Genomic DNA, 288,358 nt, shown 5'->3' with positions numbered 1-288,358 from the left:
ACATTTTTTTCATTTATTTTTGTTTCTTTGACAAATCTTAATTGTATATATTTGTGGAATATTGTGGAATATTTTGATATATGTACACAATGTGAAACAATTAAATCAATCTAATTGACATATTTGTTACCTCACATACTTATTTTTTTCTGGCAAAAACATTTGAAATTTACCTTAGCAATTTTGAAATATATTATTATTAGCCATAGTCACCATGCTATGCAATAGACCTCAAAAATTTATTCTTCCTAAGTGAAACTTTGTACTTTTTGACCAACATCTCTCCATTGCTCCCTACCTCCACTCCCAGCCTCTGGTAATCACTAGTCTACTCTCTATTTCTGAGTTTGACCTTTTCAGATTCCATGTATAAATCAGATCTTGCGGTATTTATCTTTCTATGCCTGACTTGTTTCACTTACCATAATGTCCTCCAGGTTAATCCATGTTGTCACATATGACAGAATTTCCTTCTGTTTTAAGGCTAAGTAGTATTTCATTGCATATATATATATATATATATATATATATATATATATATGCAATACTTCCTTTATCTATTCATCTGCTGATGGCACTTGGTTGATTCCACGACTGGACTACTGTGAATAGTGTTGCAACAAACACGGGAAGACAGATATTTCTTGTACATAGTGATTTCAAATCCTTTGTATATTTACCCAGAAGTGGGATTTCTGGATCATATGGTAATTCTATTTTTAGTTTTTTGAGGAAACTGAATACAATTTTTCAGAATGATTGTACTTATTTACATTCTCACCAATGGTGTACAAGGGTTCCCCTTTCTCCATATCCTTGCCAACCTTTATCTTTTATGGTTTTGATAATAGCTGCTCTAACGGATATAAAGTGATAGCTCACTGTGGTTTTAATTTGTATTTCCCTAATGATTAATAATACTGAGCATTTTTTTATATACCTGCTGGCCATTTGTATGTCTTCTTTTAAGAAATGTCTATTCGGGTCCTTTGCCCATTTTTAAATCTGGTTTCTCGTTTTCTCGCTATTGAGTTGTTTGAATTCTTTATATATTTTTTATATTGACAAATATATGATTTTCAAACATTTTCTCCCAATCAGCAGACTGTCTCTTCACTCTGCTATTTCCACTGCTGTGCAGAAGCTTTTTACTTTGATGCAATCTCATTTGTCTATTTTTGCTTTTGTTTCCTGTGCTTTTGGGGTTAAACTTTAAAAGTCATTGCCCAGACCAATGCTGTGAAGCTTCCTCCCCTATGTTTTCTTATAGTAGTTTTATGGTTTTGAGTCTTTGAAAAATGTAAAATACTTAGAAATAAATTTAACCAACAGGGTAAAAAAATATGTATACTGAAAATGATATAACACTGATGAAAGAAGTTAAAGAATAGGAAGGAATTCCATATTCATGGATTAGGAGAATTAACATTGTTAAAATCCATACCACCCAAAGTAACTTATAGATTCAATTTCTATCAAAATTCCTGTCATTTTTTACAGAAATAGAAAAACAATCTTAAAATCCATATGGAACCACAAAAGACCCCAAAGAGCCAAGACAATCTTGAGCAAAAAGAACAAAGCTGGATGTATCATACTATCTGATTTGAAAATATAATACAAAACTATAGTAATCAAAATAGCATGGTATGGAGAATAAAAACAGACATATCAACAAATGGAACACAATAGAGAGCCCAGAAATGAACCCACACATATGCATTCAATCAATTTTCAACAGAAGTGCCAAGAACACACAATGGGGAAAGAAAGGATGGTCTCTTCAATAAATTGTGTTGGGAAACTTGGATATCCACAAGCACAAGCAAAAGAATGAAAGTAAACCCTTGTCTCACTCTTTATACAAAATCAGCTCAACACTTAAAAAGGAAGGAAATATATGTTAACATATTGAAATCCATAATAATTTGACTTAATTTGATTAAGGTGATTGTTTCTAGGGGATCTAGAAAGGTTTTGTATATAAATTTATGCTTAAGCTGAACCTGAAGGGGGAAATATATATATACATATATATAATCTCCATGGGTGCTTATCTTTTACTGGATTCATTAACATCATTGGAGAATCTCTTGAAAAACAGGTTTCAAAATTCTCCACTGGACCCTAAAGAAAAACACAAAAGAGAGAGAGAAAACTGGAAGCTGAGGGCTAAACCTATGATCTGTTTACTGCTATATCCCCAATATCCATCAAATTAATACACTAGGCGTTTAATTTGCTGACATACTGACAGAACAGATAATCAGACAGTAGATACAGATTCTTAACTCATTTATGCCTGAGGTTGCAATTTTTTGAATTTTTGCCATCAGACCTTGGTGATGACCTTGAGCAGTACGATATAAACAACTCCCACATGCTTAGCATTCCAATAATGGGACACTAGGCATAAATTCAATGGCTGCTGCTGACTCAATACTTCATAGGCTTAAACCTAACACCTTCAGGTCCATTAGGCTGCAATTAAATGACTACCGGTTTTGTTGTATTGTGTTTTGGAGGAAAAGCTATTTGTTCCTGTGGAACACAATGATTTTAAGACCCTTGAAGCGTCTTGCTAGGGTACATTCAACTCTAGCAATTTGACTGTCATGCCAATCTTGTTTTTCACATTGGGCTCCATATAGACTTTTAAAAGCACGTTAAAAGGCTCTATGTCCCATCACCAAGCAAATCTGGGTGGATTTGGGCATAAATATTCATTAGAACCTCCCTCCACCTCCTCTTAAAAATGCTCTATTGAAATGGAGATTTTGACTTTTAGAGTAATGAAGAATATAAAAAGCCTTTATTCTGAAAAATTAATAGATTAATGAAAAAACATTTCTCTATTTTTATTAGGATGAGTTGCTTTATTTTTTAAAGTAAATTTCAATGTACTATGCTTGTTCTTATAAGAAAAGCACGTTATCTTTCAGAAGGTGGAAGAGCTCCTTAATAATGTGTTATAATTTCTGCATTCTCTGTTAATCCCCAATTAAATGCAGCCAGAATTATTTTCATTTTGGTACTTATTATAAACTTTGAAGTTCTCCTTTGTCTTTGGTGAAAATATAAGAGGCCTTAGACTCTGCTCCTTTAGTTAGGGATTTACTACACAAGCCATCTTACTACACAACCCACCTCTCAGCTGTTTTCTTTTCTGTCAAAAGAAGGAAACAAGAAATCAATCATTATGAGAATGAATAAATCCCTGTTGATGCAGTGAACTTGAGTAATATTTTGCAAAGTCTGCTTTGGAGGGAGGGTCTGTTTTCTTTCTAGATAAAACTAAAAAACTGGGAAAAGAAAAATATGTTTTCAGAATATTTCATAATAGGCACATTCAAAAGAAGGTAAAATTTTTGTTTTGTTGTTGTTTTTGTTGTGTCTTTATCACTGCTACTTTTTTCTGAATGGAACCCTACTCTTGGAAAATCTAGCTGTCTCCCATGTGAATCAAGACCACGAAGAGAAATGACTTCTTGTTGTCCTCTGCCTCTCAGTGTTTATAAAATCTAGCTTCGGTTTGAACAAAACAGGTGCCCTGGTGTTTTCAGTTCTACATCTGCTTCAGAATCTAATTATAGCAATGATGCTTGTTTAATCTGATTGGTTTCCATTGTGTCTTTGTCTATGCTCAGGGCCTTGTTTCTGAGTCATTTCACTAGCCAGTCGGTCTTCGCCACATTCCATTGAATCTGTGATTTGGTTTCTAAATTCATCACATCTTATTGTTTTTTATGACTTGGGACTATAATGTCACAGTAAGATTTCTTTTCTTTTTCTAAGAATGTTTTAAAAAGACTTCTAAAATTGATGTGAGAGAAAGTAAAGAGGTTTAGTTAGAAGTAATTTATAAATCTCCCATAAAAAGTATCTGTAATTTATTGCTACAAATTCCTTCACAAAAGCAAACAAAAGTTTACTTTAAATAAATTACACTTAATTCTTATTAATTATTTTACCAAAACAGCAATAAAATGTGGTATAAATTACTGATAGACGACTGTTGTCTTTCTAACCATCATATTCCTCCTTCCCATTTCTTCCTTCCTGGCCAAGATGCCATTCAGTGACAGAGTCTTAAAATGTCACACATCATTTTCATTAAATTTCTTTGCAGCTAGGTTATGGGCTTGTGAACCAACCCTGCAGAAATGACCCAAAGGAAAGTCTGCCAGGGAGCTTCTGAGAAAAGTTTTCCTTCCTATTAAAAAGATACGTGGGAAGAAAGCATCCATCTTTTATGACAGATCATGTTGTCTCTACATGTGATACCTAAACTACAGCTACACTCTTACATTCAAGAGATTTAAATAGGCCTAAGGTCCAAAACAATATTCTGAGGATGGAAAGCTGAAATATGGAAAGATATGAACTCTTAATATTACTGATTTGTTAAACCAATCCTGAAAGCACTTTGCCACTTACTTTGGTTAAGCCTTTTAAATTGGGTATTCTATTACTTATAGCCAAAAGTATATAATAGAAAATCACCACATTAACTGATAGGAAATTTGATTATTTTTATGCAATGCAAAGCTGTATCTGTACCAAATAATATGTAACTAAAAACCTAAATTACATTTATTGAAATGGTGTCTATTCTATTCTCTTACTAAATTAAAACAAACTTCTTGAATAACAATTACTTTTCTAATTTTGTACTAAAAATCACTTTTAAATGGATTTTAGTCCTACAATATTTCTCCCCCTTAAACATGGTGTTGGTAATTCAGCTGAGGCTCTTTTTAGAGTGGTTTTAGTTTATTTATTTATTTGCTTATTTTTGGTTTTTACTTTGGGATAAGGTTCAGGGAGAGTTTCCACAAAGTCAAATAGAACTCAGATTTTAAATACACTGACATCTATTTTTTAAATTAGATACTAGATAATTGTATAAGCATACATCCCACAGTGAAAACTACAAATTCCCCATGATAAGCAGTTTTTTAAATGTGTCCTAACAGTCTGATTCATTTTGAGTATATAAAGAAGTCTTACTTTACCTTACTTTTCTCACAACTCTTTTTTTTTTTTGAGACGGAGTTTCGCTCTTGTTACCCAGGCTGGAGTGCAATGGAGCGATCTCGGCTCACCGCAACCTCAGCCTCCTGGGTTCAGGCAATTCTCCTGCCTGAGTCTCCTGAGTAGCTGGGATTACAGGCACGCGTCACCATGCCCAGCTAATTTTTTGTATTTTTAGTAGAGACGGGGTTTCACCATGTTCATCAGGATGGTCTCGATCTTTTGACCTTGTGATCCACCCGCCTCGGCCTCCCAAAGTGCTGGGATTACAGGCGTGAGCCACCGCACCCGGCCTTTTTTTTTTTTGAGATGGAGGAGTTCTGCTTTTTGCCCAGGCTGGAGTGCAATGGTACAATCTCAGCTCATCACAACCTCCACCTCCTGGGTTCAAATGATTCTCCTGCCCCAGCCTGAGTAGCTGTGATTACAGGTGTGAGCCATCATGTCTGGCTAATTTCGTAGTTTTACTAGAGACGGGTTTTGCCATGTTGACCAGGCTGGTCTTGAACTCCTGACCTCAGGTGATCTGCCCACGTTGGCCTCCCTAAGTCCTGAGATTGCAGGCCTGAGTCACTGTGCCTGGTCCTTATTTTTCTCACAACTCTTAACATATGTTTCTTCAAAGAAAAGCTTCCTTTTAAAAATTAATACCAACAAAACAAGTGGATAATTTATAAGCCTATCATCTACACATGATCCACAATAACTGAGCTACCTGCTTTCTTGCAGCAAAGTCAAAACAGAGTTCTAATCTACCATGGGTAATCTGGATGAAGAGAGTGGCTTTAGGAAGAAGGTAAACAAGCACTTCACTTTGGCTGATAGCCTAGATAAATTTAATGTGTGAGTGAAGTCACAGAAATGGGATAGGGATTAATGGAGAAAAAGAAACATGAATTTCACATTAAAAAGATTAGGGAAATCCCAACCTTTATTATACAATATCTGTGAGCCTACCAAGATGATTTATAATACTGGAAAAGCTTTAGATATGCTTTGGCTAATGCTCCTAGGAGGCTCAGAAAACATAATCCAATTTCCTAGCAGCGTACAAAAGAGACATACTTTAAAATAATTGCTATTTTAAACTGCAGCCTTCATGGAGCTATTGGCATCTAACCACAACATAAGGATTAACAGAAATTGTTACACTGCCACTTTAAAAATGTGATATTTTTTGTGTCACATATTCCACAGCCCATGGCATGAAAAGCCAACTATGTAAAAGAATTGTTTCAAATAATGCGCACACCTTACCTTGGCTGATTCACCTTAGAGAGGAAAAAACAGAAACAAACTGGAAGTCACGAAGCGATATAAGCTGTTAATTAAGCTTTTGGAGTGATCCAATTGCTATTCTTTGGGAAAACAAAGCTGTGGCTATCACACATAATTTACGGTTTTGAAAGCATGTCCTTCCTTTTAGGCATTTGTTTGTTTTTTTCAAAACGTTCTAGAAGATTCAGAAGTATTTTGTTCCAGGGTTAATTGTAGGAGGACACCAGAGTAATATGAAAGATATATTTACCTGACATCTCAAGCAGTCTTATTTACCTCTTAACCAGCAGAAGAGCCGTTTTCTTGGAGAATTTTTACATTGTGAATTATGCCTCAGAAAAAAAGCAAGCTCCAGAAATGTGACTTATATCTGCTTTACTTTAGCCCAATCATCAAGGCCAGAATATTTTCTGCTGCAGGCTCCTCTGATTGTTTATTCCATTCTGACAGCCAGTTTTACAACTTAGGGTATTAAAGTAGCATCGAACCAGAGTCAAGCAATTTTGTTCTAGCCCCATTATTGGTGTGATGGACTATTCAGTATTCACCCTAATACAGAGTTTCATAAACAACTTCTAAGGGCTAGAAATCTGCCATAGCTAAAGCTCATTTTCATGGCTGATTTATCCAAAGACACTGCTTCATAACTAAAAAATCTTGGCAAGTAATCAAGATGCTGATCAGCTCAAAGAAAACTTTAATATTTCTCAACTTCAACCATCCCTCTGACAACAGAGACCAGATGCCAATTTGGTAGTTTTGGAAAGAAGCTCATGATATTCCTGTTTAAATTTACCATTTATGCCATTAATTAGCTGCCTCAAAGTAATGGTCTGTCTTTAAGGAAAGATCATAATATAAAGTAGGGTAAATATAAACAGAATATTTGGTCATATAAATTTTGGGTGTCTCCCTCTTTTTGGGTATTTCTCTAAACACTAGACAAACACAAGAAAGATGCTGTCCCAGATTTTCTTTAAAATAATTCAATGTTGCCAGGTGCGGTGGCTCAAGCCTGTAATCCCAGCACTTTGAGAGGCTGAGACAGGCGGATCACCTGAGGTCAGGAGTTCAAGACCAGCCTCACCAACATGGAGAAACCTTGTCTCTACTACTAAAAATACAAAATTAGCCAGGCATGGTGGTACATGCCTATAATCCCAGTTATTCAAGAAGCTAAGGTAGGAGAATCGCTTGAACCCAGGAGGCGGAGGTTGTGGTAAGCCGAGATTTTGCCACTGCACTCCAGTCTGGGGAACAAGAGTGCAACTCCATCTCAAATATTATTATTATTATTATTATTATTTAGTGTGGGGGTGGGTAGGGTTATGGTGAATTTGAAAGGTGTTAATAGATGAAAAATGAGGGGCTCGTTTTGATGATTCTTACATATGAGGGTGAGTCCATAAGGGTTTGTTACTCACTAGCTTTACTTAGCTTTGAAATACCCCATTAAAATGTTTTTAATGAATAAACACACAGAGATCCAAAAATTTTAAAAAAAAGATAAAAGAAATATGCAGCCTCTGTCAGGGAGGGAAGATAGACGTTCTGAAAGTATTGAAAGGCATTAGGAAATAATTCAACTCGATATCAGAGAAATGCAAATTAAAACTACAGTGAATATCATGAGTCACTAGAAATTAATAACTGAAAATACCACATGTAGGTGAGAACATGGAGTAATTATTAACCCTCAAACACCTCAGGGGGAAATGTGAAATAGTACAACACTTTGGAAAACCACTCGAAAGTTTATTTAAAGGTTAAAAATACACCTACAAAATAACCATTCCACTGCTAGATAATTACTCAAGGAAATGAAAACATATCTGTAAAGACTCATATTCAAATGTTCATAGTAGCTATTTATAATAGCTAACAACTGGAAACAAGGCAAATGCTCAACTCTTGAATGGATTAAACAAATTGTGGTATATCCATACAATGGAATTCCACTCGTCAGTGAAAAGGAATGAGCTATTGATATACTACGTGTGAATCTCAAAAGCATGATGATATGAAGAAGGAAATGGTCATGAAAGACTACAGACTGTGTGTATATGTTGTTTCTTGCTGTCCCATTCACATTTAGCATACCTGATGCCCCATGAGCACAGAATTCAGGTAAACAGACCCACAGTGCATGGGAACATGACATGACTGCAAGGATGTACAAGGTAAGTGCATAATATGTACAGCTAAGAAAGTGGAACACTGACTACTCTGAGAAGCCAGGCTTTCTGTTCACACCACAGCTGCTTCATAAGAACAGGAACGACTAAGGAGCCCAATCATACCTTTTCCTACATTACTTCCCTGTATTATGTAGAAAATGATGACACAGAAAGAAAGGAAAAGTGGGATAACCACTAGAGAGTGTTAGTGGGATGTGCACAAACCAAGAAGTGAAATACAAACAGTTGAGCTGGTTTTGTGCACCATTTTCACAGACGCATACATAAAACACAACTGTGTAATTTTAGTGATTTTGCATTTAAGGTAAATGCTTTCATATTTATATTTAAAGTTGGCATTTCACAGTGTAAAAAAGAATGGTAAATTTTGTTCCAATAATTTAAATTTTTAGTGTTTAAACTTAGAACATTAAATAGAAAATAAAAATACCATGAAAAATTGAAAGGCATATCAGAGAAGAAAGAAAAAAAATCTTTTCTATTTTACTACCTTAAACGGCACAATTACTCCTGCTTTGAACAAGGAGCCCCACATTTTTGTTTGTATGTAACCCTGTCTGGACTTGACCCTGAAGGACAATGGGGAGCATGGGGAATCATAGAAAGATACCAGAAAGGAAAATCACATGACTGAGTTTGTGCTTTAGAAATCTTGCTCTGGGAATATGGTGGTCCATGGATTTGGGGGACAAATACATCAGAGAAAAGGAATCCAATTATAATAATGACAACAGGGAAGTAGCGTGAGAGAAGGAAGGAGATTCTGAAATATTAAGAGTTAAGAGTTGCCAAGACTTATTGACATGCCTTTTGTTAACCTATACTGAGATTTTAAATTCTTAAACTCTCAAAATAATTTTTTCTTTTAGACACTGTTTCTCAAGTTTTTGGTATCTATGAACTACCTTGATGCTGTCTGGCTCCACAAAGACCACACATTTTAGGTCAACTTAAAGATAAGCTTTTCAATGATAAAACATACTCTTTTGAAATTTAAAGTAATTAAAGAATATTTATATCATCGAGGGGGATTTTTTTTTGATATCTTTCAACTAAAGTAATAACATCTGTCTGGCACAAAGGTCTAGCTTCCACATTGAGTTTTTTTTTTTCCTCTCTCTCTCTCTCTCTCTTTTTATCCTAGATTTTAAAATGCCCACATAGTTAATCAAAATTAGAATGACTATTGTCTCAGTTTCCCAGATTTTACCTGTTGTCCAGGTAACTATTAACACCTCTTTTGCTCTCAACTGTCTACCTTGTACATAAATTACATGCTCACCCCAGCCAGCAATAAGGCAGCAAACGTTAGGTGACTCTGTTCAATTCGTTCTGGATATCTGGATCAAACATATACCTGATACAGAGAGATTTCTGGCTGAAAAATATTTTCTGTGCTGCATCAGAGACTACTAAGTGAGCAAATCACCCCAAGAAGTTGAGTGATTGACTGTTTTAACACAAGAGATAACGGCAAATGGAATCTTAACCTGTTCTTTATTTGTTTTCCCATTCAGGGTATGTTTCTTCCTGTTCCTGTTGCAGCACTTTGGGTGTTTAAATATGAAACAGACCAATGTGAAAGAGACTTCTTTCAGTTGCACAATATTTGTGTTCTCGTTTTCCTTTAGTATAATAATAATCTTTGAATTTTAGCTGAGCACATGGCCATTAGAATAAGGACTACATTTCCTAGTCTCTCTTGCTGCTAGATAGGGCTGTGTGACTCAGTTTCAACCAATGAGATATAAGCAGAGACAATGTGTTCAACTTTCTGGAAGAATAATTAAGGGAAGAAATCATTTAATTCTTCAATTCTTCATATAATTCTTTCCTTTGTTCTTCTGAGCAAATTTAATACATGTGAATACTACCACCCAAATGCAATATTATCAATACATTAACCTACGGCAGAGGTTAACAAACTTTTTCTTAAAGTGTCAGATAGCATTGTAGCTTTTTAGGGCTACATGGTTTCTGTCACAACTACTCAACTCTGCCCTTGTAGACCAAAAGTAGCCTCAGATAATCTGAATGAATGTGGCTGTGTTTCAATAAAACTTTATTTACATAGTGGCCAGGTCAGCAGCCAGTTTGCTGACCCCTGGCTTAGATTGGTGTTTTCAAGCTTTTCGGAATTCACTAGGGAAATTTTAAATACACAATGTCCAGGGTCTTGAGCTTCTAATTTAATCAGCTGGGCTAGAGCCCAACTATTTGTTAAAAGGTTTCACTGTGATAATTCTTCTGAGGCCAGAAAAAAGACATGTCCACCATGCATTAGCTTACCTTTCAACCATCATCAATCTTCGGACTTTCTTAAGAAGAAATGGTTAAATGTCCTGGATGGTTTCTTTTCTAAGAAACCATCTACCCCTAACTGCCCTTTCTCAGAAAATATTTAAGACAGCATGTTTTGTTTAGTTAGACTTTCAGTGGCCTAAAGGCTCTGAATGCTCATGAGATAATGTGGCTGTAAACTCCAGATTGAGGCAATTAAGTCATGACCTGTAACAAACTGTGCCTTAATTGTGAGGTAATTGAAATTTCTTTTTTTGAAAAATACAGTGGAAAAAACAAAGTTGATTTTAATTACCTGTCCAAACTTTCAGAAAAATGGAATTGATAGTTATCATGTTAATTCTACAGATGTGTTACAGGGGAAAATATTGATAATTCATTTTCAGTTTGGGGCTCTAAATATGAAGCTAATATACCACTTTGATCATTCTTGATCAAAAACTTTAAAAGGCTACGTAATACAAAAATTACATAGCATCAAAATGTGTTAAGCCACACATAAAATTGTTTCTGGCATACTCCAGAAATAGAAAGGGGGTCTTCAAAAAATTCATGGAAAATAAAAATTATATAAAAAAAAAAACCTCTGGCCAGGTATGTGGCTCATGCTTGTAATCCCAGCACTTTGGGAGGCCAAGGCAGGTGGATCACCTTAAGTCAGGAGTTCAAGATCAGCCTGGCCCACATGGTGAAACGCCATCTCTACTATAAATACAAAAATTAGCCAGGCATGGTGGTGCACTCCTGTAGCAGGCAGAGGTTGCAGTGAGCCAAGCTCATGTCATTGCATTCCAGCCTGGGTGATTGAGTGAGAGTCTATCTCCAAAAAAAAGTGAGATGATGTTGAAGACGAAGCCCACAGCAGCAGACCATCACATCATTTCATGAGGAAAAATTAATCATTTGTTCCCTAATTGAAGAGGATTGATGATTAACAGCAGAAACAATAACACCACAGACATCTCAGTTGGTTCAGATCACACAATTCTGACTAAAAAATTAAACTTGAACAAACTTTCCACTCAATGAGTGCCAAAGCATTGTGCCCTGTTCAGCTGCAGAAAGAACATTCAATGCAAATATTAAACAACTGGGATCAAGATCCTGAAGCATTGGTTCACCTTGGCAGACAAACAAACATACATACATACATATATTATATATCTCTATATCTATATCTAGATATATATATACCCTGAAGCATTTCTTTGAAGAATTGGAACAGGTGATGAAACAATGCTTTACCAGTATGGTCCTGAAGACAAAGCATAATCAAAACAAGGCTACCAAGAGGTAGAAGTGGTTCAGTCAAAGTAGAAATAGCCTGGTCAAGAGCAAACGTTATGGCAACAATTTTTTTGGGGTGCTTAAGGTATTTGGCTTGGTGACTTTCTGGAGGGTCAATGAATGAAAACATCTGCTTACTATGAGAGAGTTTTGAGAAAGTTAGCTAAAGATTTAGCAGAAAATACCCAGAAAAGCATCACCAAAGACTCCTTGTCCACCACAACAATGTTCCTACTTGTTCCCCTCATCAAATGAGGGCAAGTTTGTGAGAGTTTATATAGGAAATCATCAGACATGTACTTTATGGTATTGATTTAGTTCCTTCTGACTTCCCCCCTGCCTTAATCTTAGAAAATCTTTAAAGGACATCTTTTTAAAATTTTTTTATTTATTTATTTTAGTTAGTAATGTAAAAAAAGACTGCACTGACATGGTTAAATTCCCAGGACCCTGAGTTCTTTAGGGATGGACTAAATGGCTGGTATTGTTTAGAAAGGTATCTTGTAGTTGATGAAGCCCATGTTGAGAAATAATCTATTCTTTTTTTGTTTTTAATCTTTTCATTCCATTTTCCATGAACAAGTCCTCTCATATATTAGTAAATGTGGCTTATAAAAATTTAGGTGTAGGCCAGGCACAGTGGCTCACATCTGAAATCCCAGCACTTTGGGAGGCCAAGGCAGGCAGATCACGAGGTCAGGAGTTCAAGGCCAGCCTGACCAACATGGTGAAACCCTGTCTCTACTAAAATACAAAAATCAGCCAGGCATGGTGGCCTGTACTTGTAATCCCAGCTACTCAGGAGACTGAGGCAGGAGAATCACTTGAACCAGGGAGGCAGAGGCTGCAGTGGGCCAAGATTGCGCCACTGCACTCCAGCCTGGGCAACAAAGTGAGTTTCTTTCTCAAAAAAAGAAAAATTGGGGTCTAAATTAAAGATGTGGAATGACTTGGGTACTCAATAAACCTCATGGAAAAGTGAAAGGCCATAGAACAGTAACAACACTGTTACAGTGCCCTATATAAGTTAATTTTCTGGATAACAGAAGCTGGCCCCTTAAAGTATCATTTTTTTTTTCATAATTAATTTTTTTCAGCTTTTAAGTTTGGGGTACATGTGCAGGATGTGCAAGTTTGTTGCATAGGTAAGAGTGCCATGGTAGTTTGCTGCACAGATCAATCCATCACCTAGTTAGAAAGCCCAGCATCCCTTAGCTATTTTTCCTGATGCTCTCCCACCAACCAGCCCCCATTAGGTTTTAAGAGAATTATTTCTGTCCTCTGGAACAGAATTGTGTATTTTTGGTGTCTCAAAACTATCATTGTAGGCTAGGGTTATTATACTGGTCTAGGACGCACTGACATCTATAGGTATCTCAGAAAAAATGGGTAAAAGTAAGGATTCTGGGGCAAGATGGCCAGGTTTAAAAGAGCCCTCCCACTAACTCTAGTGAGTATACCTAGACTTGTTACGTGCACTCTGGTGTCCTCATCCATAAAATGAGAATAATAATAGTACTGGCTCACCAAGCTGTTGTGAGGATGAAATTATTTCATATATGTAAAAGGCTTAGAAATGTGCTGATAAATGTACATTACTATTACCATTATTCTCAAGGTTTTTAGTCGTTCACAAAATAGTTCCACACTTTATTTTGATGTTGTGTTTGTTCAATGAACATTCTTTTTTTTTTTCTTCTGCTCTTTTAATTTAAGGATGTTGAGGTCATATCTAGAGTATCATGAAGGCATGGCCATTAGCCAACCAGGATGGGGCAGACAGGCAGAGGAACAGCATCTACATCGTCAGCATTCAACCTGCTCAGCCAGCAGACAGTGCCAACGCTAGATGTTGAGATGGTGAAAAAGGTAGGGTCAACACTTAGCCATTCCCTCAGTTCTTCAGCCTGGACAGTTAGCCATAGGGATTCATGATGAAGAGTCAGGGTTTCCTAACATGAGTAAAAACTGAAAAGGGGTCTTGGATTAGGGAACCTTAGTAATCTAGTAGTTTCCAGGAGGCTGGCACTAGAAATGTCCTTCACCAAGTGAAACAGCTCTACTGACTAAACAAGGGGTTCATTCCTGTGCTGTGGCTAACTGCTGAATGGGAAGGACCATAATCTAGGAGGAATTGAGACATCAGGTATCAAATAACCACCTGAAAACAGGACTCCAGGATGAAGCCCCATTAAGAGAATTGGGAAAAGGGGACTCAGGAATAAGGATTCCCAGTTATTACAACAGAGACAAGACTTCAGGGCCAGATCCACACCAGAGATGACTAAATGCTGAGCTTCCAAAAGTGGTTCCTTAAGTATTTAAGTTTCCATTGATCTAGGAATTGCGAATGAAGACGAGCCCATACAGGAAGACCAGCTGGCCCCAGAGTTTTGTATGGTAAGGTACAGAGTATGGAAAAGAGGGGAAAGATCCTGGGATTTGGAAGCTATTTAACAGCTGAGTAATTTCTTGTTTCTGTCAGGGAACTTACCTCTGACAGTATTACCCATCTCTCTCCACCAATCTACTAAGCTACTTTATCATCCACTAAAGTACCAAAAAACTGTATTTATCTATTTACTCTAATTGTGAGTAAAGTAAGAGTGAACAAGCTCTCTAAATGAGACCTGGAAGAGTCCTCTTATGAATAAGTAAATACACATTCGCATCTAGACCTCATACTACTGCTTTGTCTTCTCTGAAATCTTTTTAGTTCAGCATTTTATCATATGTTTAAAATAACCAGTGTATTAGCAAAATAAGTGAGATGTTGACATTATTTCAGTGCATTCATTGCTTTCTACTAAAAAGTTTCACAGAAATGATTCTGCCTGACTCCGTTTCCCTTTCTAACGGTAGCACTCTTTCCCTCTCAGGAATAATGCGAAGGTTTGATCTTACTGTCTCTGTCAGGTGGGTTCCCCAACAGAGTTCTCCTGTAGTGTTGTGAATCATCCCCCCTAATTCCCAACTCAGGTCTGGATTACCCATCTGTAATGGCAAAAACATAAATGCCAGAAACCTATGTTATAGTGCACTCAGTAAGCTTAAAAGGTCATAGTGGTAGTTTGAGTACGTCTATGAATTTTTTTGCTGCTTCTCTCATTGAGAGGCATTGTTTAACTCCTCTGATCTTAAATCCATCAGACTTACTTGAGCAATGAAATGTGGCATTTTACAATTTCTAAGGTGAGGGCACAAAAAGCTTTGCACTCACTCTTTTTTTTTCTTTTTTGTCCTTTAAGTTCTGGGGTACATGTGCAGATCTTGCAGGATTGTTGCAATAGGTAAACACATGCCATGGTGGTTTGCTGTCTCCATCCCCCCCGTCACCTACATCAGGCATTTCTCCCTGTGCTCTCCCTCCCCAACCTCCCCGCCCCCCGCTGTCCCTCCTGAACATACCCCAGTGTGTGATGTTCCCCTCCCCGTGCCCATGTGTTCTCATTAACACCCGCCTATGAGTGAGAACATGCGGTGTTTGATTTTCTGTTCTTGTGTCAGTTTGCTGAGAATGATGGTTTCCAGATTCATCCATGTCCCTACAAAGGACACGAATTCATTGTTTTTTTATGGCTGCATAGTATTCCATGATGTATATATGCCACATTTTCTTTGTCCAGTCTATCATTGATGGGCATTTGGGTTGGTTCCAGGTCTTTGCTATTGTAAACAGTGCCTCAATAAACATAAAAAATATGGAACGCTTCACGAATTTGCATGTCATCCTCGGGCAGGGGCCATGCTAATCTTTTCTGTATCTTTCCAATTTTAGTTGATGCTGCCAAAGTGAGCACTGCACTCGCTCTTGAAGTCCTCAGCTGCTGTGTAAAAACCCTGACTTCCTTGAGGCTGCCTTGCTGGAAAGACTGCATGAGAAGACGGTGTGGAACAGCCCTGAGACCACATAAGAGAGACATATACATGGTTGGCTGCCCTACCCTTCAGCCATTTGAGCATCCCTGTAAAGACTCTGCCCAATTAGCAGAGTTGCGAGCATAATCGTATGGTTGTTATTTTACAGCTTTAAGTTTTGGAGGTGGTTGTTATGTAGCAAGACCTAGCCAGAACTGCTGCCCTTCACTGGTGCCAAAGATTCACAGAATAAAAAAGCCTGCTTTGCTTTCATTAACTCATCATTTTAGTCTCGAGGCTACCATACTAGATATTTAGCCAAGTGCAAATTTCTCTACTAAAAGGCTAGGGCAATTTCAGGAGAGATATATAACATAGATGGGGAAAGGTTGTACTTAAGTAATGAAAGAAAAGGCACCTAAGAATTGGGCCCTGCAAAAGAGCTCACCTCCAGGGTTTCTTTGCATTTCACACAGTTCCCATGTCTTTGGGTACACACATGCACTCCTCCAAGCATCCCTATCTTCTAGTCATCTGCCTAAATTCCTACACCTACCTAGAACACCCCACCTCTCCTGAATCCATTCTCCCTCCTTCTTTAACATAAACACCCAAGTCCCAGGCTTGAAAGAGAAAAGCAGCCCCAGGGTTTGACAAGATATTCAGTGAAGCAGGTGAATACCCACATCTTATAGAACAGGTGAGGAGTAACAGCTCTGAGCCATTGTTAATGGAGAAGAAGGAAGCTCTTTTGGAATTTTTTTTTTTTTTGAGACAGTCTTGTTCTGTCACCAAGGCTGGAGTGCAGTGGTATGATCAGGGCTCACTGCAGCCTCAACTGCTCAAGCTCAAGTCATCTTCCTGCCTCAGAACCCTTGAGTAGCCAGGACTAAAATCATGCGCTCCCACGCCCAGCTAATGTTTTTGAATTTTAAGAGAGATGAGGTCTCACTATGTTGCCAAGCTGGTATTGAACTCCTCAGCTCAAGCAATCTACCTGCCTTGGCATCTCAAAGTGCTGGTATTACAGGTGTGAGCCACTGGGCCCAGCTGCATTTTTTTTCCAATATTTACATCAGTATGTGATACAGTTGAGCAGATCCCTATAATTAAATAACTTTTAAGTGAAACACATATCCAAGAAAATTCATTACGATGGGGGTAATAGGGCATTCCGAACTAACAATCATAATTGAGGCATTCAGACTTCAAGCAGGTAATGTAAATGAGTGAAGTGGATTTGCTGTCATTAATAGGGAGAGACCGGAATCAGGGCAAAGCAAAGCAGAATGAGCTTGCATGCCTTTGCAAAGGGCACAGTTGTTACAGGCCTCCCAACAAATCCTGTTTTGCAGGAATGCAGACAGTGTTGCTACATTTTTCTCCTTCTCTTCAGAAATCTAGATTACATGTGAAATGTCCAATTTTTAGAATGCTGACGAGGCCAAAGAAAATATACCTATCCACTGAATTGGGGCCACCAGATGAAAAAAAATTGAGGAAGTAATGTTCTTAATTATCAAGACACCCCTACCTTCTCTTTCTCTGAGCCCTGTAATTATATCGAGTAGCATTTAGTTTCCTCCTTCTTCAGCCTGAAGGTTCTAGTTGAATAAGAAATTAATTACATTAGCCTTTAATATTGACTCTGTTTTTTTTTCTTAGAGTGACTCCCAGATAGGATTAATTCCTAAATTCCCTCTAGGGTGGAGAGTAGAATGTTTGCCAATTATTTTTTCTTTCTTTCTTTTTTTTTTTTTTTTTGAGATGGAGTTTCGCTTTTGTTACCCCAGCTGGAGTGCAATGGCACGATCTCGGCTCACTTCAACCTCCACCTCCCAGGTTCAAGCAATTCTCCTGCCTCAGCCTCTTGAGTAGCTGGGATTATAGGAGCTGGCCACCACGCCTGGCTAATTTTTTGCAGAGACAGGATCCACACACCTCTGCCTCCCAAAGTGCTGAAATTACAGGTCTGACCCACTCTGCCCAGCCTAATTATTTTCTTCACAAAAGTTTAAAGGCTTCGAGGTGCGATCTTCACTACTATGTTAATAGTGAAACTCTACCTCCTTTCATTCTTTCTTAAGCAATACTGTATTAACCAGGCATTCATTGGTCCCTGTACTAGGTGTTTCTGCCATAAGCAATGCCTGGTAAAGGCTCTTAATTTGGGATTTTAAACAGAAAATAATTTAATGAGCATCTGATTGGAAATGATAATTAAAATAAGCAAACAAAATTAATTATTTTTATTCTATAAGAAGTTAACAAATACTGTATTGAATTTCTACCCCCTTTCACCCTCCCCAACTCCCAGTCCCACCTGACAGTAATTCCCTACATTTGAATCACATAATGTTCCGAGATCTGCCAATATTTGAGAAGACTCCCTGTTCTTCTCAAATATTGGCAGATCTCGGAACATTATGTGATTAGATAGACTCCTTAGTCTAGACAGTATAGTACTTTAAATCTTTTCATTACAACAATATAAAAAGGATGGGTCTGCAATAATTAATCACTCTTTATCCTCTATCAATTGCAATGTCAATATATGTCCAGATGACAACCAAAAAGCTTTCAGCCACCTGGCTAAAGGTAGCCTCTGAAATAATTTGAACAGCTCTGATTCTTCAAGCTAACAATGCTTAACTCTTTAAGAGCGGGCAATGAGAGATTGAAATCTGAGCTGGGAGCTGAGGTATGCCTTGTGGTACTGAAACTTTTAAAACTTAAGGGTCTTTAAGCAAAAGAATACACATTTACCAAGATAAACTTATGTCCAAAGTGTTCTAAAAAGAGTGGACATGGCCAGGCGTGGTGGTTCATGCTTGTAATCCCAGCACTTTGTGAGGCCGAGGGGGACGGATCACCTGAGGTCCGGAGGTCGAGACCAGCCTGGCCAACATGGTGAAATTCTGTCTCTACTAAAAATACAAAAAATACAAAAGAAAATGAGCTGGGCATGGTGGCAGGTGCCTGTAATCACAGCTACTTGGGAGGCTGAGGCAGGAGGATCACATGAAGCCAGGAGGCAAAGGTTGCAGTGAGCCAAGATGGTGCCATTGCACTCCAGCCTGAGCAACAAGAGCAAAACTCCATCTCTAAATAAATAAATAAATAAATAAATAAATAAATAAATAGTGGACATTATGCTTACTTGAGTTTTTTTTCCTTTAATGAGAATATGGTAAGAGGTGCAATCTGTCTTATGATCGTCAATTTTAGGTGTCAACTTGACTGGTTTGAGGGATACCTAGACGGCTGGTTTCATCTTTCTGGAGAAACCTGACTAATATACCTCTCAAGTGGTGAAACCAGAAAATATATGCAAGGGAGTTATTTGTAGCTGGGTTCTCAGCAGTATTGACTGAATTCTTTAGAACTCAATAAAGTCCACACATAGAACCTGTTATAAGACAGAAAGAAATGGCCTGTTATGGATATTTAGAGACCCATTCTATAACCACTTCTTAAATGTTTCAGTGAAAAAAATGGGAAAGTATACACACTGACTTAGACTGTATAAACGATTCCTTTGTCTTACATACATTTATTTATTAAAGAACTAAGAAAGTTCAGATAAAAAATAATGGAGTATAAAGCAAAAAGGATGAAGAATGATAAAATTAGTAAAGATAGATTTATCTCTATTATTAAGATAATAGAAATAAATTTATTAAAGAAATAAGAAAGTTCAGACAAAAAATAATGGAGTAATGGAGTATGAAGCAAAAAGGATAAAAATGATAAAATTAATAGAGATTATTCTAACATCAAAAAGAACATTGAAATATGAACAAAAAACCCAGATCATACTCAAAGTATTAACTTCTGTTTTGAGGTCATACAAGTGAGGTGGCCCTAAAGTTCTCTCATTATTAGCTTCAGGATAAATCTGCCTCTACTCAGAAGCTCCATCCAATCCCCAAAACAGGGGTTGGGGTAACCTTTAGGGTAACCTAAAATCATCCCAGCACAGGGGATTTGGGCCTTTAAAGTTTCCTCAAGGTAGAAAGTGTGAGTTTGGTAAAATCTAATTATAACTTCTTCCTGCCTTATTTGAGAATAGAAAGGTTCTGTCTCATCTATCAGACATACAGATAAACAGAGTAATCAAAGAGACTCCCTAACAAAGGCACTCTAAGACAAGTTATAGGCTGGGCATGGTGGCTCATGCTTGTAATCCTAGCACTTTGGGAGGCCAAGGCAGGTGGATCACCTGAGGTCAGGAGTTCAAGACTAGCCTGACCAATATGATGAACTCTGTCTCTACTACACATACAAAATTTAGCCAGGTGTGGTGGCATGTGCCTATAATCCCAGCTACTTGGGAGGCTGAGACAAGGGAATTGCTTGAACCCAGGAGGCATAGGTTGCAATAAGCTGAGATTGCACCATTGCACTCCAGCCTGGGCAACAAGAGTGAAACTCCAATTCAAAAAAATAGAAGAAGAAGAAGAGTTATAGATGTTACTCAGATTCTCTTGTGGCCAATATTCAGCAGATATTTGATAAAAGAGATTCTTTGGGTTGAATATCTGTTACTTCAATCTGTCCTCTTAAGGAAAAATTGTGTTAAATGTCAGTGAACAGGTTCTTAGCTTCTGCTGGGGATTTTTTGCAAGGATCTTGGGTGAGACTTCTCTTCTATCTTCCATGTAAGCTTTTTTTCTTTTACTTCTCTCAATAAATATCCTCATTCATTCTAGTATTTGAGCTGCCCATCTACCATCTTTAGAAGTTTCTATCTCTATCCATATTCCTGTTGTGGTAATACAGAATATGCCTTCTGCAACTTGAATCTAGATGGAACCATTTTTTCTAGACCACAAATCCATGTAAGTTTGCCCTACTTTTCAGTTTTTCTTCCTAAAAAAATTTTTTTTTGCTACTTATTGCCTTAATGCTTTTAATTCTGTGACTCAAGGATGTTTTTATTTATTATTTCCTATAGTCTATCTCTTCCATGCTGATTTTGATTCTCCCTGCAGGCTTGAGGGATCTGTGGGGATTGCTCTCGTGTGAGGCCCCTAGGAAATGGGCCTCGCCATATGGTGAGCTTGAGCCCGGACACAGATCCCTGGTTGGGGGAGTCGAGCTGAGGGAAAGCAGGAACCGAGAGAGGGACTATGCTATTCAAAATAATTAACAGACATTACTTTATGGATATGAGGACTTGAGAGGCATTGTGTCCACTTTCAGCTCCTTATGGTTTATTGCTTGATTGTGTTCATTTTGGACCCTTGTTACCTTCATTGTAAAATATTAACTTAAGTATTTACACTTGGTAACTTACTTACCATAACTTACTGGGTATAACTGTAACTTACTTACCAAAACTTACTGGGCGTAACCGTAACTTACTTACCGTAACTTACTGGGCATAACTTACTTACTGGACGTAACTTACTTACCATAACTTACTGGGCGTAACTGACTTACTGGGCTTAACTTACTTACTGGGTGTAACTTAGTGGGTGTAACTTGCTTACTGTAACTTAAGTATGTTGATCTGGCGTAAACAACATTAACTTCAGAAAAGTATATAATGGAACATATTGCAAAAATAAAATTGCTGCTTGGACATAGCCTAAGCCAGCCCTCCAGACTCCACTTTTCTCTTTTCTTTCATTTCCATGCACTCTCTCCCTCAGGTTGAACGAGACATCTATGTTGGCGGTCTCAGGGACTCCCGCAGGTCGGTAGCCCCCCGGCAGACGTGCCGGACCCCAACACAGGCTTTCCCTCTTTTTGCTGACATTCGCCCTCAAGCTGCACCTTTTATGTTTTTTTCTTTGGTTCTTTCTTCCAGTAGCTTTAATTCTTGGTAATAATGGGAAGAGATGTGACCATTTAGCAACAGCAACAGACCAACTTGCTCAAAGATACCTTGCTTTCTAGCCCCCTTATTCTCTTTTTTCAGAATTATTTCTTTCATTTACTTCAAAGCATCCTTTTGGTCACTGATGTTCTATTCTGAGACAGATATAAATGCCACTTTGGAAGTTTTTGGAAAGCTTTTCCTGACCATACAACTACTTTTAAATGTGCGTTAATTGAGACTAGCCAAACACAAAATAGCTGTTGAACAAGGGAGCAGAGCATTTCCAATGGAGCTAGGTAGCCCTTAGGTAAACTCAGGACTCTACTCTTGCTCGGAGGATGGACATGCATGGCTACCAATTAACCACTCTATAGCAAGCATCACTCCTACAATTAGGAGATGAAGATTATCTTTCAATGTTATAGGAATAAACTGTTCACAATGTATCTTTCTCTTCCATTCTCCACTGAAATAATTTATAGCCTATCTTCTATCTAAGATCCATAACAGACACTAGAAACAGGATTATTACATACAACTAACAGTAAACTCTGCATTTGGTAAGGATTCCATGAAAGATGGTGAGTCTGTGGTGTTTCTCATTGGCAGTGGCAGGTGGTAGTCATGCTGCAAAGCAGTGTTTGGTAGTGTTGGATCACTCATCTGTTAAGCATAAATGAATTATGTCACTGATACTCAACTATACACTTACATTACATAATCAGAAATAAAAGGCTGTAATTACTTTTTTTCTACCTCACTTGGCAAATTGAGATTTGCCAAAGTGGTGAATTGTTAAGAATTTTTGAGAATTTACCAGTAGTGAATTAGTTACACTTTTAGATGAGCCAGTTGGTATGCTTCCAATCACTGATGTGAAGTGTAATTCATTTTATACTTACATCCAATTAATTCTCATAGAAAGAGTTCAGAAAAGTTCCCAATACACCAAAGCAAAGCCTTGACTTCAGAAAATATGTATACATTGTTAATTTTCCATTTTTTTCTTAATTGAATGGGAAGAAAGTAAAGTTGTCATTCCATTAAAAAGTATCATGTTTCTTCAAGCTACAATGACATTAAAATGAAGGTATTTTTAAAAGTCTTTGTCCACAGTTAATATTTCCTCCGAAATGTTGAAATACCATCTCAAACATTAAGGAAAAAAAAAACTAGGATAACTCTCCTCCTAGAGAGGCATACTGAGTTACCATAAAAGTGAGCTAGAGTCTAGACCAGGTTACATTTCTGGGATATAGTAAAGATTTAGTATGAACCAGTCAGAGGTTATGTCAGGAAGCTGTGAGGAATGAATTGCAATTTATTGGTAGCTGAGAAAATGGGATTCAGGTCACAGAATACACTATAGATTGGTTCAGAGGTCGACACTATTTAGTTCTGAATGACTACAGAAAAGCGAGGTAGAAAAATAAGAGAAAGAAAGGAGCATCAATAGGAGGTTTAGCTAGAGACACAGACCACTGAGAGGAGAAAGAAAAGGAGAACGTAGGAAAGAAGAAGCTATACAGGTAATAAATACTAGGATAAACCTAGAGTACCATGGACTGATTCAGGTTCTTAGAATCCAAGTTTATCCCTGTTAGTTGTCCTCAACTTTTCTGATTGCTTACTATTTTGTACTCAGTTATTACTACAGACAGAGAAAGGAGTTTTGCTTTATCAAATTCATAATCTCTGAAACCCAGGCATAGGTGAAAGGACAATAGAAACCAAACACAGGGCATTGACTGCATTCAATACTGGACACTGACCATAGATGTGAGTGGGACAGAGAACTACAGGATTACTTCCTGTATTCACTCTCCAGGAACACAACAAAATACTTCCCCCAAGGGTTTCTGACATGTACTAAGACCACAATAAATTCTGCCCTTCCTCCAGGCAAATCATAGCTTGGAAAAATCAACTCTTGACACAATATGCTGAGATTAAATCAGTGACCTTAGAACCATAGTAACAATATGAGTCTTTCAGGTTTCTGCAGTATTCCTAAATGGTGAGAAGAGATAATTATACCAAATTGAAGAAACACTTAAAAGTAATTAGGGATGAACCAAGATAAAACTGTGAGGTATGGGTCCTTAGACCATCTTTGTAACAATTCTGTTTCATTTTCCCTTGTAATGAAATCCCCCATTTCCAATACAGACCAGCTGAATATAGTCTCCCCTTCTGCATCAAGGAAGACTTCTATTACTTCGAAGGTATAATTGGATGACAATCTAGTAAAAATTATCCACTCTAGAGATATTTTTATTGCAATAAGGGCCAAGGCAATTATCCTAAGAAGGATCAGCAAATATATATGTGGTTACCCTTCCTCTGTGATGATGGCAGACATAACAAAACATGGGCTTATTTCCCACTAATACCAGATCAAGCCACGGAATCTGCCTCAATATTGGCGTTCCAGATTGCCACAAACAACTGAACAAAGTAAGGCACTTAAAAACTTATTTGCAATTCAGAATCTATGTCATAAAACTCTAATAGTAACATTTTAAATATCAATCAAGATGCACACACAGAAAGAAAGTATGAAATATATGGAATGATGAAAAGGACTAAGGGAAGATAGTTTATATAACTGTAAATCTAGTTCTGCTATCAGATATAATATTGAAGGAAAATATTAAATAATTCAATAGTAAATAATTCCTGGTAAGAATGTCATAGACCCAAATTGTCAATAACTACAAAATGCAGAGAGGTTACATTCAATATTACAGGTGCAGATGGCTGAGCAAAGATTAAAGCACTGTTTGAAACCTTTTATTTAAACTTTTGTTGTTATAGTTGTTGTGGAATGGATGGCCATCATTTTCTGCACACTTGTTAAAGAATGTGTTTCTACTCTTCAAGAAACAATGCAGAAATTGCAGATCCAAATTACTATGTCCCTTTCAAAGTAGCTGCCCTGACAGGATATACATTTATTCCAGCAGTACTGCCATTTCTTAAAACAGTTTTAGAACTCCTCCTGAAATTGCTTTCAGAGCCTGAAGCTAATTTCTTTGACTATCCTCAATAGTGGCAAATCTTCTTCCTTTGACAGAGGATTTGATTTTTTTAGAGCCTGCCGAAAGTCAAGAGTAGTGAATAAAGTAGTTGGTTAAATTGGATTGTAATGTTTGGGTTTCAAAAAAGGTGAACTACAAAGTTATGAGCCTGGTTTTCTCATGTAGCTCATAAACGACTTTAGAAGGCAATCACAAAAGGGAATTTTTAAAAGTATATTTTAGTTTCTTCCTCTATAAAATAAGTGGATACTACTAACTGATCTCTAAATTCCTTCCCGGCTTTATGATTGTTTCAGTAATTATTTTTTAAAAAAACCCACTATCTCTATGTGATTGAAACTTCTTTTATCTTAAAAAAAAAGCCCTTCATCATACTAACATAATTCTGGCATATTTTATGTTCTTAATTATCACGGGGATTCATTTTTCTCTACTGTCAAATAAGGAAGGGTCTTGAATTGATAACCCTTCAGCTGTACAATGCTTTGCTGTATATTAGTAATCTATGATTTCACAACAAATTATTCTAAAATTAAGTGGCTTAAACAACATTTATTATTGTGGGTGATTTCTGCATTTCCAACTGAGGTACCTGGTTCATCTCACTGGGACTGATTGGACAATGGGTGCAGCTCACAGAGGGTGAGCTGAAGCAGGATGAGGTGTCGCTTTACCTGGAAACTACAAGTGATTGGGGTGCTCCCTCTCCTAGCCAAGGGAATCTGAGCCCTTGGCTAGGAGAGGGAGTTATCTGTGTTGTCATCCATGTCCCCTGCCTATTTTGCACCTAACTTTCAAAAAGTTCTTTTTCTTTTTGAAATAAATTATTCTATACTATACCCCTTTGCTAGGTGTCTCTTCTTTAAATTATTTTAAGAAGACAGGAACCGAGGTATCATATCAGCTGTCAACAGCAAGAGGGAAGTCATGGTTTTTATAACCTTATTTCAGAATTGACATCCATCACTTTTGCCATGTTCTGTTGTTTGGAAGAGAGTAATTAAGTCCAGCCCTTACACAAGAGGAAGGAGTTACACATGGGACTGAATACAAGAAGGTAGAGATGACAGGGATTCAGTTTATAAGCAGCCTACCATTGTCTTTCCTGTGGCTCCCAATGATTCTCATTTCTTACACATACAAAATATGTGAACTATCTCTTATGTCTCTATAAAACTCAGGCCATTATGGTATCAGATGAAAGTCCAGTATCTCCTCATCTGAATCATGTCCAAGTATATGAAGGAGTCTCCTTGAGTACAGTTCCTTAAGTATAGCTCTGGGAGCACAGCTCTTCTATATCTGTGAACTCGTGAAACCAGGAAGACAAGCTATCTGCTACCCAACAAAAATGGTGAGGCAGACATAAAATGACAGATACAGACATTCCTGTTCAAGACAGGAGAAAATTGGGAGATGTGATGCATAATGTACTGAAGTGAATTATAAAGAAAGGCATAACTTACTCTGGTATAGACCATAAATCTTTCTCATGAAGGGGTTTTAAAAGCACACATATCTATAATTCATTTGTAATAAATTTTTGTGAATGGAGTGTGTTAGAGACTACAGTTAATTTTTTCACATATGGATATGAAAATTTATAGGCCTAAATGTAAAATTCTGACCACACCAAGTTATAGCAAGAACATGTAGCAACTGGAACTCTAATATACTACTGAAAGGACTGAAAATTGATATAACAACTTTGGAAAATCTTTGGCAGTACTGACTAAAGCCAAAGTCATATACTTCATGATCTACAAGTTCAATGCTAGATACATAACCTATAGAAATGTACACATATATGCACCGAAGTACATGTATATGAATGTCTATAGCAGTACTAGTCTTAAGTCCAAAAAGGAATTATTCAAATGGCTATTAATATAATGACTAACTAAATTATATATTTCAAAAATTAGTTATATTAAAATTAAAAAAGAGAAAATTTCACCAAAAATACAGATAAAGCTCACAGACATAATGATGAGTGAAAGAAATCAGACAAAAAATATATGCAATTTTGTTTACAGAAAGTTACAATTCAAACTAATTAATGGTAAACAGAATAATGATTAATTTTAGGAGGACAAATAGAGGAAGCATGAGGAAGTTTTCAAAGATATAATGTTGGGCCGGGCGCGGTGGCTCAAGCCTGTAATCCCAGCACTTTGGGAGGCCGAGGTGGGTGGATCACGAGGTCAAGAGATCAAGACCATCCTGGTCAACATGGTGAAACCCCATCTCTACTAAAAATACAAAAAATTAGCTGTGCGTGGTGGCACGTGCCTGTAATCCCGGCTACTCGGCAGGCTGAGGCAGGAGAATTGCCTGAACCCAAGAGGTGGAGGTTGTGGTGAGCCGAGATCACGCCATTGCACTCCAGCCTGGGTAACAAGAGCGAAACTCCATCTCAAAAAAAAAAAAAAAAAAGATATAATCTTTATAATTTGACCTAGCTGGTTGTTACATCAGAATATTTACTTTGTAAAAAAGATTCATTGAATTATATATTTTCGCATGTTGTAAACTTTACAGTATGTTGTACTCCGATGAAAAAATATTACATCTTCTATAAACAAATAGCTTAGAGAAGAGAGAAGAAATGAAAAGGTCCCTTGCATATCCAAAAAGTTGTTCAATTTTATTCATAATTTGAGATGCAAATTAAGCCATATATTATGATACTACTTCTTCCCTATCAGATAGGCAAGAGCCTATACATGTTGGATATATTCTGTTAGACAGTCTGTGGGTAAATGGGACCACTCATATGTTGCCGGTGACAATGTCAAATGGTATAACACCAATGAAGGCAAGCTCGCTGATACCTAGGAAATTTACAGAGCTATTTACCTTTGATCCGGCAATCACACTTTTAGCAATCTATTTCTAATATATACTGTCATAATGTGAAATTACTATTTATGCTGAATAGCCTTTTGTTTGCCACTCCATATCTCTTATGCACCTTTCTACACACTGCTCAGAGACTGAGACTGAACTTTTTGACCTATATCAATTTGGGTCAGCAAATATTTTCCATAAAGAGCCAGGGGGAATATATTTTAGTAACTGAGGGCCATATAGTCTCTAACTACTAAACTGTTGTTGTGGTGTGAAAGCAGGCACAGATAATACATAAACATATGAACATAGCTGTGTTGCAATAAATCTTGTTTACAAAAGCAGGCCATGGACAGGATTTGGCCTGCAGGCCATAGTTCATTAACCCTCGGACTACTTTAACTAGATTCCTCTGGTTTCCACTTAGGTTTGGCCCATAGAAGACATCAGTCAGAGACTGAGAGGCAGGAGGAAAGTAAGTCCGGGGTATTTACTTCTCACCTCCTTCTGGGCTAAGTCAATATTCCTCAACCTGCTTCTATCAGGCAGCCCTGTCTAACAGCTATAGCTACCACTTTAATGACAGTGGTCTTCCAGATTTTGGTAACTGCTCTTATAATTTTAGGCCAAATGAGGGGAGGGGAAATGACTCTCAAATGATACTAGCATTTGTCTTAACATTTTTTGTTTCCCTTGACCCTTCTTTACATCTCTATGAATAATAATTTTATTAGCTGTTCCTCAATAACCCAGTCTGAGTGTGCCAGCTGCTTCCTGCCAGTACTCTGACTAATTGACAGGTTATTCATTATGGCATTATTTTTGCAAAATTTGGAAACAAACTAATATTTATCACCAAGGAACTTACCCTTCAGCATGCTGCTCTGAGCCTGGGAGGTCGAGGCTGCAGTTGAACTGAGATCAAGCCACTGCACTCCAGCCTCAGTGACAGGGTGAGACCCTGTCTCAAAAAAGAAGGGGGAAAAAACCTGAAACTAACCCAAAGCCTGATCTATATATTCTAGCTGCATGGTTCTATCTTTACTCTAAATTTTCATCACCCTGTTCAAGATTTCTCATGTCTGCCTCTCCCCCCAACATTGCCTTTGATCTCAACTAACCACAGATTAGAAAGTGGTAATATTAGTTTGTCTTTAGTACCACTCACCAAATATCTGTATTTGTAGTAGTATGCCTTCTCATGTCTCTTGAAGTTATCTGTGGCCTTGAACTTACTTTAGACAACGAAGTGTTAGTGGAAGGTAAATAAAAGGGATGTGTGTTACTCTGGACACAAGCATTAAAAGTATGTAATGAATCACATTCTCTGTTCACTTTGGATGACTTGCAGTGTTAGAAGCAGTGGTATCTTGTTCAATGTGGATCCTGTAGTAAAAACCATGTGGAGTGGAAGGCACATCCAACTTGCAATGAACATATAATGTGAGGAAAAAATACACTTGGTGGTTTTAAGCCATAAGGATTTTCAGGGTTTTTGTTACTTCAGAATAACCTAGGGTATTCTGATTGATATATGTCTTATTACTTTTCTCCACTTCTGTCACTTCTATTATCTATCCTACCAGACAAATGATGTCACTGCCTCTGTCCTTGAACCTATGCCTTATCTTTAAGAGAAGGTGGTGGTTGTTTTTCATTCTGCATGGACCTATTCTAATTTTTTTTAATCTCTCCAGGTCTACGGACCTAAAGTTTTAACAGAGTATTAGCTGTGATTACCTGTATTTAAAATGTAAATAGAAATTACATGTTTACCTGTATTTAAAAAATCATACTAATATATATTTAGTGGGTTACTTCTCTAAATAAAGGAATGGAAACAATATTCTGAGGCTTGGAACAGTAGAAAGCACCACAGAGCCTATTTTTAATTCTACTCTCTAAAATACCACGTTGAATCAGTTATATCAGTAATATTTGGATGCCCATATTCACCCAGTACTACCTGCTATAACCTCAGAAGAACTTGTATATTGAGTGTACTATTCAGCCCATAAAGGTGAAGGCACAGTATGATTTAGCTGTGACTCACCTAAAAACTACATGTAGGCATTCTGTGTTCTGCCAATGAGCCTGCTGAAAGGCAACAAATGCCATGGGATCCAAGTGTGTCCTAGTTTTTTTTTTTTTTTTTAATTTAAGACAGATGATAGCATGTTATAGAAAACTTTACCATAGAAATTAGGTTATCTGTGACCTTTCCTAGCTCTACTTACGGCAATTATGTCTCAACTTCTAAGAAAATAGATGTAAATCAAAGTTCCCAATCTTCATCAAGATCCCCTAACGTGCCTTAAAGCAACAATCTGTGACTTATATTCTTGCCTGGAAGTTTAAATGTAAATGACACATTATCTAAAAGATTATCTTTTCAATCTGACACATATTGCCTTTCTGAAATCTTATATGGCCTACATAAAGTTTAATAAAAATAGCAAATTTTCCTATGTAGAAGTTAATATATAATTATTAGTTTAACCCACTTGAAATTGCCAATATTTAACAAATTTGACCCATAAAAGTGGCAATTTATGGTTAAATCTAATAACTTTCCACATATTATGTTGTTGCATTTTCCTTACTATACATGATGAAAATGTATGAGAAATTGGTCATTTCTCTCCAAAACTCTGCTCCTACTTTTATATTCTTTGAATGCACCATTGACTACCCAGTTGTCAAGTAAACATGGAAGTTATCATTAAGTCTTCATCTTCCTCTCCTTTTACAGCCAATTGGTAATGAACTCTATTTCTCCTTAAAATATCCTGAAAATTCTACACTGGCTCCATTGCTACTGCCTTGGCTCAATTTGTAAAAGGCCATAGATGGGGTTCCTGAGGAAGCAGGCTGAGATAGAGATTATAGCCAGAAGGAAGGTTCTTAAGATTGTCACAAGTTGAAGGGAAGGGAATCAAGGAGTACTGAGTAGAGGGAAAAGCTGGGCTGTGATGCACTCTCAAGAAAAGCTTCAGTAGATTCTATAAGGGGTTTGTTGGGGTTTTTTGGTTTGGTTTTAAGAGATAGGGTCTCACTCAGTCACCTAGGTTGGAGAACAGTGGTACAATCATGGCTTACTGCAGCTAAGACCTCCTGGGATCAAGTGATCCTTCCATCTCAACTTCCTAAGTAGCTAGGACTACAGGTTCATGCCTGTAGTTTGTCTAGCTAATTTTTTTTTTTTTTTTTTTTTTAAAGAAATGGTTACCCAGGCTGGTCTGGAACTCCTGGCTTCAAGCGATCCTCCTGTTTCAGCCTCCCAAGTAGCTAGAATTACAGGCATGAGCCACCACAGCCAGCCCACAAGGAATTCTATAGTTGAGATGGCCATTCTGAATTATATTACATTGGAGCAAAGGGATGAGGCCTTTATACTTCTGCATCAACAAGTCATCAAACATGGTCTGGGAAAGAAGTATGGCCTTAAGAGAGGCCACGCTCTTCAGCCTAGGCAGTTTCTAAGATGTCTGGAAGCTAAAGGCTGTCTGCTGGCAGCATTCCCAGAGGGGAGAAGAAACTCTTCAGCTCTGAAGGGGCATCTGAGTAGCACATCACAACATCCATTAAAGTTTGTCCTGTATAATGCTCAGATCCACTCTTCATCATAACTTCCAGAAGCAGCTCCTCCAGGATTCCATGGGCATCTTTTATAAGAGGAATGTCAGTGGAACAAAACATAATCTTTACCTCTGTAACTGGTCTCCAGACCACAACTGATGCTCATGACTCTCTTCTGTTATGCATTCTAGATTCCTTTTACCTTCAGGGAGCATTCTGTTAGCCTTGATGTTTTTCCTGGTAGTGTGACTGAGACCCTCATCTTCAAAGGTCTAAGCCCATAGTAACTGTGCCTTCCTCAGGCCCCAAGTACTGCCTTTGTCCTTCTAACATCAAAATTGGGGAAGGGGTTACCAAGAGATGATGCTCAAGTGTACTTTTCATGCCCCATGAAGTAAAAACAGCTCTAAGTCCTTGTAGAAGTCAAGTGTATTTTTCTGCTCCAGTAAGTAAAAACAGTTCTAAGTCCTCATGATAATTAGGGTTGATACACCTGCCAAGAGAGTCACTCCTCCTCTTGCCTGCTTCTCCCTTGGTAATATAAACCTGAAGTGCCCCGGAAACAGCTGTAGCTTTTAGTCCAATGAGACTCTTGTGTATTTGGAAACTAAACCTCTAAACTCATGAAGCCCAGAGTTGTAGAAATAGAAAACATTCCTGAAGAGGGTCAATGGTAGTGATGGTAAGTGGGGCTCCTTGGCTTTTAACTCATGGGTCAGCCAGGCTCAGCGGCTCACGCCTGTAATCCCAGCACTTTGGGAGGCCGAGGTGGGCAGATCATCAGGTCAGGAGTTTTAGACTAGCCCGACCAACATGGGGAAATCCCGTCTCTACTAAAAATACAAAAATTAGATGAGCATGATGGTGCTTTTCTATAATCCCAGCTACTCAGGAGGCTGAGGCAGAAGAATCTCTTGAACCCAGGAGGCGGAGGTTGCAGTGAGCCGATATCACACCACTGCAATCCAGACTAGGCGACAGAGCAAGACTCTGCCTCAAAACAGCAACTGCAACAAAACTCATGGGTCCCAGATCAATGAATTTGAACTACAGGGAAACAGCATCATGTAAAGGTCACTGGTTTAAAGCAGGGTTTCTCAACCTTGGCATTATTAATATTTTGAGCTGAATAATTTGTTGTTTGTGGAGGCTGCTCTATGCATTGTAAGATGTTTAGTGTACTTTTGCCCGCTATCCACTAGATACCAGTAAAATACAACCTACCCCAGTTCCTTTCCCCAAGACCCCCGACTCCACTCATTATGACAACAAAAATGTGTCTCCAGACATTGTCAAATATTTCTCCAGGGGCAAAACTGCCCCTGGCTGAGAACCATTGGTTGAAGTTCATATTGGAGTAATATACTGGAGGATGGTGTCCCACCATTGCTAGGCATTGCCTCTGAGCTGACATTTCAGCTATACCCTTAATAGGCCATTTTATTGCTCTGTAAGGTTGTCAGCCTTCTGGGGGGTGCAGTATGTGATGTGCCCAGTGGGTCCAATGGTTATACACCCACTCCTATACTTTGTTTGCCATCAAAGTGGTTCTTTAGTCTAACACAATGTAGGTTAGAATGCCATACAAATGAGAAAATGCCGTAAACCCTCAGGTAAGAATGCTGGTTGAGGCTCTGCAGGCAAGAAAGGCAAATCTATACCTGAATATCTATCTCTTTCTATCAAAATAAATAGCTGCTCCTTGCGGTCTGAAGGAGGGCTAATGTAATCAACTTATTATTAAGTAACTGATTGAGGGTAAGGAGTTGAGAGATGGTGCCACATTGACAGACTCAGTATTCGTTTCTGCTGCTGAAAGACTGGACATCTGATAGGAACAGTGGCTTCCTAAGTTTTGATAAGTGAGAGTCTATGCTGTTTTGTCCATGCCTGGCCTCCAGCTTTGCCATCATGGTCACCCATTCATATGCCCATTGTAACAGTACTGGTATAGATGAAGAGGAGACCAGCTGATATCAACTAGGTGAGTTGTTGGTCTAGCTGATTGCTTAATGCCTTCTCCACGGTGAATGCTGTCTAAGTGCATACATGTGATACAAATATTTTCACATTTAGTGCCCACTTGCATAGGTCTCTACCCCAGAACACCACAGAGCATCTCTTCCCATCCCTGATACCTCTAATACCATAGGGAATGCAAGATTGTATGGCCAAGGAGGTAGGGCTACTATCACCACAGCACGGACTCGCTACAAAGCCACTTTCTTCACTAAACTGGTAGCTTTTCCTGTCACCTGGTATATGGGTTGGAGCAGTATTCTTAGCTGTGGAAATTTTCTGACAAAAAAGAGGGGCCTAATAAGCTCTGTGTTATCCCTTTTCAAGGCAGGAAGTTCAAAATGCAATAATCTGTCATTTTGCTGATGTCTCACAAAGGCTTCCTGATGTTACCTATCACTGTTAGGTGGAGGAGCGTGATGTTCTGTAAGATGTCCAGCTGGTCCAGGTTTGTCCTGACTATATTAAAACAGAGGGAAGACAAGTTGATGCAGCCCTGGAGCAAGACTGTGAATGTATACACTTGTCTGTCAGCAGTGAATGAAAAGTTTTCTGATTCTATTATGCTTGTTTGTTTGTTAGGAAATAAGGCATACAAATGTATTTAACATGTATATACGGGAAGAACCACAGAGTGATTATCCCTAATTCTGTTTTTGATAGGGGTGGAAAAAATACATTTACCAGCTTGTTAGCTACATATAACTTACTTGAAGCCACATCAATACATAGAAAGCATTCCACATTGACACAGAAGCTGTAATTGGGAATACTATTTAGTGGAGTTTGTGGTAGACAACTGTCTTCCTCCAAAATCTGTCTAGTTTCTGCAGGAGCCAGACTGGTGAATTAAGTGGCAACATGAAGGGGAGCATCACTCTTGCATTCTTTAGGTCTTAAAGGGTTACATTGGTTTGTGCCACTTCTTTAGGATGAAATATTGCTTTTGATTTACTATATTGCCTGGGGAGGGAGCAGTTTCAGAGCATGTCCAATTCTCTGAGCCTCTTAAATCCTTTCTTCCATTGCTTACTATGGCAATTCAGGTATTTAATACTTCATTTATTGTGGGTCATCACTTTTCTATGCTTCTAGGAAAAACCACCACACTCTGGAGTCTTTTCCCAGTATTAAATCCTGTAGATTGGAGAGACTTGTCAAATCAATAAACAACTTTATGTTTTGTCCCTTTAATCCAGCAGTCTCAGAATCCAGTCCTACATGTACTCCCCAATTCCTGTTGATATAGTGTTGGTAAGTCCTACAGCAGTTTGAGGGTTTAGTTTTCTATTTGCTGTAAAACAAATTTCTACCAACTTAATGGCTTAAAACACTACCCATTTTTTAACTCACAGTTGTGTAGGTCAGAAGTCCAGCACTGCATGAGTGGGTTCTCTGCTTAGGGTGTAACAAGTCTGAAATCTAGGTGTGAGCCAGGTTAGGTTCTCTTCTGGGGGTTTTGGGGGAAATCTGCTTCCAAGCTCAGTCTTAACAGTGGTAAAATTTAGTTTCTTCAAGTTGTAGGACTTGGGTCATTTTCTCTTATTTTGATTTTTATTTATTTATTTATTTATTTATTTATTTTTTGAGACAGAGTCTCACACTGTCACCCCAGCTGGAGTACAGTAGCACGATCTTGGCTCACTACAACCTCTGCCTCCCAGGATCAAGCGATTCTCATGCCTCAGCCTCCCAAGTAGCTGGGACTACAGGTGCCCGCCACTACTCCAGCTAATTTTTTGTAGTTTTAGTACAGACAGAGTTTCACTACGTTGGCTGGGCTGGTCTCAAACTCCTGACTTCATCACCTGCCTGCCTCGGCCTCCCCAAGTGCCAGGATTACAGGAGTGAGCCACTGAACCCAGCCTGATCTTCATTTTCTTGCTGGCTGCCAACCTGGAGCCTCTCTCAGCAACTAAAAGCCTACTACATTATTTGACATGTGGACTCCTCCACCTTTGAAGGTAGCAATCTTTCTGTGTCCAAGTCTTTTCTTTCTTTTAATCACTGACTTCCCCTACATCAACCAGCTAAAGAAAGCTTTCTTTTAAAAGGTTCATTCAAATAGGCCACACGCACCCAGATAATCTATCTTAGGTCAACTGATTTAAGGCCCTAATTATACCTGCAAACTTGCCCACAGCAATTCTTACATTAGTATCTGACTGAATAACTGGGAGAAGGTGTGTACATACCAGGGATCAGGAATCTTGGGGACCATCTTGGAATTCTGCCTACTACAGGAACAAAGGGGAAGGGTTTTTATTCATTTGCATTAATCAGTTACTGGATATGGGCTGTCATGAGAGAGGAAATAACCTTAGGAGAGACAAATCTGTTTAGCTAAGGCAATTACGTAGAGGGCTGATAGCTGAGAGCTGCCTATCAGCAGCACTCCCAGGAGCCCGGGAACAAATTCTTCCATCCCGTAGAAGGGAATGGGTGGTTTATCTCATCTACTGCATCATCCTTCTCGTCTAGATTACCATATCACTACCAGTTTTGGCCTCTTCCAATGTATGCTTCACACAAATGACAGACTGTATTTTCTACAACACAGTTCTGATGATGTAATTCCCCCTTCATTAAAGTAACTGCCTAGTTATGTACAGCATTCATACCTTTACCCTTATTACCATATAATACAAATTCTTCATGATCTTTTCCTTTTTTGCCATCTAATTGAGGGCTACAAATCCTTCCATTTCTTGTTCTTTCTTGGAAAGCCTAGATCATCCAAACACTGTCCTTTTATCCGAGTTAACTGTCCTATTCAAAACTTGTGATATCACCTCCTCCACATAGCCACCAGAGAGCCTTTATTTATGGCTCTTCCATCATCTTGGCTAAGTCGATGTCCTCTGTGCTTTCCAGAGAAGTCCATGCTTATCTCTATGATAGCATGTGTTATTATTCTACTTAGTAGTTATATATATTCTTTTAATTTTTTGTTTTCAGTTTTTGTGGATACACAGTAGTTATATACATTTATGGGCTATTGGAGATATTTTGATATAGGTAAACAATGCATAATAACCACATCAGAATAAATAAAATATCCATCACCTCAAGCATTTATCCTTTGCATTTCCAACAATACAATTATACTTTTTTAGTTATTTCAAAATGAATAATTATTTTTCACGTAGTCACACTATTGTGCTAGCAAATACTAAATCTTATTTACTCTAATTAAACTTTTGTAACCATTAACCATCCTCCCTTTCCTTTCCCCAGCACCCAGCTACCCTTCTCAACCTCTGGTAACTGTCCTTCTACTCTCTATCTCCATGAGTTCAATTGTTTTAATTTTTAGCTCCCACGATAAGTGAAAACATGTGATGTTTGTCTTTCTGTGCTTGGCTTATACTTAATGAACTCCTGTTCTATCCACATTGTTGCAAATGACAGAATCTCAATCTTTATTATGGCCGAATAGTACTCTATAGTGTATATATACCACATTTTCTTTATCCATTCATCTGCTGATGGACACTTAAGTTGCTTCCAAATCTTAACTATTGTGAACAGTGCTGCAATAAACATGGGAGTGCAGATATCTCTTCAGTAGACTGATTTCCTTTCTTTTGGGTATATACCTACAAGTGGGAATGCTGGGTTGTATGGTAGCTCTATTTTTAGTTTTTTGAGAAACCTCTAAACTGTTCTCCATAGTGGTTGTACTAATTTTCATTCCCACCAACAGTGTATGAGGGTTTTCTTTTCTCCACATCCTTGTCAGCATTTGTTATTACCTAACTTTGGACAAAAGTCATTTTAACGGGTTGAGATGATACCTCATTGTACTTCTGATTGCATTTCTCTGAGTACTTTTTCATATATGTTTGCCATTTGTATGTCTTCAAGAAATGTCTATTCAGATCTTTTGCCCATTTTTAATCAGATTCTTAGATTTTCCCCTATAGAGTTGTTTGAACTCTTTATTTCTTGATTTCTTTTTCACATTGTTCACTGCTAGCATACAAAAACACTACTGATTTTTGTATCTTGATTGTGTATCCAGCAACTTTACTGAATTTGTTCATCAGTTCTAATTTTTTTTTTTTTGGTGGAATCATGAGGCTTTTTCCAAATATAAGTTTATATCGTCTGCAAATAAGGATAACTTTACTTCTTCCTTTACAATTTGGATGCTTTTTATTTATTTCCCTTGTCTGACTGCTCTAGCTAGTACTTTCAGTGCTATGTTGAATAACAGTGGAGACAGTGGACATCCTCAACATGTTCCAGATCTTTCTGGAAAAGGCTTTCAGTTTTTCCCCATTCAGTATGATACTAGCTATGGGTCTCTCCTCCACGGCGTTTATTACGTTGAGGTGTGTTCCTTCTATATGCAGTTTTTTTGATGGTTTGTTATTATGAAGCGATGTTGAACTTTATCAAATGCTTTTCATCATCAGTAGAAATGATCATATGACCTTTATCATTCAAACTGTTGATATCACATGGATTGATTCACATATGTTGAACCATCCTTGCATCCCAGGGATAAATCCCAGTTGGTTATCATGTGTTATCTTTTTAATGTGTTATAGAATTATGTTTGCTAGTATTTTGTTGAGGATTCTTGCATCACTATTCCTTAGTGATATTTGTCTGTAGTTTTCTTTATGTGTCATTGTCTGGCTTTGGTATCAGAGAAACACTGGCCTTGTAGAATAAATTTGGAAGTATTCACTCCTGTTTTTCAGAATAGTTTGAGTAGAACTGGTATAAGTTCTTCCTTAAATGTTTGGTAGAATTCAGCAGTGAAACTATCAGGTTCTGGGCTTTTCTGTGCTGGAAGCCTTTTCATTGTCCAAATTAGTAAACAGGAAGTCAAACTGTCGCTGTTTGCTGATGATATGATTGTATCCTAGAAAACACTAACATTCCTCTAGAAACCTCCTAGAACTGAAAAATGAGTTCAGCAAAGTTTCAGGAAACAAAATTAATGTACGCAAATCAGTAGCACTGCTCTACACCAATAGCAACCAAACTGAGAATCAAATCAGGAACCCAACCCCTTTTACAATAACTGCAAAAATTAATAAAATACTTAGGAATAAACCTAAAAGACCTCTACAAGGAAAAGTACCAAACACTGCTGAAAGAAATCACAGACAACACAAACAAACGGTAACACATCCGTGTTCATGGATGGGTAGAATCAAAACTGTGAAAATGACCATACTGTCAAAAGTATTTCCTGCTGGGCGCAGTGGCTCACGCCTATAATCCCAGCACTGTGGGAGGCTGAGGTGGGTGGATCACGAGGTCAAGAGATCGAGACCATCCTGGTCAACAAGGTGAAACCCCATCACTACTAAAAATACAAAAATTAGCTGGGCATGATGGTACGTGCCTGTAGTCCCAGCTACTTGGGAGGCTGAGGCAGGAGAACTGCTTGAACCCAGAAGGCGGAGGTTGCGGTGAGCCGAGATCATGCCATTGCACTCCAGTCTGGGTAACAACAGCGAAACTCCATCTCAACAACAACAACAACAAAAAGTATTTCCCTCACAATGCTAGAAAACAAGGATGCCATCAGTGGGACAGAAAGTCCTGAGTGATAGAAAACAGACAGGATCATGTTGACAGAGAACAAGATTGAAAAAAAATGCTCAAGAGGAAATGTCTGTAGAGATAAGACAAAGTCAAAGATGTTCCTAGCTTAAAGTGAACAAATACAAAGAGCATCGGAAAGCATAGAAATACCATCAGGGTACTAATTAAATGTGTCTGGAACAGCAGTGGAAAGAATAGATATTGCTCTCCAGGCAATACTCTGATAACTGCTTTCTAAACTGCAAAGTGTATGCCCAGACATTTTCTCAGTATGAGTGCTAAGGCTGAAAAAAAGATACAGACGTGACTGTTACCTATAGCCCCCTTTATAAGAACAGCAGGACTAAAGAAAAAGTGAGGGAGAATTTGACTTCTCCCTAGTCCAAACTCAACTATTAGTGTTATTTTCTAAAGTAGAAATATTCAAATAGGAGGTGCACAGAGTGGGTACCAGAGATGGAGGAGGAAGCCAAAGTCCTGGTAACTGAGGATCTCTGCAGGGAATGCACACTTAAAGGCTCTGATGCCAAACCATCCCCATGTGCCCAGACTGACTTCAGGTACTGCCCCTTCCTAAAATCACCAGAGACAAGCTTCTGTAAATGGAACCTATAGTCATCAAAAGGAAAATAAGAATTTTCAAATATTAGCATGGAGAAAAAAACAGAATTACGAAACACTTAAGGAAAAAAACCATGTAACAGAGGCTCAAGACTCAACAGAAAACTGATATTCAAGGATACAGTTTACAGAGAAAACCAGACTAAGTGACTATGCAGAGAATAAGTAGAGATCATAGAAATGAAAAATATGATCCCTTAAATAAAACATTCATTAGAGTGGCAGCCTACCAGAGGAAGATGGAGACAAATAAAGACTGACTTACTGAGGGGGCCAGTTGAGCTATGTGATTCTCATGAAGTTCAGGAGGATGAAGTGGCAGAAAGTACAATAGAAACGTTAAGAATGGAGAATTCATATGTTCCCACAGCACCCCAGAAAGAGAAGGAAGAGGAAATAAATGAGAGAAAATTATATTTAAAAGGAGAAGGGAAAAGAAAGAAAAAAAGAAAAGCAAAGAGAAAAAAGGTAAGAAAATGGAGGAGATAGGGTGGAGGAAAAAGTAACTTTCCATAGGTGAAAGGTCCACCATGTATCTGAGGACTGAATTTTAAAAATCCCCACATGGCCGGGCACAGTAGCTCATGCCTGTAATCTCAACACTTTGGGAGGCTGAGGTGGGTGGATCATTTGAGGTCAGGCATTTGAAAACAGCCTGGCCAACATGCTGAAACCCCGTCTGTACTAAAAATACAAAAATTAGCCAGGCATGGTGGCATATGCCTGTAGTCCCAGTTACTTGGGTGGCTGAGGCATGAGAACTGCTTGAATACGGAAGGTGGAAGTAGCAGTGAGCCAAGATCTTGCCACTGCACTCCAGCCTGGGTGACAGAGTAAGACTGTCTACCAAAAAAAACAAAAAACAAAAAACAAAACAAAACCCACATACAGACACATTCTATAAATATGTCAAAGACTCTAATAGGTCTAAATATAAAAAGAAAGCATTCATTGATTTTCAGAAAGAAAACAAACATGTATCTATGAAGGAATGAAAATCATGTTAGTGTCAGACTCAGGGTCCCCACAATTTTACAACCCCCATCATGCACAATTCACACTGTGCTGTCAAGGGGCCAATCAAACAAGACACCAACACAGATGGTACCTCCTGCAGTTGTAGAATATGGCACCCCAGCCAGACTTGTCATTGCTAACAATAAAAGCTAGAGAATTGAGCAATAACTTCAGAGTTCTGAAAGTCATTTCAAATCTAGAATTCTATATTTAGTGGATTTAGTGAGAGAGCAAAATAAAGACATTTTTTCAGACATGCAAGCCTCCAAAAAGTTACTATCTACAGGTTTTTTCTGCAAGAAATAATAAAGAGAAATTCCAGCAAGAGAAAATAAACACATGATGCCATTTAACAGAGGTAGGAAAAGATACCTGAATGGTTATTGGACAATATTTTTAAAAGCTAATTTGACCATGGGAAATGATGAGAAAGGAATGTAGGCTGTATCTGACAGCAAACTATTGCTGTCTTGTTCAAGGAGAGGCTGTATCATTAATAAACACATTTTGTTTCAAATGCTAGAGAAATCCAACTCACAGAGGGGTTTTTTTTTTTTTTTTTTTTTTTCATAAGAATTCTGGAGAAAAGAAGTTACTGGATATTGATCCAGAAACTTGATGATATGTCAGAACAAGTGTCTCTACAATTCTCTTGGCCTTTCTCGCAGCGTTAGCGTTTCATGGTTGTGAGGATGCCTGTTGCTGCCTCTGATGGTATAGCCATGTTGATTATAAGAAGAAGAAGAAAAGATGGCAAGTCATTTCTGTCTCATAATATGAAAGCCAGAGATTTCTAATATGCCTTATTGACCCCAGTTCATGTCATGTTGTTAGCAGTGGCAAATCTGTATGAGCCTGCAGCAGCCTCAGTGCCTGTTTCCTGAGAAGAAAGAATATGCGGCGCAAAAGGCAGTGAGAGACCGAGGCAAATATTGGAGCAGGAGTGAAAGTTTATTAAAATGCTTTAGAGCAGGAATGAAAGGAAGTAAAATATACTTGGAAGAAGATCAAGCAGGTGACATAAGAGACTCAAGTACACTGTTTGATCTTTGACTTGGGGTCTTTCACACTGGCATGCTTTTGGGGGGTGGCATCTCTTCTCCCTTGATTCTTCCCTTGGGGTGGGCCATCCACATGCACAGCAGTCTGCCAGCACTTGAGAGGCACCACAGGCGCAGTGTGTTTACTGAAGTTGTGCACATGCTCACTTGAGGCATTTTTCCCTTATCAGTTCAGTGGTCCCAGAGAAATGTCACTACCAGTTAAACTGCCATTTTGCCTTTTGGTGCACATACTTGGGCCCACTAGCCCAAATCCTGAGACCTTATCAGGAAGCTGCAGATCACCAGTTTCAGGTGTTTCTATCTACTGTGAGACTGCCTCTCCCTGGCATTGGCTGTGACCAATTATTAACATTATTTTAGAGAGAGTGTGTAACAACCACCTGACCATCACTTGATGGGCACCAAACCCCTCTGGTGGGAGGGGTCCTCTCCTGCCCTGCACATATCTGACAAACTACCTACCATAAAAAATGTGACTGCTCCAGCTTTAAGGGAATCGGGTACAGTGGCTCACACCTGTAATCCCAGCACTTTGGGAGGTCACGGTGGGAGGATCATGAGGTCAAGAGATTGAAACCATCCTGGCCAATATGGTGAAATCCTGTCTCTACTAAAAATACAAAAATTAGGTGTATTTGTACCTAATTGGGTATAGGGTCGCACTCCTGTAATCCAAGCTACTTGAAAGCCTGAGGCAGGAGAATGGCTTGAACCCAGGAGGCAGAGGTTGCAGTGAGCCAAGATTGAGCCACTTCACTCTAGCCTGGTGACAGAGTGAGACTCCATCTCAAAAAAAAAAAGTGGGACTGAGCAGGAACCCGCAATCAGGAACAGAGCCCTTTGCTCCTCCCTCAGAATGAATGGAGACCAGAAATCAGATGTTTATGCCCAAGAAAAGCAGGATTTCGTTCAGCACTTCTCCCAGATCGTTAGGGTGCTGACTGAGGATGAGATGGGGCACCCAGAGACAGGAGATGCTATTGCCCGGCTCAAGGAGGTCCTGGAGTACAACGCCATTGGAGGCAAGTATCACCGGGGTCTGACGGTGCTAGTAGCGTTCCGGGAGCTGGCGGAGCCAAGGAAACAGGATGCTGATAGTCTCCAGCGGGCCCTGACTGTGGGCTGGTGTGTGGAACTGCTGCAAGCTTTCTTCCTGGTGACAGATGACATCATGGATTCATCCCTCACCCGCCGGGGACAGATCTGCTGGTATCAGAAGCCAGGTGTGGGTCTGGATGCCATCAATGACGCTGTCCTTCTGGAAGCGTGTGTCTACCGCCTGCTGAAGCTCTACTGCCGGGAGCAGCCCTATTACCTGAACCTGATCGAGCTCTTCCTGCAGAGTTCCTATCAGACTGAGATTGGGCAGACCCTGGACCTCATCACAGCCCCTCAGGACAATGTGGATCTCGACAGATTCACTGAAAAGAGGTACAAATCCATTGTCAAGTACAAGACGGCTTTCTACTCCTTCTACCTTCCTGTAGCTGCAGCCATGTACATGGCAGGAATTGATGGCGAGAAGGAGCATGCCAATGCCAAGAAGATCCTGCTGGAGATGGGAGAGTTCTTTCAGATTCAGGATGATTACCTTGACCTCTTTGGGGACCCCAGTGTGACTGGCAAAGTTGGCACTGACATCCAGGACAACAAATGCAGCTGGCTCGTGGTCCAGTGTCTGCAACGGTCCACTCCGGAACAGCGCCAGATCCTGAAGGAAAATTACGGGCAGAAGGAGACTGAGAAGGTGGCCAGAGTGAAGGCATTATATGAGGAGCTGGATCTGCTGGCTGTGTTCTCGAAGTATGAGGAAGACAGTTACAACCACATTATGGCTCTGATTGAACAGTACGCAGCGCCCCTGCCCCCAGCTATCTTTCTGGGGCTTGCGCGCAAAATCTACAAGCGGAAAAAGTGACCTAGAGACTGCAAGGGCGGAGAGGAGGCTCTCAATAAATAAATTATTGTGTAATCTTGTGTTCTGTTAAAAAAAAAAAAAAAAAAAAAAAAGTGGGAGTCAGGGGGAATCCTGGGAAAGAGTATTAAGCTTTCACCACCTTATATGGAAGAAGAGTAGAGAAAGGGGTTGGGGAAATGTTGGTGGATCATTTGACCAGAGTGTCTGCCTGGAAGCTAAATGTGCTTATCCAGTATAGACATTGATAGTGAAGAAGATCAAGATATGCCACTCCAAAATATGCCTCTTTGGTCTAAGGATTATTTGGAGTTAGAGGTAATTAAGCATAAACAAAAACATGAAGAGTTCTGTGCTCTCCTCTTATCTGCCTAAAAGCAGGGCCTAAATTTTCCTTTATGAAAATGGCATAAATTCTCCCTGCCCTCCTGTAACTGGAAGAGGAAAGTGACCCACATCACCTGAGGAGAGCAGAGAGCAGCCATCAAGATGAGTCTGTATAAACAAATCTTACTAAAATAATCCTTATCTTCCATTAGTTTCCTCATGTATTTTCCCTATAGTCAATTCTCTACAATTTATCATCACTTGAAGCCCAACATTCTTTCATTTGTTAAGAAGTGTATGGAAGTTCTTGAATGTAACTTCTTCTTTGAGTTACACATCTTTTCTGTAAATGATTATGCATGTAAAAGTATTAATAAATTTGTATTCCTTTTCTTCTGTAAATCTGTCTTTTGTCAGTTAAATTTACAGGGCCCCAGGCACTGAAGATAAAAGAGTAGAGGAAAACTTTTCTTTCCTGACAAAAGTATAAATTCAAACAGCTGGTTCACAAATCAGGGGCAACTACAAACAAACATATGTAAAAAAAAATCTTATTAACAGCAGGATGACAAATCCCTATCTTCTAACCCTCAAAGAGGAGACAAAATAGTTTGCTCTGCCATTTGGATCTGAGTATGAGGTTTCAACAATGCAAGAATGAGATGCTCCCTGAACTATTTCCTCAAGAGGGTAGAGTAAGTTAACTACAGGCCTTTTGCTTTGCTAAATGTCATATGCAAAGCTGAACCACTGAATTTTGAGAACCTGATGACAGGAAAGGGAAAAAAGGGGAGAAATTAGAAATGTAGGTTTCTATGTACTCTCACCATTTGTCAAATAAAAGTTAATGCTCTAAAGAAATGAACTCCAAATATACAAGCACTATGGCCCCATCTATAAAAATATATGAGCACTCACCCTTTGTTGTATGTGTGCTTTTAGGTCAGAAGTATTTGAAATGCTGCAATGGTTATTATTATGTGAGGACACCAGTGTCAAAAGGTGGTTTTTTTTTACTAATAAAGCTTAAATAAAACGATCTGCAACCTCCGCCTCCCAGATTCAAGCAATTCTCCCACCTCGGCCTCCCCAGGAGCTGGGATTACAGGCATCTGCCACTACGCCCAACTGAGTTTTTGTGTTTTTAGTAGAGATGGGGGTTCACCATATTGGCTAGGCTGGTCTCAAACTTCTGACCTCATGATTCACCCACATCGGCCTCCCAAAGGGCTGGGATTAAAGGCATGAGCCAGTGGGCCTGGTCCAATTTCTTCATTTTTTAAGACATAAGTACAAACATACTAAGTTTTCTTATTCACTTCTTTCTTCTACCAAATTTGGAAACAACTTTAAATATCACTTGGAAAAACAGATTGTTTCCATAACCTGCCTGATAGAAAACCTCTGGCGCAGCACAACATGCCCAGTCTGCTCTGAAGAGGTGTTCTGATCCCAGTGATACGAGGTATTAAGATGGGAAGGCTGCCTGAAAACAAAATTGTTTAGGGATTTCTTTATTCCGTGATTGTTCACCCCGGGGATTGTGAATGGAATTCAAATCATTTTAAGCAAGGAGTTGCTGAATCACCTCGACTGCAGGCTTGCAAACTTGCAGCAATAACCAGAAAGGGGAAAAGGTTACAAATTCAGTTGAAATGTATAATTATGCAAATGCAAAACTGAATTAAAAATTCTCTAATCATAATGAATTATAAGTGTAAAAACTGTTACTTGTTGTAAGTTGTAACAGATCACAAGCAAATTTATGAAGATCTTTTAACAGTACTTGTATTTTTTGAGAGGTTCCCCTTTTTAGATTTTGCTCATATGATGTTATCATTTGAGTTTATCATATCTGTAGCATGAAACAAAGATATCCTTTTTTGAAGCACATTTAAATGATGTCAAAATCTAATAAAATTAATGGCCCAGTTCTTTGCAATTGCTGCAATATGTTTTCTTTCTTGCTTTTTAAGTGATTACACATAAAAATATGAAGTCTAGATTAAATTGATCTTTCTACTACTGTTCATTCTGCTATATTCCCTCTATGAAATTGATGTTTCATCTTCAATTGTATAATTTCAACTAAAATTGGAAGACCAAAGCAACTTAGGCTATAAAATAATAAAATTACCTTACTCTGGTACAGTTTTATATTTTTCAAAGCACTTTTCCCTTATTGAATTTTGTCTCACAACAAATCTAGTTATTATTATTTCTCTTTTGATATATGAGGAAAATGAGGCACAAAATGTTAAGTGGCTTGTTTTTAGTTACACCATTTAATTAGTTATAAAGCTAAGGCTGGGACGGAGTGTTTCTGTTTCTGAGTTCTTTTCTTCTCTGACTATTCCATGAGAGCTGATATTTTTATGGAAATTAGTCAGAAGTGTACTCTCTCCAGGTAAACCCTAAACTCTTCACAATAAAGAGTTCGAGGAGATTGTCAGTTCGTAGAACACCCTTCCAAATTCCACAATTTGGAAACTATAATGATCATGGAAATGATCATGAGATTGGTAATCTAATATTTTCTGTCAGCAGCTGAAATTAGACCATATAGCAATCATCTATTAAGTCAAAGCTACATGTTACTGAAAATACAAGCATATTTAAGGCACTCAGAACCAGGGACTGAAGGAACGATTTTTTGATTAAAGTAAGAATTTCAAGATCTGGCATTCACAATTGTTAAAGATCTCAAGGCCTAAAATGCCTCCTACTGCTTCAAACAGGTAGCTGGGGATACAGATATCCAGGAATACAGAGATTTCTCAAGACTGGCATGCCAATTCTAATTATGCAGATAGAGGAAGGAAACAAGGCCTCAGCCCATGGACTGGAACTAGAGAGACTGTGTCAATATGGATTCAAACCCAGATGCTATGGGACAAAGTCAGAAAGATAATCCCAATCGCTTTGGAGAGTTGCTATGATTTTAATGTGTTCTCCAAAAACCCTGATGCGGAAACTCAAACCCTAATGCAACAATTCTGGGATGTGAAACCTAATGGCAGGTGTTTAGGTCTTGAGGGCTCCACCTGTATGAATGGATTAATGCTGATTATGAAAGGGCTTGAAAGCCGGGTGCGGTGACTCATGCCTATCCCAGCACTTTGGGAGGCCGAGGTGGGTGGATCATGAGGTCAAGAGATCGAGACCATCGTGGTCAACAAGGTGAAACCCCGTCTCTACTAAAAATACAAAAATTAGCTGGGCATGGTGGCACAAGCCTGTAGTCCCAGCTACTTGGGAAGCTGAGGCAGGAGAATTGCTTGAACCCAGGAGGCGGAGGTTGCGGTGAGCTGAGATTGCGCCATTGCACTCCAACCTGGGTAACAAGAGCAAAACTCTGTCTCAAAAAAAAAAAAAAAAAAAGGAAGAAAGAAAGAAAGGAAAGGGCTTGAAGCTGTGAGTTTGATCTCTGGCTCTGTCTCACCTTCTCTTGGCCCTTCCACCATGGGATGGTAGAGCAAGAAGGCCCTCACCAGATGCAGTTCCTTGATTTTGGCCTTCCCAGCCTTCAGAATAAAAAACCAGTTTCTGTTTATTATATATGACCAAGTCTCAGGTACTCTTTCATACAGCACAAAATGGACTAAGACAGCAGTTGCAGAAGCACAGTAAAATTTTTCTGAGGAAGCTCAGATTCCCTAAGAGGCAGAAGCAATGTGGGAAAGAAGTCTGCCAAAATTTCACTATTAATTAAGGTAATTTAGAAGGACAAAGAGAAAGGAAGAGTTTTGGCTGCTTTTTTTTGTTTGTTTTAAAACCAAAGAAGTAGTTTGCATAGAGAATTACTGTTCAGACTTGGGGAACAAGGGTTGCATATTTTAATTCATTCTCCTAGCTCCAATCCAGTTTCCCATAAGACTTCTGCAAGAGAGGAAAAACAAGCCCCAGAAGGATGAACAGAAAAAGCTTCAGACCCTGGTTTGACTTTACCCACTAAGGTACAAGTAGTATAGTCCTGGCTATTCACTGACAGGATAGGTAACTACCGAGAACCAATTTCCTGGTATCTTAACTTGTGTTGCTATAACAAATTACCATAGACTGGGTAGCTTAAACAACAAACATTTATTCCTCACAGTTTTGAAGGCGGAAATGTCCAAGGTCAAGGTGCTGACAGATCCGGTTCTAGTGAGGGTTTGCTTCCTGGTTTGCAAACGGCCATCTTCCTGCTGTGTCCTCACTTGTTAGAGAGCAGAGAATAAGCTGTCATATCTCTTCTCTTAAAAGCACTAGTCTCATTCATGACTAATCACCTCCCAAAGGCTCCATGTCCTAATATCATCAAGTAAAAGGTTAGGATATCAAATTATGAATTTTAGGGAGACAAAAATACCTGGTTTTTCAAGAAAAATGAAGGAGTGCTGGCAATTCCATTGAAAATAACATCAAGATTTGTTTCTACTATGGGAAAGAAAGGCATCTTAAAGTAGAGTACATCTGTGAGGCAAACTCTACCCTAGTCTTGCAGGAATTGAGGGAGGGGTTGGTATAAGAAGAACATGACCTTCAGAGACAGTGGAAATGGGGATGAAGGAAAGGATCATGGAGACAAGAGTCCCAGGTGTGGGGTAATTGAAGATTCAGCCTAGGCTTTGCACCTACTCTCCCAGACAACTCTGTGTCCCGGGACACCTGTGATGAACCAATAAAAACTTATTATGCATATCATATTCTCCAGACTGGGGTGGATCATGGTAGGGAAGATGCCCAACAAAGAGGCAAAAATATTTCCTGTATCTACATATTTGCCCATCCTAGGGAGAGTGGCTGAGCCCTGAGTTGAATAAGACTTGAGAAACACATATAAGCCTTGTGTTTTTCTTCCATTCATTCAATCTAAAGGGACAGAATTCATATAATTGATTTGTCAGGATGGCCAATACTTTCTCAAGGTAACAGATAGTAACCGGAGAACATGGTTTTCAGTAGCTGTTAGGAGAATCCTTTCACAAGAAAAGACACAGATTTGTTAGAGAGATGTCAGTAGTAAATTCTAAAGAAGCTTTCTGTTGGCCTCCAAGTTTTATTGGTAAGAAGCTAATTTAAATAATATGAAGGGCAGAGAAGAGCTTAGGAACTGGGAGAGGCAAATTGCCACAAACAGCCCAATCTTACAGGCTTCGGAGAAAAGATTAATTTCTAAGACAGTATTATTGAATTGTTGGCTAAGTAACATATAAAGTAAAATTCTTCCAACTCTGTCATAAAAGTTATATTAAATCTTACATTTCTAATTAATGCCTTCATGGGGTTGTTTTTTGTTGTTGTTGTTGTTTTTGTTTGTGGGAGGAACTCAGAACAAGTTGTCTGCCAGGTAGAGTTCCCCATGTGATGGTTAATTTTATGTGTCAGCTTGACTTCTCTAAGGGATGTCCAGATAGCTGTCAAAATATTTTTCTGGATGTGTCTGTGAGGGTGTTTCTGGAAGAGATGAGCATTTGAATCAGTCAATTAAGTAAAGAAAATTGCCCTTACCAATGCCAGTGGGCATCATCCAATCCCTTGACAGCTCAACTAGAACAAAGAAGTGAAGGAAGAAAGAATTCACTTTGTGCTTGAGCTAGAATATCTGTTTCCTCCTTCCCTTAGACATCAGCATTCCTTGTTTTCTAGCCTTTCAAACTTGAACTGAGACTAACACCATTGGGTCCCCTAGTTCTCAGACACCCAGGCTTAGATTGGAACCATGCCACCAGCTTTTCTGGGCCTCCAGCTTGCAGAGGGCAGATTATAGGACCTTTCAACTTCCATAACCACATGAGCAGATTTTTCATAATAAATCTCTCTCTCTCTCTCTTTCTCTCTCTCTTTCTCTCTCTCTCTCTCTCTCTCTCTCTCTCTCTCTCTCTCTCTCTCACTCTCTCTCTCTCTCTCTCTCTCTCTCCTATTAGTTCTGTTTTTCTACAGAGGCCTGGCTAATATACCCCATGAGAAATATAATGCTTCAGAAATACAGCCGTCAATCCCTATTTCATCAGATTTTTAAGGGTGCCTTATAGTTTTAAAATATTCTCATAAAATTATTATATACTGGGTTTTTCACAATAACATAATGTAGGTAAGTAACTAGAGTGTATTATCCTTTCTCTTTTGCAGATAAGGAAATGGGCTTCACAGAGAATAAGTAATTTGGCCAAATGATAAGTAACTAGAACTTTGATTTTTTTCAGTAAGGTTTTTGGTTTCAAGGGACCAAAGCACTCATACTTGGTAAATAATGGGTCTCAGTGGTGTGCTAGCAAATGTCTAAGAACTGGAAAAAAAGGTCAGAGTTTGTAACATTTGCCAGATTTCCATGGTGTAAATACTTCTCATCTATGGCTAATTTCAAGCTACTGTGATGTCACTGAATGTAGAGCTGCAAAGAGATGCCTGTGAACCACAAGAGCAAGTAAGAACCGTCTCCAGCACACCACTTCCTGAAAGGCAACCTCAGGGCCAACCAAGACCAAGAAACAAGTTAGAGCTAAGGACTCCTTTTAAAGCATTTGATCAGCAATATTCCACCCTTTTCTGATTTGCTCTGGACATGGTGATTTATCTTAACTATGTCTTTGGTAAGTTTACTTTGCTGAAGTTTGATTTTCAGGGTCCAAGAAGGAAAAGTAAAATAGTATGCAGTCTCTTTCCATGGTGTCTTTCCCCTCATGGAGTCTGTGAAGGGACAACTTTTTGCAGCTAGTGGAGAAAAGAGGTAGAAAATATCAATGCTCTCCTGTGTAACTCAGTGGTGCACCATGGGAGACAACCATCTGGTAAAATACAATTTAGGAACATGCAACAAGAAAAACTAAAATTCTCAGTAGGCTATTTTTCTTTCACAATTTCTGGATCTTCTATCACAGATATGGGGATAATTCTCTAGAAAGATCCTGTTAGAAATCTCTTGAAAATGGACAATTTCCCTATTAGAATGATGCTATAAAGAAAAAAAGAAACAAAACAGAAACAGAATTAACTACCTTGGAACATTCCACTGGCATAGATTATAAGAATTAATATTTTGTATCTAACACACTTTGGGCAAAACAGCAGATCATCAACGAATATCTTCAAATTTGTAAGTTTTCAAATACTAGTACGCACAACATATATTTTATTTATAACAGAATTTTAATGTGGTTGATTAAAATATTTTAAAATTCCACATGTAACTTGAAAGAAATCATTCTGCCTTTCTAATATCTACCTTCCCACATCTTGTTCCTCAAACAATGAAACAGGTTAAAGGCGAGCTGTTGCACAAACAAGGATCCATAGGACCCAGCATTTTAAGAGATCACAGACTAGCTTAAATCTTCAAATTAAAAGCAAAAACAAGATTATGAAATACTATTTTCAAAAATAAATCCAAGTCATTTTTAAAATAATCTTCATTTTCTGTGTTTAGGAGCAAAGATCTGGTGGTAATTTTTATTGACTTTCCTTCCTTCCTTGGGAGAACAAAAGGAGTGATTCTTAGAAAATGTTTAGCACAGGTGCCCGAAATGCCATGCATATGTTTATCTTTTATTCAGCACAATTAGCAACTGGTAACCACTGTCAGCAAACAGAGGTCAGTGTTGCTGTGGCCCTTCTGAGAGAATGTGTACAATACACCACAGAATTGTGCCATTAAGAGGTTAGTCCCAAGCAACCCCTTCCCTTACTTGATGAGAATTGTATTAATACTATTGGCATTAACTCCAGCATCTCTGACTGGCATAGGCAACCCTCTCCCTATTGCATCCCATTACCTGGGGACTACTGAAAAATCTCTCCTGAGGCTCCACAAAAATAATGTTTGCCCTCCTCAAGATCTCCCTTCACTTCCGCTCGTTGATTTTAGACAAATGACTGGGATCAGGTCTCAGTATGGTTCAAGTGGGGAATTACTGTGCCTGTTAATTAGGTAAACAGATGCTTTACCCCCAAAGTCTCTGAACCTGGCTAGTGCGTATTAGCAAGAACCAGCAGAATACATGTGATATATATACTGAGAGTGTTGAATGGGGAATGAGGGTTGAGGTGGAACAAAATATAGGGAATTCATTGATATTGGACAATCTCCTGATACTTAAATGATAATACATTGACAAGGTTGCCTAGGGTCAGTTCTAATACACTGCTGGCTGGCTCCTTGAAGCTTGGAAATAAGGATGGTCTACAGTGGAGATGCCAGTACTGCCTTAGCAGATTATTGAGAAAGGGGTCATAAAGACATGGGCTCATTACATAAGACCTGAGAACATACTAGCTGATTCTTACCTGGAAGAGCCTGGGTAGACACTCCACTAAAACTACAAAGAACATACTAACAAGGGAGTACTGGAATCATTTAAAATGACTGATAATAGATGTAATCTCTAGACCAGGGTTGATAGGAGAGGAGATGGCTATAAAATTGAGCTTCGGCCGGGTGCGGTGGCTCACGCTATAATCCCAGCACTTTGGGAGATCGAGGAGGGTGGATCACAAGATTCAGAGGTCAAGACCATCCTGGTCAACAAGGTGAAATCCTGTCTCTACTAAAAGTACAAAAATTAGCTGGGTGTGGTGGCAGGCACCTGTAATCCCAGCTGCTTAGGAGGCCGAGGCAGGAGAATCACTTGAACCCGGTGAAGGAGAGAGGTTGCAGTGAGTGGAGATCTCTCCACTTCACTCTAGCCTGGGCAAAAGGGCGAGACTCTGTCTCAAAAAAAAGAAAAGAAAAGAAAAAGAAAATTTAGGGTACATCAGTGACATTTTTATAGTCAATGTTTTGAGGCAAGCTGGTGAGGAAGGAGACCCAGACATCTGGGATTCCCTCCCCCTCTGTCATCCACTGTGCAGCTCAACAGAAGAGAGAGCATGCCAGGTGGTGCCTCCTGAATCTCCTTCCTGAAAATAACATGCTTGGTCTTGGGGAAGCTCTCCGGAAGACACTATTTTTACTTAAAACAAGATCAAATCAGAGACCTTTTCACATGTGAGTCCTAAAACTGCAAATCGAAACCCTTTCACATGTGATTCCTGAAACTGTAAACCGAGACCTTTTGGCATGTGAGTCCTAAACTGTAAACCGGAACCCTTTCACATGTGATTCCTAAAGCTATAAACCTAAGATTCTTCCATGTGTAACATCTAAAGTGTAAGCCTATATAAAGGCAGAACCTTCCTTTGTTAAATGAGCTGGGCTTTTGACAAATTACTGCCTGGTCTCCTGGCCGAATAAACTCTTCCCTCCTTTATTCTGTGTTAGAGAGATCCGTTTCCCACGGCCGCTCCTGCTACACTAGGACATTCCTTCAATGTAAAGGACAAGTTATTATACCATGCACCTGCTATATTAAAGAAAAAGGCACAGTGCTTTAGTGGTCCTCAGATACGGGAGATATTCTATCAGTTGGGCTCCCTATCTCAAGTTTCTTGCCCCTTGGTGTCACAATTCAGAGAAATGTTCCACTCAATCTCTCAGAGGGGCCCTAGTAAGATTACGCCCTGCTGTCTGCAGTAGAAACCTCCTCATTAACATTAAATCTTTAATGGGCTTTTCTCCTTACTCCTACCTCTGCACTACTTTCTACAATGCCTCCTGATATCACCTCCTAAATAAGTTACATGCAAATCCTTACCCAGGGTCTGCTACTGGAGGAATCTAAACCAAGAGAATGAATAAAGGTAAAAGCAAGGAAAGTAATTAGCAAGTTTTTGCAATAATCCAGGCAGGAGATGATGATCTATCAGTGAAGGTGGTAGCACCTATTAATAAATTGGGAGGCCATTAGACTGAGGCAGCTCCAGCACCCTGGGTTCCCACTTAAGCAAACCAAATCTAGTTCAGTGTAAATGCTCTTAACCAATCAGAAACCATCTACTAACATCTAACTAGGAACATTCTATTACTTATGCATAGCCAACTGAAACCACCATCCAACTGACTTCTAATTTGATCACTTTAACCAATTTCTTTTGCCCTGCTTCCTCGTTTACCCTTTAAAAGCCTTCCCCTTATGCCCATTTACTGGAGCCCCAAATTGCTTTCAGTCTTGAGCTGCCTCATTCATGAACTGTTGTCTGTTCAAATAAACTTTTAAAAGTTTTAACGTGCCAATATTTGTCTCTTAACACAGTGGAGGTAACTGGATATGGTCAAGTGTGATTGAATTTTGGATGTATTTTGAAGTCAGAGGTGTGAAGTTGGATGTGTGAGGAGGGAAAGGAGGAGTCCAGGATGTCTCTAAAGCTTTTGCCTGAATTAACTAGAATGATCAAGTTTCTTTCAAGTGAGACAGAAAAAGACTTCAGGAAGAACAGATTTTCTGGGGAAGATACGGAGTTCAATTTTGTTCAGGTTAAGTTTGAGATACCTAGTAAATATTCAAGACAGGCTTTCAAGTAGGCAGTCTGGGTACATGAGTAGTGCTCAGGAGGAAGGCCCACACAAGAGATATAAATTTGGGATTCATTGGCATATGATGATATTTCAAGCAATGAGACCAAATGAGATCACCTAAAAAAGTAAATGTAGAGAGAAAAAGAAGAGAAACAATGCCTGAGCACTGGACCCCTCCAATGTTAAAAGCTCGAAAGAAGGGAAGGAGCAGACAAGAGATTTTTTAAAAATCTATCAGTGAGATAGGAAGAAAACCCAGGAAATGGGATATCCAGGAGGCTAATGGTACCAAAAAATACAGTACATCAAAAAGGATGTAATCACATGTATCAAAATGTTTGCTGATATATCAATCAAATAAGAGCTGGGTTTTATGAATGGATTTAGCAATGGGAAAATCAGCTCAAGCCTGGGGACATGTTTTTGGTGTTCAAGGATATTATGAAGTATACTTCATTAGTTCAATGAAGTTCAATGAATATCTGAGCATTCCTGAGGCTGAATACAATGCAGCCTTTCTCAAAAAGTTAGAAGAAGTTATGCATGAAAAGAAGAACTCTTACAATGAACTTTGAATACTTTGCAATTTTACCTAAGGTCAGCCATGACACTGGCAATAAAACATTGGAAATAACATCATCATCATCATCATCATCATCATCATCATATTACTGATGAGCAAACTCCCCTGGGTGCCCTGGTGGGAAAAATACAATAACAGTAGTATCTACTGGCAATCAAACCAGTTAATTTACTGAATGCTTTTTGTGATAATTTTGCTGTAAAATAAATTAGATAGTAGATTCTATTGAAGAACAGTACCTAGAATTTCCAACTACAGAGTGTTTTTGGCTTGTTATAATCAATGGGAGGCCCCTACATGCTCTGGAAATGATGGCTGGATTCAGGCTGGTACAGCCACCTGACAATAGTGCTGAAAGTCATCTGTCAGTAATCCCTAATTGTTCCATGAGAGACCAAGAGAGATAATGCCAAAAAAGCCTTATACACAAAAAGCAACTGACTCCCAGAAAGGTACGAGGCAAAAATAAGTCCATTTCATATGTTCTCTAGCTGGCAAAAAGTTGTTCTGTGGCTAGTTTTAACTGTGGTACAAATAATAGCTTTTTCTCTTCTCTTATGATAGCATTTGATTTCGGTCTAGGCATTACCTTTAGCTTACTTCATCAGTGATCAGTGTCATTTTCTCTTCTGATGGAAAATGTTACCTACTTAGTGTTTGCATTTCTTCATCCACTATCCTTCTCTTGCCAACAGTTGTACTTGTTATAAAAATAGTATCTACCTATAGGGTTGTTAAAAAGATCATGAAACTTTAGCTAAATCACTCAGGATAGTACTTGGAAAAGAGCTTGTGCTCTGCATGTGAATGTTACCTCCTGTTTTTATTTTACATGGTAAACGTTTAGGGGGAGAAAAGATTTCTTTTCCTCATCCATTGCTAGGTTCCTGACTGAGGGTCCTATAACATAAGACACATTAACAAGAGAAAAACACACAAATGATGTGACACAGGAAACTTTATAAGGAAATGAAGACCCAAAGAAACAGGTAAATGTGTGTATTTTTATACTTAGGTTTAATGATGAGTGTACAGTCATAGGCAAATATTATTGGAATAAAAAAGGGTATGATCTGGCCGGGCGCGGTGGCTCAAGCCTGTAATCCCAGCACTTTGGGAGGCCGAGGCGGGTGGATCATGAGGTCAAGAGATCGAGACCATCCTGGTCAACATGGTGAAACCCTGTCTCTACTAAAAATACAAAAATTAGCTGGGCATGGTGGCGCACGCCTGTAATCCCAGCTACTCGGGAGGCTGAGGCAGGAGAATTGCCTGAACCCAGGAGGCGGAGGTTGCGGTGAGCCAAGATTGTGCCATTGCACTCCAGCCTGGGTAACAAGAGCGAAACTCCGTCTCAAAAAAAAAAAAAAAAAAAAAAGGGTATGATCTAATGGTAATAAACTGGTGAGAACTTAGGACTGTTTGGGCAGATTCTTTTCTGTATGTCTGTGTCTTCAGAGGTAAATATGTTCCTTTGCTCAAAGTATAGAAAGGGTACCTCATAAATGAGGGTCTTAGGAACCGCTTCAGGGGAGAAGAGTTAAAGAAGGTCAAGAGAGTGACTTTCTCAGGGTCTGCTTCAGCAGAGAAGGGTAAGCAGAAGGTAAAGGTGATTTTTCCTTCTGCTTATTTCTCAAATGCTAAGGTGTCATGTTTAGGGGTAGTATTTCCTGAACTCCATCAGGTTTTACGTTTGTATAGCTTATCTTTACATGAGTCTGTTACCTGTGACTATTAAAAATATGGAACTTATCAAATCATTGTGAGCATGAGTTTTTCTAATTATGTTTCTTTTCTTCTCCTGTAGGGGTTCAGTCAGGGTGGTGGGAGAAATTACAAGAGAAAAATTATAGAAAAATAGGAAGGCCGGGAGGTTTTCGCAAGACCCCCAGCAAGGAATAAGCTGAGGGTGGCAGTTCTTACCCAGAGGCAATTAGGCAGAAGTAAGTACAAAGAAATGTAAAGAAGTTTATCTAAAGAGCTGGTTTACTCAAGTAGTCCTAAGTCTGACCTTTGAAAATCCATGGGCACATGACTACTCTCTACTTGAAGAGGTCAACAGTGTTATTACCCACAAATGATGTTTGCTTTAAGCCTCAAAACGTGGCCTTTAATCATTCCACAAGTGTGTTGACTCAAAGTCTCTGTCATTACATCTATATGGAATAAATGCCTGTAGCACCAGCTGGTAAGGGCTGTGGCTGCTGACTCTTACAGCACCCTTCTCGGGGCTGTAAGTGGCCCGTGAGGAAGCCTGTTCTTTCACTGGATATCTGTGTCTGAGTACATTTGTTTATCCGTCACTGGGTCAGGGTCTACTGGTTAGATATTCTCCTTTTTTTTTTTTTTTTTTTTGAGGTAGGATCTTGCTCTTTTGCCCAGACTGAAGTGCAGCGATGTGATCATAGCTCATTGGAGTCTCAAACTCCTGAGCTCAGGGGATCCTCCTGACTCAGTCTGAGTAGCTGGGACTACAGTCATGCACCACCATGTCTAGCTCATTTTTTAATAAAGACAAGTTCTTGCTAAACATAGTTCTTGTCCAGTGTTTTAGTTCATTTTCACACAGTTATAAAGAACTACTTGAGACTAGATAATTTATGAAGAAAAGAGGTTTAACTGACTCACAGTTCTGCAAGCTTAACAGGAAGCATAACGGGGAGGTTTCAGGAAACTTACGATCATGGTGGAAAGCGAAAGAAAAGCGAGGCACATCTTCCCATGGTGGAGGAGGAGAGAGAGAGCGAGAATAAATGGGGAAGTGCCACACACTTACAAACAGCCAGATATCATGACAACTCACTATCATGAGAAGAGCAAGGGGAAAGCTCACCCCTAAGATTCAAATACCTCCCACCATGCCCCTCCCCCAACATATGGGGATTACAGTTAGAGATGAGATTTGGTCTCCAACTCCTGACCTTGTCATTCACTTGCCTTGGCCTACCAAAGTGCTGAGATTATAGGTGTGAGCCACCATGCCCAGCCCAAAGATGAGATTTGGGTGGGGACACAGAGCCGAACCATATCACCCAGACTGTTCTCAAACTCCTGGGTTCAAGTGACCCTACCACCTCAGCCTCCTAAAGTGCTGGGATTAAAGATATAAGCCATCACAACTGGCCTATGCTTCTAATTCTAAATGTATGCATATGTAGAAGATAATAATCCTGAAACTTTCAGAAATCCCACAAACTCTGGAGATGAGAGTAAGTATGAGCCATTCACATTCTAAAGGCCTGGATCAGACCTTAGAGTCCTAGGACATCTGAGTGTAAGCTAAGCAACTGACATCTACCAAGTGAGCTGCTATGGTCTGGATACGCTTTGCTTGGCTCTGCCAAGTCTCATGTTAAAATTTGATCCCTAGTGCTGGAGCTGGGGCATGATAGGAAGTATTTGGATTGTAGGGACAGATCCCTTAATAAGATGTTGAAAAGCTGGGCATGGTGGCTCACAACTATAATCCCAGCACTTTGGGAGGCCGAGGCGGGTGGATCATGAGATCAAGAGATCGAGACCATCCTGGTCAACAAGGTGAAACCCCGTCTCTACTAAAAATAAAAAAATTAGCTGGGCATGGTGGTGTGTGCCTGTAGTCCCAGCTACTTGGGAGGCTGAGGCAGGAGAATTGCTTGAACCCAGAAGGTGGAGGTTGTGGTGGGCCGAGATTGTGCCATTGCACTCCAGTTCGAGTAACAACAGCGAAACTCCGTCTCAAAAAATAAAAAATAAGATGTTGAAAAGAGCCTGGTACCTCCTCCTATCTCTCATTTCCTTTCTTGCCATACAATCTTCAGGAACAGCCTGAAGCCCACAACAGAAACAGATACTGGAATCACACTTTTTGTACAGTCTAAAAATCACAAGCCAAATAAACATTTTTATTTATAATGTGCCAGCCTTAGATATTCCTTTACAGCAAGACAAACATACTGAGATATAAATTTGGTACCAGGAGTAGGGTTTTTCTATAAACATACCTGAAAATGTGGAAGTGGCTTTGGAACTGGGTAATGAGCACAGGGTGGAAAAGGTCGGAGGGCTCAGAAAACAGGAAGATAAAAGTTTGGAACTCCAAGGCCTTGGAAGCCCACCCACTGAACCAGTGTGGCTATTGGGACACAAAGTCAAAGGCAATTGTTTTGAGTCTTTAAAATTTAATGTCTGCCCTGCTGGGTTTCAGACTCACCTGAAAGGGGCTTGTTACCCCTTTCTTTTGTTTGAATTATTCCTTTTGGAAAGAGAATGTTTACATAATGTCTGTTGTATTATTGTATCTTGAGAGTAAGTAACTTGATTTTAATTTTATAGACTCACAGCTTCCTTTGAGTTTCAGAAGAGATTTTGGCCTTTTGGGTTGGTGCTGGAACATGTTAACACTTGTGGGAACCATTGGGACAGAATGATTGCAATGTGAGAAGGACATAAGATTTGGGGGCCCAGGGGAGGAATGTTATAGAATAGATAAAGTTTGTTGAAAGTCTCATGTTGAAATTTGATCCCCAATGTTGCAGCTAGGGCCTGACAGAAAGTATCTGGATCATGGGCACAGATCTCTCATGACTCGCTTGGTGCTATTCTTGAGTGAGTTCTCATTCTCAATTCCCGCAATAACTGATTGTTGAAAAGAGCCTGGCACCTCCTCTTCTCTATCTCACTTTCTCTCTTGACAGATGATCTCTACACACCATAAGCAGAAGCAGCCAAAAGCAGATGCTGGTGCCATGCTTTTTGTACAGCCTGAAGAACCATGAGCCAAATAAACCTCTTTTCTTTATAAAGTACCAGCCTCAGGTATTCTTTTATAGCCAACACAAATGGATGAAGGCTTGAGTATTTACAGCAATTGCACACTTGTAAGAAAAACAAAATATATATCTCCCTTCCAATCTCATCTCCGTCTTTCTCAGATTCATTGGGTCTTATCTTTGGCCCACACAGGGAATAGTTTATTTTCCAAGTCTTAATTTCCTTTGGAAGGAGGCTTTGCTGGTGAAGGAAACCAGAATATGTCACCCCAAAATATGCCTAATTTACATAAAAATTATTTTGAGCTGAAGGCAATTAAGCAGCAGCAAATGCAGGAAAAGCTCTCTCTGCCCTCCCCCTTTCTTGCCTAAAGGCAGGATATAAATTCTCCTTTACTAGAGAGAACACTAGACACTTATCAGCCTAGAGATAACACCAGAGAAAGCTGCAAACAAATCTTACTCCATTCATTTCCTCACATATTTTTACCTTCCTACAAGCCACCCTTGGAAGACTAAAACTACTTTTCTTTGTCCTGTCATTTCTTGACAAATTTGTTGGTCTTTGTTTGAAGATGCTACATAAGCCAGAGTTCTGAGCCACTGATTTGAGTTACTCAGTTGAGGTTTCTCCTGTATGATGTGCATTGCATGCATTATAGTAAACTGTTTTTCTCTTCTTAATCTGTCTTTTTTGTTCATAAATCCCAGCTAGAAACCCAAGATGGGTGGCAGGGCACGGTGGCTCACACCTGTAATCCCAGCACTTTGGGAGGCCAAGGCAGGTGGATCACCAAGGGTAAGGAGTTCAAGACCAGCTTGACCAATATGTTGAAACCCAGTCTCTACTAAAAAAAAAACCAAAAAACCAAAAACAAAAATTAGCCAGGCATGGTGATGTGCACCTGTAGTCCCAGCTACTCGGGCAGGCTGAGATAAGAGAATTGCTTGAACCTAGGAGGCAGGGGTTGTAGTGAGCCAAGATTGCACCACTGCACTCCAGCCTGAGTGACAAAGAGAGAGACTCTGTCTAAAAAACCACCATCACCAACAACAAACACACACCAAAAAACCCCAAGATAGGTAGAGGTAAATTTGCTTCCCCTGTGCTGGTAACATGCACTGACATCCTTTTGAATGGTGGCAGCTTTGGTAATTGGGTCCAGTCATTCTTGTTGGAGCCCCTGATACCTCCCTGCGATGCCATGAAGAGAGAGAGTACAAATTTGCTGCTTCCAGAATCTCTAATCACCATCCCTTCAAGGTCTGGAGTCTCTTTCAGTTTTTGTCATGTCTGGTTCCTGATGTTAGAGTCCCAAAGCCCACTCCCTCCGCTGGACTGTGTTCTTTTACGAACTTTTCTTAACTCTGTAAGACAAATCCCAGATTTTCATTCACTCCAGAGCTCAACTGAGACAAAGGCGTATGAGAGAGAGAAAAAAATAGCTCTTATATTTCTTACATGCCTAAGCTGTGCAAACACAACACAAATTCGTATTTCAGTGGATTATTCTGGAACATAGTAATAAAATGGGCCATATCATCTCTTGCCTCTCGCCTTCACATGTACTGCTGCTTCTACCTGGAATATGCTGCCTCCCCCTCCTCCTTAACTGGCTAACTCCTACTAACTTAGAAAATTTAAACTATGTCTTAATTCATTATTTCAAAGAATCAACAAAGATTAAAAATTTCAAGAACATAAATATACTTTCATATATTCACCAGCATAGTAAATTAAGGAAAGAATGGCCTCCCAAGACCTGTGAGTAAGGAAAGATGTCCTTTCAGGGATTCCTACTTCCTTCCTGCAACATTCTTTTTTTTTTAAAGAGATGAGGATTTACCGTGTTTGCCAGGAGGCTGGTCTCGAACTCCCGACCTTGTGATCCACCCACCTCGGCCTTCCAAAATGATGGGATTACAGGCATGAGCCACCAGGTCTAGCCGCAACCTCCTCTTCTTAAAGGTATCCACCTTTTCAAGGGTTGTGGGCTCCTGACCCACGCTTTCCCAAAGTCTTCCCACAGAAAAGGATCATTAATTGCTCATTTCCATCTTACTACAAATGTAAATCGATGTGTTAAGTCTCCTGGGGTATTCAGACTAAGCCAAGATGCTCTGACGGAATGAAAGACTTTGTTCCCAAATAAAGTGATGTTAAGCTGCAGGAAGAAAGATTTTACTTATTGCAGTTTAAATTAAGTGACTTTGGGCCTGCCCTAACCCCTCTCTATCAGTAAAATAATGCTGCATGTATTCTGATTTTCCCAATAATTACTTTTGAAACTAAATGAGATAATGTAGCTGAAAATGTCTATGAACTATAAAGTATTACATAAATGCTAGTGCTATTATTAGTGAGTTTTACCAATTAAATATCCATTGGCATTCAAAACAAATCTGGAGATCTTTTATTCATAATGCCTGGATCTCAGTTGCTGCATTCTGTATAATTCCATGTAGATTTAGAGAGAGTTTGACTAGTTTCATAAAGAAAGCATATTTCTTTAACAATAAAATACCTATGTCTTGCAATAATTTTTCTTGTAATCTTTTTCAAACTCTTTTGTCTCAGAGGGAATCTTCTATGTCGTTCTTGTTTCTGCACTAGAGAGCATTTTATTTTTCTATATAAGTTAAAATATTTTTTTCTCTGCCCCAAGAGCTATTTATTAAAATAACTCATTTCCTCATTTTTAATGAAAACGAATTAGATCCACCACTATCTTTTAATTAATTAGGGGGAAAGATTTCACTTATTATTTCTTACAGTTGAATTACACTAATCTCTAGAGTCTGTGAAATTATGAAATTCAAACTTAAAGTTGCTGGAACTTAAAATTGTTCTGAGCTATGAGAGATGTGGCTATGCAGTCAGAGTCACATGGCATGCAGCTGCAACTTCTGACTCTTTTTTTCCTGTAAATAATTATGACTAAAGAGTGCCAGAGATTAGAGCCTCTCAGATCACAGTCTACCCATGCTCAGGAATAAAATAATCTTCCTCAGAATGTAGCAATCTATAACCAATCAAATCACTGTAACATATGCACTGGTTTCCTATGAAGGTGCAATCTGATAAACTTTCCTTTCTGCCTATGTAAGTGAAACTTTACCTTCCCCACTTTAAAACACTAATCTTATTTGTTTGGAGTTGTGTCTCCTGGATGGCTATCCTTAAGCGTTGCACTGAAATAAATGCTATACTCAATAATCTTTTCTGAATCTCATTATTTAAGACTGACAAACTTTAAGTCAAAAACAAAACAAATAAAACTACATTTTTCTGCAATACCAAAGATGTATTGTTCAATCATTAGTAGCATGCATTTAGTATTTCCTGCCTATCACCAAGGCACTATATCTTTCCTTTGATCAAATCTTATGAATTTGGATGATTAAAAATGATCACTGCTTACCCATATTGAAAGTTTATTTAAAGATTTCCAAGCAGCTTAAGCTTTCCTGTTACTGGTTCTTGTGGATCTCTTCTCCCCTGAAGTCATAACATAATTTTGAAAAGTAGGCAGTGCATTACGCTAGAAAAAAAAATACAAGAATCTGTAAATGTATTTTCTACTAAAGTGATATATACTGTGCAAGAGTATGGCTGCTTACATGGCTAGGCAATATCCTCTGAACCCAAATCAAATAAGCCACTGAATTTTTCTCACAATGATATCCTTAAGCATAATCAATCATTTTTCTTTCTCTTTTTAAAATTTGTATTTCTTTAGTTGTTTATTTTTGAGACAAAGTCTCACTGTCACCCAGGCTAGAGTGTAGCGGTACGATTTTGGCTCACTGCAAGCTCCACCTCTGGGGTTCAAGTGATTCTCCTAGCCTTAGCCTCCCAAGTGGCTGGAATTACAGGTGTGCATCACTACGCCCAACTAATTTTTGTATTTTTAGTAGAAACAGAGTTTCACCATGCTGGCCAGTATAGTCTCGAACTCCTGACCTCAAGTGATCTGCCTGCCTCAGCCTTCCAAAGTGCTGGGATTAGCAACTGTGCTTGGACAAACAATCATTTTTCAAACTCAACCAACTGACCTCAAGAGACCCTTTATGTACTAAAGAGCTCAGATTGTCAGAAAGTAAACTACAGGTCATAAGTCAGCACATTTAGATTCTGAAAGTCTTGGCCATTTTTCTCAGTTATTTATTCATTCATTCATTCATTCATTCAACAAATATTTTTGGCCATTCATGTGTCAGGCACCCATTTGGATGAACAAGTGCCTGAACTAAGCATTCAGGTGAATAAAAGAAATAGCATTCCCTGCTTTCATGGAAATTACAATCAAGTGGGAAGAGAATAAACAATATACAAAACAAGATAATCATGAAGCATGCTAATGAGGGAGACTGAATGGCACATGAAGAGAGGGTGACTAATTTATGTTGGATGGCCAGGAAGTTCCTGAGTATGTAAAATTTGTCTGAAAATCTGAAGAATAAGAGAGAGCCTACCAAACAAAGAACTAAAAAAGGAATGTTCCTGACCCATGGAACAGAAACATAATCCTCAAAGCAGGAACAGGCTTGGCCTTCTTAGAATTTCTGCAAGAAGCCAGTGAAGTCACCTTGCAAAGACTAACAGTAGGAGAAGTCTAGTCTAGCATGGCTGACTCTGTTACTGATGGGAACTTACTTTGAAGAAAGTTTAACTTTGAAGACAGAATGATAACAGTCCCTCCCTAAAATTGACACTCTCTGTCTGGGGAAGGAAACCACCTTTGTTAAGTCTAATGAAAAGCCATAAGATTAGGATTACGGGAGAGGCCTGATTTCTGCTAAGATGTAGACATAGCTTTCCTTTCTATAATCATTTTACTGTGCTGGAGATCACAAGATTCATAACTTCCAAACTGCTTCTAAGATAACATCACTATTATAGAAATTAAGGTCTTTTGAGATATTTTTCAGACTTCTGTATTCTGCTGACTGACTCCACCCAGACCTGTTACTCATGACTCAACTGGTCCTGTGGCTTCCACACAGAGGCTGGCTCAGTGCATGAGAATTGTTTTCCACATCACTATGATTTCATTCCCTACCAATCAGCAGCACCCCTTTCCCAGCTCGACACCTGTAAAATTATCCATAAAACTGTTAGCCTCTGAGTTCTCAGGGAGGCTGATTTAAGTAATAAACTCATCCTTCTGCTTTGCTAGCTCTGCATCTTTAAAACTCTTACTCTACTGTAATACTGCTATTTCAGTAAATTGGCTCTACCTGCACATTAGGCAGGAAGAACCCATTGGGCAATCACACCATGTGTGCAGCTTCGTAATTGGAGGTGAGAGTGGTAGGACATAAAGTTAGAGACAGAAATAGGGCTACATCATGAAGCTCATAAAGATCAACGTAAGGGGTTTGGCTTTTCCTTCAAGTAGGAGAAGCAGCCACAGGAGTCTCAAGCTGTGGACTTACGGGGTCTGTTTACATTTACAAGATCACTTTGGCTGCTCTGTGTAAACTGAATTATAAAACTGCAAGATGGAAATAGGAAAATAATGTGAAGTTACTGCAATGACATACAAGGGAGATGTTGGTGGCTTGGACCAGTGTAAGAGCGAGGTGAAGAGACAGAAGTTAATGAATTTGTGATACATTTGAAGATAAAGCCAATAGTTATCAAAATATTAAAAATTGAGGACAGAATGAGGGAAAGAGAGAAACCAAAGATATTTCCTAAACTTTTTTAACTGAGGCACTGTGTTGGCAGCATGTCATTTACTGAGATAACGCTAAGGGAGTGATAAGTTTTGATGGAAAATAAAAAATTTTATGAAAAGTAGGAACCCAGGAAAGAGAAAGTAACATACCAGAATAATATAGCTATCAGGTTGGAGAATAAAATATATCAACCAGTGTTAGCTAAACTACAATTAAGCAGGAAAGAAATGTGATTCTTCTAGAGATTACCTTTTTTTAATGCACAGAAGGCTAACAAATAGGCACAAGTTCTTTAATGGGCCGTAGCTTACAGAGTACAATGACCGCATTTACTCTACAGAAAGTTTGGTGTCTTGTCCCTCTTTTATAGGTTTAGCAAAATGGTGAGTATAGACAATGGCTGAATAGACATGGATTAAGTTTGATTGTACTGCTTGTTATTCAAAGTCTGCTATTTTGTCTATTTTTTCAAACAGGCAAATCTCTCTAAAAATGTCACTTTTTCAATAAACTTTTACCAAGTGATGCAATGAAACCTGGATCCACAAGTAAACATCAGGATTTGCACAGATGAATAATATTTCTGTCTGGAAACCATAAGAACTAGTGCTATAATTAACATGACTGGATTCTAGGGACGATGAAGTGAACACAGACCACTGGGAAGTGGAAGATTAACAAGAAAATATGTTCTTTGCTATACAGTTATAATCTGGGAGTTTGTGGTTTCTGATAATTTCTCAATCCATTTTACACTTTTATTAAACCTGTGTTATTAGAGCACAAGTTATTAGTCTTAGATGGAGCCTGTTGTTCATTGCAAAACATGGCCTTCAAGTAAATGCTAATATGGCTTCTAAAGGTTAATGTCACCAGTGTCAGATTTTTCTAGGCAGCAGTTCAAAAGGTGTGACATTTTCTGAGTTGCCCCTGAGAAACTGCCTCTTTAAAAGCGCACCTCCTGCCAGAATATGACACTTTCAGGAGCTAGATTATTTCAACAAACCCTGAATGCCTACTATATACTAGGCATGCTGATATGGGGAGGAAAGGAGTGCTTGCCTTTGAGACAATAGAGTTAGTGATTAGATCTAAAATAATCAAACCCTAATCCCAACCTCTCTCCACTGTTTAATGGCAAAATAGCATAGCAAGGACAGGTAACATGAGAATATAAAGCAAGAGCCCATTAGGGGATCTTGAGTGCACAGAAAGACTTCCTGGAGGGGGCGATAAAGCAGCTGAGTTTTCAGACATGAGTCAAAATTATGGAGTATATATTTCTGACATCTATCAACACCATCTATTAATAGTCCATTGTCTCATATTTCTTGAATTTATATTGTGTTATCTTGGAACAACAAAAAATGTAAATATAATCATCCCTTGGTATACCCCTGTGGACACCAAAATCCTCAGATGCTCATGTCACTTATATAAAATGATATGATATTTGCTACTAACCTACATACATTCTCCCATATACTTTGAATCACCTCTAGAGTACTTACATTACCTAATACAATGTAAATGCTATGTAAATAGTTATATTATATTATTTTTTAGTTTGTATTATTATTATTATTGCAAACTTTTTGGAATATTTTCACTCTGTGGTTGTTTGAATCAATCTGTGGTTGGTAGACATGGAACCTACAGGCACACAGGATCTACTGTATAGACCCAGCATGAAATTGTATGATGGCACTCAGCTATAAGGTAGCCATCCCAGTGATCCATAATATGTTTGTATCAGTTGATTTTTCAGATTATCACATTATTAGCAGGCACCCAAGATGGCTAATAGTCTCTAACAGTTACAGAATGAGAGTCAGAAGGTCTAGTTATCCATAAAGTGCCTTTTCCTACAAAAGTGCCTTTTAAAAAGAGGCTCTGGGCCTGGTAAGCAGTGTCTCAGAGGTAGGTAGTCTAATTGCAAGTTTAATTGCGTAATTTCTTCAGTGAAAGGAGAATGGATTCTATGACTCTATGAGCCTATGAATAATAAGGGCACTAAATAATTACAATTGAGGAGATATGGTAAATCTAAAGGAGAATACTCCAAATTCATTATATCTTATTATCAGTTACAGCTGTATACAACAAGGCTAATTGCAAAGTGCTTAGGGTAAAGAAGAAGGTAGGTTGACTTTAGGAAAACTATCAATGAGTTGTTAAATCTCTATTGATTTTCTTGCAGGAGTTAAGGTTCTTCCCTTTGGGAAGAAAGGAGGGTAAAAGGGCTGGGAGTAGGAATAAATGCAGAATCAAAAGTGAGAGAATCACATAAGAAAGACCAAGTTGCAATTTGTCTTATTTATGCAGATAAATTAAGTTGGAGCAAAGCAGATGCGAAGATTCAATAGAAACTTAAATTTATGTGTATGGTGACTTCTCCGAATGGGAGCCCAATTTGAAACCCCAGAATCCATATCCACAAGTCAGGGTTCTTTCCATTATAATCTGATGCCTGTTATTTTTATGGTCATGAATCTGGAAGCTTCAGAGAGGTAGAGTAAAATGTCAGAGGGGTCTTTTCAGCTCAGAAACCCCTTCCTCCAAAGAGAAAGCTGTTTTTCTTTCTCTTTTATTCTACCTATTAAACCTCTCTCAAAAAAAAAAATGTCAGACGTTGCTTGCACTCCATAAAGAGTGTCTAGAGGAAAGACATGGCAGTTACTTTGGTCCAGGATTTTCGTGATCTTTCTTTTTCATGCACCTCTCACAGTAACATACAATTTTTCAATTCCCCCTGGGAACTTTTAAATCACTAGGTAATTTTTATATACTAAGTTTATATATGTGTGTATGTTATATATAATTTATACATAAATGAATTATAAAGTTGTCTCAGTGATCAACTTTAATCAATCCTGATTGAGAAAGGAAGAGGACCCCTTTGTCTTTGTAAATTTATGTCTTGCTTTTAGGCAAATTAAGGAAAGGCAGAGAAGTTTTCTTGTATCTGCTTCTACTCAAATGCTGTCAGCTCAAAATAAACCCTATGTCAACGGAGTATATTTTGAGGTGTCATATTCTGGTCTCCTATAATTATAAAGTCATAATTACACTTTAAATTATCTTAATTTATAGTTATGTTTTCCCTACATATACATGCAATGAAGTTAAGGAAGATCAAACCTCTAGGTGTAAAATCAAAACATACTTCTAAAAGATTGTATTCCTTTCGTATAAAAATTTAGTCACTTATAGGATGTTTGGAAAGACAGGCCATTCTTGACTATTCAGAGATCAGAGTGGACCTGCTTCTGAGTTTTCATAATCGAATTCCTGGACTTATAATGCATAATACAAAAGAGGCTACTTACAAAATTAGTCATCAATCAAACAACATAGAATCCTCTCTGCCTCACATTAGCCTTTATACTTCTCATTGCTTAAAGCATCAGTACCTGGACATTATATTATAAAATACAATGAGAATCAAATTCAAAGTGAAAATACAAATATTGCAGAAGATGCAAACTATGTTAAAGTCATTGAAAGTGATAATGGAGAACTGTTAGCATCAGAAACAAATAAGAATTAAACCACTCAGCAGCTAAAGAGAAAAGGAGGAGCTACGACAAGTTAGGAGCTTCAAAAGATAATAATTTGAATATCAAAAGATGAAGAGAGGCCCTTAAGAAAATGAGGATTAAGAATGCCATGTCTTACTATAAAAAACATTGTTTCGCAATGCTACACTCCCAAACTATGAAATTTTATTTTTCATTCATTCTAAAAATATATAATTGCAGTTATAAACCAAATATTGTTCAATGTAATTTATTTTCACAATTTTAATTTCCTTTTTCAAGCTAAAGAGCTATCAAATATTTTCAACTCTTCCTGTCCTTACTTCTCCCCTTGTTCCTTCTTTTCCCATTCACCTTCTGCAGTATTTGTTATAAAATTTTGGCCCAGTGGTTAAGACAGTCCACCTTAATTGAGCTTTTCCCAGTACCAAATAATGCCAGATCATGGGAACCTTCTGTGCAAAAATCAGAAAAAGGAATCAGCTAGAGCCATCTTGAATCTCAATATTTGGAAAAGGATGAAAGAGCAAGGCACCTTTGGGACAGAAATAATTATACTTGCTCTAAATTCTGTGGCCTTTTCTCAGTTCTCAGTCCCTAAGCTGTCTTATCACTAGAGGAGAAAGTCTTCTAAAAAGAAAAATATAATCAGTAAAAATTTTCAGTCTATTTCTACCTGCACCATCTTCTTCACCTAAAATCCCAAGACTTCTTCAAAATGAGGGTTTTCAAGCCTAAATAATATTCCTTCTATGGCTTATCCTTGAATAAAGTTTTGTTTTCTTTTTATTATTATTTTAACAGAGATGGGGTCTTGCTATGTTGCTCAGCCTGGTCTTGGACTCCTGTGTTCCAGTGGTCCTCCCACCGTGGCCTCCCAAAGTGCTAGAATTACAGATGTGAGCCATCACTCTGTTTTCATCTTTTATATCAACATCTCTTGGATGATCTCTTAGGTGATCACGCTACTCCATCCAATCTCCTAAATAGAAGTAGGTGTTTCTGAAGTGCTTGCCCTTCCTTTTCTGCATACTTTTTCCTAAAATGTCCTAGAACTCAGGGATCATGCTTTTGAATTGCTTATTTATCAGCTGGTAAACAGGTACATTTTAGAGATCTTTCTAAATACTTTATGATCAAAACAACAACAAAATCCTATTTTCTCCATGAAAATCACCTTTGTAACCAATCTAACATGTATGACGTACAAAATCTCAGGAGAAGTCATTTCTTATTGTATTACTACTCTGTGGTGAATTAAAACAAATCTCTTTTATTCTAGGTTTGAAACTTGATCTCTTCCCTATCCAATGTATTATTATTTCTTAAAAAGTCTAGGCATCAGAGAACCCCACTGCCTGAATAAATTTTCAGTCTCTTCCTGGCTTGAGTGAAAGGGTTATATGACTGCACAGCCTTGTTAATTATGATTCAGCCAAGGCCTTCCATAAAAGTGAGGAATAAAAAATATTGGTACATAAATTCCCAGTTCATTTTAATTAACTATAAATAATTAGTACTTGATCTTTTGTTCATCTCTGATTCTAGAATACATGCATAATAGACATGAATATTAGGCATAAATTTTAGGCTATGCTTGAATCTTAAGGAGCTACTTTGGAAACTGTAATCTTCAGCACTTTACAGTTGATCTTAATAGACTACTTTAAAGAAAATCTCACCAGTAACATAGCTCCAAATATGAAATGATAACTTTTTACAAAAACATGCCTTATGCATTTTTTTATTATATTTAACTTAAATAGTTATTAGGTAAAATGTGGTTCATCAACTTTGTTTAAAAACAAATGCTTCATGATATTCTTCATTTCACTTATGCAGAATATGGGTAATGTATTATGGAAAAGGAGCTGTTATTCTTTCTAAAGTTATGTCAGAAAGCAATTTAAAAATGGTTTATCATTTTATTTTTTTGAGACAGTGTCTTACTCTGTTGCCCAGGCTAAAGTGCAATGGTGCGATCATGGCTCACGGCAGCCTTGACCTCCCAAGCTCAAGTGATCTTCCCACCTTAGCCTCTCCCGTGCCTGAGACTACAGGTGCCTGCCACTATGCCCAGCTAATTTTTAAATTTTTCTTTAGCACAGATGGGGACTTATAATGTTGACCAGGTTGGTCTCAAACTGGCCTTAACCCATCCCCCTGCCTTGGCCTCCCAAAGTTAGGGTTGCAGGTATGAGCCACCATATCTGGCCTAGGTTTATCATTTTAAAAACAAATACACAATTTTAAAGTTATTCATTCTGTACTTAACTTATGTAAAATTAATTTTCACACTTTCAACTTTTATATTTAAAAAAGGTCAAAACATAAAATAATGAGTACTATTTATTTCAAATCTCTTGTAGATATTTTAATAAATAAACCATTTATTTATTTACATAGTAAGTACCACACGGAGAACATAAGCTATGGACTTACTTTAAAACCTAGAGGCTGCTGTGGAAGTACTTGGAATATCATTGTACTTCCCTTCTTTTCCATAAAGCTTGGTGCCATTTTTCACCTTCAGTCTTTCCCTTAGGAAGTGCATTGTTTGGTCTCTATTGAGACTTTGTAGTCAGGGAAAAAGAAGTGTATTGTTTGGAATTCATATTTCTCTCTCAGCAAGGTGAGGTTTTTGTTGCTTTGACAGAATATGAAGGTCTTGATTCATGTTTGCATAGAAGTAAGCTATCAAAGTATATCATATCACCACCAAAACTATGTTACTAGCTTTGTCATGCTACAAATTGATTTTAAAATACACTTATCTTACAAAGCACAAAACTGCATTACTTGTGTTTAAACACTGCATAAACCAAATTTAGTGTAAGCTGTTTATTTTCATGCTTGTATGGACCACGTTGTTTGCATTTCAGATTGTCCAGTGATCTGCAATTATTTACTGCAGAAAAACTCCTGTTTTTCTACAATCTGTGACTCTTTAATCTTTTTTTTTTTTTTTTTTTTTAATTTTATTTTGAGACGGAGTTTCGCTCGTTACCCAGATCGTGCAATGGCGCGATCTCGGCTCACTGCAACCTCCGCCTCTTGGGTTCAGGGAATTCTCCTGCCTCAGCCTCCTGAGTAGCTGGGATTACAGGCACACGCCACCATGCCCAGCTAATTTTTTGTATTTTTAGTAGAGACGGGGTTTCACGATGTTGACCAGGATGGTCTCCATCTCTTGACCTCGTGATCCACCTGCCTCGGCCTCTCAAAGTGCTGGGATTACAGGCTTGAGCCACCGTGCCCGGTCTGTGACTCTTAAATCTTGTAAATTTAAGAATAAGTCAGTTAACTTATATCATAATATAATAATATATTCGTTTGTATGTCCTATTATAAATATATATATATGATTTTAATTGGAATGTATAGTGGGTTTGTTCTAGGCTTACTTTAAATTTAGGTAAAGCACAACAGAGAAATGCATGTACGTACCGGTTTTTGGATAAAAATTACAAACATTTCAGCTTGTGGAAAAGAAGGTGAGGTGTTTATTTTATTGTCTTGAGAGGTCTATATTGGTATCCTTTATTTTTAAAAAGTTAATGAAAAATTTATTTAGAAGATGAATGGATCAAATATCCTTTAAACTGGTATCACCACTACTTCACAACTCGTATGGCTTGTCAACAAGTAAAACTTGACATATGAGAAATACTCAGTACTTCACAATTTTTGAATAATTATAAAACACTTAGCAGAGCTAAGCTTGTCAAGATTGTTGCATCTATGAACATATCACTGTTATAATTTGATTTAAAGACACATAGTATATAAATGAGACTAGAAGGGGACATAGAGCTATGATTCTGTTGGATCCAATATTAAAATTATCCTTTGAATAGGCAGATAAATGGTTATTTTCAATATTTTAATAAATTATCCTTAGGTATAGATTTTTTACTATCTCATACTGATGTCCAATAAAAAACATTTATCTTAAGTGTTAGGATATCTTTGTTTAAATTATAGGGATTTCTTTTTTTGTCTGCAGTTCACCTACTGGGACACACTGAGCTAGATTTTGTGGTTCTCACCCAATGCTTCCACCATTTATTCTGGCACCCTGTAATTCAAGAAAGGAAATTTAATTCCTACTTGGAAATGAAATATAGAGGAGAAATTTCAAAGCAAGTCACATTATCTATTGATTATAATGGGAATTACACGAAACCTTGGTAGGTTTTTTTAAAGAAGGTATTTTTTTTCTACAGAGGCAATTGTGCACTAACAATTGAAGTTAATAATTTTGTTTTAATTTTAACAAATGTGGGGTTGGCTCAGTACCTCTTATTTGAGTTTGGACAAAGAGAAGTATAACAACCTCTCACATGTACACTTTACAGACTGCTTTTACATAGGTATTCTCATTTGATCCTCACAGCAACACTGTGAAAAGGCAATTATTATTTTTTCCATTTTAAAGTTAATAAAAGGGAAGCACAGGTTGTGAACTCTATGAGGACAGGATCAGGTCAGTCTTATTCGCCCCTGTAATTCCAGCACCTAATATAGCAACTGGCATATGATAAGCTCTCAGGAACTATTTGATGCATGAGATTAATTGGAAAGATTTTAGCATTAAATGGCTCTTTAATGCGAAGACTTTTTCTTCTTCCCAAGGTCACTACACCTGATAAAACTTTTAATGATTTTCTAAAAAAAAAAAAAAAAAAAAAAAAAAGTAAATGGGAGGGCCAGTGCTTGAATAAACAGGTTACAGCTCCAAGAACACTGCTGCCTTCATTTTTCTTTTTTTCCTGTTCATTAGCAGTTATCCCATCCCTTTTTTTCTCTTTTATCCCCCCAAAATGCTTATAAATTCTTTTAAAAACAAATACATTTTAAAATGTATTTTTCCTTTTATTTTTAAATACTCTTAACATTAAAAATAGTTGAAAAACAAGGATTATATTTCCTTTTTCTGTTCTTGGCTTTTATAATTACTGTTATCACAGCATCCACCTTCACCTAAAGCAATAAGCTGGAAACGTGAAAATCTCTGACATCAAGTCACTGAGTGTGAAAATAGAACTCTATTGAGAGGATAATATGATCAGAAAAAAATTCAGGTGATATGTTTTACCCATAAGGACTGTCATTTCTTGCCTCTGAAATGATAAGCATGCATTTCATAGGCTGGCTGGACAGTTTGGAGGGTGAGGCAAATAGAAACCTGAAACAACTGGTACCGTAACTATGTTGCCCATCTTGTTTGGGAGCAAAACGTTTCCCCTTGGGAGCAGGATGTATTGTTTTCCTGATATTAAAAAATGTAAAAAAAAAATAGAAGCCTTTCTTTAACCAGCCTTATTGGGATAAAACAAAAGATTCTATTTCAAACCTGACTCTCATAAATCTGAGCTTTCAGCAGGTACCATCTTTGCTGGCAATATCACTTTCCTAATTATTTCCAGGTTCTGGATTGCTGGGTCCTGCCTCCCTCCTTTCTTTTCGTTTCTTTCATCACACCATGATGATCTATATATAATGTGTGCAGCTACTTCACTTGCACAAAAGACGCCCAGTAGGGCAAGAAACATCTTCACCTTTATACTCAGTTACATGGCTAACAAGGCATTTTCCCAGGGGCCATATAAATCCATAGATTTCAGGGAATCTATGGACTCCAATAAATCCATAGATTTCAGGTTTGTTTCCACAGCAATCCTATATTCTGCTAAAAACATTGCATAATTAAGGACTCTTGTTCTTAAAGTTCTCAGTCACCCCGATCCTGGGACTTTCTTTGGCTGTTTTTAATCAATTCAAGCTCAGTCTTGTGATTATGATATATTGATTCCTCTCTCTGCCCTACCACTCTCTTTCCTCTCTTCCTCCTTCCCATGCCTTAGTTGCTTTGGGTTCTGCTAATTCCCCTTTTAGGCAAGCGTCTTATCAAGAATTTTCCCAAACCATCCCGAAAAGAAATCTGGTCTGACATGATAAGAAAATGATTTTTTTGGCTGGGTGTGGTGGCTCACGCCTGTAATCCCAACACTTTGGAAGGCTGAAGCAGGCGAATCACAAGGTCTGGAGTTCGAGACTAGCTTGGCCAACATGGTGAAACCCCATCTCTACTAAAAATAAAAAAAATTAGCTAGGCGTGGTAGCAGGTGCCTGTAATCCCAGCTACTCTAGAGGCTGAGGCAGAAGAATCTCTTGAATCCAGGAGGCATAAGTTGCAGTGAGCCAAGATCACATCATTGCAATCCAGCCTAGACGACAATGTAAGACTGTCTCAAAAAAAAAAGGAAAATAAATTTTTTTAAACTTTTGATTTCATATACTCCTCGGTTTTACTTTTCTTCAGACAGTGGGAGGAGAAGTAGATTAAATCTGTTGGGACACAGAAAACCATATCCCCAAATATGCCCATCTGGCAAGCTGAGTGCTTTGAATAAAGAAAACTGAAAGGCCTCAGAAATAAGCCTCAGAACCAAGATCTGTCTCTCTGAACCTTTTCCTTGCCCAAAGCACCAGGAGAGATTCTAAGATTTTGTTATATGACTAGGAAAGCTTCTTTCCAAAAGAAACCCAATTGTCTTAAGACTTGCTTCCTACAAATCTCATCAAATGATCAGGAAAGATCAACCACTGGAGAAGAAAACAGACTGGGAGTCAGTACCATGCCCAGATTTGTAATCTCTTCTCTGGCGGCAGCTCCAGATTACCTACAAGACTATTCGAATATTTTCACAGTTAAGTTCATCCACTCATCATCCTGCCACCTCCCCTAGAGCTCTGAGAAACTTCATGTCAGGCCATTGTTCCTGGGGTCCATTTCCATTGAAAGTCATTTACTACTCCTCATGATTGACTATACCTCATATTTCCCGGTCTATTTTGAAGAGGGTAGTAGCATCAACCATCTGGGTCTTCCTTCAATCTCATTTTTAAATGGTTCCCATGTTTATGCACGGTACATACATTTGTATGCCTTTTCCTCCTATAGAGGGAGGAGACCCTTAATCACCCTTTAAGCATCTAAGACCATCCCCGCCTTGACTTCCACACTGCATTTCAATAGAAGTGACCTTACTCACTCTCCTATGCAGGGAGGAATCTTTCCAGAAGGCATTGTTTTTACTTAAACAAGATCAAACCCCCACCTAAGTCACTATACCCCACGCCTACTCCATGGCCCAGGACCCTTTTACATGTAAATTCTAGAGTTGTAAGCCTTTAAAAGGGCAGGGACTTTCTCTGTGAGCTCCAGCTTGACTATTAGGCAGCTGTGCCTCCTTGCTCAGGGCCAGGTGAAATAAATCATACCTTCCTTCCTCGTTTGGTGTTCAAGAGGTCTGTTTCGCTGCCTTTCCTGCTTCACTATTAATCTATTTCAGTGAAACTTCAGCAGGTGGAGAGGAAGCTTTCTCTCCACCTGTACAAAACTAAGTAATATTCACAAAGAGCCAGAAAAATGTAGTCATTTTAGACAATGTAAAGGGCACAAATAATTTGGAAATCTCTAGGTGAAGCCTTCTCTTAAGAGAAAAGAGCAATTTTGGTCTAGAAATAATGCCTTAGCATCTAAGGGCCAAGCTGATTTTGACTACAGCATGTGACTTCACCCTGTCCTCATTCATTTATTCCTATACCTATCACATCCCTGGTGCTGTCCTGGGTACTAGGGATATAGCAATGTGCAGAAAAATTCATACTTTCTTGAAGCAAGTGTTCTATTAAGAAATGTAGATAGGCCAGGTGCAGTGGCTCACTCCTGTAATCCCAGCACTTTGTGAGGCTGAGGTGGGCGGATCATGAGGTCAAGAGATCGAGACCATCCTGGCCAACATGGTGAAACCCCATCTCTACTAAAAATTCAAAAATTAGCTGGGCATGGTGGCGCGCGCCTGTAGTCCCAGCTACTCGAGAGGCTGAGACAGGAGAATTGCTTGAACCCAGAAGGCAGAGGTTGCAGTGAGCTGAGATTGTGCCACTGTACTCCAGCCTGGCGCCTGGAGAGGAAGTGAGACTCTGTCTCCAAAAAAAAAAGTAAATGTAGATAATACATCACAAAAGTTAAATACCTAATGTGTGAGTTGGTGAAACACATAAAAAAGGAAAAGTGGGGTAGAAAGTATTCCTCCAAAGCAGACCCTCATGGATTTGTGCTATGAATGGAAAAAGCACAATAAAACCACAAGAGCCAGTTTTGCACACTTCTGAGAAATAATGAAGGCACTGGCAGCACGACATTATTGGCATAGACACAAAAAATAGGGAAGAGCCACACTCCCTATTTTAGTAGAGCTGTGTGGAAATGGAGTACCTTGTAAAGGCAACAGCTAGAACTTGGAGCTCATGACCTCAGAATGTGCCAACCTTTGAGCTTCTTTTCTTTCTTTTCTTTGAGAAGGAGTTTCACTTTTTGTGCAGGCTGGAGTGCAGTAACATGATCTTGGCTCACTGCAACCTCTACCTCCCGGGTCCAAATGATTCTTCTGCCTCAGCCTCCAGAGTAGCTAAGATTACAGGAACGTGCCACCACCCTGGGCTAATTTTGTATTTTTAGTAGAGACAGGATTTCATCATGTTGGCCAGACTGGTCTCGAACTCCTGATCTCAGGTGATCCACCCGCCTCAGCATCCCAAAGTGCTGAGATTATAGGCATGAGCCGCCACGCCCAGCCAGCGGGTCAAGTTTCTGAGTCTAGGCAGTAAACATCGCTATGGAGCTCAGTGACAGATCCTGGGAGGAGGGAAAGTCTGGATGCCAGGTTGTGCCAACAGCACTGTGTTTGCAACTAAATGTGAAACACAGCCTGAGATTTCCGCATGGTGGTAAGCAGGGTAGACCAACATGATAGATAGATACACTGATATGCTGGTAAATGCTGCACAATGAGCATTCTGATTGTAGTTGTAACATATGTTGGTTGATACTTCTATTAGAGTCAGACATATGTAGTTCACCAATGATGTGACTTGTTTCCCAGTTGAATACTGAAAGAATAGATCTCCAATTTTAGACTGTGTGTGGTGGCTCCCGCCTGTAATCCCAGCATTTGGGGAGGCTGAGGTGGGTGAATCACTTGAGGGCAGGAGTTCAAGACCTACCTGGCCAACACAGTGAAACTCTGTCTCTACTAAAATACAAAAATTAGCTAGGCGTGGTGGCGGGCAGCTGTAATCCCAATTACTTGGGAAGCTGAGGCACTTGAACCTGGGAGGCACAGGTTGCAAGGAGCTGAGGATGGTGCCACTGCACTCTAGCCTGGGTGACAGAGCAAGACGCCTGGGCGCTGTGTGTAGGCCACACCCTCAGGCCTAGTCTGCAGCAGTCCCGGCAGATGATGCCAAATACAGCTGCGAAGGAAAAGGTGCTGCTGATGGGGAAGACCAGCATGAGGTCGATTATCTTTGCCAATCACATTGCTCACGACACCCAACGCCTGGGAGCCACCATTGACGTGGAGCACTCCCACATCTGATTGTTGGGGAACCTGGGGCTGAACCTGCGGGATGTGGCGGTCAGGACACCTTCTTGGAAAATTACTTCACCAGCCAGCAAGACAACATCTTCCGTAACGTAGAAGTTTTGATTTACGTGTTTGACATGGAGAGCTGCAAACTGGAAAAGGACATGCATTATTACAAGTCGTGTCTGGAGGCCATCCTCCAGAACTCTCCTGAAGCCAAAATCTTCTGCCTGGTGCACAAAATGGATCTGGTTCAGGAGGATCAGCGTGACCTGATTTTTAAAGAGCGAGAGGACCTGAGGCATCTGTCTCTCCTGCTGGAGGGTGCTTGTTTTCGAACGCCCATCTGGGATGAGACGTTCTACAAAGCCTGGTCCAGCATCATCTACCAGCTGATTCCCAAAGTTCAGCAGCTGGAGATGAACCTCAGGAATTTTGCCCAAATCATCGAGGCCGATGAAGTTCTGCTGTTTGAAAGAGCTGCGTTCTTGGTTATTTCCCACTACCGGTGCAAAGAGCAGCACAACGACCACCGGTTTGGGATCAGCAACATCATCAAGCAGTTCAAGCTGAGCTGCAGTAAATTGGCCACTTCCTTCCAGAGCATGGAAGTTAGGAATTCCCACTTCGCAGCTTTCACGGATATCTTCACCTCAAACACGTAGGTGATGGTGGTCATGTCAGATCCGTCGATCCCTTCTGCGGCCACCCTGATAACATTTGCAATGCCAGGGAACACTTTGAGAAGCTGGAGGGAGTGGTTGGCCCCAAGCACAGTCTCCTTATGTGTTCAATATTCCCATATGCTCCTTCTGAAAATGCTGAAGTACCTTTTTTGTTTTTATCCTTTATTTTTAATATTCATAATGCCGTGTGCTTAAAATGGGCTTTGAAGTGTGTGCTGCTTTCTCCTTTCATCTTTCTCCCCTGCTCTCCAGTCTTTAAACACTGAATGCTACTTACTCAGCTACCCAGTAGAGCTTAAAGCTGGCCTTTCTGAGAAGTTGGTATGGTGTATCACCAAAGTACATGGTTTGTGTGTGTTCTGATTACCTGGTTATAATAGACATACACATCAAAGCCTTTACCAGTATCTTCCTGTATTCCATATCAGATTGCAAAGATGGACTGTTACTATTTTATCAGCAAGGTATTAAAATGCATTTATAAATTTAAATATATATATATAAAACCAATTTTTGTGCCTTTTCACAAAACAACAGCTATAGACATGACATACTTTTTATTTTTTCCATTTTTATTTATTTATTTATTTATTTATTTATTTTTGAGACAGTTTTGCTCTTTACCCAGGCTGGAGTGCAATGGTGCGATCTCGGCTCACCGCAACCTCTGCCTCCTGGGTTCGGGCAATTCTCCTCCCTCAGCCTTCCTGAGTAGCTGGGACTACAGGCACGCGCCACCATGTCCAGCTAATTTTTTGTATTTCTAGTAGAGACGGGGTTTCACCATGTTGACCAGGATGGTCTCTATCTCTTGACCTCCTGATCCACCCGCCTCGGCCTCCCAAAGTGCTGGGATTACAGGCGTGAGCCACCGCGCCCAACCTGACATGACATATTTTTGAAAAATTTTGAAATGTATTTTATTTCAATAGTTTTTGGTAAACAGGTAGTTTTGGTTACCTAAATGCTTTGGTGGTAATTTTTGAGTTTTGGGTGCCCCTGTCACCCAACCAGTATACACTCTACCCAATGTAGTCTTTTATCTCTCACCCCACTCCCATCCTTCCTCTGAGTCCACAAAGTCCATGATATATTTCTTTTCCCATGGCAGACATGACAAACAATGAAGAATAATCTGTATTATTACATTTTTTTCCATCTCTGTCTAGTATAAACAATCAATGAAAGAACATATTCAGCCTTAATTAAGCCTTACACCAATATTCCTGTTGTAAATCCTCTCACTGTGGCTGATTTCAAGCTATCGAAGTAAATGTAATCGGTATTATTGCACTTTATTCATCTATGTCTAGAATAAACAATCGAGGAAAGAATATATGAAGCCCTAATTAATCCTTATACTGATATTCCTGGTGTAAATACTCCCACCATGGCTGATTTCAGGCTACCTAAGTGACGTCACTGAATGTGAAGTTGATAAGATGTGCAAAAGCACACCATCACATACTATATTTCCACTACAGGGATAGAAAAAAATGTAAATAACTTCAAGAGCGTAGTGTAAGTAATGTAGTAAAATATTTAGAAAGTGATTTTGAATATTTATTACTTTTCCTTTAAAAAATTATTCTAAGTTCACACACCATAATTTTAAATAATGGCAACATTTAACAAACAGCTGTCAAAACAGCTGTCCTAAAAACTTAAGAAATGGTGCTTGCGAACCCACACATGCCAGCCAGGACACACCACTGGTACATGCCAAAGCTATATAAATGTGGGTTGTTGTTAACAATGTGACTTAATATTTACTCCCTGGCTAAGTTGCCCTGAAAGGAAAGCTTTTAAAAAAATATTTCAGTGCTTTAATTTTATTCTATTTGCTTTGATTGCAATGGGGCTTCTCTTTGAATAGCTAAGCACTGTATCTCCAAATCTCTTAGGGTGACATATATGAGCAGATAAAAATGTCAGCCATTATTTATTGATAGCTGCTAGCTTCCCTCTCAGAAAGTGACTTTTCACTGATCCTTTCCCAAAAATCTAGGAGTTTCTTATTGCATTTAGCTATGTACTAACTATAATCACTACTATATAATAGGTATTAGGTTGAGCCAGATGAAATTGCTGTTGTCTGATCATTTTTGACCTACAAAACCAGTAATTTTATATGCTCCAATCAATACTTTTGCTCTAGTCAAACTGGTAGCAACACTCCCCATCATTTGTGTGTCTGCATTCCTATGATTTTGCCCATCTAAAATAATTTTCTTCTTCCCTTCTGCTACTCAAACCTCTCTAAGACTTAACTCCCACTTTTACCTGTCCCACAAAGATATCCATGGTCATTCCTATCTTCATTAAGCAATTGTAAGCATTATCTCCCATGACCTTTTGTGATACTTTATGTGGATCACAAAATTGAACACTTAATTATAATGCTTCATATTATTTATAGTGTATCTTGCATAGTCTTGTCAATAACTAGGCACTACTTTCTCTGAGAAGAGAGACTATAACAAACTTTTTCTGTAATTTACAATGTATAATTGTGCTGAAAATGGGTATGAACTCGTATTTCAACTGACTGGGATTTAAATAACATCCTTTGAAGCTGAAGTTAATTAAAACTAGGTTATGTATGTATGTATGTATGTATGTATGTGCTTGGGCTTTGGAGTCAGGCAAATCTGGATCTATTTCCTTGCTCCGCTCTCTGTAAGCTGTATGTTTTTGGGGAAGTCACTAAATAGCTTGAAGTCCTTTTTCCTCTTTTGTCAAATGGGGTAATGGTGACTATACTACAGGGTGATTATTGGGATTATATGATGAATCTGGATTATACAGACTCTTTTCTAGAAAATACAACCAAAGGAATATATTTTTCTCAAACATTTGAGTAAAGTCAGGGAAAGGAAAGATGACCATGGTGTTTGTCTGGTTTAAGAACAAAGAGAACACAACATTATAGTTATTTTTATGATAGTATTTTTGGTTTGACTCAGCTTCCAAATCTCCCAAATTAATTCCTAAAAATGGTATGTGTGTATAGTGCATGTATATACATACATACACTGTATTAGTCTTCCCTCAAGCTGTTAATAAAGACATACCCAAGACTAGGTAATTTATAATAGAAAGAGGTCTAATTAACTCACAGTTCTACATGGCTGGGGAGGCCTCACAATCATGACAGGAGGTGAATGAGGAACAAGGCCACTTCTTACATGGCAGAAGGCAACAGAGCCTGTGCGGGGGAATGTCTATTTATAAAACCTTCAGATCTCATGAGACTTATTCTCTATCACAAGAACAGTATGGAAGAAACCACACCCATGATTCAATTATCTCCACCTGTCCCCACCTTTGATACGTGGATATTATCACAATTCAAGGTGAGATTTGGGTGGGGACACAGCCAAACCATATCATATATATACACACATATATATACATATATACACGTATATATATACATATATACACACACACACACACACACGCACACAAATACACACACATACACATATATACACCCATGCTGTTATTACCTTAAAAAAACTTTTCAATTTATTACTCTTACATCTAGAGTTGTTTGTATGGTGGTAAATGCTAGCATTTATTAGGAACTTACTATGTTTCAAGCCCTTTGCGAAATGTATTAGCTTATTTTATCCATACAATAGCAATGAAGTATTTTCAATTATCCCTACTTTACACATGAAAAAATATGTAAGCTATATTTGGAGATAGTGAGAAAAGTAACTAAATAAAGGCATAAGCAAAATTTAATGAACTATGTCTCATAGAAAGTGACTTTATAATTGTGACTAAATTTTAAGTCAGCCTTTTAAATTCTAAATATATTGCTAAAGGGCTGTTAAAAATTATTACCAATATGAGTGAAATGAGTCCAACACGAACAAGGCATAATTTCTAAAAGAGTATATATGGATGAAGAAAAATTAAGCTGAAATGCATGCTGTAATTGATCATTGCTTTTACAGATAATGGTATATAGTCATTCCTTTTTATTCCAATATTTATTGAGCACAAATGGTATATGAGGCATATTTAAATACGTTGGTTACTTCTCACTTGTGCTTGAAAGAAATTTAAATTATTGCATGAATTTTGATTAAACTGATTACAGAATTTTGAAACACAATGGAATCCAAACTAGGGCCAATGCTCATTTCCTAAATGAACATTTTATGTGCAAACAAACAGCTGCTAGAATCCAGCAGAATTTAAAACAAGCTGTTTGTAAATTTTACTGACAGCTGTTTTTGGTGATTTTTGTCAACAGAATTTTCCTGCTTTGCATCACAGCATCCTTTTATTATAGTATCCCCTCAAAGTATAACTTGCTTGCTTTAATCACGTTTACAGAGATTTATGACTTGATGCTTATTCAGTGGTAGAGCTTCTCAACACAAAATGTCAGTGAGCCTGTTATAAATTGCTTCTGGCATTCCTACTCTATCTTTTATTTGGCTGGGAGTATTTCCACCTGAAAGTGATAAATTCCTGTTATAACCACTTTATGTGCTTCAGTAATTACACTGTACAGAAAAAGGGGATTTCTACTGAGGTGTCTCCTTAAAAATAGCAAGCAATAAAAGGCAGTGGAATGGGCTGAACTCTGAAGTCTATTGAACAAAAACAATGACCAGTGAAATATCTATGTCAGACTGAATTTGATAAATGATCAGGAAGTACAGAAGATAACAAATCCTTTAAAGCAACTACTGTGGGGGTCATAGTAATGTAACTATGCCCTTAGACTAGTTACTTTTAAGCCTGTGACAGAAATTTGGCAAGCGCCCATGAGAATGGAGTTAACATCCTTTCGAAAACAGTCTTAAAACACCTAGATTCTTCTAGAGACTTGATTCTAAACTAAATGCCAAAGAGCACATAACATAGGGACTGAGTCTATATGCACTAGTCAAAGAGACTGTGGCATGCTAAAACGGTTCAGTGCAGTACACTGCAGCCAATAACTTGATCAATACATAAACACACAATTGAACTGACCAAGATACACATTAATCATGATGATATTCATGAGTGGTTTGATTCAATATAAGCAATCTCTAATACATAGCACAAAATTACTGTTTTTAATTGCTTAGGCTTTTTTTGCTCTTAAAGCAGCAGCACAATGATGTAAATAAAAGATCTTCAAGTTAATAAAACAAAATTACAAACATTTTCATTGTCATGTCCTAATATTATGCCAAAGATGGTTTTAGGAATCTGGTGGATACTTTATCTGAGATGATACTAAAAGAGATTATAACCAGTAAATAGGATTTAAGCTTCCTTTCAAGGTTATTGCATTATATTTGCATAGGAATTGCTACTGCAAGTATCTCTGTTCCAGCAGCCACAGAATAAGTGGTTCCTTGAATATGTACTCTTTCATAAGAGAATTTATAAGCAAGCATAGCTGGCTTAATGCAACTCAACAGGCTAGTCCTAAAAACGGAAAAATATGTTGTGCTCTTAGCGTGTTTTAAGCTTTAATATATGTATTAAAGTTTAGGGCAGCTCATTGCAAAGGGATGTCCATTGGTTGTGCTGCACTTCCAGTTTATGACAGTTTCATAAACTGTAATTCCTTTCTCACCACAACCCTTTGAGTGTGAGATTGACATATGTTAATCCTAAATTTACAAAAGACTACACTAAGTTCCAAGATGGGTTACACAATGGACAAAATTGCAGGAAATAGCAAGGCTAGGTTTATAATTGTTTTGCTTGACTCCAGGTCACAGTACACTTACTCACTACACCACACCAAATTTCAGAAAAAAACAGCACAAAGCATATGACTTTACCTTAACAGCATCACATAAAGTCAAGCTCAGTCAAAGGTGCAGAGCATATACCACAGTCCCAGATGCTGGGACGCTCTGCTCCATTCCAGCAACTACCATATTCAACTGCTCCTTATCAGATGTTTCAAACTGCATTTGTTTTTGGGTGGAACTACATTTCACAAAGCTTTCCTTGCAAACAAAATTTACATCTGACAAAAAGAATGCTCTCAGGAAGTTGAAATGGCCAATTCCAGTGCACAATACTGTGAAAGTCAGAGAAGAATTAACATAAAGGTAAGAATTTGTGAGTTATCTTTACACTCCTTGGGAGTAGAGTCTGGGTATTATGCATATCCCATCTGCTTCTTATATATGTTTATCTAAATGAATATGAGGAAGATTTACCTCTTCATAATATACTTCGTAATAAACACTTCATAATACAAAAGAAGAAAAAACAGCATTTTGACTGTTTTCAACAAATCATTATATAAGCCTGAAGATCAGAAAACAGATCAAGGCTGGAGATGCCTTCGTAGGGTACAGAGGGTAACTGAAACAGTCGGAGGGTTGAGGGTTAAGTGGGCATGGAGAGAGGAGGATGGGTAAATAAGACTAAAGAAAGCTTATCCATGTGCCTCGGAATCCCCCCCCCCCCGCCCCCCACCCCCCGCAGGATTAGAGTGTTACACTGGGGGAGGGAAGGATGATCTTGGGAATACTGCTTACTAGGAAGAGAATAGGAGTGAAATGGAGCAACAAGACTAAACTTTATGTACACAGGAAGTCCCTGCAAGAAAAAAATGAAAAAGAAATGATACCACTTTGCCCTTTTTTTTTTCTTTTTTTGAGATGGAGTCTCGCTCTGTCACCCAGACTAGAGTGCAGTGGCGCAATCTCGCCTCACTGTAATCTCTGCCTCCTGGGTTGAAGGGATTCTCCTCCCTCAGCCTCCCACTGGGATTACAGGCGCATGCCACCATGCCCAGCTAATTTTCGCATTTTTAGTAGAGACGGGGTTTCACCATGTTTGTCAGGCTAGTCTTAATTCCTGACCTAGCAATTTGCCCGCCTGGGCCTCCCAAAGTACTGGGATTACAGGCGTAAACCACCGCACCCGCCCGTTTAGCCCTTTTTAAAGAGAGAAAATGATGTTGTTAATGTCCTAAACCACAGCTTTACTGAGACCCTGCTGATGGCTAGATTCCCCTGCAGAACTTTTTCTCTGAGACAAGAATTCTAGGATTTTACACATTGTTGATGTACCCCATGGGAGAAGGAATTTGCCCTTGAAACTCAGGATCCAGGGTTAAGAGGAAGAGTTGTTCAAAACAAACATCTCATCTCCACTAAAAGCAAAGCACCTGCAAGCTAAGCTGTAGCAAAGCAAGGAAGATGGAATGGGAAGTTGCACATGGGAGAGTAATCTTGCTTATTTATGAGTTTAATTATGGCCACTATCAAAGAGCTGCCCCGAATGTCATGACCCTTGGGAAGAGGGAACCAGACAATGGCAGAAGAAAGGAAAATAACAGTAGAAAGAACTCATTTCATCTGCCTCATAATTAATTTAATAGCATGGCATGAATAGGCCAGTTATAACTGTTTGGTCCCAAAGTGTTTTACCAAAATGTGAAATTTTCATTTACTCTGATCACAGTTAAATTGTGCCCTAAGTATGGTGGTGCATTCCTGTAGTCCCAGCTACTTGGAAGGATGAGGCACAAGAATCACTTGAACCTGGGAGGCAGAGGTTATACTGAGATGAGACTGTGCCACTGCACTCCAGCCTGGGTGACAGAGCAAGACTCGTCTCCCTGCCCCCCCAAAAATTGTGCCCTTAGTCAAAAAATATAATTGATAAAAATGTTTAGTGTTATTCTTTAGTAAAGAAAGCACTGACAGTACTGATTGTACATAATCATCCTCAACAGTTACCATTTATTGAGTACTTATGGTGTCTGTGATTTTACATTTAATCTTATTTAATAGTCCTCTAAATCTATCTGATAAATATTATCCCCATTTTGCAGACAAGGAAACTAACACTCAGAGAGTTTAAGGCTTCGTTTAAATCACACAATTATTTAGGGAAGGTGGGATTAGAGGTGGAACAATCTGTCTCCTGAAATCCTCAACTGACTCCATTAACACCACAATATATCTCTCCAGGTTTTAGCATTTTAAGCTTTCCTCCCTTCCTTCCCTGCCTTCCCTCCCTCCGTCCCTCCCCAGTCTCTTTCTTTCTTTCTGACAGTCTCACTCTGTTGCCCAGGCTGGAGTGCAGTGATGTCATCTCAGCTCACTGCAACCTCCACCTCCTGGGTTCAAGCTATTTTCCTGCCTCAGCCTACCTACCCAGTAACTGGGATTACAGGCACACGCCACCACACCCGGATAACTTCTGTATTTTTAGTAGAGACCAGGTTTCACCATGTTGGCTAGGCTGGCCTTGAAGTCCTGACCTCAGGTGATTCACCTGCCTTGGCCTCCCAAAGTGCTGGGATTACCAGCATGAGCCATCATGCTTGACCCCTTTTAAGTTTTCTAGAATTTGATTTCTCCCAGGCTCAATAAAGAGTAAGCAATGGCTTAACAGGATTAATAAGGACTAACTTCTTAGGTGCCTCTAAGTTAAAAAAAAAAAAAAATTGGTTTGTGTGCTATCATAGTTTTAGTTAAAACATCTAATAAAGCCTTATTTTGTTGTACTCATTCTTACTAACCAACTGTGTGATTTTTGGCCAAGTCATTTAAATTATTTGAGTTTTCATAATTTAGTGGCACTACAAGGCACATTGTTCACACCTGTAATCCCAGCATTTTGGGAGGCTGAGGTGGAAGGATTGTTTGAAGCCAGGAGTTCTAGAGCAGCCTGGCCAAAATAGAGAGACCGTGCCTCTAAAAAAAAAAAAAAAAAAAATTAGCCAGGCATGGTGGAGTGTGCCTGGACAGGTCCCAGCTACTTTGGAGGTTAAGGTGGGAGGGTCACTTGACCCCAGGAGTTCACAGCTGCAGTGAGCTGAGACGGTACCACTGTACTCCAGCCTGGGCAACAGTGAAACCTTGTCTCAACCTCCCCCTCCCCCGCAAACAAAAGACCAAAAACATAATTTACTCTGGGGCTGAAGTGATCCTCCTGCCTCAGCCTCCGGAGTAGCTGGGACTACAGGCATGTGCTGAGCCTCTTCAAGTAAATTAAGATCTCCGAGCCACAACCTGCTTCCTTGGCCGGGCGCAGTGGCTCACGCCTATAATCCCAGCACTTTGGGAGGCCGAGGTGGGTGGATCACGAGGTCAAGAGATCAAGGCCATCCTGGTCAACGAGGTGAAACCCCGTCTCTACTAAAAATACAAAAATTAGCTGGGCATGGTGGCGTGTGCCTGTAATACCAGCTAAACGGGAGGGTGAGGCAGGAGATTGCTTGAACCCAGAAGGCGGAGGCTGCGGTAAGCCGAGATCGTGCCATTGCACTCCAGTCTGGGTAACAACAGCGAAACTCCGTCTCAAAAAAAAAAAAAAAAAAAAAAAAAACCTTCCTCTTTCAAAGAGCACTGTCTTAGTTGCTAGAATAAAATACTATAATCTAGGTGACTTAAGCAACAGAAATTTGTCGTATTTCTGGAGGTTAGCAGTCTGAGATTAGGGTGCCAGCAGGACTGGGTTTGGGGGAGGGCCCTCTTCTCTGTGTTCTTGCTGTGTCCTCAAGTGGTGGAGACTGAGAACTCTTTCTCTTCTTACAAGGACATTGATTCATCATGGAGGCTCTGCCCTCATAACCCCATCTAAATCTAATTACTCCCCAAAGTCGACTCCAAATACCATCACGTTGCGGTTGGAGCTTTTAACATGTGAATTTGGGGGTGACAAAAGAGATACTAATGCCCATTTCATAGGGTCCCTATAAGGCTTAAGGCAGGAATTAATATAGGAAAGTCCTTAAAGCCGGGTCTGGCTTGTAGGTAGTTCACATATTCAACAAACACTGAGCACCTACCTGGAGGCAAGCATTGCACGTGCCACATGAAGCTATATAGTAAAACGAGTCACATGCAGCCAGTCTCTGGACTTTTGGAGGTTTAGAACTAGAAGGGGACCCGGACATAATTGTATGTGTGTGTATCTTCTACACACACAGGTGATATGATGCACCTAAGAGAATCTAGTCTAGGAATTAGAAAAACCTTTAAGGAGTGATACTTGAGCTGCAATCTGAAGGATGAGGAATGGGGAAGAGTACAATTTCAGCTTCCAAAGGGAATCTCCGCAAAAGCCACGAGGCAGCAAGGTGCAGGGGCTTTTAATGACCTGGGGGAACGCCCTGTGGGGTTGGGAACCTGAGGGCCAGAGGAGGTTTTGACAAGAGGCTAGTCAAAGAGCAGCGGAAAACGTTAAAGAGTTTTAAGAAAGGAACGTGCTAACATGAGTTTTGTGTTTGGAAATGTTTTAGGCTGTTACACCGTGGTCTCGGGACTGGGTGGGACCTGGGTAGACCCTTGGATACCAGCTAGAAAACTACGGCAGGAAACCAGGTGAGCAGGAGGCAACTGGGGATGTTGTGGAGCAGAAACGGAGAGAAATGGGTGCATTGGAGACAAGTTAGGGGGGAAAAATGCAAGGACTTGGAAATTAACTCTGGGGAAGGCAGAGAGGCGTTACGGGTTGCTCTGCAGGTCTTACGTGTAAAATACGGTGATCAGTGAAAGATCCGTAGGCAGAAGCTGGGCACACTCTCTAACAAAAAAAACAGGTTTTTTCTCAATTTTAAAAGTAAACTAGATCTTTTCAGACATGACTTTGGGCTATTTTTAACTAGTTAGAATAAGATACAAACTTGCCTTATTTTTACTCGGTTACTATATACGCCACAGCTGGGGTGAGAGGGACGAAAAGGTTGCTCTCCTAGGAAAAAAGAGAGTGGTACCTTCAGTATCCCGGGCGAAGCTTTTCCAAGTTCAACAGTTATGAAAAGAGTGCTTTTTATAGGTAACACTCAACTAAAAGTTTCTGAGTTGTGCTTATTCCAACGGTTAAGTTCGGATGAGTCCTTGGAGTCGTAGCTCCAGGGAAACGGCGACTGGCTTTCTACCAGGACTTCATCCTTTCCGGCGGCCCAGGTCGGCTTCAGGCCCCGCCCGCTCTCCCGCCAACTTCAGGCTCCCGACTGCGGCCCCGCCCCTTCGGTCCGGCGGCGCGCGCTCGAGGCCCCGCCCCTGGGCCCCACCCGCCCGGCCTGCAGTTTCAGCCGTCCTGTCCCGCCCCCAGGCACCTAGGCCCCGCCCATCCGTCCCGCGGCGAGTTCTCGCGGCTCCGCCTCTAGGCCTCGCGCGCCAGGACTTTGGCAAGTTTCAGCAGTCCGGCCCCGCCCCTGGGTCCCGTGCGCCGGGACTTTGGCCAGTTTCAGCCTCTAGCCCCACCACTAGACCCCGCCCACTCAGCCAGTGGGTGGCTCTCGCGGCCCCGCCCTCAGGCCGGCCCGCCGTCGGAGAGGCGGGAAGAGCTCGGCAAGGGTCGAGTCGCTGGCCTGCAGCTTCCCTGTGGTTTCTCGAGACCTCCTTGCCTCCGGCTCTCCGAGGAGCCTTTCACACCAAGGCGGGGCGATGCCGGGGAACCCGCAGCCGAGGAACCGGCAGCCGACGGTCCGCTCCGGGAACGAGCCTTGCTCTGCGCCCGCCATGGATCCGGCCGGTGGCGGGGCGTGGGCCCACAGTCGAGCCGCGCTCGACCGCCTGGAGAAGCTGCTGCGTTGCTCGCGTTGGTAAAGACGGAGCCTCAAGGGGGTGGCTACGTGGGCACCGGTCGCCCAGTCTGGGGACGGGGGAATCTTTTCAAATCTTCTGTTTCCTCCTTCCGTTCCCGCGCTGCAGTCGGGTCGGCGTTCAGTTAGCATCTGCCCAGGGATCTAGTGTTACCAACTTTTGTCTCTCATTCACTTTCTTTCGGGGCGTCTTCCCAGCCTCCCCTTGCCCTAAATCCAACTGCAACGGTAGTTTTTGAATTTCAGCGGGCTGAAGAACCGTCTGGAGGTGTGGCTAACCAATAGTCATCCTGGCCCCGCCTCCAGAGTTTGAATCTAGGTCTGGAGTGGGGCTAAGGCTTCTGATTACCTCGCTGCTTTCCAGGAGCTATGGCGCATTCGGCTGCCAGGCCGACCCGGAGACCCTCTAAATTAGAAGCAGCTGCCGCTCTAAGTTAAATTGGCCTTTTTGATATTTTCTCCATGCCATCTTTTTCTGGTGGGATAGGATGGAGTATCGGGAACCCACCTTAGGTATAGATTGGAAATGGCAGAAATTTCTCGTTTCCTTAGTTTGCATCATGTCTGATGTCGCAGCTTTTAGTGATGCTGTTTATACTGTTTTCCTTCCTTTTGTCATACTGTGGGAGTCCTCTAAGTACTCAAAGGCTTTGTATCACTTTTCGTTTCTTCTAAAAAGCATATTTATTGAGCACTTGCTGTGTGTACAGCTAAGTTTCTGTATGAAGATCACTGGCAGGTTTTCTTTGTAAGAGTCACAAGCATATTTCTTTTTTGGACTTTTTTTTTTCCCTTTAATTTCTAACTTGCAGAACTTAAGTTACTTAGTTGCACAAAGTATAAGCAATACAACTTTTTCTTTAATAACGGAAAGGACTTAAATGTCAAGAGTTTTGCACTTATATTTTACAAAGACTTTTAATGTCTGTGACAAAATGACATTGCACTTGTTAGAAAAGTGACACTTTTGCTAGAGTGAGTACATGAAGACATTGAGTTGTGTGTTTGTTTTGCTGTAGCACATGGGTCGTCTGAGAATAGGAAATTTAAAACTGGCACTGCTAGTTGCAATAACAGAAGCATTATAGTTCACACCTTAATAGTCCAACGGAAGTTAGACATTCTGTTGGCACATGTTTATATAGAAGCATAGGGCTTCACTTAGACTGTAGAGTCAGAATACCAGAATTCAAGTTCTAGCTTTGACACTATTGAATAGGCCAAGTTATTCCTCTCGCTAAGCCTCATTTCCTACATATGAGTAATACTAAAGATTGGCTCACTCTCTTGTGAGGATTCATTAATAATGATAAATTTGTTGAGCACCCATGTTGGGGATTTGTTAGTGAACAAAGCAGACAATAAATCCCAGCCGTTAGGGAGCTACATGAAAGAAACTAAGAGAAATTTTATATGTATGTGAAGTGTTGAGTTTGGTGGTTGTGATAGAATAAATCATAAATAAGTAGGTGTCTTAATCCAAAAGAATGTGGTGTTTGCTTGCTACATGTTTTGGGAGAGACAAAATAGTTAATACATATGAGTAATCTATATGTTGTCCCTTTTATTCCTTACTAAATATTTTTCCAGTTTCTAACTGCAGTGGACAGTAAGAACCAAAGGAATGTAAGTAGACATCAGTAACTAGGCCCAGACTTTTAACATGGCTCACCCATTTGATTGGAGGATGCTATTGAATGCCATTGCACTCCTATGATTTTTTTTTTTTTGATTACTTTGTATCTGAACCTCTATGGTTGAACTAAATCTTAACTCTTAGAATGCATGTTTTCACCTAGGGGTCTGCAGATTTTTTCAATAAAGGGTTGGATAATATTTTACACTATGCTGCCCACAAAGAGTTTTTGTTCTTGTTATTTTACTTCTCTTAAAATTTATATAAAAACCATTCTTTCCTAAAGGGCTATACAAAAACAGGCTGCTGCCTTGCCCACAGGTGATAGTTGCTAAACTGTCGATAAAATATTAATAAACTTAATGTCTTAAGTTTAAAAGTCCTTTTTGGTATACAATTTTATATCACATGGGCTTTTTTTTTTTTTGAGACAATGTCTCACTCTGTCACCCAGGCTGTAGTGCAGTGGTACAATTTCAGCTCACTACAACCTCTGCCCCCAGGTTCAAGCAATTCTCTTGCCTCAGCCTCTAGAGTAGCTGGGACTACAGGTACATGCCACCATGCCTAGCTAATTTTTCTAATTTTACTAGAGTTGGGGGTTTTACCATGTTGGCCAGGCTGGTCTCGAACTCCTGACCTCAAGTGATCAGCCCACTTGGGCCTCACAAAGTGCTGGGATTACAGGTGTGATCCACCATGCCTGGCCTTTACATGGCTTTAATATTTAGAAATGATTTTGCTTTCCTCTCTTAATGTCTCTGCAACTTTGGCACTATCCATAGTGAAAAGAGCATGGTCAGCTACACCTTACCCAAGGTGAAAAAACATTCTTCCTACCTCTGCCTTTGCCCTGGTAGGCTCCTGACATTTCTGGCAAGGAGCAACTCAGAATGGTATGCTTCTTACATTTGCTACCCTCCATTCAAAGCCGCGTCTTATTATTTGAAGTTATATCAGTATGTCCTTTTACAGAGTTTCAGAGTTCAACCCAGTGGGCTAGTGATTACCCGGATTACCCTCACATTCAGCTTGCAGCTGTCATCTGTCTTGTGTTGCTCATGAATCTATTTTGCAGCATGCATTACTTTCTGGTGAGGGTGAATTGCTATGGAACAGGGCACCCTTTCTTGACCTTTAACGTGAATGTGGCTTCAAGGTGAAGCTGATGAAAGTGTTCAGGAGGCCAGATGTGACATTTGTGTTAGGACCAAGCCTCACAACCAGACTTAAGCTATTTAAGGATTTGGAAAAATGAGCCAGGAAGGCCATATCATTTGAGAGGCTGGAAGAAAAGTAATAATGTGTTCCTAAAGGAAGCAGGAAATTATAATAGGAGCTACAGTGTAGAAGCCCCAGGTGTCATATGACATTGTGAATTAATTAGGTACCTCTTGGCATATTTTTGAGGATAAGAGTGGGATTAGACATCTATGACAATTGTAACTTGAGCCATTTTAATCAACTTTTAATGAAAAGTTAGAAAATAATCTTTTAACCTTTTGATAGGTGATTTTATTTTTCTGAATTAACTTCTTGTTTAGGAGGTGATTAAGTTTAATTTTGTATTCTCTCATACTTTGGAGGCGGCATAGTGTAGATGTTAAGAGCATGAAATTTGGAGTCACATTCCCAGGCTTAAAATTCTGGCTCCGTTATTTAGGTTAGGTTATTTTAGCTTTTTATGCTTCCTTGTCTTCATCTGCAAAATAAATGAGTTGATATTCATAAGATACCTGGAGCAGTGTTTGTTATATAGTGAATACTACATGAATAAAATTTGTAAAATAAAGGATAGGTTTTCTGAATCCAGGTTTAGCTTTTACCTTTCTTCATGAGTTTTGAATGTTCAGAGGCATTCTCACAGGGCAGTGATCCCCAAATGCAATGATTGCTCCCTGGCTCTGGTTATTTATTAGAATAACAAGAAATCACTGAGACACTGTGTAAGGGGTTATAAGGTGGTGCATTTTCTACTTCTACCTTTAAGGAGTGTGTGCTTAATTATAAGGGATAAAATATACACACAGTTCAGGTAAATTGTCATGCAGGTTGACATTGTGCTGATGATAAGATACTTGGGTGGGGCCAGTGGAAGGAAGCTTCATGCATGGGCTTTTGAATTGAGATGTGAACAGATTTTTAAAATGGAGCCAGGTGTGGGGTTGTAGGTGTTTATTAGCAAATAATAGTATTCTAAAAAGAAGTACAGGATAAAGGGGGGCTGGGTCAGGTGGGCAGAGTTAAGACAGGGTCAAAGACAGTCTGTAAGATGAGGAACATGGGCTCACTGGTTTGTAAAGCTCCCTCCAGTTTGCAGATGTCATTATTATTTGTATCCACTGAAGTTTAACATACATACAGAAAAGGCACAAATCATTGGTGTTCAGCTTACATCATATCCTCCAAATTAGAATTTATTTGTGAGATTTATTTATGGAGTATTTTGGTTGATGCCTGGCTCCTTCAATTATGCTAAACATTTAGTAAATCTTCACATTTTTAGCCACAGTGCCAGACACATAGTTTGTTAGTGTTTGTTAAATTAATGTATGAAAGAACTTAAGGTAGGACCACATTTGAAGGGCCTTTGCAAGTGGTAATACCAGAAATACCTAGTTAATTTACATGAATCACTAAGAATCCCCTATAGGTTCCATGTCATTATCCATATACTTTACTTGTTAAACACTTTATTCCTCTAAAGATAAACACAAGAAAAATTGTTTAATTGGCTTGGTTTAAGCCTGCACATTTTGATGTTCAACATGTTGGTCCACAAGTTAAAAATACCTTGAGGATTCTTTAAAATGTAAGAGCATTGTGGGAGCTGTCTTTCCTAATATTAAGTACCTGTGATAGCTCATGGAAACATAGGAGAGCCATTCTGTTAAGAAATAGATCTGCCTCATTATTATAATCTCAGATGAATTTACTTTCCTTTTTTTTTTCAAAGAATATTTTATATCAATAGGAACTTCTTTAAAAAAATTGTTCTCACTACTTAGTTCTTCCCTAAGTTATCCTCTGACAACACTGATCTTTCTAAATCAACTACATGTAAAGTTACAGAAGTATGACTGTAGATCAGGAAAAAGCAGAGCAGCTGAATTTTCAAGGAACAGAAATCCAGTTACCATGCAAATATCTTTTCTTATTTGTATGGATTTTTTCTATGTAACATCTATGTATATCAAACAGAAAATAGGGTGAGGATAAATGGAATTGTTAATACAAATGCATTTTTGCATATAGGCTTCCACTTGGTTCATTCACTAAGAACTTACTGAAATTCTGCAGTTCACATAGCACCATGCTAGGTAGGTAATGGTGGGTTGGGGAGCTCAGTAAAAATGAAAGTTAAGATCTCTTGTCTGTAGAGCTGCAGTCTAGTTGGAACCAAGAAAAATAGAAAATCAGGAAGTTAAAATACAGCTGCTCCTGGACTTAAGATGGGGTTACATCTGGATCAACCCATTGTTAGTTAAAAATAATGTATGTTGAAAATACACTTAATATACCTAACCCACCAACATCATAGCGTAGCCTAGCCTACCTTACACATGCTCAGAACACTAACATTAGCCCAGTTGGGCTAAATCATCTAACACAAAGCCTGTTTTATAATAAAGTGTTTAATATCTCATGTAAATTATTGAATACCATACTGAAGGTGAAAAACAGAATGGCTTCCTGCTGTGGCTCAGCATTGTACTGCATATTGCTAGCCTGGGAAAAGATCAAAGTTCGAAGTGTGATTTCTATTGAATGTGTGTTACTTTTGCAGAATAATAAAACTGAAAAATTATAAGTCGAACCATTGTAAGTCAGGGATCATCTATACAAAATATTTAATTTTCAAGCCAGGGCAACATGGCAAAACCCCACCTCTAAAAAATTAGGCCCTTGTGGTGCTATGCACCTGTAGTTTCACCTGTGTGGGAGGCTGAGGTGGGATGATTGCTTCAGCTCAGGAGTTCATATCTCAGTGAGCTGTGATTGTGCCACTGCACTCCAGCCTGGGTGACAGAGCAAGATCTTGTCTCAAAACACAAAAACAATCTTCCCCCCACTCCCGGCCAAATACTTGGTTTTCAACATTGAATACTAGAGCCCCAACTAGATCCTGTCTCTCTGTAACTTCAGAGCATGTTGCACATCTCTTAAATCATATTAATTTGGTTTATATAATTAATCGACCAGATTATAAGTCCCTTAGAAAAGAGTGGAACACGGTCAACTTTGTTCTTTAGATGTTACATGGCATGGATTTTGCAGAAGTGATGGCGTGGAGACTAAAATCCAAGAATTCCTATGCTAACTGGCTTAGTATCATGTTTATTATATCATCCTGAACAGCGTTTGGATAATGGCTTGAGTAGATGTTGGAGAGAAGGGGCTGTATTCCAGGCTGGGGAGCATGACCTGCGTGAAGTCGTGGGATTGGAGTTGTACATAGGCAATTTTAGCTGTAGCAGATACTGGCCTGACTACAGCACAGTTTTTGTTGAGGAGCAATGAGAGAAAAGGTGGTGTGGCTTAGGTGTTACAGATTGTGAAGAACTTTTCAATATTAATTTTCTTTTTAAATGGTAAACAGTGTGTGAAAAGGATTAAAATAACACGGTATATGGCCATTCAATATTTGTTAAATGAACGACAGGAAAGTGAATTCTCTTCTTCAGCAAATCGTAATTAATGTCTTGTGTATCCTTTAAGAGGTTCTGGCCGGGCGCAGTGGCTCAAGCCTGTAATCCCAGCACTTTGGGAGGCCTAGGCGGGTGGATCACGAGGTCAAGAGATCGAGACCATCCTGGTCAACATGGTGAAACCCTGTCTCTACTAAAAATACAAAAAATTAGCTGGGCATGGTGGCACGTGCCTGTAATCCCAGCTACTCAGGAGGCTGAGGCAGGAGAATTGCCTGAACCCTGGAGGCAGAGGCTGCGGTGAACCGAGATCGCGCCATTGCACTCCAGACTGGGTAACAAGAGTGAAACTCCGTCTCAAAAAAGAAAAAAAAAAAAAGAGGTTCTATGTTCATAAAAGCATTGTACTGCCTCAGATGAGCAGATATGAAACATCATGTAGTTGTTGCATGATTCATTTAACCATTTCCTTATTGGTAAAAAGTGAGGTCGTTTGTGGTCTTTTGCTGTAACAAGCAGTGCTGGAGTGATACTGATGCCGTTTTTTTACATTTAAAATGTCTTTGAATAAAGTTGTTGACAGAGTCCATAGGACAGACTATTAATGAAACCATTCTTTGCTTCATCCTTCATCACCTCTGAATCCTATGCTCCAGAAACATCTTTCATCTTTTTTCTTTTTTTTTTTCAGTTTTACAAGCAGGTACCTCTACATTTCCAAATATGTTTATATTCCTATTTCTTGTGCCATTTTTTTTTTCCATTTTAGACATTATTAACTTCCTAACTACCCTCAAAAATGAATTTTCTTATTACTGTTAACTTTGACACTGGAAGTTAAGTGGATATGGAATTCGAAGTACAACATAATTTTTTGTTTTTTGAGACAGAGTGTCGTTCTTGTTACCCAGGCTGGAGTGCAATGGCGCGATCTTGGCTCACCGCAACCTCCGCCTTCTGGGTTCAGGCAATTCTCCTGCCTCAGCCTCCTTAGTAGCTGGGATTACAGGCACGCACCACCATGCCCAGCATGGTGTATTTTTAGTAGAGATGGGGTTTCACCATGTTGACCAGGATGGTCTTGATCTCTTGACCTCATGAGCCACCGCGCCCGGCCTCATAATTTTCAATAATTATTTTGAAGGCCTCATTTCACAGTTCTGTAGCATCTCTTACTATCCTTGAGAAGTTTTATGCTATCCTGATTCCTTTTAAAAATATATATATGACATTTAATTTTATTTTTTAATCTCTGGATGCTTTTAGAATCTTGTCTAGATGGCTTTGATGTTTGAAAGTTTCATTTTTGCAAGTATCTAGTTGTGCTGAAGGCTAAATTTCTGGCAGTGGAATAGCTGAGTTAAAGTTGGATGCATTTATATTCTTGACAGGTATCTCCTAGTTGCAATAATTAAAAAAAAAAAATTTCTAAAGATAACATGTTCTTGGTATGTTGTCCAGGCTGGAGTGCAGTGGCTCTTCATAGGCACGATCATGACACGCTATAGCCTTGAACTCCTGGGCTCAAGTGATCCTCTTGCCTTGGCCTCTTGAGTAACTGGGATTGCAGGCCTGTGCTACTGCACTTGACTAAACATGTTTGTATTCCGGTATATCTTCTCAGCTAAGCACTAGCCATCCTCACAAAATCTAACTTTGGCACGGATCAGTTCAGTTCACCTTTTTAGCTCTTCCATTGAAACTCTTTTGAATTTGGCACTCCCCCTCTCTCAGCCTGGCTCACACACTTCCTTCCTTGTTCCGTCCCTCAATACACACAAGTGCACATACTTCTCATTCACATTTCCAGTGTCTTTCCTTGTCTATTAACAGCAACACAAATATATATTCTAGCTCGCTAATTAGAATAATTAGTACCACTGATGAGTTATCCCCAAATATTAAATCATTGCTAAAACATGATCGCATCTTATTGCTGGAGTGATGAGTTAGAGCTATAGGTAATGAGTTCAGTCATTTTAGGAAGGAAATTTAAGGTCGAGAAACAGAATCAAGGGATTGAGTCAAGCATTGCCAGAGAAAGGCAGGCTTTGGACTACGTCCTGGGGGGTATGCCTACATCGAGAGGTAGGAAAAGCAGCTAAGGAAATGCTGAAATAGGCAGATAAATATGCAGAAAAATATTAAAATTCAGTGGAAAGAAAGGTTTTGGTAAAGAAGATGAGATTAATGCTGTTTTCCTGAGTGGTCAGGGAGAAGGGAAGCAAAAATGCTTTGGAGAACAGTTTCGGCAGGGTGGAGGGAGTTAAAGCGAGGAAGGTGAGGAGATAAAGTAGCTGGTTTAGAGCACTGGGTTCAAGAACTTTTATCTTTTCAAGAAAGGGAAAAGCTGGAGCAGAAGGTAGAATGGGAGGTATGATCAAAAGAAAGTGTTTTTTCTGCATTGAAGGAGAGCTTACCTGTTTTTGTGTAGATGCAAATGGGAGAAGGCAATTCTGAGTATCCAGTACTTTGGGAGACAAAAAGATATGAGAACTCGAGATAGAGCAGCACATTTTACGAAGAGTGATTAGAGGAGATTGAATTTTCCTCTGAGACTCTAGGAAGCCTAAGATTTCTGATGAAAAGATAAAATCGTGGTAAAAAACTCACACTATTAAGCTTCAGTAAGGTTAATAAGATAAGAAAGCATAGTGATTGTTTCGAAGAGCCATTTATTCGTTTGTTTACTTACAGAATATCCAGTCCGTCACTTTGCTAGAGATACAAAGATGAAGAAGCTACCAAATACGTTTTATGCCTATTTTTTTTTTTTTTTTTTGAGACAGAGTCTGGCTCTGTCACCGATGCTGGAGTGCAGTGATGTAATCTCGGCTCATCTCAATCTCCACCTCCCGGGTTCAAGTAATTCTTGTGCCTCAGCTTCCCAAGTTGCTGGGATTACAGGTGCGCGCTACCACACCTGGCTAATTTCTGTATTTTTAAAAACTTATTTATTTATTTTTGAGACAGGATCTCGCTCTGTCACCAGGCTGGAGTACAGTGGCACAGTCTTGGCTGACTGCAGCCTCCACCTCCCAGTTTCATGTGATTCTTGTGCCTCAGCCTCCCAAGTTGCTGGGATTACAGGTGTGTGCCACCATACCTGGCTAATTTTTGTATTTTTAATAGAGACAGGATTTCACCATGTTGCCCAGGCAGTCTTGAGCTCTTTGCCTCAAGTGATCATCTCACCTCAGCCTCCCAAAGATTACAGACATGATCTGCAGTTCCCAGCTGCTACCAAATAAATTTGTAGACAGAAGCTTATACATCTTTATTTCTTTTTATTGTGGTTATTTACAGCCTGAGTGGGCAGGAAAGAAGTGGACCCTGGGACCTATCGAGCATTATAGATTGGCATTCATGAGTGTCTAAGAGGTCAGCAGAATTCAATAATGGTGAAAACAACTTGGAAATAGTTAACTGTGGCCTGAGCTGGATAGGGAATCCAAGGTGTTAGGAAAAGGAATGGAATTCTTTGAAGGTAGCAAGCAACCTTGTTTGGCCAGGGTGATGTAATAAAAGAGATAGAGGGGCTGGGCGCAGTGGCTCACGCCTGTAATCCCAGCACTTTGGGAGGCCGAGGCGGGTGGATCACGAGGTCAAGAGATTGAGACCATCCTGGTCAACATGGTGAAACCCCGTCTCTACTAAAAATACAAAAAATTAGCTGGGCATGGTGGCGTGTGCCTGTAATCCCAGCTACTCAGGAGGCTGAGGCAGGAGAATTGCCTGAACCCAGGAGGCAGAGGTAGCAGTGAGCCGAGATTGCGCCATTGCACTCCAGCCTGGGTAACAAGAGCAAAACTCCATCTCAAGGAGAAAAAAAAAAAAAAAAGAGAGGAAGGATATTGTGATACTAGGAGGTAAAAGAACACCACTTTTGAGATCTTAAAGACAGAGCTTGCCATGAAATGGAATTCAGTACACTTGATGGCGGGGAGGATGTTAGGTTTGGTAGGTCAAATAACAAAAATTAGAGGCGCAGTATGAATGTTAAAAGAGATCATGTTAATTGCCAGAATCACAAATCGTATTTTTATCAGTATGTTCTACATACTGTGATACAAAAATCAGACATGGTGAGTTTTTAAAAGCTAATAGGTTTTGTAATGTCAGTGAGCCCCATTTTTAGTATCTTGAGAATAACATTGTGGGTGTGTACTCTGTTTATAGCAGTCTTTTCGAAAAGCTCAATTTCACTTGAATTGTTCCTATCCATTAAGATGTGCAATGTGATACTTTAGATCTTTAAAGAAATGTGGAAAATTGTTTTTATTGATAACGTGGTATGTGTACAGAGGTAATTTGATAATAACAGTGTAAAGACCTAAAGGTTTTAGAGTTAATATAATAAACCATGCACAAAAAGTGCTCATCTTTTAAAAGGATTTACTTCTCTGGGTACATTACATCCACTGAGTGTAATGGCTTGGTGTGTATTTATTAGTATCATTACCTTCTTAGGATTAGCAAATGTAGCAGGTATTTTGATGGGCAGCATAAGGAATATTTTGTTTCTGTGTCTCTTTGCTTACCGCAGGGAACTTCATTCTGTCTGCAGACACACTGCCAGCCTGATGATTTCTGTTTGCATTTGCTTAAAGAACAATAAACTTTCTGTGAACTGAAAAGAATGGCTGCATTTTTCACAATGTATCTGTGAAAAATAAATGGCTACTTTACCGTAATAAGAAACACTTTTTTTTTTTTCCTAATTGGAAACCATGGATTTTATGGTCAAAGAGACTAGATACTCTGGTGTGTCTGGGGCAGTCCTGGCTTATTCCTATTGTCCCAGTATCCTATTCAATTATCACTCCTCTTCACTCTCAGAAGTTTTCTCATTTGGACAATATGTTATATGGTCATTCTACTTGTGGTTACATTTTGAGGTATATGGTCTGTGAATCATACACCTTGATAGTTGAAAGAAGAAGCCAGTAGTTGTTTTTGCCTTCAGAGGTTTAGAGATACTTGAACAAATTTGTTCCTTTCTCCAACTTTCTAGAAAATACATTTTAAACTGTATTATAACTTGTACTGAGTTTGGTAGTTGCTATTTAAAATCAGCAGATATGTTATGGTATAATATTTAACCAGGGAGGAACAGAATGAATACATCCTTTCAAATGAATACATCCTTAATACCTTCTGCTTTTGTTGTACTGGCCGGAGCATAGAAAGTCAACACGAAGAAAAAAGTATGCCAAATTGCAGGGTCTTTATTGCCAGCGGCCACGGAGGACTCGTGTTTCTCCAACTCGTGGCCTCGAAAGGAGGGTGTCAAGACCTTTTATACCCCTAAAACCACCTTGAGGGTGAGAGTGAGGAGCGGGGATGGGGATGGGGGCTTCAGACATTCAAGGGCTAGTGGATTCTGTAAATCACCTCTGGGGCGGAGATGAGGGTGGGCGGAGATGAGGGTGGGTGGCTCTGGACATTCCAAGGGCCAGGGGACTTTTGTCACTCCGATTGTTACTTAAGTGGGTTACAGAAGTCAAGATAAGTGTTAGTTTACACATTGTCTGGGTAGGGTGGAAATTACAGTCCTTAATTACTTATTACAAGTCGCAGGGGCCAGGATGGCATGGGTTTGGACTGCTTGCCTGTTACATTTGGGTTACAGAGAGCAGCTTCAATAGAAAGCCGAGGTATGGTTGAGGTATGCAGTTATATGGGGCTTTTACCATGTCACACTTTGAGAAAGTGAGAAATATGGCAGTGTTGGGCCTTGGATGAAATGATTGGTGGGAAATGTTCAACAATGACTTAAATCTTGATTGTTTTAATTTCTTCAAACAGCACTAACGTTCTGAGAGAGCCTGTGTGCTTAGGAGGATGTGAGCACATCTTCTGTAGGTAAGTAATTATAGCTTGATGTATATAGGACAACTGTATTTTTTACTAGATAACAATCATGTAGTCTTGTTGATAATTATAGTACTTCATGTCTGTGTAACTTTCAAAGTATGCAAAGTAACCTACTGTACATTATCTTGATATTTATAACTGTCTTAATTTATAAATAAGAAAAACAGAGCTCCAAGAGGATGACTTGTCCAAAGTTACAAAGCTTAGTAGAGAGTTTTGCCAAGTTTGAGGAAAAAAATTAATATCTTTTATATAATATGTGTTTTTAAATTTTCCAGCTAAGTTTTGAGTCGACTCAAAATTATGAAAGTATAGATCTTATAGTTATTATATTAGTTTCCTAAGACTGCCATAGCAAAGAACCAAAAACTGGGTGGCTTAGAACAACAGAAATGTATTTTCTCTATAGTTCTGTAGGATAGGTGTCTAAGATCAAGATGATGGCAACGTTGGTTCCTTCTGTGGGCTTCAAGGGAGAATCTGCTCCGTGTCTTTCCCCTTGCAATCTTTGCTGTTCCTTGACTTTGAGATGCGTCACTCTGGTCTTTGCTTTCATGTATACCTGGCATTCTTCCTTGAGTGCATGCTTCTCTCTGTGCCACATTTCCCTTTTTTTAAGAATACCAGTTATATTTGATTAGGGCTCACCCTAATGATCTCATCTTAATTTGATCATCTAGAGTCCCTGTTTCCAAATTAGGTCATATTCACAGTTACTGAGGGGTGAAGACTCAAGCATCTTTTTGGGGGGCACAATTCAATGCATAACAGTTATTGTGAAATTATATCCATGTGACGGCCATGGCTTGTAGGTCAGAAGATTAAATTTTTATCCCCTATTTCTTGTTCAGGAGAAATCAGTTGAGAGATTAAGTATCTTAGTTTAATTGTTTAATTGCCTATGAGACAGGGTAAATACAGCCTTTGAATTAATCTTTTAATTATTTCCAGTTATGATTATGTTACTATCTGGCATGAACAAACTGCATTTGGAAATTTGAGCATATATGAAAATAACCTTATGTGTTACTTCATGGGCTAAGGTTGTCTGCGAGGCAGCTATGTTTTGGGTCCCAATTTTTGTTTCTGAAAAAATAGATTTGTTATATGAGAGATATCCAGCAGGAGGATGGGATAGGAGATGGTACCTGTTGCCTACCAGATACCTCTGTTTGGATGATGAAAGAAAAGGCATTTTAAAGTTGGTATGTTCAGCGCTGATTTCTTGATCATCCTCCTCTTCAGCCTTTTCCTGCCTGGGTAGTCCCGTCACAGTAAAGGGTACCACTTACTGCTAAGTTGCTCATCCCACATCACTAAGTTCTGTTCATTCTGCCTCAAAATGTGTCCTGAATCTTGAATTTTTCTACCTGTTTTCTGAATTTGCTACAGTTTATAGTTTGTTCCAAGCCATCATTATATTACCTCTGCTCATACTAATGTGATAGGTTCATAACTGATCTTCCCTTTCTGGTATCATCACCCCTTCCTCATTTTCTACATTCTTGACGGTGATCTTTGAAAAATCTCAATAATGTTCATATCATTACCCTGCTTAAACTTTAGTGTCTTCCTAGTGCAATTAGAATAAAATCCAAATTCTGCCCTGTGGTCTGCAATATGCTATATGGGACCTAGGCCCTGTCTGCTTCTTAGACATCATTTACCTTTGCCTCTCACTGTTCCAGAACTGCTCCTTTTAGTTCATTAAATACACCAAACTTACTCCCGCCCAGGACTTTGCCACTTGCTATTTCTTCCACGCAGAATGTACTTATGCCAGATTTCCGTGAGGCTTACTTTTTATCAGTTATATTTCAGCTAAAATGTCACTGCCTCCAAAACGCTTCCCATGGATTTGCTTACGAAATGATGCCCACTCCCTCTCTCCACTCCGTAGCAAGCACATGTATTTTGTTTCAGCAGACGGACGATGGGTTTGCTTACTGTGTACAATAGGTCAGTCACAAAGCTTCTAGAGCATGATGAACTCCATGACATTTTTATGCAAAGCTGGTTTGCGTGTGTGGTGGGGTAGGGGATCCATACTTTTTAATCAAATTCTAAAGGGGATTCTAAAGGGCTCTGTGACTTAAAACAGCCAATAAAAGGTTGAGACATGAGAACATCTTAAAAGAGAAAATGATTATGTATATGTGACATGAACATAGGAAAGAATTCATTCAGTGGAGTTTTGATGTATTTCAATTATATAATGCCAAAAATTATGGTAGTTGTTTTTATTCTTTGAAGATTTTGAGTTAAAATAAAACTGCTCAGCAATGAGATTTTAAAATGATTTTGACACAGTTCAGTCCAACTGATAAAAGCAGATTCATCTACTCTCTAAGATACAGTTTGTTTAAGACATGTGCAGGATTGCTCAAATACTTTGGTCTCAGACCACTTCACATTCTTCAAAGTTGAGAACCAGTAAGAGCTTTTGTGTGTGCATACCTGTGTGTGTATTTATCATACAAAACTGAGACTTCAAAAAAAAAAGAATTCATTTAAAAATGATAAACCTATTACATATAAACATAAATAACACTTTTTTAAGGAAAAAATAATTTTACAAGTCAAAGAAAAAAATAGAGTGGCACTGTTTTACATTTTTGCAAATCTCTGTCTTGCTGAATAGAAAACAGCTACATTCTCAGCTTATGTATTCAGTCTATTGTGATAGGTTCTTTTTATTGAAGAAAATCTGGCCTTATACATATTTGTAGTTGGAGGAAGTATTTCAATAGCTTTTACTTTTTAAATTTTTCTTTCATTATTCTAAGATTCAATTCAGGTTATTTTTTTCGTTTTTTCTTTTTTTCCAATAGCTTTTGAAGATAACTATGGCTATTCCTTAATACTACACCAAAACTTGACAAGTGCTTTTTTTTTTTTTTTTGGAAGACAAGAGTTTCTGTCACCCAGGCTGGAGTGCAGTGGAGCAATCGTGGCTCACTGTAGCCTCAACTTCCTGGGCTCAGGTGATCATCCCATTTCACTTCCTGAGTTGCTGGGACTACAGGTGTGCCCGACCACGCCTGGCTAATTTTTGTAGTGTTTTTTTTTTTTTCTTTTAGAGACAGGGTTTTGCCATGTTGCCCAGGATGGTCTTCAACTCCTGAGCTCAAGTGAACCCCCTGTCTTGGCCTCCCAAAGTGCTGAAATTACAGGCATGACTCACCATGCCTGGCCAACAAGTGCTGTTTTCTTTGGGTTCATCAGAGTGTGGAATCTCAAATTATATCAATAAATTTTTATATTCTGTTATGTGAAATTCCATTGGTTTATCTAGTACTTGGAATTTATCCTTTACTCAGCATGATTTTAGAACATCACACATGCGTCATTTGGGAAATATTCGCTCATGGAGCTATACAGATCTACTGGAAAATGATATATTTTCAGAATTCTGAATTAATGTATATAAAATAATTTGGGAATAGTTTATAAAATGTTACAGAATATGTAAGATAACTGAGTACGAGTGCAGTGCAGGGCAAGTGACTTTAACTGGATCCCATTTTCTTCAAAAATGAGGTGGTGGTTCTTGATCAGTTGATTTCAGATTGTGTTTTACTAATAATTAAGTCTTGCACAAATGATTTAAATTGCCTGAGTAATCAGGTTTACATATTTTTTTGTGTTAGGGTTCCAAGTTAGAGTTCTTAACTACTAGCAAACAAATGTATAGAAGATCCTTCGCTAAAGTTAACATTTATTGACCCCGTGACATTTTTTGAGTCAGATAGTCACAAAAGTCTCTGCCAGCTCTGGTATGGGTTACAGATTCATTTAACACCATTTTTTTGAGTTCCATTCTTTCAGGAATCATGCTAGAAGCCAAGGATACCAAAATTAGAAATGGCGTAGGTTTTGTCTGAAGATAGTTCATATTATAAGAATCCTCTCTGCCTACAGATGATTGGGTCCAGTGACAAGGAATGTCCTGTAGTGCTTGGGGAAGATGTGACTTTTTCAACTGTTACGTTACTCAGTCTTGCTGGAACCCATCTGATGAGGCCAATGAAGGAGTAAATTTAAATTTATAGAATTCTTATTCTGGAATTCACAAATGGGCTTGTGTATATGGGGGGCGGATTTTGAATCCTTCTTTTTACATGAGTACATACATGTTTTCATCAGATTTGCAAAAGGTTTGTAAACCCCAAAATTAGAAAACCCTTCTAACTATGAAATTAATGCTTAGATGCCCCAGGTAATTGAGACTATAGGTTATAAAATTGTCTGAAAGAACCAAAGATCTTTTCTCAAAAGCTGCTTTAAAGCCTTGAGATACTAGTCCAGAAACAAAAGGTCTTCCCCAGTCTCTGCAGTAGGTTTTGGTAATTATTTTTATGGAATGTTAAGATAGAATAAGTTAGCATGCATGGCTACTATACCTTAGATATTCTATCTTTGTTACATGTCTGTAATCTTTAGAAGCTACAGGTTTATTTGCAGGAAAAATTATACAGGCTAATGTCAGGCTACGTTAAGTCTCTTCATAGCAAATTACATGAGCAATTTTAGATTTGATGTGTGTGTGTTTATTTTACTCTTTAAAACAGTATTTAGCAAGCGTATTACAATTGACCATCGTATGTTAGAATAACCTCTGCTCCATTTATTTCTGTTCAAACTGTTTAATTTTTGGAATTTAGATTCTGCCACATGGGTTGTTGTTGTTTTTTTTTTTTTTTTAAGTAATTGTGTAAGTGACTGCATTGGAACTGAATGTCCGGTGTGTTACACCCCAGCCTGGATACAAGATGTGAAGATTAATAGACAACTGGACAGCATGATTCAACTTTATAGTAAGCTTCGAAATTTGCTACATGACAATAAGCTCTCAGGTAAGAAATATTTCCGCCTCTCTTAGTTAAAAACTGATGAATTCATATTCGTCATATGTACATAAAACATGTGTCTGGAATTCTGAATGACATACTTCAGATTTTAAAATGTGGAATTAAAAAAAAAAAATAGCCATGAGTCTCTCTATGTTGTCCAAGCCAGACTTGAATTCCTGCACTCAAGGGATTCTCCCACCTCAGCCTCCTGGGTACATGCATGTGACACCACACCACGTGGTATATTTAGGAGATCATTTTGAGAAATGACAGAAATCGTAGCGATAGTGAAAGTCTAATCCCCTTATTTTATTGTTGAGAAATCAAGGTCCAGAGAGGTGAAAAAAGCTTGCTGACAGCCACATATGTAGTTAGTACCAGAAGCTGGAGAAATAGAGCCCATTTCTGACTGTAAATCCAGGAACTTTTTTGCTGCTTTTACACTGCCTGCTTTTTACATTTATGATAACTTCTGTAGAATATATGTGAGATAGCGATTTTGGCCTTAATAGCACTTAACTCACTTAAATACACTTTCCCAAGATAGAATACAACATTCTTCCATGGATCACTTTTCTAGACTGAATTAATTAGATTAGCACATTTTGAAAGAGCAGAAATCTAATATTCATTTTCTTTTCTATTTAAGTGGGGATTAACGTTTTTCAAATTGTCCTTAGACTCTGTGTATTAACTATATATCTTTCCATTGTGCTTTCTGCTGAGAACTAATTAACTGTGGAAAGAAAGTAAAATGTTTTGTATCTTCATAATTGGATATTGGAATTGTCTTTTTATTGGCCAGATCATGCCATTTTAGTGTGTGTTTGTAGAAGAGCCTGTTCTTGACTGGCAAGGTGCCACGGATGATTGATAATGCTCATGTAAAATTGTTAGATTCCTGTTTTTAAATCTTTTGTTCTTAGAATTTTGCCATGATGTCTTATTGTCATCTCCTAAAGATGAAGTTGAGTGTACAAAATAAAGAAATGTGGCAAAAACTTTGAGTCTTACAACAGGTCTGTATTTTGAAGAATTAGAACTCATATCAGTCTATAACTATGAAAAATTTCCTTCAGCTAGTTATCTGCATCACTGTATTTGACTCCATTCTTTTATGATAAAATGTGCTGTAGTACAGAAGTTTTACTTACTTTCAGATGTAACCATACACACAGTTTTAAAAGTTGCCCTTTTCTTTTTTTTTTTTGAGATGGAGTTTCGCTCTTGTTACCCAGGCTGGAGTGCAATGGCGCGAACTCGGCTCACTGCAACCTCCGCCTCCTGGGTTCAGGCAATCCTTCTACCTCAGACTCCTGAGTAGCTGGGATTACAGGCACGCACCACCATGCCCAGCTAATTTTTGTATTTTTAGTAGAGACAGAGTTTCACCATGTTGACCAGGATGGTCTCGATCTCTTGACCTCGTGAGCCACCGCGCCCGGCCAAAAGTTGCCCTTTTTGAAAAATGATATTGTAGTTGTAGTACACAACTACAGTGTTTTAAGAACACACCAAAGAAAAAAAATTGTCATTAGTTCCTCTAAACTCTTCTTATTCAAAGATAATACTGATAATTTTTTTTTTTTTCTAGTTAAAAGATTGGGATGTGATCTAGCTTTCTCTCCCCACATAGATACCATGGGTCAGTGCAGGGGTTTTTTAATTAGGGGCCCACGCACCTTTGGCAGTGTTCAGAGTTGAAGTGTGTACAGGATCAGTGAGCCTCTTGAGTTAATTGTGCAGTATGGAAACTGTTCATGTTTGTGTGAAAGTGACTTTTGTTAGATTCTTAGACGTGTGTGATCTGTTAGGATTATTGGCTTTGCATTGAAATTTGGAGTGCTACTTTGGGATTTGTGGCTATGATGATATTTTGATTTGGTTCTTCACCGTTTGCTGTGTAATAATGTATTCATTCATTTGCTAGAACTGCTGTAACAAAGTATCACAAACTGGATGGCTTAAATAACAGAAATTTATTGTCTCACAATTCCAGATACTCAAAGTCTGAGATCAAAGTGTATGCAAGATTGGTTCTCTGTTAAGAACCGTGAGAGGAAACCTGCTTCAGGCCAGTCTCCTTGGCTTGTAGATGGCCATCTTTATGTTTACATGGTATTCTTGTTTGTATCAAATTTCCTCCTTCTACAAAGACAGGAGTCATTGCCTTAGGAGTCCACTGTATACCAGTATAGCTTAATTTTAACTGGTTACATCTACACTGAACTTATTTCCAAATAAAGTCTCACTCTAAGTTACTGGGGGGTTAGGACCTCAACAAATAAATTTTGGTAGAGGAGGAACACAATTTATAACAAGTAATATAACATTTTTAATGGTGATAAACAGAGAGCAAGGTAACCCTTGCTGGATTTACTGCTGTCAGTTCTGACATACCACAATGGTGCAAAGAAGAGTAAGATAGACTCGATGGAAATTTTACTCTGGCTAGTGATATTTGAATCATTTATATTTTGAGGACTGTGGAATATGAAATGCTTTCATATTTCATCATTCATTAAAGATATTTAGGAAAACTGAGCTTAGAACAAGTTTCTGAGGCCTTTTAGAATGTAGTCTTTCTCATCTACATAGAGTTGGAGATTGGAGAGGTCATTCTACTGATTAATTTTCCAAAGTCCGTTTTGTGTTTGTTTTCCTTATTATAATTAGGAATAATTAATTTAGTTCTTACCAGACTTAAGCACTGCTGCCTTCAACATTATTTACGTTAAACTGAGTTGAATTTCACTGTTTAGATAACACATAATCCAAAATTTAGAAACAAGAAGATCATCTTTAATTTCGTTATTCTGTAGGTGAGGAAACTGAGGACCTAGGCTACACAGGGCAGTTGTATTGTAAATTTCTTATTTACTGTTTTTCTATTTTGCACAACTTTTTTGTTAGAAGTGTAGGTATTCATTATGTTTGTTGAATTGAGTTGGATAAAAATTGGCAATGCTAATTTAAATCCTAGAGACTAAACTTAAAATGATTTATTTATTTTGAGACAGACAGTGTCTTGCTGTTGCCTAGGATGGAGTGCAGTGGGGCCATCATGGCTCACTGCAGCCTTGAACTCCTGGGTTCAAGAGATCCTCCCACTTCAGCCTCCCAAGAAGCTAGGATGAGAGGGATGCACCACCACACCCAGCCAATTAATTTTTTTTTTAAGAAGAGATAAGGTCTTAGGCCAGATGCGGTGGCTCAAGCCTGTAATCCTGGCACTTTGGGAGGCCGAGGCGGTTGGATCACAAGGTCAAGATATAGAGACCATCCTGGTCAACATGATGAAACCCCGTCTCTACTAAAAATACAAAAAATTAGCTGGGCCTGGTGGCGCGTGCCTGTAGTCTTAGCTACTCGGGAGGCTGAGGCAGGAGAATAGCCTGAACCTAGGAGGCGGAGGTTGCAGTGAGCCGAGATTGCACCATTGCACTCCAGCCTGGGTAGCAAGAGTGAAACTCTGTCTCAAAAAAAAAAAAAAAAAAGAAGAAGAGATAAGGTCTTGCTGTGTTGCCTAGACTGGTCTTGAATTCCTGGCGTCAAATGATCCTCCCACCTCAGCCTCCCAAAGTGCTGGGATTATAGGCATGAGCCATTGTGCCTGACCTAATTAAAATAATTTTAAAATACATTTTTAGAATTTGGTTTAAATAATTCATTTTATAATGGTAACATCTATGCAGTCATAGGCCTTAAAAAATTATAATGGTAATATCTTTCTTTGCTACTTTGATAGAAAATTACAATAAATTTCGAGTGTAAACATACTGAATTATAACATTCTGCCAGATCTCTTAAGTTCCACGGGGCAGGGTTTTTTCTACCTTAATGTAAGTTGCATAGTCACCAAGTTTTCATCCCAAAGTCTTCCCAAAACAAACTAGCCTTGAAGGGCATTTGAGATTTTTTTTCTGGAACATTTCTCTTCGCTTCTTTGATAGTTTGTCTGTTCAGTGTTTTATGCAGTACCTTTGTGGTAGTTGATTATCTAGTAAGTACTTCTAGAACTAAAATGTTAGATGATAAACCATATACCCGGAACTGATAGTTGGGGACAAATGACAGTTGGTCTTCTTTATAAATGGAAAATGTTCTCATTAAGATAAGAGTATTAGATTAAGTGATTCCTAAGCTGTCCCTCCAAAATTGTATGATTCTGTTAAATGGTCATGTGTAGATGATGATGAATTAAGTGGAATGGTGAACGTCTCTCACATTTTCTCTTTTAAAAACCCTGTAGTTCACAATTTATCTTTTAAATGAACCTTGTTACTTGCATTTACTATAATATATGTAATTACTCTAATTAAGGTGGGCAATTAGGAAGAATTTGTCAAATCATGGACATAGTGTATGGTATGCTGGAGATAAAGAAGCCTGATTTATAGTAATACTTGCTAAAATGAGCTTCTAAATACTTGAACAGATTTTTCTCGGTTCGGTGTACTTTAAAAAGGAGATTGTCACATTTTGCTGACAACCATTTATGGATGATTTTACCTTATCCTTTATTACATAATCTTCTTTTTACTAATGGAGTTAAACTTAAAAGTTTTTATTTTCTCTTGAACCCTGTCATATTAAATCAGACCTTGCAGGTGCTGGTCAGGTTCTATGAAACATGTTGGTGTTGGTAACATTAAAAAAACACACTTTGATTATGCTTTTATAGTGTTACAATTTCCCATTCTGTTTCTGCTTTAGAGAGAGATGCTGGTCTTTCTGTAACAATTACATAGTGTTTCATATATGCATTGACTTCTTTGTAATAGATGAAGATGAATGTTTGAATAGCTGTGTTGCCATTGTTTTGTTTTTAAATAGAACTAAATGCTTCCTAAGTTACAAAATAATCATTCTTCAGTGAAGGCGTTAATGTTGCACAGATGGTAGCAAAGGACTTTCCTTTGATTTTTTAATAAGGGACTGGTTCGTCAAAGAGATTTCGCAACTTCTGTTGTGAAACCTATAATAGAAAATAATTATAAAGGCACACAATGTACATCATTATAATCCTTTGATGTAGATTAATGATAGCTAAATCACATTTTCTAATTGCTTCTTTTTTCTATAGTTGATTATTAAATTTTAAGAAAAAACTTGGCTAAGCAGCTCCATAGTAACACGTGCATCTCTGTTCCTCAATATTTTGTGATGTACTCTGAAATTCAGAGAACAGAATTTTTAAATACTATCATTAAGGAATTTACCGTGCAGAGCAAGGACCAATATTTTTCTTCACGAAATGAATATGATGATTTATCATGCTGAGAAGCATTCACCCATAAAAACTGTTGGTAGTTGTTAATAACATGATTTATGTGTCAGCAGTAGCGTTTTGGTTTTTAGTCTTATCTTAGATATTGTCTTAGATATTCAGAATATCTGATAAAATTTGGAATATACAATTGTCTTGTTATGCTCCTTTTTTAGTAATATAAGATACATAATTAAAATCTTGAGTAAAAGTATTATAAGATGAATAATAAAATTGTGTTCATATCAATTACATTGAATGTGTTATCTTCATTTACTCATTTATAAGGTAGGATATATGTACACCTGATTATGAAATTTGGTGTCTTTTTAAATTTAGGTTTTTTAGTCAATTGAGTATGTTGCTGTTGTATATAAGCCTTAACTTTCCTTTAAAAGCTCAGTTCTACATTTTAAACGTTTTTCAAACATTGAGAACCTCAGGGTTTGACATGGTTTTAATTGAAAATGTCATCTGTGTTTAAAATAATTTTTTAAAAATTCAAATACAAGTTATTACAGACTGTCAGAGGATTAACCTTTATGTCTTTGTAATCCTGAGCCTTTCTTGAAAAGTAATCCTGGTAACATTTCATTTTGACCTTTTCTATAGACTTGAGATTATATCAGAAATGACTTGGTTTTGAAATCTGCTTATCACTTACTTGCAAAGAAAAGACCTTGTTGAATCTAGACATAAAGTCTCTGTGTGAATGGATACCTCATTCAGATACTTTGCAAGATCCTGTCTTAGTAACACTTTGTGGACCAGGTCATGTTCAGCTATGACATTTATAGGGTATGCGTAGGAGAGTCTGCCCTTATTCAGATACATACTCCTGCCTCCAGCAGGTTTATCAGTTTACTTCCTTTTCAGTGTAGTACTTCCATCTCATCAGCAGGAAGTGATGGCTGTACTTTGGAGTAGAAATCTTTACTCTTTTGCTAGGCAGTGATCATGTCTGAAATTTCTAGAGATAAATACTAATTAGTTTTCAAAGCCTGTTTTCACATTTCTTCTTACCTGTTTAAGGTTCTTTAACCTGGTAGATGGTTTTTTTTAAAGATAGGTCTTTTGTACTCAAGAAATGTAAGGTGAAAGAATAGGCAAAAGAAGCAATTTTGAACTTGAAAGAATTGAGATTATCATTAACAATCTTCTGGTATATTAATTTTAAGCTGATAAAACAATAAAACAAGCTGTTGTGTGTGAATAAAAAATGACTAAAAGGAAATAAAAAATAATTGATGATGCACTTTTCTTTTGCTAATAAAGGCATGAGAATGTTGAAAAGAAATTTATTCCCCAAAACAGTAAGAAAATGAAATTAAAATAATGTTGTATCTCTTAAATATTAAAAGTTCTTGAGAATAATCACCATCGTAAAATGTTATTGAACATCTTAGTGACATCAGATATTTATTTTCTATGTGGTGGATTTATAGCCCTTAGGATTAAGTCTAGTGGCCACTAGTGTTCTTCTTAAAGTACCTTATGTTTAGAACTCCATTCCATTAAAATTTTTCTTTGATTCTGTAATGTAAGTAAAGTTTTACGCAGAGTTCTTTACAATTTGAACGAAGAGTGACTTCTAAGGAAGAAAACCAAATTTGGGTAGTTTCTTTTTCTCTCTCTTTTTTTCTCCTCTTTTTTCTTATAATAGGAATAACAAAACATTGTAAGAAGCCTGGTTGGTCAGAGGAGATTATCTATATTAACCAGGAGAATGTTTGTCAGGCAGCATGAAATCATTCGTTAATTATTATTGTTGTTAATCTTATCAGGTTTTTGCTGTTTTTTCAACTTTCCTCCCTTTTTTATGTTTTATTTTTTATTGTTTTTTTCATTTTCTGGACCTGAAATTGCCTTTTGCTAATCCAGTTTGTGTAGAGAGATAGAGCACCAGATTGGGAGTTAGGGAACCCCTCCTTTCTTTTCATTTTAACTTTAGTTCTTCATTGTTAAATGAAAGAATTAGACTCGATGATGTTTAAGTTTTCTTCTAGCTCTTAAAATTAATTCTAACATATCTTTTATTTTTATTTTTTGAGACGGGGTTTCACTCTTGTTAACCAGGCTGGAGTGCAGTGGCGCGATCTTGGCTCACCGCAACCTCCACCTCCTGGGTTCAAGCAATTCTCCTGCGTCAGCCTCCCGAGTAGCTGGGACTACAGGCGCGTGCCACCATGCCCAGCTAATTTTTGTATTTTTAGCAGAGACGGGGTTTCACCTTGTTGACCAGGATGGTCTCAATCTCTTGACCTCGTGATCCACCCGCCTCGGCCTCCCAAAGTGCTGGGATTATAGGCGTGAGCCACCATGCCTGGCCTAACATATCTTACATAAACACTTGTAAAGATGTAGGAAAATATGAAATAATCTATTCACTAGTACTTACTGAGCACTGTCTATGAGCTCACCCCTGTGCTGGGCTGACCTAGGTTGATTTTGCCTATGTTTACATTGGGTGGGAGGAGAGAATTATAAGGGATAGTTTTTTTTCTTTGAAGAAAATGAATAACCCAAAGACATAAACAACATAAGACAGCTCGAAGCGAGTTGATTGTCAAAATCACAAAAGTGGTTGACTTGTATAATTTGTTAGTGAAGAAAAACTATACCCCCTTAGGTTCATTGTATGGGGGCCTATGAATTAAACTGTAAAAAAGATTAGCAAGAGAGAAGATAGGTTTTTATTTATGAATGTACATGTGAGTTCACAGAAAATGTGACTCTCCAGGTGAAATGGGAGTTTATACACCTAATTTAATGGGAATAGGTAGAGGGAAGAAAAGTCTTCGATGGAAAGAACAAATGACTTTGTATTTTTTTTTTTTATACTTTAAGTTCTGAGATACATGTGCAGAACATGTAGGTTTGTTACATGGCACATACATGTGCCATGTGGTTTGCTGCACCCGTCAACTCATCATCTATATTAGGTATTTCTCCAAATGCCATTCTTCCCCTAATTCCCCATCCCCAACAGGCCCCGATGTGTAATGTTCCCCTCCCTGTGTCCATGTGTTCTCATTGTTCAACTCCCACTTATGTGGGAGAACATGCTTTGTGTGTTTTTCTGTTCCTGTGTTAGTTTGCTGAGAATGATGGTTTCCAGCTTCATCCATGTCCCTGCAAAGGACATAAACTCTTCCTTTTTTACGGCTACATAGTATTCCATAGTTTATCTAGTCTGTCATTTGGATTGGTTCCAAGTCTTTGCTATTGTGAACAATGCCACAATAAACATACATGTGCATGTGTCTTCATAGTAGAATGATTTATAATCCTTTGAGTATATACCCAATAATAGGATTGCTGGGTCATATGGTATTTCTGGTTCTAGATCCTTGAGGAATCCCCACACTGTCTTCCACATTGGTTGAACTTACACTCATACCAACAGTGTAAAAGCATTCCTATTTCTCCACATCCTCTCCACCATCTGTCTGACTTTTTTTTTGAGACGGAGTTTCACTCTTGTTACCCAGGCTGGAGTGCAATGGTGCGATCTCGGCTCACTGCAACCTCCACCTCCTGGGTTCAGGCAGTTCTCCTGCCTCAGCCTCCTGAGTATCTGGGATTACAGGCACGTGCCACCATGCCCAGCTAATTTTTTGTATTTTTAGTAGAGACAGGGGTTTCACCATGTTGACCAGGATGGTCTCCATCTCTTGACCTTGTGATCCACCCACCTCGGCCTCCCAAAGTGCTGGGATTATAGGCTTCAGCCACCGTGCCTGACCTCTTCTTTTCTGACTTTTTAATGATCACCATTCTCACTGGCGTGAGATGGTATCTCATTAGGGTTTTGATTTGCATTTCTCTAATGACCAGTGATGATGAACTTTTGTTGGCCACACAAATGTCTTTTTTGAGAAGTGTCTGTTCATATCCTTTGCCTACTTTTTGATGGGGTTGTTTGTTTTTTTCTCATGAATTTGTTTATGTTCTTTGTAGATTCTGGATATTAGCCCTTTGTCTGATGGGTAGATTACAAAAATTCTCTCATCTGTAGGTTGCCTGTTCACTCTGATGACAGTTTCTTTTGCTGTGCAGAAGCTCTTTAGTTAAATTAGATCCCATTTGTCAATTTTGGCTTTTGTTGCCATTTCTTTTGGTGTTTTAGTCATGAAGTCTTTGCCCATGCCTATATCCTGAATGGTATTGCCTAGGTTTTCTGCAAGGGTGTTTATTGTTTTAGGTCTTATGTTTAATTCTTTAATACATCTTAAGTTAATTTTTGTTTAAGGTATAAAGAAGCGGTCCAGTTTCTGTTTTCTGCATATGGCTAGCCAGTTTTCCCAACACCGTTTATTAAATAGTAAATCTTTTCCCCATTGCTAGTTATTGTCAGGTTTGTCAAAGATCAGATGGTTGAAGATGTGTGGCGTTATTTCTTAGGCCTCTATTTGTTCCATTGGTCTATATATCTGTTTTGGTACCAGTATCATGCTGTTTTGGTTACCGTAGCCTTGTAGTATAGTTTGAAGTCGGGTAGTGTGATGCCTCCAGCTTTGTTCTTTTTGCTTAGTATTATCTTGGTTATGTGGGCCCTTTTTTGATTTCATATGAAATTTAAAGTAGTTTTTTCTAAATCTGTGAAGAAAGTCAATGGTAGCTTGATGGGGATAGCATTGAATCTATAAATTACTTTGGGTAGTGTGGCCATTTTTATGATGTTGATTCTTCCTATCCATGAGCATGGAATGTTTTTTTATTTAGAACAAATGGCTTTCTAGGGGAACCTGGGAGATAAGAAAGTTTATAATGATATTTGTTTATGCAGATGTGAGTGGTCTTCTCCGTCTTTTTTCCAGTAAATCTCCCATGAAAAGGGATGTCTGGAAGCCTTAACTCCCAGAAGTTTCTGTCTTCAGTCAGTTAAGAAAGGTCTAAAAAGTCTTTGGTCTTTATTCATTTAATCTCAGATGTATTTTTAGTTTAAAATAATCTTCATAGTACCTCTGGAAGTCTAAGTGGTCCCCACAAATTTATATATTGTTTCTTAAGCATCTAGTAATGCCAGCTGACTTACATAAAAACACTTTTATGTTTTTCCATTGTTCTTAGTTTGAGTATGGAATTCCTTAACATTACCAGCAAGACCTTGCATGATCTATTGCCTAAGTTTTTTTGAATTTAAGTTCTGGGATACATGTGTAGAATGTATACTTATTACATAAGTATACGTGTGCCACGGTTGTTTGCTGTACCTATCATCCCATCATGCATTAGGTATTTGTGCTAATGCTCTCCCTCCCCTTGCCCTTCACCCCCAGCAGGTCCTAGTGTGTGATATTCCCCTCCCTATGTCCATGTGTTCTCATTTTTCAACTCCCACTTATAAGTGAGAACATGAGGTTTTTGGTTTTCCTTTCCTGTTTAGTTTACTGAGAATGATGTCTTCCAGCTTCATCCATGTCCTTGCAAAGGACATGAACTGATTCTTTTTTATGGCTGCATAGTATTCTACGGTATGTATGTACCACATTTTCTTTATAAACCACTTTCTTCCTTGATCTCTGTAAGTGAGGGGTATTGGCCGTCCTTTAGTTCCTTAAATTTATTACAGTTGCCCCTTGAACAAATAGGCTTGAGCTACATAGGTCCACTTACATAAAGATTTTTTCAGTCAAATGCAGGTGGAAAATACAGTATTCATGGCATGCAAAACACAAGTATATGGAAGGTTGGCATTTTCTATGCTCTGGTTCTCCAGGAGTGAGTGCAGGAATTGAGTGTGTGGGGATTTTGGTATCTGAGGGTGTCTTCAAACCAGATCCCCAGTAATATAGAAGAACGACTGTATATGCTCTATGCTATTGGGCCTTTCAGCGTTTTATCATCTCCCTCTTGCCTCTTGGTCTAGTTAACTTGTGATCTTTTAGAATGCTTTTTACCATTTCTAATGCTACAACACTTGTAGGGGTCAATATTATTTCCTATTGGATGATAGCCACATAATCTGTTATTGTTTCTACTCTTTTCTTTCTAAAGTTACTCCACATGGCAGTCAGAGTGATAATTCTAAAATATAAAACACGATATCCCTTTTCTGCATTGTATATGAGATCCACAGGACTGTTTCCTTTTTTTATTTTTTTAATTGCATCAGAATTCTTTTTTTATTTTTTAATTTAATTTTATTTTTATTTATTTTCTTAATTGCATTTTAGGTTTTGGGGTACATGTGAAGAACATGCAAGATAGTTGCATAGGTACACACGTGGCAGTGTGATTTGCTGCCTTCCTCCTCTTCACCTATATCTGGCATTTCTCCCCATGCTCTCTCTCCCCAGCTCCCCACCCCTGGCTGTCCCTCTCCTATTCCCCGTAACAGACCCCAGTGTGTAGTGCTCCCCTCCCTGTGTCCATGTGTTCTCATTGTTCCTTTTCATCATTTACATCTCAGCTCAAAAATCAGCTTCTTAATGCTTTCCTTGAAGTAGCAGATGATTATAAAGAGGAGTATCTCTCACAAAAGGTGGTACTTTGTCTACATAGAGACAAACTGTTTTTTTCTTTTTTAAAACTCTACTGAATCTTTGTATATTCTGTCTACTCTTAATAGAATCTTTGTGTTTTAATTCTTGATTGTAATTCTATATTTTTAAAAAGGGTTTAGAAAGTATTTTATATATATGTAGAAAATGTATATATATATTTTCTAAGTGTATAGTTTAATGAATTTGCACAAACTGAACTTACCCAGAACAAAAACAATACCCTGGAAGCCCCTCTTATGCTCCCTTCCAGTCACTGCTTCTTTTCCCTGTAGGGATAACCAACTACTCTTCTGACTTAACACATTAAATTAGTTTTGGCTGTTTTATATTTGATGTAAATGAAAACATATAATGTGTATGTAGCTTCTTTTGCTTAAGAGTTTATGTTTGAGTATGTAGTTATTGTTCATTCATTCTTACTAATCTCTGGTTACACAGCTTGAAATATAAGATGTACCTAAAGGACCATGACTATTGTCTCCAATCCCAGGATTCATTTTGTCCTAGATACGTCTTGAAATCAGATAGTATGAGTCCTCCAACTTTGTTCTTCAGTATTATGTTGGCCATTCTAAGTCTTTTGCCTTTCCAAATTTTAGTACCTTCCTTTTTCCATGTAAATTTTGTAATTGCTTGTTGAGTTTTACAAGCAAGCACACTAGAATTTACATTGGGATTTGTTATATCTGTAAATCTGTTCAGAGGAATTGGCATCTTAACAATATTGTTATAGTTCATGAACACGGTGTCTCTCCATCTGTGTAGAATTTCTTTAATAAGTATTTTGTAAATTTTAGCAAATAGAACTTACACATATTCTGGTAGATTTGTACTTAAGTATTTTATGGGGTTTTTTTTTTTGGTACTGTATTTGGAACATAAGTTTCATGTTTTGTTCTTTGCCCTATCTTCAGTCTCTGAGATACGGCGCAAAGTCTATTGAATGAGTATCTGTCTGCTGTCAAAGAGTTCATACTCTAGGAACTGAGAAAGAAGTACACAATTAAAAGATGGTACAATTTAAGGGAACAATTAAAAAAAAATTTTTTGGGAGCTCCAGGTGGGAGCAATAAAGTTCATGTAACAGATTGCTTTTTCTTTTTTTCTATCAGATTTGAAAGAAGATAAATCTAGGACAAGGTTGTTTAATGATGCAGAAAACAAGAAGAATTCAATTAAAATGTGGTTTAGCCCTCGAAGTAAGAAAGTCAGATATGTTGTGCGTAAAGTTTCAGTGCAGACCCAGCCTAAAATAAAAAATGATGTAAATGCTCAGCAAGACTCCATGTATGAATTTGTTTCCACAACTCCTCCTGCAGATGTTTCTGAGAAGGCTAAAACGGCTTCTGCAAGATCTCTAAAAAAGCAAAAAAAGAAAACTTTAGCTGAAATCAACCAAAAATGGAATTTACAGGCAGTAAAAGAAGATGGCAAATTTGACACCAAAGAGGAATCGAAGCAAAAGCTGATATCCTTCTGTAGCCAACCATCCGTTATCACCAGCCCTGAGATAAATGGTGAAATAGACTTACTAGCAAGTGGCTCCTTGACAGAATCTGAATGTTTTGGAAGTTTAACTGAAGTCTCTTTACCATTGGCTGAGCAAATAGAGTCTCCAGACACTAAGAGCAGGAATGAAGTAGTGACTCCTGAAAAGGTCTGCAAAAATTATCTTACATGTAAGAAACCTTTGCCATTAGAAAATAATGGAAAACGTGGCCAAGACAATAGACTTTCCATTCCCGTTTCTAAGAGATGTAGAAGCAACAATCTGAACACCAGTGGAGATTTTGTTAAGCAACTAGTGCTCTCAGAAAATACTCCATTGCCTGAAAGTTCTCCAGACACTAAGAGCAAGAATGAAATAGTGACTCCTGAGAAGGTCTGCAAAAATTATCTTACATCTAAGAAATCTTTGCCATTAGAAAATAATGGAAAACGTGGCCAACACAATAGACGTTCCAGTCCCATTTCTAAGAGATGTAGAAGCAGCGTTCTGAGCACCAGTGGAGATTTTGTTAAGCAGATGGTGCCCTCAGAAGATATTCCATTACCTGAAAGTTCTTCGCCACCTTCATGCAAACGTCAAGTTCATGGTACATCGGGGAGGAAAAACAGTAATATGTCAGACGAACTCATTAGTCTTTCACCAGGTACACCACCTTCTACATTAAATAGTTCAAGGTACAGACGAGTGACATCTAGTCCCTCAGCAATGAAGCTGTTACCCAATATGGCTGTGAAAAGAAATCATAGAGGAGAGACTTTACTCCATATTGCTTCTATTAAGGTAGGATGCTTACTCTGAAATGCCATCTCAGAATGAGGCTAACTATAATTCAGTTTCTTTGCAGTTTGTGAAAAGGGGCGTAAGATTACTAGGATAATTAACCTTTCACAGGCGTGATACTTCCTCTGAACCAGAGAAGCAAATTTCACAGGGAAGGCATTTCTACTTCACTTTGAGCAGTGGCCCGAGTCTGGACAGCATGATCTTGTAGGAAAAAAACGATATTTGAATATTTCAGCTTTTACTTTGCCAAGTGCTTTTGCTTTTGTCTATTTTATCTTCAGTTTTTATCATTTTGTTTACCTGGTCTCATGCTTTATGAATGTAGACAATTGGTAAGTTATTACAGGTAATAAAGAGCCCACTAGAATTTGGAAGGTTGAAAGACGTGGTCTGGGCCGGTCGTGGTGGCTCACACCTGTAATCCCAGCACTTTGGGAGGCCGAGGTGGATGGATCACGAGGTCAAGAGATCGAGACCATCCTGGTCAACATGGTGAAACCCCATCTCTACTAAAACTACAAAAAATTAGCTGGGCATGGTGGCGCGTGCCTGTAATCCCAGCAACTCAGGAGGCTGAGGCAGGAGAATTGCCTGAACCCAGGAGGCGGAGGTTGCGGTGAGCCGAGATTGCGCCATTGCACTCCAGCCTGGGTAACAAGAGTGAAACTCCGTCTCAAAAAAAAAAGGAAAGATGTGGTCTGTACATTTCTCCAGTGACGTGGACATTTGACTATTAGAAATGGCTACTCTGGTTCACCACAAAGGAGCTGCTTTTTGCCCTACAATCAGCCATTCCTTTTTATTGACCCATTCATTGACGTTAATTCTCTTTAATTATTGCCTCAACACCTGGGATGTGGCAGCCTTTTTCGGAACCTGGCCTGTTTTCTGAACACTTGGCAGTGGCTAATCTTTGAAAGTGACACAAATACTATAAATTAAACAGAGCAGTAAGCACCGTAGCTTTATAGGCTTTGCTCTGTGATTTAATACAAGTGTTAGGAAAGTGTGATATGGTAGACCTTAGTACTAAATTAGGATAGCTTTCATGCTCTCTCAGTGACTTTACATAGTAAATTCACCCAAGAAATCCTTTGGTCTTCTGGATGGGTAGAGAACTTTGGGATGTCTAGGAGGAACCACTTGGAGGCCTACAAATATAAGGCTCATTATGGGCAACATTAAACATTTGGGAAGAACATGGAGTAGGAGTAGACATTGAGTGTGGTCTCAAGATTTCTGTATTTCTGTCTGGAGAAAGAGCATAGTACAAAATGAGCTTATCCCAACTGCTGCTGGTTCATTTTCCTTGCTTTTCTTACAGATTAATGAGAAATATAGTCAGCTTTGGGTATCTGTGTGTTCTGTGTTTATGGATTCAACCAACTGCAGATCAAAAATATTTGGGGAAAAATCAGTAACAATATGTGATAAAAAGTAATGCAAATTTTAAAATACATAATTATTTACATAGCATTTGTATTATATTAGGTATATAAGTAATATAGAGATGATTTAAAGTATACTGGAAGGACTGTGTAGGTTATTTGCAAATACGTCATTTTATATGAGAAATCTGTGGATTTTCGTTATCTGCTGGGATTCTGGAACCAATTCCTCACAGATACTGAGGCATGACTACTCTATTTCTGATACCAGTGAGGCAGGCACCTTACAATATGACCACATAACCTTTGGACAACTTGAATTTTTGGACTTGTCTCTGGGTGTGTTTTAATTTGATTTCTCCAAACCTTGACTTGCAAAATAAGACTTCTGTGTCATCTTTGTTATATACATGCATATTATGCATACATATAAGCTATTCTAATCTTAATAGGAAGTTATTAATGCTTCATAAATGTAAGTAGCTAGTGTAATTATTTTTGTTTATTTTTCTGACTAATATATAATACTTTATATATTTTGCTTTTTGGGAATTTTCAGACCATCAGGTAAGCATTTACTTATATTGGTGGAGACTTTTTCTTCTAACCGTAAGAATAATTTATCTTTATTAATCAGGATCCCTAGGGTCTAGGCCAGAATTTTGTAAATTCTTTCTTAAACGGGCAGTTAGAGTAAACATTTTCAGCTTTGCAGGCCATGAAGTCTCTATCATAGCTGTTCAACTCTGCTGTCGTAGTGCAAAAGTAGCCATAGACAATATGCAAACCAGTAATTTTTTACATACAAAATTGGGTAGTTTGCCTACTCTTGGTCTAGGCATGGGAAGAATCCGTAATAGAATATTAAATCAGGAAAAAATGATGGCATACTCCTGTCCTGGTGAATTTTCTTTATTGATATGTTCGAGATTGCTTCATATGAGTTTTGTCAGTTTACTTAGAGTTTTGCCAGAATTAGAATAATCCATCTTTATTTCTTTGAACTTAATTATTAAATGCAATTATTGTCACCACTTGTCATTATGTTACGGTAAATTTTTTAAAAGTTAATTGATTTTTTTATTGTTTGTTAAATCACCAATTAATAGTGTCCTTTAAAAATTTTTTGAATTGCATATATGCCTCTGACCTTAGCTTTATTTTAATAGACAGATTCTTAAAATCAGTAGATTTGTTAGTGTGTGTGTATATATATATTTTCTTTTTTTTTTTGAGAGAGTCTCATTCTGTCACCCAAGCTGGAATGCAGTGGCATGATCTTGGCTCATTGCAACCTCTGCCACTTGGTTCAAGCAATTCTCCTGCCTCAGCCTCCTCAGTAGCTGGGATTACAGGCACCTGCCACACCGCCTGGCTAATTTTTATATTTTTAGTAGAGACAGGGTTTTTCCATGTTGGCCAGGCTGATATCTAACTCCTGACCTCAGATGATCCGCCCACCTCAGCCTCCCAAAGTGCTGGGATTATAGGCATGAGCCACCACATCCAGCCAGTCTTTTTAGATGAGATGTGAGGGTTGTTTCCAGGTTTTAGAGATTATCACATTCCTTAGTTTGTGGTCCACTTCTTTTTTTTTTTCCACTGCTAAGAAATATCTTCTGCCAGAGGTTCTCTTCTTTATATTCATATCCAGCAGCTGCAGACTGAGCCCTTCACACATCTCATCTTTCTGACATAGCTAGGAAAGACTCTCTGCTTTTAAGGATTCATATGATTAAATTGGGCTACCTGAGAAATGCAGAATAATCTCCCCATCTCACGGTGCATACCCTTAATTACATTGCATTGTCCCTTTCACCATGTAAAATAACATATTCACAGGTTCTGGGGATTATTAGTGTGGACATCATAACTTTTTGACCACAGCACTGAAGTAGCTTTCTAATTTCTTGCACGAATTTCCCTTTGTATTTCCTGGAGTCAGTTGTATATGTAACAGCCAGAGTTACATATGCAATCTGACTGAAGTCAAAATTGTCATTTCTCTGCTCTCCAATCAATAACTCGTTTTTATATTCCTCTTCCTATTTGAATATCTTCTTAGCTCATGTTCCTGTTTGAATGTCTGCATCATCTGTGTTAAACTGCTATTGAAAACACTGTTGTGAATGGAAGATTTTTATGAGAAAGCATTGTGCCTAAGTAGAAACTAAGATAAATACTCATCATTTATTCTTCTGATTTATTACCACAGTTACTCTTGCACCAAGCCAAGAAAAAAACAAAATATTAAAGACATAGAGAAAATTTTCTATTTTCTATTTGTCACCTTTGCTTGAGAATTTGTGCCATACTGACCTTCCCCTTTTCCTCCCCCACATCCCCCCACCAAGTTCTCTAGCACAAATTCTTAAAATGCCAATGGTCACTCATCATTTAAGCCCCAGCAATGACTTACTGTGGAATAGAAGAATGGCTTGAAGATGGCATGTCATGATGTATTAGTGATGTGGACATAGTAGGTAATGTTTTGAAGGCAACTTACAAGCATGGTATGCTTAGAACATAACAAAGGTGGTGAAGATCCCTTGTGAAAAGTCTCATTCAGAGTTTAACTTTGTAGTTTATTATACTGTAATGCAGTCATGTTATATTGTGTGTGTAATTATTATGTATGCTTCATGGTAGCTTCATGAGAAGGTAGCAAAGGACACAAAGCAGCCTTGGCATATATGATATTTTCAAGAGTTTGATCTCTAAAACACCTCTTGGAGTCAGTATCTGTTTTTTCCCCTCTGTCATCCCCCACATATGTATAAGTCTGCTTTAGTAATACCAGTAACTTATTGTACCATTAACTAGGTTATCAGAATTATCTGTTAAATTACAGGCATATCTTCTTTAATTGCACTTCACCTTTTTTGTGCTTCACAGATACAGTTTTGTTTTTGTGTTTTTTGACAATCCTGCATTAAGCAAGTCTGCCTGTGCTGGGTTTTGTTTGTTTCTTTGTTTGTTTTTTTAACAGCATATGCTCAGTATGTCTCTGTGCCACATTTTGGTAATTCTCACAGTGTTTCAAATCTTTTCACTACTCTTGTATCTGTTACAGTGATCTGTGATCGGTGATGTTTGAGGTTACTGTTGTAATTGCATTGGGGCATCACAAACCCTGCCCATGTAACACGGCAAACTTAACTGATAAATATTGTCTTTTCTGACTAACTGGTAATTCTCCCATCTCTCTTCCTTTGAATCCCTATTTCCTGGGACACAACAATATTGAATTTAGGCCAAATAACAACCCTACAATGGCCTTTAAGTTTTTAAGTGAAGAGTCGCTCATCTTGTCCTTTATATAAGAAGCTAGAAATGAAGACTGAGGAAGGCATGTTGAAAGTTGAGATAGGCCAAAAGCTAGGCTCCTGCCAAACAGCCAATATGTGAATTCAAAGAAAACGTTCTTTAAGGAAATTAAAAGTGCTACCCTGGTGAATACACAAATGAGAAGAAAGCACAACCACCTTATTGCCAACATGAGGAGAGCTGGATGGTCCGGATAGATGATTGAACCAACCACAGTATTTCCTTAAGCCAAACCTTACTCCAGAGCAAGATCCTAAATCTCTTCAATTCTGTGAACGCTGAGAGAGATGAGAAAGCTACAGAAGTTGGAAGCTAGCTAGGTTCATAAAGTTGAAGGAAACAACCCTTCTCCATAACATAAAAATGCAAGTTGAAACAAGTGCTGATGGAGAAACTGCAGCAGGCTATCCAGAAGATCTAGCCAAGATAATTAATGAGAAAGTGGCACACTAAACCACAGATTTCAGTGAAGTTGAAACAGCCTTCTATTGGAAGAATATTCCATCTTGGTCTTTCATAGCTAGCAAGGAGTAGTCAATGCCTAGCTTCAGAACCTCAAAGAACAAGGCTTTCTTGTCAGGGGCTGATGGAGCTGGTGACTTGAAGTTGAAGCCAATGCTCATTTACCATTTGGAACAACAAATCCTGGGTGAGAGCACATCTTGACAGCATGGTTTACTAAATAATTTAAGCCCACTGTTGAGACCTACTGCTCAAGAAAGATATTGAAAATATTACTAATTGACAGTGCACCTAGTCATTCAAGGGTTCTGGTAAAGATGTATGAGAAAATTAATGCTGTTTTCATGCCTGCCAATAAAACATCAATTCTATAACCCATGGATTAAGGAGTAATTTTTACTTTCAAGTTTTATTACTTAAAAAAAATACATTTTGTAAGGCTATAGCTGCTATAGATGGAGATTTCCACTGATGGTTCTGGAAATGATTCACTTTTCTAGATGCCATTATCATTGGTGATTCATGAGAGGATATCCAGATGTCAACATTAACAGGAGTTTGGAAAAGAGTCAATTACAGTTTTCATGGATGACTTTGAGTGGTTCAGGACTTCAGTGAGGAAAGTTACTATAGATGTGGTAGAAATAACAAGACAACTAGAATTAGAAATGGAGCCTGAGGTTGTGACTGAATTGCTGCAGTCTCATGGATGAGACATTGTTTCTTATGGATGAGAAAGCACGTAGTTTCTTTTCTTCAAATGGAATCTACTTCTGGTGAAGATGCTGTGAACATTGTTAAAATGACAACAAAGCATTTAGAGAATTATTTAATCTTAGTTGATAAAACAGCAACAGGATTTGAGAGGATTAGCTCCAATCTTGAGAGAAGTTCTACGTGGATAAAATACTACCAAACAGCATCACATGCTACAGAGAAATCTTTCATGAAATGAAGTCAGTTGATGTGGCATACTTTATTGTTGTCTTGTTTTAAGAAACTGTTGGCTGGGCGTGGCAACTCACGCTTGTAATTCCAGCACTTTGGGAGGCTGAGGTGAGTGGATCACGAGGTAGAGATTGAGACCATCCTGGCCAACATGGTGAAACTACTTCTCACCTAAAAATACAAAAGTTAGCTGGTTGTGGTGGCATGTGCCTGTAATCTCAGCTACTGGAGGCCAAGGCAGGAGAATCGCTTGGACCCTGGAGTTGGAGGTTGCAGTGAGCAGAGATTACATAACTGCACTCCAGCCTGGCAACAGAGTGAGACTCCATCTTTAAAAAAACAAAACAAAACTGTAAAAACCACCCCAACCTTCAACAACCACCTGCTTGCTTAGTCAGCAGCCAGCAGCATCAGGGCAAGACCATCCACCAGCAAAAAGTTTGTCACCATTTTTTAGCGATAGTTATTTTAAATTAAGGTCTGTTCATTTTCTTTAAGACATAATGCCATCGCACACTTAGTAGACTACAGTATAGTGTACATATACCTTTTATATGCACTGGGAAACCAAAAGATTCGTGTGTCTTGCTTTATGGCAATATTTGCTTTATTGCAGTGGTCTGGAACTGAACTGACAGTATCTCCGAGGTGTGCCTGTATTTTATTCAATAAATTCTAAGAAGCCAGAGAAATATTTAACATTTTTAGAGCTTCATTCCAGATGGTTAATTTTTGTTTGTTGTAATGGCATCTTTTGCCAAGAAGGGAAGTTTTAGGTTCCTGGTCGGTTCATTTACATGGAAAAGCTTAACCATGCTGGGAAAGTCATTTGTCTTGTACTTACTTGTAATGTTCTGTATTGTCTTTAATAATATGTTTATTATTGGTATTTTAGAAGAGCTAACCTTTATCATAAGGAAAAAGTTTTGTTCTTGTGTGTGTGTTTTTGGGAAGTTAATTTATATTGCTGGAATATGCGTGGATCTGTAGTATGTACAAATGTGTGAAGGATCTTTCCTTTGAAAAATTAGCAATAAAAGATTCAATGGGACACACTCATACAGACCCTCATATTCAGCCTTCAGTGTATTACTTGAAAATACCAAATTCATTTAACATTTTTAGTAAGGCTTGGCAAATACTTTCCTTAGATAAATTTTTTTTGCTATGGTTTAAGAAAAGTTTAATTATTCTTTCAAGTTGTGAGGAGCCCAAAAATGAGTACTTGAAACTAATTTAAAGAAGCCAGAATCAAAAGTCAATTTATTTCCTGGCTACTTCATATCAGTTCAAGCTTATCCAGTTACTGTAGACTCTATCTAATTATCATAATTTTATTTATGAGCATGACATTAAATTTACATGAAGTAGAAAGATGAAAATATGACAAACTTTCAAGTACTAGAGAGGAGAAAGCAGATTGGTTATAAAAAGCAGGCCGTTTGCTATTCAGCTATACAGTTCAAGAGGTGGGTAGAATGTTAACAGAAGACACTTTGATAATATGAAGAGGTGACATGAAAGAAAAATAGCAACGGTCTAGCAACCTTGAAAGAGAGTCTACGTTTATTCTTTAAATTGTCACTCTGTTTCTGTTTGACTATTTCCATGAGACTCTTCCATTTCACAATTGTGTTTGTATTATTTTTTAATCTTCTTTTTTTTTTTTTTTTTTTCTTTGAGACGGAGTTTCGCTCTTGTTACCCAGGCTGGAGTGCAATGGCGCGATCTCAGCTCACTGCAACCTCCGCCTCCTGGGTTCAGGCAATTCTCTTGCCTCAGCCTCCTGAGTAGCTGGGATTACAGGCATGCGCCACCATGCCCAGCTAATTTTTTGATTTTTAGTAGAGACGGGGTTTCACCATGTTGACCAGAATGGTCTCGATCTCTTGACCTCGTGATCCACCCACCTCAGCCTCCCAAAGTGCCGGGATTACAGGCTTGAGCCACCGTGCCCGGCCTTTTTAATCTTCTTTACTATGTTTTTTCATTACCACGTAGAATTAGAAAGGGGAAATATGTTTGAGAAGGTTTTTGTGTGTGAGAGTATTTTCATGTTGAACATAGGGAATGTGCGTGGTTCTGGTGGTTGATCTCACTTTTTACAGGATTGTTATTGAAAAAAATCAAATTTGTATCTTGGCAGATATTCCTGCATTCGTTTGTAACTGATATGAATATAAAGCAAAAGTTGCAGGGGCTCACATAGCTGAGGCAGGAGGTTGCTTGGGTCCATTAGTTTGGGCAACACAGGCCCCCATCTCTAAAAAAAATAAAAGCCAAGCTTGGTGGTATATACCTGTAGTCCCACCTACTACTCAGGAGATTGAAGCAGGATAATTGCTTGGGCCCAGGAGCTTGAAGTTACAGTGAGCTATGCCATTGCACTCCAGTTGCTAAATACATGGTAACTTCCTCTAGAAGTAGAATAAAATGTTTCTTTTTTTATTTTTTTTCCTTGAAACTGGGTCAATTGATTTGAAACCTATGATCTTTTTAGGCCCATCGAGCATTTATGGTAATTTTGTTAATTTAGGAATATAAAAATATATGTTACATGTGGATTTACTTTTTTAGAAAACTGAAGATTTGCTGTATTTGAGAAGCAGCCCAGAGCATGGAAACAGAGACAATTAGAAATAAAAAGCATTTTTTTTTTCTGAGATGCAGTCTCACTCTGTTAACCCAGGCTGGAGTACAGTGGCATGATATCAGCTCACTGCAATCTCTGCCTCCCAGGTGCAAAGAATTCTCCTGCCTCAACCTTCTGAGTAGATGGAATTACAGGTGTGCACCACCAGGCCAAGCTAATTTTTGTATTTTTCGTAGAGATGAGTCTTCACCATGTTGGCCAGGCTAGTCTTGAGCTCCTGACCTCATGATCCACCTGCCTTGTCCTCCCAAAGTGCTGGGATTATAGGCGTGAGCCAGTGCACCCAAGCCAGTAAAATTTTTTAAAAAGAAAAAAAATCAAAAGTCAGGAGAATTAATGATTTCTGCAATGTCAAACCAACAGAGGAAAAAAATCATTTTAGAAAAGAGTATTAGGGGTAGGGGTGGGAGGGGAGAGATTTATTCACTAAAGAAGCACTTCACAAAACTCAGAACACAGTGTTATGTATGTAACTTCTGTCATCTATGGCTTTTTATTCAGTCTTTTTTAAGAGTACCTTCTGCTAGTTATTTTTGCCTTATCTTCATGGACTTATCGTACCCTCTCCTGTTATTCTAAAAGAACTGGTTTACTTACATTTGCAGTGACTGGTGATAATAGTGTAATTTCAAGAAAAGTTTTACCTTCGTCCCGTGGCATAAACGCCTCTTTCTTCCTGTAACCTGACGTTATTTTACAAAGGGATAGTATCTCTTATTTTACAGCTAGAGATTTTTAAAAAGCCTTTTTAAGAGTTAACTGATACTTAAAACATAATAAGTAATTAAATATAAAAGAGAGATGTCAGATCTTCCCACATTACACGAAGGGGAATATTTAAGAGACCTTGGTATTCGATAGCTTAAGAATTCTGTGTCTCACTTCTAGGGAAAGGAATAAAAAAGAGGCGAGAAAGAGGGCAGACTCCCTGAGACCTGTTCCTCAGACTTAACTCCTTTGCCAGAGTCTACCTTCACTGGAGGCCGGCAGCAGAAGGAAGCTATTTTATTTCCTACTTCAAAAGACAGCTTTAAAGTGACCTTAAAGGTCCACTCACTTGTAGTAGGATTTAGTTGGATCATGACACACAAAACACAGAAAGTTCAAAACTGGGAAGGAGACTTTAATTTTAATGCTGTTTAATAATTGATAATGTCTTAATATTATAAAAGCCAAATTAATATTGTCTGCCCTCATTTTCATTGCCTTGTGCCTTATTTTAATTCACTTATTTCCCAGATCTTTTTCTTCATTCAAAAAGAGGTGTTGAATTATAAAGTGAAGTTACTGTATTTCTTACTGTACCTTCATCTTCCTTCTCTCTCCACTGCACTGGTGTGCTACTGTTAGAACATTGTTGTGTAGATCTCCAGAGTACTGGAATAGGGAAATAAAGAGTGAGAGGTTGAAAACTATTTGTTAGAAAAGATTTGTAAGGCTACATCATGGATTTACAGAAGCTCTATTTCCTGTAGAGTTAGTTGATAATGAGTGGTGATCTTAGTCTTGAACGGGGCGGGGGGCAGGGGATAAAAATGTAATGCTAATTCCATGGGCTGATTCAAATAGGTTGCTACCAATCTCTTTTCTGCCATTTTAAACAGAGCAATTGTTGCTTCGTAGAAAATGTTGTTGAACAAATAAGGTGAATATAAACTAAATGAATGTATTAGGATGGAGTAACTGCCAATAAAAAAATTTGGCTGTTTTTTAACTTTGGTTTCACTGAGCAGTCTTCTGGGCTAAACAGTTTTGTCTGTTTTAAACAATACCCAGAAGCCATTTACATATATACTCAAAAATGTTTTTTCACAAATAAAATTATGGCTTTTAAAACTTCATTATGAGCAGATGATCTTTAGCTAGTGTTCTTTATTTGTTACCGTGAAATGAATTTTGAATATGGCTTGCTAATAGATTTTGTAGTCTGTATTCAAGCATGACCGTATTTCTTGATATCTCAGAATAATTTATGCATAGATAATTTCTTTTTTTTGTTTTGTTTTGTTTTTGTTTTTGTTTTTTTGAGACAGAGTCTCACTCTGTGGTCCAGGCTGGAGTACAGTGGCATGATCTCTACCCACTGCAACCTCTGCCTACCGGGCTCAAGTGATTCTCCTGCCTCAGCCTCCCAAGTAGCTGGGATTATGGGGTGGCACTACCATGCCCAACTATTTTTTGTATTTTTAGTAGAGATGGGTTTTCACCATGTTAACCAGGCTGGTCTCAAACTCCTGACCTAAGGTGATCCACTCATCTTGGCCTCCCAAAGTACTGGGATTACAGGCATGAGCCACCACACCTGGCCTAATGATTTCTTTATTCACTCATGAACAGTAGCCTTAAGAGACAACTATTTAAGTTTTACTTTATCTTGAAGATAACATTTAAAAAATCTCAATGTTTTCCTTTCTTTCCTTAATGCTTTTTAATTTCTTTCTATTTTGTTCATTTTTCTAGGGCGACATACCTTCTGTTGAATACCTTTTACAAAATGGAAGTGACCCAAATGTTAAAGACCATGCTGGATGGACACCATTGGTATCTGTCTGGTTTTTATTCTCATTCTTTTTATGTTTTACAGTTCTTATAGTTTATAGTTATGTAGTTGTCTATGTTTCATCCTCTGCCACATATACTCTTTTTAGTCTGAAAAATTTATGTTTTCATCAAGTATGAGAACATGATTATTTTCCTTCTAGCTTTTCATTTGTGACAGGCAAGAAATTGGTTACCTTTTGACAGACTAGATTTAGGAATCTACTTGTACTATATTGCAGAATTTAGCTAATGTCTGGAGATTACACCTACAGCTGACATCAGGCTCCATTCTGTAGCACTGCATGTCACTGGAACCAAATTTCTTGGAACAAAAAGTGGTCAGAGGACTGAGTATAGGAAAGTGATCACAAGGAAGTAATTCTTACTGAGGGTCTATCTCAGCCTCACTTACACCCTATCCAATTGCAGAGATATAAGACAGTAGAAATCTTTGCTTACATTAAATGTTTTTAAAAGTCTTTGCTTATTATTACTAAAAGTAAAAGTGTGAAGCATAATCTGGAAACAGAATGACACAAATACTTGGAAACAATTGCTATGTAGGCTGATTACATTAGGAAAAATAAATGTGAGATTTGAATGCAGCCACAGAAGTGGCAGCAAATGAAGTAGATGCCTTCATCCTGTAAACTAGAAATGCAGCCCGGAAATTAAAAAGCTGGGACGATTTAGTCTGGATCAGTCACTTTGCTGGTTGGACTCTACTGGCTGGCTAACCTTTTCAAAGAAACCTTAATTTTTTTTCTTCAAAGCTACTAACAAGTTGTAGTAAAGATTGGTTAGTGATGTAGAGGGTTTAATGCCTAATTAGGATTCCTTTCTCCTAAAAATAGACCTACAGATGTTGAGTGTGGTATCACATATTATAAATTGAAATAGATGTACTTAAAAAGTATAGAACGCGAGAGATCTAGTAGAATACGACATTGTTAGTAGTTCATTAGACATAAGGGAAGATTTGTACCTAAGGCATCTTTGAGCATTCCATTCTTACCAGTTCAGTCATTCAGCAAGCTCTTTTTGTATTCCTACTCATGTTATTTCTCTTATTAATGACAGTGGTCATACAGCTATCTGTAGGTTCAGCAAAGTACTCCACAGATACTTTGTTGCATGATGTGTGTATGTACTGGTACAGATTTTTTGTATCATCTTGTTATTAAATACATAGTCTTTTTTTAATGTTTTAAATTTATTGTAGAACAAGGAGCTATAGTTGGTTTAAAGCTACATTTTTTTTTTTTTTTTTTTTTTGAGACGGAGTTTCGCTCTTGTTACCCAGGCTGGAGTGCAATGGCGCAATCTCGGCTCACCGCAACCTCCGCCCCCTGGGTTCAGGCAATTCTCCTGCCTCAGCCTCCTGAGTGGCTGGGATTACAGGCATGCGCCACCGTGCCCAGCTAATTTTTTGTAATTTTTAGTAGAGACGGGGTTTCACCATGTTGACCAGGATGGTCTCGATCTGTTGACCTCGTGATCCACCCGCCTCGGCCTCCCAAAGTGCTGGGATTACAGGCTTGAGCCACCGCGCCCGGCCCACAAGCTACATTTTCTTAAAAAAAAAAAAAAAAAAATGGTGGGCCGGGCGCAGTGACTCATGCCTGTAATCCCAGCGCTTTGGGAGGCCAAGGCAGGCAGATCATGAGGTCAGAAGTTTGAGACCAGTCTGGCCAACATAGTGAAACCCTGTCTCTACTAAAAATACAAAATAAATTAGCCAGATATGGTAGTGTGTGCCTGTAATCCCAGCTACTCAGGAGGCTGAGGCAGGATTATTACATGAACCCTGGAGACAGAGGTTGGGGTGAGCCAAGATTGCAGCATTACCCTCCAGCCAGGGCAACAGTGCGGAGACTCCATCTCAAAAAAAATGTAAACGTGCTGGACCCAAGGCTCAAATGAATTGCCTTTTCTTATTTCATGAATTACACAGATCTTTATCAAAACGATGAGTTAATAGTAACTTTCACTCTGTCAACAACTTAACAGTCTTCATGAGTATTTAGGTAACAGTAAATTTACTGCCTGACATTTACATTTTGCTTTTTTTTTTTTTTTTATAGAAAGTGATTTATTTAAAGCAGAGGGAGAAAAAGGAGAAGGAGAAAGAAACAGTTAACTTTCACACTGAGTGAGAGAAAGAAAAGCCGCTCTCACACTGAGTGAGAAGGGTTCCCAGAGGGGGAAAACCAGAGAAGAAAAGCTCCTCTCACACTGAGTGAGAGAATCCAGGAAGATGGAATCCAGGATAGGAAAGACAGCTTCCAGTCTGAGTGGTAGGGAATTGAGAGAGAGAGATGGAGTTTAGGAGAGGAAAAGCAGCCTCCACACTGGGTGGAAGCGGACCACAGAGGGGAAATCTGGGAGGGGAAAGAGAGCTCCCACTATGTGGGAAGGGAGACGGCTTCCACGAAGGGAGATCATGGGAGGAGACCCAAACTTGGAGTCCTGACATTTACATTTTTCTAAAGTATGATATTATAATATCATTCATTACTCTTTCTTATCACTTCTTTCACTTATTTTTCAAAAATTTAATTAGCATGAAGCTTGCAATCATGGGCACCTAAAGATAGTGGAATTATTGCTCCAGCATAAGGCATTGGTGAATACCACTGGGTATCAAAATGACTCACCACTTCACGATGCAGCCAAGAATGGGCACATGGATATAGTCAAGCTATTACTTTCCTGTGGAGCCTCCAGGAATGCTGTGTAAGTGGTTCAACTTAAAAATTATTTTAAAAATTGGCTTACATTCTTGAATCAAGGTATGTGATAAAGCAGAGACTTTAATATTCAAGTTGATGACTTTCTTCTCTTTCACAATTAAAATTAGATGTGATCATCAGATTCTGCATTTATAATCAGCATTCATGCCCTTTTTCTTTATGATACAATTGGTTCTTCATATTCTTGGGTTTCATATTTGAGATTCAGCAAACTGCAGATCAAAAATATTGGGGAAATATTAATGACAGATTGGATAAAGAAAATGTGGTACACATACACCATGAAATACTATGCAGCCACAATAAAGAATGACATCATGTCTTTCGTGGGCATGTGGATGGAGCTGCAGGCCATTTTCGTTAGCAAACTAACGCAGGAACAGATAACCAACCAATTTATATCTGTTCTCACTTATAAATGGGAGCTCAGTGGTGAGAACTCATGAATACAAGCAAAGGAGGGAACCACAGGTACTGGGGTCTACTTGAGAGGAGGGTGGGAGAAAGGGGAGGAGCAGAAAAAATACCTATTACTTACCAGGTTCAATACCTGGGCGGTGAAATAATCTTCTGTACAGCACTCCTCCATTACACAAGTTTACCTATATAACCTTCACAACTTAAATAAAAACCTAAAATAAAATAAAATTTAAAAAAATAAATAGGGAAAAACAATAAAAAATAATCTAAGTAAAGCAATATGGTATAAAGATGCAGCATTTCACACTGTTAGGTATTACAAGTAATCTGAAGATGATTTAAAGTATATGGGAGGATATGTGTAGTTTATAAGTACGTACTGTGCCATTTTTTATGAGAGACTTGAGCAGCTGCATATTTTGACATCACAAGGGTGGTGGAACCAATTCCCCATGGATACCAATGGGGATGACTGTGCTGACATCTTTGGAGGAGATTCACTTTCTTAATTCAGAAACAATTGTCAAATTAATTTTGGAGGCTTTCATTTAATGGAAAAATTCACTTAGTGTTTATATTCTATAGATTGATTTATTCTTTAATAAGTATTATAGAAATAATTATTTTGTATGCTTCCTAATGGTTTGGAATTATTTTAAATATTTCATTCCCATTTTGTGTGTGTGTAATATAACAACAGGTAAAGCATATAAAAATTTAATATTGGGCAAGGGCAGTTGAATTATTTCTTAGATTTTTCACATCATTCACATGCAGTTCTGGGTAAACTTTGTGGCAGGACACAGAGATGCATTAGTGAATGTCAGCAGGTGGGTTTTAAAATTGCTGTTGTCAAGAGTGTCACCAGTAAATGCTGTATGTAGATTTTGTATCTTTAATCTGTAACTTGGTTCATGTCTCCCTATGTATTATTTTATTCTTTTCAGTTAATTAAGTAGTTGAAATGAAAATGCAGTCATTGCCACTCTGTGCTCTTGTTGCTTCTTTGGTTTAAAAAGAGCACACAAAAATCAGGCTTTCAATGGTGGCAGATGCAAATAAGTTACAAAATGCAGAGCTTCTAGGTTGTAATCTTTATTGGCAACCATTTAACACAATTGAAAACCAAATTAATAATGCAAGAATGTACCATACCTTGGTGCTGTTAGTTTCAGTAAATGTGTCTAATTTCTTTTATCTCTCATCACAGGTTATAAGATATGTATATTCTTGTGTGTGTATGTTTCTCTGTGTGTGTGTGTGTGTGTGTGTGTGTGTGTGTGTGTGTGTGTGTTTGTGTGTGTGTCTATATACATGGGACTAACAGAGATAACTATTTCTTTGTAAGGACCTAACGGATAGAACCCTCCTGTATTTGTAGCAAGCCATTTGGTAAAGCACATCATTGCCTAGGTCAAGTGAAACTGGTTAGTTTTCATTCTAGGATTCTTAAATCAGCTATGACTACTTTAATGAATGGAGATCTGGTTAGGGCGTTAGGGAATCCAGCTTTTATTTGTGACTCCATTCTTGACTTTATAGCTTCAGGCAGGTTAATTTCTGTGCCTTGGTGTCCTCACCTATAAAACATGGGTGATGCCTGCTGCGTTTCTATTTCTTCAGAGCACAGTGAGGATTAATGAGCCAAAACACAGAGCCTGTCTTATGGTTCGTATACCATGATTCTTCACTGCACTGAGAGGGCTTATTAATATACAAGGAGGGGCATGAGACATTGAGTGAAGGCACAGGTGCCTTCAGTGTTGTTTTAAGTAGGCCTTCCTAGTGACGTGGCAAATTTAGATATATCTGTAGCTCAGCACTGCCCAGTAGACCTTTCTGCGGTGATGGAAATGTTTATATCTGTGCTGGACATTGAGTAGCCACTAGCCAGCTCTACTGTTGTACCCTTGAAAATTAGCTATTGCTACTGAAGAATAAATTTTAAAATATATTTTAAAGTCGATGATACTCTTTGTTTGCCATCTTCACTATTTAAAAATAAATGAGCTTTCATAGTTCACCAGTGAAGTCTCTCAACCCTATTTTTTCCCATGAAGGCTATGTTCTTTTAGCTATTAATTTTCATACTACAATGTTTTTGGACCCTAAATCTTTATAATTATGGAGGATTCGAATATAGAATGGAAAGTCATATATCTTCTTTGTTTTGATTTAACTTGAACATTCTGGCACCTTACTGTTTAATGTGTCTTGCATTTAAGTAACAGTATTAATTCATTTAACTCTTTGTTTTTTGCATTAAAAATTTACCTTTTGGGAACTAAAAGAATATCTAAGAAGGCCAGGTGCGGTGGCCCAAGCCTGTAATCCCAGCACTTTGGGAGGCCGAGGCTGGTGGATCATGAGGTCAAGATACCGAGACCATCCTGGTCAACATGGTGAAACCCTGTCTCTACTAAAGATACAAAAAATTAGCTGGGCATGGTGGCGCGTGCCTGTAATCCCAGCTACTCAGGAGGCTGAGACAGGAGAATTGCCTGAACCCAGGAGGCGGAGGTTGCAGTGAGCTGAGATCGTGCCATTGCACCCCAGCCTGGGTAACAAGAGCGAAATTCCATCTCAAAAAAAAAAAAAAAAGAATATCTAAGAAAGAAAATCCGTTCTGTTTTAACCTTAGATCATGAGAAAAAGGTTTATATAGTCGATAATATTTGTTGTCTGGGAATATTTATAACTGTTTGAAACATCATTGGTAATCTGTCTTCCCCACTGCCTTCTGTACATCCCAGTATGAAGCTAGAACTACAGCTCTAGCTTCAGTTGGTCACACCAGAATCATTTTGAATGTGTGGAGAATAACATATGCTTTTTTTTTTTTAATGGATATGTAGGATTTTAGAATGTGGTACTTGATCTGCCATTAACAGAGTTTTCCTTGGAAGAATGTTGAATTCTGAAGTAGGAAATATTCCTATGGACCATTGGACCTATTAATTTTCCCACTGCCCTAGGTTAATTTCAAATAATTAATTGCCTACAACAGAGATAATTTATGTTTTATAGCTTTAAAACCCCATGTTGCTCTTTTGAATTACCCTGCTTTTTCCTGTTCCATAGCTAGCAAAGTGACCTGAAAAATTAAATATGTGTGTTTGCAGTTTTGTAGTTGTTCATGGAGGATTTCCTTCATGAACTCTCTTGGTATCCTGTCATGCGTGATAGATTTAGCATCAGTAAAAATGCCTTTTTGCTTATGTTTTTGCAGTTTAGATGATCAGTACATGCCAGTACAAGTTTAAATTTGCCCATCTCTTCTTTCTCTCTCTTATTAGTTCTCTTATTCTCTCTTAAGGAATTCAGGACACCATTGTAGGCAGGTGTCTGTTCTACTATTACTGAGGGAAAGGATATGACAAGATTATAGTGCATTCTGAATGCGGCCTTTGGGACAAAACTGAACCCTGTCATAAGTACTTCCTTTTCCTCATCTTTGGGATCAGAAAGATTCCTAGTTAGGAAAGGATTTTCAGAGTCATGTCGTTCATCCTCTTTAGATTGTATCATATGGGAAAATGAAAATAGAGTGTTGTTAAGAAGACATGGTTCTATACTTTCCCTAAGTAAATAAACATCCAGATTTTCATGAAAAACATGCATAAATTGTATCATAAAATTGGGGAAAATGAAGATAAGAGATTAATGCTCCAGACATAACTTACTTTGTTTCCTTATCCTCATTCTGTATGTATCTTCTAAAGATGCAAATCTAATACAGTAATACCATGGCAGTTATTGAGCTATTACCATATTCCAGGTACTGTTTTAAATGCTTTTGGTGTATTCATTTGGTCCTGGCAACAGTCCTGTAAAATAGGTGTATTATTATCTCCATTAGGAAACAGGCACAAGTGGTTTAAGTAACTCATTAAAGTCATACGACTTTTGAGTGGCAGGGCTGAAGTTTAAGAAGCTGTTCGGGGTTTCTTATTGCCCTTAGGAGGAAGGCCAGTACTTTAACACTTCCCATTTGTTATGACTATAGCTTACAGTTCGAGAGCACCTCATATTCCTATGGTACATTGCCTCTCCCTTTCTCTCACTTTCCCTTTCTTTCACTATCCCTCTTCTGCGCTTTTTTTGTTTTCTTTTGTTTTAATGGTAGTTCTAAAAAGTTCTAAGTGCTATCTCACTTAAAGTCCTTCACGCATTTTTCTCTCTGCTAGGATAATCTTACTCTGTTAATGCACCTACTTCTCTTCCTCACCCTTTCAGGTCTGAGGAGCTTTACCAGACTGCAAAACCTTTTCTGTGTGCTTCTCTGATTTCCTCCCCTGAGCTCTGTGACGACAGAAACTGCCTTTTATCTCATTATTTCTTTAGTGCCAAAAGTTGTTCGTACTTTTTTTTTTAAGTACTCGTTGAATGATGAATATTTTCCAAACTGATTATAAAACAGTGTTTGTGACTTTTCCCCTACATGTTTTTACAAATATACTCATTCCATGTGTGTTAAATAAAGAAATTATTATTGCTACTTCTTAGATATGCATGATGTATATCATGCATTTTGTATATTAGTACATAAATCCATTTTTTTCATAAATCCATTTTTACATAGAATCTACTGTCAACATCAGTAGCAAGTCATCCAATATTTTATACTACATCCTAGATAACAAGAAGCAATGACACATAAACCCTGGATTGTCTGTTCAATAGTTTAAAATTTAAAACCTCCAGTTACATCTTTAAATATTTTATATGAAGTATATTTTCCACATTATAATTTAAAATTATAGGTAAAGGAATAGTGCAAGAATACATTAGAGGAAGAAAAACTGGTAAAACTCTGCCAGTGTACTGTGCTGTCAAGGAACAGAAAAAAATTAATGACATTGTAATTTTTAGAATTCAGTATATGTATTAGTCCGTTCCTATACTGCTGTGAAGAAAGACCTGAGACTGGGTACTTTATAAGGAAAAGAGGTTTAACTGGCTCATGGTTCCCCAGGTTGTACAGGAAGAGCCTCAGGAAACTTACAGTCATGGTGGAAGGCAAAGGGGAAGCAGGCACGTCTTACATGGCCGGGGCAGGAGGAAGAGGTGGGGAGGTGCTACACCATTTATATTTATTTATTTATAATTTTGTTATTTTCATAGGTTTTTGGGGAACAAGTGGTATTTGGTTACATCGGTAAGTTTTTTAGTGGTGATTTGTGAGATTTTGGTGAACCAATCACCCGAGCAGTATACACTGAACCCAATTTGTAGTCTTTTATCCCTCATCACCTTCCCACCTTTTCACGAGTCCCCCGGGGGGATCTTACGCCTTTGCATCCTCATAGCTTAGCTCCCACTTATGAGTGAGAACATAGAATTTTCGATTTTCATTACTGAGTTACTTCACTTAGAATAATAATCTCTAGTCCCATCCAGGTTGCTGCAAATGCCATTAATTTATTCCTTTTTTATGGCTGAGTAGTATTCCATTGTATAAATACACCACAGTTTCTTTATCCACTTGTTGATTGATGGGCATTTGGGTTGGTTCCACCTTTTTTGCAATTGCAAATTGTGCTGCTATAAACATGTGTGTGCAAGTATCTTTTATGTATCATGACTTCTTTTCCTCAGTAGTGTGATTGCTGGATGAAATCGTACTTCTGCTTTTAGTTCTTTAAGGAATCTCCACATTTTCCTTAGTGGTTGTACTAGTTTACATTTCCACCAGCAGTGTAGAGGTGTTCCTGGTTTACCACATCCATGCCAACGTCTGTTATTTTTTGATTTTTTAATTATGGCCATTCTTGCAGGAGTAAGGTGGTATCCATTGTGGTTTTGATTTGCATTTCCCTGATCATTAGTACTACACCCTTTTATACAACCAGATCTGTTGAGAATTCAATCATTGTCACAAGAACAGCAAGGGGGAAATCCACCCCCATGATCGTCACTTCCCTCCAGGCCCCTCCTCCAGCATTGGAAATTATAATTCGACATGAGATTTGGGTGGGGACACAAATTGAAACCATGTTAGTATAGGTAAAGTATAGTGTCTACATATAATCATTTGCATTTCACTGAATTCGAGACTCTCTTTGATAGGGCATTAAAATAATTGACTGTCAAAAGTGGTACATGTAAAAAGATATTAATATACTGTCATGTACTAGATGTAAATTCAGCAGTTAGGATCGTGACATTTTCATATATTCCAGAATAGTTTTAATTACTTTGGTGTTGCATTGATCCATATCATTTATGTAGTAGACACATGTGCCTTTCCATTTTCACAGCGACATACACTGTTTCTAATGTTCATTGTTTTATACCTGATTCTTTCATTCGTTTTTCATACTGTGTTTCGTTTCTGCACATGAGCACACAGTGCTTAGAAGGTTTGATAGAAGCTTTCTTCCGTCAGTTCCATACATTTCAATAATCTTATTGCTTATTTCCTGCATGGGCCCTTAACATTTAACCACCATATTCCAGTTTCTAGTCCTAGGCTCAAGGCCATTTAAATCCATCTTCTATGTCACCTCATTATTTGTTTGGGTTTACAATACCTGTTTGTTGAATGAGTGTTTATCCTCAGTAGGATTATAGGCAAGGACAATGTTTTCTAAGTCTTACATATCCCTCCAAAACACCTAGTTTGAGTGGTAAGACTTTAGGTTGAATCATGCTAGAAAAGAGATAATTTACTGTATTTAAGTATAATTAGAAAAAGCCTGTATTTATAAGCTTCCCTGATAACCCTTTCTAATAAATAGCAAATCAAGTTATTGATGTCTGTTTTGAGTCCATGATGTAGTAAATCTAAAAGTCTTCCTCCTTTGTGTGGTGATGAAGAATAATGTATTTATCACTGCCTTCTTTTAGTAATAACTCATATTAATAGTTCCTGATACATGTTGTAACATGCAATTTTTCCTCTATGTAGTACCTATTTGTTTTACAAAGGGAATGAAATACAACTCGGAGCATTTTAAATTGATTTTTCACACTAATTCTCTAAAGCATTAGTCTGTTCAAATGTATCAGTGAGAAGAAAGCACACATTATTGTGCCCAAATAATAATAAATCTTACACATGCCCCATCTTCTCTTGCTATGGTCTTTGAAGGTCCCACATGTAAACTTACGTCTGCTTCCAAATTTTAATGGTTCATGACAAAGCAGAAGCAACATGACTGGATTTAATAGGCTCTATCTCCCATGATACAGGACTGAGGTTAACTGATTATCTTTCCAAATATGTAGCACTTGTAATGTGCCATTCAGTTCATTAGCATTACAGGAGGGCTAAGAATTTAGTGAATTGTGTGTGAGCAGAAGCGATTAGTAATCCAAGCAGAGAAACCACATGTTTTAAGACGGTGTGAGATAGTAGACTTTGTATAGTAAGGATCCTAAATGTAAATTGGAACCCAGGTAGTCACTTTATAAAATCATCTTACTGGCCTAGAACATGTGTTATTGGTTGATTTTTGGTTTAAATTCCTCCTTAGCTGAAGGTGGTACTTTGAGAAGCACTCTAACAGTTTTTCATGTTGTCATAGTGGACTTTTATTCATATGTGTGTAAAATAACTATGCTAATGTAATTCAGTTGCTCTGCATTAAAGTGCACTTGATTAGGCTCTTTTATTTTTTTGAGGTGTAAGATCTATGTTTGTCTCTGTTAAAAGTCATGTGTGTGCATTGATTTTTCTTTTTTCCCTCATTTATTGTTTTCATCAAAACAGTGTCTCTTGGTCGTGCTGGAGTGCAGTGGTGCAATCATGACTACGAAGTTTTTTTTTGTTGTTTTTTTTTTTTGATGGCGTATAATATGACATAATATTTTTGTTATATTTATTCATTTTTGTACTTGGTTTAAGACCTAGAATATTGGTTCTTCAACTCTCTTCTGTTTTTTGATTGTCATATGCATAGCATGTATGTGTGTGAGGAGATTGAGTAGTTGGTATATGAGCGTAATAATTTAGAGAATGAATTAGTAAGTATCAAGAGTAGTAGATGAGTTTCTTTTAAAACACCATGAGATTGTCTGCTGTAAATGTAAACAGTGACATGTGTCACTTTGTTTTAAAATACAAAGCTGGGGCTGGGCACAGTGGCTCACGCCTGTAATCCCAGCACTTTGGGAGGCCAAGGCAGGTGGATCATGAGGTCAAGAGATCGAGACCATCCTGGTCAACATGGTGAAACCCCGTCTCTACTAAAAATACAAAAAATTAGCTGGGCGTGGTGGCGCGTGCCTGTAATCCCAGCTACTCAGGAGGCTGAGGCAGGAGAATTGCCTGAACCCGGGTGGCAGAGGTTGCGGTGAGCAGAGATCGCGCCATTGCACTCCAGCCTGGGTAACAAGAGCTAAACTCCATCTCAAAAATAAAAATAAAAATAAAAAAATAAAATACAAAGCTGAAGTGCAATCGACCGTGCTATATCTTGGCTGGAGAAAGACTGTTGCCAGGGGGAGGTTGTTGGACTTGGACATAAAGGGGAGTCAGAATATAGACCTGTCAGTGTTTACCAGGACTGTCCAAAGAAGAAATAGCAACTGGACCTGATAGTCAGGAATTGTAGTCATTAGAGAAACATTTGCTGTGGTTCATTTCTTATTCTAATCCATGAGCTTCCTTTTCCCACTCTGCCATCAAAACAGCTTTCACCAAGGTCATTAATGACCTTGTATGTGAACTCAGTAGATCTTGTATCCCTCATATACAGGACCTCTATGCAGCATCAAACAAAAATGGCATTTTATGCCTCCCACTTTCCCTAGTGTTTCTCTTTGTTTCCTTCCAGATCTTTTTCTATACATTTGATACAATTTGCAGAATTGGTATTATACCATGTTTATAACTTTATATCCCATTTACCACATTGCATTTTCACATGAACTTCAATGGCCATTATATGAATATAGCATAATCTTTAAAAAACCATAAAAGACTATAAAAGAATTACTCATTTTGAAAACTTACTGCCATAGAATAGTATATTTAAATCATATTTTCAAACCATATATAAGGAAACAATAGTACACAGAAGAAGTTCTATAGTTGTAACAAGCTACTTAAAGTTGAAAAATTAAGGCTGAGCAATATTTAATTTCAGTGAAATTGAACAAGGAGAATATGACCTTAGTTAAACCATTGGAACCTGTTCTTCTCTCTTTGTTTTCTTATCTTTAAAATAACGGGATCAAACTGATCTCTAAAATCTTTTTCATTGTAACATTCTGTGACTTGTGAATTAGTACATGCTAGAAGGTTGTATCTCTCTGGTTCATAATAGTTTGTTCTGCAGTGGTTGTGATTATTATAGGTTATTGTATGCATATATGTTTAAATTAATTTTTAAAGTACCCTGTTAACTACATTATTAAACTGTTATATGGGATAATTTTCCTTCTAGTAGAACCAAATCCCTGTCCTGTGAATTTATCTAATTTTGTATTGATTTTTATAGACTATAGGGCCTATAATAGCTATAGTAAATGATTTTTATTGACATTTGAAAGTCTGTCACTCATAGTGATTAGTGATTATGAAGCCATATTTTAATATAAGAATACAGAATGTAGTTGTGAAAAATTCATAATACTATATCCAGTAAAAACAATCCCTATAATCTGATGTCAAACTGAAGTTGTGCATCATTTCTCCTTTGAGTTCAGCAGCTTTTGATTCTAGATTTTTCTGCCTAATGTGAGTTCTGAGTAATTTATTTTAGTTAAAGTTGTTTACTATTAAGGATGTTGAAAAATTGTTCTACTGGTGCATTCATGTAGTTAAGAATCAAGTCACACATTTGACTTACTTAAACACATCGGCACTTATTTTACCAGTAACATATTTGGTCTGCGGCCTGTGGATTATACAGACGATGAAGATATGAAGTCACTATTGCTGCTCCCAGAGAAGAATGAATCATCCTCAACCAGCCATTGCTCGGTAGTAAGTATGGATTTAGCTTTGGAACATTTATATATTTAATTCAAACTGGTTATGAAAGGAACATAATAGAAAAATTTCCAGTTGCCAAATTGCTTACATTCACAAACAGTTATTGAGCACTTCCTGAGTATTAGCTACTGTGGATTCAAAGACAATCAGAGTGTGACCATCTAGAAATACTTATTGAGCCCTCTGTATTTTAGGCAGCAGTCATAAAACAATGAATATGACTGGTAGAACTCTTATTCTCAGAGAAGAGCTTACCATCTGGTGAGAGATAGGAAAGAGACAAAATGTAAATATGTGGACTAATATAAATAAAATAATTTCAGGAACTTAGATGTGATTGCTTCGAAGCTTTGTAGAGTGTCGTTGGATGGAGCTTGTGGGCTTCTGCAAGGCCATTGCTTTAGCAAGGGTCACAGAGGAGGAGCCTTAAAGCACTGATTTGAATTGAAACCTGAATGTTGAAGTGAGGAAGCTGCCAGGTGATTCTGGAGGACACAAATATATAGGCCCTGCAGTGAATGAGGCTGGTATGTTGGATGGTTAGAAAGAAGTTTATTATTGCTGGAGACTGGTGAGCATCTAAATAGGACTTTCAGATGGATTACATATGAAGCGTGGGAGTAGAGTGGAATTAGTATGACCTTAGCAGTGGGGTAGATGATAATGCCATTTGTTGCCATGGAGGAGGAAATCAATAGTTCTGTGTGCTGATTTGATGTCTGTAAAACGTCAAATGGAGATGTCGAAGAGATCTGGAGCTTAGGAGAGAGGTACAAGCTAGAGATAAAGTGGAAAGAATGCCTGTTTCTTAGAAACCCATAGCTTAGCAGGGATTTCAGATGTAAAAACTTTTACTGTACATTGTAAAAAATTTGTAAAATCAGCTATAAAAGCATACGGTAGAATCAGCTTAAATAGAAACTACAGGAGAGGTCTGTAAAAATGTCACAGAAAGGCCAGGTATGGTGGCTCACACCTGTAATCTCAGCACTTTGGAAGGCTGTTGCAGGCGGATCACTTGAGGTCAGGAGTTCAAGACCTGCCTGGCCAAAATGCTGAAACCCCATCTCTATGAAAAATAAAACACATAACCGAGCATGGTGGCATGCGCCTGTAGTCCCAGCTGCTAGGGAGACTGAGGCAGGAGAATTGCTTGAACCCAGGAAATGAAGGTTGCAGTGAGCCGAGATCATGCCACTGCACTCCATCCTGGGTGGCAAAACAAGACTGTCTCAAAAAATAAATAAAAACAGAATTTCATAGAAAAAGTATCTTAAGTCTTTCAGGGTAAACACTTCAGCGAAGTATCTAATAGAATGCTATTGGCTGCCTGTTTCTAATAACAGAAAACCTTTTCTCAAATGCTTGAAGATAATTTATTACCTTATATATAATTAATCCCAATGTAGGATAGCTCTGCATTTGCTTAATTTAGCACTTAGTGGTTGCAGCAAGGAACCAAATTCTTTGTATCTCTTTACTTGCCATCCTCAGTTTGGTAGATTTGTCCTCACTAAGAAACTTAATTTAGTGGTTATAGAATGATGATTACCACAATTCTTGATATAACAGTGGCCAACTGAAAAAGAGACACTAAAGTCTTTCACAGAAGCCTTGCCATGGACTTCCCCTGTGTCTTAGTGGTCAGAGCTGGTCAGAAATTGGTTGTGACATACCCTGGGGCTGGAGATAGGGTCAGTCTTTGAAAGGGGGGCTACCTGAACAAAACTGGCCTTCTGTTAGTGTGGAGGAAATGAGCAATCGATTTTGAGTGCACAGCCAACATTCCCCACTGAAATCAGGTGTACAAAGTGAGAATGGCAGCTCAAATCTAAGAAACAGCTGCTCAGAGACAAGGAGGCATAAAGGACCTAAGGAATTTGAGAAACTATAGCGTTTACTGTACAGGAGCATGTAGTGTGTTAAAGAGGGATTCAGGGCTAGATTGGGACCAGATAGTGAAAGGCCTTAAATTCGCCGATACAAGTTTAGACTTAATAGGGCACCTTCAGTGTGTTTTAGACTGAAATAGGACTGTCGGCAGGATAGCTGGAAGTGGGAAGAAACTGAAGGCTGGTTGGGTGGGAGGCTCTAGTAGTGGAGTCCGGGTTTGAAATGCTGATGACTGGAATTATAGATGGTAGTTACATGGGGATGGAGAGAAGAAGAGGGGTTTTCAAGAGAATTGTTAGACCCACCATATCACAGTACTGCTCAGATGGAGGAAAATAACATAAAGGGATGAGCTGAGGTCAAGGATCATTCATAAGAGTAGTGGTAGATACCATTGTTTAAGATAAGGAGGTAGCCTAAGGTAGCTACAATTTGATACTCATAGATGCTTTCATGGGCTAGCTACTTACGTATCTTGAAAGCCCCATGTCCTCTGCTTTAGACTTCAGCCTTGTAAAGGTATTCCAAACTGTAGTTTTGGTAATGAATTGGAAGAGAAGCTAGAAATCAGCAGTTTAATTTCCTTACTTTGCAAATGAGAAAATTTGTAAAAATAAGAGGCTATGTTTCCCCAGGGTTAATCAGCCATTAAAAATAAAAGGTTGTGTTTTTTTTTTTATTAAAGGACCAGTTAGAACTCACATTTCTTAAGCCTTAGGTCAATATTCAACTCAGTCTCACCATACTCAGCAACTATAAATTGTTTTCTTCATTCACATTGTGTTGCTTTCCCATTTCAACTAGAATATAAATGGTGTGAGGACAGGGACTTGCTCTTTTGTTTTCTTCAGTAGCCCTAGCATTGAGAACAGTGTTTGGCACATACTGAGTGTGCAGTAAGTGTGTGCTGAATACATGTCTGAGCATTAGAGTGTTCTTTATGATACAATCTTGCCTCTGAAACAAGCACAAGTGCTTGGTAGCTTAGTCTGGAATCCTGTAAATCAGCGTTGTTCAATGAGCTGCTTTAGGGAGCATCTTGCAGAAGGGAATTGGTTTTAATTTCTCTACTTCCTCTTTAGAGTTTTTGTGTTTTAAGTAAAATGTAGCAGCTATTGGAAAACCACGTTGGAAAGCAACCTCTAATCTTACAAAAATTTAAAAAGCTCCTTGTCATTCATTTGAGACTTCTCTGTTCATGATTCATTCTGAGCAGCATGTTTATCTTTTTAACTTTTCTCTAGATTTTTAAACCCCATTTTTGATGAACTTATTTAGTAAAAACTAATGATTTTATCTAAGAAAAAGTACTCTATTTAATCTTTGAATTTATTGAATGCTAATGAACATAGTATCTAATCTCTGTAAAATCAGAGTATTAAACCCTTGGGGTGTGTTCTGCACCTCTTTTGAGCCTTACAGGAGTGAGACCTATGCTTATTCAAGTGAAATCCCCAGCCTCCATGCCACGCCACCCCAAATCAGAAATGTAGCTTTGGCAGCTGTTTGCTTTATGTTTTATTATAGCATTCTTTAACTATGAGAAATTAGTGCCCATTTCTATTTGTATACAAATTTTAAAAAGTATGATAGGAAAATACTTGACCCACTTTAGTGCTTTACTTGAGTTGATAGAGATAGTATCATATGCTATATTTAGAAATGATATCTTTTTCACTCTCAAGTTTTGTGCAGAGGACTGATTTAGCTGAAGTGGAGTTATATACATTGAGAAGTAATTTGTTCTATTTAGAGCTATTTTATGGTATTTGTGTAACTTACAAGAATTTCTAAAATACTGTAGTGTTTTTCAATATTAAAGAGTAATTGAACAATCCATAAAATACACTGAACTATTTATTTTCATGTGAGGAGTGTTTATAGCATTTAAGTTAGATGTGGTTATATCATCTTACAATTTAGTGACCAGGAAAGATTAGCTGAACTTTTAAGTGTTGAATTCTGTCATTTGCAAACACTTTTATGGAAATATATATATACTCATACATAAACACACACACACATTGTTTGCTTGAGTCTTTCACTTCTAAGCTTTAATGCTATCCACTGTTGCTTCTCATTATTTTTGTCTTTTTTGTCGTCTATAAATTGTAAGCCTAGATTTTAAAGTGAAACTATTAGTCTTTGTTAGAATACTTCTTAGTCATGAGCTGCATGGACTTCTTACTGTTTATGGATCTGATCTCCTAAGTTTTGAATTAACTTGTCTGTTTTTATCTTTTCCTAGTTTTGAGGTGGTTACTATTTTGATGATAAAAATTTGTTTTCTATCTTTGGGGTCAGCACTGTTCTAGAAGCTTTGGCATTCTTTGATTTTTCAGATAATCTCAGTTTAAACTAAACAGACCTTTTGAGTTTAACTCTATTGGGACAAGTTAGTGGAGGTGGAATAGGGGATTGCTCATTTTAAGTGGATATTTTTGGTTACTTGGGGAAAGAAAAAGACTTAGTGGTGACAGAATGAAGTAAAACCCTAGAGAGACACAATTTAAAATTGAAGAAACAAGATGCCCTGGGTATAGAAAGCTATCTCGATTGACATTTTCTTGAGGGAAAAATAAAGAGACAATTATTTAAAAGGTTCTGGGTATAGATTCAATGGAAATCATTGAGAATTATTAGTAGAGTAAGCAAAGTAATGAAATTCAAGCTTATATCAAGTAAAGGTCTGTTTAATGTCTTTGTCTAGTCTTCTAATGTTTTTAACACTTGGCATCTCCTTTTGTGTTAACAGATGAACACTGGGCAGCGAAAGGATGGACCTCTTGTCCTTATAGGCAGTGGGCTTTCTTCAGAACAACAGAAAATGCTCAGTGAGCTTGCAGCAATTCTTAAGGCTAAAAAACGTACTGAGTTTGACAGTACAGGTGAGGATTTTGAATTTTTGGGGGGTAGAAAAAAATGTTAAATAGATGATCCCTTTGGAGAACTACCTTTGATAATTTACATATATTTTAACCCTTGGGAGATGGTGGTATACTTTGCATCTTGTAAAATCTAAAATAATTTTTTCAGTAATAAACTACTTATAGACTTAATGTAGTTAGGAAATGTAAAGTTTAAAGTTTGCATATATTTTAGGACAAGACAGTATTTGAGAAGAGCAAATTTATGACTTTGCTAATGACGGATAAATTGTAGTGCAATGTAATGTCATAATCCCTTAGCTATAATTTGAAAATTAAATAAAAATTTGTTTGCTAATATGGCTTTAAGATACATGGTTTATGATCTGATTTTTCATATTGATGGACAGGTTATAGAACTAGATACCAAATAGAAGAAGACATACACTTCAGTGTAAAAATTGTTGCCTTGGAAGAAAATTCAGATATAAGTTTACAAAATCTAGATTAGTTATAAAAAGCAGGCCAAAGAAGTATTTTGGCTTATATCTTTGTTTCTCTTACTGCTTTTTTTTCTGTTTTAGTAACTCATGTTGTTGTTCCTGGTGATGCAGTTCAGAGTACCCTGAAGTGTATGCTTGGGATTCTCAATGGATGCTGGATTCTAAAATTTGAATGTAAGTGTTGGATTTGAGAGAATTACAAAATGAATTAGAATTATTTTATTTTTCGTGGTTATTGATGCCCGTGATTAAGGAACTTGATGTTAGTTTCCTTACCTCTGGTTAGTCACTGCATTTTGAAAAAGCTTCTCATATTTATGGTGGCATTTAGATGTCTTTAGTAAATGTATACACATATGTTCTGGTTTTAAAGTCTTTTTTCCTATAATACCAACTATTTCAATGCATGGTTCAATTTTAAGCCTAAGCAATCCATGTTACTGTTAAATGATACATTGAATTTAATAATACATGTTTTAAGTATACTGTATGACCGGTCTGTGAGATGAAAGCAGTTTAATTGCTTTTTTTTTATGATTACCTGCATAACACCATTTTGGCCTTAGTTAATTTAATCTAGTATTTTTAGGAATCTGTTGGGAAATTGACTGCCTTGCACTGCTTGAGTTGGAGTGACTACACCAGCTATCTCGACCTCCACTGAAATGTTTTTCTGTTCCTTTCTTGCTGATAGTCAATACACTGCTACCTTCTGAGCTGCCTGTCACCTTCCCTCCTGTCACTTGTTTAGTTTTCTTAACCTCGGATTCATTTGGGACTTAAAACAAAATGAAAAGAAAGCTCATACACTGTTATTTTCTACTCCTTAATCTTTAATATATCTACTTTTGACACTGTGGCTAATATAGAACGGCGGTTTGACCTTTTTTGTTTATTAATTATTTACAAAAGATTAGTATTTACAAAAGATTAGTGGTTACAAAGGAGTAACATGGGGAGCAATACAGTTGAATATCTTGATGTTAGTGGTGGTCATGTAACACGACTACCGGAGATAAAATTACACAAATAAGTGCATTTGTAACTAGTGAAATCAGGCTGGGCGCCATGGCTCATACGTCTAATCCTAGCACTTTGAGAGGCTGAGCAGGCAGATCACCTGAGGTCAGGAGTTAAAGACCAGCCAAACCAACATGGTGAAACCCCTAGTGGCACATGCCTGTAATCCCAGCTATTTGGGAGGCTAAGACAGGAGAATCGCTTGAACCAGGGAGGTGGAGGTTGCAGTGAGCCAAGATGGTGCTACTGCACTCCAGCCTGGGCAACAGAGCGAAACTCCGTCTCAAAAATAAATCATTCGATCAATTGATCGATAGATAGATAGACAGACAAACAGACAGTGAAATCTGAATAAGCTCTATGAAGTATTGAAGTCAAATTGTTGATACAATCGTGGTGTGAGATGTTAACATTGGACACTGGAGGAAAGGTACATAGGATGTCTCTGTTCATGCCTTTGAAACTTTCCGTGACTGTAATTATTTTTGAATAAGATGTTAAGAAAGAACAGTGGGTATATTTAATGAAACTTTTTTATGAAGCAACTGATGGATCAAAATTAGTTTATAAAAATGGTTTTATGGCTTTGTGCTTTGAAGGTTTTATGGTAGAATGCTTGATTTATCAAGATCTTAATCATTATTAATTTAATCTGTAGTTTGAAGTTGATTTGGTTTGTAAAACAATTTCCTTTCATCAATTGGTATTCATGTCATTTTCAAATACAGCTACCACTTCTTTTCTGTGATGCTAATCTCAACCGATGCAGTCTCATCCAGCTAAGAGGCTGTGACTAGCAATGCCACTCAATCTGTTCTCATCAGTCTCTATTAATTAGTCTCTCCTAGTTAGGACGAGTTTGAGACGTATAAGTAATTGGACTAATTTGTCTCACTTAGTTTTGAATTTTCTTTTTCCTTTTAAATCTGTCAAAGTCTTATTGAGCCTCAGTGTCTAAAAAATTCATTTAAAATGGTTTCCTGATTAGGGATGCTTTTGTATCAAACCTGTACCAGAAACCTTTCCAGTGGTTATAGGAAGAAATAGATTTTCTTCATAATAAGGTCTCAGTAATAAAGAAGCCATACGAAATTTTGAATGTTAAGACATTTACCACTTAACTTTTGAGTCTAGTTCTTGTGTATATACTGAACTGGCATTTGGTTATATATACAGGCTACATGATTCATTTCCATAAAATTTACCTTCTTTGGGAAATGTAAGTTTTGTCACTTTAATATCTTGGCTGTGTCATATTTATAGAATCACTGATGGACTCAGACTAGCTTAATAGTTTGCTAGTTGGTGATTCTCACAATAGTGAATAACATCCTCTAATAACGATGGTTCTTTTAGGAGAAAGGATGGATGGAATCGTTATTGAAGTTCGTATCCTCATATTTTTTAATAGAGAGTCCAAAGAGAAATAGGTTCAAAGTTTGAGACAATTTCTTTAAATAGTCACTCGATTTACAAAAAGGAAGCAAGAACCTTCAAATGCTTCTTTCCCAGTATATATTTCTCATAGTTTCTATACTGACTTTTCTCAGTGTCAAGCAGCTCAGTTTTATTCATTGTTTGTTTTTTACGGGACAAGGTCTTGCTCAAGCAATCCTCCAGCTTCAACCTTCTTTTTTCCTTTTTTTTTTTTTTTTTTTCTGAGACAGAGTTTCGCTTGTTACCAGGCTGGAGTGCAATGGCGCGATCTCAGCTCACTGCAACCTCCGCCTCCTGAGTTCAGGCAATTCTCCTGCCTCAGCCTCCTGAGTAGCTGGGATTACAGGCACGCGCCACCATGCCCAGCTGATTTTTTGTATTTTTAGTAGAGACGGGGTTTCACCATGTTGACCATGATGGTCTCTATCTCTTGACCTCGTGATCCACCCGCCTTGGCCTCCCAAAGTGCTGGGATTACAGGCTTGAGCCACCGTGCCCGGCCGCTTCAAGCTTCTGAGTAGCTGATACTACAGGTGCATATCACTGCACCTGGCTCAGTTTGATTTTTAAAAATGTTTCAGAGCTATTCAAAACAATCTGAAAACCATTCATATTAAAAGATGATAGGTGGACCAAAGCTTTCAAAATTAATTGTAAAGATGTATGACTTTTTAAAACCAGGTCTAGTGTTTGAGTCTGTCCTTTAACTTGCTGGTTAATCCAGTAAAACACACAATTTTACTGGATTAACTTTCCAGAAACTTTCATATTAGCCTTTCATGGGATTTTTCATCAAATAGATTCAAGAGGAATTTTATTCATAATTTTCTCTGTAGATAATAAACTCATTTTACAAACTAAACACTTTAACAAAAAGAATTATACAAAAGCTTGGGATTCATTGGGTCCAAATTTAACTATGGTATATTTTCTGTTGAAATGTCTGTCTTAATTGGTTAATATCTCTTATTTTCTTATATTATATATGCATAGTATCTTACAGTGCCACAATTAATGGACTTAGCATGAAGATTCTGAGACTAAGCCATAATTTTACAGACCATTCAGTCTGTCTTATATTTCTTTTACAGATATTTTACAGAATGATAGTTATCTTGCATTTTACAGAAATAGGAGCTAGGACTAAGAGAAGTCCATTCTTCAACATCAAATTTGTGGGAGAGACTCTACTTTAGTCCTAGTTTGGGTACTAAGTTCTCACAAGTCATTAGTAACTACCCTCATATAAGGGTGATTTTGGTATTAAAGAGGTGATAAGAATGAAAGAATAGAAGATATATAAATAAGTCATTTTATTAATCTCATAGAATATGAATAAGATGAAACTGGGTCCTAAAGATGCAAACTAGGCCAAGATAAAATGTTTTCTATTGATGTGTTCTTTGAGTACACTGCTTTCAAAATATTTTTTTATCCTGGACTTTTTTCTAAAAGAAATTTAACTCTATATCCTCTCTTTTTACCTTATTATAAATGAGAATACAGATGGCTGTCATCTTTTCTTTAATAATCTTTCCCTCTTCTCCACTCTCATCTAAGTTTAAATAAAATTGCAGCTGTAGAAGTTGTAAAATTCTCCAGCACCTAAGGGAATTACTGAAGGAATGTGCCAGACCTTTTACACTGGATTTATGTCTGTGAGATGGGAGAAGAGCTAAACTGAGTGTTTTTTTATTTTTGCTTTAGCTGAGAAGAGATAAACCCTAGAAGACAATCATTACATCATCATTTAATAAATAACCTCATAATCAGGCTAACAGAGTATTGTTTTCAAAGAAATTCTAACAATTTGCTTCTTTAAATGGATACTGAAAGTACTATGGAATTTTAAGGTTAAATACAACTTTATTCTATATAAACTTTGCTAATTATCAAAAAACAAAAAAAAAATACCAAAGCATTTCTATAAACTAAGATTGATTAGGCAACTTTATGCTGACAGAAGACCTTCGCCAAAGATTGTCTAAGAATAAAAAAAAAATTAACATCCTTTGATCTAATAGTCCCAGTTCTGAGAATTCACCCTAAGCAAGAAATACAGATGAAAGAAAGAGGATTTGCAGTGTTACTTCTAATAGCAAGAAGTAGGGAATGTAACCTAAATATGAAAGATAAAGAAAATTCTGAAATGCTTGAAGATATTCTCTGGAATAAAATTCATTTTTATATGATAAATATTAAGACTAAAAGATGAAAAATAAAATTGTTTAAATTTTAAACATATTAAACAATTATATCTTCACATTTCAAATGTACGTAAATGTGTGCATGCATGTGAGTAAAATAACAAAGAGAAACAGCAGTAAATTGCTGGGTTACTAAAGATTAGGCTATTTGTTTATAGCAGTTTTAAAAATAATATGTGCCTGTTAGATCAAATTTAAATTCTCTAGGAATAAATTAATACATTCATATTTTCAATTTGTATTAATTGGAAGTATTTTCACTTTTCAAGATTAATTGGGTAGGTTAGGGCTTTGGTCTTCATTAGGGAAATTAGAACCTTCATGTATTTATTCCTCCCATCTGATATACCAGGTCTTTTATACCTGTTATGCATACCCAGCAAATACATTTCATTATGGTGATTGTCCTAGTCAGAACAGAAATTTTTACATAAAAATTTGATCTTCTAGTATATGAGAAGAAAGAACACTGAACATGAGTTTTCCAATAATTATGAGAATTTTTGGACATTAGACTGTGTTTGGTTTTTTAACCATACTTTTATAGAGACAGATACTTTTGATATTATTAATAATACAAGAGACAGACTATTTTGATATTTTTATTCATAATACAGGGTCTTAGAACTGATACCCAAGTTTTGCCTTAGAAAAATTTATTATATCATAATATATTTTTGCAATAGAGTCTGACCTGATTCTCAATTCATTAAGTAAAATAGCAAATTACGATCCTGAAGGGGAAGATGGCGCTATAGGAGCAACTCAGGATTGCAGCTCTCAGTGAAAGCGCAGAGGGTGAGTGGACGCCACATTTACAGACGGATCTTTATTGCCCACAGACCAGGAAATTCCCAGGTGTAGGAACCCCACGGGATGACAGCACAGCTGTTTCGGCTCATGTGGCCGTTTCGGCCAGAGCCGCAGTGTAGCGGCACTCCGTACAAAATACACTGGTCTGGTTGTCCTGTTAAACTGGCAATTTGAGATTTGGGAAGGCAGTTTAACACATTTATCTGATTAAACGGGACTTAAACAGTAAGCCAGGCCAGGAGATTCCCGGGCAGCGATGTTTGAGCTGGCGCAGTGGGTCACTGCATGGGAAATCACACAGATCCTGGTGCCCTTTCAGCAGGTGACTGAAACACCTGGGAGAGAGTCAACCGTTCAACTTAAAAAAAACAAAATGGCTCTGAGGCAGGGAGCCAGGTGATCAGGCTCAGCGGGTCTCACCCCCAAAAATACAAACAAAACAGCAATTGGAAACGCTTGGGGTTGAGAGTTTCATGGCAAGCAGAGCTGAACCGCCATTACTGAGGCATTCCGCCCCTATGGAGGTACTCTCCTATTGCTGACGCAGCCTGCCATTGCTGAGGCAACCCGTCATAATAGAGAGAGTTCGCCAATACAGAGGTGGGCCACCATTGCCACGGCAGTTCTAACCACACCCATATAAACAGGACTACAGGGAATTACACTGGGCAGCAGGGCGTAGCCCATGGCAACAGGGCAGAGCCTCGGCAGGCAGGTATTGACTAGACTACCTCCTTGCTGGGCAGGACAGTGCAACGGATACTCATAAATGAAGCCCTAACTCCCCGAGACAGAGCACCTGAGGAAAAAAAGGGGCTTTATGAGTTCTGCTGCAGCAGACTTAAACGTACCTGCCTAGCAGCCCTGAATGAACAACGGAGCTCACAGCTCAGCACTTGAGCTCCTATAAAGTACAGACTGTCTGCTCATGCAGCTCCCTGACCCCCATATATCCAAAGAGTCACCTAACAAAGGACTGGTCAGACTGACATTTGGCGAGCATCATTCTGGGACAAAGATAGCAGAAGAAGAAACTGGTAACATCCCTCACTGTTCTGCAGCTGCTACAGGTGTACCCCAGACAAGCAGGGCCTGGAGTGGACCTCAGCAGTTGTAAAGCGGAGGGGCTACACTGTTAGAAGGAAAACTGAGAAACAGAAATACTTCATCATCAACAATCTGGGCGTCCACTCAGAGACCCAATCAAAAAGTCAGCAACTACTCAGACGACAGGTGGATAAATCCACAAAGATGGGAAGAAACCAGCGCAAAAAGGAGGAAAACACCCGAAACTGAAACACCTCACCTCCTACAAGGGACCACAATCCCTCACCAGCAAGGGAACAAAGCTGGACAGAGAATGAGTGTGATGAAATGACAGAATCAGACTTCAGAAGGTGGGTAATGAGAAACTTCTGTGAGCTAAAAGAACATGTTCTAACTCAATGCAAAGAAACTAAGAACCTTGAAAAAGATTTGAGGAAATGATAAGAAGAATGGAAAACTTAGAGAGGAATATGAGTGAATTGATGGAGCTAAAAAACAACACGAGAACTTCGTGAAGCATGCACAAGTCTCAACAGCCGAATTGACCAAGCAGAAGAAAGGATATCAGAAGTCGAAGATCAACTCAATGAAATAAAATGAGAAGGCAATATTAGAGAAAAAAGCGCAAAAAGGAATGAACAAAGTCTCCAAGAAATGTGGGACTATGTGAAGAGACCTAATCTATGTTTGATAGGCGTACCTGAATGTGACGAAGAGAATGAAGCCAAGCTGGAAAATGCTCTTCAGGATATTATCCAGGCAAATTTTTCCAACCTAGCAAGGCAGGCCAATATTCAAGTCCAGGAAATGCAGAGAACACCACAAAGATATTCCGCAAGAAGAGCAACCCCAAGGCAACCCTTCAAAAAATCAATAAATCCAAGAGCTCGTTTTTTGAAAAGATCAAAAAAGTAGACCACTAGCCAGATTGATAAAAAAGAAAAAAGAGAATAACCAAATACATGCAATAAAAAACGATAAAGGGGAAATTACCACAGATTCCACAGAAATTCAAACCATCATCAGATATTTATTACAAACAACTCTATGCACATAAACTAGTAAACCTGGAAGAAATGGATAAATTCCTGGACACTTGTGTCCTCCCAAGCCTAAACAGGAGGAAGCCGAAACTATGAATAGAACAATAACAAGGTCTGAAGTTGAGGCAGCAATTAAGAGCCTACCACACAAAAAAAGGCCAGGTCCACATGGGTTCACAGCCAAATTCTACCAGACACACAAAGAGGAACTGTTACCATTCCTTCTGAAACTATTCCAAATAATTCAAAAAGAGGGAATCCTTCCCATATCATTTTATGAGACCAACATCATGCTGATACCAAAATCTGGTAGAGACTCAACAAGAAAAGAAAACTTCCAGCCAATATCCATGATGAACATAGATGCAAAAATCTTCAATAAAATACTGGCAAGCCGATTGCAACAGCACATCTAAAAGGTTATCCACCATGATCAAGTAAGATTCATCCCGGGGATGCAAGGCTGGTTCAATATACACAAGTCTGTAAACGTAATTCATCACATAAACATAACCAAAAACAAAAACCACGATTATCTCAATTGATGCAGAGAAGGCCTTTGACAAAATTCAGCAGCCCTTTATGCTAAAAACCCTCAATAAACTTGGTATTGATGGAACGTATCTCAAAATAATAAAAGCTATTTATGAGAAACTAACAGCGAATACCATACTGAATGGGCAAAAACTGGAAGCATTCCCTTTGAAATCTGGCACTAGACAAGGATGCCCTCTCTCACAACTCCTATTCAATATAGTACTGGAAGTCCTAGCCAGAGCAATCAGGCAAGAGAAAGAAATAAAGCGTATTCAAATAGGAAAGGAGGAAGTCAAATTGTCTCTATTTGCAGACGACATGATTGTATATCTACAAGACCCCATCGTCTCAGCCCAAAAACTCCTGAAACTGATAAGCAACTTTAGTAAAGTCTCAGGGTACAAAATCAATGTGCAAAAATCACAAGCATTCCTATACACCAATAACAGACTTTAAGAGAGCCAAATCAAGAACGAACTGCCATTCACAATTGCTACAAAAAGAATAAAATACCTAGGAATACAACTTACAAGGAACGTAAAGAACCTCTTCAAGGAGAACTACAAACCACTGCACAACGAAATCAGAGAGGACACAGATGGAGAAACATTCCATGTTCATGGTTAGGAACAATCAATATTGTGAAAATGGCCATACTGCTCAAAGTTATTTACAGACTCAACGCTATCCCCATCAAGCTACCAATGACCTTCTTCACAGAACTGGAAAAAACCACCTTGAACTTCATATGGAACCAAAAGAGAGCCCGCATAGCCAAGTCAACTCTCAGCAAAAACAACACAGCAGGAGGCATCACACTACCGGACTTCAAACTATACTAAAAGGCTACAGTAATTAAAACAGCATAGTACTGGTACCAAAACAGAGATATAGACCAATGGAACAGAACAGAGGCATCGGAGGCAACACAACATATCTACAACCATACAATCTTTGATAAACCTGACAAAAACAAGCAATGGGGAAAGGATTTTCTGTTTAATAAATGGTGTTGGGAAAACTGGCTAGCCATGTGCAGAGAGCAAAAACTGGACCCCTTCCTGACACCTTACACTAAAATAAACTCCAGATGGAATAAAGACTTAAACATAAGACTTGGTCTATGAACGTAATTCACCACGTAAACAGAACCAAAAAAAAAAAAAGAAAAAAAGACCTGGCACCATAAAAACCCTAGAAGAAAATCTAGGCAAAACCATTCAGGACATAGGAGTAGGCAAGGACTTCATGAACAAAACACCAAAAGCATTGGCAACAAAAACCAAAATAGACAAATGGGACCTAATCAAACTCCACAGCTTCTGCACGGCAAAAGAAACAGTCATTAGGGTGAATCGGCAACCAACAGAATAGGAAATAATTTTTGCAGTTTACCCATCTGACAAAGGGCTGATATCCAGAATTTACAAAGAACTCAGATTTACAGGAAAAAAACAAACAAGCCCATTCAAAAATGGACAAAGGATATGAACAGACACTTTACAAAAGAAGACATATATGAGGCCAACAATCATATGAAAAAATGCTCATCATCACTGGTCATCAGAGAGATGCAAATCAAAACCACATTGAGATACCATCTCACGCCAGTTAGAATGGCGATCATCAAAAAATCTGGAGACAACAGATGCTGGAGAGGATGTGGAGAAATAGGAACACTTTTACACTGCTGGTTCAACCATTGTGGAAGACAGTGTGGCAATTCCTCAAGGACCTAGAAATAGAAATTCCATTTGACCCAGCAATCCCATTACTGGGTATATATCCAAAGGACTATAAATTGTTCTTCTATAAGGACACATGCACACGAATGTTCATTGCAGCACTGTTTACAACAGCAAAGACCTGGAACCAACCCAAATACCCATCGATGATAGACTGGATTGGGAAAATGTGGCACATATACATCATGGAATATTATGCAGCAATAAAAAATGATGAGTTCGTGTCGTTTGTAGGGACATGGATGAATCTGGAGAACATTCTCGGCAAACTGACACAAGAACAGAAAATGAAATACCGCATGTTCTCACTCATAGGCGGGTGATGAACAGTGAGAACACATGGACACAGGGAGGGGAGCACTACACACTGGGGTCTATTGGGGGGAATAGGGGAGGGACAGTGGGGGGAGAGCTGGGGAGGGATAGCAGGGGGGAAGACAGCAAATCACACTGCCATGTGTTTACCTATGCAACTATCTTGCATGTCCTGCACATGTACCCCAAAACTTAAAATGCAATAAAAAGGAAAAAAAATAGCAAATTACACATATTGTCATGTGAAAAAATGTTTTTTACATGTAAATATGCTGATAGCTAGAATTTGAACTATAACATAGTCAAAAATAAAATATTGCTAAGTGATATTTATATGGAGCCAGAATCTAATGATCTGCGACAGTATTTAGTGAGATATCTCAAATCTTAAATGGAACAATACGCCTTTTATTTTATATTTTCAGCCTTTATCTCATTGTCCTTTCACTTTTTGCTATGGAATTTCAAATATTGGGCTCATTTCTCTGTTTTTTTACTTAAGTTTTTCAAAAATTGCAGTGACAATTTTTGTCACTGTAATGTGACAGTGTGTAACAGTAACAGTGTGCTACTGTTTTTCCATTTTTGTCATCGTTGTCAGTTTCCAATTGTGATTTCATTTTTTAATAAAGTTTAGTGCTGTTTTAGTCTACTTGACTAAAAAGTCTAAAAATCATTTGCAAAACACTTGTTTTGCTTTTACAATCTGGGTGTTGATTTTTAATAGAATCAAAAGAGAAATTCTTTAATATTTATTTTACTTATATAGTGTTATCTTGAATGACACAAATCCCTAGTTTAGATCTAATCACATATTTTATTAGAACTTTTGTTTTCACATAAAGTAGTGATATCTTATTCTGTATTTTAATTTTTTTTAAAGGATATTTGGTATTGAGTAAAAGTGATTAATTCTGATTCCCATAGGTATTTCAGTTACAAATAGCCATTAATTCCAGAAGAATAGCAACGCTTTTTTCCCTCCCCCACTCTGTCACACAGACTGGAGTGCAGTGGTGCAGTCATAGCTCTCTGCAGCCATGAAATCATGGGTTCACGTGACCTTCCTGCTTCAGCCTCCTGAGTAGCTAGAACTACAGGCATTCACCACCATGCCTAGCTGATTTTTTTTTTTAATCCTTTTAGTTGAGACAAAGATCTCACTTGGTTGCCCAGGCTGTTCTTGAACTCCTAGTTTCAAGCTATCCTCCTGCCTCACCCTCCCAAAATGCTAGGATTACAAGTGCCAGCTATCATGTCTAGCCTAAAAATTCTTTAAAATGTGGATTTGTTTAATACTCTGGGGTTTGAAAAGAGAAAATTCTATGTATGGCTTACCAGGCAAAGTTAATCTTCTACTTTGGACATCTAACAGATCTCCTTTTTGAAGTTTTCTTCCATCTTCATTGTATTCCCTCAATTTTGTGTGACTGTGGATTCAGGAACACCCTCCCCCCCTTTTTCTTTTTTTAACTTCCTTTTATTTGTCTTTTTTTTTTTAATTAGGGAAAAAGTAAGCTTAATATAAATCCATGACCATCATCAGTGGTCCATGCAGCTAAAAATGGAAATATACATCTACTGATATATATGCTTTTATGAGATAGGAGGAAAGAGCAATTCAGAATAAAAGAATACCTTCCGTATACTAGAAGTTTCTTTACAGAAAATTGTAGCCCTGGAATGTATAAGCTACATTAATATGCAAAAATTTCAGGTTTTGCTAAGGGAGACAGAGATATCTTAATGACTTTGAGTTAATCAGTACTTTACGAATGAGGCTGCTTACCTATATGTAAAAAAGTAATAAAATCTCAGGGAAAAAGGAGAGCTTACATGAAATGGAGGACATCATCAGGAATATACCTAGGCTAAAAGAATCTCTTAGTTTTAATAGATAAGTAGTTCATCCCTTTATTTCTGCAAAGTTGATAGCTTCAGTCAAAACCTTCAACTATAATGGGACATATGAAAAGTAACAAAGATGAAATAAAGCATACGTTTTGTAAGGATAGTGGCTGGACATATTTTCAAGTATGCATCATTTTGGCATATGCAAAAGTTGTGTTTACGTAAATAACATAACTTATTCATGCAAAGTAATTTTAGTAAGGAAAGTATTCGCCAAGAAAGCTAACTAAAATGTGGTCTTGTATTTTTTTTGTTTCTTTTTTCTTCAGAAGGAATTGTAAGAGTTCATTTTTCTGCTGAATTATTTTAGTGGCAGATAATGGAATAATCATGGACTTTAACTGTTTATCACAAACATAAAATAGATTAAATCTTAAGAAGTATCTGTGTTTTAAATGGAAAATAGGTTAAGAATTCTTGCTGCAGATTGCTTAACTTTTATTGAGTAAATAAAACCTTAAAGTATTAGTCATTATTTAGGCTTGTTAATTAGGTAATGTTTGGCTGGTAGATTCTTCCATTGCACTGATAATGTATCACCATTCGAATTGCTGAAATTTTATTTTAAAGCATTTCATTCTTATTTTACTTTTTAGTAAATCAACTTAATTGATTTGTCTTAAAAAAGGGTCAATAGGAAGTTGATACGAATTTGTGACTATGGTAATATCTATGGAGTTTGTCATTCTGAAACTTAGGGTACAAATTAATAAGAGTGGCAACCTCAGCACATCAGATTGAGTGAACACATTGATCCAACTAAGAATGAAGATGAAGAAAACTTGATCTGTGACTTGGAGGATATTTCCATTCTCATCTCAGTTATGTTGAGAAAGCCACTTTAATCTCTTAGGACTTCAGTTTTTTAAATCTATAGAAGAGGTTGATTATACAAAGCATCAGAAGTTTCAAATCAGCAGGCTGAGGAGTCTTAGGGCTGAAGCAAATACTATGTCTGTGCTTTTGTCCAACATAACTAATTTTTATGTCTAGGTTTGATGTTTGTTACATTTTCCATAGCTTCCTACCACTTCACACCAGGTTTCTCACGCATTTATGTAATCTATTTGGCTTTTGTAGGTATTTGAGTCACACAATTCTTGGAGTAGATGTCACTCTCAGCTTTGAAAAACTTATTGAGATTTTCTATGCCATGATAGCAACTCTAACAAAACACTTTGTCAACATTCAAAAGTAGTGATACACCTGGAAACTTACTTAGTTTTCAGGAAAAGAAAAAGAACTACTTTCATTCTAGTTGGTCTTAGGTGGCATAGGAATTTTGCAGATTGTTGCTTGGAGTGAAAGCATATTAGAGGAATGTATTTCTTTAACTCATTGTGATTAGAGCATTGTATTTGTCTTACTTTGTAGAAACTTACTACACAACTCCCATGACTGAATATTTAACGAATTAAGGCTTACAGTGGCTCCTCCCCATGGAAGTACTATGCTGCCCAGTCGATATCAGCCATCTCATTTTTCTTGATGCCATACTTATTGGATTCTAGTATCTATTAAGGTTAAATTTTGTTGATTGACTAATGTCAGGAGCAATAGATGTCATTTTAATATATTTCTTGTAAATAATGAGTCAAATAAACCCATAAAATGGATAAGCAGCCAGCATAAGCACAGCCCATTTTTCTCAGTGCTGCAGTTAGACATTAGCCATTCATTTAATACAGTAGATAATCTTAAGAGTGTTCAGTTCTCAGCTTTATGTGCCACCATATTCATTCAGTTAAAGATACAATTACAAATGCTCTGCAAATATCATTGGGAAGGGGAATACGTGCTTAAGTGATGAAGAAAGTAAAGAAAGATTACATGTAAAGTAATGAATTTGAGTTAAGTCAACGATTCCCCAGGATTGCTGATGTTTTTTGGTTTGGTGTTTAATGTAGAAACTGTCTGTGACATAATTCCAGCACACTGGTAATGCTTCTAGTATGGTATTTTGACTTAGTCCAGAATTTTGAGTCTCATTTTCAATGTACAATGAATATTTTATATTAGCTTTGTTAGAAAGGTAGTTTTTAATTCAGTGAGTGGTTATTAAAATGTATGCCCTTTTTAGAGTATAATTTTTATTATATGTAAAACAATATTCAAAGCACATTTATGATAAGTTAAAATCCTAAGATTCAGAAATTCAGCTTAGCAAACTTGGGTGAATATGATTTTTATATTAAAGACAATGGGGAAGAGAGAGATGAGCACCAAATAAAGCACAGGTAAAACTAACAAATTAAGATTGACATGATGGGTAATTATAGACGTCCTGAGTGTGAGTGTTGAATTTGAATATACATTAACATCCCAATTCAGCAAAGACTCAGTCTTTTGACAGACTTCTGCTTTCAGAACAATGGAGTACTCAGTTGTTAAAGTCTTCTGACCTTTTTATAATAAAAAACATCTTGGAACACTCGATTCAAGCAGCTTTTAACTATTTGACATATTTACATCATGCTAAGATAATACCCAAGGTTTATCTTTTGTACCAGGAAGTTATATTTCATTGTGAAATAAACAGCCTTTAGAAATCTAAGCAGATTTAAGTTCAAATTCCCATTCTACCACTTAATGGCTGAATGGCTTTAAGCAAGTTAAATTCTTTGCATTTCCGTTCCCTCCCCTGAATTGGAAGTAATACAGAGTAAATCCTCATTGTTTGTGGATTCTGTGTTTGTGAATTTTCTTACTTGGGAAAATTTTTTTGTAATCCCCAAATCAGTACTCACAGTGCTTTTGTAGACATGTACAGAGTAGTGAGGCAACTTTAGTTGCCAAAGAAGTATGTCTCCAGCTGAGGTCAAACAGGATGATACTTTGTCTCCTTTTTTCAGCTCTCACACTGTAAGCAAGTGGCCCTTTCAGTCTATTGATGCCAGGTTTTTTGCATTTTTGTGTTTTTGCTGGTGTTTTTATTGTTTAAAATAGCTCTGTAGTGCTGACATACCATTGTGTGTCCCTAAGCTCAAGAAGATTGTGATGTGCTTTTCAGAGAAAATATTGAATACCGTGTTAGCTCAGCTCTGTCAAGGCCTGAGTTGTGGTACTGCTGGCCCTAAGTTTAATCTTAATGAGTCAACAGTATATAATCAATAATGCGTTTGAACAGAAACATACGTAAAACAAAGTTAAGTATTGATCAGTTGACGAAAATGCTGGAAGCAGAGACTCACAGAAACCTAACCCTGTATTTCCTTTAACAGCAGTGGTTCATTATTCACTAATTCAGTGTTCACAGCTTCTTTATAGAACATAACTACTGCAGATAATGAGCATTGACTATACTGGTCTTCTTGGATTTGAGGAAGGATACAAGTACTTTTAGTAGCTGTTATCACAGTAATTTTTATCAGGATCTTTCCTTAGAACAAACAGTTGTGTCCTAGGTCATTTAAAGATAGAAAAGTAAAAAGAAAATGAAATAGAATACATTGGTATTCTATTACAATAGAACACATTGGTATTCCTTGTTGATAGAGGAAAATAAGAATGTCTTTTTCTCTTTTGACCAGAAGATATTGGTGTGTGATTTTTAGCATTGGATTGGTTAGCCCTTGTGATTTTGTCCGACCTACCCTCTGCGGGAGGACTGAGCTCGTTTGGGAAAAAACCGGGCCGCAGGTTAGAAGAAAGTCTTAAGTTCAGGCTTTATTGAGAGGAAAGAGCCTCCGGGCGGACCAGCCGGGAAGAACAGGAAAATGGCCGCACCGCTCAGAGGAGCAGAGTTCTTTTATAGGGGGCTGTAGGGCTGAGGGAGTGGGGAAGCCTAGAGAGCCGAGGTGGCGGGCAACGGTTGGTCAGTTTAAACCGCTGGGCGGCGGGAAACTGTGAGGCAGTAAGCCGGGAGGCAGGAAGTTGGGGAGAGCTGATGAGGCGGGTGGTGATTGGTCAGCTGGTTGCCGGGCGGGAGGTGGTTGTGGCCGGGTGGGAAGGCCAGGACGGTATGTAGAGTGAAAGATAAGGGAGTCCCTTCGTGTGGGAGGGGGAGGGCTTTCGCGACAGGGACAGAGTTTTCTAAACATTCCCGACTCCTTAAAGAAAAGGGAGGGGGAACAGGGGCCTCGGTTGTCTCTCTGGCTACTTCCTGCTGACAAGGGTCGACAGGAGGTTTTGAAGAGGTTTCTTTTCCCTAAGGAGCCTGGATGTTTGGGGAGGGGTCTGCTCCCAGCACTTGTTTGGGGTAAGGTTGGAGCAGCATTTGGTGGATGGTGACTCGAGTTAGTTCTTGAAAGCGCTGCTGTAGAAACTGTAGAAAGCAAGAAGCAATAAGTAAGATTAGGCAAACGGCTATTAGGGGCCAAGCAACGGGGACAAGAGGGTATACATAGAGGAAGACCACCACGCCGTGGCTTCAGCTGAGAATTTTTGATTCTGCAGGTTAGTTTTGAGTTTCTGGAGGTTCTCAATTCGGGTTTCTACTAGGCCGGATTCATTGATGTAGTAATAGCACTCTTCCTGTAGGAAGATGCAGGTTCCTCCTCGTTCGGCGGTGAGCAGGTCTAACGCCCGGCGATTTTGTAGGGCGACTTGAGCCACTGAGGTGATCTGTCTTTGGAGAGAGGCTAAAGATTCTGCAGAATTGTCGATGGCGGCCTGAAATTGAGAGGTTAGTTGTGCTAGGGCCTGATGGGAGTGGGCTAGGGCTCCTCCCCCCAGTCCGGCTCCTATGGCTGATCCTGCAAGAGAGAGACCTACTATGAGGGGTAAAAAGGCAGCCCGTCATACACGATGATGTATGAATTGTTGTTGGAACTCTGCTGTGGAGTAAATGGTTAATCGGGGTACGAGGGTTACTGGTAAGCATAGGCTGTGGGAGTGTAGAGGGGTTGAGGGTTTTAAAAAGTGTTCTGTTGCACCATTGTGTTCTCGGAGAAGAGCTCGGAGAAGGGTGAAATAGGGCAGGTAGGTAGATAGAGGAGGGGGGTCTAGTGGTAGGGGGGAGGAGAGTAAGAAGGGCCGTCCGTATAGCAGCTCAAAAGGGCTGAGTTGTGAGGGGCCCCAGGGGCTTGCTCAGAGCCTTGTCAAAGCGATAGGAAGTAGGGTAACCTAGGACTGGCGGAGTTCGAGGGCAAGTTTTGTTAGGTGTTCTTTGATGAGGCCATTGGCCTGTTCTACTTTACCCGAGGATTGGGGATGGTAGGCTGCATGCAGTTTCCACTGAATCCCTAAGGATGTGGAAACAGCAGTGGTGATCTTAGAAATAAAGGCAGGTCTGTTGTCTGACTGGATGGTAGAAGGAAGGCCGAATCGGGGAATGATGTCCCGGATGAGGTGCTCGGCTACAGCTCCTGCGGTTTTATAAGCTGTGGGGAAAGATTTGATCCAGCTGGAGTAAGGAAGAAGGGGAGATGTTACATTGCTGCAGGTCTGTCACCAGGGCCTGGCTGAACAGGTGGGGGCTGTCCCGGAAGCCTTGAGGGAGGACCATCCACGTTAACTGTTGAGACAGATTGGTGACAGGATCTTTCCAGGTAAAAGCAAAGAGGAAGTAGGAGTCGGGGTGTAGCGGGATAGAGAAAGAGCATCCCTAAGATCTAGGACTGAAAAGTGGGTTGTGGACGGTGGGATATGTGAGAGGATGGTATAGGGGTTGGGGACTACTGGATGGACCGGAATGACTGCTGCATTGATAAGGTGGAGGTCTTGAACCAGGTGGTACTGACCTGAGGGCTTTTTCACAGGCAGAATGGGAGTGTTGCAGGGGGAGTTTGCAGGAATGAGTAGTCCTTGAGCTTTCAGTTTATTTATGATAGGTAGGAGGCCGAGGGGGTGAACTTTGGAGATAGGAAACTGAGGGCGAGAAGGGAAGGCTGTGGGGTCTTTTAGGTGTATGAGTATGGGTTGGTGGTGTGAGGCTACAGTGGGGGTATCAGTATCCCATACTTTGGGATTTATGTCAGGGAGGAGTTCGGCTGGAGGAAGGGGGGAAGGTGAGTTGGCGATGAGGGGTAAGAGGAAGGTCTCTGTGTGTGGAAAGGTAATGGTAGCTTGCAATTTTACTAGGATATCTCACCCTAGGAGAGGTACAGGGCAAGAGGGAATGACTAGAAAGGAGTGGGTAAAAATGGAAGGTCCAAACAGACAGGTTAAGGGTGGAGTTTGGTGAGGAGTGGAGGGGGACCCATCAATTCCTATAACAGAGACCTGGGAAGGGGTGGTTTTGCCTGAAAAGGAGGGAAGAACGGAGTAGGTAGCCCCCGTGTACGCTCTTACCCGCTACCTGGAACATGACCCTGGGCTCAGCAAGGGTAACTGAGGTTGAGGAGCCAGGGCCCTGTTAATCATCCCTGAACCCTAACAGCTTTGGGATTGGAGATTCCTGAATGCCTGGCTCCTGACCAGCTGAGGCAGAAGCCTGGCTCCAGGGGATGTTACCCTGCTGCCCCCTCTTGCCAGAGTTTTGAGGAACTGAGGCCTGAGGTGAGTTAGGGCAATCCGACTTCCAGTGTCCCATGAGCTGACAAATAGGGCAGGGCTTGGTAGGAGGCCGTGGCTGGGGGCAGGCTTTTGACCAGTGCCCTTCTTTTCCACATTTGAAACACGCCCCGGGAGGGGTGTGGGTATTTGCTTTACCCTTGTTATTTCTGCCGGCCGAAGGGCTGCTACTAGGGCTTGGGTCTGTAGAGCGACTTTCTGCTTCATGCAAGTTTGGCGGGCAGCCTCAGCCGCATCTTCCCTGGCATTGAATACTTTAAAGGCCATTTTTACCAAGTCCTGTATAGGGGTTTCGGGGCCATCTCCTACCTTCTTCAGTTTTTTTCACATATCAGGGGCGGACTGAGATATGAAATGAGATGCTAGGACAGTCGCCCTGTTTTGTGAGGCTGGGTCTAGGCGAGTAAAGCAGGTAAGGGCATCTTGAAGACGGGTGAGAAACAGGGCAGGGTTTTCATCGGGTAGTTGGGTGACTTCTCTTAGTTTATCATAGTTTACAACTTTGTTAGATACAGTATCCATTCCCCTGAGGAGGTATCTAATCATGCAGTCTCTCTTGGGTATATCAGACCCTCGACTAGCCTGATAGTCCCATTGGGGGTCTTCACCTGGGATTACTTCGGGGCCTAGGGGGATCTGGTTATCTATAGCATGATCTTTATCTGCTTGGTGTCTGGCTGCCGCTAGGATGCGCTCGTGCTCTTCTGCAGTGAGGGTGGAGGTACAGATAACGCGGACATCATGCCAGGTGAGGCTGTATGCTTGAGTGAGGTATTGGAATTCCTTAATATAGGTGGACGGGTCGGCTAAGAAGGATCCTAAACGTTTCTCAATTTGGGACAGGTCTTGGAGTGAGAAAGGAACATGGACCCTGACTAAACCTTCCGCGCCTGCTACTTCTCGGAGTGGGGCCAGGATAGTTGGTTGGTGAGAGCAGGTGTGGGCCGCCACCAGAGAGGCAAGAGGAAGTGCGGCCTCCGAGGGAGGGGGCCCAGAGGGAGTGGAGGAAGAGCGAGGCATGGCCTCTGAGGTAGAAGGTGCAGAGGGAGTGGGGGAAGGGCGTGCTGTCGAAGGTGACTGGTTGCCGAGGTTGGCAGGAGGGGACAGATGTTCAGGCAGATCTTCCGGTGAGGAGTAGGGAGGGGGAGAGGTAGTGGAGGAAGATTTACGAGGGGTACGAGCTAAGAGGGTTTGGTAGGTGGAGCAGGAAGAACCTAGGTCAGGGTGGGTATGGAGGTCCCAAAAAGCCTGAACATAAGGAATTTCATTGTCTTTGCCCGTGCAGCGACAAAAATTGTCGAGATCTCGGAGGGTGTTGAAATCGAAAGTGCCAGTCAGGGGCCAATGTGACTGGTTACTGAGTTTGTATTGGGGCCAAGCCACCTGGGACAGGAAGACAAGCTCTTTCTTTCTGAGGGTTTGGGAGTATCCCAATTTGGTAAAATTTCTCAGCAAGCACCCAAGGGGGGTGCTGGAAGGTATTTTGGACTCCAAATTTCCCATGGCAGGCGCAGCTACAGACCCTCCGGTGTGGTTGGGTAGATGCAAAGAAAAGGCATCCCCTTTCGTTGCAAATTCCCCGGAGTACAGTTAAGTATGGTTAGGGAAGCGGTCAGAGGGGTGTCCCCCGTCTGGCAGCTACCCCTTGGAAGGCTCCTGGAGCCGGAACGGAGGACTTCCTCGGCTCGGCTGAGACTAGGCGAGGAGTCCATGCGGAACGCTGGAGGGGAGCAACTGCAACCGTGCTGTAGGAGGAGGGGTGGGGGGGGAAGGTAAAGCAAGTAAAAGCTTGGCTTACCTTAATCGGAGCGTAGAGGTGGCAGGGCCAATGTTGGGTAGGTCGGGGGAGGGGGCCATGGCCGGGCCAATGACCCCAGCTCCCGGGTTTCGGCACCACTTGTCCGACCTACCCTCTGCGGGAGGACTGAGCTCGTTTGGGAAAAAACCAGGCCGCAGATTAGAAGAAAGTCTTAAGTTCAGGCTTTATTGAGAGGAAAGAGCCTCCGGGCAGACCAGCCGGGAAGAACAGGAAAATGGCCACATTGCTCAGAGGAGCAGAGTTCTTTTATAGGGGGCTGTAGGGCTGAGGGAGTGGGGAAGCCTAGAGAGCCGAGGTGGCGGGCAACGGTTGGTCAGTTTAAACCACTGGGCGGGAAGCTGGGCGGCGGGAAACTGTGAGGCGGTAAGCCGGGAGGCAGGAAGTTGGGGAGAGCTGATGAGGCAGGTGGTGATTGGTCAGCCGGTTGCCGGGCAGGAGGTGGTTGTGGCCGGGTGGGAAGGCCAGGACGGTATGTAGAGTGAAAGATAAGGGAGTCCCTTCGTGTGGGAGGGGGAGGGCTTTCACGACAGGGACAGAGTTTTCCAAACAGATTTATGAATACTTCATTCTTAATTATGGAAAAATTGAAGCTTTCAGAGCCCTGGACATTGTACACATTTAACCTGTAATAAGGTACTTTACTCATTGGATGGGTATTAGGTAACACGGCATTCATAGTTTTTATAAAATGATACTGCAATCATGGTTCTCTATTGACAATTTATAAGAAGAGAATTCTGTATGATAGTATTTACACCGTAAAATAAACTCATATACAATCAAATAAATTTTTCGCAGGTTCTACTCAATTTCTACCCAGGGAAGTAACAGCAGAACAACTTACTCCATATTTTCTTAATGACACTCTACTTTTTCTTTTCATGTTTAATATTGCCATTTTATATTTGTTTAATGTAAGAACTTTATAAATGATTAAAACTCTGGCTGTGTATTATTTCCTGCTTTATTAGTATTTTTGAATACCACTTCACTAATACATGTAAATCATTAATACTTCCAGAATTTTTGACTTTTTATAAAATATTTAAGATATATTGGTCCTCCATTATTTTTAGAAACAACTTTACATTCCAACATTTTTATTCAAAAACCATTTTATTTTAACATTTGAAATAAATGTGAAATATAAAAATATTTAATTATGTTTCTGACAGTCAAATATGCTCCCACATTTGTTATTCTTTGAAAGGTTAGTCATTTTAAATTAGAAAAGAGAGAAAAGCTGAATCTCAAAAAATGAATCCTCTTATGTTTGTCTGTGTGTAGCTATTAACCTTTGTTCTTTAACTGACTTTGTAACAGAAATTTACCTAATATGAAGTTCTTAGAATTTCTGGTCAGGAGTAGGGAGTTTTCTTTGCTATTATATGTAACATGACTTGAGGTTATCTCATTGCCATCCTAAGCATCTTTAAAACATGTATGTAATTTCAAATGTGCTTGAAAAATTAAATTTGATAATGAATTGCTTGTTGATAGAGGAAAATAAAGCAATAAAATTTTATTTAAAATTAAGCAGTCTGAGATAGAGCATTGTAATTTTAATGAAAGTGCAGGGTTAGATTATTGAAATAAAGTGACAGGAAACAGCAGGAATTTTCTTCTTCAGGAAGAGATTATGGCCTCTTTTGTACATAAGAGGTGTTTAATACAGTTTGAGCATTCCTAATCTAAAAATCCAAAATGCTCTAAAATACTAGCCAGCATGACAAACATGACCTCACGTGATGACTCACAGTCTAAACACAGACAAAACTTTGTTTTATGCACAGAATTATTAAAGAGAATGTATGAAATTTTATCTGTATAAAGCATATATGAAACATAAATGAATTTCTTCCTTAGACTTGGGACTTGTTGCCAAGATATACCTCCTTATGTATGTGCAAATATTCCAAAATCCAAAAAACAGTTGAATTTTAAAACACTTCTGGTTCCAAGCATTTCAGATCTTGGCCTGTAAATATAATACAGGAAGATCACCGAAGTGGAAGTCTGTTGTTAGGAAGGGCTTCACTTAAACTTTGCTGTTAGTGATCTAGTAAGTCACTTCATAGTTTTGCACTCGACTTTGCAAATCTATAAAACAAGAAAGTAGGACTGGCTTTTAAGCGTCTTTTCTACCTCAAATAATTTGATTCTAGATATTTAAAAAAATTAAGTTGTAAGATTAGGATAAAAGCGTTCTATAAACAGGGTTCAAACACTTTTTTTTTCTCAGAAAGTACCAGTTTTTTGTTATGTCACTTACAACAAATTCTGTAGATTGACTCCTGTAAAGAGAAAGAGTTTTGTTATTGTGTCAGTTTGGAGTAATAATGAAGAAAGTTCAAAACTGGTTATGCTATAAAGTGTCAGTCTAAAGTGGACTGTCACTCACTCTGGAAAAATATTGCATTTTTAAAATCTTCTCCAGTATAAATTTTTGCTCTCAAGATAATCATTATAGGTCAAGAGACATTTTACTCTACACAAATGAATCTAAGTTTATATTAGATGCAATCCCAGGACAGTTCTGCATAGCAGATTACCTGTTGGTTCTTGGCCATACTTCAGTTAAGAAAGGAACCCTGAAGTTGGCCACAGTGGCTCACACCTGTAATCCCAGCACTTTGGGAGGTCGAGGCGAGCAGATAACGAGGTCAGGAGATTGAGACCTTCCTGGCCAACGTGGTGAAATTCTTCTCTACTAAAAATACAAAACTTAGCCAGGCATGGTGGCACGCACCTGTAGTCCCAGCTACTTGGGAGGCTGAGGCAAAGGAATTGGTTGAACCTGGGAGGCAGAGAGGTTGCTGTGAGTTGAGATCGTGCCACTGCATTCCAGCTTGGTGATAGAGCAAGATTCTGTCTCCAAAAAAAAAGGAACCTTTTTCCGGGCATATGCTTAGCTTACATGCCAAGTAGTCGTTACACTCCTGTATTAGACTCATTTTACTGTTGAAATAGTAGGGATCAGCTGCACAGAATTTTATCACTAGCATTTTTCGAGAGGTATCCATAACACTGTAGTATATTTTCAACATACATGTCTAATCCTCAATCTAAAGTATATGTTTACAGAGCCATATTTTGTTTTCTGGTTTTAAGCCATTAGATACCAAGTGATAACAGGATATCAAAACTATGTGTAACACTGAACTCTTACAGGTGCCGTATAATTTTTTTTTATTGGTGTGAATATAGGCTATTAATGCTGTGTCCTTTGTGAATTTTAAAAAACTTTTTTTTCTTTGTTTAACAACACTGAACAGTGAAGGAGAGACCTGAGTTACTGTTCCCACTTTGCCAGTACCCTCTGCTATAAAACTCCTGTTCTATGGAAGAGTATATGAAATTCTGAAGAATGCATAAGTGAATAATATATTCCCACCTCAGTGATAAAATGAGGTATTGAGCAAAACAGTCTCAAAGACAAATTAAAAAAATTGTATGGAGGGTTTGTTTTTGTAATAAAGACAATTCATTATAGTATCTAGTTTCTGGAATGCTTCTTGCATTTTATCCACAGAAGCCCTTGAAAAACATTGTTTTCATTTTTTTATTTCCATAGGCAAGGAAGCTTCCAGAACAAGTAATTGGTATAGCCAAGTCCTTCTACTCCAAATCTCAAATTTAGTTTAGTTATGTGACATCAAAACAGAAGCATGATCAATATATATCCATGCCACCAATTCCCTTGCTTGATGGTGACAGGCAACATCCAAGATGTCGTCTCTAGCTGAAGCTGACCATGTCCTGCCTTTTATGATGGGTTCTGGGCATCCCAAGGATTCATTTCATTTCTAGAACCTAGCGAGACAATTGGTACTGGCTGCCAGCCAATGGCCCTACTTAGGGCTTCCCCACCCAGGTGCCAGGCAGTAGAATGACTCTAAACATACCAGGCTGAGCTGTCTCTATTATTGCTCTTGCTTTTTAACGTGAAGCTGTGAACAGACTTAAGCCATCAAAAGAATGCTTTTTTTCCTGCAAAGCCCAGCCAAATCATCTCTAGACTGCTGATCTCAATTGTGTACCTGTCACATGCCAATCGTATCCCAGGCTTTGCTTGTGTATTTTAGCAAGCACTGTTGAGCCCCTGTTGTGTGGCTAGCTGAGCTACATGCGCATTCCTTCATGTCAAATCACTTACAGTTTAACAGACGATTAGACATATAACTGCCAAAATGAGCAGTGTAGATCAGTGTAGATGCTAAGTGCCCAGTTTAGGTTCTTGTGGGCAGGACTGCCTCGTGGACTTTTTATTCACCTTAATTTTGGATAATTGCTATGAGTGAAAATGTAGACTTTTTTGTGTTTGAAATAGTATCCTGGCTTAGGTTTTTTAGAGAGGAAATTAAAATTACAGTTAGTGTTTAGTACTAACTTATTACTTAATCCTCCAAAGAATTTTTAAAATCTTCTGTTTATATGGAAAACCAATTTTATTATGTTTTGTTTTGGGATAAGTAAGATTGCTGTCTGTATTTTAGAATAACACCTAAAAACTACCATGGAGAAGAAAAACCACTTAGGTAAATTGCTTAATTTTAATGAGAGAGAAATAATGCTCTCTTGATATTTATTTTGCTTTAATTCTTGTGTTTTTGTCAGGGGTAAAAGCATGTCTGCGAAGAATAGTATGTGAACAGGAAGAAAAGTATGAAATTCCTGAAGGTCCACAGAGAAGCAGGCTCAACAGAGAACAGCTGGTATTTTTCTTTTAATACAACTTTCATTGTTCTTATTATGACATACCGTTATTATCACCATCAGGAAAAACTTCTGCCCTTTCAACAACTACAGGTGACTGATTAAAATTTTAATTGTGCTTATTTCAAGCACTTGATTCTGAAAGATGATCACGATGAGCAATAAAATCCAGAAGGTAATAATTTCATACTGTTAATGGATTTTTGGCATCTTGAACATTCCCATAAACCTTTCAGAATCTGAGGTAAATCTCAGATACAGGAAGTAGCTTGAAAGAAGACTTACAGCTGCTGCTCGGATTTAGTTACCATATGTCTTTATGGCCACATACTGCAGTTTTAATGGATAATATTGCATTATCCTGTTGATATATATAAGTATATTGGAAATGACAAAGACAATTTCCATAGAGGGAATTATGAAACTTTTTTATTTCCAAAGAGCACACAGAAGTATGTTTCATAGCTGATTGGACATCTAGCCTCACTACAAAAATCTCTTTGTCCCTGTGAATACATTTCTGGAACTGTGGAGGGCACATTCCCACAGTGGCTGCCCTGAGGACCTTAGGTTGGTAATATGTAGGGGCCTGAATGTGGATGGGCAGAGGAGGTTCATGGAAAAGCTGTTAATCTTGTAATTTAATTACATTTGGCCTGGTGTCTCTGAAGCCTATTTCAAATAAGCTAGGAATTTTGGGAGCTTTAAGTCCCACCAGATAAGCATGAACATCCTGATGAAAAAAGTTAGATGAACAGTTTTGTTTTTTTTTTTTCTTTATACCAAGCACATCTAAAATTTTACAAGAATGGAAAGGAACTGAGAAAGTCACTGAATCATAGGGTAAAACTTGTAAATAGAAAGCCCTATTTGCCTAAGTATTTTTCTTGATCCAGTTAGTATGCTTGAAATATAACTTATCCCAATTCCTCATTAAATAGCTTCATAGCTGCTCGTAATTATTACAGATTGAGCATCCCTAATCCAATATCCAAAATGCTCCAAAGTCCAAAACTTTTTGAGCTTTGACGTGATGCCACAAGTGGAAAATTCTACACCTGACCTCATGTGACAGATAACAGTCAGAACACAGTCAAAATTTTGTTGCATGCACAAAATTATTGAAAATAATGTATAAAATTAACTCAGGCTCTGTGCATAAGGTGTACATGAAACATAAATGAATTTTGTGTTTAGGCTTTATACATTCTTAAGATATCTTGTGTATATGCAAATTTTTCAAAATCCAAAAATTTCTGGATCTGAAATGTTTCTGGTTCAAATGTTTCATGTAAGGGATACTCAACCTGTATTTTTATTTTCCTCATTCATATTCAGTGTTTTTAAATATAGTATTTTGATCTGCCTTTAACAAATGTTTTCTCATTATTTCAGTTGCCAAAACTGTTTGATGGATGCTACTTCTATTTGGGGGGAACCTTCAAACACCATCCAAAGGACAACCTTATTAAGCTCGTCACTGCAGGTGGGGGCCAGATCCTCAGTAGAAAGCCCAAGCCAGACAGTGACGTGACTCAGACCATCAATACAGTTGCATACCATGCCAGACCCGATTCTGATCAGCGCTTCTGCACACAGTATATCATCTATGAGGATTTGTCTAATTATCGCCCAGAGAGGGTTCGTCAGGGCAAAGTCTGGATGGCTCCTTCCAGCTGGTTTATAGACTGTGTGATGTCCTTTGAGTTGCTTCCTCTTGACAACTGAATATTATACCAGATGAACATTTCGAATTCAACTTTCACAGTTTGTGAGAGCCCAGTCATTGTACTGTTTTTAGGTCCACATTTTTACAAATAGGGAGAATCATTCATATTTGTCTTTGAACTAAAAACAAAAAGTCTAATGTCAGATTAGGAATTCACTTTGTGTTTACCATTTAGATGCTGAAATTGCTTTTAAGGAATTTTCTTTTTAAAATTGGCATGCTTTTTGATTCATCATGTCTTTCTATTCAGATTATTGGGTATCAAAGATTAATGAGAGGACACCAGACTCGTGGTTAAATAGACAAGTGATATCATTACTTAGTAAAATCTATACCTGCCACCATTAAAAAACTTGCTTTTTTTTTAGTAAACAGAATATTATCAAATAATTTATTTTGGCTTTATTGAAAAGAGAGTATCTGATCTTAAATGTGCCACCATAGATGTTAGATTCTCCTATCTGCAGTTGTCTTTATCCTATTTTTTGGGTTTTTTTTTTCCTTATAATTTACTTTGTAGTCTGTTTCTACACTTTTATCCCTGTTTTTTATCCTGTATATTCACCAGGAAATCATGATTTTATTCTTAACATTTTTTTTTTTTTGGTGGTAAAAATCAATACTGAGTTCATGGTACATGTTTTCATTCCGTACATTTGCTTATAACTGTCAATTTATAACTCTGTTTGTCTACTACTTATGTGTATATACTTAGAACATTTTAACACATTTTAATATCAGTTTTTAGAAGGTCTGACTAGTCTAGCGAATTGTCAGTCCAACATCATTACTTTAAGAAGCAGTCTTATTCTGGTAGACCTTGTTGGTACTTCTAAAATAATTTTGAAGGTCTTAAATTCTTCCTTTGTAAAGTTTTTTTAAAGTTTTTAGGTTGGCCTGGGAGCAGAAGTTGGTGATTACTTGATTTAGAATAGGTTTTTTTCCAGATCATACAAAAGGCCATACAGTAAGTGTAGAAATAAGAGGGGGAGGACTTACTAATATCAAAGAGGCAAGGCCTCAGTGAGTGGGCAGGATACCCCCTGAGAATGGCCAGACTGGGGGAGGTTACTCTGCTCTGGGTGCTCTTATTCACAAACAGACAAGGATACATTAGATTATTTTGAAACATTTTTTTAAGAAACAGAATTCTTTAATAATTCCTTCCTAGACATTGAATATTGAATATACTTAAACAAAGGCTTGGGGAAGGAGACACTGAGAGACCTTCCAGTTTGGTCCCTCATGAGCAGAAGAGAACAGTTTGATAACTACTGAAATAGAATATCCCTAGTTTTAAAATACTGAGAATCTCCAAAGTTCATCAGCATCTTAAGATGTACTTACTTGAAAGTTTGAGATTCTGTTTATCTTTGAAAATATATTTTGCTTCAATTCTTTCTTTGACATGTTGTTTTTTCATATCAAGAAATACATTGTGTGAACAAAATAGCCTTTTGACCCTGACCTTGCTGGATGAATTAGCTCTGAAACGCTCTCTGCAACAAGTAATGTATTTGTCCCACGTTTAGTTCTGATGGAGAATGATGAACACCATAGCACCAAACAAAAATCCGAGGGGTTAGATAATGTCTGGATTAAATAATTTAAGACTCTCTGGGGTTTTGGTTGTCATTTTTTATTTAGCACTGCCTTCAAGTCACTTTCTATTGCCTCATAGGTCACATTTGAGACAGGTTTGTGTCTGTTCCTTGCATCTGACTTCCTGTTGGTAAAGACACCTTTGAGGTCTCTTGCTCAGTTTTCTTCATTCATTATCTTGGTTTATCACCCCTCCCTCCTTTTCTCCCCTAAGTATTAAGCAGTTTCATCTTTGCTTTCTTTAAATATTTATTGTGACAGCAGTTAGTTTGTGTTAAGCTCTTGAAACTTGTGATTGTATTTTCTGTGTAGATACATATGTAATTATTTTATTTGTTAATCATCGATTCAAGCTTCCTTTTTATTTACCATAAATCACTAAAGTTATTTACATTTTCATGTATCTGTGTCTTGTATAAAATTGGCTTATTCTGTGCTGTTGAAGAATGAGGCTCAACATGACTTGTGAGGAAATCTGTCAACTAACAAAAGGTTATCTTTTTGAACATAGCACTTTTTAATTTTGAATAAAAATATTTCTGACATGTACTAGAGACTTTATTACATTAAATTATTCCGAATACAGTAAAACTTTGATAGTTTGGAATCGTCATTAAGAACATCAGTTACACAGTGATTCCTTTGTGGCTCTATACAAGGGAGAAGCCGGTAGCTTTTCCACATTCTCATGGCTGTTTTCTAGTTTACTTGGATTTGTAGCTGTTTCCCTTTTTCCTGACAGCTGCCATTTAGTAGCGATTTTTCTTTCTCTGCTAATACTTGACCATATCTAACTTTTTTTTTCTTTCACTGAGAAATGGAAACCAGATGGGAAGTATGTTAGAGTTATGATTAAAATAAGGTTAAATGAGCAGTGTGTGAGGGTTTTCACTGATTTCACCTAGGAGGTAGTTTAGCTACTTGAATTTTAGTAAATAGAATTTTTCAAGTGTTTCATCTGTCTCAGGTTTTTTTTTTTGCACCTGCTTTGTGAATTTAATAAGTGACGTCTGCCTAGAGGATTGTATTTGGGGAGGTTTGATGTTTCCTTTGGAAATGAGACCATTTACGGGAGGGAGTAGGGCTGCATTAACTGTCATTGCTTCCATGGGTTAATTGTATTCTAAAGGTTCATGGACCTTATGACAGTCACAACTCTCTGTTCTGTTTCCTACCCTGCAAGTATTAAAATGGCAGGAACAAATGCTTGTTTTATTTAATAACTAACAGCCACCATTTTCTTTGAAGATATATTGAGCTACAAATTGTAAACTCAATGTATGTCTTCATAAGTCAACACTTTTCAAAGATGTGCACCTCACACTACCTAAATAAACAACTACTGAGAAGTTATCTTCAGCTAAGAGCTCTAATTTTCTTTTAGTCAACTAAGGCTTATGCCTCCCTAACTAAACTGCAGACATTCTGACGAATTAGGGATCATTGATTATTTGTGTAGCTTTGTAAGGCACAAGGTGCATTTTCTGATACCTGTAAGTTTCTATTAGAATGGAGATGTGAGAGAAGCGGGAAAAGCATGTTCTTTAGGCTTAAAGGGTTAATAACTAAGTCTCCAGCCCTGTGGAGGGTCCTGCACAGGTTTTGAAGTTAGACCTGGATTTTGTTAACCATCTAACCTGTGTCATCGGTGATAAAGGTTGGGAATACTATTCATTTCACCTGGGTTTAAATATGTGTGAAAGTGCTGAGCACACTGTATACATTCACAACTCACCTTCCAGGACCACTGTCAGCACACTCATGAATAACTGGCTGTTGGTATCCCAGCTTGTGTCCGTCCTGAGTGTCCTGGCTCTTGTGTCCCCTGCACATCTATAGCTGGGTGTCCTCCCTCTTCACTTTATTGGTTTTAGCCGAACAACAACCAGAGCCAGGCCCTAGTTTCTTATTTCTTACCATCCCATCTGCACTGGTAAAGTCTGCCCATCTGTGTAGCCTCTCCTGTTCATTTCACTAAAATGTTCGCTTTCACCTTCTCAGTTACTGTACATAACAAGATTGTTTAGGCCTCCACACATAAGTGGTACACCTTGGACAGCATTGTAAAACTTCTATTACCATAATATAAACCCTTCTGCCACCCTGGCTTACGGCCTAAATAAAAGGATGTTGATCTTTTCTGCCTTAGTTTACAGTCTGTGAGACTCAGATTTTCATTAATACCACAAGTTTGTCAAAACCTTGCCCCATTTGCCTCCTGTGTAAAATGTAACCTAAAAATAAAGGTCTTTTTCAGAATCTTAGTAATGTAAATGAGGCTTTTTTGTTTTTGAGATGGAGTCTTGCTCTGTCGCCAGGCTGGAGTACAGTGGCACCATCTCAGCTCACTGCAGCCTCCACCTCCCGGGTTCAAGTGATTCTCCTGCCTCAGTCTCCCTAGTAGCTGGGACTACCAGTGTGCATCACCATGCCCAGCTGGTTGTTTGTATTTCAGTAGAGACAGGGTTTCACCACGTTAACCAGGATGGTCTCGATCTCCTGACTTCGTGATCCACCCACCTCGGCTTCCCACAGTGCTGGGATTACGTGCGTGAGCCACTGCGCCTGGCCATGTTTGAGTTTTTAAACAAATCTGTTTATAAAATTCTTACATCGTTACTGCAGAAATACAAAAAGAATGTCTGCAGGGTCCAAAAGCACAAGGAAGAAAACAGTCACAAAATCCAGGGACCATTAAACTGACCAACCATTTTGTGTGGCCTTCAGTGTTAAAAGTACATCGAATGCTGCTGATGGGGGACACGAGCTTTCATTCTCCACATCCTCACCACTTCTCTCTTACCTCTTATGTTTTTTTTCAGTTGGGCCTTGGAAACATTGACTTGATCCACAACTCAGGAATAACAACTATTAACATTCTTGTCTTTTTTTCTTTCCCCATAAAGAATAAGACAAGAATGTTATTCTCACAAATCACCACTAAAGAACTTACTCATGTAGCCAAATACCACCTGGTAACATGAATAAGTTTTTTAGTGGTGATTTTTGAGATTTTGGTGCACCCATCACTGAGCAGTGTGTGCTACACCGTATTTGTGGTCTTTATCCCTTGCCCCCCTCCCACTCTTCCTCCCAAGTCTCCAAGGTTCATTGTATTATTCTTATGCCTTTGCATGTTCCTAGTTTAGCTCCCACATATCAGTGAGAACATACGATGTTTGGTTTTCCATTCCTGAGTTACTTTACTTAGAATAATAGGGTTTGTTTTCTGGTTCCTTCTCATATGGGTTGGCACTGTCAGAGGAAAGGTCTATGGCTGTAGGCTGTTGTTCAGATTTTTTTGTCCCACGGGGTATTCCCTTGATGTAGTACGCTCCATCTTTTCCTGTGGATGTGGCTTCCTGCGAGTGATTGTTGTCTCTCTTCTGGGTCTAGTCACCCAGTGAGTGAGCCTGGCTCCAGGTTGGTACTGGGGTTGTCTGCACACAGACCTGTGATGTGAACAGTCTATGGGTCTCACCTTGGGCAAGTCTTGCTGCTGCTGGAGATGGGGGTGAGATTCCCAGGTCACTGGGAATCGTGTACTTAGGAGGATTATGGCTGCCTCTCCTGAATCATGCAGGTTGTCAGGGAAGTGGGGGAAAGCCAGTAGTCACAGGCCTCACCCAGCTCCCACGCAAATCAAAAGGCTGCTCTCACTCCTACCTTGCCTCCTCACCACCAGCCTTGGGTCTGTTTCCAGACTGAAGGTTAGACGGGCTTGACAATCTGCCCTAGGCTACTTGCCTCCCAGCAGGGAACGAAGAGGGCTTGGTTCTATCCCTCCCTGCCTTTGGAGTCTGCGCACCAGATCTGTGCCCTACCCTGAGTTCTGGTCAGGAGGCTTCTCACCCAGTTCAAATTGTTACAGCGTTCCACTCTCCCTGTGGTGTTTTAGCCCCTGCTTCTCTCGGTGCCCTCGGCATGGATCCCTGTGGTGCCAGGCAGGAATGAGCTGCTAGTTCACCCAACGAGCTCCCAGGCTTTTTCTGCCTCATTCTCTACCCCTGTATTTCACTTGGCTTTCCAGATTGACTCAGCTCCAGGTAAAGTCAGAAACTTCTCCCACAAACAGACCTTCAGCTTCTCCGGTGGGGATGTGTGTTCGGGAGAGGAGAGTCTCCCTTTCCCACTTCTGCAGTTGGGGCTCTCACAATATTTGAGGGGTCTCTCGGGTCCTGCAGGAGCAGTTCACTGTCTTCAGTGGGTCTTCTCGGGATTGCTGATTTGTTCTTGCAGTCAATCTTGAGGTAAAATTCATGATGTGAGCCTCTGCACGCTGCTCTCTCCATAGCTGCATCCTAGCCCCGCCTCCCGTCCGCCATGATGATCCAAGAATTTGTTTTTCTTTTTAAGGAAATAGGAATCTGAATCTTTTCTTCCCCCTATTTAAGCACACATACATAGCTTTTACAACTAAGGCACAAAATCCTGTGTATGCTTTTATTTCTCATGGTTAAGTGTTCTCACACATAATTTCAGAACGTATAGTATCCTACCAACATGGTGTGTCATGATTTATTTAACCGAATCCCTGGTATTTAATATTTGGGTTTCTATTATAGAAACAACTATTATTATTTATTTTTATTATTATTTTTTCGAGATGGAGTTTCGCTCTGTCAACCAGCCTGGAGTGCAGTGGTACAATCTCGGCTAACTGTAGCCTCTGCCTCCCGGGTTCAAACAATTCTGCTTCAGCCTCCCAAGTAGTTGGGACTACAGGCATGGGCCACCACACCCAGCTGATTTTTGTATTTCTAGTAGAGACGGGGTTTCACCATGTTGGCCAAGACACTCTTGAATATTATTATGTTTATAATAAATTTGGAGTGGGAGGGGCATTGTTTCTTTAAAAGGTCAAGCTAACCCAGTATCCACGGCTACCATCTCTGCAGAATGCAGTGTATAAGCCTACACATTTATTTTTTTAATTTATTTTTAATTTTTTTAAAATTCTGTATTCATCATTTACTTTCTTTTTTCTTTTTTTTTTTAAAAATTTTTATTGCATTTTAGGTTTTGGGGTACATGTGCAGAACATGCAAGACAGTTTCATAGGTACACACATGGCAGTGTGTTTTGCTTCCTTTCTCCCCTTCACCCACATTTGGCATTTCTCCCCAGGCTATCCCTCCCCAGCTCCCCCTCCCACTGGCCCTCCCCTTTTCCCCCCAATAGACCCCAGTGTTTAGTACTCCCCTCCCTGTGTCCATGTGTTCTCATTTTTCATCACCCGCCTTGAGTGAGAATATTCGGTATTTCATTTTCTGTTCTTGTGTCAGTTTGCTGAGAATGATGTTCTCCAGATTCATCCATGTCCCTACAAACGACACGGAACTCATCATTTCTGATTGCTGCATAATATTCCATGATGTATATGTGCCACATTTTCCCAATCCAGTCTATCATCAATGGGCATTTGGGTTGATTCCAGGTCTTTGCTATTGTAAACAGTGCTGCAATGAACATTCGTGTGCATGTGTCCTTATAGTAGACCGATTTATAGTCCTTTGGATATATACCCAGTAATGGGATTGCTGGGTCAAATGGAATTTCTATTTCTAAGGCCTTGAGGAATCGCCACACTGTCTTCCACAATGGTTGAACTAATTTACACTCTCACTAGCAGTGTAAAAGTGTTCCTTTTTCTCCACATCCTCTCCAGCATCTGTTGTCTCCAGATTTTTTAATGATCGCCATTCTAACTGGCATGAGATGGTATCTCAATGTGGTTTTGATTTGCATCTCTCTGATGACCAGTGATGATGAGCATTTTTTCATATGATTGTTGGCCTCATATATGTCTTCTTTTGTAAAGTGTCTGTTCATATCCTTTGTCCATTTTTGAATGGGCTTGTTTGTTTTTTTCCTGTAAATTTGTTTGAGTTCTTTGTAAATTCTGGATATCAGCCCTTTGTCAGATGGGTAAACTGCAAACATTTTTTCCCATTCTGTTGGTTGCCGATTCACTCTAGTGACTGTTTCTTTTGCTGTGCAGAAGCTGTGGAGTTTGATTAGGTCCCATTTGTCTATTTTGGCTTTTGTTGCCAATGCTTTTGGTGTTTTGTTCATGAAGTCCTTGCCTACTCCTATGTCCTGAATGGTTTTGCCTAGATTTTCTTCTAGGGTTTTTATGGTGTTATGTTTTATGTTTAAGTCTTTAATCCATCTGGAGTTAATTTTAGTGTAAGGTGTCAGGAATGGGTCCAGTTTCTGCTTTCTGCACATGGCTAGCCAGTTTTCCCAACACCATTTGTTAAACAGGGAATCCTTTCCCCATTGCTTGTTTTTGTCAGGTTTATCAAAGATTGTATGGTTGTAGATATGTTGTGTTGCCTCCGATGCCTCTATTTTGTTCCATTGGTCTATATCTCTGTTTTGGTACCAGTACCAGGCTGTTTTGATTACTGTAGCCTTGTAGTATAGTTTGAAATCTGGTAGTGTGATGCCCCCCGCTGTGTTCTTTTTGCTTAGAATTGACTTGGCTATGCAAGCTCTCTTTTGGTTCCATATGAAGTTCATGGTGGTTTTTTCCAGTTCTGTGAAGAAAGTCAATGGTAGCTTGATGGGGATAGCGTTGATTCTGTAAATTACTTTGGGCAGTATAGCCATTTTCACAATATTAATTCTTCCTAACCATGAACATGGAATGTTTCTCCTTCTGTTTGTGTCCTCTCTTATTTCGGTGAGCAGTTGTTTGTAGTTCTCCTTGAAGAGGTCCCTTACATTCCTTGTGAGTTGTATTCCTAGGTATTTTATTCTCTTTGTAGCAATTGTGAATGGCAGTTCATTCTTGATTTGGCTTTCTTTAAGTCTGTTATTGGTATAGAGGAATTAAGCCTACACATTTAAATTGCCTTAACTGATTGCTGTGATTTTCATGAGCTGGTGAAACTTTAACTGTGAGATTAAAAACCCCTATGGGTTAAAAACTAAAATAAAAAAAAAAAAAGAAAAACAATCTTTCTTTTGATAGAGACCTTAGAGATTATGTTGCTTGTGAGAAGTTCTCTTGTTAAGTTAAGGAAACTGGCCCAGAGAATTCTAGTGACTTGCCCAAGATCATTCTACTCAGTAATGGCAGGGCCTACCTCAAATCCCTGTGTTCTTTCTCTATGCCATACTAGGCCCTGGAGCACCTGTGTCTTTACAGCTATTAAAGCATTTGCTATTATGCTTTAATAGAGCCTTTGAACTAATATCTACTTGAATGAACTTACTGGACTGGTCTAGGACAACCAGAAGGGAAGATTGTCTGTCCCACACTTGGGGCAGCCTCACCTCGACCTCAGCAGACATTACTAATCACTATACTTTGGTTCTGAGACTGCAAAGGATCTTGAAACCTTTCTCAATTCTTGTTTCAGACCACCACAACTAATTGGTCAAGTTGGTTTATCAGCTGTAATACCATTTCTAAACTAAGCCATGCTTAAAACTCAAGTAATTTTTAAGTGTATGTGTGTGTTGCTTTCCTCTGCAGCAGACTCGAAGTATGTAATATTCCAGTCAATGATATTCCAGTCAATGACTGTGGCTCAGAACAAGTGATTTTCAACTAACAGGGAGGCCATGCCCTCCTAGTCGAGGGTAAAAACGAACCAAAAAAACACCATCAAAGGGTAAGAGAAAGAGAGTGGAAAGAAGGAATATGGTTCAAAAAAATTCTGTAGATGATTTTTATGCCTGCACTTCTCACAGTTTCAAGTCACTACTACTTTAGCACCATTTATTGCTGGAATTTACTTCTGACATCATCATGCCATTCAGAAATTGTATTTTTGATTTAAGCACCTATTGTGATGCAAGAAGTATGTATGTGTGTTCGACCAACTGTAACTACGTATTATGTATGCAATGTGTCTGATTACCCATCACACACATTTCTAAAGCTAAGGTATATGGAATTTGCTGTAGAATATGATGATGTACCTTAAAGTCATTACCATTCTCTTTGTAATAATTCTTTCCTTTTTTCTATGAGTGCTAAAATTTTGATATCTGGTGGTAAATTCAGATTAATTTTCTGGGCTGTGGAACTAAGGATTAACACAACATTTATATTAAAAGAAAATTCATACATTCTGAAAAATAAATGAAGTCTTTTGAGTTTGTTTGTTTATTTGTTTGTTTGTTTTTCTTGGATAGGGTCTTGGCGTCAGCCAGGCTGGAGTGCAGTGGCATGATCACAGCTCACTATAGCCTCCAACTCCTAGTCTCAAGCAACCCTCCTGCTTCAGCTTTCCAAGTAACTGGGACTATAGGTGCATGCCACCATGCCCAGCTAATTTTTTGTATTTTTTGCAGATACGGGATCTCATGTGTTGCCCAGACTAGTCTCAAACTCTTGACCTCAAGCAATCCTTCCATCTCAGCCTCATGAAGCGTTGGAATTGCAAGTGCAAGCAACTGGGCCTGGCCAAGATCTTATTTTTCTATTGACCTTTCTTTTGCACATATGTGACAGAAAGCACAAAGATTAGGCATTTGACTTTTTCAGTAAGAATCCTCTTTCTTAAGTGCTATGCAAAGATTCATTTGCAGTGATACATGTGCATTTTATCATTTTCCTTTTAAAAAATATAGATCTGGTTTTACATTTTAAGAGATTGAGGAAGAATCTGATTCTAAATTTACCCAGTAATTTGTATTGATTTATTGACTATGAGGACCTACTGGGTTTCAGATTGTGTTGCTCACCTGGAGGAACGAAGGTGAATAAGACATAGCCCCAGTCCTCAATGGGCTTACTACATTCTAGTATAAGAGCCAAACAAATAAACAGGTAGATAATTGCCCAGGTTTTGTTTTCAGCAAGGCAGGCCCCTATTTTCCTGTCCAAGAGAATCATCATGTTGGAGACCTGCTTGCTAGTGGGTATTGCTATGTTTCAACAAAGTCTATCTAGCTACACATGACTCACTTGTTAAAAGAACCAAATCGGTGTCTGCACTGGATATAATCAGGTATTTTTTGGCAAGGTAGCTAGGATCTACCTTAGGATAAGATGAGTTAATATTCACCATATATAGTAAACGTTGTTTGATTCTTGTTGAGTGCTACTTCTAGTCTTTTGCAGAAGAGGATGGCATTTTATCAATATTTTATTAGTGGATTTTTTTTTAATTAGGAATTTGAGTCAGAAATAGAAAATGCAGTTTGCTGAAAGGACAAACGGGAAATGAGTTTTTGCCATTTTAAATACAATTGCTAAGTTAGCACATCTAATCTGAAGATAATTTAAACAGTTGCTAAATCTATCCACATTTATCTCATCTACTTTTCTAAAAAAATGCACCTTTTTAATATTCATGCTGGTTTTCTATGAAATGTAGTCATTAGAGTTTTTTTTTTTTATGTCAGAGAGGTTTTTAAAATGGATTATTGGCATTTAAAATCTTGTTAATTTGTAGCAAAGTAATTTGTGGACATAGTTTAAGAAGTCAAATATTGCAAAAAGTTTTAGACTAAAATGCATGGCTTCTCTACCTGTCTCAACATTCACCCAGAAACAATCACTTTGTACTCCTATAGCAGTTTATTTTGGTATTTAGCCTTCTACTTAGTAAGTATGCCTGTACTGCATTTCTTGGTTCATTCATTTTAGGCATCTATTGATTCACTATTGGGGTAGATGATTTTGGCACTCAGATTCCTTCTGTCTCCTCCCCATCTTCCTAGTAGGTAATTTCAATCTCTTTCCCAGGTTTTCACCATAAAGACTATGGAAATATTCATTGCTCTTTCAAGTCATTTGCAATAATTGCATTTTTGTAAACCTTGTTTCTCTTAATTTTTATTAGTTTTTAAAATTTGTCTAAATTTTTGAACTGATATCTAAATCGTCCATGACTGATATTTCTAAAAAGTCTCACAATACAATTTTTTCCCCAAGACAAACCTATTCAGTAGAAAAACCTATTGATTCAGTAGATCAATAGTTGCATTTTTTTTCCTGAAAATACTCCCCCTGGCACCCCCATGCTTTCTCCCTCCCATCTGGACTGGCTGCCAGTGAGATCTTCCACCTCACCTTCATCCTGGGACTCCCCTTCTTTTCCAATCCCTGGGAACCCCGTTGCTTTTCTTCTCTGTTGGATTCTCTGTTTTCTGCTTTACATCTGTATTTTGATGAAGTGTATCAGTTGGTTTGTAAGAAAGAATACAATCAATAAATATTTTATCTGGCAAAGGTTTTCATTTGGTCAATGCACCTGACTATTTGGGTTGGCAATTGTTTTCCCTTAGTGGAGTTTTGAGGGGATGAATTTGCTTCTTCTTTATTGTCTAGGTTCCCAATGCTGGCACTTGCATTTGACCTTACCCCCGCCTAAGTCATTTTCACTCATCATATGTTGTATTGAGGGTTACATCGGGTTGTTCATTGTATTATCTTACTGTGGTTTTCAGGCAGAGAAAGGGACAGTCAATGGGACAAACACCTTTAGCATCCATACCCATTCTTCTGAAAACCAGAAACTCTGACATTTTAGATATATATATAATTGTAAGGCAATGTTGCATTGGATTACATTTGCCATTTGGAAATAATCAGCATAGACTTGTTTAAAATGGTACAACCTGGCCCTTTGAAAGGAATATTTGATAAAATAAGGCAACTTAGTCATTTGGGGCTTGGGACAACTTGCAAACAAAACTTAGTAAGCATTTTCCTTTCCGAATGAGGTGTGGGCCCTTGAATGATCATTGTAAATGAGTAGTCATCCCCTGGCCAAAAGACTTCTGATTTATCCATAGTACTCTATACCAAAAAAACACTGTACATTCCTACTTAATCTTTTTAGCAGCAAGCCTTTCTAATGTTTCCTGACAAGGCACTCTCCTTTTGGTAATGCTATAGAGATGTATAAAAATCCTATTATTATAACCCAAAAGTAAAGGCAGTATTCATAGGACATCTGCTAAAATGCAAATGTAAGCCATGTAGGTATAGAGGAGGTGATGAGGATTTTTCAAAAGGCATAAGAAGAATATACTTTCAAAAGATATGTTAATTATGACACAAAAATATAAGGCTATCAATTAATGATTACTGATTAGACATTTGGGAATATCAAGTAGAAACCCAACCAATTTTCTATAACCATAGTTGAAAGAGGAAGAAAGAACAAACAGAAGTATATATAATAATTGCTTTAAGTCTTTTTATGTTACACTATAATTTCTTAAGAATTGACAGGTAAGCTATTTTGCTTCACTGAAAGATAAGCTTGTGGTTTTGTGGTTTTTTCATCTGTAAGAAAATATAGCCATCTGATTCTCATTATATCTGTACATTGTGGGAATTAGGATCAATAAACCATTTAGCTTTCTTTGGGTAGTAAATAATCTATAGAAATATTATACTACAGTGGTCACCTCTGGGGAATATTTTAAATATTATGTAATGATATTTGAAGGTAAAAATTCACATAACAAAAAAGAGGAATTTAAGAGTTCGCCATTCTCCATGGGATCATGCCCACTACAATCTTCAGCATGTGCTTAGTGTCAGGAAAGAGTGAATTAAAATCTTGTCCTGAGCCATTTCCTTCTCTTGTTTTGAAGCTTTTCCAAAAATTTGCTTCTTTATAAATCTTTTGCATTTGTAGTTGGTCATGGGGGTGACTAAAGATAGCAGCCTGCTTCAGTTGTCTTCTTGTTTTAAATACTATATCACATGTAAGCAAAAAGGCTATAGAACTGGAGCTCAAAATTTTTTTCCCCTTGATTATTAGATTTTCCTTTTTCTCCATCTTAAATTTGGATGTTTTCTTGCCAATTTTGTCACTGGATATTTTTTTAACAATACCTTCCCTCATAGAAGGGTTTCTGCCTTCATCCCTGTCTTAACATCTTGAACAGAAGGTTGATCACATTGTCTTTTCCTTCCCACTATTATTTTTCTGCTGCTACTGGACTTCCATTCACCCCATACCACCATTCTCCTGTCTTGCTATGTATTTTTACTCCTTGCTGACCCTTCAATGGCGTTCAGTCTTAAAAACTCTGAGCTTAGATGCTCTCTGGTTATTTTCTAGCTTTGTCATCTCAGAGGAAGAAAATGTTCTGCAGAATTCTTGGAAATGCCTGTTTTACAAGCCATCAGAAGTTCACCCACTTCAATGAATGCAATGCACCCTTTTTTTATTTGCCCTTTACATTATTAGCTTGCTTTCTTTCTCTCTTCTCCCATTCTTGCCCCCAGAATTTGTCTTTTATGTCAACATTCACTCACTGTAGCTATCAAAAAGTTATGAAAATGTTTATTTCATTACTGTTGAAAGTCAATGGTCCTTTGGCTTTTATGAGTAAAGCAACTGTGCTGTAATTTGTAAAAAATCCTTAAAGCTAGCACTGTGTAGTAATCACAGATAGCAGCGAGAGCTTTCTTGTTGCCTGCCTAGTACAATCATACATGGTTTTCATTCTTTTATATGTATTAAATAATTCTCACAACAGCCTTCATTTTCTCGACACTTTTTTCCCTGTTTTAAAGATGAGAAAACAGGCTCTGAGAGTTTAAGTAACTAAACTCTCCGGGTTACGCAGGTAGTCCTTGTCTTGCTGAGAGTTGAACCCAGAATCTCTGACTCACAAGCCCAAACTATTGACTACCACTTTATCCTTCCTAACAATTTTGAATGTAGATGTGGCTAGGAAAGAGTCTGGCACAAAGAATCAGCCCCCAATCTCCCTGAAGCAACATCTAACGAGAACTAACTGTGAAAGGCGATGTCGGAGCCACACACCATCATGTTTAATACTGGGCTAATTTTGTTAGAAAAATTAACTTGCATGATTGTGACAAGCAACTTCATATCTGATACTCAGTCTCCTCATCTGTAAAATGGGGAAAGTGATATCTCTAAGGGCTGGAAGATGAAGTGGGAACCTATAAAGTGCTTGGCATAAAGAGAGCAGTAAATACTTGGTCTATCTCAGATCAGTCACATGGATCTGAAAGTCAGCAGCCTAAAGCAGGCAGGAGGTTGTTTTTCTCTTCTGTAGCATGAAGTCTAGAGGCTAGGACAGTGGCTCCCATTTTCTATCTTGTATCATTGTTATATGGTGTCCAATAAAACTCTGACCATCACATATCAGTTTGAGACTAAAAGAGAGGAGGACAAAAGAGCCCACCAGCTCTGTCAGCCACACCCAAAAACTACTTCCTATATCTTATTGGCTAGAAAGGCACATGATCACTAACAACAAGAAATGTAAACATTAGTGGGAAAGAAGGGGCTGTGTGTGTATGTATGTGTGTGTGTGTACACATGGTGATTATATGTGTGTATTATATGCCAAAGGAGCAGCAGAAAGAACAAACACAAAATGGGGGGAAAAGAGAAGGGCCTACCACCAGTAGCAATCCTACGCAGCTAATAAAGGCTGGAGGGAGAATGAGATGTTCCTGCTATATACATTAAAATATATTTAAGACAGGGAAATATGAACTAGGCCCTTTCAAAAGAATGGCATGCAGATATATAAAAGAAGGTCACAGTCAGGTCTTAAGAAGTTACCTTAACTGGTTAGACAGAGTGATAACAATGCCTTTCTATTGGGCTTGGACTCCAAAGGGATTAATTACCTGACTCCTTACCCTTTGTTCTTGGCCAACCTTCTCATAAATAAGTGCAATCCAGACAATAATTTGAATTTTTTTTTTCTCAATCTCAACAGTGCTTTTCCACTCCTAAAGAAAAAGCAAACCAAACTACAGAGCACTCACTTAATAAAAAATGGCTGCTCGCATCATTTCTGCTCTAGAAGAGAAGAGTTAGTTTATGGTGATGGGCTGACATAGTTGGCTAGTAGTGTGGGAGCCATCATAAGGACTCCATTTGTCATCAGCCCTCTGCACACTGGAGTGACCCTTTCACTTCACAGGTCTCCTTAACCCTGAGTTGATCTGGTAAATTACTTCGAATTTGACCCGCAAATGGTTGATTTCATTAACCTTATTGATCTGCAGTGGAAAATAAAGACTTTTAATCCTCAGAATCCATTGTTCAAGCCAAGTATATAATCAAAGGTTAATTTAATCTTGAATGCATGTTTGGAGTACATTTAGATACATAGCATTTTGGTGTCATTTTGTTTGACAAAGTTGAACTCATGTGAGGACATATACAAATAGAGTTACTCTAAGGTTGAGATAAAACTAGGAAATGGTGACTCAGAACAAGGTGATTTGTTTTTAATGATACCGACTTTCATTCAGAAAATACAGTTGCCAATATTTAGTAGGTAAGATGATAAACAACATATAAATTGAATTTTTAATAACTGCATAAAGGCCAGTGCAGAGCTCACAACTGTAATCTTGGCACTTTGGGAGGCCAAGGAGGGCAGATCACCTGAGGTTGGGAGTTCAAGATGAGCCTGACCAACATGGAGAAACCCCATCTCTACCAAAAATACAAAATTAGCCAGATGTGGTGGTACATGCCTGTAATCCCAGCTACTTGGGAGGCTGAGGCAGGAGAATCACTTGAACCCAGGAGGTAGAGGTTTCTGTGAGCCAAAATTTTGCCACTCCACTCCAGCGTGGGCAACAAAAACACAACTCCATCTCAAAAAAACCAAAAACCAAAAAACAAACAAACAAAAAAACTGTATAATTATATAATTAATGGATTAAAAAAAAGAATCTGATAGAAGTTCTGATAGAAGGTGAATGAAACAGACATATAGCCATGAAAGATAGTGTCCAGGTTCACTGCTAATAGTAGATATCTTAAAATGCTGGTGAATAGACTGGATGAAAAAGATAACTATGATTTTCCCCCGTCTGCTTTAAGATATGAAAGTAATGTGATTTCAGTATGCCTCAATTTAAGAGGGGAGAATGACCTGTGTTCAGCGAGGTTTTTTGTGTTTTTGTTTTTTGCCTCTGTGCCTCTGGTCTGACAAAATTCATTTTTGCCATTTCACAGGATAGGCCATTTCAGAGAAGATTCTTGCTTATTAAGTTAAATGTACTAGTGACAAAAGAATGTAGAAAGGAGGCAAAAATTTTTTCTCTCCAGTGCAAAAGGAACATTAGAAAATTTAGAGAACTATTTAAATGCTGGGTTGCTTTTCAATTGTATCGAAAGTTGTCCATCTCAGAGGTACCACCCCGTATGTGCCTGATCTTGTCTGAATTGTACCAAAAGTTCCTAAGTAAGCCTTTAATGTTGCAGGTTTAAGAGTCGCTATTGCCCTTGAAGGAAGATAGGCATTTGTGTCCTGCAGTTAACAGTTGAGCCAGTTTCACTGTGGCATTGATTGAGTTTGCTGGCTTGAGCTGCTGGGTCTTTGCCATTATAAAGATAAGATCTGATGCAATCATACAGAGACTCCTGATATTTATGTAGATGTATTTTCTCTGGCTGAAGAATTCGACTTTACCTAATTTCAAATCACTGTTAGGCGTGATTGGGCCGGTACAATGTTTCTCAATTTCTTGGAGACTTGCTGCATATTACTGTCACATAAAACTCAAGGATTTATTAAATTAAATCTCTATCTCCTGATAATGAGATCTGTGACTGACACTCATATCAGAGCACACTTCCACATTTATGACTTGAGATGTCAAGCATTTTTGTCTCTGTCAGGATAAATTCAAGTATTTCTGAAACAGGATTCAAATATAACATTTTGCCAAATATTTGTTTATTCTATACATTAAGAACATAGCATTGGAAACTTAAAAAAAAAACAACAAAGATTTCCTTTTGCCTTGTATTTCATTGCCAACAATGGTGACTCTGCAATATGAATTTAGTCAGCAATATTTTTGATTCATGAAGCAGAATAGCAAGTATTTTGCTCTTCTGTAGTAATATTGGTTCTGCAGAGGAGACAGTAGTAAAATATTTATTTTTCTGAGTAAGCAGACATGAATCAGAAGACACATGGGAAGGAAATAAATGTTCTTCTGAGACAGTTTTGCAAAGGCTCTTTTTGACAATAACCACACTTTATATCTCTGTCCTTTACAATATTCTGTAATTTCTAATACATCATAAAATAAATTTATACTTTCCTTTTAAAGACAGTAGTTGTCGGTTCTGCTATCAATCCCTCAAGTTAAAGTACATTGTGTGATCTGAAGCAGAGTGATATAGCAGCAAGTGCATTAGCAGCAGGTTTTGGAAGTTCTGGATTGGGTCCCCACTGGGTCATTTACTGTCAACTTGGACAAGGCTTTTCAGAGTTTCATATACTTGACTTACATTACAAAAATAATCTTTAACCATCCTATGGGGTTACTTTGAGCATCAAATAAGATAATGCCTGTATAAATTGTCAGGTCCTCCATGGATACGTAGGATTATAATTTAGTATATTTTTGACATCAAACTATCCGTTATTCAGAGCTTATTCTACCTAAGGTTAAAAAAAAAAAAAAAGCTGATGAATGTACCTGACCAAAGCGAACAGTTTTTGGCTGCCATGATAAACATGTAGAGTTTTTGACATAAATCTGACATCTTAGAGATGAGTAGCATCTTCAGACACTCCCTAGTTCCGAGATATAGATTTGCAATAATTTTAATATTACTGTCAGGATATTTACAACCTATTAAATTGTCAAATATTTAAACACTTTTTAACAGATACATAATAAATATACATATTTTTGGGGTTCATGTGATATTTTGATGAATGTACACAATGTATTTTGTAATGTATGATTGAATCAGAGTATTTAGGATATTCATTCCTCAAATATGTTATCATTTCTTTGTGTTGGAAACATTTAAAATCTTATCTTCTAGCTATTTTGAAATATACAATACATTATTATTAACTATATATCACCCTACTGTGCTATCAAACACTAGAATTTATTTCTTTTATTTATTTGTACTCATTAACCAGCCTCTCTTTACACCCCTACCTCACTTCCCAGCGTCTGGCAATGTAACTGTTGTTCTACTCTCTACATCTGTGAGTTTCACATTTTTTAGCTCTCGCATGTGAGTGAGAACATGTGATGTTTGTCTCTATATGCCTGGATTATTTCACTTAACCTCCAGTTTCATCTGTGCTGCTGAAAATGACAATATTTTATTCTTGTTTGTGGCTGAATAATATTCCATTATGTATATAAACCACATGTTCTTTGTCCATTTTTCCATTGATGGACACTGGTTGGTTCCATATCTTGGCTATAATAGGAATATTGCTGCAATATACATGGAGGTTCAGGTATCCTTTGATATCCCGATTTCCTTTCATTTGGATAAATACACAGTAGTGGGGTTGCTAGATCATATGGTAGTACCATTTTTAGTTTATAGAGAAAACTCCATAATGGCAGTAATAATTTACATCCCCACAAACAGTATATAAGAGTTCCTTTTTCTCTGCATCTTCACCAGCATTTGTTATTTTGATAACAGCCGTTCTAACTGGGGCGAGATGATATCTCATTGTGGTTTTGATTTGTTTCCCTGATCAGCAATGTTGAACATTTTCCCACCTATCTATTGGCCATTAGTATGCCTTCTTTTGGAAAATGTCTATTTAGATCACCTTTGCATAGTTTTCAGTGGGATTAGTTGAGTTTTTGTTATTGAGTTGTTTCAGTTCCTGGTATATTTTGGATACTAGGTTTTTATCAGATAAATAATTTGCAAAATTTTCTCCCATTCTATAGGTTCACTTTGTTGATTGCTTCCTTTGATGTGCAGAAGCTTTTTAGCTTAATATAGTCTCATTTGTCTATTTCTGTTTTTGTCGCCTGTGCTTTTGAAGTCTTAGTCATAAAATCTTTGCTTAGGCCAATGTTCTGGAGTGTTTTCTTCTAATTTTACAGTTTCAGATCTTCTTCTTTAAGCTTTAATCCTTTTTGATATGGTGGGAGATAGGGGTCTAGTTCTATTCTTCTGCAAATTGATACCCAGTTTTCTCAGCACCATTATTTGAAGAGGAGGTCTTTTCCACATTGTATGTTCTTGGTGTCTTTGTTGAAAATCAGTTGACTATAAATATGTTGATTTATTTCTAGGTTTTCTATTCCATTCCATTGGTCTGTGTGTCTGTTTTTATACCAATACTATGCTGCATTGATTACTACAGTTTGGTGGTGTATTTTGAAGTCAGGTAGTGTGATGCCTCTAGCTTTTTAATTTGTTGCTCAGTATTTCTTTGGCCAGTTGGGGTTCTTTGTGGTTGCATAAAAATTTTAGCATTTCTTTCTATTTTTGTGAAGAATGCCATTGGTATTTTGATAGGATTTGCATTGAATCTGTAGATTGCTTTGGATAGTACTGTCATTTTCATTTCAATAATATTAATTATTCTAATCCATGAGCATAGGGTGTCATTCCTTTGTGTTCTCTTCAATTTCTTTCATCAATGGTTTATAGTTTTTATTGTACAGGTCTTTCACATCCTTAGTAAAATTTATTCCTAGGTATTTTGTGGGTTTTTTTTTTTTGTAGCTATTATCATTGGGATTGCTTTCTTGATTTCTTTTTATGCTAGTTTGTTATTAGTGTATAGGAATGCTATTGATTTTTGTATGTTGATTTTGTATTCTACAACTTTACTGAATTTCTTTATCAGTTCTAAAAGTTTTCTGATACTGTCTAGTTTAAAATATATAACATCATGTTGTCTGCAAAAAGGAACAGTTACACTTTTTTGCTTTGATTGTCTTGATGTCTTTTTCTTTTTCTTGCCTGATTTTTCTGGCTAGGACTTCCAGTCATATTTTGAATAAGTGCTGTGAAAGTGGGCATCTTTGTCTCATTTCAGTTCTTAGAAGAAAGGATTTTCAACTTGTCCCCATTCGGTATAATGTTAACTATCAGTTTTTCATATATGGCCTTTATTATGTTAAGGTATGTGTCTTCTATGCCTAATTTGTTGAGTGTTTTTATTATAATGGGATATTGAATTTTACCAAATGCTTTTTCTACACCTATTGAAGTGATCATGGTTTTTCTCCTTCATTCTGTTGCTATGATTATGATGCATCGCATTTATTGATTTGTGTATGTTGAATCATCCTTGTGTCCTTGGAATAAATTCCACTTGATCATGTTGTATTATCTTTCTGATGTATTGTTGGATTTGGTTTGCTTTCGTATTATTTTGTTGAGGATTTTGCATCTGTTTTTATCAGGGATATTAGCCTGTAGTTTTCTTTATTTGTTGTGTTCTTATCTGCTTTTGGTATCAAAGTAATGTTGGCCTCATAAAATACATTAGAATTTCTTCCTTTTTAATTTTTAAAATAGTTTGAGAAGAATTGGTGGTAGTTCTTCTTTATAGGTTTGGTAGAATTTAGTACTAAAGCTATCCTGTCCTGAGCTGTTATTTGATGATAGACTTTATTACTGATTCAATCTCATTACCCTTTATTGGTCTGTTCAGATTTTCTTTCTTCCTGATTTCATCTTGGTATATTGTATGTCTCTAGGAACTTATTCATTTTTTTTTTTTGGTTATCCAATTTGTTAGCAGGTAGTTGTCTCATAATCAAAATGATCATTTGTATTTCTGTGTTGTAAATTGTAATATCTCCTTTGTTTCTGAATTTATTTATTTGGATCTTCTTTTTTTGGTTAGTCTAGCTAGCAGTTTGTAGGTTTTATCTTTTCAAAAACCAATTTTTTGTTTCATTGATCCTTTGTATCTTTTTTAGACTATATTTACCTTATTTCTGTTTTAATCTTCATTATTTCTTTCCTACTGCTAATTCGGGGTTTGGTTTGTTCTTACTTTCTTAGTTCTTTGATGTTTATTGTTAGACTGTTTATTTGAAATTTTTCTACTTGATGTAGATGTTTATTGCTATAAACTCTCTTAGTATTGCTTTTGCTGTATCCTGTTAATTTTGGTATGTTGTGTTTCCACTGTCACTGTTTTCTTAATTTCTTCATTGACCTAGGGGTCATTCAGGAGCTTGTTGTTTAAATTTTATATATTTGTATAGTTGCCAAAGTTTTCTTGTTACTGATTTCTAGTTTTATTCACTGAGGTCTGAGAAGATACTTGATATGATTTCGTTTTTTAAAAATATGTCGAGACTTGTTTTGTGGGCTAACATATAGCTTATCCTGGAGAATGTTCCATGTGCTGATAAGAAGAATGTGTATTTTACAGAATTGGATGAAATGTTATACAAATGTCTGTTAGGTCTATTTGGTCTATAGTACAGATGAAATTTGATGGGATTTTTTTTGTTTATTTTCTGTCTAGATGATCTGTCCAATGCTGAAAGTAGGGTATTGAAGTCCTCAACTATTATTGTTACGGTTTATCACTCTAACTCTAATAATATTTGCTTTATATATCTGGGTACTTCAGTGTTGGGTGCATATATGTTTACATTTGTAGTATATCCTATTGCTAAATTGATCCCTTTGTCATTATATAGTGACTTCTTTGTCTCTTTTTATGTTTTTTACTTAAAGTCTATTTTGTCTGATAGAAGTATAGCTACTTCTACACAATTTTGGTTTCCATTTGTGTGTAAAATCTTTTTCCATTTCTTTACTTTTAGTCTATGTCTTAAGAGGTGAAGTGAGTTTCTTGTAGGCAGCATATAGTTGGGTCTTGTTTTTGTTTTTAATCCATTCCACCAATGTATATCTTTTAGTTGGGGAATTTAAACCATTTACATTGAACGTTGTTATTGATATGTATATGTGAGGACTTACTCCTTTTATTTTGTTGAATTTTTTCTGATCATTTTTTATATTCTTTGTTCTTTTCTTCCTATTTTGCTTTTTACTTTTCCAGTTTAATGGTTTTCCACAGTGGTAACATTTCAGTCCCTTCTCTTTTTCATTTGTATGTATCTATTCTACCAGTGAATTTTATACTTTCGTGTGTTTTTAAGATAGTAGATATTGTACTGTTGCTTCCAGGTGTATAACTCTGCTATAGTTTGGATGTTTGTTCCCCAAATCTCATGTTGAAAGTTGATATTCAAAGTTGAAGGTGGGGCCTAAAGGTGTTTGGGTCATGTGGGCAGATCCCTCCTTAATGGCTTAGTAGCATCCTCATGGTAATGAGAGAGTTCTCATTCTACCAGTTCCCACAAAAGCTGTTTGTTAAAAAAAAGCCTGGCATCTACTTACCCTCACATTTTCTCTCTCACCATGTGATCTCTGTACATGCCAGCTTTTTTTGTTTGTTTGTTTCCTTCCATGGGAGGAAGCAGCCTGAGTCCCTCAACTGATGCAGATGTCAGTGTCATGTTTCTTGAACAGCTTGCTGAACCAAGAGCCAAATAAACCTCTTCACTTTACAAATTATCCAGCCTCAAGTATTTTATAATTGCACAAATGAATTAAGACAGGCTCTCTTAAGCATTTCTTTTAGCATTGATCTAATGGTGTGATGGATACCCACAGCTTTTGCTTGTCTGGGAAAAACTATTTCTTCTTCTATTTTGAAGGATATACTTGTTACATGTAGTATTCTTGGATGACAGCTTTTTTCTGCACTTTGAATATATCATTCCAGTTTTTACTGGCTTTATGTAAGGTTTCTGTTGAGAAATCTGCTGTTAGTTTGATAAGGATTCTTTTATATGAGACTTGACACGTTTTTCTTGCTTTTAGAAATCTTTGTCTTTGACTTTTGACAGTTTGACTATAATGTGCCTTGGGAAGAGATTTTTGAGTTGAATTTATTTAAGAATTTTTGAGCTTCCTGTGTCCAGATGTCTATATCTCTTGCAGGTATTTTCAGATATTATTTCATTATATAAGTTTTCTGCACTTCTGCTCATCTTTTCTCCTTCCAAACACCACAGATTGAAATATTTGGTCACTTTACAGTGTTCCACATCTTATATAGGCTTTATTCTTCTATTTAAAGAATTCTTTTTTTAAAATCTGGTTTATTTCTATAAACCTGTTTTCCAGGTCAAAAATTCTGCTTGACTGTCTATTGTTGAGCTCTCAGGTGCATTTTAAAAATTTCATTGATTATTCGGTTCCGGGATTTCTGTTTAGCTTTTTTATAACTTGTTGTTGAATTTCTTATCTAGATGATGAATTTTTTTTGTTTATATATGTAATAATATGACATACCTATGTATAACATTGCTAGGACCATTGGAGAAACTATACAATGATGATCAACATTTTCCCCTTCCCATATAGACTTTAAATTAAGGGTGATAGCATGAGGAAGTGGAGTCAAAAGCACAGAAATTATATACAAGTGACAGCCAAAAAGTTAAGAAGCCAGGGACTCCAGGGTTCCTGCTCTCTTCATTCCTTCCTCACCAACTTCCTCCTATCCAATCAGAATGACAGCCTGACAATTGAATGACCAGTCATAAGAGAAATATATACATGCCTCATTCCCCCACATGCACATCAGCAAGTTCATCAGTTATTCTCATTAGGCCAAATGTTTAGCATATTGGAATTTGTGATGTAAGAGTGCAAGGGAGGATTACATAATCTTAACTCTTGAATAGTTAGTTATCACCCTGTCCTTCTCTATTATAACTAGCAGGTTGTATTCAGTAAGATTTAGTGCAAGCTGGTGATAACCAGATCGTAGATGCTGGTCACTTTCAAGTCCTTTCCTCCTCCTGTTCATGAATCATCAGCGTTGCTACTTCTTCACATCCCACAAGAGCTGGGCTGCTGAGAAGGCAGAGATTTCTCAGTCTTCTTCATCTCCCTAAACACTTTCCCCAGCTTCCTGCAAGGTGAATAATCTCCTATATACCTTCTCATTCAGCTCTGCTGTGGTACTAAGCCCCAAAGGCTAGTTCAGTTTATCCCTTTTCTTTCTCTTTCCCCAAAATACACCTGGCATCATATTACATCTGACCCATGGGTCGGCACATACGCATGCATGATTGAGCATGTTTTCCCAGATGCACAGTTCTGCTGCAAGAGCAGCTTTTTAGAAGCTAAGGCCCAGATGTAGGCTGGGAAATTGGGCTGGGTCAGAGGCAAGAAGTTCCCATGGCTAGCTGCTGCTGCTGCTTCTTCTTCTCCTTCTTCTTCTTCTTCTTCTTCTTCTTCTTCTTCTTCTTCTTCTTCTTCTTCTTCTTCTTCTTCTTCTTCTTCTTCTTCTTCCTCTTCTTCCTCTTCTTCCTCTTCTTCTTTGGACCCTCAAGACTGTGCCCTACATGAAATTCAGGTTCACTTGCCTAAATTGGTAATTCCCAAATTGCAACTTTCTCTCACCTCGTGTAACCCTCAAATGGTTCCCCTGTGTAATACTTTCCCAGTATTTCATAGCACCACACTATTACCGCATCACCTACTGGCCTTCCTCACTTTTAATTTTACAATGAGCAATACAGAGTTTTTCTGCTGGAAGTTTTAGGGAGTTAGAATCAGAATCAATCTTATATATATTTGAACTCTATATTAGAGATGAGGAAATAGAAATCCAGAGAGGCTAAATGAGTTAAAGATTATGCATGAGCACTGCGGAGACAGAGTAGAACTAGAACCCATATGCCTTGACTCCTAAACCAGTGTTTTTCCCACTATCCCACAATACTTTCAAAAGCAATATGCTAGAAGAGAGAGAAAGAGAAAAAGTGCCCATTTTCTGTGAGTAACATTCATTAATCTTTATGTTATTTGAGAGCCAGGCCAAACTGCAAGAGATGGTAAGTAACAGGGGCTAAGTGGGCATTGCAGTTTTAGGCAAGCAAGTATGTTTTTCTTTTTCTTTTTGAGACAGAGTTTTGCTCTTGTTCCCCAGGCTGGAGTGCAATGGTGTGATCTTGGCTCACTGCAACCTCCAACTCCCGGGTTCAAGTGATTCTCTTGCCTTAGCCTCCCTAGTAGCTGGGATTACAGGCACCTGTCACCACACCCAGCTAATTTTTTGCATTTTCAGTAGAGACAGGGTTTCACTATGTTAGCCAGGCTGGTCTTGAACTCCTGACCTCAGGCAATCCACCCACCTCAGCCTCCCGAAGTGCTGGGGTTACAGCCATGAGCCACCATGCCCAGCTCTTTTTCTTTTGAAGGATTTTTGAAACCTGCTGTAATGGAAACATGAAGCAATAGCATCATAAGGGACAAAACACTTAGAAGCACAAAAACATTTCTCATTTAATCTACCTTTCCCAACTACGTCAGGTTAGCTTTTGGATGTTAAACCTGCCATATTATTCCCAAGGCTTAGCTTAATAAATTTTGGGATGTCCCCTCCAAAAGGAGAAATCACATCTCTCCATTTTCTCACAAAAGAGAAAGCATTTGGAGAATTATCCAATCCTAGTCTTTCCTATTTCTGGGCCCTACCTGGACTATAGGGAGGATGTAGGAGTCTCAATTTAACCAAAGGAATGGACTCAGAGCCCCTCTTCAATTGACGTTACCTTCTCAGCAGCCATGAGGAGAATCATAGTCATTTCTGCCTAGTAAGCTGAGATCTGACTAGGCGCCTGTTTCATCCCTGCCTATAATATATAAACATCCAGTGGGGTAAGGAATAGTAGGAGAGGGCAGCCTGAGTTACCCTGCAAGCTTGCTGGTGATAACTAAGGACTTTCTCTGGGACAGATCCTGTGGCGTGGATGTGGTCGCCAGTTACCAGGTTCTTGTCCGGTTTTGCACTAGGCAACTGCTTAGTCTTCATCTTGGCTTTGGACATGTAGTTTCCTGAGTCAAAGTATCTTTTCCCTTTCTGTAACCTCTTCATGAGGAAGTCGGAGCCTCCAGGCTCTTGTTCTAGGCCTGGGTATTTGGACTTCATCTTTGGCTCCTCGGCTGTCTCAGAGAGAATACCTTCTTTCTCCTGCAACACTGTTCTCCCTGCTGGTCTTCTCCATGGGGTTCTCTTTTTCTTGTTACTGGGATGTGATGGGATTGAGTCTGTGGAGTATAGGAAGGCCCAGAAAGTCAACTGGAAAAGGGAAAGGGGAAGGGAAATGGGGATAACCTAAGCTGCTGCTCCGGCTCCTGTCACTAGGGTTGCTCAGTCAAAATAGCCATAAATTGTTTTTCTGATTTATTTGTATCATTTATCTGTGTTCTCTTGTATCTCACTTAGTTTCTTTAATATCATTATTTCGAATGCTTTTTCAGGCATTTCATAGCTTTTCTTTTCTTTGAGATCTGTTACTGGAGAAGTTGTTTTTCATTGGAGGCATCATGCTTCTTTGCTTTTATGTATTTCTTGTGTCCTTATGTTGATATCTTTGCATTTGGTATGAGTTACTCCAAATTTTATGGATCAGCTTCTGTAGAGAAAGACTTTTTTCTACAGATGTATCTATATCATTGGTTAAGTAGCATGCTTTGGCTTTGATGCAGGGTGGCTGCAATCGTATAGTTTCTGTATACTTTTTTCAGCTATAAACAGAGTCTGTGAGTTCCTCAGTTGCAGTGGTTAGTAGAGGCTGTGGTGAGGTTCTGCTCAGGACAGGAATGCCAGGAGAGCCAATCCTTGGGTGTCAGTGGTGGCAGCAGCAAGCTAGGTGTGCAGGTCCTTGGGCCTCTAAGTAGTGTATGTGAGTACCAGCAAAGGTAGACCCAGGCAGACAAGTCCTTGGGCCTCCAAGCAGCTTGTGTGGGTGCTGGCAGTGGTGGGCCAGGTGGGTAGGGTCTTATGTTCTTGGACGGCATGAATGGCATTTCTGGTGGTAACTGTGGCAGCAGACCAACCTCAGGTCCCTGAGTGGCATGCACAGGTGCTGGAAATGGCGGTGGTAGGCTAGGTAAGCTGGTCACCAGGTCCCAGGGAGGTTCATGTGGGTGCTGGTAGTGGGTGGGGTGGTCTCATTTCTTATGTCCCTGGACAGTGCATCTGTGTGCTGGTGGAAGCAGGCAGGGAAGGCCTACCCCCAGGCCCCCGAGGCAGCATGCACAGACAGCAGTGATGATGGGGTGGGCCTGTCTTCAGGAACCCCAGTAGTGTGTGCAGGTACTGAAGGCCACAGGTGGGGCAAATTGATCCCTAGGGACCTGGATGACATGCTTATTCATGCCAGTACCCAGGCCCCCTGAAGGCATGAGCAGTGGCCTTGCTGCTAGAGGAAGTGAGGTTGCTTACAGTGGTAGCAGCAGCCCTGGGCATGCAGCTCTCAAGCTCTTTGGAGTGGGGTGGGGGGCGTGTATGCTTTAGCTCCCCTTGTCAGTGGCAGCCTCCTTGTTGCATTGCACCTCCTCTTCTTTGGGGGCTAGGATATTGTATGGCTAGAATGCTAGGCAACATGCTATAATGCTGGGTCTGCTTGGCGTCATAACACTGCAGTCCTCTGAGGGATGTCATTGGGGTTGTGGAGATGCAGGGCTGTCGGGCCCTAGAGCAGGATGTAATTAGGCGGGCTCTCAAAATGGTGCTGTGCTGCAGTTGCTTGGGTCTCCGATAGTGTGTGGGACCCAGTGTAAAGTCCTTCTCTGAAACTATGCCTTTGTGTGGACTCCAGGCAACTCCTTATACTAGTCTTGGGCCCATGAGGGCTGAGAGGCTCTCCCTTGGCTGGATTGTAGGAGTTTGCATAGGAATGTGGACCACTGGGGATATTGTGCTTACCCTTTCCCCTCAATGGAGAGTTCCTCCTGGCTCCAAGCCAATACTGATTAGGCTGGCTGCTTCAGTTTTTCAGAGGTTTCCTGTCATTTCCTTGCTGAGTTCCAGTGTTCTCTCTTAGAAGCTGCATTCAACATGGGGCTTTCTACTTGCTCTTTTGTCCCTCTTTGTGGAGGAGGTGAGTGCTGGGTACCATTAGCCATTTCAAAGCTAGCTAAATTGAAATGTTTTATAGATGCCATGCATCAATGATATCTTTAATAAATGCCTGAAATTCTATTAAAATTGTGGAATATGTTTGTTGAACAGAAAAGTTCAACAGTTATGTAGTTCTGATAATAGTCTATATTATTTATTATAGTTTCTTCATATGGTTTTAAGGTATGAATAATTTCTTTCTAGATTACTGATACTTTTTCTAGGTTACTCGAGAAATTACTTATATTCTTAAATAAGGAGATATTCTTAGATGAAATGTCTTTATTTCTAAGCTTCATAATTTTTTGTAACTTTAAGAATATTTTCTTGAGCTATTCTTCATAATTACATACTCTCAGTAGTATAGAACAATCATAAGTTACAATCAAAATTTGTCTTTACATTGAATCTTTGTCATGCATAGACTCCATATCACCTTTTAGAATTAGAAAGGGGAAATTTAAATGGCATAGACTATTAAATTCACAAGGTAATCACGTGAGGGGCATATAAAAAATGTCTGTAGTCTAAGGTCTTGTTCTTTACAGTGTAATAAAATATATAAAATCCAAATTTGGCTCTGAACTTTAAACTTGCAGAACTCTACAAACAGTACAGGAAATATGTTTTGAAAAATAGCCAGAAATCAAAGGTCAATTTAATATGCCTAACAAAATGAGAGATTACCGAAAGTGGTTTTCTTTTTTAGTCCTTCCTTTTTTTATTTTCTTTCTACTGAAGGAAAGCATTCTATATGTAAATGTCATTCTCCTTAAAATGCTCAAAATAATTTCCAAAAGAATACATTTTTTCTTGAGATTTTTACACGGCTTATCAAAAAGTTTTCATTCCTTATACCTCACTTACTTTTGACATTATAAATGTGCATCTCTTGAAAAGCATCTTTTCTTAAATAAATATTTACATAATGACTCAGTCTACTGCTAGTCCAGGCAGTATGGATTTAAAGGTCTGATGACATAGTCTTGATTCATAGGAGCAATTGGCATTTCTTAATGATTTAACAAGTTTAAGAATCATTTTAGAAAGATGACAAATATTTTAAGTCTAACACCATATGAAAACAAATTGTATTTTATCACTGATTTAACATGGGAGGGTGTGTGCATCAGTTATGTGTGTGTTAGTTATACATTATTGTATAACAAATCTTAGTGGCCTAAAAAATGTACTATATTTCATAAGGTTTGACAGGCTCATCTGGGTTATTTTACTCTATTTACTCTTTGTCTCAGCGGAGAATGCAGGTATCTGCATATCCAACTGGGCTCCATCATCTAATATAATTCATGCACATCACTGGCAGTTAGCGTTGGCTTGTATTTTGTTTCTTCTTCACACGGCCTCTCAACTTGGCTTAGACTTTAAAAATATGACAACTGGGTTCCAAAAAAAAGTAATTCAAGCAATGAAGGAAAACACTGCAAATCCCTGGAGACTTAGCCTCAGAAGTTACATAGCATTGTTTGTGCTTCATTCTATTACTGTAAACATATTACAGAGATAGCCAGGTTACTGAGAGGAGAAGTAGAATCCAGTCTCAATAGAAGGAGGAATCAAATAATTCACAGCCATCTTCAAGCAACTACAAGGGGAAAAGTCTCCATGTTTCATGAGAAATTGACATGGTATCCTATAAATTGTTGCAGACTCTGCCATTACTTGCTTTTTCTAAATATTTCTCTTTTTTGCACAGTGATTGAAAACAGAGCTCATTGTATACATTGAACATTATAACTTTTTGATCTGGCACACAGCTTTGGAAAAATATATGTAATTAACATGGCTGCAGGATAATTACCATTGGCACATAAAAGTAGAATAAAAACTTAAAAGTTTACATTTAATTTATGGAAGCCAATTAAAAATTTCTAAGTGCAGTTTATATATAAATTATTTATGCTCATTACTTGATTAGACTTGGAATGACAGAAATGTTGATGATTGTTACACCACTCTTATAGCAGAGATTTCTAGGTATTGCCTCCTTTTCACTTTCTCCTCCTTCCTTAGTTTAGATTTATATATTTGTAGCTTAACAAAAGGATTACACCTTCAAGTACCCATTGTAAATAGTTGTATGACGAAGTGCCAATTATCAGTCATAAGAAGTGTTGGGTGAGCCCTTCTTGTCTTCTTTCATTTTACTGTTCAAAGTAGATAATACTGCTGAGCAAGGATCACATCCAGATATGGAGTGGGAAGCTGAAAGGATTCTGGTTTCCTGATGACACTGAGGAACACTTATACCAGCCCTTGACTGCCAACCTCAGGATTGCTTTTATGTGAGAAAAATAAACTTCTGCTTGTATAGCTACTTTTATTTGGGATTTTTGTTGTTGTTGTTTTAAGGAGCCAGGCCTGATCCAAACTGATTCACCTGCTAAGCATGCTCTCCATCCTGGACTTAAACTTAATGAAAATATAGTCAATTTTGAGAGTTATATTTTCTATGGGTGATGTTTTAAACGTGATTCTTGCCTTTTTTTCCTTTTTTCTTTTCTTTTGGGCCTGCCACTTCTTTGGTGGCTTCAATGAAAGAAATATTGTATGTGTGCACATGTACTCATTTATAAGCAAGGAAAATAAAAGAATTGTTAAAGTTGACCTCAGATAATATCCTGGTTCTTGGTTGACAAGTACTAATTGGCCAAAAGCTACACCAAAGAAAGTGAATTATTTTCTGTCTACTGTTTTATCAAAGTACTATTGAGAATCCCAAACAGGAAATGAGTAAGTCTAATTAAAATCAAATAATAAGTTAAATACTTTAACATTACTATGACTAATATGTAACCACTGGTTGACACAAATAAAACTTTACGACATTTTATATACATAGAAATATTTAAAAGTGGCTTTGAAGTTTATGTTTTTTATTTGAACTGTGCCTTTATGCTGCTATAAACATTTGTATACAAGTCTTCGTGTGAACATATGTTTGCATTTTTCTTGGGTATATCCCTAGGAGTAAAATTGCTGGGTCATGTAGTAACTCTACATTTAATAATTTTAGAAACTACTAGACTGGTTTCCAAAGTGTTTGTACCATTTTACATTGCCAGCGGAAGTATATGAGGGTTCTGTTTTCTCTGCATCCTTGACACTTATTACTGGACTTTTTGATTCACGTCATCCTAACAGGTGTGAAGTAGCATCTCATTGTGGGTTTTTTGTTTGTTTGTTTTTTGTGTTCAGGCACAATCTCCCCTCACTACAACCTCTAACTCCAAGGCTCAAGCAATTCTCATGCCTCAGCTTCCCAAGTAGCTGGGATTACAGGCATGTGCCACCACACCAAGCTAATTTTTGTACTTTTAGTAGAGACCACATTTTGCCATGTTGGCCAGACTGGTCTTGAACTCCTGGCCTCAAGTGATCCACTCATCTCGGGCTCCCAAAGTGCTGGAATAACAGGCATGAGCCACCATACCAAGCCTCTCACTGTGGTTTTAATTTACATTTCCCTGATAACTAATGATGTCAAATATCTTTTCATGTGCGAATTGGCCATTTGTTTACCTTCATTGGAGAGACAGGTCTATTCATTTCTTTGCCCATGATTTGATTGGATAGTTTGCCTTTTTATTATAAAGTTATAAGTGTATAAGTGTTCTTTGTATATGCTAGATACAAGTGCCTTGTCAGATATACAATCTGCAAATATTTTCTCCCATTCTGTGAGTTGTATTTCTACTTTCTTGGTGGTGTCCTTTGAAACAATATCTGTTAAATTTTGATGATGTCTTATTTATCATTTTTTATTTTATTTTTTTTCTTTTGTCACTTGTGCTTTTGGTGTCATGTCTGAGAAACTGTTGCCTAATCTGAGGACATGAAGATTTACTTTTGTATTACCTTCTAAAAGTTTTGTAGTTGAGGGTCATATAGTAACTCTATGTTTAATAATTTTAGAATCAGCTTGTCCATTTTTGCCGCATAAATAAGGCAGCTGGAATTTTGGTAGAAATTGCATTGAATCTAAATCAATTTGGGGAGTATTGCTATATTAACAATACTAAGTCATCCGATTTATGAACATATGATAGATTTTTTTAGTTAGTTTTTATTTTTAAATTTATTATTTATTATTTTTATTTATTTATTTTTGAGACAGAGTCTCACTCTTTCACCCAGGCTGGAATGCAAATCCTTAACAAAAGGATTAAACCTTCAAGTATCCATTGCAATTCGTTGTAATGGATTAGTTGCAATGGATCCTTTAAGGTGTAACCCTTTTGTTAAGGATTACCCTTCTAAAAGTCTTTGTCTGGTTTTGGTATCGGAGTAATTCCGGACTCATAAAATAAGTGGGAAAGTTTTTCCTCCTCTTCTATTTTTTATGGCAGAATTGGTTTTAATCTATTAAATGGTAGAATTTACTAGGGAAGCCATCTGGGCCCAGTCTTTTCCTTTGTGGGAAGTTTTTTGATTACTAGTTCAATCTCTTTTCTCTTAAAAGTCTACTAAGATTTTAAAATTTCTTCTTGAGTTAGTTTCAGAGATAAGTGTTTATTTCAGAAATTTGTTTATTTCATTTAGTTTATCTACTTCTTTGCCATACATTTGTTCCTAGTATTTCCTTATAATCATTTTTAATTTTGTAAACTCAGTAATAATGTCCCCTCTTTTATTCCTGATTTTAATATATTTCTCTCTTTTATTTTTCTTGGTCAAGCTAAGCAAAAGTTTTGCCAGTTTTCTTGGTCCATTCAAAGAACTAATTTTGGTTTCATTGATTTTTTTTCTCTTGTTTTTCTATTCTCTCTTTCAATTATGTCCACTCTCATCTTCTGCTTGCTTGTGACTTAGTTTGCTCATCATTTTTTAGTTTCTTAAGGTATGAGGCTAACATATTGATTTAAGATCTTTCTTTTCTTCATATAGGAATTTACAGGTACAAATTTCCCTCTAGGTACTGATGTAGTTGCATCCTATGAGTTTTGGTACATTGTGTTCATTAGTACAATGTTCATTGGTACATTATTTTCATTAGTATCAGATTATTTTCTAATTTCCCTTGCAATTTGTTCTTTGATCCATTGTTTATTTAGGAGTCTCCCTACCATTGACGTCAAATTATAGTATACAGGGGAAAAATGTTGAAAGGAAATTTTAATAATTTATAGTATGAAGTAGGTCCTACTCTGAAAGCAAATTACTTGCATTTACTAGAACATTCCATTGCTCATTTTCACCTCACACCTGTGTTTTTTTATTATCACATATTTCAAGATGGTATGGGTAGATCTTCTCAAGGTTTTCATCATATTTTCACCACCTACAATATCCTTTATTTTTTCGGACTCAATTTCAGTTTCTCTGATTGTTCAGCAGTCAGTGCAACATAGTGGTTTTTCTCCTTCTTCATGTTTAGGAGGCCATATAGTTAGCAAAGAAAGCCAAACATTTGTTTTATTTTCTATTTTCAGCATAACAAGAGTTCCAGCAGAAGATAACTGACATTTAGTGGACCTGATATGTATTTCATGTGTTATTTTAAATTAATTATTTCAATGGAATATGGTAAAGAAAATTGTTCCCATTTTCCAGATGAGACTCGGGAAATATCAGTAGTTTTACAAAAAGTCAAAATGATAAATGAGAGACCTGGGATTTAAACCTAGTTTTGTGCCATGTTACTGCTCATACTCTTTCCACTGCATCTGCTTCCTGAGCAAAGAAGAAGGCCCATCACTACTACGTTAGGGGAATTTTACAATTTGCAGTAGAAACATAGTGGCTTTGTCAGGCTCTACAGTCTTTCTTTACTTTCTCAAAGTTTTTACTTTTTAATTATCTGCTAATTCTCACCTAAATGTTCTCCACCAGATGATCCATTTAAAAATGCGTTGGTTTCCAGAGTGTTTGATACTATAATTATTATTCTTTCTATTAGATCTGTTTATTGCATTATCCACATTCTAGCCATGATGTACATGCTACCAAATCTTGGAGAAACCTAAGCTAGCATCTGTAATTTTGCTGTAAAATTCCATGCCTCTTATTTTTCATGTTACATCCCAGTAGATTTGAAGTTAACAGTGTTATTCCTACCATTTTACTTTATCCTTCTTTTATTCTTATTCTTTCTGTCCTAGCTGTGGGCCTTCCCCATCTTGTTGTCATATTTTATGATGTTTTCTCCATTTCCATTGTCAACTTAAAGCTTGTAAGTTTAGTGGTTAAGATGGATTCTGAAGCGAGACTGTTAGATTCAAATTCTTTCTCTGATACTGACCTGAAATGTAAGAAGCTGAGGATGTTACTTTACTACTTTAACCTACCTTACAGGGTTATTGTGAACTTAAATAAGTAGACATATGTAAAATGCTTCATTAGAGTTCAGCATACAGTGTTCAAAAGCTTTAACTCTAATTTTTCTTAGTGTTATTCATTAAGTCAGTCACTATGATTCACACATAATTTTCTTGCAGTAAGAGCATAAGATGGAACCTGGCATTCTAATATTTTTAAAAGAATTTCTGCATGATTAGCCATTAGCATCCTACAGTCCTCTCACCTTTTTACTGTTACATTCATAGCTTTTCTTGAAGACATTTTTATGAATTCTGGGTTTCTGGCAGCATGCCATAGTAGAATTTAGAATATTGGGCTAGAAAAGAGGTTCGTAAACTTAATAGGGTCTGATTTCTTCTTGTTTGATCAAGCACAGGACAATCAATATGCTTCTAAAGGTTTGGATTGCCTTTAATGAATGGAATGATGACATCCTTATATGATTGCAGGAGGGCACACTTCCTCTTCTCTTCCACTATCCAGCATCTTCACCCTATTTTGATTTTCTCGGAAATCTGCATCTTCACCATATTTTGATTTTCTCGGAACTCTGCATCTTCTATAACAAAATGCACTTCTCAAGTCTTGTCCTTTTTCAGGGAGATCTTTCCCAGAAAAACAAAGCATACACTCTGGCAGGATATTGGATCACCTCTGTTTAGCCTTGAGGTGAAATATAAGCTTTTTTGATTCTCTATGGATACAACTTTTATAGGATATATGGGTAGAGAATCAGAAGTGAAATGCTTTTGAGATGAGTACTCAGTTTTTCTGGTTCATCCTTCTTCTACTCAACCTTCTAATTGAAGGTAATTCCAAGTAGCAACAGCTTTCTTCAACAATTGCACTGGAATAAAAATCATATGAGACATTTGTAAAATTATGGTTACCAGGGTCTGACTTTGAGCTCTTAAATCAGACTCTCTGAGTTTGAGGTTATACAAATCTGTATTTTAAAAAATTGCATCCAGGATTTACACATTTTCTCTATTTTTCCCTTTATACCTGATAGTAAATATATATGTGTACATATATATGTAATGTATATTATATATATGTATATATAAATATATATATTTAATGTTAATACAAGATGGGCATGTTGCTATATTGCCCAGGCTGGTCTCAAATTCCTGGCCTCAAAAGCCTCAGCCTCCGAAGTAGCGGGATTATACTTGCAAGCAACTGCACAAGGCACGATAGTAAAATTTGAACTACTGGATTTATTTTTTATTTTCTAAAAACATTTTTCTTAAATTATTCAAACTTCTGTCCTTTAGTTTACTTTCTGGGAGATTTCCTTGCTTTATTTCTGTCTTTTTTATTTAAAAGCTTATTTCAAAAACTAATTTCTAGGCATACTTCTTGTTTTCTAAATGTTACAAATTTCTTGTTTTATGCATGCAATATTCTCTTCCCTGTCTTCAAAGATACAAAATAGCTTCAGTTTCATCTGGGGTCAGTTTTCCTGTTTGTTTATATTTTGGCTTTCATCTTTAATGTTATATATTATTCTCTGCTTCTGGTGACCTTGGATATTAAGTCAAATTTAATATCTAAGAGGGATTATTGGGTACAAACTCTGTTTATGGGTAGAGTTAGTAACACCAGGCTTCTTACAGATGAGTGTTAAGGGAGCTGCCTATTATTTTTAAGTGTCAGAAACAGGAGAGCTGAAGGGCACTAACACACTCTGTAGCTATCCTAGTTATCTCTAGATTTTTAAAAAAACATGTAACAGTTATATCTTCATTTTTTCTTTTTTACCTTGGAAGGAGATACCAACTATTTAAAATATTCTGTATAAAAGGGTGGGAAAATGGGGTAAGTTGGAATCAACTTTTTTTGTGGTATACACAAACCTCTAATCAATTCCCCTATTTTCTGCCTTCTTTTTCGTTCTTGTCTTAACCTGCTTGTTGTCTTAGGTCTAGAGCCTTGACTGATTTTCTATTGCACTGAATCCCACTTTGTTTAAACTCTAGGCTACAGCTTCCACTATTTTCACCTGCTTTTCTCTTGTAGAAATATGTTGATAAAATTCATTTGCTGAAGCCTCTATCCATGTTATAGGCCTTTTATCTGTTACTATCATTTGAATGGGGATCAACAGAGAGGAGAGACAAAGCATGTGCACAGCTGAACCACCATCTTAGACAGATGATATAAAGCTGCTCAGCAGTGACAAAGTTATTCCAAGTGGATGTTCCCATCTTTCTCAAGGCTCAACCTTAATTCAGCTCTGATTTCACTACATTAGGCTGATCATGTGATTCTCTAAGATTCTTTCTACTAACAGAGATGCTCACCCACTGATAAAAAGCATCTTCTTATCAAGGAGCATTTTGGTGTCTTCTTTTGCTTTGGCCTCTGTGTACTGTATCTGCCAGAAATTTCCTCAATTCTGACGTAGCTACATTTTTTCCCCCTTCATTTAGATCCTTTAAATAGAAATTTGTTCAGAGTGGAGATAGATGCTCGTCTCAGTTGCCATTTTGTGTAGAAATACTCTCCAAGCTGCTATGGGGTAAACAGTCTTCCTCTCACACCCAGTTTCATATATTAAAATTCTAATACCTAATACATCAGAATGTAACTGTTTGGGAGATAGGATTTTAAAGAGGTAATTAAGCAAAAATGAGGTTATAAGGGTAAGCCCTAATGCAATGTGACTTCTAAGAAGTGATCAGGACACAGATGGGCATGCGGAGGGAAGATCATGTAAATACATGGAAGGTGGCCACCTGCAAGTCAACAAGAAATGCCGTAGAAGAAACCAACCTTGCTGACACCTTGATTTCAGACTTCCAGCCTCCAGAACTGTGAGACAATAAATTTCTGTTGTGTAAGTCACCCAGCTGTGGTCCTTGATTATGGAAGTCCTGGCAAATGAATAGACAAGCTCTTAATTTAGACAAGCTCTTGTCTTAAGACAAGGACATTAAGATACAGCAAAGAACATGGCTAATGAGTGAAGAAGGTAGACATACACTCAGGGCTTCTGACTCCCTCCTAATTCTCTTTTTTATTACACTACCCCGTCTTGCTACTAACTGGTTCCTAGAGCATATATGATTCCATGATCACTAATACCATGGACCACAGGTCCTGTATCAGTAGTTCATTCCATATATCTTTCAGTCTTACATTCTGACTGTTGAATTTCTCTTATTTATATTGAAGTGAAATTTTTATCCCAGTAGCTGACATTGGTTGGTGCTGGATTTTTCTTGAAGCAACAAAAATAAAGATAATTATTTTCCATGTAGTAAGTCTTCATTAGCATACTTTCCCCTTTCTTTATCTTCTGCCCATAATTGTTTCTTTTTTCTGATTAAGCAGGTTTCTTCAGAAGCTTCTTTTAAAAATCTTTTAAATTACGGTAAAATAAATACAACATATAACTTACCATTTTAGCCATTTTAAGTGCACACTTCAGTTGTACTATGTACATTGACATTGCTGTGCAACCATCACCAATATCTTATTTCAGAAATCATTTTATCTTGCAAAACTGAAGCTCTATACTTGTTAACAACTCCTCATTCCTCCTACCTCCAGCTCCTGGCAACCAAAATTCTACTTTCTGTCTCTATGTTTTGATTTCTCTAAATACCTCATATGAATGGAATCATGCAGAATTTCTTTTCTTTTTTGGTAACTGGCTCACTTTACTTCACATAATAAAGTAAACTTCAAGCAGTTCCTTTTATTAACAGGATTTCTAGCTCCTTCCCCATCTCAGTCATTCTTCTCCGAAACCTGTTTGTTCATATCCTATTCAAGAAAGTGGAGTTCAGACAGCACATATTAATCCAAGCATAGCCTGAGAGGCAGAGAAGAGAATTCATTCTGGATATTACGTTTCTAATAAAGAACTCATGAGATCTTTTTGATTGCCTCCTGCCACTGTTGATGCATTGAGCTTTATCAACTCAAAGCCCTAAGTCCTTTAAGGCACTTCTTCCCACTGCCCCACCCCCTACCATTGTGTATCACGAGGCACAAGGACCAGTAGCAATTGCATATCAAGGTCATAATGAGACTGAAAAAAGGATCTGCATAAAAAATGAATTTTTTAATGCAGTTTCTTCTATAATAGCATTTCACATTCCCATTAAATTCTAGTCCATAGGTAGAATCAATGCAGTGACTTTGGGAGATAGAAAATAATGAAAATTATTAATATACACTGACCCTGCTTTCCAAATGCACCTTCTGTAATGACCCAGAATTGCTATGCAAAGCACATTTTTTTCCACTGAAAGCACAAACATATGAAATTGGACATTTTTTCTTTTACAAACACACAGTTGTTTCCATTAAATAGGCAGTTCTCGAAAATGATGCCACGCCACACTTACATGTATGTGATAAAATAGGTTGTGAACCCAGGTATGGTCATTCGTTATTAACGAGAATACTGAAGTTTTATAAATGAGGTACCTTTTGTTAAAACTTACAGTGGACCCAAGGATATCTCTCTCATTTGTTTTCTTGTATGGAAGGAAAACAACTGAGGCATAATTAGTCAGCGAGGTGGAAATTGTTCATAGTCTTCCTGGAATGCAACTGCTGTTAATGTACTGAAAATATTTGAGGTATTATGAATCACTTAAATTCTTTTAAGTTGCAATTTTAATTATTTTTTATTTTATCAAGTGGATAAGTTTATTATAAGAAATAAAATTATAAAGAAAATGTAAATAGGAAAGTGAATCGTACATCTACATTACATTCATAGGATTATTTAGAAATGTTTTAGTTCCCAGCTGTTTCTTTGCTTTGTCAAAACCTGTGTAACCATGGGAATGTGAACATGTGAGCATCACCCATCACATATATTAAAACCAAATATATACATATATACATGTAGAGAGAAAGAGAATCACTAATGAAGGCAACTTGGATAATATATAGTTGGTAATATAAATATAGTTTTTTACATTATAAAAGCCTTATAATATATAAGATTATACTTTACAAGACACTTGAAGTATTAATATTTAGGCAAGTGATTATCTCATGCTAGTCAAATTACCTTTTTTTTTTGAGACAGAGTCTTGTTCTGTCACCAGGCGCCAGGTTGGAGTGCAGTGGTGCTATCTTGGCTCACTGTAATTTCCGCCTCCTGTGTTCAAGCAATTCTTCTGGCTCAGCCTCCCGAGTAGTTGGGACTGCAGGCACGAGCCACCATGCCCAGCTAATTTTTGCATTTTTTAGTAGAGACGGGTTTCACCACGTTGGTCAGGATGGTCTCGATCTCTTGACCTCGTGATCCACCTGCCTCGGCCTCCCAAAGTGCTGGGATTACAGGCATGAGCCACAGCGCCTGGCCAAATTTCCTAAGTATATAATTCACTGGCTTCTGCTATGACAGCAGTTCGGTAAAGTAGTCATCAAGATAGATTGCATTTTGACCTGTGAAATGGACAGACTTTATAGTATTAAGATTAACTTTGAAGTTGGAAAATTGTTTAATGGTGTCATAGTTTGCTAAGTTTCCCCCTAAATACCTATAGCTTCTTAAAGCTATAGTGGACTTTCAGACAATATCAGTGCCTTCAGAAAATCCATATTGCTCAGGAGATGATACATTTGCTAATCAAAATAATTTATATATTCATGTATCAATAAATAGGTTCAGAGAATCATCCTATACTTTTTGCTGAGAATCAAGTATAAGAAATGTAGTCAAGATACTCAAATTGTCTTCTTAATAGACCATTTTTTATGAGCTTTACTTGGTCCATAATTTTCAGTGTGACTAGCTTTTTTCCGGATCTTTAGGTCATACTTCAATGAAGTAATATTTTATTGATAAAAGCCTTTTCTAATTAAATTACAGTTACGTGCTGCATAGTGGGTTTTGGTCAACAAGAGACTGCATGTATGATCGAGTCACCTAGTAAGCTAGGGTTAATTTATTATTGAAGAAATAAAAGTATGTAAGTTAATTTAGTGTAGCCCGGGTGTGCAGTGTTTATAAAGATGGCAGTAGTGTTTGGTAAAGTTCTAGACCTTCACATTCACTCACTACTCTCTCACTGACTCACCCAGAGCAACTTCTAGTCCTGCAAACTCCGTTTATAATAAGTGCCTTGTACAAGTGTACCATTTCTTATCATTTGTATAGTATTTTACTGTACCTTCTCTATGTTTAGGTATCTTTAGCTATGCATACTTTCCATTGTGTCACAACTGCCTGCATATTCCGCACAGTCACATGCTGTACAGATTTATAGTCTAGGCACAATAGGTTATACCATATAGCCTAGGTGTGTAGTAGGTTACACCATTTAAGTTTGTGTAAGTACACTCTGATGTTTGCACAATGACACATCACCTAAAGATGCATTTCTCAGAATGTATGTCTGTGGTTAAGTGACATGACTGTATTTTCCTTAAATTGCATAATAATCTCAACTTTTTCTTTAAGGATGAATGTAGCTTTTCCTGCTTTTTATCTTTGTTCTTCTGCTTTGTGCATCCATTTGTGTACTTAATTGTTTTACCCCACTGTACTTTATCACTTAGCATTTACTATTATTTTTTGAGACAAGGTCTCCCTCTTTTATCTAGGCTGGGGTGCAGTGGCATGATTTTGGCTCACTCCAGCCTCAACCTCCTGAACTCAAGCAATCCTCCCATCTCAGCCTCTCAAGTAGCAAGTAGCTGGGACTACAGGCACACGCCACCATGCCAGGCTAATCTTGTTTACTTTTTGTAAAGACAATGTCTTACTATGTTGTCCAGGCTGACTTCAAATTCCTGGGCTCGAGTAATCCTCCAACCTTGGCCTCCCAAAATGTTGGGATTATGGGCATGATCCACTGTGCCCAGCCCCCACTGTATTTTGATTTATCGCTGCTTGTCTCCTCTTTAGCAGCTGTAATCTTAATTATTTCTAAGTTTGAATTGACAGAATTTAGCTTGCTACTAAGTGACTGGAAATTAACTTTCTCATATACTAAATGTCCCCAGATTTTGCCAATAGGTAACAAGGTTTCAGTGTGACACTATTTGAGTTCTGTAGGCAGTTAATGAAGTTTTACTTTTAAAGAAATCTTTTCCTTTTCACTAAATGTCTTCCAGATTCCTGGACCGGCTGGACTAGTGTGCTCTTAGCAGTACCCACAGGGCCTGGCATAGGTGGAGTCTGCCCCTTTCCTGTGCTGCTATGGTTGGTGGTTGGTATCTGGGTGGTATTCTGCTGTTGCTGGACCTGCTCCCATTATTACTGTCTGAAGCCTCTGCAGTCAGTTCTCTTAGTTGCACCCTTGACAATTCTCTGTGCTCATTTCTTCCCCTCTTCTCACAACTTTTCCAACCAATTTGCCTTTGGTGGTGAAAGGCCTGACTTTTTTTAAAGATTTCTTTTCCTTTATCCAGGTAGGAAGTTAGAAATTTTACCGAGGTCTAACAAGACTGATTTCTCAAAGTGGGCACAGCCTTTTAAACTCAGGCCATGTACACAATGACCTTGTGGAACTGGTTCAGCCAGATTTTCAGTTGCATGAAAGCACAGGGTCTGTCCTTTTCTTTCCAGAGGCCTCCTCTCACATTCCACAGCCAGTTTCTGTTAGGCCTGACTTTCATAACAAGGTATTTCCTTCCTAGTGGTTTTGAAACCAATCAGCTGAACATCACGTGTGTAGCATTCCCATGCTAACTTTCAGCCGCTAACATCACTGAAATGCAGGTTCATGCCATCTCTGGGCCATGCCACCTTTAGCATGTTGATTCTTCTTCTCATGTTGGTCCCAGCATGGACACAAGGTGGCTGCAACAGCTCCAGACATCACAGTAAGTTTCAGTGTCTGAAAGAGTCTCCATCCTTTTATAGGAGCTGAGAACACTCCTCTAAGTCACCCAGCAAACTTGCCTTCACATTTCAATGGTCAAAACAGCATTGCTGGACCCACTCTGAAACTGGAAAGGGAAATGGAATTGCCTTGATTGGCTTATGCTACACAAAATTTATCCCCAGAGTTGAGGAGGGGCGTAGGTTCTCTTGAAACACATGGATTCTTATACAGGATCCTGGTTCTCTTAGTAAGAAAAGTCCAGGGCGGGGATTGGCTATAGAGTAGGTCCCAGTCACGTCTGCTGCTGGAATGAAAAACTTTGATTGAACAGGTAAGAACTGGGCCCAAAAAACTGAGACCAGCCTTTGGGAACTAGGTTATCCAGAAGGCCTTCTTCCAGGCTACACTAGCAAAGGGTTCTTTTGATTCCTGCAGCATATGTTAATGTAACACTCATTGACACTTAGCACATCTGACTTTTTGGGGTCAATTATTCTCTCATGTCTATGCTCTGTTTCCCCAACTAGATGGCAGAGGAATATTTTAGCAGGTTGAGATTCATGAAAGGGCAGTGCAGGGATTAGGTGTGTAACCCTGTTTCCAATCTCAGTTGTATTTCCATGTGCAGAACAGGGACTGGCCCTGAGCACTGGAGGAAGTCTGCTCACTTGTCTTGGCTTCTCCCAGCAGAGCCTGCAAACTGCCAGTTGTGGGCTGTGTCGGGCTAACAGATATACTCTTTTAACATTAAAATGTTTTTTGATTTTTTTAAAGAAAACTGAATCGTTTGGGGTGGGGAGGGAGTGGAAGGTGGGGATGGATAACATGGGGAGAAATGCCAGATATATTATGCACCTAAAGTAAAATAAATTTTTTTAAAAAAGAAGAAGTAGAATCACCTTGTGGAAACCAGCATTGCCTTGGCTGGTGAGTCCCAGGACAAAAACCAACTTGGGCAACAAAATTAAAGGTGTTTCATACAGTGAACTTCCTCCGTTTGAGAATCACCTTGGAATTCATCCATAAACTTCTCATTGGTTAATAAGGAAGATGAAATTTTAGGCAAATAATTATATGTCCTTCTTTAATGCCCAAAAAAAAAATTGGAAGATGTTCTAGGAAATCTTGATTTCTCTCCTTTTTTTTTTTCTTTTTTGAAAAATCTGATACTATGGCACCACTGAGTCCACATCCTTTAGAGCAGCAGCTGGCTTGGGCTGCCCAGTACTGGCCCTTTTAGAGTGGAACCTGGGCTCTCCTGTCCTCCAAGCTGCTGCCAGGACCTTGTTCTCCTCACACTAATTGTTTAAGGTACTTATTGGGCTTCTGTAGCATTTATATTTGAGATTTGTATTGTATATCATCCTGTATATTGATGCCATGTTAATTTTAAAAAATCTTCTGCTCCACAGTTTTGATTGCTTTGCATTGTCTTTTCTTTCTTTCTTTTTTGAGATGAGACTCACTCTCTTGGCAGGCTGGAGTGCAGTGGTGCAATCTTGGTTCACTGAAACTTCCGCCTCCTGGGTTCAAGCAATTTTCCTGCCTCAGCCTCCCGAGTAGCTGAGATTACAGGCACCTGCCACCACACCCAGCTAATTTTTGTGTATTTAATAGAGACAGGGTGTTACCATGTTGGCCAGAATGGTCTTGATCTCTTCCCTTGTGATCCTTCTGGTTTGGCCTCCCGAAGTGCTGGGATTACAGGCGTGAGCCACCATGCCTGGCCTTTTTTTTTTTTTTTTTTTGAGATGGAGTCTCTCTCTGTTGCCCAGGCTGGAGTGCAATGGTGTGATCTCGGCTCACTCTACAACTTCCGCACCCTGGGTTCAAGTGATTCTCCTGCCTCAGCTTCCCTAGTAGGTGGGACAGGCGCTTGCCATCACATCTAGCTAATTTTTGTGTTTTTAGTGGAGATACAGTTTCACCATGTTGGACGGGGTGGGTCTTGAACTCCTGACTTCAAGTAATCAGGCTGCCTTGGTCTCCCAAAGTGCTGGGATTATAGACATGAGCAATTGCGCCTGGCCTCAGTTGCCTTTAAATAAAGTTTTCAACCTCCTTGGTAGCATTTTGCCCCTCACATACATGGAGATTCCCTATCTCGACTGCAAATTGCCATTCCTCAAATGATGGTATCCCTACCTGCTTCCATGACTTTGTTAGAAAACCCCATGGGTCTGGAACACCTCCGTGGTAAGCTGAATAATGCAGCTACTGTTCATCAAAGATGTCCATGTCCTAATCCCTGGAACCTGTGAAAATGTTACTTTCCATGTCAAAAAAAGATTTTTGCAGATGTGGTTTAATTAAGCATCTAGGATGGGGAGATTATTTTGTATTACGTAGGTGAGCCTGATATGATCGCAAGGGCCTCCTTATAAGAGGGGACCAGATTGGGAGAAGCCAATGTGGAGTCAGAAGGGAGTCTTTAGAGTGATGCCGTTACAAATTAAGAAATGCCAAGACAGCCTTTAGATGCTGTAGGAAGCAGGGGTTGGCCTCCAGAAGGAAGCAGACCCGCTGACCTTTTGATTTTAACCCCCTAAGATGAAGTCTAGACTTCTGCCCTCCAGGACCATGAGAGTAAATTTGTGTCTTTTTTAAGCCACCAAGTTTGTGGTAATTTGTTACATCCACAACAAGAAAATCACTATAACTTCCTTCCTCTATCTTTCCTTATAAATGTTACCTTCTCATTGAGATCCCTGGGGATCATGAAACCATGCACAGTCTCACTGATTTTATGGGAGTACATACCTTAATTCCCCTATTAGGTTGCAAGCCCATTGAGAATAAGCCCTTTGTGATTCAATATGGTGCTTTCCCCAGGACTTATTAGTATTATTATTTTGTGATGGAGTTTCCCTCTAGTCTCCCAGGCTGGTTGCAATGGCACGATCTCAGCTCACTGCAACCTCCGCCTCCTGGTTTCAAGCGATTCTCCTGCCTCAGCCTCATGAGTAGCTTGGATTACAGGCACACACCACCACATCGGCTCACTTTTTTTTTGTATTTTTAGTAGAGTCAAGGTTTCACCATGTTGGCCAGGCTGATCTCCAACTCCTGACCACAGGTGATTAGCAGGCCTCATCCTCCAAAAGGGCAGGGATTACAGCCTTGAGCCACCCTGCCCAGCCTTCCCAGAATTTATCTCGGTGCTTGATTATGGTTAATAATTAAGAAATATTTGTTGAGTGAAAGAAAGGGAAGACTAGGAGGAATACGAGTGGCCAAAATGGCCATGATGTGCAATGGTAGGTAACTTTAATTGTATGCTTACATAACAACAGTTTATATGGCTTGGCATCTTGGAATTTTAGCACCTCTAGATTACTTGAATTGGCCTAATGAATTTCCAGGAAAGAACAAAAGAAGAAAGGAGAGGAGAAAAGAGGGGAGGGAAGAGGAGCCGAGGAGGGGATGGGAGGAGAAGAGAACTTGACTGCAACTAGAAGAATAGACTTTCTCTGTTTCCTCTTTATTTTGAGTGTGGTGTGAATCACAAAAAGACTACATTTTCTGTTGGAGCACTAGGATAAGCAAATTTTCTCATTAAGCTTTAAATTCCACTGCTATTGATGGCTCCTCCTAGATGGTATGGACTATATAGTTCTAAAGGCATGTTTTTCTCATGAGACATTTGGTCAAGAATGGCATTCCACTCTAGAAGTTGTAGATTCCTTTAGCAAATGAGGTTGTGATTTTTCTTTGTTTCTGTGACACATATTAGAGTAGATTACAGCTGTATAAGTGGACAATGTGCTACTTCAGTGCTACTTACACATTGGCATCCAAGGAGTTCATCTCTAGGGAAAGTTACACATTTGCATAATGTCAGTGAAGGTTTGTGTTTCTTTATTAACTGACAGAGATAGACAATGACAGGATACCAGGCAGCTGTGTTGATGACAGAGCCTCTGAAAGTACAGAGTGCATATTCTTTTCAAGATAACATCAGCCTTCAATTAAGAGAAGGTAGGAGGATACCCAAAGGAAGGATAATGGGGAAAGGAGAAAGAGCAAGCTACAGAAGAGCTAGGATGATAGCACATAGCTTTGATTACTGAAGGAAGGAGGAAGCACATGTTTTAATTATGTTGGACTTTGAATGAAAGAATGTGACACTTGATACAAATGGATTAAGCATTTTATTTAACTAAAGGATTAATGAAAGAGGAAAACAAATAGATTAAAATTAGGCTAATGTTGTTACTGTTGTTTTTCCTTGTGGATTACAACTTAAAATCTTGTCTTTTGTATGTGTAACTACAGTGAACTGTGACCTTACTGTCTGTCCCTGTGTAGGTTCATAAGAGCAAACTTTGTTTATACATCTTGCTCATTCTGATGGAGAACCCAGAACTTAGTCTAATTCTTCAAAAAATCCACTTTATATGTGAACAGCTTAAAATGAGATGAATTCTCTCTATTTTATAGAGAATATGATTTATATGTGTGTATGGGGTATTGGTGGTGGTGGTTATATCACACAAATCATCAGCTCGCCTCAGCAACTACTATGAAATGAATATTCTGAAACACACTGAAAAAAAAAAGATCCTCCAATTAATAGGGCCCACTAATTTTAGAAGGCAGATAGGATTAGCTTTTGTTACTTATGCATTCCTTTGGGGTTGCAGCCAACACCTAAGTGGCTCAGTGTCTTAGGTTGGGTTCCCTAGACGCAGATGCTGAGATGAGGATTTGAACACATGTGATTTATTAAAGGCGTTTCCAAGAGAAACTGGAAAAGGAGTGAGAGAAGCAGAATACAGAAGAGGGAGAAGCCAAGCAATGGTATAGCCTTAGGTGAAGTCCTAGACTTGCCCCAATCCTGCGGAATATAAATTACACCTTATAGTTGGTGATTTCAGGCAAGAAAGCTGGGCTTCCATGCTCTGGCGCCACTAATCATTGGCCAAGAGCCAACATAATGGGCTATAAACCCTCATGTATTTGAGGCTCTACCTGTGTACAAGTTGCCTGAGGGCCATCCCTTAAAGAAGAAGCTCTTCTGTGGGCCCTGAAAGGCAATTGCACATTGACGCTGGGAAAAAGGGGGACAAAAAAACAGGAAGAGGGATCTAAGAGAATCTCAACTAAACACTGACACTGACTACTATACTTATCAAAGTACTTTTTCCAAATACCAAGTGCTTTTCCAAGGGGAATTCTTGATAACAACATCTCTCTCTCTCTCTCTCCCTCTCTCTCTCTCTCTCTCTCTCTCTCTCTCTCTCTCACTTTATTTTTATTGCCCTCCACTAAAATATTTTCCTGCCCCTGATTACTATAACAGGTATTCCTTAAGGCACAATGCCCTGTAAAAATGGTATAGAAAATGAGATGGGCTCTACAGGTCAAAATTTTCTATCAACATGAGCTGTTTATACCCTTGACTCCATTTGAATACTTTGCCTAAAACTGACTTCTTGGATTCTGGTCCTGTGCCCCAGTTTTGGTATTTTTGGATTCTTTCTGGTAACTCTATAGCCTCACTGATTTTGAAGTGACGTGTTGACAGACTTTCCGTGATCTCCCTAGGTTTTAACTCTGTTGTGCATTACTGAGATTTATTCCTAGCTCATTAGCGATAATGATCACAATAGTAAAAGTGACAGCTATCATTTATTGAGTTCTTTTGTGTATCAGGCAATTTAGAAATAAATTCTCACACTCTCCCTGATAATTGGGTATTATTATTTTCTTTTTATGAATTAAGAAACGGAAGCAAAGTGGGAGAAAAATGAAACTTTCCCAAAAACCTCTCTTTTTCAACATGCTACATTGGGGTTAGCATGTCTAAAAACCCATACCCCCTCTTCCTTCACATCAGCACTCACTGCTCTCTCTGAGCAACTTGAATTTTACAAAACAGGGGCAAATTAAAGGCAAATACATGTTTGCTTTTTTAAGGTCAGTAGTAGGTTGTCTTCTTCAGTGAGGCTTGTTAGTAATCGGCAATTCATTCTTCAACTTCTACGTGGAGACTGTCAACTAACAGAAAAAGAGATAGTAATGCTTTTTGCAGCTTAATGTTTTTTTGAATTAATTTTTTCTGTCCTCATTAAAGGCTCTTAGCATATCAAAAAGGTGTTTTAAAAATCACTCCGAGAATCCAAAGAGCAAACTCAAGCACATTTTGATATATTCATAATGAAGCCAGCTATCTCAGTTAATAAACAGGCCACAGCACTATGAACAGAAGTGCTCCCCAAATAGTCCATAGGGGTGAGACTAGTGATGTCAAAGACCCCTGGGAGTTTGGCTTTTCTCCAATGTTCTGACTCCTGTGATGCCACCGAGTGGTTAAGAGGGAGGAGATTATCTGCACTGGGACCTGTCTAGGTTGCTTTTAAGTCTAGATTAAATGTTTTAGGTTAGTTTTATTTTCTTTTTAAAATCCAGATTAGACTTGTTTTATCTGTCTCAATGTAGGAACTTCATTTTCTACTATCTTAGGAAGATCTGGTTGGTTATCTATTGCCGTGAAACAAAGCATGTCAAATTTAGTGGCATTTTTAAGAAAAAAACTATTAAATAGGGAATCCTTTCCCCATTTTTTGTTTTTGTCAGCTTTGTCAAAGTTCAGATGGTTGTAGATGTTAGGTGTTATTTCCGAGGCCTCTGTTCTGTTCTATTGGTTGATATATCTGCTTTGGTACCAGTACCATGCTGTTTTGGTTATTGTAGACTTGTAGAATAGTTTGAAGTTAGGTAGCATGATGTCTCCAACTTTGTTCTTTTTTCCTTAGGATTGTCTTGGCTATGTGGGTTCTTTTTTGGTTCCACATACAATTTAAAGTGGTTTTTTCTAATTCTGTGAAGAACGTCAATGGTACCTTGATGGGAATAGCATTGAATCTACAAATTACTTTGGGCAGTATAGCCATTTTCATGAAACTGATTCTTTCTATCCATGGGCATGGAATGTTTTTCCATGTGTTTGTATCCTCTCTGATTTCCTTGAGTGGTAGTTTGTAGTTCTCCTTGAAGACATCCTTCACATCCCTTATAAGTTGTATTCCAAGAACAGAAAACCAAATACCTCATGTTCTCACTCATAGGGAGTTGAAAAATATGAACACATGGACATAGGGAGGGGAATATCACACACCTGGGCTTGTTGAGGGGTGGAGTGCAAGGGGAGGGATAGCATTAGGATAAATGTCTAAAGTAGATGATAGGTTGATGGGTGCAGCAAACCACCATGGTACATGTTTACCTGTGTAACAAACCTGCACGTTCTGCACATGTATCCCAGAACTTAAAGTCTAATTTTTTAAAAAAGAAAACAATTTATTATATCATTTTTTGGTGTGTATGTTAGGAATATTGTTTTATACCACATGATGTCTATTAGGATCAGTCTTTGGCCTTCAGTTAGCATCTAAACTATTAGAATAAGAACTCAGTGGATGAGTTGACATTATAATGAATGCAACTGAGGTAAGAATTAGTAAATTAGAAGATCAAGTTCAGGAACTCCCTCTGAAGACATAAGAAAAGGATAAAAAAATGGAAGGAATAAAAAAATTAAGAGATATGAAAAGTAGAGGTAAGAAATGCTAATGCCCCTTTAATATGAATTCCAGAAAGAAAAAGAATTAACAGAAGAGAGAAAAAATTAAGTAAACAATGATAATTACAAGTTCAACATAAAAAATCAGCATTCTTTTACAAAAGATAATATAACTAAGAAATGTAATAAAATAGGATACTTTTGATAATAGCAAGAGAAACTATGAGATACTTAGGAATAAACCTAACAGAATACACGAGATCTGAAGTAGAAGAATTTAAAAAAAATTACTAAAGTTAATACAAAGAAGACTTAAATAAGTCAAGAGATATGGTATATCCAAGGATGAGATTATATAACATAGGAAAGACCTAATATTTCCTCCAAATTAATCTTAAATTTAATGTTATTTCAACTATGCAGCCATAAAAAAACGATGAGTTTGTGTCCTTTGTAGGGATGGATGAACGTGGAAACCATCATTCTCAACAAACTTACATAAGAACAGAAAATCAAACATCGCATGTTCTCACTCATAGGTGGGTGTTGAACAATGAGAACATATGGACACAGGGAGGGGGAGTATCACACACTGGGGTCTGTTGGGGGGGAAATAGGGGAGGGACAGCAAGGGGATGGGGAGTTGGGGAAGGATAACATGGGAAGAAATGCCAGATATACATGATGGGGAGGAAGGCAGCAAACCACACTGCCATGTGTATACCTATGCAACAATCTTACATGTTCTTCACATGTACCCCAAAACCTAAAATGCAATAAAAATAAATAATAGGCCGGGCGCGGTGGCTCAAGCCTGTAATCCCAGCACTTTGGGAGGTCGAGATGGGTGGATCACGAGGTCGAGAGATCAAGACCATCCTGGTCAACATGGTGAAACCCCGTCTCTACTAAAAATACAAAAAATTAGCTGGGCGTGATGGTGCGTGCCTGTAATCCCAGCTACTTGGGAGGCTGAGGCAGGAGAATTGCCTGAACCCAGGAGGTGGAGGTTGCGGTGAGCTGAGATCACGCCATTGCACTCCCGCCTGGGTAACAAGAGCGAAACTCCATCTCAAAAAAAAAAAAAAAATAATAAATTATAATAGTAAAAATAAAATAAAAGATCAGCCATGTAAAAATAAAAAAAAATTTAATGCTGTTCCAATTAGAATTCCTGAAGGATTCTTTTATGAAATTTGAGAAACTGGATTTCTAAAATTAATATGGAAAAACAAAAGTCTGTACATAAATGTAAATTTTTTTAAATTAAAAAAATGGGGAATGTGTCATAACCCTTGGGATCTAGAACAAAGATGTATAAAAAGCATGACATGGTGCAGGAAAAGAAAATGTACTAAAGGAACAGTATGAAAGATCCAGAAGTATCATGTATTAGGTTGGTGCAAAAGAAATTGCAGTTTTAGACCATGAATATTAAATCATTATAACTAGGTTAAAACACATTTTTTGTTATTCAAAATAGAAACCATTAACAATAAATAATTTTTGTGAATGGGAAAAATGCTGCTGAAAAATGTATGCTTCGGGATTCGATGAACTCTTGAAAAGCATTTTCTGCATCTTGCTGGTTGTAAAAGCATTTTCGCTAAAGAAAGTGTCCACATCCTTAAAGAAGTGGTAGCTGGTTGGTGAGAGGTCAGGTGAATGTGGCCAATGAGACAAAACTTTGTAGCCCAGTCCGTTCAACTTTTGAAATGTTGGTTGTGCCACATTCGGTAAGGGATTGTCATGCAGAAGAATTGGGCCCTCTCTGTTGACCAGTGCCAGCTGCAGGCACTGCAGTTTTTCTCATCGATTTGCTGAGCATATTTCTCAATGTAATGGTTTCCCTGAAATTCAGGAAGCTGCAGTGGATCAGACCGGTCGGGAGCAGACCACCAAACAGTGACCAAGACCTTGGTTTTGGGGAGTGCTTTGAAGTTTCCTTTCAGTCCAACAACTGAGCTGGTCGTTGCAAGTTTTCATATGCAATCCACTTTTCTTTGCATGTCACAATCTGATCAAGAAATGGTTCCTTGTTGTGTAGAATAAGAGAAGATGAAACTTCAAAACGATGATTTTTAAAATATTTTTGCTTAGCTCATGAGGCACCCTCTTAGCGAGCTTTTTCGCCTTTCCAATTTGCTTCAGATGTCAAACAGCCATAGAATGTTCAACGTTGAGATCTTCGGCAACTTCTTGTGTAGTTGTAAGAGGGTCAGCTTTGATGATTGCTCTTGATCGGTTGTCGCCAACTTCCGACAGCTGGCCGCTGTGCTCCTCATCTTCAAGGCTCTGGTCTCTTTTGCTTGTTCAAACTTCTTGAACAACTACTGTACTGCAGCCTGGGCAACAGAGTAAGGCTCTGTCTCATAATAATAATAGTAAACAACTATGTTATCACCACATGGTACAATACTTTACTGTTATCAGAATGATTCTATTGCATTAATAGATGACAATGTGGCTATAACTTAAGAATAGTATAAAGTAAAAAATAAAATATTTAAATCCAATATTTATAAAACTTTATAAAATTCTTAAAATATATTTCTAGAATATATATTTATTCAAATACACATAAGAATGATGTATGAGAGCACGTATTTTAAATATAATTAGGTAGAAGGCAAGAGGTAGGGGAGGGGGGACAGAGAAACCAAGACAAATAAGGAACGAGAACAGAACAAAGTGTATTAACCAGTGATGACGGTGTGCCACAGCAAAGCAGCATTAACTTCTTTCTGTGCACCTAAGGGAAGGTAAATAAAGATGGAAGAAGAAAGAAAGAAAGAGAGAGAAAGAGAAGGAAGGAGGGAGGGAGGGAGCAAGGGAGGGAAAGAAAGAAAGAAAAAAGGAGGGAAGGAAGGAAGGGAAAGAAAGAAAGAGAAGAAGGAGAAAAGATAAAAGAAGAGAAGATAAAAAGAGAGAGTGAAACAGCACAAAGGGACCTTCTTGAGGTGGAAACCAGGTCCACTCCAGGCACTCTGCTGAACTGCAGAGCAAATCACCAATTTAGAATTCCCTAAACTATGATTGTTCTTTCCATTCATTTATTTAACCTATAGATAATTTTCCTTCAGCGTAGTTGTGGTGATGATAATGGTGATGTGACAATGACTATACTTGGTAGAAATAGCATTAATAAAACATTAAATGAACCTAATATACTTTTAACTAAAGCCTCCAAAAAAAAAAACCACAGAATTCTGTTGACTGCATTTCAACTTCTCTCAAAAGTGAATTGTCTCTGAATGATTGTTTTCTCATTACATTCATAGGCAGAAGAATCTATTTAAAATCATTTGTAATATAAATGTTCATTTAATCATGGACACTAAAAGATTGAATATTTTGTCTTTTCTGTGTTGCACATCTTCATTCTTCACTGCCTTTAACATACTTGTCAGACAAGAAACTGAAAACTCATTTGAGTGTAAAGTCACACCTAGTCTATATATTCTAGTAATGACTCTGCTGTCATCTTGCATTTGGAAACTTGGATGTTGATTGACATAGGTGCCCAGAACCTCTTCTGATGAAAGGCCATTGGCAACCATTTTGTGAAATGTAAGGTACTAGATTTCTTTCCAAATAGGAAACAGACAGAGAATCGATTAGTAATATGAGATGTTTCAAAAACTTACAAACTACATGCCAAAATTCTGATTATTTTTACAGCAGTTGTTTGGCTTCAAATTCTAAAGTAAATATGACTGTAATGCTCACTCCCTTGTATTTTGAGATAATCATTTGGTGAGCATTACAGTCGTATTTACTCATTTCATGGGATTATAATGAAGCACATTGCATATTGTTCCAGAACCATATTCCTTTTGGGGATTGTTACATATAAAGAGGGAGGTTTAGGGATTGGATATGCAGAGAGCAGACACCTGGATACATTCAGTGTGGCTCCAGTTTTCAACTCTTATCACCTCCCCTAACCTCTGACCTGACAGAGTTTTGAGAAAACCTTGAGGTTTGCAGTTTTCACACTGTACCAAATAATGAACTGGATTTCATAAGGAAGACAAATAATATAAGTAATGAAATTATTCTGCCTGAAGAAAGTCCCTCATTTTGCTCTTCAGTGCTTGTGTCTTTTGAGTATGAAGTCACACTAGAAATGGATCTTTAGCTGTTCCCAGTGAAGACTACATATCTGAAGTGATTATCAAATTATATTTTTAAAAACCCTCAACAGCAGATTTGATTTTGATTTCTTAAAAATAGGATATATACATGCAGCACATGTGTGTATACATACATACATACATTAAAATGTTTACAACAGTTTGTATTTATATATATATTGAGGGAGTTAGAACATGCTATCTTAATATATCAACTATTTAAATAGTTAAACTCTTGAAAAACAGCAGGCACAAAAAGATCACTTTGACCTTCATGCGGTTTCATAAGAGCAAAAGATGAAATTCCCAAGTGAAAGACATTCTCCCTGTACTAGAAGAAAAGGCAACATCCTTACCTTCAAGGACAAGAAATTGAGATTGAGAGAACACTGTACAGACCTTGTTATAATAACTCTTATCTTTTAAGCCTCCCCACATAATTTTGTCACATTTCCACAGTTTACTATTCTTTGTCCAATTCAGTATAAAAGTAACTGACTCTAAATGCTTTTTTGGTCTTGATTTCTTTATGAGGGTACTTGTGTCATGAAAAATGTGTATTAAATAAATGTGTATGCTTTTCTCCTGTTAATATATTTTATCTCAACTTAATTCTTGCACCCAGCCAGGACCCTAAGAAGATGGAAGTAAAATTTTTCTGCACCTATAGTATACATATACAAACATACATATATACAGACATGCACAGTTTGTAACAGATTTTGTATATGTGTGCAAATATATGTATATACACAGGCACATACGTGTGTATACATATAAATCCCAACTGTTGCAAACTGATGTAAGCCCATCTGATCTGTCAAAAATTATTTCCTGGAGAATGATCCAAGATGGCCGATCGCTAACATCTCGGGATTGCAGCTCCCAGTGAAACCTCAGAGAATGAGAGGACGCCACACTTTCAGACAAATTTTGGTTGCTCATGGAGCAGAAGATTCCCAGTGGAGGAGCTCCACAGGTCGCCAGCGCGACTCTTGCGGCTGGCGCAGTGGTTTTGCTGGCACCTTGGTGCGGCAGCTCTTGGTGCAGAGTAAATGGGACTGGTTCCCCTTCTGACCAAGGTTTGGAGGAGCCACACGGGTTGCCAGCATGACTCTTGTGGCTGGCGCAGCAGTTGTGCCGGCACCTCGGCGTGGCAGCTCTTGGTGGAGAGTAAACAGGACTGGTTCCCCTTCAGACCGAGGTTTGGAGCTCCGGGAAGGCAGAGTCGCCTATTACGGATTCAAGAAGGAAGCCAGACTGGAGATTCCTGGGCAGAAAAGCACCATCAGTTTTAACGCCGCCGTTTTGGCCAGCGCAGTGGGTTGCTCATATTTCGCCCCTGGGAATTAACAACTTGGACGTCCACTCAGACGTCCACTCAACCTAATTTGAAAGTTGGTAATTACAAAGACGACAGGTGAATAAATTTACAATGATGGGAAGAAACCAGTGTAAAAAGGCCGAGAATACTCAAAATCAGAATGCCTGTCCCTCCAAAGAGGATCACAGTTTCTCATCAACAAGGGAACAAGACTTGATGGAGAATAAGTGCATCCCAATAACAGAATCAGGCTTCAGAACATGGATAATAAAAAACTTCTGTGAGTTAAAAGAACATGTTGTAGCCCAATGTAAAGAAACTAACTACTCTGAAAAAAGGTTTGACAAAATCCTAAAGAGAATAGACAACTTAGAGAGGAGTATGAGTGAATTAATGGAACTGAAGAATACAATACAGGAACTCCGAGAAGTATGCACAGGTTTAAACACTCGAATTATTCAAGCAGAAGAAAGGATATCAGAGGTCGAGGTTCAACTTAATGAAATAAAACGAGAAGACAAGATTAGAGAAAAAAGGATAAAAAGGAATGAGCAAAGTCTCCAAGAAATGTGGGACTATGTGAAAAAACCAAATTTACGTTTGATAGGTGTACCTGAATGCGACAGAGACAATGAATCCAAGCTGGAAAATATTCTTCAGGATATTATTCAGGAAAATTTTCCTAAACTAGCAAAGCAGGACAATATTCAACACCAGGTAATACAGAGAACACCACAAAGATAGTCCTCAAGAAGAGCAACCCCAAGGCACATAATCGTTAGATTCACCAGGGTTGAAATGAAGGAGAAAATACTAAGGGCAGCCAGAGAGAAAGGTCAGGTTAATTACAAAGGGAAGCCTATCAGACTTACAGCAGATCTCTCAGCAGAACCTCTACAAGCCAGAAGAGAGTGGGGGCCAATATTTAACATCCCTAAAGAACAGAACTTTCAGCCCAGAATTTCATATCCAGCCAAATTAAGCTTCACAACTGAAGGAAAAATAAAATCTTTTATGAACAAGCAAGAACTCAGAGATTTTATTACCACCAGGCCTGCTTTACAAGAGCTTCTGAAAGAAGCATTATACATAGAAAGAAACAACCAGTATTAGCCTTTCTAAAAATATACCAAAAAGTAAAGAGCATCAACATAAAGAAGAATTTACATCAACAAACAGCCAGTTAACATCAAATGGCAGTAATCCTAAATTTAAATTGACTAAATCCCCCAATCAAAAGATACAGCCAAAACCCAATGGCATGTTACATCCAGACCCATTTCACATGCAAGGATACACAAAGACTCAAAACAAAGGAATGGAGAAAGATTTACCAACCAAATGGAGAGCAAATAAACAAATAAATAAAAAGCAGGAGTTGCAATTCTCGTATCTGATAAAATAGATTTTAAAGCAACAAAGATATAGTGGTAAAAGGACCAATGCAACAACAAGAGCTAACGATCCTAACACCCAGATACATAGAGACTTAGACTCAATGAGACAGAAAATTAATAAGGATATCCAGGACTCGAACTCAGATCCAGAACAAGTAAACTTAATAAATATTTATAGAGCTCTCCACTTTAAATACACAAAATATACATTCTTGTCAATACCACATCACACCTACTCATAGGTTTAAATGAAACATTGATTGGCCATTATTAATACCCATTTTTTAAAAAAATAAAGCAACATTTCTGTTCTCTCTCCCTCTTTTTCTTCCTCTTTCTTCCTCTCCTTCACTCCTTTTTTTTCTTTCCTTCTCTCAAAAAAAGAAAAAAAAGAAATCAACTTGTAGACCTCTAGATACAGTTCGGCAATGTCTCTCTCATTGCTTGATTTCCTTCCTTCCCTTCTCTCCCTCCCTTCCTCCCTCCCTCCCTTCCTCCCTCCCTCCCTCCCTTCCTCCCTCCCTCTTTTCCTCCTTTCCTCCCTTCCTAAAAAAAAAAAAAAATTATTTCCTGGAAGCTATCTGTAGAATCCAGTACTTGGAAGTAGGTAAGGGCCTACTGGTTCAGTTTGCTTGAACTAGACTTTGTGCCTGTTATGCTTGTGTCCCCTTCAGTTTAGTAGTTTAGCACTCTTAAAAGTGTCCTGGGGCAACGCCACACATCTACAACCATCTGATCTTTGACAAACCTCACAAAAACAAGCAATGGGGAAAGGATTACTTGTTTAATAAATGATGTTGGGAAAACTGACTAGCCATGTGCAGAAAGCAGAAACTCGACCCCTACCTGACACCTTACACTAAAACTAACTCCAGATGGATTAAAGACTTAAACATAAGACCTAACACCATAAAAACCCTAGAAGAAAATCTAGGCAAAGCCACTCAGGACATAGGCATAGGCAAGGACTTCATGACTAAAACACCAAAAGCATTGGCAACAAAAGCCAAAATAGACAAATGAGACCTAATCAAACTCCACAGCTTTGGCACAACAAAAGAAACAGTCATTAGAGTGAATCGGCAACCAACAGAATGGGAAAAAAATTTTTGCAATCTACCCATCTGACAAAGGGCTAATACCAGAATATACCAAGAACGAAAGCAGATTTACAAGAAAAAGACAAGCCCATTCAAAAGTGGGCGAAGGATATGAAGAGACACTTTACAAAAGAAGACATATATGAGGCTAACAAACATATGAAAAAATGCTCATCATCACTGGTCATTAAAGAAATGCAAATCAAAACTACCTTGAGAAACCATCTCATGCCAGTTAGAATGGCAATCATTAAAAAATCTGGAGACAACAGATGCTGGAGAGGATGTGGAGAAATAGGTACACTTTTACACTGTTGGTGGGAGTGTAAACTAGTTCAACCATTGTGGAAGACAGTGTGGCCATTCCTCAAGGACCTAGAAATAGAAATTCCATTTGACCCAGGAATCCCATTACTAAGTACATATCCAAAGGATTATAAATTGTTCTATTATAAGGACACATGCACACAAATGTTCATGTGGCACTGTTTACAATAGCAAAGACTTGGAACCAACTCCAATGCCCATTGATGATAGACTGGACAGGGAAAATGTGGCACATATACACCATGGAGTACTATGCAGCCATAAAAAATGATGAGTTTTTGTCCTTTGTGGGGACATGGATGAATCTGGAAACTGTCATTCTCAGCAAACTGACATAAGAACAGAAAATCAAGCACCACATGTTCTCATTCATAGGAGGGAGTTGAACAATGAGAACACGTGGACACACAGAGGGGAGCTTCACACACTCTGGGGTCTGTGGAGGGGGAAATAGGAGAGGGACAGTGGGGGGTGGGGAGTGAGGGAGGGATAACATGGGGAGAAATCTCAGATATAGGTGATGGGGAGGAAGGCAGCAAACCACACTGCCATGTGTGTATCTATGCAACAATCTTACATGTTCTTCACATGTACCCAAAAACCTAAAATGCAATAAAAAATACATAACAGAAGCCAAAATACACATTTTATAACTGTAGTTAAGAGTCTGGGTAGCAACCAACCATCTACTACTCATTTACAAATGCACTGAAAAATATTGTTACCTTAAAAATGTGATAAATAAGATCTTAAAAAAAAGTGTCCTGGTTTGGCTGATAAATGATATGGTTATCCTGTTTTGGTTCCTCCCCTACAAGCTCTTTACCAGATAGTGTATCCCATTCAGAACAAATCTTAGACCCAATTTGGTCATATATAAAAACTTTTGTTAGCAAGCACCTTCAAAGACCATCATACAACCCATTTCAAAAGCTTGATGAGGGGCCATCTGTTTTCACAGGTCCTTCAAAGGTCTTGTGTGGCATAAAGCTTAATAATTCCGAGAGCTCTCTTTAAGAAAAAAGTGATACAAAATTTTGAGCACAAAACTGGAGATAAAAATGAATATTTACTTAGAAAGAGGAAAGAAAACACACAAAAAAATACATTTTATGGATCTGACAGACATCATAAACATCAAAAAATTCAGACAAATACACAAATATACTGCAGGACTTATCACCATATTTTTTTTCTACTTTTGTTGTTCTTGTTTTACAATGACTTTGGTTATTTCTTCCTATATTGGCAAATTAAAAATGATTTATTATTGCTTTATTTTCTCATCAATAACTTATTATATTTACTTCTTTAAAAAAATTTTATTGGCTATTCTAGAATTTACAATACATATTTTTACTTTATCAGAATCCACCTAAAAATATTATACCACTTTAAGTAATGTACTTTCCACAGACCAGTGACACTATAAAGCAACTGCACAAACAAGTCTTCATAATAACTAGCGAACATCATGAGGACAGGATCAAATCAACATATATCAATACTAACCTTGAATGTAAATGGGATAAATGCCTCAATTAAAAGGCACAGAGTGGCAAGCTGAATAAAGAATTAAGACCCAATGGTACATGCTCTTCAAGAGACCCATCTCATATGCAACAACACACATAAGCACAAAATAAAGGGATAGAGAAAAATCTACCAAGCAGATGGAAAACAGAAAAAAAGCAGCGGTGTGAGTCCTAATTTAGGACAAAATAGACTTTAAACTGACATAGATCAACAAAGGCAAAGAAGGGCATTATATAATGATAAAGGGTGTAACTTAAGAAGGAGACTGTCCAAAATCTATATACATTCAACATAAGAGCATTCAGATTCATAAAGCAAGCTCTTAGGGACCTTCAAAGAGACTTAGACTTCCACACAATAGTGGTGGCAGACTTCAAGACCCCACTGACAATATTAGACAGATTACTTAGACAGAAAATTAACAAAGATATTTGGGACCTGAACTCAGCACTGGAACAAATGTACCTGATAGATATCTATAGAACTCTCCACACAATAACAATAGATATACATTCTTCTCATTGCCACATGGCACATGCTCTAAAATCAGCCACACAATCAGACATAAAACACTCCTCAGCAAATGCCAAAGAACTGAAATTATAGCAACCACTCTCTCAGATCACAGTGCGATAGAGTTAGAAATCAAAACTAAGAAATTTGCTGAAAACCATACAATTACATGGACATTAAATAACCTGATGCGGAATGACTTTTGGGTAAATAATGAAATTATAACAGAAATTGATAAATTATTTGAAACTACTGAGAACAAAAACACAACATACCAGAATCTCTGGGACATAGCTAAACCAGTGTTAAAAGAATAACTTATAGTACTAAATACTAACATCAAAAAGTTAGAAAGCTCTGAATTTAACAACCTATCATAACAACTAAAAGAACTAGAGAACAAAGAGCAAACCAACCCAAAAGCTAGCAGAAGACAAGAAATAACCAACATCAGAGCTGAACTGAAAGAAACCGAGACACGAAAAACCATTCAAATGATCAATGAATCCAGGAGCTGGTTCTTTGAAAAAAATTAATAAAATAGATTGCTAGCTAATAAAGAAGAAAAGAGAGAAGATTCAAATAAACATAATTAGAAATGACAAAGGTGATATTACCAGTGACCCCACAGAAATATAGATAACCACCAGAGAATATGATGAATACCTTTATGCACACAAACTAGATAATCTAGAAGAAATGGATAAACTTCTGGACACATTCATCAACCCCAGACTAAACCAGGAAGAAATTGAACCCCTAAATAGACCAACAAAGAACTTCAAAATTGAATCAGTAATAAATTGCCTACCAGCTAAAAAAAAAGCCTAGGACCAGACAGATTCACAGCTGAATTCTACCAGATGTATAAATAAGAACTAGTACAATTCTTATTGAAACTATTTCATAAAATTGAGGAGGAGGTACTCCTCCCTAACTCATATCCCAACATCATTGTGATACCAAAACCTGACAGAGATATGACACAAAATGAAACTTCAGGTCAATATCCTTGATGAACACTGGTGCAAAAATCCTCAACAAAATACTGTCAAATCAAATCAGGCAGCACAGAAAGAAGCTTATCCACCACCATCAGGTAGGCTCTATCCCTGGGTTGCAAGGTTGGTTTAACATACACAAATCAACAAATGTGATTCATCAGATAATCAGAACTAAAGACAAAAACCACATGATCATCTCAATAGATACAGAAGAGGCTTTCAACAAAATTCAGTACTCCTCCATGTTAAAAACTCTCAATAAACTAGGTATTGAAGGAACATACCTCAAAATAATAAGAACCACTTATGACAAACCCACAACCAACATCATAGTAAATGCCCAAAAGCTGTAAGCATTCCTCTTGAAACTGGCACAAAAAAGGGCTACCCTCTCTCATTACTACCATTCAACATAGTATTGAAAGTCCTAGCCACAGCCATCTGGCAAGAGAAATAAATAAAGGGCATCCAAGTAGGAAGAGAGGAAGTCAAACTATTCCTGTTTGCAGATGACATGATTCCATATCTAGAAGACCCCATAGTCCAAGAGCTCCTTAAGTTAGTAAATAACTTCAGCAAAGTCTCAGGACACAATATCAATGTGTACAAATCACCAGCATTCCTATACACTAACAATCATCAAGCCAAGAGCCAAATCAGGAATGCAATCCCATTCACAACGGATACAAAAATAAATAAATAAAACACTTAGGAATACAGCTAACCAGGAAGGTGGAAGATTTCTACGATGAGAACCACAAAATACTGCTCAAAGAAATCAGAGATGAGACAAACAAATGGAAAAACACTTGACACTGATGGGTGGGAAGAATCAATATCATTAAAATGCCATACTACCCAGAGCAATTCATAGATTCAATGCTATTCCTGTAAAACAACCAATGAAATTTTTTGAAGGACTAGAAAAAACTATTTTAAAATTCATGTGGAACAACAACAAAAAAGGCTAAATAACTAAGGCAATTCTGAACAAAAAGAACAAAACTGTAGCAAAGCTACAGTAACCAAAACGGCATGGTACTGGTACAAGAACAGACACATAGACCAATGGTACAGAATGGAGAGCCCCAAAATAATGTCACAGACCTACTGTGCATTTGACAAAGGTCTAATATCTAGTCTTTACAAAGAACTTAAACAAAGCTACAAGAAAAAACAAACAACCCCTTTAAAAAGTGGGCAACAGACACCAAAACAGACACTTTTCAATAGAATACATACCTGCAGCCAACAATCATATGAGAAAAAACTCAACATCACTGGTCATTAGAGAAATTCAAATCAAAGTAGAACTTTAAATCAAAACCACAATGAGATATCTCACATCAGTTTGATTGGGTACTATTAAAAATACAAAAAATAACAGGTGCTGGCAAGGTTGTGGGGAAAAAAAGAAACGTTTATACACTGTTGGTGGGAATGTAAATTAGTTTGAACATTATGGAAAATACTGTGTCGCAATTCCTCAAAGACCTAAAAACTGGAACTACCATTTGACCTAGCAATCCCATTACTGGGTATATACCCAAAGGAATATAAATTGTTCCATCAGAAAGACATGTGCACATGTACACTCACTGCAGTGCTACTCACAATAGCAAAGACATGAATCAACCTAAATGTCCATCAATGGCAAATTGGATAAAGAAAATGGCTACACCATGGAATACTATGCAGCCATAAAAAGTATGAGATCATGTCCTTTGCTGGAACTTAGGTGGAGCTAGAGGGCATCATTCTTAGCAAACTAATGCAGAAACAGAAACCCAGATACTGCATGTTCTCACTTGTAAGTGGGAGCTAAATGATGAGAGCATATGGACACATAGAGGGGAACAGCAGACACTGGGGCCTATCAGAGGGTGAAGGGTGGGAGAAGAAATAGCATCAGGAAAAATAACTAGTAGGCTCTAGGTTCAATACCTTGGCGATGAAATAATCTGTACAATAAACCCACGTGACATGAGTTTACCTATATAACAAACTACACATATACCCCTGAACTTAAAATAAAAGTTAAAAAAAGTACCTTCATTTCTCCCTCCTGCTTTTTTTTGCTATTGTTTTTATCATTATATTTCATGTCTTATGAATCCCACAATATAGTATCTTATAATTATTTTTTAATAAATTAGAAAATTAAAAATATACGTAATATAATATCCACATATTAGCTGTATCCACCTGTCTTTATTCCTTTGTGTAGATTTCAGTGTTCATGGGGTATCCTTTTACTTGAATCAGTAAAAACTTTGTATGTGAACAAGTTTGCTAATGACAAGTCTGTCTCCGTTTTCATTTATCTGAAAAAGCCTTAATTTCACTTCTTTTTAAGGTATATTTTCACTGGATAGCAAATTAATAGTTTTTCTTCATCACTTTATATATATGTCATTCTATTTTTTGTTCGTTTTGGCTTGAATTAGTTCTAATTAGAAATCAGTGTAATTCTCCTCTTGCTTTTCTTTAATGCCTTTTTACTCTGCTTGCTTTTTACAAATATTAGGTTATTGAATTCCTCTTCCTCCACCCCTTTTGATTCTTGAATTTAAATATTTTAATTTCATAGATATTGGAATTCTTGTTACTGTCCCTTAAGTAAATGGATGCTCATTTTGTTCAGGATCTTTTTCTTTCTGCAGTTCAGTTTGTATGGTTTCTTTTGCCATATTTTTAAATTATTACAGCGTCTAATTTGATGTTAAGCACATATAGTAAGTTTGTCATTTCTGACATTGTAATTTTCATTTCAAGAAATTTTATGTCTTTCTTCATTTTGCTCATGTTTTCTTTGGTATAGTTGACCCTTGGACAACATGGGATTTAGGGGTATTGACCTCTCTGTGCAGTTGAAAATCTTTGTATAACTTGTGACTCCATAAAAACTTAACTACTAATAGCCCATTGTTGACTAGAAGCCTTACCAATAACACAAACAGTTGACTATCACATATTTTATATGTTATATGAAGTATACTGGATTCTTAAAATACAGTAAGGTAGAGAAAAAAACATTACTAAGAAAATCATAAGGAAAATAAAAATATTTATCATTAAGTGGAAGTGGAGCATCATAAAAGTCTTCATCTGCATTATTTTCATATCGAATAGGCTGAGAAGGAGGGAGAAGAGGAGGCATTGGTCTTGGGGTGTCAGGGCTGGCAATCGCAGGAGAAAATCCATTTATAAGTGGATTTATGTAGTTTGGATTCATGTTATTCAAGGGTCAACTGTATCCTACTTTGGCTTTTTCCTTTTATTTATATATTGTTGGTTACTAATCACATTTTTCTACTTCTTTGCACATCATCTTTATAATTTTTGACTGGATGGTAGTCATTTTTCAAGAATCAATGTTTTGTTGTCTTTTTTTTTTAAAGAAAAATGTGGAGGGCCGGGCGTGGTGGCTCAAGCCTGTAATCCTAGCACTTTGGGAGGCCGAGGCGGGTGGATCATGAGGTAAAGAGATCGAGACCATCCTGGTCAACATGATGAAACCCCGTCTCTACTAAAATTACAAAAAATTAGCTGGGCATCGTGGCGCGTGCCTGTAATCCCAGCTTCTCTGGAGGCTGAGGCAGGAGAGTTGCCTGAACCCAGGAGGCAGAGGTTGTGGTGAGCCGAGATCGCGCCATTGCACTCCAGCCTGGGTAACAAGAGCAAAACTCCGTCTCAAAAAAAAAGAAAAGAAAAAATGTGGAATTTATTTTATCAGGCAGTTGAGATAATGCTTTAGTTTTGAGGCTTGTTCTTCATCTTTTTGAGTGTGGATCTTGAGTAGTCCTTACTATAGCCCCAGTTAGTCCTACTGCTAAGACAAGACCCTTTGGGGGGTCTCTGTTCAATGGCCTAGTGCTTCAATAAAGGCTTCACTTTGGCTGGTTGAAACTTGGATATCTTCCAGCCCTATATGAGCATTGAAAATTACTGAGTTGGGTTGGAGGTGAGAAGAGAGAGAGCATTAGGACAAATGGCTGATACACATGAGGCCGGGTGTGGTGGCTTACGCCTGTAATCCCAGCACTGTGGGAGGCCTCGGTGGGTGTATCACTTGAGGTCAGCAGTTCAAAACCAGCCTGTTCAACATGGCAAAACCCGTCTCTACTAAAAATACAAAATTAGCTGGGCATGGTGGTGAATGCCTGTAATCCCAGCTACTCAGGAGACTGAGGCAGGAGAATCGCTTTAACCTGGGAGGCGGAGGTTGTAGTGAGCCAAGATCATGCCACTGCACTCCAGCCTGGGCAACAAGAGCAAAAACTCCATCTCAAAAAAATATATAAATAAAAAAACTAGATAATGGGTTAATAAGTGCAGCAAACCACCACGGCACACACATACCTGCATAACAAGCCTACACATTCTGCACTTGTAACCCGGAACTTAAAGTAAAATTAAGAAAACCATTTCCTGAGCTTACAGTTGCCCTATAGATTTCCTACTCAAGAGCACACCTTTATTTAGCATTTCCTCTCCAGTATTCTACTCTTCCCGTCGCCTCCATATACTTTGAACTTTCTTTCCTCCGGTCAGCAAGGCCTCTGTAGTTGGCTTGGGTTTTCTCTATTTCTGTGCTACTGCCTGGAAATCACTTCTACGAAGCAGACCAGGGCAATGATAGAGCTCGCTTTGTTTGTTTACTTTCTTGGAAGGCTCACTGGCCTGGGCTTCCTGCGTTTTAGTCTCTGTAAACTCTTATTTAATATTATGTTAAGTTTTCCAATTGGTTATGTTTCGGTGGTAGTCAGGTACTATTTAATCCATCATGGGCTAGAAATAAAAGTCGTACCTTCTAATTTCATCTATAAAGAAAATCTTTAAAAGGTATATTAGATCACTACAAGAGTAAGAATTTTTATTCTGTTCGCCAGTACAGGCCAAGTGCTAAAATGCCTGTGCTAAACTATGAATTATGTAGTAGTTTCTCAATAAGTATTCGTTCAATACTTGAATAGATGAATAAACTCTATTTTTTAACAATTTGACCTCTGCTATAGATCAGAATAAAAGACTGATGATGTGATTATGTTAGCCTATTTCTGGAATGTATACTTTTTAACACCACTTTTAAATGCTCATTATCATTAACAATTATTTAGTGGAATATTCCTGATTAGGGTACTTCAAATATTAACAATTTTGTTAATATTTGAAGGGTAAAGGAATAAGTTAAAAATATTGCATGTGTACATATATACCACAGTACCTATGTTGAAGTATTTTATTTTGTTATTATGTTTTGAGACAGGGTCTCGCTCTGCCACCTAGGCTGGAGTGCGCTTGTATGATCTTGCTCACTGCCATCTCTGCCTCCTATAGTAGCACAAGTGATCCTCCCACCTCAGCCTTCCAAGTAGCTGGGGCTATAGACACATGCCACCATGCCCAGCTATTTTTTTTTTTAATTTTTGTTAGAGATGAGGTCTTGCCATGTTGCCCAGGCTATGTTGAAGTATTTTAAACAAAACTGCAAATGACATATAACATAACACAAAAAGGCAACAAGTAAAAAGGCTCCTTCCTACCTCTGATTCTTAACCTCTCAATCCCCTTTTCACAATTGCTCTTTTTAAAAATCAGCCTGTGCATATGCAACTTAAATATACTTGTCCTTTTGTCTCACAAATGATCACATATTAAATACACTAAACTGCATCTTTCTACTTTAATATATCTGTGAAGAATTTCATAAAACACCTCACTGTTTTAATAGTTGCCTAGTATTTCATTGAATAGTTACATGATAATTTATTTAAGACATGTCTTTGATGAATGTCTAGTTTTTCTGCAGTTATTTGCAGTTATAAACATTGTTGCAATGAACAGCTTTGTATATGTCACTGTGCTTTTGCATGTCATAGTTCTATACAATTGTATAAAGTAGTAATAAAAACTACCCCAGACCAGGTAATGAACAAGTAATCCTTCCACACAACAGTTCTTTATTACTGTGCAATAATTGCATAGCCTCAGTTAAAATTTTTATAATAAGAAACCTCAAGTACACAAAATGACCCAAAAATATTAAAACTGCTGTGTAATATACCAGTGCCTTTTTTTCAGCTGGCTCTGTGTAACAATATGTGGTATGACTATGGTAAAGTTCTTTTTATTAAGAAAAGAAATTACATTCTTGTATTTCTTTGATCTTGGGATTACAAAAAAGAAATTTCAAATCTTAAGCCTTTTTGTATGTATGTGCAAAAAAAAAAAAAAAAAAAACCCGAAGGAACCAAAACCACTTCACGTACATGAAGAGCCAGAATTTTATCTTTATGAATTTTCTGCATTAAAAAAAATCTACTGTGTAATTTATTAAATTAGCTGTTTGCATTCATAAGAGAATTGCATTTCTCTTGCCTTTATTTTCTCATTATGTTGTCTTGGGATACCACCTCCAACGGAGAGAACTATTGTTCATAATTCTAAAATGCACAATAGTCTTGAGCTGATAGAATTATAGCTACAATGAGTTATCATTGAGAAGATGAGGCACAAATATTCTTTCATATGTTAAAAAAATTCAACTTTACCAAAGAATAATCGTGGGTCAGGAAAAGTCCTTCAAGTACTTTTCTTGTTCTCCAATTAACATCTTTGTGTATTGAAGAAATTCCCAGTAGAAGCCTAAAGACATTATTAAAACAAAGCAGGAGCTTGGATTTTGTAATGTACAGATTCTTGATAGACACATGAGAGCATGGACGTGGAATAATTCTTAACTCCTCACAATTAAAGGTCATTTTGTATGACATTGAAAATGTAATTTTCTTAAGGTTTTGATTCTTAATTGTTTTTTTCCTTATCAATACCTGGAGGATTTCCCAGATCTTCCATACTTCACAATGTTCCTTTTATTATAGCTACCCAAACATTCAGAACAGGTGATCTTTGAAATGTCTTGTTAAGAGGGAGAAAAGCCAGAGGACCAGTTCTCTGGGAGACAGTCTACTGAATTTGGGGTTCAGGCCACAGCCTATCTCAGCAATAGGGTGGCTACAAGATGAGGGAAGAGAGACAGAGAGCCAGGTTTTTGTTTTTGGAAAGCTAATAAATTCTCATGGCTGTGAGAAGAATAATAGGGTGGCCCTCCAGGAACTGCTTCTGATGACACCCCATTTATATCATCATTGTCTTAGAGTCTGGAAAGATTCTGATTTGACCAGCAACTGTGACGTGCAAATAATTGAAACTTATGGAACAAAGCCTCTCCCCTGATCGCTAGCTCTACAGTAATGACAGCTACAAAGAAGTAACTGACAGCAAACCATTGTTATTATTTAACATTTATAGGATGTCAACAGCAGGTTAGGTGCTGTGAAAAATGAGGAATGCAATACTGAGATAACTTGATGAGTTTATGTTGTCAAGTAAACAGTGGCAGCTAGAACATTAGGCTATCCTCACGAAAAAGACAGGACAAATTTGCTGAATTCAGTGGTTTGTTTCTCTGCTCCCTCTTTTAGTGTTCTTCGATGACTTATATCCACAGCTCAGCAGTTTGAAAACTTGGTTATGGATTGGAATCATCCAGAGAGCTTTTAAAAACACTGGTGCCTGCTTCTCACCTTAGAGACATTGTTCACTAATATAGGCCAAGTGCTAAAATACTTGTGCTAAACTACTAATTTTGTAGTAGTTTAAAACCTGGGGCTCTATCTCACTTCTTTCATCTTGTAGCCATTTTATTGCTGAGATAGGCTGTGGCCCAAAGCCCAAATCCAGCAGGCTGTCTCCCAGATAACTGGTACTCTGGCTTTTCTCCCTCTTAACAAGACATTTTGAAGATCACTTGTTCTGAATGTTTTGGGTAGCTATTATACAATATCGAGCTCTATAATAAATCAAGGGTGTTTTCTGGGCATCAGTATTTTGAAAACCTTCCTATGTAATACACCCTGGTCTGCTCCTCTCCCAGGTGCATTTCAACTGGGTTCTTCTGGAGACAATGCCTTATCCCTTATCTACAGCAGAAGATCTAATGGCATAGATTTTCAGCAAAAAAAAAAAATTTTTTTTTTTTTTAATTCTGTTTGCTTGAGATAGATGTGTAAGAAGGGCCTCTGTTAAGATTTCCATGTCATACTTCCCAACCAACTTCAGCTAATTTCTTCTGAATCAAAGGTATATTCTTCCTTTACCTGGTTCTTTTATACAGACTTAGAGTCCAGATTGAGTTATAACTGCTCCTGTGACCACCCCACATCCTTCCTCCTTTTCTCCCATCATTTAAAAAGCATATTGGATATTTCGTAGGCTTTGGGATGCCACCCTAGAGGTAGCTTAGGTCAAGGCATGGCTCCCCCAATACCACAGGCACACTAAATGTAGACTATGGCTAACTCTCAATGTTCTGGAGTAAGTTAGTGTATTAGTTATTTACCGCTTTATAACAAATTACCCTACCACATAGCATGCTTAAAACAACAAACATTTATTATATCATTCAGTTTCTGAGGCTCAGGAACTCAGGAATGGATTTGTTGGCTGGTCCTAGCTTGAGATCCCTCAAAAGATTCTAGTCAAGCTGTCTTCTGAAGGCTCAACTGGGGTGAGAGGATCTACTCCTAATCTCACTCACATGGCTGTTGGGAGGCCTCAGTTTCTTGGGAGCTATTGTTCAACAGCCTCTGTTCCTTACTAGTTGGGTTCTCCATAAGGCTGGGGAATGACACTGCCTTACTCCAGAATGAGTGTTAGAGAAAGAAAGAGAAAGAGACAGGAGGATACAAACTGCAGTGCCTTTTATAACTAATCTTGGAAGACATGCCATTATTTATGCTGTATTTTATTGGTCACTTAGACCAACGTTGATACAATGTGGAAGGAGATGCAACCCCTGTGACACTCCACGAGAGTGTCAGTACCAGGATTTTGGATCACTGGGGGCTATCTTGGAGATTGGCTACCACAATTGGGCAGGACCAAGCACAGAAAACTCATTAGCAAGATCAAATATACTCTTCTTGGTTGGCTTTTGTTTATTGCTCATCTTCCATTACTTGAATCTCTCATTTCATGCTATCACAATACTAAGCTACTTGTAGTTCCCCAAATACACCATGCTACTTTGTTGTTGTGCTTCGTCTGGTCCAACTATCGTAGCCAGCCTCTGAGATGATTAGAGATGAGGGGGCTCAGGAGGGATGGGAGAAAACGATTACAAAAGACCACTAGGAGACTTTCAGGAGTGATGGATATATTCATTATCTTGATTTCAGTGATCATTTTATATATGTATGCACATATGAAAACTAATCAATTTGCACATTTAAATATGTGCAGTTTATTTGTCTATCATGCCTCAATAAAACTACTTTTCTAAAAGTTAAAAAATTAAAATGATAGAACAACCACCACAATAAAGAAATCCCTAGGGTATGAGTCAAAGGTCTGAACAATCCTCTCTTACTCAAAATACCACATGTATTAGAGGGGTTACAACGTAGCTTCAGAATGTCATCATGATCACTTAGATAATCAACAAGTTTCTTTTCCCAGCGTAATTCATGGGAAGGAATGATCTCTTGCCACTTCTTATGGTGGATTATGCTTAAAATAATATAGTATAATTATAAGGAAGATTCAGAAGCCAAAATGTGGGTGAGGGTTAGATACAAAGCACAAAGTATTTATATTTCAAATAAAACCAAAGCAGAACAGAGATGATGAACATTTAACATTGTTTATCTATCAATCACTGGGAGAAAAAATCTGCTATTCAAACTAAGTGCCTTGTAGTTGTCCACTAGAGTAGACGGGTTTGGGAGATTCTAGAGAGCCACATCTAAGAAATGCCCAGTTGGGAGATTATTGATTTTCACATGCCCCCTTTATTTGGCCAGGATGATGACAATTAGACACTGAGTAGAGTACTTAACGGGAGTAGGTGGAAAATATCACTAAAAGTCACTAGTAAAGTGTTTTAAGCAAGAAATACAAACTGGTTAGTGTTTTGGAAAGAATCTTTGGTGCCAGAGTAGACAATTGATTTAAATGCCTATTCTCATTACTGGAGTAAAGCGATTTTTATTTCATCAATATTTTATTGTTTAGTTGTCATAAATTAGCATTGATTTGTACCATTGTTTCAGTACTAAATGACAAAAAATGACTCTTAAAAGAGAGAAGTAATTTCTTAACATAATTTCAATTTAAATAGCAAGATAAATATACAAAAAGTTTTTTTTTCTTTTAATGTGGCTTTAGTTCAGTAATGGCAGTTTGAAACTACTCCCTGTCCACATTAAAACATTAAAAGTCTCTTGTGGCTGAAGAATGAGTGAGTGGGAGGGTGAGCCATAATAAACTAAACAGCTCCAAATGGTAGTGAGCAAAGGAAGCCGTGTCCTCTAGAGAGAGAGAGGTGAAGGGACAACGGCCCTTTAGAAGTATGACTCATAGAAAAAGAGGAAGTCAAATTGTCTCTATTTGCAGAAGACATGATTGTATATTTAGAAGACTCCCATCATCTCAACCCCAAATCCTCTTAAACTGATAAGAAACTTCAGTAAAGGATCGGGATATGCAGAAAAATCAATATGCAGAAATCACAAGCATTCTTATACACCAATAACAGACTAAAAGAGAACGAAATCAAGAGCAAACTCCCATTCACAATTGCTACAAAGAGAACAAAATGCCTAGAAATACAACTAACAAAGGATGTAACGGACCTCTTCAAGGAGAACTACAAACCACTGCTCAAGGAAGTAAGACAGGACACAAACAGATGGAAAAACATTCCATGCTCATGGTTAGGAAGAATCAATACCATGAAAATGGCCATACTGCCCAAAGTAATTTATAGATTCAATGCTATTCCCATCAAGCTACCTCTTCACAGAAATGGAAAAAGCAACTTAAACTTCATATGCAACCAAAAGAAAGCCAGCATAGTCAAGACAGTTCTAAGCAATAAGAACAAAGCTGGAGGCATCACTCTACCTGACTTCAAACTATACTACAAGTCTACAGTAATCAAAACAGCATGGTACTGGTACCAAAACAGAGATATAGACCAATGGAACAGAAGAGGGGCCTCAGAGGCAATACCACACATCTACAACCATCTGATCTTTGCCAAACCTCACAAAAACAAGCAATGGGGAAAGGATTACCTGTTTAATAAATGGTGTTGGGAAAACTGGCTAGCCATGTGCAGAAAGCAGAAACTAGTCCCCTTCCTGACACCTTACACTAAAAGTAACTCCAGATGGATTAAAGACTTAAACATAGGCCTAACACCATAAAAACCCTAGAAGAAAACCTATGCAAAACCATTCAGGACATAGGCATAGGCAAGGACTTCATGACTAAAACACCAAAAGCATTGGCAACAAAAGCAAAATTAGACAAATGGGACCTAATTAAAGTCCAGAGCTGCTGTACAGCAAAAGAAACAATCATTAGAGTGAACCAGTAACCACCAGAATGAGAAAAAATTTTTGCAATCTACCTATCTGACAAAGGGCTAATATCCAGAATCTACAAAGAAATAAAACAGATTTATAAGAAACAAACAAACAAACCCATTCAAAAGTGGGCCAAGGATATGAACAGACACTTTTCAAAAGAAGACATATATGAGGCCAACAAACATGAAAAAATGCTCATCATCACTGGTCATTAAAGAAATGCAAATCAAAACCTCACTGAGATACTATCTCACTCTAGTTAGAATGGCAATCATTAAAAAATCTAAAGATGACAGATGTTGGAGAGAATGTAGAGAAATAGGAATACTTTTGCACTGTTGGTGGGAGTGTAGATTAATTCAACCATTGTGGAAAAGAGTGTGGCAATTTCTCAAGGATCTAGAAATAGAAATTCCATTTGACTCAGTAATCCCGTTACTGGGTATATATCCAAAGGATTATAAATCATTCTATTATAAAGACACATGCACACATGTGTTCATTGTGGCACTGTTTACAATAGCAAAGACCTGGAAACAACCCAAATGCCCACTGATGATAGACTGGACAAGGATAATGTGGCACATATACACCATGAAATATTATGCAGCCATAAAACATGATGAGATCGTGTCCTTTATAGGGACATGGATGAATCCGGAAACTATCATTCTCAGCAAATTGACATAAGAACGGAAAATCAAACGCTGCATGTTCTCACTCATAGGCGGGTGTTGAACAATGAAAACACATGGACACAGGGAGGGTTGCATCACACACTGGGGCCTGTCATGGGGGACTAGAGGAAGGGCAGTGGGGTGTAGGAGGTTGGGGAGGGATGATATGGGGAGAAATGCCACTTATAGGTGACGAGGGGATGGAGGCAGCAAACCACATGGCCATGTATATACCTATGAAACAGTCTTGCGTGATCTGCACATATACCCCAGAACCTAAAGTTCAATAAAAACATTAAAAAAAAAAAAAAGAAGTGAGACTCATAGCCTATTCTGTATTAAAGAAGGAAGCAGGCTTCACAGGCCACAAAATGTCATGCCATATTTTCAGAAAGATAAGAATCCTAACTAAAAGAGGTCTTCAATATTTTATCCACCTGGACAGACATTGAGAACTCTTTATAGATATGGAATATCCTCTTATTCTAAACAAACATGGTGACCCCTTATAGATCCTAAATGTCTTTTTGCATCAATCCTGCACTTCTTTTCAATATATGTTAGTGGTATCTCGTTTCAGGTAGCCTTTGTGTAGTTAGCTAAATTGTAAAAACACATTCTATCTCTTCCTTCCTTATTGAATGTCTCAAGATCTCATTCTCCTTACACAAATGTCATGTCATTGCCCTTCCCAGCTGACCACATGGCAAATCATGAAAGGTTTGAAAATATATTAATGTATCAACCAAAGCTTGACCTCCCTACTGATGTTATAGAGGTAGAGTAGTATGGCCCCTTCCTTCAGCGCTCCTTTCTGACTGAAAGGTAGCTCTTATTCATCTCAAAGTCTTATTTTCATATTTTGAATATGGATTGATTTTTCCTCAACAATGCTGACTTAGCCTATAATGTGGTAGGCCCTTTTTTATCCTGCAATGGAAAACTGGGTACTGGAAAATGAAGCAAGACTAGAAGAAAGAAATTAGGATGACAGAAAAATTGCAAAAAAAACCCATCTGAGTATATAGAAATGAAAGAGCCTAGCCTGAATTCTAGGCTCGCTGTGGGATATGCCTGGAAACTCAGCTTTTTCTTTAGTCAGTTTCACATAAATACTTAGGGCCATGAAGTATACTTTCTTTGTAACTGTTGAGTACATAATCAGAGGCTTTAAAATAGGCAGGTAGGAGAGGAGGCCATGAGGATATAAAAATTGCCCCAAGGCAATCCAAAAGCAAACTTACCTGCCTGGTTGAACCTCTAGGGAGAGGGATGGGTGTTATTTTATCTGTTATTCCCATGGCAAACTTTGAAGACCTGGAAAGCACCCATGAGGGTGCCCATAGTTTGGTTTTTAGGACGTTCTCTCTCTGTGCTGTTAAAGGACTTCTCAAGCCTCTATTCACGACCATAGTTACGCTACTTTCTATTAATCAAATCACCATCCTGTTAAAACACACATGCACCTGTCAAACGAAATGAATAGAAATAAGCAGTACACTAGGAAAATGATACTCCCAAAATGGGAACAAGAAAACATGATAAATGCCTTCAAATATTTGGTAGACCACCAGGAGCTAGAAGGATTAGGTCATTTTATGTGGTTTCCAGTAGTAGAATTAGGAATAGAAAGAAGACATAGGTCAAGATAGGGAAGTCCTTTTGTACAGTATACAATTTAAGCTGGTCGTAAGCAGCTTTTCATCATTGAATGTGTTTGCATGGAAACCTACTGCTTTCCTATTAGATCACAAAGGATGCTTTCAAAATTCAGTCAAGCTAGATATTTTCTATGCCTCTTTAAACTGTAATATTCTAGAATTCAAACAGTATGATAAGCTCAATATCAATATTGTGAACTACAATTTTCATAAAACTTTTGTTTTTTTTTGAGACATTGTCTCACTCTGTCGCCAGGCTGAAATGCAGTGGTGCAGTCTCGGCTTTTACTGCATCCTCCGCCTCCTGGGTTCAAGCGATTCTCCTGCCTCAGGATCCTGAGTAGCTGAGACTACAGGCACGCAGCACCTTGCTCATCTAATTTTTGTATTTTTAGTACAGATTTGGTTTCACCATGTTGGCCAGGATGATCTTGAGAAGGTCATCCACCTTCTTGACCTCGTGATCCACCCTCCTCGGCCTCCCAAAGTGCTGGGATTACAGGCGTGAGACACAAAACTTTTGTTTTCTATCATTGGAGAGAATTAAGGCTCTACTCATTTTTGTTCTGCATTACGAGATGTTCTTGTTCTTCCCCTGTGATTGTTGCCATTTTGTGTCTGGCATCTATTTTAATTTGTTATTGTATGTGTTTGTTTATTCAATCAACCATTTATACAACAAATATTGTCAAACTTTTCATTTATACCAAATACTGTGCTGAGGACCCCAAAATGGAAAACGACACAGTATCTCTCTCGTCCTCATAAAAATGTGAATCTCTGCTCAGCTGCTACCAAATTTGGAGCTTTACCCTTAAATATATATGATGCTTCTAGTTTTTAATATATCGGTTAGGCCCTTAAACTTACTGTTATTTATTGAACCTGCTGTTGCCAAGTATGGATGAACTTAAATATCCCAAGAGTCAGGTGAGAAGGCAGTTGAGATACATTATTTGGCTCCATATATAAATGCTTTTTTTTTTTTAACCACAACTGAGTGATTGAACTTGGCTATGATCAGTGCTTGCAGGCATGGATCCAGGTTCAAATAGCAGGCTTCATATCCTGCTTCCTCTGCTTATCAGCTATGAAACCAAGTTACCTAACCTTTCTGTGTCTTGATCTTCTCATCTGGAAAAGGGAACTGTAGCAGAACCTACCTACGAGGGTTCTTATGCACAATAGAAATAATGTTTGTAAAACTGCTTGCCACAGGACTTAACGTGCAGTAACTACTGAACAAGGAGAAATGATTATTATGGTGCCTTCAATGAGGCTCTCCTGGGCACTTACTTACATTTTAGCACTTATTGCATTGAATTTTGTTAGCAATAGTTCTTTGCTTACATCTCTGTCTCCCTCAGTAAACTGTGAGGTTTCTAATGCCCTGACCTTACCTTGATCTTCCCAAGACCTGTGTTACAGTGCTTTCCAATCTTGTTCATGCCAGGAAAATACTGAAAATCTTAATGCTTGAGTGACACAGCAGGGAAATGAAAAAGACTGATCTGGGTGAAGGTGACCAACCTGTGGGCTCTCATAACCTTGAACTGCCCAGCCTCCCTGAGGGCTGAGAGCGTCGATATTTTGGGACACCAGGAACTATGGCACATTGGCTGGAAAGCTCTGGCCTCATCCAATGTCTGATGGAGTGATAATCAGGGAATAGTTAGTAACTGTTCTGTTGACTTTTTTTCTTGGATTGGAAAGACTTCCACCTCCTGGCTCCATTCTGTTGCTTTAGAAATGAAACATTCTATTTATGGTTTTCTGCTTTTTGAGTATAAATCTTATATCCTGAAATCTTGAGCTTTTTCACCAAAATTTCCTTCACAGGGATCTATGGACCCTTATTGAAGGGCATGTGGTTCATTTGGTAGCCTGTCCAGAAGCCCTGGAGTTTCCAAGGTGGTTTAGGTCTCAATGTGTTTTATTATTCTTATTCTTATCATTATTTTAAGACAGAATTTTGGTCTTGTTGCCCAGACTGGAGTGCAATGGCATGATCTCAGCTCACTGCAACCTCTGTCTCCTGGGTTCAAAGGATTCTCCTGCCTCAGCCTCCCCAGTAGCTGGGATTACTGGCTAATTTTGTATTTTTAGTAGAGATAGGATTTCTCCATGTTTGTCAGGCTGATCTTAAATTCCTGACCGCAGGTTATCTGCCTGCCTTGACCTCCCAAAGTGCTGTGATTACAGGCGTGATCCACCATGCCTGGCCTAATGTGTTGTTTTATTATGAATCACTTGCATGTACATATGAATTTTATGATGGATCACCAGAAACAAGCTATAGGGATACACAATATCTTGGTACAAACATCTATCTATTTTAGTTTAAATTTTTGTAATTGTTAGGGGGAAATGCTTCTTTCCCTAACTCTCTGTAGTCCAGGAAGAGAAATTTTTCTTAAGTGTTTTAAGCCTCTTGCCTGAACTGTTCTTGTCATGGAGGTTGAATGAACTTGTTGGTTGGTGGGTGAAAATTATTTATTCACAACTTTCTATTGGATAAAGCCAAATATTAATGGTTCTTAGGCATGGAGAATCCTGTCTCTTTGTGCTATCCTCCCTTCTCCTGAACAGTGTGCAGCACTGATCCTCAGGAAATGTGTATGTATTCAGACTCAAGCTTTTTTTGGGGAGTTGACTGTTCCAAGGTATAAACCCGGAAGGGGACAAGATTAGGGTGTTCTGACAATTTCATTTGGCTCTGATACTCAGTCATTTCCTTCAGTATGGCTTTATCAGAAATTGAGATGATATTATATGGCTTCTACCTCTCTGATACTAGCTTCTGATCTCAGTTGATTCTGAGTTCGGGCAGAAAAAAAGTGTTATCTTTTATCAGACCTCCTAGAATGCCAACAGCAGTTACTATTTATTAGTAGTACTCAATCCGGATTAAAGAATATTCTCAAAAGAGAAGTGAGATGTGTAGATGGTAAAATAATTCAAACCATATACATACACTAAGTGAAAAGTAAAATTCTCTTTCTTTTCCGTTTGTCTCTCCTCACAAAGTCACCTACTATTAATATTTTTGTGAGTGTTTAGAGGAAAAAAAGCACTTATATTTATGTATGTATTTATGTGCTTTAGAAAATGTACACAAAATGTTGGATTAGACAACTTAGATACAACACCAAAAGTACAAATTATAAAAGGAAGATTGATAAGTTTTATTTTGAAGTTAAAAACTTCTATGCTGCAAAGGACATCATCAAGATAGTGAAAAGACAACCACTAGAATGGGAGAGAATATTTGCCAGTTATATATCTAATTAGGGATTTGTATCCAAATAGATGAATAACTCTTATAACTCAATAATAAAGAGAACTCAATTGAAAAATGGGCAAAGGATCTGAATAATTTCTCCAAAGAAGATGTAAAAATGGCTAATAAGCACATGAAAAGATACTCAACATAATTAGCCATTCGGAACATGCAAATGAAAACCAATATGAAATGCCACATCGCATCACTAGGAAGACTACAGTAAAGAAGATGAACAAATACCAAGCACTGTCAAGGAGGCGGAGAAACTGGAATCTTCATGCACTGCTGGTGGTCATGTAAAAGGCAGCAACTTCGGAAAAGAGTCTGATGATTTCTCTAAATGGTAAATACAGAGTTACCATTTGACTCAGCAATTTTATTCCTAGATAAATACTCAAGAAAAATAAACCTACGTGTTTAGGCCAGGTGGAGGGGCTCGTGGCTGTAATCCCAGCACTTTGAGAGGCTGAAGTGAGATCATTTGAGGCCAAGGGTTTAAGACAAGTCTGTGGAACGTAGTGATACCCCATTTCTACAAAAAAATAAAAAATTAGGCTTGGTGGTGTGCACCTGTAGCCTTAGCTACTCAGAAGGCTAATAGGGAGGATCACTTGAGCCCCAGGAGTTTGAGGTTGCTTTGAGCTCTAATTGCACCCTTCACTCCAGCTTGGGTGACAGAGTGAGACCCAGTCTCAAAATAATTTTTTAAAATGACTGTACAAAAACTTGTACATGGACTACAACATGGTTGAACCTTGAAAACATGTTAAGTGAAAGAAGTCAGTCCCCAAAAACCACATATTGTATGATTCCATTAATATCACATATTCAGAATGGGTGCATCTACAGAAACAGAAAGTAGTTTAGTGGTTACCAGGAACTGGTGGTATCGAGAATGGTGCACGACTACTAATGGGTAAAGGACTTCTTTTTGAGAAAATGAAACAGTCTATAATGAGATTATAGTGATGTGTGTACAACCTTGTAAATATACTTAAAATTAGGGAAGTGTACTCTTTAAATGGGTAAACTTAGGACATACATAAATTATATTTCAATGAAGTTGTCAGAAAGATCAAAATGTGCCCCTATATGACCCTTCTACATTAAACACATTTTAGGGTGTTTCCCCCCATATAAGCACATACAAAGCTGGTATGTTTGTACATGGTTATGCAGTATTCTAAGTTATGATACGATTGGTTGTTTTCTGTAATTTGACTTTCTATCAAAGAAATCTATTGAGGAATCTATCAAAGAGATAATTTAATGTATCTATCAAAGAATTTCCTGAAGTTGAAAAGAGCCTTCCTCCTGGCCTGTTCATATCCTACAGATGACCACAGTTAGGGCATGAAAAGCATTTAGAATGGATACAGCAGAACATGGGGAAAAGAGGTGAATAGGCTTTGTTTCTGTAGATGAGGCTTGAAGGGCTGTAGAGAACAGCTGCTGCCCAGTCATCAGTGCCTGAGCACCTTCCCTCATCTGAACCAGTACTTTTCTGGATATTAAAATTGGACCACGAGGCCTGCTCCAAATATGATGAACTTCTTCAGAGTTAACTCAGTGCACCTCTGTGGCTGGCGATTTTGCTTTTTGATTAGGCCTGCTTTGCATTTCTTTGTGGGAGTCAATAGGTCATTTAATTTTTCATAACTTACTTTAACATTTTTGCCTTCTCTCCTATCTGAGGGTTGTGAGTTTATTTTTATTCATAACTGAGACCTTGAAAGTTGTAACTTTTATGAATATTTGCAAATATTCATATTTGTAAATGAATAGAAAAAGAAAAAATCTTTCTTTTATGAATATTTACAAATAAATATTTTGCTGTTGCTTTCTGATAAGTTCTTTTATCAGGTTAATGCTATTTCTTCTATTTCTTGATGAATACATTTTAAAAAAAATCAGGAATGGATGTGGAGTTTTACCTGATTTGTGGGGACATTCATCAAGATGTTTGTATATGTATTTATTTTTGTCTTCTTTAATCCGTTCACGTGGTGAATTGCATTAATGCATCTCCTAGTCTGTTTCTGATCATTCATTTGGAATTCATTTCACATGTATTTATTTAGAGCCTTCTACATAGCAGATGATGTTTTGAGCACTGATGATACAGTAATAAGCAAAACAGACATTATTCTTGAAAAACTGTTAAATGCAATATGCTAGCATTTAGAGTTTTTTTTTGTATTAGATTTTAGAATCTATCTCAAGAAATATTTAAAGCTATGAGTAAGGATATATTGATAAAGAACAATTATTGCAACATTATTTATAAACATTAACATGCTCATCCATGGGGCAATGTTGAAACACATTTTAGTTCTTCTACCTATTGAATAATATATAGTAGTCTGTTTATAAACATTAACATGCTCATCAGTGGGGAACACTGAAATGTATTTTAGTTCTTCATTCTATTCAATAATATATAGTAGTTAAAAAGAACCAGGTAGCTCAGCATAAACAAATATAGAAAAAAATCAAGTTGCAGGATTTATGTTTCTGTAACATCATATCATTTTTGCAAAAATGAAAAAAAAATCTCTGTGTGTTTGTACTTTGTATAGGTATAAAAAATACCTGGGAAGATATGAAACAACAAACTATGAACTGTGGATTATTACTTATTAATGTGTCGCTTTTGCACTGCTTGTGTTTTTTAAGACGACAGGCAGGTATTATTTTTGGGATTACCAAAGGAGAAAAATTAAATGTAGAGCTTAAGCACTGGAAGGAGAGCATAGAAAAACATTTTGAACACAATTCCATGGGTTAGTGCTCCATTGCAAGCCACAGAACTGTCACAGCTAGTTTTAAGCAGAATGCTGCTTATTACTATGTATTAGATGATTTGTAGTATCATTAGAAAAGCCAGGGAAACAGGTAATAGATGGAATTTCCAGAAACAACTTCCAGCCCCAGAATCACATGATCACTGCTGTGATTAGGGTAGTTGTCACCACTGCTGCAAGCAGCTACAGACTCAGGAGGCTGATGACTCCAGAACCGCCCAATTTCTGCTGTGATCTGCCACCATCTGTGATGCATATCCTGCCTTCCTCCCATTCAACTCACTTTCAAATTCTAGCCTCAAAGGAATGTGTCTAATGAGCAAAACCAAAGTCTCTTCTTCAACTTTAGCTGCAAAGGAGTCTAAAACTGTAATTTTGCACTTTCCAAACACCACAGTAAAGGAAAATGTGCTGAAAGAAGTCTTGAGTAAATATTAAATATGCAAGCCAAACACAGCATCTACCTCAATAAGCAAATAGCACATTGCTTTTCAAATACAATAAATAGTTATTTTCCCAGAAAGGCTGAGAAAATCATTGATTCATTGGCAAATCTTTTTTAATATGTAAGAAATATGTGCTTGTTGTTGAAAAGTGGCAAAATAAGAAGCACACAAGAAAGAGGTAGATAAAAATAATCTGAAAGCCCATCATCCAATGGCTTTCAAACATTCATATGCACAATCCCTGGCCCCACACGCTTAAAACAAAGAATTAGATTAAACATTGACATCGACAGAATCTGTTTTAAATGTGTAGCAAAGCTGGATGCAATGTTTAAAAAGTAAAGTTAATTAAAAATCATAAAACATGTATTGACTTAATTACTTAATTTAAAGACATTGAATTGATAGACCTTGAGTTGATAAAATGAAATTCAGTTTTCAATCACTTTCATTGGGTCAAAAATAGGCTATCTTTTCTTTATTTTTGATGAGCTCTAATTTTTGACTCCAAAGCATTTGTTTTTAATTAACTTTTAAAACAAAATTTTAAAACATCTCCTTTAATTCTCCCCCCGGCCCTCTCAGTATTTAGAAAATTTTGTACACTGTTTAGTTTTAAATCAATGGAAAGTTGAGTCATTAAATATCCTCATGTCCCACAAAAGTCATGAAACCTGCCAGTTACCTTTGTTTCCATATTTGCAAAGCGAAGATGTTGAACTAAATTATCTCTTAGGGTTCAGAACTATGAGACTGAACATTCTGTGAAGAGATTTCCATTCTCAGGGAGAAGTTTCAGGCTGCAAAATCCTGGCTTTGATTTTCAGGACTGCTTTTCATGTACCGGGTGACCTTGGGCTCATTATGAACTGCTGGATGCCTCCACGTATGAATTCGAGCACTGAGATGAAAAGTAGCTCCTATTTACTTCCTGGAGTTTGATGAGGACTGCCAGCTCCCTTGCAGCAAATGTCCTATATACATATGATACCTAATTAAAGTAAGGACAGTAATGTGGTCCAAGAGATAGCTAAACAGAGTTCTTTAATTTCAGTGTAGATTTTAATCTTGAGATGACTTTGAGAGATGTGAAAGCAACAGTGACAGCATTTTAAGACAAAAGAGCACAGGAATTTATTTCAGATAATGAATGGATTGTATGATTACTTCAAATAAAAAGTTTACCTAGCTGTATATATTACTCTAGCTACAAATCTACCAGTGTAGAAACATATATTTCATATATCCTCATATATCTGAAAAAGCTTATACAAATTAAATGCGATTATCTCTGGGGATAGAATTACAAATGATATTCAGAGTTTTCCAAGATATTAATTGAATTACTTTTAGTAAGCCAATAACATTTTCTATATCTAGAAAAAATACGATTCAGTGCTTTCTAAAAAAAGAGTAAATGAAAGTTGTGCTTTGTTGCATATATTCTGAGGCTTGGACAGGTAGGTGGGATAACAAGGAAAGAAAGGTACCTGTTAAATTATCCTGCCTGTTTGAGAGAGAGAGGGATCGAAAGGCTGGTGAGTAGAAAGTTCCAAGACCCTTTCAATCATTCATGACCCCCACTTTCACCTGTCAGATGACCTTAACTTTTGCTTCCAGTTTTAGATTTACCTTTAGGAATCAATGTTGTCCTTTCTCGACAATCATTTAACCCCGTCTTGTTTAGCACTTGCAGTGATGGGTGCTGGGAACATTAAAGGCAAAGGGTGACATATTTCCAGGCCAGGCTGTCTGCAGATGTCACTAAGAGTATTTCAGTAGGCTTGCTTCTCACTGCCCCCATGGCCTCCCCTAATCCATTATACAATCTTTTTCCCACTGTTTTCTGGAGCACAGCTCTGATATTTGCATTCCTTTGCTCAAGAATCATGAGCACTCCACTCCCAGTACAGATAAGTAAGAAGAACAGAAACAGAATATACTCCAAATAACTTAGGTGGATTTTCAAGGCCCTCTTTTTCTGTGCCCCAACTTACCTTTCCAACCTTATTTTCTCTTCAGCCGCAAACCCTTCCCTTACTGCTCTTTGCCTTTGCTTATGCCAATTCCTTGCATCAGCTTTGTTTATTTCTATGCACCCTGACATTTGTGTTCAAACCCCTAGGAAGCCATCCAAAATTCCCTTCCCTGAAACACTCTATACCTTCCTCTCGGCTCCCATAACACTCCATCTTTTCTTTTCTTGGGTACTTACTACCCTCCATCCTATGGCTATTTGTGCTTTCTGGGAGCTCAGCCATCAACACACTCTGACGCGGATCTGAGTTGGTATTTTCTATTGTAGGCTTGTAATAAATACATACTATTGAAGAATTGGGTCCAACATTGTTTCTGGGCTAGATCCCACCAGAGTAGCTATACAACGAATACCTATTAAGCTTTAAAAAATAAAAAAGCTTCCCCAGGCCACAGAGTACCATTAGTGCACCAGGGCTATGATTTATTAAATAATCCTCTACCAGATACAGTTATTTTTTTTTAAGATGAGTCACTCATATTTAACACTACACTGTCTTTTTGGGGGATTGTGAGCTCTTTCTTGGTACTGGCCACTAAATCCACGTTAATGTGTCCAAGGCTGTAAAATGGCAAAGTATTTAGTCAATGGCATTAAAAATTGTAGGCAATGGAACAAATTTTCAACTTTTCTTCACTCTTAGCCCACTTTTTCTTCTATGCCTTCTTGCTTCTTTGATTTATTTGCTTATATTTTTCTTTCTTGTATAGGTTGGATGTAGGATATTTTTCAGAGTTATTCAGTTGGAGTATCTGCCAATCTCTATGAATGACAATATGTTTGGGGAGGTGAGTGGGCATTTGGGGGGGAAGAGGTAAGAAAGACTTCCTCCCCCTGGGGAGTAGGGGGAGTGGGTGTTTCATCAAGGAGAGCAGAAGACCAGATTGTCTTTCCCTTGAATTATGTAAACCATCCCACCTCCACCTGTGACTCGTTTAAATAAACCTAAAATCAACAGATTACCATGAAATGAGCAATATTAATTTTTCTGCTTAACAGCATGAAGTCATAAAATCAAAGCTAAATTCAGATAGGAAACATAACAAGTAATATTTCTTGAACAACCCAGTTTGTGATCTAAGATTTGTGTCTCCACTACATGTATATCATATATGTCACTCGTTGGTAATTTTGTTGGTTACCCTGAGTCTGAAACATTCTGGCTGCCCTCATCAAGCTGAATTTCTAGAGTGAAGAGCTGTGGTTAAGTTTTTAGATAATGGTGATTTCCCCGGAGATGTGCTATTCCTGAAAACCTTTTCTGTAATCCTGTAGCCTTCCCTTAGTAAGTCTGTGGTCTTATCACTACGACTATTTAAATTATTAATACAAGAAATATAAGGGAGAGAGGAGAGAAGTGGCATGATGTGGGCATGAGGACATGTGAATAGAGTTGCTTTGTTCTGTTTATACATGTGGAAAAATTGTAAGAGAAACTTGTACATTTTTTTTTTTTTTGAGATGGAGTTTCACTCTTGTTGCCCAACTGAAGTGCAGCAGCGCAGCGTCAGCTCACTGCAACTTCTGCCTCCTGGGTTCAAGCGATTCTCTTGCCTCAGCCTCCCAAGTAGCTGGGATTATAGGCATGTGCCACCATGCCCGGTTAATTTTGTGTTTTTGGTGGAGATGGGGTTTCTCCATGTTGGTCTTGAACTCCCGACCTCAGGTGATCCACCCACCTCGGTCTCCAAAATTGCCAGGGTACAGGCGTGAGCCACTGTGCCTGGCCCTGCTTATACATATTTTTTTTATAACTACAAATTTCAAGGAACTTTTCCTATGATTGACTTAGACAATAAATAATGTTTAAAATTTTTGTTGAACTAATATATATGTATATAACTGTAGCTAATTTCTTTCCACAAAATTAGCACTGAATACTCATAGGAAAAAATACTCATTTTTACCTCTAATAATCAAATACTTCATGTGAATGTAGAAAGATGAGAAAAAAAGAGAAAAACCTACAAGAGCAAATAATGCAGCAGCATGTTCAAATGGTACTCTTTATATTATACTATTGAGTTTCAGCAGAAATGGCAAAGGCTACAAAAAATACAATAGGTTTCATGTATCTCCTATTCTAAAGTGACATGTGGACCCTGTATGCAGGATGCACTAAGACATGAAGGAGTTATTTGACACCTTTAACTTTGGGTGTCTTCCATCTTGAAAGTATACAAGAATTGCTTCTTTCTCACCTTAGCCAATAAGATAAGGGGTTTGAGAACATCTATTTGGAGGGATTGACATTTGTCCCCAGGTGTTTGGTGAACTGGGAACTGGGTCTGGTTCTTTTCGGGAGAGATCCTAAGATAAGAAACTGACTAGGGTTTCTGAGCTGTGCTTTCTTTGAAGATGGAACAAAAGTGTGTATTGCTTGTGGATGTAGGTCCCATTGAAAGGAACAACCTGGAATTATATTAAAATAGACTCTGTCCAGAATACTATGTAAAGAAGCAATGTGACCCCAACATGGATGTGTAATGTTGCAAGTTCAGGTGTTAAGGAGGTATCTGATATGTGTCAGAGGGGAGGCTTCGAAGATGTGAAAGGGAATTATCATTAGAGGTGCTCAGAGATGAATCGCAAAGAAATTTGCAAAAGATCTCTGTAAAGCCAACAGTCAACTCTGGACTGCCATTTCTAGAGAACATAGACACCAGATGATGGGTGATTCAAAGAAAACTGTCCTGGCTAGGTGAGGTAGCTCACGCCTGTACTCCTAGCACTTTGAGAGGCCGAGGCAAGCAGATCACTTGAGGTCAGGAGCCCGAAACATCTTGGCCAACATGGTGAAATCCCATCTCTACTAAAAATACAGAAAAATTAGCTGGGCATGGTGGCAGGTGCCTGTAATTCCAGCTACTTTGGAGGCCGAGGCAGGAGAATTGCTTGAACCCCGGAAGAGGAGGTTGCAGTGAGGCAAGCTCGCACAACTGCACTCCAGCCTGGGCAACAAAGTGAGACTCCATTTCAAAAAACAAAACAAACAGACAAAAACGAAGCAAATTGTTTCTATGCCTTTTCATCTGTTCACCTTTTACCCTCATCCAAATCTGAAGAGGCCACACCTTTCAGCTAGCAAATGGTGGAGGATGCAAAGTGAGAAAGAGAGAAGCCAAGATGTTATCTTTTTTCCACTGTAGCATCTTTGGTCTAAAGTGGGCTCAAGCATTATTGCTTATTACAGGAAAAGAGACACCAATTGGATAAGAACTTGGAGTTTTAATATTACACCTGACAGTGGTGTGTGAGCCTTAGATTAGATTGCACTTTTTTTTTATCTGGAAAAAGGACCATTTCTTTGTTATTCAAGAGAAACCAGAAAAAATTACAGCAACTCTTTGAAATTTCAACTAAAGGGCAGGGCACAGAAAAGTCACAGAGGATATTTGTGGGAGCATTACTGAGAAAATATGGTTAGTTTCTGCTTGCTGTTATAATAACAATCACCTGAGATTGCAGCCGCCCAGAGATAGCCAGTGTGTACTGGTTTATTTCTTCCCAGTCTTTTCCCTTTGCCTCCATACATTTTGTAAAAATTGGGATCATATGATATCATTTCTGGTACATATTTCCCACCTATTTTCCCTAGCCCTTTATAAAGTCTTTTTAAAAAATCAGACAAGAAGAGCAGAAAATTTGGGTGTACCTGGAAGAGATAAGGCAATTTAATGCTATTAATTTTCTGTAAAGGTCAAGGCAACTGTGTAATTGTCCAAGGACTAACATTAAGGACTGTTACAGTGCTTTGCAAATCAGTTAATTTTACTTGCTGCATTTTGTTGACAGAAGTGAGGCACTGCAGCATATGAGAGCTTTACACTCCATTTCCATCCTATGCAGAATGCAGTGGGTGTGAGTCCCTGGTCTATCCCCTCATCACAAGTCATCAGTCTCTGCTGAAGTATCAGAAACACGTGGTTATTGCAGTGAGACAATAATCTTGGCACTGTTTCATTAATTATGCCTCCTTCCCAGCTGGTGTTTTTATTTCAGGAATGCTTTGTCTTCCTTGTGTAGACTTCATGCCCCTTGGGCAGGGACTGAATTTTCCATTTTGTCTTGTCTTGTGCTAGTGCCTAACAAACATTGAAATATAATTTTAAAAATGGATTTGGTTCACTTATAGTTCATCTGCAAAGATTGGCAATGCCACAGGTGTTTTTCAGCCTTGTGTCTTGCAAAAATAATATGTTTCAGTTTTAGTTTTTTCAATGTCTCCTCCTGGCACGGGCATGTGGGCAAAGGTGGTTCCTTTGGCAATGAGAATGTCAGACATTAAAGATATTCATAGCAGAAGGGACCACTTCTTTCAGCGAAGATGTGACTGAGAAATATTGGCAAAGCTGCTTCTTTTTTCCTATCACTGTCACACACTGACAGCCTATGATAGACTTCTTTTATTTGGTTTACACATTTTTTAAAAGTTGAATTAATTGATGACATGTACAAACCAGAAGACTCCCGTAAAAATTCAAGATAAAATGAAAAGAGCTGACAACTCAAGTCACATATTCCTTCACAGTAGTTATCAGTTGAGCAGCTGTTTTGCTTTTGGATGGGACATGCCTACCCCATAATACTACAGTTTCTGCAACTGCCTAATGTGTTACCAACTATGAGCCAATGTGTTATTCACCATTTAACATTGTGCTTGTATTGCTTCTCCCCTCCATATTTAGTCTACTTCAGTCATCATACAGCTTGCCTTACCCTATTAGCATTTTAATTTTCCAAACTCTGCCTTGTCCACATGGTCCTCCTGATCTGCCTGTTCAGTAGTTAATAAGGTTCCAATCTGAGTATCCAATCAGTCATTGGGGAACCCTTCAGATAATCATACCATAAAATAGTCTATTTAGAAAAAAGTTGATATGGTTAGGCTTTGTGTCCACACCTAAACCTCATCTTGAATTGTAATCCCCACAATCCCCATGTGTCAAGGAAGAGACCAGGTGTAGGTAATTGAATCATGGGGGTGGCTTCCCCCTGCTGTTCTAGTGATAGTGAGTTCTCACGAGATCTGATACTTTTATAAGGGGCTCCTCTCCCTTTGCTCAGCACTTCGCCTTCCTGCCGCTTGTGAAGGAGGTGTCTTGCTTCCGCTTCACTTTACACCATGATGGTAAGTTTCCTGAGGCCTCTCCAGCCATGCTGAACTATGAGTCGATTAAACCTCTCTCCATTATAAATTATCCAGTGTTGGGCAGTTCTTTACAGGAGTATGAAAACAGACTAATACAGTAAATATTATAAAAAGACTTGAAAACTTAAAGTATCTTTAAAGCTTTTTACTAATAAGATAAAAACTAACTCCAGCTTGGAGAATAACACTGCTGGTAAGTTCTGAAAAGCAAGTGGCTTACTGTGCTACTGTAACTGAGCTAAGACGTGTAGCTCTGGATTCTAGTTAGAACAGCTGCAGAAAGAGGCAGCTGCTGTTTGTCTGGACAACACTCTGGTTGGTAACATGATGGTAAGCTTTGCTTATCTCACGGTTTATTTAAATGGTTGAAATTACGTATTTCTTTTCAAATCCCAGCTGTCAAGAGATTGCTTATCTTACAAGGACTTCTGAAGCCCAGCCACTTGCTCTCAGGTCCTATTCTACCAATTCTGCCAGCTAAATTTGCATTAGGAAGCATAGACATCAGAATTTTGTCAAACTAGTTTAGACTTCAGGGGTGAAGTTTCTGTTTCATTCTTTGCTAGTCTCTTCCACCTCCAGTGCCTTCTGGCTCAGTAAATTGCAAGCATTCTATTCAGTGCAAGTCTGATATTAGGGAGTGTTCTTTGGCAGTTTTCTGTCAACCACATACAATCAAGTCCTGTTCTGTCTACTTCTTAAATACTCCTGATACATCTGCCTCTCTCCTGTTGCCACTCTCCTCCTCCAAGCCACATCCTTTCAAGAAAAACCTTTTAACTCACCCCTCTTGCCCTACTCCAGACCTTCTCAGCACAACAGCAGCTTTCCATTACCTTCAGGATGAAATCCACAGTAATTAACATCTCTCCAAGGCCCTCCATCTTCCACACCTGCCTTCATCTCCATTGTCTTCCAGAATCCTTACGTCTTTTTGTCCCACCTCCGTACTCCCTAAGGACAGCATGCATGCTCTGTCTTTCTGGAATACTTTTATCCCACACTTTATTTCATGTCTACTTTTCACCTTGAACTTCTTTCCTCAGCCAGGCCTTCTCTGTGCTCTTAGTGCTCTCATAGCATCTGGTAGCTTTCCTTTTGAAACAACTATTACATTTTAATTGATTCTCCACTGGGTAATAAGGTTCAGATTCTATTTGTCTTATTCACTATTATAAATCTGATGCTTAGCACAGGGTCTGGAACCTGCTTGGTGCTCAAATATATTAAAGAAACTAAACATGAAGTGTGAGGCTCTGACTATGTAAGACATATGTATGAGAGGTAAAAACCTGAGCAAACTGGTTATTTAGCATTTGCAAATTATGCAGTTTTATTGCAGAAGCAGAAAAATAAAAAGGCAGAAGAATAAAGATAATAAAAATCTCTTTAAATTCTTCCTTCACGATAAGAGCAACTGTAAATATTTTTGTATAAGTTATTCCTGTGTTTATTCCCTATACATGTGGGTGTAGCTTATAATCTATTTTTTTTTTACTTACCACATTATGAAACTATTCCTGTGTTATTAAATATTCTATTGGGGTCCAAAGTGGCTCCCGCCGGAGGTCATGGCGCTCGCGAAGGCGAGGTCATCAGTTCAAGGCTAACCTCATATGCTCAAACTGATTGGCAAAAAAAAAATAAAAATAAAAATAAAAAAATAAAATAAATATTCTATCAAACATCATTTTCAATGTTCATGGAATAGATGTTTCAAAATTAATGTCTATATTCTTGCCTATTACAGGATTTTTAGATTGTTCACATTATAATTTTTACTATTATTTATGTCTTAAAAGTTTAATTAAATGTCATGTCATCACTATGCCTTTAGCTTTTGGAATGGCTTGCAAGAAGAGTCATATTACTGAAAAGTCTTAATATATAACACTGTATAGCAGAGTGTTAAGAACATGGACTCTGGAGCTGCATTTCTTAGAACTTGAGTCATGGCTCTATTGCTAACCATGTGTGTGACTTTTAACATGTTACTTATTTTCTTTTCCTGTCTTATTGTGATAACACAGCATGAGATCTGCCTTCTTAACAATGTTTTTAGTGTAAAATGCAATATATGTTGTTAGCTATAGGTGCAAGATTGTACAGAAGAGCACTAGAACTTATTTTGCACAATGGAAACTTTATGTCATTGATTACCAATTTTCCATTTTCTCCTCCCTTCAGTTCTGGTAACCACCATTTTACTTTCTGATTCCATGAGTGTAACTGTTTTAGATAACTCATAAAAGTAGAATCTCGGCTGGGCTCAGTGGCTCACACCTCTAATCCCAGCACTTTGGGAGGCTGAGGTGGGTGGATCATAAGGCCAGGAGTTTGAGACCAGCCTGGCCAATATAGTGAAACTCTGTCTCTACTAAAAATACAAAAATTAGCTGGACGTGGTGGCAGGTGCCTGTAATCCCTTGGGAGGCTGAGGCAGGAGAATCACTTGAACATGGGACGCAGAGGCGGAGGTTGCCATGAGCCAAGATCATACCACTGTACTCCAGCCTCGGCTACAGAGCAAGATTCCATCTCAAAAAAAAAAAAAGTGGAATCTTACAGTATTTTCTTTGTCTGGTCTGTTTTGCTAAGCCTAATGCCCTCCAGGTTTAACCATGTTGTCAATATGGAAAGGCTTATTGTTTAAATTCAAGACTGAGTAATAACCTATTTGATGTGTATTCCACATTTTTCTTTTTTATTTATCAATCCAATCGACATTTAGATTGTTGATATGGTTTGGCTGCTGTCCCCACCCAAATCCCAACTTGAATTGTATCTCCCAGAATTCTTACATATTGTGAGAGGGACCCAAGGGGAGGTAATTGAATCATGGGGGCCAGTCTTTCCCATGACTTTCTTGTGGTAGTGAATAAGTCTCACAAGATGTGATGGATTTATCAGGGATTTCTGCTTTTGGTTCTTCCTCATTTTCTCTTACCACTGCCATGTAAGAAGTGCCTTTCACCTCCCACCATGATTGAGGCTTCTCTAGCCATGTGAAACTGTAAGTCCAATTGTGAATTCCCTCGCCATGTAAAATTCCCTAGCCATGTAAAACTATAAGTCCAAACTGTAAGCATGAAAACAAACTAATACAGTTGTTCTAGCATCTTGGCTGTTGTGAATAGGGTTGAAGTGAACTTTGAGGTGTACCTAACTTCTGTGTGTTTTAGTTCCCTCATCTATAAAACGGTAACATCCGAAATCAGGCTTTCCATAGAGCTCTCTTGGGCTACCTTGATAAACTTTTTTCCTGCCTTCCTTCAATCCTCCCTTCAAATCCAATTTACAGTCTGCTTTTAATTGACCCTTAATGCCCAGCTTTGATATTTTCAGTCTGTTGTTCAAGAATCATCCATGCCTTTCTCTGTGGAAAAAATATCTCTGGACCCCTGATTGCGTATGCAAGGCCTTCTGTGTCTGTACACCAACCCTCTCTCTACAATCGTATTCTTTGTTCCTTTCCTGCTTTTTATCTTGGCTCTTGTGAATGCTTCAGCTCTTCTTTTTCACATCTACTTACTCCTAACCTTGTAATTAAGGACTCAGCTTAAACTCCTAGGAAGCTGTTCTTAAATCTCTTCCCTCAAAGTGCCCTCTTTTTTTCTGTGAATGCTTGTAACACTTTCTGCTTCTCTCTGGTCACCTAAATTGTTTTAAGTGCCATTTTGGTTATTTGTGATTTTAGGGGAGGTCAGCATGTAGTAACTTGCACACTATCAGTCTCTGATCTGGCTTGGTATTTGCTACAGCACCATGCCTTCATAGGCATGCAATAAATAAGGGCTAAATGATTGAATAGATTGCATTTGAGAGCTAGATTCCACTACACTTTATTCTTTTTTTTTTTTTTTTTTTTTTTTTGAGACAGAGTCTTGCTCTGTCGCCCAGGCTGGAGTGCAGTGGTGCAATTTCAGCTCACTGCAACCTCTGCTTCCTGGGTTCAAATGATTCTTATGCCTCAGCCTCCCAAGTAGCTGGAACTACAGGTGCACACCACCAGGCCCGGGTAATTTTTGTATTTTTAGTGGAGATGGTGTTTGCTCCATGTTGGCCAGGCTGGTCTCCAACTCTCAAACTAGCCTCAAGCAATCAGCCTGCCTCGGCCTCCCAAAGTGCTGAGATTACAGGTGTGAGACATCATGTCTGGCCCCCACTACACTTTAGAAGATAAATTAACTTCCCCAGCCCACAGTGTTTAAGCCATATGGTTGTGATGCAGATTAATGCAATAACATGCAATTCACTTTTATCTAATTGATTCTGCTTTCTGAAATGCCGTCTTTTCTTACACCCACTGTTTTCTTGCTTAAATAATCTACATCGTGGATTAATTCCAGGATTTCTAGCAGGCTTTTTCCTTTCTCCACCTCCATGTATAGCCTTTTCTTGGAAACAGGTGCAGTTTATTGTGGCCATATCCATGTCTCTCTGCATTGCTTTTGCACGGTCACACGTGCTGCTACCTACAGCATTCTAGAATATGCTAGCTGTCAATGCATAGCAAAAAGATGAGGGTAAGGTCAGGATCATGAGCCTCGTGCCTCATCTGTCTCTCAGAACAGCAGTCTCATGCAGTTGAAGGATGATTGCCCCGGGTTTTGGTTGTCATCAACTTTAGAATGCTTGAGTCAGGGAGCAGACAGCAAGGAAAATCGACATGTCTTTTTACCTTAATTCATGCTGCCTGTGTTTCATAAAGAGCAGCCTCAATTATGGTCATCATCTCAATCCACCTGCCTTAGAGTTAGGGCAGAGATTACTCAGATTTTGGTATTGGGCTATCCAATAGTCTTAATTGTAAATGTTAACTATAAACACTGAGTTTAAGTGGGAAGTGAGAAAATCGTGTTTCAGGTGCTGGTAGGCAGATGTCTTTGTCATTTGGAAGCCATCAGGGATCATTTTTATAAAGTTTTTCATCTAAAACTTTTTAATAATTGCAAGTGTGTATATGTAGCTGGTATAGCCCAATATGCCACAATAGCAGCTTGTGGCACTGTTTAAATGCTAACGTCAGAGCAGCAGGCTGTGAAACCCCCTGTACAGATGGCATCCCACCTACTTCACGGCATGTGGATAAATAGCCAAATAATTTCCACATGGTGTAGTTTTGATTGGGATAACAATAAGCCTCATTTGTTGCATTTGGGAGGGGGAGTCCTCCTTTAGTTTGGCATCAGAAATCAAAAGCCAGAAGGAGATGGAGGGAAAGAGAAAGGTTTAGGCTCAGAAGGCAGAAACTTAGGTCAAGTTCAGCATATTTTTGGTGGCGTGTTGTCAGAGGACAAGATATTGTTTCAGAAACCAGGATTTTTCTGAGAACATAAACACAGGACTCCAGGTATTTGTGCTTTATTAGAACCCCATTTTCCCACAGAGAGAATGAAAAGAGAATGTACATTTGTTTTAGAATACAGGACTCTGGATTTATTTTCTCTTAATCATCACAAGCCCTGAAGCTTGCTTCTTGCTGTGCTTAATGGAATCATAAAACATACATAAATTTCTCATGGCATAAATATTTCTCAAATATTAGCATATGGACTAATGGTACTGTGTTAAAAATTTAAAATCAAGTAATCAAGAGAAACAAGGAAGTTGACATTGTTGCTTTATAATTAGGGTCTGAAACTAGTAATTATTAACTGATTCATGATTGCAAAACATTTTAAAAATAAGCACAAGGAAAAGGCTTTAGAAGAAATGCAATGAGGTCAGTCAGTGCCTTTTAAGCACATTATAAAAGAAGATAATGTATACATGTGATTAGGAATTTTCCTTTCATAAAGAAGGACTTTGTAAATTCTTTACTTTTTCCCCCTTCTGTGTAGATCTTTATTTTCTGTCTTTTCATCACCTACCCATCTAGCCTTGACTTTACTGAAACTAATGAACAGCTGTGGGTGTCAGCTGGCACAATAACAGCAGTACTGGTCCTCCTGAGATGCCATAGGCATCTAGCCAGGGTGATGTCATGATGATTAGGAGGCCTTTTCTACCACACACATCCTGGCAAAAGCATCCAGCTTCTCCTGCTGCCTGTTCCTTTGGCTTCAGACTGCAATTTACAAATTTGGGTTGGACAGGACTTAAGAGTCTTTGCAGTGCCTCTGGTTTGCATCTGGGTTTCCCTGGACTTGGTCAACACTCACCCAACTTTTGTCTTGCACTAACTTCCCCACAATCCTCTAGGGCAGTCAGTGAAAATGAAAATTCCTAGTCTCCACCCCAGACCCAATGAACCAGCACTTCTGGCAGTAGAGTCCAGGAATCATCATTATCAACAACCCAGGTGATTCCTTTGGAAAAAATTTTTTAAAACTCAAGAAAGTAGTTGATCAAGCATACATGTAAACTTAACCAGAGCAGATGTAATTTTATCATTTTTGTTTTGAGTTTTCCATAAAAGAGCACATTGCAGATACAGTTTAAGCTTCTTTTATACTCACCCCTCTACTCCTTCTTAGTGTAATCACAGTTGGGAATATGGTATCTGTTCAGTCCAGATTTCATAATGTATATAGGCTTTCCATGTGGGAATTCCCTTCTGGGTTTTTTTTTTTTTTAAATTATTTTTGCAAATCTCAAATCTTGAGGAAAAAAATTAGTTGAGAAACTGGAAAAATGGGAAGAAGTATTCTACATCTACAGGAATTAAAACTCGATCCACATAGAGGTCTTCTAGTTGGAAGGAGTTAATTAATGTCAAGTAGAAGGCAGAAAACACCGACGTGCAGAGCTGAAGGTAAAGCTGATACCTTCAGGAACGAGGATAAGGGTGTGTATGAAAGAAGCAGACACAGGCTGAATACAGTGTTTCATGCTTTTGGGAGACCAAGGCAGGAGGATAGTATGAGACCGGGAATTCGAGACCAGCCTGGGCACAGGCTCCACCCCACAAAAAAAAAAAAAAAAAAAAAAAGTGCTTAAAAAAATAGCTGGGTGTGGTTGCATGTCCTGTAATCCTTCCTTGCTACTTAGGAAGCTGATATGGGAAGATCCCTTGAGCCCAGAAGTTCAAAACTGCAGTGAGCTATGATTGCACCACTGCACTTCAGCCTGGGTGACAGAGCAAGACCCTGTCCTAAAAACAAAATAAAACAAAACAAAAAACAAGAAGCGAAACTAAATGAACAAAAAAATAGTCCCAAGCTCATAAGATAGTCTCACTTGCAACTGTGGCCATATTAAAATGTGTGTTAATGGTTCTATCTGTTGTAACAGTGAGCTAGTCTTGCAAATAAAACAAATATCTGCAGTTTATATGCATGGTATACTTTAGATAAATCTTATGAGATGTATACTTCAGATAAATCTTGATTAATCTTATAAATCTTGCATTCTAAGAAATAGCAAATTTTGGAAGCCAGTAAGTCCTTAAATTGTCAATTTTAATATATAATTCTGTGTATTGCTATTTACTTTGCTAGGAGATTTAAATGCAATTTGAATACTGTCCAACAATGTTTGCTGATGTTTTCTAGTATACGACTCCTGGACAAATATCTATGAAATATTTTCCTTGTTAACAAAGGAAATTGGTTCACATTTACCAATATGTACCCTGAAGTCCAATCTGGAAGTGCTCCTTCTTGTACATACACAGTCTTAAAGTTTAACCAGTGTTAACACAAAATGAAAGCATTATATTTTATAAGTGGAATATTTATCTTATATTTGACAATGACTTCTATTGATATTTTTTGTGTCAATGTCCTTTTTAAAAATATTTCTACTATCAAATATGTATAACAGGGTTGGGCATAGTGGCTTATGCCTGTAATCCCAGAAGTTTGGGAGGTCAAGGTGAATGGATCACCTGAGGTCAGGACTTTGAGACCAGCCTGGCCAACATGGTGAAACCCTATTTCTACTAAGAATACAAAAATTAGATGGGCATGGTGCCAGGTGTCGGTAATCCCTGCTGCTTGGGAGGCTGAGGCAGAGAGTCGCTTGAACCTGGGAGGTGGAGGTTGCAATGAGCCAAGATCATACCACTGCACTCCAGCCTGGATGATAGAGCGAGATTCCATCTCATTAAAAAAAAAATGTATAACAGAGATCATTTTTATGTCACTGAAATATATTTGTGTCACAAAAATGGGTTAATAATAATAAGCCCTGTATTTATTATTTTTTACAAGATACCTCTAAAACATTTAACCATATCACATAAAAATGATTTACTGTTTCTTCTTGTGGCGACTTACCATTACTTTTAAAACGTGTAAAAAGTTTGAATGAGAAAACACAGAATAAATCATGATTTTAGGAATTCCCAAGAATTTCTTGTTTCAAAACTCAGAAGATTAATACATGTCCAGAATATAGAAAGACTAGGTAACACTTGGGGTGCTTCTGCTACTTTCACTTTTAACATAATATTTTTCAAGTGTATAGCAGCAAGAACAAACACTTTAAAGGAGCTTTATGTAAGTGCTCCACGTGTATTAATTCCTTGAATCTCCACACAACTCTATGAGGTAATTTACCATTATTACCATCATTTTCTGATGAAGAACTAAAAGGATTAAATAACTTGCTTATCATGGTCACTCTGCTATACATATTGATGAAAATAGCTCTAGTTCATTTATTTTAGCTACTATATATAATATTTCATCATGAATACTCCATGAGTTTTCTATTCTCCTGTGAATGGACATTTATTTCTAATTTTCTACTTTAAGAAACAATGAAAATCCTCATATATGTATTTATAAGATATGTAGGTACATATAACTATTATCTGTATCTCTGGCTTATGACACACATATGTTTTAGATTCTGCCAGATTTTACCAAACGGTTTTACAAAGATTAAATCAAGTGACCCTTCCATGAGCAGTGCTGGAGTATTCTTATATCTTCTTGTCTTCTCACCACACCTGACACAGTCAGTTTCAGCCTTGATGTGGTCTGATGAAACGATATTTTGTTGTTGTCTTCATTCATTCATATTACATTATTGTCATTTAAAATATGAAGACATTACAGCTTAATAATTTGTTCATGGCTGGGCGTGGTGGCTCACGCCTGTAATCCCAGCACTTTAGGAGGCCGAGGCGGGTGGATCAGGAGGTCAAGAGATCGAGACCATCCTGGTCAACATGGTGAAACCCCGTCTCTACTAAAAATACAAAAAATTAGCTGGGCACGGTGGCGGGTGCCTGTAATCCCAGCTACTCAGGAGGCTGAGGCAGGAGAATTGTCTGAACCCAGGAGGCGGAGGTTGTGGTGAGCCGAGATCGCACCATTGCACTCCAGCCTGGGTAACAAGAGTGAAACTCTGTCTCAAAAAAAAAAAAAAAAATAATAATAATTTTTTCAAGGTTGTAGACCTAGTTGAGATCCCTGGAGCACAGAAAATGGTAGTTGAATCATTGAAATAAATTTTTTTCCCTTTTGGTAATTCCCTCCAAGCTTGACTTTTCAGTTGCATCCAGCAATTTATAAAAGAAAAGTTGTCCCCAAATAATCTAACTTCTGGAAATTTCCAATCCCAAATGGGCTCCTGAGAGTGCGTAAGTGGTATAATTTTTAAAAAATGGGCTAGTTTAGGTAAAAGAGTTGGGCACTACATCTGATCTTAGCAACAGAGAATTGTAGAGGTGGATAAACAATCTGTCTGGTACTTAATTTTCTCTCATCTGAAAAAGGAAGACGTTGGATAAGGTAATTTTCTTTCTTCTTTTTCAAATAAAATTTTACATTTTTCCTCAATTGATAAGACAAGTAAAAGCTGAGCAACTTGGTTGCAAGATAGTGAAGGTCTGCCTAGTCTTTTCTTCCCCTTGTTATTCACAGTATTTCATGAAAGTTTCCCAGGGGTCCAGGAAATACATTTAAAAACCACAGAACAAAATGGTCTCTGAGACCTATTACTAGTACTAATAGCAAAAGTATGTGTACGTAATCAAAAACTGGACCAATGTCAAATACAAATGCTCTCTCAGCTTGCGATTGGATTTATATGTGATCTGGATATGCCACTAACCAAACTGCATCCTTTAAACAACAGACAGCATTTAACAAAACTGATAATCTTGATGTTTGTCCCCACGGCAAGTTTCATATATATGCTGGTAGAAGTGTTGGGGCAAATGTTCTGAATTAACTGACCCATGAGTGATACATTTTCATACATGAGGAGTCACACTCAGTGTTTAAATATTGGTTACTACTGGTTTACCCAAATAGTTATAGCAACAATGACTAACTCCAAAATGTAGTCAGTGGGATTCCGGAAGCATTTTCAGTATCGTATGTGATTGTTGGTTTCTGGTCTTTTTGTGCATGCTACTTTAAATGTCTTCCTCCAACTCTTTTTTTTTTGTTGTTGTTAATAATTTGAATTTGTTTATTGCATTCTATTTTTGGTGGGAAAAAAATGTAACATACATTTATTTAGCACGACATTGTGAAATACACAAAACATGTAACTGAGTCAGCAGGATTTTTCTATTCCTAGTCCATCTCTGAGGACTAAATCATGAACTGCTCCCAATGTTATTAAATATGTCTTGCAATAGTTGGGCACCAAGTTTAAGATTAATTTTCTCCTCTCAGTATAGGCAGCAATTCACCATTTTCTTTCAGTTCCTTCACGATATCCAATCCTCCCACCAGCTCCCCTTTCACATACAGCTGAGGGTATGTTGGCCAATTTGAGTAAGCTTTTAATCCCTGCCGAACCTCTTCATCCTCCAATATATCGAATGTTTCATATTCAACACCAGTACTATTTAGTATTTCCAGAATTTGTTTGCTGAATCCACATTTTGCTTCCTGTTTGTTTCCTTTCATAAAGAGCATCACAGAAGCTTTATTTGTCAGCACTTTGAGTCTTTCCTCTAATTTGGGGGCTTTGGGACAAATTTTATCTAGTTCTTCAGATGCTTCTAGCTCCTTAATTATATCAAGTCCTCCTATGAGCTCTCCAGAAACATAGAGCTGAGGATAGGTAGGCCAGTTGGAATAGGTTTTGAGCCCCTGTCGAACCTCTTCATCTGAGAAGATATCAAAACTGCTAAACTGAATATTATGTTTGTGAAGAATTTCCACCATCTGCTTGCTGAAACCACAGCGTGGTTCTTGAGGAGTTCCTTTCATAAACAGCATGCAGGGGGCAGCATGAGTCAATTTCTTCAAGCGCAGGTTGAGATCTTCTTTAAGATGTTCATTAGCGCTGGGTGGGAAGGAGCCACTAGATGCATGTCGCTGAACTTTTTTGGTCAACTCTGGAGCATGTGCACCATCTAATCGGTCGATTTTCTGAGAATTCTTGAAAAACAGAAACGTGGGAGCAGAGCTAATTTCATATTTTTCAGATACTTCAGGAACACCTTCAGCTTCCAACTTCGCAAATGAAACCTGAGGGTGTTCTTTAGCTAACTCTGCCATAACTTCGTTCATCTGTGCACATTGTGGAGCCCATGGTGCCCAGAAATGGACCACAAGGAGGGACTTGGCTTTGAGGCTCAGCAGCTCCTCAAACTGCCCGACTGAGCCGACCTCCTCCACGGCCACTAGAGCCGCCTCAGCCGCGCCCGCCGCCATGCTGCCGCCACCAGACAGGAGCAATCGAGTGCCCCCCTCCAACTCTTTATTGAGAAGTAAAACCAAGGAGATTCAAGGAAGCCAGTCAGAATGTTGTTCCTTTCTTTTACCAATTTCCTTTCAGCTTATACAATCTTTCCTTATGAGAATAAATCAGTTTACATTTTCCACAGCGATCTTTTGCATTTTTTTTTTTTGAAATTGTACTTTAGCTTCTGGGGTACACGTGCAGATCATGCAAGATTGTTGCATAGGTACACACGTCGCAATGTGGTTTGCTACCTCCCTTACCCAGTGACCTACATCTGGCATTTCTCTCCATGTTATCCCTTCCTGACCTCCCCATCCCTCTGCTGTCCCTCCCTTGGCCCCCACAAAGAAACTCCAGTGTGTGATGCTCCCCTCCCTGTGTTCATGTGTCCTCATTGTTCGACACCTGGCTATAAGTGAGAACATGTGGTGGGTGATTTTCTGTTCTTGTGTATCAGTTTGCTGAGAATGATGGTTTCCAGATTCATCCATGTCCCTACAAAGGATACAAACTCATCATTTTCTATGGCTGCATAGTATTCCATGGTGTATATGTGTCACATTTTCCTTGTCCAGTTGATTGTTGATGGGCATTTGGGTTAGTCCAGGTCTTTGCTATTGTAAACAGTGCCACTGTGAACATGTGTGTGCATGTGTCCTTATAATAGAATGATTTATAATCTTTTGGGTATGTACCCAGTAATGGGATTGCTGGGTCAAATGGAATTTCTGTTTCTAGGTCCTTGAGGAATGGCCACACTGTCTTCCACAATGGTTGAACTAATTTACACTCCCACCAGCTGTGTAAGAGTATTCCTATTTCTCCACATCCTCGCCAGCATCTGTTGTCTCCAGATTTTTTAATGATCGTCAGTCTAACTGGTGTGAGGTGGTATCTCAATGTGGTTTGATTTGCATTTCTCTAATAGTCAGTGATGATGAGCATTTTTTCATGTGTTTGTGGGCCTCATATATGTCTTATTTTGAAAAGTGTCTGTTCATATCCTTGGCCCACTTTTGGATGGGTTGGTTTGTTTGTTTTTCTTGTACATCTGTGTTAGTTCTTTGTAGATTGTGGATATTAGCCCTTTGTCAGATGGGTAGATTGTAAAAAATTTTTTCCCATTCTGTTGGTTGCTTGTTCACTCTAATGATTGTTTCTTTTGCTGTGTAGAAGCTCTGGAGTTTAATTAGGTCCCATTTGTCTATTTTAGCTTTTGTTGCCAATGCTTTTGGTGTTTTAGTCATGAAGTCCTTGCCTATTCATATGTCCTGAATGGTTTTGCCTAGGTTTTATTCTAGGGTTTTTATGGTGTTAGGTGTTACGTTAAGTCTTTAATCCATCTGGAGTTAATTTTAGTGTAAGGTGTCAGGAAGGGGTCCAGTTTCTGCTTTCTACACACTGCTGGCCAGTTTTCCTAACACCATTTATTAAACAGGGAATCCTTTCCTCATTGCTTGTTTTTGTGAGGTTTGTCAAAGATCAGATGGTTGTAGATATGTGGTATTGCCTTCAGGGCCTCTGTTCTGTTGCATTGGTCTGTATTTCTGTTTTGGTACTAGTACCATGCTGTCTTGATTACTGTAGCCTTGTAGTGTAGTTTGAAATCAGGTAGCATGACGCCTCCAGCTTTGTTCTCTTTTCTTAGGATTGTCTTGGCTCTATGGGCTCTCTTTTGGTTCCATATGAAGTTTAAGGTATTTTTTTCCAATTCAGTGAAGAAGGTAGTTGATAGCTTGATGGCGGTAGTGTTAAATCTGTAAATTACTTTAAGCAGTAGGGCCATTTTCACAATATTGATTCTTCCTAACCATGAGCATGGAATGTTTCTCCATTTGTTTCTGTCCTCTTATTTCCTTGAACAGTGGTTTGTAGTTCTTCTTGAAGAGGTCCTTTACCTCCTTTGTTAGTTGTATTCCTAGGTATTCTCTTTGTAGCAGTTGTGAATGGGAGTTTGCTCATGATTTGGCTCTCTGTTAGTCTGTTATTGGTGTATAGAATTCCTTCAGATTTCTGTACCTTGATTTTGTATCCTGAGACTTTGCTGAAGTTGCTTATCAGTTTCAAGAGATTTTGGGCTGAGGTGATAGGGTCTTCTAAATATATAATCATGTCATCTGCAAATAGAGACAATTGGACTTCTTCTTTTCCTAATTGAATACACTTTATTTTTTTTTTCTTGCCTAATTGCTCTGGCTAGAACTTCCAATACTATACTGAATAGGAGTGGTAAGAGAAGTCATCCTTGTCTAGTGCTGGATTTCAAAGGGAATGCTTCAGTTTTTGCCCATTCCGTATGATATTGGCTGTAGGTTTGTAGTAAATAGCTTTTATGGTTTTAAGATATGTTCCTTTGATACCTAATTTATTGAGAGTTTTAGCATAAAGCGTGGTTGAATTTTGTCAAAGGCCTTCTCTGCATCTATTGAGATAATCATGTGGTTTTTGTCTTTGGTTCTGTTTATGTGGTGAATTATGTTTATAGACTTGCGTATGTTAAACCAGCCTTGCATCCCTGGAATGAAGCCTACTTGATCACGATGGATAAGCTTTTTGATGTGCTGTTGCAATCGGTTTGCCAGTATTTTATTGAAGATTTTTGCATCCATGTTCATTGTGGATGTTGGCCTGAACTTTTCTTTTTTTGTTGAGTCTATACCAGGTTTTGGTATCAGGATGATGTTGGTCACATAAAATGACTTGGGAAGGATTCTCTCTTTTTGGATTGTTTGGAATAGTTTCTGAAGGAATGGTACCAGCTCCTCTTTGTACATATGGTAGAATTCAGCTGTGAACCCATCTGGACCTGGACTTTTTTGGTTGGTAGGCAATTAATTGCTGCCTCAACTTCAGTCTATTGAAGGTTTCAACTTCTTCCTGGTTTAGGCTTGGGAGTGTGCAAGTGTCCAGGAATTTATCCATTTCTTCCAGGTTTACTGCTTTATGTGCATAGAGTTGTTTGTAGTAATCTCTGATTGAAGTTTGTATTTCTGTGGAATCAGTGGTGATTATTGTTTTTTATTGCATCTATTTGATTATTCTCTCTATTAATCTGGCTAGTGGTGTATTTTGTTGATCTTTTCAAAAACTAACTCCTATATTTATTGATTTTTTTTTTTTTTGAAGGGTTTTTTGGTGTCTCTATCTCCTTCATTTCTGCTCTGATCTTAGTTATTTGTTGTCTTCTGGTAGCTTTTGAGTTTTTTTGATCTTGCTCCTCTAGCTCTTTCAATTTTGATGATAGGGTGTTGATTTTAGATCTTTCCTCGCTTCTCATGTGGGCATTTATTGCTATAAATTTCCCTCTAGACACTGCTTTAAATGTGTCTCGGAGATTCTGGCATGTTGTTTCTTCATTCTCATTGGTTTCAAAGAACATCTTTATTTCTGCCTTCATTTCATTGTTTATCCAGTCCACATTCAGGAGCCAGTTGTTTAGTTTCCATGAAGCTGTGCAGTCCTGAGTAGTTTCCTCATTCTGAGTTCTAATTAGATTGCTGTGTGGTCTGAGAGACAGTTATGATTTCCATTCTTTTGCATTTGCTGAGGAGTGATTTACTTCCAATTATGTGTTCAATTTTAGAGTAGGTGCAATGCGGTGCTGAGAAGAATGTATATTCTGTGGATTTGGGGTGGAGATTTCTGTAGATGTCTATTAGGTCCACTTGATCCAGATCTGAGTTCAAGTCCTGGATATCCTTGTTAATTTTCTGTCTTGTTGATCTTTCTAATATTGACAGTGTAGTATTAAAGTCTCCTACAATTATTGCATGGAAGTCTAAATCTCTTTGTAGGTTGTTAAGAACTTGGTTTATGTACCTAGGTGCTCCCATATTGGGTGCATGTATATTTAGGATCATTAGCTCTTCTTGATGCACTGATCCTTTTACCATTATGTAATGCCCTTCTTTGTCCCTTTTGATCTTTGTTGGTTTACAGTCCATTTTATCAGAGACTACGATTGCAATTTCTGCTTTTTTTGCTCTCCATTTGCTTGGTAGATTTTCCTTTATCCCTTTATTTTGAGCCTTTGTGTGTCCTTGCACATGAGATGGATTTCCTGAATACAGCATACCAATGGCTCTTGACTTCTTATCCAATTGCCAATGTGTGTCTTTTTATTGGGGCATTTAGCCCATTTACATTTAAGGCTAATATTGTTATGTGTGAATTTGATGCTGCCATTTTGATACTAGATGGATGTTTTGCACATTAGTTGACACATTTTTTTCATTGTTTTGATGGTCTTTCTCATTTGATACATTTTTGAAGTGGCTGGTACTGGTTTTTCCTTTCCTTGTTTAGTGCTTCTTTCAGGAGCTCTTGTAAGGCGGGTCTGGTGGTGATGAAATCTCTCAGCAATTGCTTGTCCATAAAGGATTTTCTTTTTCCTTTGCTTATGAAGCTTGGTTTGACTAAGCTTGGATATGAAATTTTAGATTGGAAGTTCTTTTCTTTAAGGATATTGAATATTGGCCCCCACTCTCTTCTAGCTCGTAGGGTTTCTGTGGAGAGATCCTCTGTGAGTCTGATGAACTTCCCTTTGTGGGTAACCCGACCTTGTCTCTGGCTGCACTTAGCATTTTTTCCTTCATTTCAACCCTGGTGAATCTGATGATTGTTTGCCTTGGGGTTGCTCTTCTTGAGGAATATCTTTGTGGTGTTCTCTGTATTTCCTGGATTTAGATGGTGGCCTGCCTTGCTTGGTTGGGGAAGTTTTCCTGGATAATATCCTGAAGAGTGTTTTCCAGCTTGGATTCATTCTCTCTGTCCATTCACGTACACCTATCAAATGTAGATAAGGTATTTTTACATAATCCCATATTTCTTGAAGGCTTTGTTCATTTCTTTTCACTTTTTTCCTCTATTCTTCTCATTTTATTTCATTGAGTTGATCTTCAATCTCTGATATCCTTTCTTCTGCTTGGTCAGTTTGGCTATTCAAACTTGTGTATGCTTCGCATAATTCTCATGTTGTGTTTTTCAACTCCATCAAGTTGTTTGTATTCTTCTCTAAGCTTTTTATTCTAGTTAGCATCTCATCTAACCTTTTTTTTAGGTTTTTAGTTTCTTTGCATTGGGTTAGCATGTGTTCTTTTAGCTCTGAGAAGTTTGTTATTACCCACCTTCTGAAGCCTGTTTCTGTCAATTCATCAGATTCATTCTCCATCCATCTTTGATCCCTAGCTGGTGAGGAGCTGTGATCCTTTGGAGGAAGAGAGGCCTTCTGGCTTTTGGCATTTGATCCTCTTTGTGCTGGTTTCTTCCCATGTTAGTGGCTTTATCTACCTGTGGTCTTTGTAATTGGTGACTTTCAGATGGGGTCTCTAAGTGGACATCCTTTTTGTTGATGATGAAGTTATTTCTTTCTGTTTCTTAGTTTTCCTTCTAACAGTCAGGCCCCTCTGCTGCAGGACTGCTGGAGGTCCACTCTAGACCCTGCTTGCCTGGGGATCACCCACTGGGGCTGCAGAACAGTAAGGGTTGCTGCTGGTTTCTTCTTCTGTTACCTTCATCTGAGGAGGTAACCTGCCTGATGTCGGCCTGAGCTCTCATTTCTGAAGTGTCTCTTTGGTTATATGGGGGTCAGGGCACTGTTTGGTTATATGGGGGTCAGGGAACTGTTTGAGGAGACAGCCTGTCTCTTATAGAAGCTCAAGTGATGTGCTGGGATCTCCATTGTTCCATGCAGAGATGCTGGGTAGGTACTTTTAAGTCTGCTGCAGTGGAACTCATAACCACCTCTTTTCCCAGGTGCTCTCTCCTAGGAGGGTTGGCTTTATTTATAAGTTCCTGCGGTGGTGGTGCTGCCTTTTTTCATAGATACCCTGTCCTGCACAGAGTAGTCTAGTACAGTCTTGCAGCAGAGGCATTGCTGAGCTGCTGCAGGCTCTGCCCAGCTGCTGTGTGAATTGCCTGGGTAGTGGCAGACTGCCTTGGTAGTGATGATCACCCTTCCCTGCCAATCTTTTGCATTTTTAATATTTAGTTCCCAGCAAAATACTCCTCAATGCAGTAGAAAGCTTATAATAATTAGTCCCTTGGATTTGATAAACATATTCATGCATTTAAACCCAGCAATCAAAATGCCAGCACATACATTTATTAACTGTCATCTGAAGTATTATGGAGCAGGAAAAAGTATATGTGTTATAGGAAAAATTAACCACAGATTTAAGATTAAGCAACATGATGAATAATTTATTGCCTTTGGATCATTTTATTCATTGTTTATTTTTGAATTCATAAAAGCAAAAAGAAAATAAAGCTACTGAACTATTTCCCTCTGCTAAAGGAAAGAAAACAAGCAAAGCCATTAGGATCACATCAGTTTAAAAGAAATGAATCTCAGCTGGAAGTGGTTAAATTTTCTAAATCAAAGCTCGATATTTTATTCAGTAATGATGGTTAAACTCTGACTGGGCAATTAGATTGAGACCTATGCTGTATGAATCTTCCTGTGTTCATTGGATAACAACCAAGGCATAAAATAATGGTAAAGCACTGGGCTCAGTGACTCACATCTTTAATCCCAGCACTTCAGGAGGTTGAGGTGGGTGGATCTCTTGAGGTTAGCAGTTCAAGACCAGCCTGGCCAACATGGTGAAACCCTGTCTGTATTCTAATACAAAAATTAGCTGGAAGTGGTACATGCCTGCAATCTCAGCTACTAGGGAGGCTGAGGCAGGAGAATCACTTAAACTGGGAGGTGGAGTTTGCAGTGAGCAGAGATCGTGCCACTGTACTCCAGCAGGGGCAATAGAGCGAGACTCTGTCTCAAAAAAGCAAACAAACAAACAAACAAAAAAACAGAAAGACTATGGGTTTCACTTTTCTAGAAATTTAGAAAATCTTTAAATGGCTATTTATAATGTCAAAGGTGACTTTCACACAAGATAAACAAGCAAACACTGAAAGAAAAAGTTAAGAGAATATATTGAATAGGAAAGATTTTAAACAGAAAATGAAATTTTCACTTCATACAAGTATGAAAGTGGAGAATACACTAGCTAAACTTGAAAGTCATGTTTTGGAGATGAGTTTGGGATTCAAAGTGTCACTCTCTTTGCTTGAATATATTTTCCTCCTCTCTTTTCTTGAATAATTGAAAAAGTTGAATTATTTCTGTCCTAGGACTTTCCTATTGTTTATTAAAGATATTATTTTATAATAGAAAAAAGGTAAAGTATAAACATTAAACAATTGAGGACTAATAAAAATATTTTCTCGCTCAACTATATGCTAGAATGTACTCATTAATATTACATCCAAAGAGCTAAGAATTATTTTTTAAAATTATGTTTAATGACATAGAAAATGCAAATCTATAACGTTATGTGAAAAAGAAGCTGACTACAGAATGGAATAGAAACTCTGTTCTCAGTTTTACAAAAGATAATGCATATTTACATATTATGTGTAGGAAAAAAGGCAAGAAATAAATCACATCTCATTTTCTAATCAGTGAGTATAAATGTTATAGAAATATACAAGAAGCTTCCTGTGTTTACTTTCTTTATAAGATCCCTTACACAAACATTTATTTCCTTTTCTTTTTTTTTTTTAAATTTATTTATCAGTGCCTGATAGCTAGTACATTCTTAATAATCACTGAATTTGCCAGGATATTGTCCATTTAAGATACTTTAAATTCAAATAAGAAAAAAAATGACTAATTGCTTGGTCCTGAAAGTGGGTTATTTTAATGAGAGATTTATAAATTGTGTAGTGCTTAAAATTCCAAATGCCTGGGTTTAGGTCCAGTCAGATACTTAGCTGTGTGGTCTGGAATATGTGGCTTAACCTTTCTGTTAGGACTAAGGTTTGTATGGCTGTATCAGAAACACTGAATGAGCCAATCCTTTTAAAAGTAGTTCGGCCGGGTGCAGTGGCTCAAGCCAGCACTTTGGGAGGCCGAGGCGGGTGGATCACGAGGTCAAGAGATCGAGACCATCCTGGTCAACATGGTGAAACCCCGTCTCTACTAAAAATACAAAAAATTAGCTGGGCATGGTGGCATGTGCCTGTCATCCCAGCTACTCAGGGGGCTGAGGCAGGAGAATTGCCTGAACTCAGGAGGCGGAGATTGCGGCTCCAGCCTGGGTAACAAGAGTGAAACTGTTTCAAAAAGAAAAAAAAAGGTATTTAAAGGGGTGCCTGACACATTGTAAGTGTTTAATATATGTTAGCTATGTTTTTATTATAAAACATTAGATAAATCAGATTGTTTAAAATTAAACTGGAAAAAGCGTATAGACTGTAAGCACAATGATTTTAATGAGATACTAAGTGACTGGATTATTGTCGCAAATAATTATACAAATTTGACATATAATCATTACTCTGTTGTAAAAATAAGCTATTTTATAAAGCAGTATGTACACGTAATTCCATTTATATAAATGTTTTTCTATTACCTCTTTTGCTCACTCATTCTCTGTCTCTCCATCCATCTACCTATGCATCTGTATGGAGAGATAATCTAGAGTGATGTTAACAGCAGTTATTTCTGAGTGGTGCTCTTTTAAGTGATTGATTGTCTTATTCTTTATACTTTCCTGTAATTGTTGAAGATTTTATGAATATGTATTATTTTTATAAAACTACAAATGCATCATTCTAAAAATCATAGAATAAAAATGAATGTCAACTCATCTTCTGTTACAGCAATTATAAATCCCATTTAGTAGAAACAGAATTAATAAAATTGTATTGTAACCTATAGGCAAAGAAGTTGTGGAATTAAATATAACTACCATTTTTTCATGATAAAGAGTAGAAGTAGAATAAATTTAACAGAATTTGTAATTGGGAGTGATGAGGCTTTCATACATATTAAAAGGTTCATTTTGCATTAGAAGAGAAATATGCCTTATGTTTTGGAGAGTTTGAGCAAATATATCCTAATTGCATATGGTTTTACGGAGAGTCTATTACAAAAAGGTATTTATGCTAGAAAGAATGATTTGAAAATATTTCTGTGCTATTTCTAACAGTAATAATATTTTTAATATAAATGAGAAAAAACACCTCATAGCTATGAAATAAAATAGAAAATCTATGTACAACAAACCCCAATGATTGAACTCCCTTTCTATGAAGTGAGAGGTATTAATAGCAATCCAGCCACTCCCTGTGGTGGAGGCTGGGGTCTGTCACACAGAGCCCCACCCTGGGACTGCAGTGCCCTATCCTTCAGCTGCTCAGCGAGAAGAGCTTGCCTCCCACTCAAAAGAACTGCCTCAAAAGGGCTCTTGCCCCTTCCTGGGAGCAACTGGGTGTCTCCTGAGCTCCTTTCTCACTCCACCACCTCAAAAAAGTTGGTTGCCTCAATAATGCTTTGTTTATACCCCTATTTCTTGATTTAAGTAACATTTATATACTAACCACTAGGAAAAAAAGAGGAATTTAGTGTATGTATGTTACTTGCCACTGCTTTCTGAATTTTTTTAATTTGTATTCTTAGTTTTGTTTCCTTAGAACCACAAATTAAATACGAAACCTCTAGATTTTGAACATTAATCCTAAGCAGGGTCTAGTTATATAAAATTAGGAAATTAGTATACCTACACTCTCCCAAGTCTCTTTCACTCCTTCTGCCCATTCCACAGATGTTTCCCTTTTTTCTTCTTTTGCTCTGTTGCCCAGGCTGGAGTGCAGTGGCACTGTCATGGCTCACTGCAGCCTCAACTTCCCAGGCTCAAGCGGTCCTTCCACCTCAGCTTCCAAAGTAGCTGGGACTACACATATCACCATCACACCTGGTTAATTTTTGAATTTTTTGATACAGATGGGGTTTCACCATGTTGCCCAACCTTGTGTTGAACTCCTGGGCTCAAGTGATCTGTCAGCCTTGGCCTCCCAAAGTGTTGGGATTACAAGTTTGAGCCACTGCACCCAGCCTAAAACACTGATTTTTACAGAGGTGACACATATAAGGAAGTGTCTGTGTGTGTGTGTGTGGTGTGTGTGTGTGTGTGTGTGTCATTCACACGTACATAGAATATAAATATGTGTTT

The 288,358-nt window shown here is 38.2% G+C and overlaps 1 protein-coding gene, 1 long non-coding RNA gene, 1 other non-coding gene and 4 pseudogenes across 5 annotated transcripts; 3 read left to right on the top strand and 4 right to left on the bottom strand.

Moving 5' to 3' along the window:
• Positions 1-15,793: 15,793 nt before the first annotated feature.
• LOC118154892 (U6 spliceosomal RNA) lies at positions 15,794-15,896 on the bottom strand. Its single transcript, XR_004745142.1, has one exon. It is a non-coding gene; the product is annotated as a U6 spliceosomal RNA (small nuclear RNA).
• Positions 15,897-42,369: 26,473 nt separating this feature from the next.
• LOC144576826 (farnesyl pyrophosphate synthase pseudogene) lies at positions 42,370-43,519 on the top strand (annotated as a pseudogene). The gene has a single exon (XR_013519393.1). The product of XR_013519393.1 is annotated as a farnesyl pyrophosphate synthase pseudogene (transcript).
• Positions 43,520-61,518: 17,999 nt separating this feature from the next.
• Positions 61,519-89,793, bottom strand: LOC118154661 (uncharacterized). Its single transcript, XR_004744843.3, has 3 exons — positions 89,552-89,793; positions 62,913-63,032; positions 61,519-61,655 (listed from the first exon to the last, which is right to left on the bottom strand). It is a non-coding gene; the product is annotated as an uncharacterized LOC118154661 (long non-coding RNA).
• LOC144576774 (ras-related GTP-binding protein A-like) lies at positions 78,023-79,103 on the top strand (annotated as a pseudogene).
• A 321-nt stretch (positions 89,794-90,114) lies between the features above and the next one.
• On the top strand, positions 90,115-180,154 carry BARD1 (BRCA1 associated RING domain 1). 2 transcript variants are annotated; one of them, XM_008999430.4, is made up of 11 exons: positions 90,115-90,385; positions 102,479-102,535; positions 107,255-107,403; positions 120,291-121,468; positions 132,710-132,790; positions 135,354-135,526; positions 145,789-145,897; positions 150,555-150,687; positions 151,251-151,343; positions 176,134-176,231; positions 177,628-180,154. In XM_008999430.4, the coding sequence occupies exons 1-11, from the start codon at positions 90,228-90,230 to the stop codon at positions 177,958-177,960; spliced, it is 2,562 nt and encodes an 853-aa protein (XP_008997678.3). In that variant the 5' UTR covers positions 90,115-90,227; the 3' UTR covers positions 177,961-180,154. The 2 variants fall into 2 exon arrangements, with proteins under 2 accessions (XP_008997678.3, XP_078185300.1); XM_078329174.1 differs by lacking the exons at positions 102,479-102,535; positions 107,255-107,403.
• Positions 180,155-204,030: 23,876 nt separating this feature from the next.
• On the bottom strand, positions 204,031-252,766 carry LOC100397027 (alpha-endosulfine pseudogene; annotated as a pseudogene).
• Positions 252,767-277,072: 24,306 nt separating this feature from the next.
• Positions 277,073-278,338, bottom strand: LOC100404888 (glutaredoxin 3 pseudogene; annotated as a pseudogene).
• Between the last annotated feature and the right edge of the window lie 10,020 nt (positions 278,339-288,358).

Source organism: Callithrix jacchus, chromosome 6 (assembly GCF_049354715.1).
Source record: "Callithrix jacchus isolate 240 chromosome 6, calJac240_pri, whole genome shotgun sequence".
NCBI lineage: Eukaryota > Metazoa > Chordata > Mammalia > Primates > Cebidae > Callithrix > Callithrix jacchus.
This window is presented reverse-complemented; position numbering and strand designations above follow the sequence as displayed.

Bases quoted from the DNA above. Each gene is read 5' to 3' on its own strand.
- BARD1 (XM_008999430.4), top strand. From the start codon at position 90,228: ATGCCGGGGAACCCGCAGCCGAGGAACCGGCAGCCGACGGTCCGCTCC. The intron at 151,344-176,133 runs GTAAGTGTTGGA...TGTTTTTGTCAG, and splicing joins CTGGATTCTAAAATTTGAAT to GGGTAAAAGCATGTCTGCGA. The intron at 176,232-177,627 runs GTATTTTTCTTT...TCATTATTTCAG, and splicing joins GGCTCAACAGAGAACAGCTG to TTGCCAAAACTGTTTGATGG.